Below are 258508 nucleotides of genomic sequence, written 5' to 3' on the forward strand. Positions count from 1 at the left end.
TCGCGTCGCTCTTTCTTTCTTCTCTTTTTCCCAATTCTGATTTGAGAACATTCTTGAGAAATAGTTATTTTTTTGTTGAATTTGCTTGGTGGATACGTTGCTCTTTAGAGGGTCGACAGATCTTTCCTTTTTAAGCGGGTTTAATTACAGGACTGTGTGCACTATGAAGTTGCCTAAAGGAGTTGGGTGATTACGGAGTTTAAGTTCACAGTTATTTCTGCTGTCCTCTACTCTATTCCTGACCATAGGAATACCAAGATTTTTGACTATTTTCATCACGAATGTGCCATGGTCAACCCGTTATATTCTAAGAATTTTTCACTCGAACCTCTGTATTATATCAATCGGTGTTTTATACAAAATACAATAATTGTGAATATACATATATATATTATAATTTCTTAAACTCCAGCATCAGCTTGCCATTCAAATTGAGTAGAAATGAATCAACAGCCTCACTGTAGCCATGTTGAGTTTGCGAGCAAATCCTTATAGCGTACTCTGACACTAATGACGCGATTGCTGCCTTAACCATCAACAATGACATATCCTTACCTATCATAATGAAATAAATAAAAATATTTTTTTGTGAGAATGCAAATAATACCCAAACAGCTTCTGGGTCCAGTGCCGAATGGCAGAAAGACGCGTCGTTCCATCAATTCTTTCGGCGCAGTATTATCGAAACGTTCGGGTACAAATGAATTTGGCTCGCAGAATATAACGGGATCATGATGATATGAATACACCGGTATGCATAGCACTGTGCCTTCCTCCAGTTGCACTGATTTTCGCTTAGAAAGTTGAATCACATTGGCGCGACTACAAATGCGTCGGCAATATTGTACTGTTGGGCTCAGACGTAGTGTTTCTATGAGAATAATACTGTGGTTGAACATAAATATTATGAGTAATTCAAGCATAAACTTACCGAAAACGCAATGGTCGAGATAACTGAGCGATTTGAGTGTCTCAAGACCGAATGCCGTGCAATGCTCACGCTGCTGCGTTTGCAACACTTCGGCGCGTAATTTGGACTGCACGCGCGAATCTCTAGCGAGCTGTGAAAAAAAATTATTTTCTTACAAAACTGTATTACCTGTGCTGCCACACTTACATAGTAAATACTGTAGACCAAAGTGCTGCAAATCTCCTCGAAGCCATCGAGCAGCATAGCCATGCAAAGCCCCGTCAAAGCTTCATCACTCAGACGTCCCGTCTGCTGCTGCGTGTACAAATAGCTGAGCACGTCACGCATGCCGCTGGGGTTACGCAGCTCTCTGTGGCATTCCAGGGCGTCGCTGGTGAATTGCGCGAAATAATTCTCCACCGCCTTGGAGATCAAACGAAATGGCCACAGCTTCCAAAACACCGGCATAACGGCTGAGAGCAGCGAGTAGCGGCGAGTAGCGGCGTAAACTGCACGTTTGACGTACGGCGCGTTCGGTCATTTGTAGGAAGAGGTTCGGTTTTTTCGAACGCGTCAATGTACCAGCGTCTACGCCCCAAATGGTGATGCAAAGCGCGTCGGCAACAAAACGCTTAACAAGCTACACAACATATTCATAAAAATGTTATTAATATTAAATCCCACAGCGACTTACATCAATGGCATCCAACGCTTCTGGATTTGCGCCCTTACATTTGTACTCCAAAAACTGCATTAACCGCTTGCAACTGGCCTGCCACAATTCATGCGTTTGCTTCAGCTGCAATTTTGTCACATGAAGTTAAAAAATTTTGCACTTCACACGCACATTGCTACCACAACCAACCGCGTTGCACTCACCCGTATTGGCGTCAAAGCCGCACATGCCACACTGCGATTGAGCTTCCAATGCTCGCCACTGCTCCACAGCGCGCTGTACGCTGCCAATTTGTCCAATTTATTCAGCCTGCGGTGCCGCATCCAGCTACAAGCAGCTGTCAATTCGTAAGCACCGAAATTCGTGTCGAGTATCTCGTGCGCCAGTCGCATGTCCACCACCAAGATTTGCGGCTGACGCACGAAAAATATACCGACCATGCGTCGGCGGTGCTTGTAGCGTCTATAAAAGAAATACTCACGGGATTATGTCTCCTTTTAATTTATGCCTAGCCATATTTACCGGTAAAGCCTGTCGATTTCGTAAAGAAGATTCCGATTTCGTGTCAAAATACTCGGAAAGGAGCCGAATAATGTCAGCGGCAATGCATTATGAAGCCCTCGTTTTCGCCAGTAATTAAAGTTCCATGTGAGATAAAAATAAATTGGCAGCAATATAAGATGTAAGAGGAAAACAATTTGAAAAAAGAGACACTCCAACATCCCCTGTTCTCCTTGTCTTTCTCTACTTAGTTTTCTTGTTTCTTCTTTTCCTGCTTCTTATCCTTTTGTTTCTTTATAAGTGAAGCTCCTTTTCACTGCTTTTGTCTGTTTGTTCTTAATAATATAATTTTTTATAGTTTGTTTGTTGTTTTTTGTTTTACAAGACAGATATTTCTGATTAAATTTTGTATGAAGCTAACGAAAATATTATTAAAGTAGTTCTCTATATATGATTCTTTGCATAATGTTTCATTGTAAGATCTATAGGTATGGGCTCTGGCTTATGGTCTAGATCATCGTTTCTCATTTTGTTAGTTTCATATGTGGAGGAAAGGCTTTTAGTCCGACCAAATAACTCACGACTAGTGAACAGGATGCCAATTTAAAACTGGCAAACCAATAAGAGGAATAAAAGTAGTCTATGCTTCTTAGGGAAAATCATGTTGAAAGACGCTTTTGCACAAAAGGTTAGATTAGGTTAGGTTAGATCTACCGGCTGTCACCCTATACATAGATTTACTGATTCTTAATAATTTCAGATGGAGGCCTAGTTTAATTTCAGCTGAAACATTCATCTCATAGGGCGTCGTCGCTTTTTGCGAACTTTAAAAGCGACCTAATATCTAATTTTAAATCCTGTGCACTACGAAAATCTTGTCTATCTAAGACGAGTTATACATAATGCTGAATCAGAAGCATAGGAGGAGCCCCAACATCTCTCTCATGCCTTCATCCCTTCACTTTCCGCATCTATCGTCGCTATTTATGTCCATCCACCACGCATGGGATGCCATCAGAATGTGACCTGTCATTTGTCCAACAATCGTCCCGTAGTCCTTTCGAGACGGTGTGAGTAAAATGCTTGAGGGTTTTCCTTAGGGACTCTTGCACATGATCTTGACGTTTCTGCATGCCCTTAAGACATTCCATCTCGCCCTGATTTGTTTGTCAGCTATTTCGGAAACTTAATTGCCTATCGCTTTAAATGACTTCTGTATTTCCTGTACTGGTTCGTTAGCCAGACGGATGGCACTCTTGTCAATCTCTTCAGTTATATCGTTTCTCGAAACTCCTTCGTGACCTCTAACTCAGTATATATACAACCGCTCCCCGGCAGCCAATACATCTACTAACGCCTTGCTTCTGAGTACATTCTATTGGGTAATGCGATGTTGTAATTGGTACCGGCTTAGTAATATTGATCTGAGAACCGAAGGGACGCATGCATGAAGTCGGTTACCCATGCAGAAGCTCTTATTACTGTATAAGTTTGTGCAGACTAGATTTATGCAGTGTTTCTATCCTATAGCAATTAATATTTTTAGTGAAAGATTTCAATGATTCGGCTATGTAAACAGGAGAACTCGAACAATGAGGTTTTTGTATGACTAAATATAGTAATCATTGAGCAGTTCTCCGAGAGCTTTATATCCAGAAAACTTATAACTTTTTTATGGGCCTCACCTCTCAAACTAGTTTGTTTGTATAATTTTACTTTCGAGTCAGAAGTTTGTTTTACAGAATCTATGTTTTCTCACGAAATTATCGGCAGAGATTACATACTAGTTTCTTAAACCCGCCGAAATCTCACTTCGAAAATTTTGATTTTACGTTGGTGAAGATACTTCGGTGAGCAAGATTCGCTTCGTAGTGAGCTAAGACATAATGTAGGAGATACTATGTATGTACTCTGTGAAATTTTACAAGAATTATGAGAGAAAGTAAATATTTCGGAGATTTGGTGTAAAAATCTAGAGGTTTTGTAGAGGCCCAGTCTTTTGATTGTCTTCTAAAGTAACTGATTTTTTTTTTTGCTGCGAGAAGATGAGACTTATGAATGATAAGGACTCGAAAACTCTCTCAACAGACCTTGTGTGGAAACTACCAGCTGATTTAGCTCAATATATTACTCTTCCAATAAGCCGAAACTTGTTGGTTTTGATTCAAAAACTGGTGTTTTGATCGCATAGCTGCTTTTTAATCAGATCTACATAAAAAGTCTACTAAAACCGATTGATGAATTTCATTTTAATCGAAAGATGGTGATGATTGATGGTGAAGGTTCTTCAGCTCCAGTTCTGATTTTAATTTGTTTTAATTATTGTATTTGATTATTTTAAAGGTTGGCATATTGCTTGTCGAACAGCTCTCTTAGTCATCATTCATCCTCGTTTTAATGTTTTTTTTTGGTATCGCAAAGGACCAAACTGGTCTATGCCCGGCCTTTTGGCCTAACAGATTAACCCAACCTAATATTTTGCTGTACTCTTCAAATTTTCACAGTTTAAACCTTATCTCCCAAATCCGCTGACAGATTTGTAAGCAGCTTAATGCTACTTAAGCTTTAGATTTAAATAACAATACGAACTAACAGTAATTTTGCTAATGGATTTGCTGCACTTTTCTTCGAAAATTGTTTTCTTATGCGTCAACCGCAAAATAGCAAATTGCACACAACCACAAAGCAATCTGCCAGTATGCACAAAACCACATGCAACATAATGCGGTGCACACACATACCCACAAACATACATACAAGCATGCGTACCCCAGTGTACCACATCGTATGCTGCCACATGCCACAAATTTAGCAGTCGCAACTGGTTTGTGATATGGAAATTGCCAAGTTGCAACACTGCAACATGCAACAGCTCAAAACTGTGCTTTCACTACAAGAAATGCGTGCGAAGAAACACTAAAAAAGAAACAACGCAAAAAGAAGAAAAAACTGCCATTGCGCCTGGATGTATACTAGGCGAAGTATCAAATGTACGAAAGAGGTGAAGTGGCAACACAAAAAGCAAGGAAGAAAGCAGCAAATTGAAAACAAAAGTACAAGCAGAACAGCACTAAAGTGCACACACACCAACAAAAGCACTTCAACTGTAAACAATGAGTAGTTACAAAAGAACCAATGGAGAAGCAAACGTAGAACGAAGAATAAGCAGCAGCGGCAACAACAACAGCAGCGGCAGCACAACGCACAAACTTTCGCAAGGGATTACGACTTATCGAGCGGAGAGAGCAACAAATGCAACACGCAAACAAATAATAAGTAACAGCAAAACTATGGCAACAATAACAAATTGCCAAAAATTGCTGAAGCGTGGATTGTAGAGGCAATATGTAAAATTGACAAAACAATGTTTGCCATAACTTATAACCCTCGTCCGCTGCTACGAAATATTGTAATGCCAACAAATTGGCAGAGAATGTAGGGCAAAGTATTTACAAATATGCAAACTGTACTTACATACATACATACCTAAATAAGTATGAAGATACTTCTGGGAGCTTTAAATAAATGAAAGAAATAAGTTATGTGCAGCGCTTGCTTTTTCTGCTTTCGGTACTTATAGTTTATAATTTTGCCTATTATACCCTTCAGGCATGTTGCACCGAGATTAGTAACTGTTCATCCGACGTTTGTTGGTGTAATACCTAACACTTATCAAGATAAATATAGACATATATATATATGTATATATAAAAATTTCTTGTCCGCACGTCCTTGACTGTTAAGATAACCTCGTGTGACCCACTAGCGCCAACACTTAGCCATGTTAATAACATTTATCGAAGCCATGACTCTTTCCTCTCCCATGACAGTCGAGTCTACGTAACCGGAGCGGACACGGATACTTGTCCGCCCAAGTACCATCGATTCGGCAGCATTCCTCAACATTACTTCAGCGATTTTTTCTGTTACAACAACAAAAATCCTTTCCGAAGTTCAAAGCCCTTTAGCCATGTCAAGAACCCTTTTCGGTAGTCAATAGCAGTATACTGACGAAACAATAACTATTTTTTAACATAAAGTTCGCTCAAAGCCTGAAGTATTTGGCTGCCTTACAAATTGCGAAATTATAAACAGGTTTCATCCGAACTGATTTTTGGGTTCCTATGTTTATTATCATTCTCAAATTTGAGGAAATTTATTCCATAAAAAATATGGCGTCAGAAATATTTGTGTTCTATTAAGCGATGTTATGGACCGATCGGTCCCATTTTTGTACTTATATTTTAGAAATATATGCAGTAGCTATCTTATTGGATACAGGGTTTGTCCGGAAAGTAATAGGACTGATTTTCTTCCGCCGTGTCTGTACTTCAGTGCGCGCACCGACTGGATTCGGTAGAGGGCGTTCCTTGCTAACGAACGAGCGGCTGGTCAGTTGTCTCCGAGAGTCAGGACAAACATTTTCGCGCCATGTGTTTCTGTGAGTGGTGCAAGCCGAAAATGCAGCGACAGAGAAGTTTAATATGATCAAGCAGGCTACCCAGAAGTGGTGTGTTTCGGTGGCACCAGGTTTTATTGGAGGGCCGGGAAGAGGTCGCTGATAAAGACCGGAAGAATGAGCAAATCCAAAGTGAAAACGATGCTCATTGTATTTTTTAACATCAGAGGCATCCTCCGCCATGAATTTGTTCCTCCTGGACAAACCGTCAACGCCAAGTTTTGCGTGGAAGTTTTCGAGAGACTCAAAAGAAAGTTCAATCAGGTCCGACAAGACATCGCAGCCGATTGAAAGTTGCACCACGATAACGCCCCGGCACCCCAACGCTTCCGCAGCCGCCCTACAGCCCAGATGTGGTCTCCCGGACTTTTTTTGTTTCCCTCCCTGAAAAGGCCGATGAAAGGCAAGAATTTTGAGACGACAGAGGGAATCCAACCAGCATGCACCTCGGCTCTCAAGGCTATTCTGGAGAATGCCTTCCGTCATGCCTTCAATGCTTAGAAATCGCGCTGGCAGCGCTGCATCGACGCAAAAGGAGCCTATTTTGAAAGTTCTTAAAGAATTGTAAAGATTTGTTCAATAAACTTTTTAAATGGACTCAGTCCTATTATTTTCCGGACAAACCCTGGATATGAGGTATATAAATGATCAGCTTGTTGATTTGAGTCCTTTTAGCCAAGTCCGTCTGTTTATATATACGGGAACTAGTCACACAATTTTTGAGATATCGATCTGAAATATAAAGCTTATTTCATTGATTTGCATGATGTTTCGTTGATATCAAATAATTTTGCAGACAATTTTTATTGGCGAAATTTAGGATGAACAATTTATTTAAAATATTTATTATATGTATAGTAACACAAAAAGGTATCAAAAATTAAAACATTTTGCAAATAAGCATAAAATTTTCAAAAGTTCACGAAAAAATCAAATCCTACACTTTATTACCAAGAAATTTTCCGCTTTCGTGCTGAGCCTCTACTCGGTTGCATCGACGCTTTACAGAGCGGACAATACCATTTGCCCTTTGGCGGTCGTATAACACCCACACATTGAAAATGAAACCATTCGTAGGGGCACAACTTGTTGTCGCAAGCAATCATGGACCCATAAGAAACTTGATTACAAATACAATAGCGCGGCTCATTCGGATTGTAGCACAGTACTTCGTCTTCGTCTGAAGGCAAATCTGGCGGTGTCAGCATAACATTGTCGTATATGCTCGAGCATGAGTATTGCGTGGCAATGGAGTTTGTCGTTTTCGCCGGTTGGAGCGGCGTCGAGAGACAACTTACTGCTGCTGACGATGTTGTGGGGTGCTCCTTTTCATGCGCTTCCGCTTTTAGTGGCTGCGGCAACATGATAATGACGTTGAAGTTTACAAAAATTAGAATTACGAAAATAAAGTTTCACAAATATTACAAATTTTCGAAAGAAAGTTACAAAAATGTTCGAATAGAAATAACAAATTTCATTACAAATTGAAAAAAATTCCAACAAAGTAATGAACTGACTTGAAATTTATAGCACACAGGGTGCTCTTTAAATGGTTTAACATTTTTGTGTTTTATAATGAACGAATTCAAGCTGGATCATTAAATTTAGAGAGAATATTTGTTGAACTGTTCTGAACTCAAATATTAAAATGCAACAATAATATCTTTCATTAAAATTACTCGAAACATTTCCTTGACTCCAAAATTGTCGAGCAACAAACCCGGTTCTTCAATTGATAAATTAAAACTTTCATATTCTCTTTCTCAAAACAAAATTTCAAAAAGCTCTCCTGCTCACAAATCCCTTCCATAAGTGCCTAATCTAAATTGAAACGGCTTGGCAACCCTAGCCAAATAACCTCATTCCTCCCATAATCAACATACGCCATCCAACACCATCAGCAACATCAACAACATCAGCAACTCAATTTGATCTACGACCACAACATCCACAGAATTCATTCCAATGATTCGGTGGCGCAAACTGCTTCCACTTCAGGGTAATTCGAATGGCCAACATTCATCAGGGCAGGCCAGCGGAGATATATGTGCATAATGACATTGCAATTGTGCAACGTGCAACATGCCGCATATAGGCCTTAAAAACACTCGCACAAACAAGCAGAGACACATTATACTATCGAATTTTTTGAGCTGTCGCTGCTGCCATTGCTGACAAGATTGGTATCGATAGCAGGCAAATGAGGAGTCAAATTGATTTGTGCATTCGTTGGCGAGAGGGTGCTTCCATTAGGGCTGCCGAAATTTCATATTATCATATACAAATGTAACTACGCATTACAGTGGATGGAACTGGTTCGAGTTGAAATTAGGTTAGGTTAGGTTAAGGTGAATAGCACTTGGACAGATATTCGTTTTTGTGTTCCCATAAGCTCCTAAAAAGAGAATCACCAGATCCTCATAGATCGACGAAGAATTTTGAGCTCACTATAAATTTATTTAGGCAGTTATTATCAAGCCCAGCAACTTCGGTGGGTTCGAATTTTTTTCCATAACGTCTGTTAAGTCAATCAAGTACTAATTGAAAATCCCTGTATAAACTGCAGCCTCAGCCATGCGTTCTCATAAGCCAAACCATTTATGTACGCTTGACCTGGCCGACGTAGACAACACGAAAAAATTAAAATGCAAACTTAAGGCATACTGCATTTGTATGCCAAGAATGCGTACAAGCGGACTTCCATGCGTGCTTACATAACCATAAGCATACAAATCCCTCCAGTCTGCAGTTTGGCAACGTCCTTTGTTGCTATTGTTGCTTTGACATTGTTACCGGTCACTGCTGCATGTCAATTCGAAATTTTCATTTTTCCATTGCATCATTCTTTCATTTTAGCTGGGACTTTGCCTTTGATACCCCCTACACCTTTCCTCTCATCTTTCTCAAGCACCCAAGCCGACTAGTGCCTTTACAGTGCAATAATCCCACATTCGTGTTTGTAAGCATGTGACGATCTCTGCGCATTCGAACTCGAGTTGTCTCTTGGATCTCATACGAAATGGAATAAATTAATTTCTTATTACATAAACCAGTTATGCAGCATACTACAGTCGCACTCCGCATGCACGCACACACATGCACGCATGCAGTGTTGTCCATATGTAAATACATCAGTCGGCCTGCAAGTGCTGGCCGTAATTTGCTCGACCGTGACATGTAAACAAGTGTCCTTTAGATGTCTGTGCCTCTCACTCTGTCGGCGTTGTTGGCTTCTTGGCCGAAATTGATTTTGCAATTTGCCAGCAGCAGAGCAGCAACTGTCGCATAAGCAATTTTATTTGCTACACGCAATTGCAACGGTAATTAAACGAGATAACACACGCACACATGTTCATGTACTAATATTTAAACACACACACACACACATGATTTGTGTTTTAGGACGGCTCAGACGTAGGGATAGTTGTTTATGAAATGCATCAATAGTGTCTGAGGTTAATTGATTCTTATTAGTCAAAATTTGATATTTTCAATTACTGAAATAATTTGATGAAATAAATGAGAAACTGGTAAACAAATTAGACTTGCTCTAAGATGTGTTTATTTTTTTTTTTTTTTTTTTGAGGTTTATTCAGTTTGCCAGGAAGTTTGTAAAAAAAATGTCTATATATATGCTTAGTTTTTGAGATATCGATCTAAAATTTTGCAGACGCTCTTTTTACCCTAAGAAGATGCTCATTTGTTGGAATTGATGAAATCGGACTATTATAGCATATAGCTGCCATACAAACTCTTCGATCAAAATCAAATTATTGTAGGGAAAACTTTTTTGTTTGACAAGTTATCTTCACGAAATTTGAACCGCAATATTATCCAAAAAAACTCTATAATCTGCGAACAAATTGTTCAGATCGGCCCACTATAGCATACAGCTGCCATACAAAGTGACAGATGAATTTTAAATTTTTGTATGGAAAACTTTTTTATTTGCCAAGATATGTTTCTGAAATTTGGCATGGAATATTTTCCAGGGTAACAGAGTACTCTACTCTTAAATTGTTTATATCAGACCGGTATGGCATACAGCTGCCATATATGTAAACTCAACGAACTAAATCAAGTTCTTGTATGGACAACTTTTTTATTTGGCTAGATATCTTCAGGAATTTCGGTAAGGAATATTATCCAATAAAACTCTACAATCTGCCTATAAATTGTTTAAATCGGACCGTTATTGCATATAGCTGCCATGCAAACTGACCCATCCAAATCAAGATAAAGGTTTTTATACCCTTTTATGCTATGAGAACTGCTAATGTGAAGGGTGTTGAAGATACAGTGTAGCCGATGTTAACAGTTTTCCTTGTTTTTTATACAAAAAAAATAAAAAATTAGTATGACACCTGTTATTATTTTAATGTCACTCATACGCAGTGGTTGACTATAAGAAAACATTACGCTGACCGTGTGAAGAGAATGCAAATATACAAATACATACAAATACTATCATGAACTATGATGTAACTATGTGGTATTGTTTTTGTTTTTCTTTATTTTTCTTTTTTATGTTTTATTCATAAATTAAATGACTAAACAATTTAAGGGAAAAATTATCAAATATTTTTCGATGGTTATATTATTATATATATATTATATATATATATATATATATATATATATATATATATATTATATATATTAGTGAAGCTTTCGTTCTTCTGCAAGTTATTTCATTAAAGATAACTGTTCTGCTTAAAATCCTTAAGCTCCTAACATAATTTTTTAATATGATTGAAATTTTGAAAGCTATCTTTCTGCTATTCAATCCAGCAATACAATTTTGTTTCGCTCAAGCATATATACATTTTATGTTCAATTCAGCTATCATTGAATTTTTTTTCAGTAGAAAAATATTAGTAAATACTAGACCAAGAAAAACTGAATTTTCATCAAAAATTTTCCCAAAATCTTAGCTAAGCGTATTACACAAATTCCTCTCGATTTCATTAGCTGCATACTCGACTTTTGAACTCAGCGATTCACGAGAACATAGTAAACATTCTAAATTGTTTTGCTTATAAAAATAACTCTTGATGTACATTTCATATCTTTTTCATTCCGCATTACCATTTGATGCCGAAAATAGTTATTGCAACAGCAGTAAGAAGTGCACAACAACAACATGATTATCGTCGGTACTACAACCGCCGCCAATGAATACAAAATGAGCGCCTGACCTGCAACGGAAGTGGAGCAAACACCTGTTGCCAGTAGTTATGCAAAGTTTGCTGTGGGTTCACGTCGGTTTGTTTGTTTCTTGTTTTTGTTGGGCATAAATTTTTAGTGGCAACAGCATTTGCTTCAACCTACAGTGCATACATTTATTTAACAGCACTGCTCACACATACATACATACTTACGTGCATATGTATAGTCAAATTTAGTATTCATTTTATGCAACCAACAACAAACCACATGGCATTGCAGCGTTCGTATGCTGCAGCTGCAAATGCACTTTGCCACATGTCTTTATGATTATTGCAATTTTCATATGCTTTCACACAAACACACAGTGACGATTGTACACACAGCCATATATAGATAAAAGCGTACATGTAAAGTTACCTGCGTCTGCATTAAGCCTTAACTCGTTTTTCTGCGCTAGTGTGGGTGTGTGTGTTTTTCAGTTGAAAACAAGTTGCATTTCTTTTGACATCTTTCATACTGCAATCAGTGCAATCATTTGCATATGAGCCCTCTCACATATTTCTAAATACTCACACATGATCATAGGCATACCTACACACATATAAGTACATACGGTATGTGTGTATGGCTGCCACTATCTTTCATTTGGTTTGCATTGTCGCTATGGAAATATGCAAGTTTTATTTAAGAGAGTAAGTGTACGCCTCCACTCACTCGTCCCAAACACAAATGCATACATAGGCAGACATACATCGTGACATAAAATCACACATACATCTTTAGCTACAAATGTACTTGGAATACTCTTATGTGCTTGTAATGCAAATGGAAAATGACATATGAGAATTTGATTTGATGTGAAAATGAGATTTGTGCTACAAACTTTATATTCAAATACACATACTACATATGGGTAGATGCAGAAGTTTCGGTCAAGGCTGCAAATCTGAGCAATGCTCATTCAAGTGTTTATCGCCACATAAAGTTGAGAGTACATGCCACACGCTGGTGTATAGTAAAGTGCGCCATTGGAGAAGTATTGCGAATGTGTCGAAAACTAATCAGCACTGATGATGTTTGTGAGCACATTGCATTGCGTTGTCGAAAATCGATTTTATTTAACTTTATTTGCTTTGCCGCAATATAATTAGCAACTGCAAAGTGGGGATATAGAGAGAGAGAGCTGCCCTAAAGGTATGATGGAAAATTGTTCTATGTTATATGAACTAAATTTTGAAAGATTGAAAAAATTAAAAAATTACTTAAGTTCGAAGCCATAATACCTTTCAAAGTTGCATTTCTTATAACTTAAAATGGTATAAAATAAACCTTATCGTGAGTTCGATCAGTCAGTTTGTATGACAGCTATATGCTATAGTGGTCCGATCTGAATAATATATTTGGTGATTGTAGCCATGCCTTGGTTTATAATCCATGTCAAATTTTGTGAAGATATCTTATCAAATAAAAAAGTTTTATATACAAAAATTTGCACTTGAGCGATCAGTTGTTTGGCAGCTATATGCTATAGTATTTCGATATGAATAGTTTCTTCAGAAAATTTAGCGATGTCTTCGGCAATTACCTATGCTAAATTTCGTAAAGATATCTTATCAAATAAAAAAGTCTTCCATACATAGATTTGAATTTGAGCGATCAGTTTGTATGACAGCTATACGCTATAGTGATCCGATTTGAAAAAATATATAAAGGGATTTTGGCTTTTCTTTGGTTTACAGTCTGTGCAAAATTTCGTGCCGATATCTTGTGAAATGAAAATTTTTTCCATACAAAAACCTGATTTTGATCGGTCATTTTGTATGGCAACTATATGCTATAGTGGTCCGATCTGAATAATATATTCAGTGATTGTAACCGTGTATTGGTTTATAATACACGCCAAATTTCATGAAGATATCTTGTCAAATAAAAATGTTTTACAAACAAGAATTTGATTTTGATCGATCAGTTTATATGGCAGCTATATGCTGTAGTAATCCGATCTGAATAATATCTTCGTGGATTGTGGCTTTTCTTATGGTAATAGTCTGTGCAAAATCTCATGAAAATATCTCGTCAAATGAAAAACTTTTTCATACAAGAACCTGATTTTGAGCGGTCATTTTGTATGGCAGCTATATGCTACATTGTTCCGAAATCGACAGTTCCGATAAATGAGTAGCTTCTAATGGAAAAAAAGACAAGTACAAAATTTCAGTTCGATATCTCAAAAATCGAGGGACGTATCAAGCTAAATGGACTCATCTACTCACGCAAAACAGTCAAATCTTACAGTTTAATTATGATTATTAGCAGATAGAAAATACCGAAACCCACTATAAATATATATTTTTTTATGCTTCAAGGCTGTGCTTTTAACTTTAAAAGCTACCTTTTACATACCTTTTACATGAACTGTTAAATTTAATATAAGTTAGTTTTTTAAGAGATATCGCTATTTTTTCTTACTGAGAATTCTTAAATATAAAACCTTATAGAGCCGTATGCTTTTCGTATATACTGTTATAGTCAGCAAGTTGGTTGCAATTGTAGTGAAAATGATTGACTGAAGTTTAAATGTAATTTACATTAATATGTCTGTACATATATTTGTTTATTTGAATTGAACTAATAAACGTCTGCAGAATAGTTCAGTTTACAAGCTTCGGACTTCAGCTAACAACCTGACAAATTGTATTTGCACTACTCAGAATTCATTCATAATAACTTAGGCGCTGCAGAACAAACAGACACTCAGCCAATTAGCTATACAAACAAAAACAATTTAATATATACACTACAATTTAGATTCTACATATATGGTACAAATGTATATACATATATACACACTATATGCCAACATGCTACCGTCTGCTAATCGATACTTCTGCCTGCATATGCTTTCAGCGTCTTGTTGCCTACGATTTGTGGTAGCTTATGTATGCCCAACATGACGTATGAGCGACACTTCAATTGTTGGTGGAAATTACTTTATTGATTTACAGCTTTGATTACTCGCTATCGCATTACATGACGCATTGTTAGAGTAATTTAGGGTTATGTTTACCAACAATCACCATTATATGACTGCAATAGGTAGTTAGAATGGCAATATTAATATATTATTGGAAGTGATTAGCAGAGTCATAGAATATTCATATTATGATAAAGGTTCTTGGAGAGGCAATACAATTTATTAGATATTACTGATTTGTTGGGTGGTTATATTATTTCGGAGTTATATGAAGGTATTGTTTTATCAATTTTGGTAGCGTAACTTTAAAAAAATTTTAGGCTTACAAGTATTTAATCGAAATTTCTGTTTGTCTTTTTGTTTGCTGAACCTTAATTACTTAAAGTATTTTTTTATTTATTTTTTAACCTACGGTTTTAAAATATTTTTGGCATGAATATAATTTTTAGCTATTAAAATGTTTTTTTTTTTGTATCAAATATGCATAAAAGTATTAAAAATTCGAAGATATCTTCTCAAAGAAAAGCATACCATTCAATGACTTGAATTTCAGCGATCAGTTTGTATGGCAGCTGTTTGCTATAGTGGTCCGATCTGAACAATTTATTCAGAAAATATTAAGATGTTGTGGACAATTATACATGCTAAATTTCGTGAAGATAAATTGTCAAATAAAAAGCAATCCATACAAAGACATAAAATTTGAGCGTTCAATTTGTATGACAGCTATATGCTATAGTGGTCTGATCTGAACAAGTTCTTCAGAAATTATAGAGATACTTTGAGCAATAATACGTGCTAAATTTCGTCAATATATCTTGGGGAATAAAAAAGTTTGTCGTACAAAAAAATAGAATTTGAGCGTTCAGTTTGTATGGCAGCTATATGTTATAGTAGTCCGATCTAAACAGTTTGTTTAGAAATTGTAGAGATCCTTTGAACAATAATACGTGCAACATTTCATGAAGATATCTTATCAAATAAAAAAGTTTTACATACAAAGTTTTGAATTTGAGCAAGCGGTTTGTATGGCAGCTATATGCTATAGTGGTCCGATCTGATCAATTTTCTCGGAAATTGTAAAGATACATTGAGCAATAATACATGCTTAATTTCGTGAAGATATCTTGTCAAATCAATAACATTCTATACAAAGACTTGAATTTTAGCGTTCAGTTTGTATGGCAGCTATATGCTATAGTAGTCCGATCTGAACAATTTGTTTAGAAATTATAGAGATCCTTTGAACAATAATACATGCAACATTTCATGAAGATATCTTATCAAATAAAAAAGTTTTTCATACAAAGACTTGAATTTTAGCGTTCAGTTTGTATGACAGCTATATGCTATAGTGGTCTGATCTGAACAATTTGTTCGGTAATTCGGACAGTCTGTTTATCGCCTTTTTCTCGTTAATCCCATTAACGTATATTTTCGCACCACTAATTTCACTCCTTCATTTCTGTTGTCATTAACACCTGCCTAAATACATTTATAATTGTTGTGAGCACCCACTTAGGACTAAGAACGAAAACATATTTCCATATGCATTTGTAAATACATACAAATATGTGTAAGTGTGTGTGCAAATCACCTAGTTTGGAGCTGTTCTACACTCCCTAATAACGCTACCTAACGCCTCTTACTCACCCAGCAGCACTTGACTCATCACAACGACCCCAATTATGTTGTCAACGTTGATGTTGATATTTTCGAGTATTATGTCGTCATAATCTTCATCATCAGCAGCAGCAACAGCAACAAGAGCTGCAGTGAGATCATAATCACTCACTAATATTAAGAACTGTATTTTTGCTTCTTCTTCTTTATACATGTTTCTGCTTTTACGGCGACTGTTGCTGTCAGCAATGACTGACGACTTTACGCTACCGCCACTACCTATGTCACTAACGCTGCCTTTGCCGACGTTGTCGTCGTCGTCGTCGTTGTTAGTAACTAGTACACTGGTAATGAGGCAGGAGTTTTTTCCACTTGCTGTCAGACGTTGAGTGCTTATTAAGTCGGTCACAAAATGCTGAACACATACACAAACACACAGATGTATGCACTCATCCACATACATTATTACATTTGTAGAAGCGTGCTAACTTGTAAACGAAACTTTCAATGCACGACAACACACACACACACACACAACGGTTTGCCGTGTTTGTTAAAGAAGAGCAAAAATATATAAATATGCTTTTATAATAAGTATCTGCGTCTGTATATATATATATATACATATGTGTGTGTGTGTGTGTGTTTGTGCTTACAAAGGCATTCTGCATATCCAACTTACGCTTACTATCATGTCGTACCTCGAAGAGCGTGCGCCTTTATACAGTTGCTCACCACTCAACAGACCTTAATGTTGCTAACACATACACATATACATACATACATACATAAGCGTACTTTATATATACCATATAAGATATATATATGTGTACACTCGTATATTTCCACTTTACTGCTCTATTGTGTCATAAATGTGTCAAATGCCTACAATATGGTGGAAAAAATATTGTAGCAGCAACAGCAACAACAACAGCAGCTTGTCAGCAACATTGCCGTTTGTTAGCTGACAGTAAAAAGCCACTTTACTCTGCACTCATTACGTGTCAACTTTGCGCTTCACTTCACTCCCTTCATTGTAAGCGTTTACGCTGCTGCTGCTGCCGCCATTGCACGCGTGTTACGGCCACGCTGCAATGCTACAGCGACGACTTGCATGTCGTGTGCATAGCATACTTTCTTAGCCTTATGAATTTGAGCCATGAAAGTGCCATAAAGCGCTATATTACGCTTGCACTAAATGCATAAAAGTGCAATAAATGAGGGTTGTTTATATTTAAAGTAAAGTTTTTAAATATGCAGCAACTCGCACGTGGACTTGATCTTGCGTGTAGTTTTAGCTTTGAGCTACTTAATAAGTAGTTGCATTTAATTTTGCTATATTTAATTAAGAACTGTTGTTAAGATTTTAAATTGTATTTGTTTCTTAAGCAATTTACTTTTCAGCTTGATACATATGTATGTGTAGTCCAGATAATTGTCATTTCAATCGTAGCTACAAATGAATGATAGGCTTATTAGAGGGATAGTTCGGTCGTTTAAATATGTGCAATATTTTTTTTAATGTCCATAAGAATCACAAGCAGCTCAGTCAAACTAAAAATAATATCTCCGTATCATGATTGGTCGAGATTGCAAAAAAAAGCAGTGGTTGAGAAATGGCTTGTTGTTTCGAGCTCACTATTGTATACTTAACCCAAATCACACAAAAAGTAAAATCAAGCTGCGAACTTTAGGTTTCTATAACAATTGAAATGATGATGAATTGGTTTTCATTTTCCCTTGGCACGGGAAGCTGAGTTATCTAGTTTCATTAAAATTGCATCTCTTGAGGTCTGACGACAGGAAAAGGTCGCTGGAGTCTAGATAAACGGTTTATATGATATTGACTCAAATTTTTTCTTCAAATTACCGCGATTTCATTTAGGTGCCGATTCACAGTGGTATCAATAGAAACTACAAAGCAGATGATCTTGGTAGAAAGCGCACTCTTACCCCAATTTCATCTTAGCCACTCTGTCGGTACTACGCTGTGCTTTTACGTTCTTTTATTGCTTCCATGGACTTTACATGAGCTTGGCAAACGCTAATCAGCAACTAAAACTTGTGCTGGAGATTCTTCTCGCCCAGCAAGGCTCTGGTCTTAGCAAGATTTATCTCGTCGCTAAGGTAGGGGTTCTGACTGGAAACTGTTCAATAAGCTCATATGCAGTGAATTTACTTATCGTATGCAAATTGCCAAAGTGAAGTGGAATCATCTAGACACTTTCTGCTCAACTGTCGACCTTTTGCCAGACCGAAGTTGACCAGTGTTCATAGCTATCCCAGTGGAATCGTGCGTTATCTTTGATGCGAGGATCGGTCCTAAAACCTAGTCTAACTTAACCTACCGCGATTTCGTCCGTCCGCTTTCCTTAAGCGAATAACTTCTGGGTCGTTCCACGATTTCGATTCGGTTCATAGCGTGTAGTTTTCTCAAGTGATTGTCAATTGGACTTCTGAATAAAATAAAATAATTGAACCGTATTCACCAATTATCATATATGTATGTATACATATATACTTAGATACAAAATCAATTCGATTCATCGGTTTCTGTACTCATATGGTATTTAATGATTTTTGCCGAGCACTTACGAAAGGTGGCTTCGCCTAACGCAGAAAAGGCATAACATTTACTAGCATAAGAACTTTCTACAGAAACTCCCGGTGAAACTGGCGTTGAAGGGGAACAGCTCATAGTAAATAATTCCCTGTCAATCGACCAAATATATTGCAAAACCAACTAGTTATCGACATTATTAGAACGAAATCTTCTTCTTTACTGGCGTAAACAACAGAGCCGCAGTCGTTTCTTCTATTCGTGATACCAAGTGGAGCCAGGTCCATCTCCAAATCTCCAACGTGTGGAGGTCTTACTCTTCCTCTGCTTCCACCGGCGGGTACTGAATTGCATGCCTTCACAACAGGAGTGCTCTCATCCATCCGGATAACATGACACAACTGGTGTCTCTTGATTCGCAGAATTATGTCAATGTTCAGCTCATACAACTCATCGTTTCATCGATTGCAGTATACGCCGTTGCCAATACGAAAAGGACCATAAAACTTCCTCAAAACCCTTCTTTCCAACACTCCTAATGATTTGTTCTTTTGTCAGTCGAGTCTAAGTAACCGGAACGGACCCAGATCTCTCGAACACTCCTAAGCGCGACATTTCCACTGAACCGTTCCCACGACAGTCGGTCCCAGGACGGACCCAGATTCCAACTCGAAATTACCTGTTGTTGCTATAACAACATCAACAAGGGAATAATGAGAAACTTGTAGAGTTTGATCTTTGTTCGTCGAGAGAGGACTTTACTTTTCAATGGACTACACAGTCCAAAGTAGCACCTGTTCGCAAAAGTGTTGATTCGTTAGATTTCAACACTCATATTGCTGTTGGTATTAATACTGGTTCCAAGACAGGCGAAATTATCCACGAGTTCAACGTTATGACTGTCAAAATTGACGTAGGAGACAAGTCGCGAAAGTTACGACTATTTGTTTGATGACCGGAGATAATTCCTCTTGTCCTTATTCACAATCAGACCCATACGCTTCGCATTCTTATCCAGTGTGGAGAAAGCAGAACTAACAGTGTGGTTGTTGAGGCCAATGATATCAATATCATCGGCGTACGACGTGAGAGGCGCAATCCGCTGGTGATTACACCTTCTCAATTTAGCTCTGCAGAATGTAAAGAACTGAATCAGTTCAACCAAAATTACATCTAATTGTACGTCCATCAACAGGACCATAAACACTATTCGCACTTTTAGGCATCTGGCTTGCGTTTTCGCTTTTATCGAAGAAATTTTGTAAAATATGGCGTATTTTCACTTAGCTGGTGTCCCTCTTTGACGCGTATTCAAAGAATACTGCGATAAGATAAGAAATAAAAATATAATTGATCTAATTTATTGAGTTTTGTTAAGTACGCAGGTTTCCAACCGAATAAAACTGCTCTACAGAGCTAAAGTAAAAGCAAACGCAATTCATGAAGCCAAATTCGTCGGAGGGTCACGTGCTTGCTCATATAGCTTTAACACACTACTCAAATGAAAAATATTGTATTTACATATTTTCAGGTTTGGATATTGTTATTGTTGTCAGTATTGCTGTTATTATTTCGAGAATTTAATTTATAATCAGTTTTACAGAGAGAACGAATGTGATCTTAACTCGCTTAATCTGACAGAGTTCACCAATATATTAATTTCAGTTATTACCTTTATATATGTAAATAATATTGCCTATATTTAACAAAAACACGAACAAATTTTACAAAACAATGCAGCAAAAATACTTTGATTTTATAACCGTTATGAAAATGCAATAAAATTTTTAAACTTTTTTGCTATTCAAGCTGAATTTAAAAGTGCACATATTTTTGGTATTTTCAATTTCCAAACTCACTTATTGCTTGATTTGATGAAAGTAAAACCGAAAAATATTATGTTGTTGGCAGCGAAAAACAAATTGAAATGCAATATGCCACATCATTTAAAATGTAACATGTGTTGCATGAATGTGGGTGTGTGCGTTTATTTTTGGAAAGCGGTTGACCGATACTTTTTATTGTATTTTCTATTGACCGAAGTTTTATTTCTATTTTCTGTACATATACAAATATAGATGTATGTGTTTCCATATACTTTTTATTGTACTTTCTATTGAGTAAAGTATTTATTTCAAGTTTGCCAAAAGCATGCAAAATAATTTCCGGTTTCGAATATTGCCACCAATGTTTAGCCTGCGGTGCGCAACCACAGAGGTTAGCAATATAAATATTTTCTGTACATATACAAATGTACATGTATGTGTTTGTATATGTATGCCATGAATGCGCGCAGAAGCTTTGTATTCGCATATTTTTTATACCCTTAACAGAGTATATTGAGTTTGCCAGGCAGTTTCCTTCAACTCTAAAGACACAAACTTGTCCCTCAGTTTTTGAGTTATCGGTCTGAAATTTTGCACACATCTTTTATTCAACAAAAACCTTCATATTTGTCGATATCGCCGATATCCGACCACTATAGCATATAGCTGCCATACAAACTGACCAAACGAAATCAAGTTCTTGTATGTAAAACTTTTTTATTCGATAAGATATCTTTACAAAAATTTGCATGGCTTAAAGTCCAAAACAGAGCTATAATATCTGAGGATATTGTTCAGATTGGATCACTATAGCATATAGCTGCCATACAAACCGATCGATTACAATCAAGTCCATGTGAGAAAAATTTGTACATTTGAAGAGATATCTTAACGAAATTTTTCGTGGATTATAGTCCAAAACAAAGCTTTAATATCCGAAGATATTGTTCAGATCGGACCACTATAGCATATAGCTGCCATACAAACTGACTGATAAATTTCAAGACAAAGTTATGTTTATACCCTTTTATGCTATAAAAAATGCACTTGTGTAGGGTATTATAGTTTCATTGCAGTTTAAAATAACGTTTTTTCTTGTTTTTCTTTTTTTTTGTTAAAAATTCCAGCAACAATGCTTTTATTTTCTCGACCTCTGGCAGTGGTTTTCTAATTTTCGACAGCAACACTGCTTTGTTTTTTGTTTTTTTTTTTTTATTATTTTCTACATACATTTTTGCTTTGTTTCCGGCCATTTTAAAATCACAACCACAGAAACAACTGGTTGGCAATATGGCCAAAAAGTGGCGATAAATGCAGCAGCTGCAACTGCTGAAACCCATGGCTAGTGCTATATAACCAATAAGCATGCATGTGTGTGTGTGTGTATATGTATTTATGTATTCGTGTGCTCACTAATGCATTGCTTACCACTTCGGCTACAAGCAATTTTTGGCAATAACAACGTTTCCCCATTTCGATTTCAATGAAATGAAGTGGCAACATTTGTTGGCACGCCGCTTTGACCATTTTGCATTTTCAATATTTGCAACCGCAGGCGCAAACAATTTTGACAGTTGCACAGCCAACTGCAACAAAATGCCATGCTCTTCACTTACAGCAACAACCACAACAGGCGGCGCGCACAGCTGTTGTCTTTATGCCAGTGATTTGCATAAATTCCGCACGATTTGGCAGTGTCGGCGTCGGCGTCAGCGTCGGAAGCAACTAAGCGCGCCAAAATGCCAACATTCAAGCCACACAACTGCAATAATGTTGCGTGTGTACACATGTATGTATGTCTGTATGTAACAGTCATATATTAACAATCGCATATGCATGCGGAATCTCCAATATTTATTGTTTTAATAAGCGCTTCGGAATATGCAATTTCAACACTCACACACAGACACACATATACGCATGTGAGCAAAGTGCTCCGGCAGATTTCTGCGAAAATTGTCAGAATTTCCATAATTTGCGTATTTTGCACTGTCCGATTGTGAGCGTGTGTGCGCGTGTGCATTGGTGCATTCTTTTGTCCGAATGTTTTGTGGCGGAAATTTATTATTAATAAATTGTTATTGATATTGCATAAGTAATTGCAGTCACCAAGTGACAGAAATGAGCCCTGAATTGTTCGCAATACGAATATGTGTCGCGCTTAATTATGCAAAGGTGTTAATGGCTGCGCGGCAGTGGTGAAATGTCACCAGCAATGCCAAACAGTGGCTATGAATTCTGTAAATGCCCAATAATAAACGTGCATTTTTAAATATTACAAATTGACAGCATTTCCGGTCTGGCAAATAATTAAAATTTTAATGCAATGACTTGTTGGTTTTACTAATTAATTATTGAAACAATTTCGGAGCACTGGCGCCTAACTGTATGCTACACTGAAATTATTGAAGACAAAAATGATTGAAGTAGCTCTATTGTTATGAAAAGGCAGAGGCAAATGAAAATTATAAGTCCAAATAGATATTTATGTATATAAAGCGTGATCCGTTTCGAGGTTCCCTACTTTTTTTTTTTAAAGAAAAAACACAGAAACTTCAAATCTAATGGGGAATGTTTATTGTTATTCGAAAGAACATTTTTTTGATTCATTTTTTTTTTTAATTATCTGTGATATCACACGATCTGGGTGGCCAATCGATCGACCTAAAACGTTAAATTAACTGCTCACTGAAATGTTTTCTCAATAAATACATTAATTGATGCGATGTGTGGGGAGTGGCGCCGAGATCACCAGCTTCAATTTCAGACATCAAATAGTTCGTCATGGCGCGATAACGGTTGCCATTGTCTGTTACATACTTATCGGCATCATTTTTGAAGAAATATAGACCGATGATTCCACCAGCCTACAAACTACACCAAACCGTTGTTTTTTCTGCATGAAATTGCAGCTCTTGAATCTCTTCAGGTTGTTCTTCGTCCCAAATGCGGCAATTTTGCTTTCTTACATACCCATTGACCCAAAAATAGACCTCAACGCTGAACAAAATTCGGCACGGAAACGTCGGATCTTCTTGGAACTGGAAGGGCCCATAGAGCGAAGCAATGTCGTTTGGGAAGGTTGAGCAGCTTCAGTTCTTGCACAAGCGGTATTTTGTACGCTTTCAATTTAAGACGTAAAATGCGCCCATTCCATACATAAGTCCAAGTTGCTGCAAATGGCGTCGAATCGACTCTTCACCGTCTTCGAGTACACTCTCAGCTACGGCTGCTATATTTTCGTCACTGTGTTCTGGACGTGGTCTATTCGGTCGAATATTATCCAATAATGTATGCTGGGTCTCAGGATAGGTGATGATGTTGCGAATAGTACGCTCAGAAAAAAGTACCTCTACTTGGATCACCCGTTATTAGCTAACTTCTACTCATGTGTAAGCGCATATCTTCATATAAATTTTTAAGGTTAGGTAGATTAGATTAAATTAGGCCAACAAGCCGATGGGTTAACGCGTTCTTCTATTTAAAATAAAGAATACTTTAATAAAAGCAATTATGTCAATAGGCGAGGTGTCGAGAAACGGTGACCTCTTAGGTTATTTTAGACATACGTTAATAAAAAGAAATCATTCGGTACGAAATCAGGAATATACTGTGTATAACTCATCAAATCGGTATTTTGGTTGAAGATCGAAGCACTATCGTATTTTTTTAACATTTCTCTAGACCAATCGATACAGACCTGCTTTTGAGCGTTTTGACAAATTGTGTGGAATCCAACGTGAGCAAATCCAGCAATTCGTCTTCGGGTGATCTATGATTCCGATTAAATTTACCCTATTATCGATAAACAATGGTCCTTGATAGAGCTTTTTTCGACAAAAATTTAATTATGTTCATATTCTGCGTTAATTTACGTCGAAAGTTGTAAAAATTATCGCATGAAAATGTTCGCGACTTAATTCCAGTTTTTTGGCCGATATGAATACTTTAAGTTACTGTAAGGTGCCAAATCCCAAGATATAAAGGCATTAGTAACACTAGTTTACAGTCATTTTGCGACTGTGATGTTAGAGTTTCTTTTTTGCGAATTTTGGGTTGCTAAGACCAGAAATAATAGTGTAAATTTCTTAACACGTAGGATTTTTTGTGTTTCAGTTAAAAAGTTTAGGGGTCAAACCGCCACAATTTACTAAGAGACCAAAATAGTTGTACGTGATGTAAAATTTTTGAACTCTGAAGTCAAATTCGTAATCAGGAGACCTCAAATATTCTACAGACCTCTTAGTTTATGAGTAGCAAAATTTTTCTACAGTTTTGTTGAGTAATACAATTTATATAAGTATCTATGAGCTTCCGATGCCCATTATCGTCATTCATATGCATATTTACTAATAAATAATAGGTGTATATGGCATGCCAATGGTTAGAGATTAGCAAATCGAACACATTATACTAGCTATTCAAATCGACTGTCAGCACTTGCGGTGGTTCTCTGATGCAGAAATGTTTTTTACACCCAAAAACTATTGATTGTAGTAACTTCTTGAAACTCAAGCAGCATCGCTGCTTTACAATTTCAATGAGCAATTATGTCGTAAGAGAAGTTATGTCAAGTCTTCCGTTTTTTAATTTAAAAAAAAATCTTATATATTTACTTTTGACAGTGATTTGTTTCTCATTAACTGATAAAACTTGTCTAAGCTCAGTAAAGGTAAACTTGGTAGCAGTGAAGATATCAATTTAAAATGTATTTGCCTTCTATCTTGTATTGACTACAACTCTCTAACTTTATTGTTGCTTTTACATGAAAAATTTGTAACAAGAGAACAGTACCTAAATTAGCATTCAGAGAAATGGCGAATCGATGACGGTTAATATGCTAATATAACACATTTAGTAAATATATCATACAGCGAGAGGGATGTAGTAGCATTTATTTCTGAATTCATCGTCATTATTGCCAATACGTGTCACAACAACAAAAAGACACACAAAAAAGACAAATATAGTATATCATAAAGAAAAAACATAAATGATAACAGCCAATTTTTGTTTATACTTCGGCAACCCGAACGCAGCTGGTCATTGTAGAGAAGGTCAAGTAATAATAAAAAGCAGAAAACATATAATAGATTGCTTTTTCGCCGATAACAGATCTCTAATTTCCTGTTGAGAGCTTACTTTTCTGCATAGCAAAGGCGCAAGGTTGAGCAAAAAGTACTTTTTCAATCTTACGAAAAGTCATATCTCAACACAAGCAAGTGATGAAACTCTTAGCAACTCATGTTGAGTAACTGTAAAAAATACACACACATTTTTAAGCCGTAAAAAGCTCATAATAGCATTTTGATGTACTGTAATTGTACAAAGGGGACACTTTTTTGCGTTTTTGTTGTTATGTTTGTTTGTTTGTTGCCTTTGTGCGCATATCCTGTTGCTACTTTGCCCACTGACAACTGCTGTCCATTTTTTGCTTTTGCCTCTATACAAAGTTGAGCAAATCGATTGGCGTTTTTGTGCAAAAAAAAAGTAAAGTAATCTCTATTATATCGTGCCCTTTATGGGACACAGCATTTACATCCGCTTTTATCGAAGTGCCCTAAAGCCATGATTTTTAGATTACTAATTTTTTAGTTTCTCCCTTTTTTCGGCATTCGCAGCTGTGCTTTGCTGGTGAGTGTGTGCGGGTGTGTGTGTGTGTATTCAACTGACTGCCAGTCATGTAAACTTTTTTTGGGTCACTTAGCAGCTTATATGCTTGTTTGCAAGGGCGAGTGTGCAGCTTCCTGTGCTTAAAATGGCAACTGATAAGAGTTTCAGCAGTTTTGTATCATACGATAAGGCCGGCCGTCATTTCCGTCCTCTTAAAGGGTTATGCTCAAGCTACAACTTGAGAATGTAAACTAGTGTGTGATAATGTATGTAGTTTGAATTTGAAGCCAGTATTGCAACAGCTATTTGGTTAAGTTAGGTGGAAAAGAGCACTACTTCGATGTATGTATAAGGTCCTTACAAAGTCATAAAAAAAGGTTTTATTTAGCAGAATTAGAAGGGCCACATTTCGATCAAATAAGCATTCCTTTTCAAGGAAATTTCATAATTCCACTCTCAAAGGAACTCTTGTCCCTATTGAAAAACGTTAGTACAGTTGATTTTCACCAGCTTCTCTGAAGACGGAAGTTTTCACCAAGAATTATGAAGGAAATTTCTATTCCACTCTGAAGCTAACCCTCCTTGCTATAGACAAAAACTGGTACTGTCGATTTTCACAAGCTTCTCTTTAGACGAACTTTTCACCAGCTATTTCGTTCACCATAGGCAGGAGCAGGTAGTACTAATCGTTTGGTGTTCGTTTGACATCCGGAACTTCTGCTGAGACTCTAAAGCCACATAAATCTATACCGGACGTTGTCCCGATGACACACAATCCCTCTACTATTAGTTAGAGTTGAATGTTTTAGGTCGATTGCTTTCTTAATGCATTACAAATGTTGATAGTTTTCTTCTTTTCATTGGCGGAGTGTGTTTACGTGGCGGGTCCCAAACCCAGCGCACAACCCTAGAAAGGGATGTTTCGCCTTCTCACTTCAGCTCACCTTGAAACGGATGTTTTTGGGTACCCGGAGCATACATGGTCTAAGACTGGAAGTGGTCAGCTACTTAAGTCATATGTAAAAGAATCCCAAGTGAATGGCGATCAGAGAACTTTCCTCACTTGCGTGAACTTCTACGCATGACACCATCCATTCAACACAAACAATACAGTTAAAAAAAAACATAAAAGTGAAAATTGCAAAAAAGCGCAGAAATGAGCGTTGCTCTCAAACACCTACATACATCCACTACATCACCATGCTAAATATTTGCCAGCTCACGCCGCAACACTGCTGCCGTAGCACTTACCATCCACAGCGAACATATGCGCTTCCACAAAAGCCGCACCTCCAACGTGAATGGTAATTGCATTGAAGTGCATTCGCTTATGAAAAAGTTAAACAACTGTGGCGAAAGGTTGGCGAAATGAGCAACTGTAAATACAATAGCCCGGCGCTAGGTGCCACACGACAACGGTCGCTTGCAGCATAATGTGGCAGCAGCACTTCAAATAGCCAATAGTGTAGAGGCAACAACGCTGACAGCAACATTCAAATCCTGTCGCTGCATCGCTGACATTTGTTTAGCGCTGCGAGACAATGAAGTGCTGCTCCCCGCACACCTCGCTTCGGTGCATTTAAGCGCTTTGAGGTTAAAATTGTCACTAAAGTGTAAGCGGGCTAGAGAATTTTTATACGTGAGTAACTTTTTAAGCGCAGGATTGTTATTATGCATATTATATATAGTGATTTTTCAAAATAAAATGTCATTTGGAATGCCTCAAGGTGGTACAGGGTGTAGAGATATCACTTAAACTATGTAGGTAGGTACGCTCCATTTTGATGCGGTATCGCCATAACCTAAATCTTTTGAAATTTTTTCCATCCACTTATATTCTCTTTACTGCTTAATGATTGAAATAGCCAAGTGTCAAGCAAGTTGTAATCAATACAATCAAATATCGATTATTGTATATATAGTGTATGTCAATAAAATAATCATTAAATGCAATAAATACTCCCTGGTATAAAACTTCAAAGATATTCACAAAAAAATATTTAGCTTTCTAAAATCAATACTTTAGTTATGCTGTCTCTACTACCAAGTATTAATTTTATATAACTGTGGCTTCGAATTCTATTTAACTTAAACTTTATTCAACTAACATTCATAAACTGACGCCTTTTCTATTTATATTCCTTTTATAACGGGTGATCCAAGTAGAGGTAGATAGTAAGTCTCAAGTCATGTCTAGCTGTCATATTCTTTTTGGTCAGTATGGTTTAGCATTTCATCATCGAAAGACTTTCATCTGAACAAGGTTTACTAATCGTTAAACTTGATTACGAAATGTCACGTTCTGTAAGGAATGTGTTTCGTGCGTTTCGCTCAACTTATGGCCAACATAATCGCCCTACTGAGCGTACTATTCGCAACAGCATCACCCATTTTGAGACCCAGCATTCATTTCTGAATAACATTCGACCGAATAAACTACGTCCAGCACGCAGGGAAGAAAACATAGCAGCCGTTGCTGAGAGTGTACACGAAGGCCGTGGAGAGTCGGTTTGGCGCCGTTCGCAGCAACTTGGACTGACGTATGAAACGACTTGAGACATTTTACGTTGAGATCCTAAATTGAAAGCGTACAAAATACAGCTTGTGCAAGAACTGAAGCCGCTCAACCTTCCCAAGCGGCATCGCTTCGCTCTATGGGCTCTTGAAAAGTTTCAAGAAGATCCGACGTTTTCGAGCCAAGTTTTGTTCAGCGATGGAGCCCATTTCTGCCTCACGTATGTAAACAAGCAAAATTGCCGCATTTGAGACGAAGAACAACCTGAAGAGATTCAAGAGCTGCCATTTCATACAAAAAAAACAACGGTGTGGTGTGGTTTGTGGGCCGCTGGAATCATTGGTCCAAATTTCTTCAAAAATTATGCCGGTGAGAATGTAACCATCAAAGGCGTCCGTTATCGCGCTATGATTTGACAACTGAAATTGAAGCTCGTTGATCTCGGCGACATTCCGTTTCAATAAGACGGTGCCACTTCCCACACATCGCATCAATCAATGGATTTATTGAGAAAACATTTGAATGAGCAGATAATATCACATTTTGGGCCGGTCGATTCGTAACCTAGATGGTATGATATCACACCGTTAGACTTTTTCTTGTGGGGACCTGTAAAGTCTTAAGTCTACGCGGACAATGCCGCTTCGATTCACGCCTTGGAGCAAACCATCAAGCGTGTCATTCGTCAGTTACCAATCTAAATGCTCGAACGAGTCATCGAAAATTGGACTCAATGGATGGACCATCTGAGACGTAGCCGCGACCAACATTTATAAAAGAAAATCTTCATAAAATAAATGTCAAAAAATGTTCTTTCGAATGATGATAAACAATCCCCATTAAATTTGAAGTTTCTAAGGGAACCTCGAAACGGATCACCCTTTATAAAAGTATGTGTGTTGCAAAAATTCATACTCTTGCAAACATTGGGTAATATCAGCAAATCCTTTTCGATTAGAACTTGTATAACTCTTCCTTTTTCTATTTGCAATCGCAAGCCTCTTGCATGCACTTGCAATTCGTCGATAAGAAGATTTTATGGGAAATTTGTGAATGCAATTTCAGCTTATATGCCAGACATACCTACATAAAAGGCAACTTATGTGAGACGCAGGCCTCAGCTGGATGCTTCTAAGGAAAGCTATCTGCGGAATAAATATATATCCATAGTAGTGTATGTACATATATGCTGATATCATGATTGTGAAACCGACAAAATCACATGTAAATTCAGCATATGCGCTCTGTGTAATAAAGACTTTTGACTTCAAGGGGGAAGAAAACAATCCCGGAAGGAAAGTAGAAATGTAGGAAAGTAAAAACGGCAAGGTGACTTTCAAAGTTTAATTTTTGTAGCCTGAACAGGGTTTTTAATACTCAGCAGCAAATATTGGGGGCTCTATAAAGTATAAATATAAATGATCAGCGTGACGAGGTCTGTAGATTTCGCAATATTCGTCTTTCTATCTGAGTGAGCGCACTATTATAGTTTGTCTGTTTTTGAGTTATCGTTCTGAAATTCGACACAATTCATTTTCTCCCCAAGAGCTTCTGTATATTTGGGCACAGGGTTTGGTTCCGCTGGTTTTGTTGTCTTTCTGGAAATAGGCTCCAGTGCTCGTTCCAACTGTTGCACCTAAACCAAACTTCACCCCTACCTTTGTGCTGTCTGTTTTCGAGCTCGTTACAAAAGCTGACCTCTTTTCGGAACAACTACTTTGAGTACATCGAGACTCCTTTAATCCTACATTTTTATTTTTATAGTTTTGGTTCATATTTTGGACACACAATGTAGGATAATTGCGTCCGCTACACAAATAAGACAATCTAGGACGCCTGCTATCCATAAACTACATTCCAAACGTTCATTTAATGTCCACCAGCCAGGTTGATCCTCACCACGAGTCGCATGACACCTGCATTCACCATTTTTATAGCCCCAACCTTAATAAGACTCTCCATCCGATTGCGGTATTGTGCTATTGTGTTATTAAGGAGCAAGGAACACCTCGATAAAAAGTCAGATCTTAAATGAATACCTCCCGTCCCTGCCTTCGCCGTGATACTGTGGTATCTATTACATTTGGCGGTGGATTTTTTCCACCCGATGGCAATCCTAATGTCCAATTATTTTCAAAGAAAAACTCTCTTAAAACGCTTCCATAAAAATATTCTGCTTTAAGGTTCCTAAACAAATGGCTTCTCAAAAATTTCCCGTTGGGATTGTATGAAAAGTATTTTCTTGATTACAAATATACAAATTATAGCCATAAATATATGTCGACAATATCAGAAACGTCTTCAGCCCTCTTACGTATATTCGTGCATGCGAACTAATACGACAACCCGACACAGACACACACATTTGATTGCGCCATCCTGCAACTGATAATACGCCGCCGAGGAAATAAGCGCATAAATAAACGCATAACGATAACGCAGACAAACGCACACATACGCACGTAACAACGTAAGCAATAGTCACGCCTACACACTCAGTTGGAAGCGTGATGCGAAAATGTGTAAGGAATATTCATGAAAATATTGTCTGTGGTAATATTTTGCAATAAAAATACGCAAGGCATAAATTCTTCGCCCACAACGAGTAATAATGTATGTGTGTGATACATGTGTGAATGCATATGTACATACATGCATGAATAATAAATATCGAATTGATGGGCGCTTAACTGGTTGGGTGGAAGGTGATGAAATTTGCATTGAAGCGAATGGCGAATGAAAGCTTTTTAGGAGGCAGTAATGTCAAAGTCAGACAGTGAGTTGCAAATTCTCCTGGTTAACAGTCGAGGATATTCAGGCAAATAATTCTAGCAAAACATATTTATTATATATCAGTGTGTGTATACATATAGATATAAATGTGTGTGCATGTAGTTAGTATGTTTGCATATCAGTATAGATAGTATATATAGTATGTATATGCCGTCGTTTTAATATCAAATATCGTCTCAAGTACCCTTGTACGTGAGCACCGCCATAGCCTTTTGATAAAATTGCCGGATGCTGAGATAAGCAAACTGTTGCTCGCGCATATTTTTATGTAACTGAATATATATTTGGATCTTCATATCGCATTTCGGAGATGATAGTTAGCTTCCGTGGATATATGCATGGTATATAAATATTAATTAATATTAGTGCTTATACAAAAAAAAATATAAAAAAATACTTCATAAATTAATTACGAAATATATTGGGTAGTCGAAAAAGTCTTTTCGTATTTTGTCCATAGATGTCGTTGTAGTCGTATATCTCGAGTGCTACCAATCACATTGAGTCATACCATATAGCGTTGGAAAGGTGAGATTTTAAGCTTCATTTAACCAAAAAAAATTTAATTCGGGGAAATTGGAAAAAAGTTACAGCTATTCAAAAATGAGTGAAAAGAATGAATAAATTCGCAATATTTTGAAATTTTTTTATAAAAATGTTAAAATGCCACGCAAGCCACCAATTAAATTTGTGAAGTTTACGGAGACGATGCTGTATCACTACGTGTAGCACAACAATGGTTCGCTCGCTTCCGTTCTGGAAATTTCGAAATTTCGATTTACACTGATGAAAGTTTTACACTGATAGAAAAAATGGCAAAAAGTGGTCGACCAAAATGGTACATGTTTGTTTATTTTCTCCGAATTTTAATAAGATAACTCGATTTCGATAAAATGTTCGCGTTAAGAACTAGAGTCAATACTTGTATATTCGCTATCTGGGGACTTAATTTTTTTAGTTCGATTTTGACAAATTTTGGTCTTATGGTTTCTAAGCGCATTACCACTTGGGCAAAGCTTTTTACGGATACATTTATTGGTTTTGATTTGCATACTGGAAAGTGAAAAAATCAGATGGAATTTAGAAATGTGTTTATAGAAAGTAGGGTGGTTGTAGTCCGATTTCTCTCAATTTGTCATGTATCGGTCAAGTAGAGGTTTACAGCAAAATGTAGGCTCCTATAAAGGCCTCTCGTACAATATCGGATGTAAAATTGAATGTTTCATTTATTTATGAATTTATGGGTTTTTTTTTTTTGGTTTAAGCTGATGGCTTAACCGCTAGTGCTATATACATATATAAATTGTAATTAAATTACCTTTTCAATTTAAAAAAAAAAAAAGAAAAAAAAAAATAGTTTTTTACAGAATCGTCATATGGGAGTGGACTCCGTCTATTTTCACAGTTTCAGTAGGGGTGCTTCAGGGATTCCACTTGAGCGAATTTAGTTCTTGTACCGTAAGATTGTATATTGGACTTTTAAAAGGCGGGGTCACGCGAATTTTTTCAATATTTTTAGCCAACAGGTGTCTGCGATCCTGAGTTATGGCACTTCATGCATTTCCCTTTAATGGCGTTTTGTGGGCATGGCATTGGACGTATCACATATACTAACTCGTTCTTCCTTTTTTGCCAAGGAACAGATGTATTAAGTTTCATTACGATGGGTAAATTTTTACTTAAGTTATCGCTTGCACAGCCAGATGTGAGTTTTGAGAGCCGCTTAAACCCAGGTAATTCTCACAAATATGCTCATATCTTCGAAACTATTTTCCGGAGAATATTCTCAAATGTATGCTTACTCGATGGCGAAAGCATTTATTTCAAAAAGTAATAATTGCCACTAAAAAGAACTGTTTCTTCACTGCTGAACTACTACTGAGCTTAACAGACTTCATCTAGGTAATTTTCATCTAAAAATTTAGATTTCAGCTAAAAGTCCTTGTGTGTTCTAAACCACAAAATCATGAAAGCACGCTAGACATTTCTTCTTTCCATCAGTTGGTTGAGCTTATACCGGGAGAACTCGACCACAGCTAATCGACAGCACAAGAACTTCAGTTAGATCCATAAATTTCTCGAGAACGCTTTCTCTAGTATTTGTTCAAATCAATCTGAACTTAAATTTTGATTCTAGAGAGCTAATTTTACTCACTAATTATCTAAATGATGCGAAGTTGAACTTGTTTCAACATTTTATTTTCAAAATAACATTAATACCTTCTTTTTTAAAAAACGACTACCCATTTGGAAGTTATAGCCTAGAAATTTTTTTTTTGAGAAAATTTGTAAAATTTTTTACTCTCAATATGGCTTACTTTCTATATTTCTTTCCTCATCAAGGGTTTGCATAAGTTTCCTTGAGCAAAAACGACATATTTTCAAGAATTTTTTTTCATAAAAGATTTTCTAATAAGAGCGCTACAAAAGTAGACCGATATAGACAGCAAACGACAAAATATTTTCTCCCGCTTTTACACGGATTTTGTGAAATTTTCAAAGGAAAACTAAAACCAAAACTATTACTCGGAACAACTTGAGAATTTATGAAAATATTGTAGATATTTTACTCTCTTTACTCTAGAAGTGGAATGTATATACTTGAATTTTTGCTTTCATATGCCATGAAGTCCAACCGAAAAATCCATGCCTGCACTGAATTCGCAATATTTTATACATTTCATCACTTAGTTTGCAATTTGCGCAGATCGCTTTTTCATTGTATTCACCTTTAACCACATGCACACACACACAAACACACATTGACATTTATTTAATTTCGCCAATTTCCACACTACAAACGCCACACTTTATTATTCGTATCAACCGCGGCTGGCGGTCGCAACGCCTGCCTACCGCAGAAGCAGGTCACACCACGTCACGGCGACTATTGCCAAGCTCTCCACAACCCCGGAGGACCATTATCGCTTTCACGCCTGTTTTAATAAGAGTTAAATAAAAATTGCCATTGCCATTATGCGGCAGGCAATGCAAGGCAAGGTGCATACTGCCAAAGCGAAGCGCTTGCAGGAAGAGAGATTGTGTAGAAAAAATTGCCGGCAAAGCAAACGAGAAATAAAACCCATGGCAGAGTGGAATGTTAAGGCGGTGCAAAAAGAAGCCGGGCACGCACATGAAAAATCGTTTTAATGCACGCGATAATGGAATTGGATAACCGAACTGCCTGCCTGCGCGTTGACTGCGTGTCGACCTCGGTGTCTATCACTGCTGGCTGGATGGCTGGTTGGCCGCTTGCCTGCCTGGCTGTCTGCCTTGCTCACCTGGCTGTGAGTCTGCATTGCAATTTATGCGAATGTCTGCCTTCTTGCCGGTTTCCACAGCCAACGGAGTATCTCTGCACACGCTTGCACGCCTGCTTTTCTCACCTGGCCGTCATTTGCCTGCTGCAGCAAAAACAACTGCTGTTGCACATTTCTTCTTCCTTGCACACATTCCAGCATAACGGCATGCACATGCTACGCAAGCTACATGTACAACATGGCTTGCTGATTTTCCTCTTCCTTTTCCTGTGCCTTGAGCGGTGGCGGAGGTGAACTGCTTGCCACTTCATGCAAGAGCCCGAGCAGCATTCCATGTCGCTTGTATGCCACGTTGCACATGTCGTGCTGGCCGCATGCTTGTGTGGCTCCATTCTCCACCTGCTCACACTTTACGAACCCCTCCATTCCCTTAATCCACACTCCTTTGCATATTTTTATTTTCTCTTAATTTTTTTTTTCATTGTTTTTGCTTGCATTTCGTAATTGATTTGTCTGTTAGCGTCTCGACGTATCTGCCAGTGTGTGTGTGGCACTTCCTCACGGTATTTGTGCACTGCTCAAACAGCTGGCAAGATGTTGGCTGTTGTGTCGTGTGTGTTGCCAGCAATTTGTTGCAGTTACTGTCGTTAAGCTGTTCCTGCTGCCGCCGTCACCACCGCCGCCGCTATCGCAGCTCCAGCTCACTGCCATTCTATTGTTGTACGCTTTGGCGCTAGAAATTCCTTGGCGAGCCGCAGCAGCTTTGCTAACACTGTGGTTGGTTGGATGGCTGGCTGACTGCCGGCCTTTCTGCCGCTCCCTTTGCCAGCAAACGTACCTAACTGTTGGCACCTCACACCGTTGGTGCGCCGCGGTCCGTTGCTGTCTGTTGCCCAACTATTTGCAAGTGTTAAAGCGTACCGCTATTCAACGTGAATTTTATGTGGCAATAATGCCGGCATTGCAAGCCATAATGTGACGTGTGAGCACGGCGTCAGTTGTGGTGGAGACCGCAAAATGTTTGCTACATTCTTGTTGTCTACTTTTAGGGGTCTGCGCTGCATAACATGAACTATATTGCCATAAGATGCGTAATTTGTAACAAAAAACTGTTGTTAAATATACTTGGGAGCGCATGTTTTTATGGATCGTATTTTGTAAGCGTTTCCTTTAAACCTTGAACATTATTATCACATTGGTATTCGTAAAGTTTAAATATTTTGAGCTATTAAGTCTTTTAAATCCGTCCCAAAAAATAAATGCCGCTATCGGTAAAATCACATTTCAATGGACTTAGGTTAGTTCGTAGGATTGATCCATTCGTTGAATCTCACTTTGACAGAAATTCGTCATTTGTGTTACCCAAAAACTCCAAAAATGTGGGATCATCAGATCCTCGGCGATCGACGAATCGTTTTTTGCTTACAATAAACTTACTAAGGCGCAGTGGCGTAGCTATTGTGAGAATTTTGGAACTTCAGAATTTGCATGGCTTCTAGTTCCTAAATTTTATATACCTAATATCGAAGATATGTTGTAAAATTTCACTTTTGTTCGAACCACCTCATGAAACTTGTAGATAGGTAGATAAAGGGGGGCGGCAGAACATCCTTGGCCCCGGGCGCCCGAAGTTGTAGCTACGCCACTGCTAAGGCGGTTAATATCTATCCGAGATATTTCAATCTCAGTCCAGAAAAAGGCAGGCAATATAGGAGTAGGTGACAAGATGATTCCACCTCGCCTTCTTCCATACAGTTTTGATAATGAGCGTCCAACAGAACACTGAGCCTCAGCGCATGTAAACATATTGGACAATGTCCAGTCAGAACATCTATAATTGTGGCGAGATTAGTTTTTCTAAGAACCACTAGTTCGGATGACCTCTTACGGTCCCGGGCCAGAAGGATCTTGCAGTCGCATAAGTTCTGGTTGTTGACCAACGCTCACTGGAGGTCCAATGTTCCAACGCAAGCAAACATCGGAGAACCGACTCGACTTCAAAAAAGGATGCCCCGCTCTAGGCAGCTCATCGGCTTTGCAGTATCCAGCGATTGTTGCCCGACATCCATACCAGTGTTATATGGAAGAAAATTGAACTCTTTGACTAACTTTGAGCGCACAATCAGCGAGGTCAAAACCAGTATAGCCGCTGGGTTTGAGGGGGAGAATGCACACCTCTCTGAAGGAGGCTGCCCTCCAGAGAAGTACACTTACTGCTACGTTTATGTCGGCCACCACCACATGAAAGTGGTCTGGTTATCTGAACCCTCAGGAGAAGGCTCAGCGGTGCAGTGTACTAAGTTGGAACAAAAGCAATCGAAGTAGGCTAAAATTTCAGGGTGTCACCGCTCATACACCCAGCTTCCCTAAGTCTAATAACAGCCTTCACTTAGCTACCAGCTATGTCTACAAGTACAACGTGCAGAATGGCATTGAGTACCATTGTTGGTGTAGTCCTTAGTGCACCACGGATGCTGATGAGGACCGCCTTTGAACACGCTTCATTTGCTTAGCTAGTGTCCAAGAGCCCTCCACCAAACAACAACCACATAAACACTATTGGCTAAACTATGGTTCCATAGAGCCCGAGCACCATTTTGGTTAGAGGCCCCACCTCTTCCCTATTGCTCCTCTGCAACACTATAAAGCGACAGATGCCTTCCTCACGTTCTACTCGATGTTGGCTTTCATGAGAGTTTCCTATCATGGATAAGACCCAAGTACTTCAACCTTTCAACGAGGGGAGGGATTTTATATCTCTTAATAAATAATGCTAGTTCAGTTTTATTTGGATCTGTGGCTAATCAATTTCTATCTGCCCACTTGATAATCACATTCTTAGCTGGCGGGTGAGATTATTATTAATTGAAGAGTTGATTATAGAAAGAGGGAACTCACTCCGTTCGCCAGTAGTCATATGTACCTAGAAAAGCGAGCTATCACGTATTACCATGCTACTGGCTACCCTAGGTGATTATTACCAGGGTCATCCGAAACGTTTGATCCACTGTTATTTTATCGAGACTGATCCTGACATATGTTGAATTATGGAATACCTTCACTTGAGCTCCATATTGCCTTTCGTGATATAGAGATTGGTCGGTAAACCATTCAATATCTCCGAGCAAATACCTGTAAGTCGCTTTATTTGCTCTTATTTCACTATCTGAAAATTCTACTTCGCCTAAACCTAGAAAAAAATACTTTTCTTGCACATATCGTAGCAGTCAAGAAAATTTAAATATCACCTAAGCTCTACAAAAAAAAAAAAATTTAACAAAAAAGAATTGCGAAAAATATGATCTGCCGAAATTTATTTCAAATTGATTACTTTAATTGCTTTCTAGTTCATTTGAGTTTGAACAACTCAATCATTCATTTAATTAAAGAAAGTTTAATTACTTTGTTATTCCTTCTGTTTTTTCGTTGCCGGAAACGGTTGAGAGTATTTAATCTGCCATTTGTTAAACAAACAAATAAATAAGCCAGTAAATAACATGCAATCTTATATTGTTTGGATGATTTAAATGTTTGCAAGCAAGTGCTTACAAACAACAACGCGCTTATTTATTCTTGAAATCATGCAAGTGAAAGACTTTTATGTAAATTCAAAATAAAATGTAAGCAATAAAATTTGCATGTGTTGCACTTATATCAATTTATACATACATATATACATATGTATGTACACTCATGCGGATTAATTTAGAAAATGTCATTTCAAGCATGATAAGTGTGATTTTGCCGACCGGATATTTATCTGCAGCAAGGATTATAGTTGTTATTAGCTTCAAATTGAAATAAAATATACATATGTACATATGTATATATTTTTTTACAGAATGACAATTTTTTTATAGTAGGGGGAAGCATCGAAAGCCGGAGAGCGAAACTTTAATCCGCTAAATCTTACCTATTCCCAACTGAAGAGTCTCCCACGGAACCACCAGCTAAGTATTTCTTAGTGGGAGGGACAAGCCATTTAAGTCTCCTCTATTGTGCGGACGATGACCGCCTAATCTGTTGAAAAAGTCTCAGTTTTGACATTATGCATGCTGACGCTTCGCTGACAGCTTTCCATTTATCAGTCGACTGACACATGGGTGTCGTTAAACTATCACCGAGTGTGATTTCCCTTGTATTTGAAAATCGAGGGCTGCTGAAAAAATCTGTAAATATTGGCGTTATACTTATCTATGGATTTATGTTGTTCCATTTTGAAAATTTAAGAATGACATCACAAAAACATATATTAAAACCAAATATTGAACGCTTGTTTTTATAGAATTGTCTGGAATGTGTAAAGTGATGTCTTATTTATTTACGAATTTATTATTGACAAAATTAGGCTACTTTCCATTAAAACTTTCCTTTTTATCCGTAGTTACATCAAGCTTTAGTGACTATCGAATCGAACAAGCAACTCGTATAAATAGCATAAACCGATAAAATCAAATGGAAATTGAATAAAATCACTCGAATGCCTTTGTCGACCCTCTTATAGTGACTTCAAAAGGTTATATCGACTTTTCAAAAATATGTATACATACATATGTGATATTTGGGAATACTCTATATCCGAAGTTTATCCAACAAATACAGGCGTTTCCAATAAGCGTGAAATTATTTATTTTCCAAAAAACACTATCTGTTAAAGAAATTCAAATGTTTCTTATTTAATGTGAACTACAATTGATACAATTAAGTTCTGAATAAAAGATCATTCAAATGGACGCCACGACTTCTTTTGCAGGAACGAATCAAGACATACGTCATGAACAGCACGATCAATATTGATTTCTAAAGCTGGAAGAGATTCTGATTTATTGCTAAAGACTAATAACTTCAAATAACCCCACAAGAAACAGTCTAATGGTGTTAATCACAACTTCTTGGAGACCATTCAATGCCACAATTTCTTGAAATAATCAAATCTCCAAACTTTTCTCGCAATAATTCGGATGTTGTTGGAACCAGGTGTTGTGAAGATCAACTTCTTTCAATTGCGGCCATAAATAGTTGGTTATCAGCGATATATATCGCTCTTCATTGATACCACCAAACCAAAAACTACACCAACCTGTCAATTTAGGTGAATGTAATAGTTGTTCATGAATAATTTGCGGATTTTCTTCGCATCACTCAAATGAATATGAGCCTCATCGGAGATGATTTTCGTAAAAAAAATTCTTATCATTTTCAAATTGTTCCAAAGCAAAATCAACAAATTCACGACGTTTGCGGTGATCCAACGGCTTCAGTTCTTGAGTGAGAAGAATTTTATACAAATGCAAGCCTAAATTCTTTCTCAAAATCCACCAACTTGTGGTTTGAGACAGCACCAACTTTTGAGAACGTCTTGAAACATACAAATTACGGTCTTCAGCAACAGTTGCTCGAACGGCGGCAATATTTTGAATACTTCAAGCGGTTCTTTGTCTTCTTAACATATTAAATATGACCGAAAACGACACTTAAAAATCATATTATTGAAAAATTCCAGTATTTTCATAAATATGAACGTTTTTTTAAGAGTTTTTTTTAATATAATGTAATCGGCTCCGAAAACTTTAAACGCCGACGAGGGAAATTTTTACATTGGCTAGAGCCGATCGATTTGAAATTTTCATACGCCCTTCTTAGATCTATTTGTCGGTTATCGATCGAAGGAGTAAGATTTTAGACAATAATTAATAAATAATTCAAATTGTATTCATAAACTCCTTAATATTTTCGTATAATTTATGCTGGCATTACCTTTCCAACATACATATTTCCATAGAAACTCAACTGTCAGGCAATTGTTTTCAATATCTCATGCAATTAAACAACAACATTTAGCAAAAAAATTTACAAATAATTAATTAAATTTGTTTCAAATTAAAATTCACAAAAAAAATTGTTTTAGTGTCAAGCAATATTAATAATTAATCGCAAGTTATTCATCATACTTTCTTTTCAATTTATTTTTTTATAAATACTCGTACACACATACATACATACATACATATGTATGTGTGTATATTTTAAAATACACAAGTCGAAGATTTATTAGCTGAGTAATTGAAGGAAAATAAAAATCGAAAATGGTACAAATAGCAATTGACTACGAATAGAAAGTGAAAGAAAGGGAGAGCGAGAGCGAGAGCGAGCAAAAAGTGTGTGGAAATAAGTCACTCATACGCTCCGTTGGCTTTGCCTGATTTACTGTCGCATGGCACACAAACGCACGCGACGAACACACACACACACACACATACATAGAAACAGATGCCAAGGAAACGACTAGGAAGGAAGCAACTGCAGTGGCGTGTGGCAGCAATTCGCTTAATCGCTCGTAATCGTTAAGGTAATTGGCCAACTGAGGAAGTGTATGAAAAATTAAATAAAGCAAAAAATCTACAAAATCATAATAAAAGAAAATAGAAAACTTTGCACTGAATGAAAACATCAATTGAAAAGCAATTTCAGCGCCAGATTGCGCTCGCCACAATTTTACTTATTTTTCAAAAAATAACTAGCGAAGGCAGTAAGAAGAGCGTTTATATGATAAAGCGCGCTGAGAAAGAAGTCTGTGTGTATGTATGTATGAATGTACAATAAAGTAATAACAAAAATGCTAGATTAAGTCAGAGATATGAAAATAAATTTGAGAGAAATGCTTGAGCATTTTGAAAAAAATGCGAAAACTGAAAGTCATCTAAACTGTTTGGCCGCCGCTTCTGTGCTCGGAGATTATTTATATTTTTTTACAACTTATTTTGCCCGCAAAATTCGTCAAGCGCTTATTTTTGCAGATCATTGCATGTCGTTGCCTTTTGGAAAGTATGATTTCTTTTATTGTAGTATTTGGATTTTTTATTATTTATTTTTTGGCTGAGCAAGGCGACAATATTTATGGTTGGCGCCATGTTGATTCTAAGTGGCAGCACTCGTAGCCAATATCAGATTTATTTCTCTTTCTTCTCTTTCACTTTTCGTTTATTTTTTCGCTTTCATCTATTTAATTGGCTATTAAATATTGATTGTTGTTGGTAATTGATGATTGATATCTAGTTATTAAATAGTCTCGATGCCTTCGAAGATCTTTTTAAAGTCTTAGCAATTGCTTAAACTTTAATTTTCTGTTTTCCAGTTGTTTTGATATTTATATATTTATTGAAATAGTGAGAAAATAGTCCCGGACTCCTCTAACAAGTTCTATGTAAGATAATCTTACACTAAAATGGGTTCTAAAACACATGTTTTTGTACTCTGAACGGGGTATATTAGGTTAGCCACGAAGTTTGTAACACACAAAAGGAAACATCGGAGTCACTATAACATACATATGTATGTAAAAGAACAGCTTGACGAGTTGAGTAGATTTAGCCACTGCCCGGCTGTTTGTCCAAACTCGGAGTTCCATCAGTTTTTGAGATATCCATCTGAAATTTGGCACACGTATTTTTCGCTTCAAAGAACAGCACATTTGTCGGAATCGCCGATATCGGACCACTATAGCTGTCATACAAACTGACCGAGTAATATAAAATGTTTGTATTGAAAACTTTTTTATTTCAAAAAATATTGGGTAGTCGAAAAAGTCTTTTCGTAAATTCAGGGAAGTTGAAAAAGTTACAACTGTTCAAAAATTTTCAAATTTTTGTAATAAAAACGGAAGAATGCCACGCGAGCCGCCAATGAAATTTGTGAAGTTTACGGAGACGATGCTGTATCACTTCGAGTAGCATAACAATGGTTCGCTCGCTTCTGTTCTGGAGATTTCGATGTGAAAGATGCACTCGCATCTGGTCGACATATCGTTGAAAAAGTCGATGAAATTATGGAAAATATGGACCAGTACCGTCACATAAGCAGCCATGACATCGCTATGGAACTTAACATTCATCATCAAACGGTTTCAAACCATTTAAGAAAGGCTGGCTACAAAAAGAAGCTTGACGTTTGGGTACCACATGAATTGTCTGTGAAAAATTTAATGGACCGAATTAACATCTGCGATTCTTTGCTGAAGCGAAATGAAATCGAACCATTTCTGAAGCGAATGGTAACAGTAAACAGGCAAAAAGTGGATCAAATACGACAATAATGTGCGAAGAAGATCATGGTGAAGCTCAACAAAAGGTCGCAAAGCCAGTACTGACGCCTCGAAAGGCTATGCTGTTTGTTTTTTTGGGATTGGAAAGGAATCAACCACTATGACCTGCTTCAGCCTGGTCGAACGATTGATTTTACATTTTATTGTCAACAACTGATAAGATTGAAGCAAGCAATCGAAAAAAGCGGCCAGAGCTGATCAACAGAAAGGGCTTCGTCTTCCATAAGGACAACGCTACCATTTGTTTCGGTCAATGCAGAAATCCCTTAATGGAGTAAAGTTGGCTTCAAGAGAAGCCTTTGAAAATTTCTTGTCGCAGTTTTTCGCTGAGAAACCAGAAAAGAATTTACACTGATGCAATAATGTCTCTAACCAAAATGGTACATATTTGGTTCATTAAAGTTCATTAAAAATATAAAAAAAAAAGTTGAAGTTTGATTAGAAATACGAAAAGACTTTTTCGACTACCCGATAAAATAAATTTTTGCTGAATTCTAGAAGTACATTTAGAATATAGAATCAGATCCCCTTCTTTCGCTAATTCTTCACATAATATATATATATTTTTATTAAGCTTTTGGTATTTGTACTTTACGCTCAAAGGCAATCACATTTCATGCAGTTCTCAAAATATAAATCTACGATTTCAAATTTAAAGCAAACTTCCGAACTTTTTTGCATAACCAAAGTTGCGCTTTGCCCAACGCCGAGCTCATTGTAAATCTATTGTAATCTCCATTCTTGCCTCTAGTGCTTCCTTGTCTCTCCTTGCACGCCAGCAAATCATTTCTTTTCATTTGCATTTTTTAATTCGAAAACTTTTCACTTTATATGTTTTCTTCTTGCGCCGGCAACGCAGCTCACACTCGCGCTGTATTAAGTAATTCAAATGAGCCACATAAATATCAATTAATTCTGGCTTAAGTGGTGGCTAGAACTTTTGCTCTTTTAGAGCTTCTGCTGCTGCGGCGAAATTTTGTGCGCACAAAGCGAGAAAAAACTCCAATTAATCAGCATTAGACTGGGGCCAAAGAACGAAAGAAAAGATGCAGTAAGTGCACTTGAAGAAAGGAAAAAGAGTTGACTTTAAGCGCTTGCTTCTTTTGCTGGTGATACTTAGTTGTAAAGTTTAATGGCTTGATATTTAATTTAAAAATTTTTTAAATTTTTTTTGACGACGAGTCTACAATATCATAAAGTTCAGCCACAAAATTGCGTAATTTATGAAATCTAGAAATCTAAAACGTGTAATCGCAGCCAAAAAGTTTCATACGGCCAAATTATAATTGCAGTTATGTGCTGAGCGCAGCGTCAAATTGTAGCTTGCTTGAATGCCGTCAGCAACTGCAAGAGCAAGAGCAACAGCAACGTTGCTTGGTGACACTGCGCGCTGAAAGCGCTAACGACAATAACTGATTTTTTAACGCCAAACTTTTCATTGCAACCCCACAAGCCAATGATTCTGATGTGAATCGTTTTTTAGTGGAATTTGTGTGCGTCGGCAAAAGTTTGCAGCGTCTACGTCATACTTACATACTGTAGCGTTGAACAAAGTCATTCTAAAATGGATTATGGCAACAACGCTGGTGAAATGCATACATACATACACACATATATACATACATACACACATATATACAATAATACACACATACATAAGTACATATAGAAACTTGTAATATTTGTACGTGCTTTAATAGTTTGCTAGTTTCGCTATTCGTCTGTCTGTGCCATGGCTCAGCACCACGACTGTCTCACGGCTAGACTGAAGCAAAATGGCACAAAAACACAATTTGCGTTTTCGGTCTGCCAAAGTTGATTTTTGATCAAAGCAATAAACGTTTGTGCTAATTTTAATTACACTTTCAAATTGGTCAGCAATCATGTCTCACCACTATGGAATTGGAAGTTCTGAAGTCGCGCACTAACTAAACCCGCTCAAATGCTTGTCTTTTGTCCGCGCAACAGCTTGCTCTACTCCTTCCACAAGATTTGTATGCGCTGGTGTAGGAGATTAGAAAGTTTTAGGTGGCAATTCGTAGCGCTTGAATTATGTGTTCGTAAGCTCCAAACTATGTTGTAAAATAAATACATTTACATAAGTACATATAAGTATGTATACTAGCGCTGATAAACTGGAACGCATAACTATTGTGACAAAGTGAACTCAGCCTTTTCCGTGTATGAAACCTAAATCACAAGCCGCACCTAAATTTTAGAACCTTTCAAAGACGCATTTCTTACAGGATAAAATTGTGGAAAATAATATTTATCTTGATCACTTTGATATACATATGCTTTAGTGGTCTGATCTGAGCGATTTATTTTGAGAATGCAGCGTTGCCTAGGACAAAAATCATAATCCTTTCCCACAACGGATTTTTATCCGGCCAAGAACTGGCAACTCGGCAGAACTCTGCCGGTACAACAACAAACAATAATAATCATAATTACAATCTGCATTGCATTTCGTGAAGATATATTGTCAAATAGAAAAAGTTTTCCATACAAGAACTTGATTTTGATAATTCAGTTTGTATGGCAGCTATATGCTATAGTGGTCTAATATCGATGACAAATGTGTAGCTTCTTGGAAAGAAAATGATGTATGCCAAATATATATGTATATTGTAGGGTCTCCGACGTTTGCTTCTGGATGTTACAAGCAACAGGGCCGGCCATCACACGATGCCTTTCAAAAATAAATGATAAAATGATATTATATACATATGTACACATGTTACTAAGCAACACCTAAGCGTTAGCTCACTTAAGCACAGCAAATATTTTAACAGAGGCAACTAAACTAAAACTAAAACTAAAATAAACACAGACATCTGTAGATTTCCCTAGATTAAGTATAAGTGCCGATTATATGATAAAACGTGTGATGAAAGACAATCAAACGCACTGCTCCATTGTATACTGAATGATTATTTTATATAGTTTAGTATTTTTTTAGTAAAATTACAAATTTTATTCTGTTCACAACAATTGACATAGACTAAATTCGAAAACGCGCGCTTGCCTGCTACAAAGAAATCGTTAAAATGTGTGTTTTTTTTCAACAAGTAATATATTGTTTATATGTATTTTATAGTAGATCATTCATCAGTTGGTCATTGACACAAATATTCTTATATCTTCTCATATCGCAAATTATCCATATCGTAACATTTTCTTGTTTTGATGTTTGTATGCATATTTTAGTTTATTATTGCGTATTATCTTGCATATCTACATACATACATACATACGTGATGATAATAAACGATTAATTCTGCTTTGTTTAACACACACGCACATTTCACGATTATAACGCGTCGCCATCTCTTTAATACAAGTAGTCCAAAATAGATAATCTAATCTCAAATAAAACGGCAGTACAACATAGGTGGTATTAACTAGCTTGCATCTTCATATTTGCATATAACTGCAAAGGTATCACCGCCCAAGTGCTCTGCCAGCCACTTATTCTTTATGACAGCCAGTTTAAGTGTCTCACAGTTGAATTTCGCATAGAGATTTGTATGCAGCGTACGCCCCATACCTTCAATTACTAGCAAGTCAGTCTCATGTTTTTGTATAGCATCGCATAATTCACTCGGCAATGTACGCATATCCAAGCAGGGACCGCTCTGTCCATTCGCATACACTAATAAATTTTGCTCTTGCTTTGCTTTTGCGAGCACGCAGCAATGTATGCAACATTTATCCAACAATTCGGACAGCTCTCCGCTTGTCACATCATTCAACGAAGGTTCGGTATTTGCACATAGTAGTACTTTAGTGCCACGTTGCAGCAGTGCACGCACGAATGGCAGCATGCCTAGCACAACATCTACACCACTATTGTCGACGAAAATAAGCGCACATTTATGCGCATTGCCACGCAGCCGCTGCAGCCAAGCGTCCAGGTTGTCTATAAGCCAGGGACGCTTTTGTATACGCTCCAGTGCTGCATGCAAACCGAAATTTGTATCCTCATTCAAAATACTCGCAACAGCTTGTGCACCCCAATCGAACATGTTACCAGCAAGCACACCGCGTACCAGCTCTGTCCAACGCGCTGCATTGTCGTCGATGGCATCTAACTCTTCCAACCGCTTCTTTAAGTTGGCAACGGCAGCTGTGTTTTCTAAGAGTTTTTGTTGTTTCCATGGATCATCAAAACCAAATAAACGCAATTGCGTCTCATTCAATTCCAGCAATTCCCGTATACCCAGCACCACATTGTTGGTCGCATTAATTTCTGTATTTCTTTGGTATTCGTCTAGTTTTGCCAAATAGGCTTTACGGAAGTTTTCCGCTCGTTCTGTGGCTGTGTCGTCAATTTGGCATTGACTTTCGGCTGCCTGTGTGGCAAATTTTGCAACCAAGTCACGAAAGCAAGGGAACCAATATGCAGCCGCCTTTGTATCTTTGTTCAAGTCGATTGTATCTGGTGTATATGTACTAGGATCTCTTAGCAGTGTATAACACTTCGATTCGCCCATACTTCTGACGTAGCTTAAATGAAACAATTTGTTTATACGTCTGATCATATATGCTTTGCTGTTAATGCAGATCACAAAATACCTTCAACTTCCTAAAAAGTATAGAACTATCTGCACACCCACGACACCAAGCTTGTTTTGCGTATGTAGAATAAATTTCTTTATTACTTGTTCTTAATGTATTTTTGGCCTTTTTTATTTTTTCGTTATTCTCGTTTGACGCTAATTAAAGAGTAATCACTTTTCCACAGTTTTATCAATATTTAAATAGTTCACTGTCGTATATTTTTGCGATAAATCATAACAAAACGAAAACAAGTGATTACCAGCTGATTGGTGTTGCCACACGATTAGGTTTGTCCGAGGTTTTCAAATTTAGGGAATTTGTATTTGAGTATATTTAATTTTTTTGTTAATTGTTCGACGTGAATGCTATTGAAATACATTTTCCATTTTACATAAACAGTTTATAGAAGCTATTGAGCTCCTCTGTGTGTCTTTGTATTATAAACACAAGCATACAAATTAATTTTTAAAAAGACTTTATATCTATTATGCTAAAATAAATTTCATCTAATAAGCAAATATGGCAACTCCTTTTGATAATAAAAATATTTTGTGGTTTCTGAACATTTTTATTATTTCATAAAAATTGTATATCAAGCCACAACATGCTATTATCATCTTTAACCGTGTGAATTTATAATAATTTAAGTTGTTGCGGCTTTAGGATAAGAAAAGTTATTAATAAAAAATTATACATATTAATTAATTAAAATCCTAAAATAAGAATAAAACATGGTACACTATTTCCTGAAATTAAAACATATAATAACTAATAAAAAGGTATTAGGAGAAGTATACCTTCTAACCTAAATAAGCATATATTAAATTTAAAATTTTACACTTTATGGGTGCGACTAAAGATTTTATTTCAAGTTTGGTGCTTTAACTACTTTGTGTTTAATTTAGTATATAACAATTAAATATAATAATTTCCATTTCGTTTTTTCCAGTTTTCGCCTAATTTTTCGACGAGCCCAACCATCTCTGCCATCACTGTATGTGACACACACCGACGACATTTAGTTCTGGCAACACTGTGATGTGGCAGCTGTCATCGAAGGAATAATAGCCAACTTCAAGTGACGTTCGGTTCTTTCCGGTTGAATTTTTGACAGATCAACAACTTAAAAATGGTACGGAATAAATAAATCGAATAATTTTATTACAATCCAAAAATGGAGAAAAATAAATTCAAGTGAAAAATGTACTACTAAGCTTACTTAATGTTAATACTCTAAACGTGCTGTGATTTTTGGTCTTTTTGATGCGTTTAACTAAGTGTTAATTTATAGTAGACTATTTTGACAATTAAGTGCGATGATTATTAATATGCTTAAATTCTCTATTGTACTTTTTAGGCCAAGCGCACCAAGAAGGTTGGAATCGTAGGTAAATATGGTACCCGTTATGGTGCCTCCCTACGTAAGATGGTCAAGAAGATGGAGGTGACCCAGCATTCAAAATACACCTGCACCTTCTGCGGCAAGGTAAGTTTGCATCAAGCTCTATTGTTCTCTTTAAATACTAAATATTTTTTCTGTTTCTCATCGTATAGGACTCGATGAAACGTGCTTGCGTTGGTATCTGGTCCTGCAAACGCTGCAAGCGTGTTGTTGCCGGTGGCGCTTGGGTGTACTCCACCACCGCCGCAGCATCCGTACGTTCGGCTGTGCGTCGTCTGCGTGAAACCAAGGAACAGTAAATTCCTGTCTGGAAACCGAACTGATTTCCTCAGTTCATCTAGTAAATAGTCTAATTTACATAAAATTTGGCGCGGATTGTGCTATACCAAATTTCAATTTGGTAGCGTTGTTTGGCCAGCGGCTTACGGACACGCTTTGTTGTACAAGGAAAAAGAAAATAAAAAAGGATTTTTTAGAACAAATGTGAAAAGTGTTGTGATTTTTGTGAAAAAAGCAGCAGGAGGAGCTGAAATTAGTGGTAGAAATTAGATTTGGTGCATATTTTACGTAAATATTGTGAATTTACGTGCAAAAACTTGTATATAGGGGCTAAAAACCAAGAATCCAACAAATGCGCGCGTATTTGTTAGTGGTTTTGCATTAAAAGCTTTTGTGTATGCTGAGCAACAACAAAATATACATTTCATTTCATTGCTATTTTCCTTTTGCCGCCACTTTCTGCACACTCCTGGTGGCCTGGTGCAAATGCGAGTTGCACATTTCTTGTTAAAAATCCCTGGCAGCCACTGAGCGCCACAGAAACATTGCCTATCCTTAAGGCGGTGTACGAAATGTACTGTACGAACAGGAAGCATGTAGCCGGCCAGAAAATGTAGCATACCCCCAAGGCGCAAATTTTCTGCGACACTTTCTGCACGTTTATGGTCGCCTGGTAGAATTGGGCAAAATTGGCTGCTGCATAAAATCAGAAATCAACAGGGTGACTCAGATGAATTTTTTTTTTTAGATTTTAATTCTTAGCGCGCGGGTATTTCACGCAATATTTTTGCAAATAATGTTAATTGCTAAATAAAACAAATTGCACAGCGTAGGTTGTAGGTCATTATTATTATTTTCATTTATTTCATTTCAAAAGTTCGTTTAAAATGTTTCTTCATTTTAAATTGTAAAATACAAATGTGTGTTTGTGTACGCTTATTCAATACTTATACAATACGTGGAATTAAAAGAAAAATATTATTAGCTAATTAATTAATTTGGCGGCAAATAAATGAAAAATGTGGACTCATAAGCTAAAAAAATTGAAATTAAAAAATATTAGAAATTAAAATTAAAAAAACATAATTACAAAGTTATTAAATTGATAGAAAATAATTATTTAACAGTTGATATGGATATTTTGCAAGCCGGATCATTTCATAAAGCGCACCATCCGAAAAAATTCATGAAATATGTATAAATATATGTATATATATCGTACAAAATATTTAAATACAAAATTATAGTTATACAAAGAGATTTTTGCTTTTGAAGTCGATTGCACTTAGACGTAGACATTTGCTTTATAAATAATGTTTTGATTTCGCACACAAATATTGAAATAAATATTTCTTGGACTTTTTTTAATTTTTTTTACAATTATGAGCTATAAAAATTACAAATTTTTATCGTACTTTTACAATATAAATTTACGTATCGTTATTATTAATTTGCTTTTGCTTAAGATTATTTTCAAAATTCTTTGAAATATTTTAAATATATTCATATGTACTTGCAGATCACTTAAAAATTTTTATGCATTTAAATTTCATTTATTTACTATATACAAACGATATTTGTTGTACGTGTAGATTTTATGATTTTTTTTTCTCTTATAGAGCAAATCTTTTGCTAGCTCTTTTTTTTATTACTATACTATAATTTATATATATATATGTATGTATATATATTTTTTTATTTATGTTATTGTTGTTGTGACTTTTTATGATATTGTATGTACTATATTGGTTGCTAGTTTGTTTATGATTATGATTAGTTACAAATTGAGAGATGCAAACATTCTTGATTTTTTTTTTTTATTTTTCATTACTTGCAACTACTTATATAGGAACAGTTTATAAAAAGGAGTGTTTGAAGTGTTAACGGTATTGCAAAGAGCGTTAAATGCTTACATTGAACAATAAAAAAGTGAAAATGAAAAAAAGTGAATTGAGATTACATAATTATAAACATAAATATTAAGATAAAAAAATCAGAAAATTTTCAAAAAATGTTTCAAAGATTTACTTATGCAAAAAAATGTAAATCCAAGCTGTGTGAGATTTTTTATGTAAGTATATGTTTGTATGTACATGAAAAGCAAAATATTTGGAAAAATATTTTTGAAAAATACAACAGTTTGATTGCATACATACATACATATAAATAAAAATATTTTTCAATTTAATTAATTTTTTTAAATTATTTTCAGATCTGTAAATGCTTTCGTAGCATATTTTTTTCTGGCATTTTTCTAAGAATTTTCAATTCTTAAAGCCAATTCAAATAGAAACCAACATAACATAGAAAAAATAGCATAGCAATAAATTACAAAAACAATAATTCTACAGCAAAAATTAACAACAGTCTCAACAGTAGTGAGCCAACTACCTTGCTATTTTTTGCTTATTTTGTGAACAAACTTGCTGTGCCTTGCTTAGACTACCTAAATAAATTTTCTGCAGGACACATACCACGCTTACGCATGCGCGCATTTTAGTTGGTCCTAGGCATTTACATACATACGATTCCTTGCCTAAATACATATTTTATGATATGATAAATCTTTAACTTTTTTATGATATTTTGTTTTTGCATTATACATAATGTTTTTGAATCGTTTGCAGTTAGTTTTTCAGTAAGTATATTTTTGGCTAAAGAAATTATTATTTTAAATTATGGACATTTTTTAGTGTTATATGAACAAATGGTTTGTTTGAAACATGTTTGCTATTTTTATAAATTTTTATAATTTTGTTTTTAAATTCATATTATTTGAGACACCCTATACTGACATTCGTTATTAAATTATATTAAAATGAAAATATTTATTTATTAAATGTTAAACAAAGTTGATGAAATTGTTATTTAAATTGGCGTGGAAATTCTTTAAAATTTATTGTTTTCAATATTTTTGCTATTTTTTTGATTTTTTTTTGTGTAAGTCTGTACACATTGATTTCAGGCAACTTGCTGCCTGCTAACATTTAATATTAAATTATAGCAAAAATGTTTTAAATATAAAAAAATATAAATATTAACAAAGAGTTCATGATTTTTTTGTAAATATAGTTATTTGTTGCTAGCTTAAAAATATAATAGTAATTTCTTTAGCCTGAAAATTATATTACCTCCTTTAATAATTTACATATTATTAGACTGCAATTTTTGCTTAAATTTTCTAAAACTTTACTGCTAATAAATTGTATTTAATATTTTAGTTTAACATTCTGGAAATTAAAAATAAAAAAAAAATATTTTTTATAAAAAAAAATTAAAAAAAAATTAAGAAAAAAAAATACAAAAATAGTTTATAAAACAAAAAATTACTGTAAACGTTTAAATTTTCTGAAATTTTACAGCTAATAAATTGTAGTTAATATTTTAGTCTAACACTTTGGAAATTAAAAAATATGTACATACATACATACATATGTATGTATATATTCTTTTTTATAAAAAAATGAATAAAAGAAAAGAAACTAAAACAAAAATAAAAAAATTAACAAATAATTACTAAAAATTTTTTACATATAATAAAAAAAATTATTAAAATTCAAATAATTAAAAAAATCTTTAAAGAATTACAAAAAAATTGCTAATAAAAATATACAAAAAAATATTTTAAAAAATTAAAAAAAAAATTTAAAATAATTAAAAAAAAATTAAAAAAAATAATTAAAAACAAATAATTTGAAAAAAATTACAGAAAATTTTTACCTGTAAACGTTTACAACCATTATTTTTAGCTTTACTGCGTGAGCAACAAATTTCTATTTTACACAAATGTGCGGCTGTCAACACATTTAGATGCAAATTATTTAATTTTTAATTGATTAATTTTTTTTACTTCAGTGTTAGCATATAAACATTGTACTCTACAAACAAAACTATTTTTTTATGAAATTTATGCTTGCAAGTTCATAACACATTTGTAGTAAATAAAAATTTAATAGTCAGCGCAAACTATCGCATTTCAAATATTTACATTTATAAGTAAAATATAGAAGCAATAAATTAGTGCGAAGTCCTAAGTAAAATAAACTAAAAAATAAATACTGTAACAAAAGTTTGGCTTGCCGTTAAAAAATTAAAACAAAAAAAATATATAAAATTTACATATGTACATATGTATGTACATATGCGTTAAATATTTTATGACACATTATCGGTTTACACAAGTGTTTTTGTTGTAATTTTTTAAATTTTCAAATTAACTTTGACGTGTACTATTAAATGCCAATCGGTTGGTACGAACATTATCATTTTTTTCTAATTTAACACTTCGACTATTCATGTAACGGCTAGTATAAGCTTAAGCTAAATAATAAGACTTATTGCTAAATGTGTCGTTACTACAAGTGAAACATAATTTTAATAAGTCAATTACTATTTTTTTCGCTTTTTCAATTATATTACTTACTATATAGAAACTTTTTGAGTTTAATTTCCACAATTTCTTTTTTCTTCAACTAAAAATTACCACAAAACCTGTTGTTACTAACTTTTCATTTGGAATGGACGTTTTAAATATTTTATGTGTGTGGTTTTTATAAAAAAAGATTGCCATTTCGTGAATTTTTATAAAACAAAATTGTCATTTCGTGAATTTTGGCGGAAACTCTTCATAAATGTTATAAGTATTTACAGAAAAATTGTTATTTGCTGAAACATTTTTTTTTGCACTTTATGTCAATGCCAAATATATTTTTACACAATGCTACAAGTATGTGTGTCTGGCGTGGTTTGCATGTCTGTTTTATATATATTTTTTATATATTTTCTCATTTTCTTTAATCATAGGGAAGACTTTACAAAGATAATCAATTACTTTGTTGTTGCACATATTTTTTGTTTACTATTAAATTGATATATATTTTTTTGCGGTACATACTCACATGTGCATGTACATATGTATGTGTGTTTGCGCGTACATACTGTTTCAGTGGAGATTGAGATTTTCTTTGCTGTTTGCACAAATTTAAAAACGAAATTTACAATAGTTCCATCGCTTAATATTTAGAACAAATAGATTTTAATAGTAAAAAACAAAAATCAGTAGTCAAAGTCATGTATGTATGCATATACGTTTTGTGTGTATATGTATATAATAGTTATAGTATGTATCAGCAAATGTTAGTGTGAAACAATAAAAAGTTAACTAACATGTAATAAAAAAAATTATATATTTATATATATGATAACTATCTATCTAACTAATTGTAAATATCATGATTAGAAACAACAACAACTAATGTGCTTGCCACTTAAATTTAGATTCCATCAGCCACTGTTGACCCTTTGAGTAATCACATGGCCGTAACAGCGGCGTCACCGGGTCACTGCGCGACGGACGTTGCAAACAATTGCCAGTATTGGTGTGTCGTATCGTTTTATCCTGCGTGATTCATGTTGGAATAGTAAGAAATTTTTAATCGTAAAAGCATAGCAACCGAAATAGGTTGCAAAAAATTTTGTAATATTTATTTATATACATATATAAACCGAAATATTTGTATATTAATAATGTCCTTTGGTGATTTTTCGATTTTTATACCCTGATTATTAAGTTGGCAGCATGTTTGTAACAACCAAACGGAATCGTCAGGGACTCTATATATATACTTTATCAGCATAATGAGCTGAGTCAATTTCGCCAAGTCCGTCTATCCGGAAATCTGTATATAAACGAACTAGTCTTTCAGTTTTTGAGATATCGATCTTAAATTTTGTACCCGTACTTTTCTCACTAAGAAAGCACTCATAAGTCGGAACGGCCGACAGCGGACCACTATCGGATTGGATTCAGGTGCTTGTATAGAACACAATTTCATTGGACGAGATATCTTCAAGAAATTAATAATGCATTATTGTCAAAAATAACGGTTTATTCCTCGAAGAGATTATTCAGAACGCGTCACTATAGCGTATAGCTGCCATACAAACTGACCGATCGAAGTTCTTATAAGAAATCATTTGTATTTGCATAGGCTCTTACAGCTTTGACTTTATACCGGATCACTTGGATTATGAAGACACCAAAACGTGCTATGGCGGCAGCTTCCTTCAGAGAAGTGACCATCCACTCAAATATGTAGCTGAGCGGCGATACCAGCTTTGAACTCATTAACAGGGCGTTCAAGGGTGATCAAAGAGTGCCTAACCTCGCTATTAATAGCGTCGAGTGTTTTTGTGAAAAGAAGCCAGGTGCCAGGCCACAGCGAAAACGCAGGAAACTATAAAGCTGATGAGCTAGCAATAAAAGGCACCCTAGAACCGCTATTGGTAGAAATGAAGCGGGTCGGTTCTACAACAAGATAGCTGGGCTTCGCGGAAGCTTCCCCAGAGCTGGGCCACCATCGGTACATGAGTTGTCGCAAAAGTCTTCGATCGATCACAAGAGATCTAGTGATCTCTTTGCCCTCAGTATAGCTAGCCTCTCCATAGATTTGGGGCTTTTAACAGGCCATAGCCATATTGGCATCCACGCAATAAGGCTCGCAATCCTACCAGACGACATCTGCAGAACTTACATATATAGAAGAAGATGAGGTGGAAACAACTCCACACTTCCTACTTGACTGTCCCGCTTTTGGAAGGTCAAGACTTAAATACTTGGGAGTGCATACTTTCAGACATTCAGTCAAGCTGGTGGCAAGTTAAAGGTTATTAGTTTTGAAATTACAGTAATGCTTTTCTATTGGAAGTTTTAGCTTTTAATTAATTTAATAAAATACATTACTGTAATTTCAAAACCAAAAATCGTCAAAGGTCTAACAAACTAGTAAAATTAATTAAATTTTTTGAATTCCTACTCACCTCTGCATCATAAACCCACTCTTGATTGCCACCCATATTATGGCAACGCACCATATTCACCGGACCCATCGCATTCGATGCGTCCAAGCAGAGATCATCGGACATGATCTGCTGTCGTTTCGTGTAGGCGAACACCTGATTGCCACCCAAGCCGTGACAATAGCTGACGCCGATCTTTTCACCATATTTGCGACCCATTGTGTCGAGGCATGTCTCCGTTTCGGCGTTGCGAATCTGTTTGCGAAATAAAAACAAATAAATATGTGAGATATTAATAAAATAATCAACAGAGAGTATATTTTTTGTGATTTACCTCGCCCAAATAGTAATAGTCTAATGGCATTAAACTTTCCGGATAAATATTCTCCAAATACCAGCGGAAGCTCTTACATTGTAAACGTTCGCGCAGCGCTCGTCGATCGCTCACATCGCCGGCCACAGCTTTGCGTGCACCTGTTAATTTTCAGTTTCAATTTTCGCGTTGAAATGAGATTGAGATTTGTAAAATAGAGTAAAATTAATTTCTACAAAAACCATATGTTTTTGGTTGTTTGTTTACTTTTGTAAGGAGAAGAAATGGAAAATAAATTAATGAACAGTGGTGGGTGTGACTGTGATAACTGTGTGGTTTTAATATTTAGCGTTTATTTACAAAGTGAAAGTTAAGCGATTTGCATGCTTTTTGTTGCAGAGTGTGTTAATGTAACATTTATAACTAAATGAGTAATATTTTATTAAAGATATATTAATAGTTTGATTACGTAACTTGTTATAGTAACATATGAAAAGTTTCAACAGCACATCATAGCGTTTTTTTTTTACATAATAAAATGTGTTATCTAGCAAGTAACTAAAAGTTTCGTGAAAATATTTGTTTTTTCACTTCTGTTATTTATTCAGTTGGAAATCTGCCAAAAAAAAATATTTGTTCTCATTTGTTATGAGAACAAAATACTTAAATGTCAACATATTCAGCTATTTAAAAAAAAATTTTAAAATTTTTTCATATTCTTTACCGAGAGTAAAGCTGTTGATCGATTTGTTAAAGGATTTAGAAATATTTTAGCGGATTCATATAGCATTACAGCTTTAAATTTGTTAACAGGGTATAAGTAAATAGTTTTTATGTGTCGCAAAGCATATAAAAATGAGGGTGACACTTAAAGTTATCAAATATTGAAGGTATAGATTGAAGATAGACCGAATTGAATTATAGTCAGGCGCCCTGACAACTATAGCTGTCTTCAATTTTAATAATCAACGAACTAACGATATGCTACCGAGTTGAGTACGGCTGGATATAAAACCGGTTTCATTCGGGTAATGTGACCTGACTGTCGTGAAAACCGAGATGTTTGGCGCGGGCTTGCGGTTTGGAAACTTAAACGTAAAAATTACATTATGTGCAAGTATTTATAGTCCACCCTAAGGTAAGTGGCTGGCTCTGACTGTCAAAAAAACTTGGTTGTGGAATTTTCGGACATATTTGCTTTCAATACAATAGTATTTAAACCCTGAATAAGGTACATTAAGTTTGCTACGAAGCTGATTTTGCCATGTCCGTCTGTCTGTCTATATATACGCACCGACTAGGTTTTGAGATATTTATCTGAAATTTTGAATTTTTATCCTCAAGAAGTTTTACATTTGTCGGAACCTGACCACTACACATTGGTTAAATGTATGTTAAGGTTGTTGCTAAATGTAAAGAAAGGTTGTGGACTTGGCTATATGATACAAAAGAGGGATTGCCCTCGAAAAATAGTAACGAATGGGTCATTGATCATACAATATGTACACAAAACAAAGGTTGCTGACTTGGCTAAATGTAAACAAAAAGGATAATGACCACGTAAAAGACAACAAATGGGTCATTGACCTTGGTAAAATGTAAACAAAGGGGTCATTGACCCCACAAAATGTAAACAATGAGGTCATTGATCTCCGCACAGTGTAAACGAAAGGGTAATTTACCTTATAATGTAAACCAAGTGGTCATTGACTCCACAAAGTGTAAATAAAAGGTTCATTGACCTTAAATGTAATTAAAGGTTTATGAGCTTGGCTAAATTCAAAAAGAGGACATTGGTCTCCGAGATGGGTATTAAAGCTTCGCTTCAGACGAAGTTAACCTTTTTTCTGCTTTTTAATTAATTTTTGAAGGATAGCATAAGAAGATGGAAACTTGACTTATATATTCAAAGAAGAAAAGCTAAGATTAGATCTCTAGCCTATAGAGATACTTCGCGATACTACATATTAAGCTATACCTTAGAACAGATAACGATATCGAGAATAAAAAACCTAAAAAAAAAATATGTTGGATTGAGTGTAAAGTTCAATTCTATAAATTTTTGAAATCCCTAAGGTCGGTTTTATCGAAAACACTGAATATATTAGAGCACCTAACCTCTAACATTACTTTAAAGTGCCTTCAAATATCTACTTCTCAAACAAAGTAATTTTTCACTGTTATATTTCGTTTTTGTTAAGAAAATAATGTTTTTATGCAAAGATTTTGTACTGAATTCTACACAATTTATATATTTATATAAATGCGTGCATATAAGCAATATTATACAAAGCAGGTATATGAATCATGAGAAATATATGTAGTTAATAAGCAATAACAAAGAGCATGCAAGCATTTACAAACGAGTAAAATTGGCATACCGAGTATTAGAACATGCAAAATGGATACAGAAATATCTAAATACGACTGTTTTACAACATCATTATTATTTATTACATATACATATGTACTTATAAATATATATACAATAATAAAAAATATAATTTTATATGTATATACAATAAAAATTTCAACATAACCTTAAATATTCAAAAATTTTATACATAAATAACTTGTTGCAAATAAGTTGGCAGAGTTGTGTAACAGAGAAAAAATGCTGTTATGAAGAAACAAGCCAGCTGTTGCAAGAACACGAGACAAGGAGTCGGTATTTTCGCTCACATTTCACAACACAAATTTGAAATGTAAATGTATACTATACATACAAACATACAAATAATAAAATAGCAAACAAATAAATGAAGAGAATCATACAAATAACGGTATAAAATTAAGGTAATTTTCAAGGAACGCATACAAATCAACGGTAAAGTGGAATGTGGACTATACAAGACAAGTGAGTGAGGGCAGGGGACAGAAACAGATGTTGCATACGCATGTTCAAGGGTAATGAATACAGTGGCGGATACAGTGTATTTACGAGTTTTACGGTTTTCGCAATATGCATGTGGTAAGTATATATATGGTAATAGACTTGCGAAAGAGTTTTTTTTATGTAAATATGGTTGGTCTTTTGCTAAAACTGAATTCACTAATTTCATTTTAATTTTACTACATTTCTGTTTGCTTAGCAAAAACCAACCAAAAAAATAAAATAAAAAATTTCAGGCACAAAAAACAAAAAAATGAGCAATCAAAATGAAGACGATAGGAAAAAAAAACAACAACAAAAACATAAAAAAACTATATGCTAATAAATTAATGCATGTAGTAATATTAAATGTTCGCTAATCGAATTGTGCATAAATTGCAATAGGAGAAAGAGAGAGAGTTAGGTATATACTATATGCACATATATAGTGGGAGAGAGAGAGAGCGATGCTGAGCAATGTAGTGCTTTTGTTGTTGTTAACCTGGATAAAAACTGTAGTAAAACTCTTTCCAATCGTCCAGCCACACTTCAACCAAACGCGCATTATTATGATTGACAATTTCCGTTGTGCCACCGGGGAAGGTGTACGGCGTCGATTTACGAAACACGTGACCCACACGCGAACAGGGCGCAATCTCGAGCACGCCGCCACACATCCAGACCTAAGCGCGTATACATATGTGGTTGCGCATGCGCGAATGCAGAAAGTTGTTTCAGTGAAGCATAATTACGCGTGTGTTGTTGCCAACGCCGGGAAACGTACGTAGCATTGTTATTTTTTTTTTTTTTGGTTTTCGTTGAGCGTTTTATATTTTTTTAATTTTAGTTTTTGTTCCAAATTTTATTAATGAAGTAATGTGTTGTTGTTTTTGTTGGATTTGAAGTTAGCATTAATGTTGTTAGCACCATAATTAATGTTATTGTTGTTAGCCAACACAAGCAATACACGTTAATTAGTTACGCATGTTGTTTTTATTATTACATATTATTATTATTTGTAAGCATTTAGACATTAGAGCGGGGGCGAGTGAGCGAGGGAGAAAAGAGAAAAACAAATGATAAAGTATATTTAGAAATTTACTTCTCAACACGCTGCATTAATAACTAAACAATCTGGTATTGTATAATATATAGTATGTACTATATGCAGTTATAATTCTGATATTTTCGCAGTTCAATGAATTTTGTTCGAAAAATATTTTTAATGAAGAAAGTGATTAAATTTAATGCAATTCAATATTTTTAGCGAAGAAAAATAAATAAATTTTATACATCTGAAGATATCAGTCGTGTAAATAATCGGCCTTGATTTTACAAATTTTGCACTGCTGAGCTGCAATTACTACAACAACCAACAATAATTACTCCTAAAAACATAACTCAAACCTAATCAACAATCTAAATGTAAAAGAACTCAAAATACATCAATTTATTATATGTATGTAAGTGTGGGTGGCATTAACGGGTTAATATGTATATTTTATCTAAAATGAATTTCATAGGCGTTAGGAATTTTCGGCAGACTCTTCCAAGTCACATACGAAAATCAATAAATTTAAATACTTTTAATACATTAAACTGTATTTAGTACGAGTTATGTCGCATACGACAATTTCGTCACAAATTTCTACATAGAAGTCAATTAATTAGCATATTTAGCGAGTTACTAGCAAATATTGACCCCAAAATTAGAGAAACAAATATTTTAAGCAAATATGTACTGTTGTTTGTGTGTGTATGTTTAGTACTGGTTGACGGTTTATATGATTTATCAAGAAACGCATATTAAATTAGTGTCTTTGGTTCTATTTAAGAATATAGATTTGAAATATTTTGCGATGAGCCAGAATTTTTTGGTATGCAAAAGGGTTATAGAGATAAAAATATAATAAAATAACGGTAATTTAGTTAAAAAATATATAAAAATAAAAAGTAAAAAATATATATATGTAGGACTTAAATTAAAAAATAATTAAAGACATTTTATGTAACTTTTAATAACCAATTAAAAAAGTAAGGTTATGGCATATTTTTTGAACAGCATTTAAATAAACAGGAAGCAAGCCAATCATAAAAATTACTACACACAGGAATGTGAATCCAGCTATATTAATTTTTTAGAGGAAATACATATGGTGAGCTAAAATGTAAAATAACCTAGCAACATTTTTCAGAAGTTTACAGGAGAAGAAAACAAAACGATACAATTAAAACTATTTATATGGAGAAAGTTTTATCAACAAATACTTTTTTTTTGAAAAAATTAGTTTAGTTGAAAAATTTTTTTCCTAAAAATTAGTTATGTAATTATTAATTAATTAATTATTATATAATATTATATGGAGAAAAGTTTTTGCAAAAATTTAATTTAAAAAAAGTTAATTTTAATTTAATTTTTCTTTTCAATTTTAGTTTAGCTTAAAAAAATTCAGAAAAATATTTATTTACTATAAATTATTAATTAATTATTACATAATATAAATAGAGAAAATTTTTTGCAAAAATTTAATTAAAATTTAATTTTATTTTAATATTTAGTTTAGTTTAAGAAAAAAATTTTCTGAAAAATTAGTTAATTATTATTATTAATTAATTAATTATTATATAATATTATATGAGGAAAAGTTTTTGAAAAAAGTTTAATTAAAAATAAAGTTAATTTAAATTTGATGTTTTTCTTTTAACTTTAAGTTTAAGCTAGTGAATTAATTATTATATAATATTATTTGGAAACAAATTAAAAAAAAATTATTTTTTTTTTGAAAAAACTTAATTTTAATTTAATTTAAAAAAAGTTTAGTTTACATTTTTTTCTCAAAAATTAGCTAATTATTATTATCATTTAATTAATTAATTATCATACATATAACATTATTAATTAATTTTTTAATTTCTTTTATTTAAAAAAAAAATAATTTTCATTATAATTTGGATATAGCATTAATTAAAAAATAATAATTTTTTTTAAGTTAATGATATTTTGATATTTATATTTAAAAAAATGTTGTTTTAAAAAAAAAAACTTTACAATTTGGTTATAATTGTTATAGCATTAGTTTAAAATGTTTTACATATGTACATATACATACATATATGTACATACATATGTATGTATATGTAATATGACGTAGTGAATCGTAATCAATAAAAAAAATCAATTTCAAATTTTTTGTTGATAAGTTATTTTGCATTTTAGGTGACGATATATAGCATAAATGAAAATCGAGTTTATATGCTGTTAGCGATTATTAGCATTTTGGCGCGATAAAAAGTTGTGACCATTATTATTTTTATATACGTACATATATATACATATGTATACATATGTATGTATGTATATTTGTAAATATTTTTTTAATAATATATTTTTTATTATCAAAAAATAAGTTTTTATGCGCTATGAAAATTTTGCGTTACACTTAAAATCTAACAAATTTATTATTAATAATAACGGTATTTAGTCTTAAATGATAAAAAAACTCCTTTTTAACGAAATTTTTGCGTATAAAACATTAAATATCGCCGCAATAATATGTTCGCATATAAATTCCGATTGCCATCTATGAAAGGTGATTTAAATATAGAAAATTTTGTGTTTACAACATTAACGCTTATTAATAAAATATATGTAGCTCAAACTTGGTTATGGTTAAATAAAAATAAAAGGAATAAGTAGAATGTGAATAAAATAGTTATTTGAATAAAATATATAATAAAAGAAAATAAATCTGAATTACATTTAGTGATGTAAAAAATTGTAATTAACTTTACGTTTGTTAGTCAAGTTGAGGTTAAAAAAGTTAATACACAGGTGGTAGGTGATTTATTATACCAAATATATAAAAAAATATGCTTTGTATTGTTTAGATTACGCTGGTAATTTGTGTAGTTATGTAGTGGTAGTAAAAGTGTCGGTAGTTTTTAGTTTCGAAACAAATGTATTCATGTATATTTCAAGTAGTAGTATTGGTAGTAGTAGCAGTAGTAGTAGTAGTAAGTAGTAGTAGGAAACAATGTGAACAAGACACAATTTCGAACCTGAGCTCATTGCATAATAAAAATCACGCCACTCATCCAACCACACTTCGGCCACACGCGCCGCATTGTGCAGCACAATTTTGGCCACACCGCCAGGGAATGTATAAGGCGACTTATCACGGAAGACATGACCCACATGGGAGCAGGGTATAATTTCTAAAATGCCGCCACATTGCCATATCTAAAGTGTAGTAGTAAAATTCATTTTTAAACTGTGCCGTCAACACGAGCAAAACAACAAATAACACAAAGAGTTTAAACTTAAGCTCGTCGCTATATCAAAAAAAAAAATTAGCAACTCTTTTCATTTATGCTTTTTGCCTACATTACATCGGCAATATACTTTACTGAAAATTAAGTTAAGCTTTAAATTTTATAAAAAAAAAATAGTTTGTAAATAAATTTGTGAGTTGAAGTGGTTGACTTACCCGGAAGGACATTTCTAAATTTTCACCTCCCCATATATCCATGCCCTCATCATATGAACCAATTTCATAGAAATAATCTTTGTCAATCGAGAACAGGCCACCGGCCATGGTGGGCGTGCGCAGTGGCGCGGTACGATCATTATTGCGACGCTCCATTTCACGCTGAGGAACACGATACCTGAAATAGAATTGCAAAAAATTAAGTTAGTAATAAATGACAAAAACTAAGAAAAAAAAAAAATAAAAATAAATAAAAAAAAATAAATAAAAATAAATAAAAATAATTAATTAAATATTTTCACACTTAAAATATAATGGTTAATTTGTAGAATATATAGTCAGTGGCGGATCAAAAATTTTTTTCTTAATGTGGAGGGGGGGTTAGACTTTCCTTTCAAAATATTTTATATATTGATGTTACTTCTAAAATTCTTCTGAATTTAAAATAAAATCTACGATTTTGTGGAGGTTTTGACCCCAAAACCCCTCCATGGATCCGCCACAGTATATAGTTATGTCAGTTCGGACAGGAGTGTTATTTAGTATTGATATTACTTCGTAAATTCTTCGGAATTTTAATTAAAATCTCCTATTTAGTGGGAGCTTTAACCCCGCAGTGGATTCAACACAGTATTTTTGAAGTATTAACCCATTACCATAAGTCAAAATGTCTAACAAACGGTTTTAAAACTCTCACATGGCTATGTCCGTCACACATTTTACAGAAATGTAGCTACCAATATTCACATAACGCTTAATTTCGAGACCAAGCGTCCGTCTAACAATAATCAATTCTGACAATAATTCATTAGAGCAATGCAATCACAATTTCAACTTTCAATTTACCATCTGAAATTCAATTTCCAATTGAAACCACCCCACGTTGAGTCCGAAGCGGTTATATATTCGAAAGACTCATCGGAGATCACATCAATTATGGGGCACACCACGGTGCGACGATTTTGCACAATACGTGCTAACAGCGGTTCCAGCCAACCCTCTGTGCACTCGCAATGCGCATCCAGGAATGTGATGACTTCACCCTACAAAAACAAAAGGCGTACACCATAGGCAATGGGTTAAAAAGAAAACCAGAAGAAAATAATATTATCAATGCTTATACCGTCACGTGCTCGGCGCCTAGCAGACGGGCGCGTATTAAGCCAGAACGTTTCTCCGTGCGCAGCACAAATGTATGCACCGGTAATTTCGCCACATAGTCCTCCAGCTTTTTGCCCAAATAATCTGTGTGCGATGAGAAGAGTTAAAAAAGCGAAAGGAAAAAATTTTTTTAGTAAAAATGTCTACTTATTTACATAAATTAATGATTTCAAGGGATATTTAATTACGCAAATTTTGCTTTATAGTTATCTTCGTACTTACCACGCTCGCTGGCGTCATCCACAAGTATAATCTCCTTGAGTAGGGTGCGCGGCGACCGATTGATGACACTCCAAACGGTGCGGAGCAGCGTTGACCACGCTTCATTGTGGAAAACTATCACAATTGAGGTTGTTGGCAGTTTCGATGGATAAAGCTTCTTCTTGCAACTGTAAATGTAGATTGCGAATATGTTGTGGTCACAAAAATTAAATTACATTTTATATATGTACATTTATACTGAGATTTTGCAATGCAAAATTAAAAATCATTTATTTGAGGTTATATTTTCTACATGCACATATGTATGTATATTCTCGTGTGTGTACTTACTTTTCATGCCGCACATCGGTCAGCGAACGATTCAATGAGATCATATCGCTGGCTAGTAGATTGAATTGATTCTCTTTGAATTTCTCCTTCATCAGATCCTTCATTTCCGGTGGTATTTTAACTGGTTTACCCAATTCGCCTTGCTTGCCCTTCTCCTCCTTTACCGTTGGCGCCGAACGCCATTTCTTCAATAACGTACTGCGATATGTCATCGAAATACCGCCGCCCGCAAAGCCACCGGGACCCTTGCCCACACCGCCAGCATCTCCGCCGTCCAAACTCTTTTCTGTGTTAATTTCACTGTCATCAACCATATTTTGTTCGTCGATAAGCTTTTGTGCATCTGGCACCTGCAACCGGAAAGCCGAAAGGAAAATGCATTATGAAAGGGTGTGGAAAAAAGCAACAATTTTCGTAATGGAAAAATTAAATTTAATAAAACATGCACTTTTATATGTGAGTTTTTGCGTTTACTTTTTGAGCGGCGATAATTAAATTAAAAAACTGTTTATTGAATCATCTGTCACATGTGGAAGTATGTTGCGCTGTAAAAATGTGACACACACAGGAAAAATCCAGCTACGAAGAAATCAGTGACATCGAATAGCGGTTATTGATAAATTAACATTTCGATTTTGATCGCATAGTGTGTTAAGTTTACAAAACAAAAAACTAAAAAATAAAATAAAATAAAATATTGCAAATTATTTTTAGCTTAACAAACTGACAACATTTTTTTATTTGATACATTTTTTATCATAGTACATTAAGAAAAATATCTACGTATTTTTGAATTTAGGATAAATCAAATCAAAGAAAACCTATAACGCTATATAGTATATACAAGGTGCGTTCCAAAGTAAACAGGACTTAAAAAAAACAGAACAACTGGTTTTTTCGGCAAAATCAATTTATTTTATTCAAAATAGTCTTTTCTGCTTCAATACAGCTTTTGGCACGGTCCAAAAGCATATCGAACGAGTGTTTTAGTTCGTTGGCCGGTATGGCCGCCAATATGCCGGTGCAAGCCTTTTGAATGTCCTCTATGTCTGCATAACGCTTTCGTTTCATGGGCAAATGCATTTTTCCCGAAAAGGAAGAAGTCGCACGGTGCCATATCAGGTGAATACGGGGAGTGGTTAATGGTTTAAATGTTGGATTCTGAGCAATTTTTGGTCGTCAGTCAATTTGTGTGGAACAAACCGTGCACACACCTTTCGTAAGCCCAAATGTTCGGTCAAAATGCGAAAAATCGATGTTTTAGAGATGTTCCATTCCATTTCCATGAATTTCAATGATGACTTCGATTGATTTTTGATAAATTCACGCACAGTTTCGATGAAATTTCCGGTGATCACGGATTTTGATTGGCCCACATGTTGATCGTCCTTTATGTCCTCACGACCACTTTGAAAACGTTGAAACCACTCGTGCACTCATCGCCGTAAACTTGTTTCATCAATTGAAACGTTTCGGTAAAAGTTTTACCAAATTTTAAAACCAAATTTAATGTTGGCTCTTTGTTCGAAGCTCATTTTTGCACCGATAACACAAACATACTGACACTTAAAACGCAATAACTTCACTTTCAATCGATGAAATGTCATGTAATTCTCACTGAACAACCGATAAAGATAGCAGATTCTAATGCATTCCAGTCGACATATATGTAGATGGCGCCACCAGGGGGCACTAGTTTCAAAAAGATTCCTAGATTCTTGTTTACTTTGGAACGAGCCTTGTATATCTCTCTATTCTTTTAACCAACAAAAACTGAAAAAAAAATTGTAAGAACCGATTTTTAATTTTGATTAGCTACCATATTATTAAAAAATTATTTTTTCACTTTTTTCATATGAAATTTTTACTAATCAAAAATCCGTCATTATTTTACTTTTAAGATGATCATAAGGGTAGAAACCGATATGGCGGGCACACGGCTTATTTTTCTTCTTCTCAACTTGAAGAACGCATAGTTATACGCTCATTTTTGTTTCAAATTTTTTTCTTGAATCTCTTCTTTCTACTCTTAAATAAATAAACAAAAGATAACAAATAATGGATAGTGAAACTAGACCAAATTATCATCATAAGTCTACAACAGAAAGTTGCTAAATCTAAAAGTGATTTGCTTGTGGAAAATCAGGCTAATTCACTGCTTATAAAACTATAATGTCTATCTTGTCTCAATTTAAACGCAGAAAGCTTTTCAGACTCACTTTGAGGAGATAAAAAATATGTAAACAAGAAATAATAAAAAAAATAAAGAAAGCAATAAAATAGCACATGTTTTAATCAGTTAATTCTATGAAGGCATATTTATCAGAAAAAATTACAGCAAAAAAAAGGAATACAGATGTGGATAAGCTGCGACTCATTTGTAAAAATTATATTATTTTTTATTCGCAACTACACACAGTTTGCTTAAAGAACTTGGACAGAAAGGCACGGACCGGTGGCATGCAACAAATAACGTTTTTGTAATGAAAATACTACAATATTTATAGCGCGAGTAAGCACTCATATCCACGCACATATGTACATATGAAATTTTGTATTATGATTGTTATTGCGTATGAAAGAACGTAGGAAATATGTGTGTATGTACGTTAGCCACTCTGTCGTCGTTGGTCATATGCCGCTTGTAACAAAAACCCTCCTTGTCGGCAGTGACTTTGCTAATGTTGTTGGTGTCAGTGACGACAGCAACAAGCAGAGCCTACAGTCGCAACTAATATGCCACACATATATGTATGTATGTACGTATACATAAATACATATGTATAAATGCAAAGTGCAGCCAACAAACATTGAAAAATTTCTGTGGCAGACAGAGAGGCGCAGGGTTGCGATATGTGAACTCATGAATGGATAGCCACAGCTCTGGCAGAGCAAAGCGGAGCAAAATGCAGTCGAGCAGTCGACAAAAGCCAATGAAGCACGTCAGGCAGCTGCTGAAGCGGTTTGCAAGACAACGTCGGACCAGCAAGGCTGTGTGGGCTACAATTTTTTGTGTGCCTCATTGGCGAGCGTGTGCGTATGCGTGTGCGCAAAGGCAGCAACAACATTGCGAGCAATGCGTTAGTTTGCGTTATGTTGTGTCTGCTGCTGGTTCGTGCCACAAGCCAAGTTCAACACTGTAATTCTGATTTAAGGCAAGATTTATTGCGTAATTAATTGCAATGCCGGTTGGTTGACTGGCTGCAACAACAACAGCAAACACGCATACATACTTACACACATGTGGACGCATACAACAACAGGCAATTACAACAAAACAATAATAATTATAACAACGGATGGCCGACGGGCCGCAAATGACCAGCTCGGAGAAATGATAACACTAACAACAACAAGGAGTGGAGCAGCACACTAAAACAACAACAACAAGGAGTGGAGCAGCGCAGTAGCAACAACAAAAAACAATGAGGAGTAAAGTAGCGCAGCAACAATAACAACAAGAAGGAAGAGTGGAGCAGCGCAGCAATAATAACAACAAGAAGGAAGAGTGGAGCACCGCAACAACAATAACAACAACATTAGCAGCAAGGAGAACTGTAACTGTGGATCAACAACAACGTCGACAATGCCGCTCACGACGTGTTAATTAAAATGTTATACTCCAGAGCCGGTGTGTCTTCGGGACAACAACACTGGTCGCAGCAACAACAACTTCATTCTATGTGGCAGAAGTGTTGGCGCATCAGCTTCCAACAACAATGGCAACTAAAAGTTATGAGCAAGCACGATGAAATACACATCTATACATATGTACATACATTAGATATATGTAGGTATGCATATATGTATGCATGCCCAAACGCAAATTTGCATCAGCGCGGACAAATATTTCCCTGTATTTTAGCTGCGAACTTTATGGTCTTACTGCATTTAACTTTTAAGCTGCGAACACATTCATCAGCACAAATATACTACGTTTGCAGGTACACTCGCACATATCCATATACATACATATGTACACATCTGCATATGTGTGCAATATTGCGGAGTAAAATAGTATGTCATTTAATTAAAACAAAAGTAATTTCGTTTCGTTATAATTTCAAACTTTTGCTAAATTTATGTGCTTTGCGGCACGACCTGTGTGCGCGGTTAATAACTTTTTTTACTAAATAATTAATGGAAACTAATTAGCACGCTACTTTCGTGTATACTACATAGTTACTATGCTGGAGAGAAAAGATATGCAACTAAATATAATAAGTTTTCAAAGTCAGTTTATTCGGAAAATTTGTTATTTACAGATTTTATTTCTTTATAGATATTTCTTTTTTTTTTTTGAAGAATTTAAATCAAGTTGCCCTGAAAATTCGAGATCTATGAATTTTACAATTTTGGAAAAACGTCGACAGCAGCCGTCAGCGATTCGCTATTATTACTCAAATGTGGATTTTGATCTCTTGTAAAAAAATTCAAAGTAAAAGCAACAACAAAGTTAATGAGTTCAATTCCATATGAGAGAGCGGGGATACCTTATTAAAGTGGAACAAAAAATATCTTCAATGCTACCAAGTTTAGTTTTAATGATTTTTCACCAGTTTTAAGAGTATGGCTAAAATAACAAAGTACTGTCAAAAATGCAGTTCCAAAACTTCTGTTGTTGTCTTTAAAAACATAGGACTTGAAAAATAAGAGATTTTTTATAGGATACCCAAAATTTTTTTGTTGACTTTAAAAACATAAATCTTGAAAAATAAGTAATTTTTTTTTATAGAAATTCAAAGCGTGGATGCCCCGTTCGATACTAAAATGTCTTTTTTTGGCCTGAAAAGAAGCATTTCTCCACTAAAGGGGAGTAGTTCGATTCGCTACTCTCTAACGCTTCGAGAAACGAACACAGCTAAGCATACTGCTTATACTTATGTATAATATACATATGTATGTATGTATATGAGCAAAATAATTGCACTGCACCTTTAATGTAAGCTTTATTTTCTCCAACTGTTTTTTGGAAATGGTTTCATTAACAACAACGCTAAATTTTCGGTAGGTTGAAGTTTTATTTATGTAAATAACGTGGTTTGGTTTTTGAATAGGGACGCTACAAAAGTAGACTGATAGGGACAGAAAACGACGCCATATTTTTCCCGCTCTTTTGATATTTCTCTTCAGTAAGGTTTACCATTTCATAATGGAGAGAATACGATCCAACACGAGTCAAAATTATTAAAAATTACTACAGAAATTCGGAGTCAGTGACCTCAACTTTAGGAGCGCTACATCCAATTTATGGTCGTCATAATCGTCCTGTCAGATCAACAATTGAGCGTCTAGTGGAATCCATAGGCATCTCTGTGATATCGTTGTGGCGAATTTTTGACGCAAGAACTGAAGCCGCTTGAACACCAGAATCGTCGTATGTTCGTGAATTGGGCTGAAAATTATCCTGATTTTCATCAAAAAATGATTTTCAACGATGAGGCTTATTTCGTCTGAATATTGTTTTTCATGGCTGTGCCATATATTACATCAAAATAATCATTAGTGTTTAGTATACGCTTGTCTTTCAGAAGTATGTAAGTGCAAGAAGTTTTATTAAATTTTGAGTGCGGTATCGTTAAGAAAAGCGGATGTCATGAAACGTTCCGCCGATGAGTGTGGGAAATATGCTTACGAACCGGAAATAGACGATCAATCGGCCGAATGTCGTGGAAGGGTAAACTGAAGCCGAGAAAATCATGTCAAAGCAAGTCAAAAATCAAGGTTATGCCGACAGTTTTCTTCGATTATCGAGGTATGATGCACTCCGCATTCCTTCTGACGTCGTATGCGCGAAGCTATTCGTAAAAAAAAGACCAGACAACTCTTGGTTTTTGCACCACAATACCGTCGCATAACACATTGATTCTTCGTAAATATTTCGCCATTCGCCTGATTTAGCTTCGTGTGGCTTCTGGGTTTTAAGTCAATTGAAGACATTAAACGTGACTCACTATGCGCATTGAAGACCATTGGGGCCAGGGGATCACTTTAAGGGAGACAACATAGATTTCGAAGAATAAATTAAGAATTTTAAAATTATGACCACAGTCTTACTATTTTTTGCCCACGTAATACTGAATTTTATATACATATGTATGTGTGTACATAACTTAAGAAATTCGAATCAGAAATTACATTTTCCAAAATGGCTTGTAATTTGTTGTTTGCTTGTAATTTCACAAGCCGAATAATAAGTCTTACAGTAACTCATATACGAGATATTGAATTGTTTCTACATTCACCGAACGACGACTTGATATAACGCGCCACTCTTTAACATACTTCATATATGTATATACATAATAATGCCGCTAATATATTCCCCACATGTGGAGCTAATATCTCACATTACTATTTTCAAAATGAAATGAACTTTCAACTCACCTCCACATCATACTCCCCGGGCCGCTTACACCGCCAACCGTCGCGTCCAATGCAATCCGAATAGCGGGCGATTAGCACGAAATCCACAATCACCCACACCAAGGAGGTGAGCAAGACGATGCGGCAGGTATTGGAGCGCATGCGACCGCGCAGTTTACGTGTAAAATTCATGGCGGACATATTGCGCAAATGTGTATATACGTGTGTATGTGCGGGTATGTAATTTGAATTGATGTTTGTGTAAGAATGAGTTTGTGTTTTTGTTTAAATTACTTTTGCTCTCTGCTCTACTCCTTTGAATTGCACTTAAACGCTAATCGTAACAGCTTAAAATAGTTGATTAAATTTATGAGCACCGCATCACAAACCAAATTATGAACTAAAACGAGGAAAAAAAGATACGCGTGTAGAAACAACAAACAACTTGGGTTTTTAGCAACAAATTATGGTGAGTATTTTATAAATTATGTTGGTGTTTTATTGTTGAACACACAGATGTTGGCATTCAACTTGACGGCGGCACGGTGAGGATGAGTTTAAATTGCGTTGGCACTTGTGACATGCTTTCCGATGGAGGTGACGACGTGTGGGTGTGTATGTGTCTCAGAAGCCTGCTAGTTGCGCGACTGCCGTTTGCGATTTGAGACCTTTGTTGCTTTGTGTGGGAATGGCTGGCGCAGCGCTGCTAACACTATCAGCGTGCCAAATGTAGATATGCAGAATTCTTCCGGTTTGAGATAACAGTACTTTGTTAACGTTTCTAAATTGTTGGCAAATTCAATTTTAATTAATTTCTATTTCGGGTGTTATCGTCGCCTTCTTGGAAATTGAGCTCAGTGCTTTTTGGCTGTGACATTCGAGTGTGTGTGTTTTTTCTGATGAATTTGCTTTTTATGGTTGCTACAAATTAAAATTTATTACTTTTACGCTCATCGCTGATTTATTGTGTGTGTTTGGATTTTTTATGTTTACTTTTATTTGATTGCTATTGTTTTTGTATAAAAATCGCATGGGAATATTTCGTTTGCGTGGCGGTTTAGCGCCTTGAACACGCTGGCGAACGGTGAGCGACGATCGTTGACGGCGGATTATTGTTGTTTTAATATTTTTTATGTTTTCGAATCATATTTTTGATTGTAAGTAAGTGTATTATTGTATTTTTATTATACAGTGTATTAGCCCGTTTAGTGAATATTTTAAAATATTTGCTATTTTTCACGCACTACAGCTACTATGAATTACTGACGTCATACAGCGCTCACTGTTTACCGCGTCGATCAGCTGTGCGCACAAGTTGGCCACATCAGTAGGTCTCTTGGTCAATGGGTAATACGAGCAAACGTTGAACGGTTTCTTTACAATTTTTTTCTTTAATTTTCTTTTGTTTTAGCTTATTTTATTTATTTGTTCGGATTATTTACGCGCACAGATCTACTGGTTCGCTTTTAACCAACTTCTTCAATATTTGCAGCATACTTTGTGCCTCTTTCGTCGTATTTCTCGCGTTCTTATCAAGCGTGAAACAGTTGCTTGTATTAACGTTACGGCGTATTAAAATGCAAATGACCAATAATATTTTCAATCCGCAATGTAGATCGTTTGCTGTTGTTGGAAGGCCTTGAAACGCGCAGTCGTCTCGCTCAACTGGAAAAGAAAAAACAATGTGAATAAAAGCATTAATGAATGGGTATGCAGGCAGCGGTATATAAATGTCATGTAAATAGTGTGTATGTATGTTTGTTTACATATGTATTATCATAACAGGTGAAATGATTTCCTAACAACGCTCTACGGCCTTCAGAAATTCAAAACGTAGGCGGCAGTATTTGAACTTGATCTATTTTCTTGTAAATCGTCAGGTTGTTTTTGCAAAAATGTCAACGAAATTGAAAGCTTATTAAATAACAGATATGTATGTATATATTTTTAACAGCTCATTAACACAAGAGCTCAACGTCGAAGTCATTAATCATTTTCAGTTTTGTTGTCAACAATTGAAGTTACTTACAACTCCAATAGATAAAGCGTAACGTAACACGTGTATGTATGTATGTATACATGTGTGTATGTATGGTATGGTATGTATATATGTACATACTACATCCATGATACAAATTGGTAGAAATAATAAACAAAAGCCAATCAACTGGTTACTTAGCACATATATCTATGTATATTGACAGATAAGATAAAACATTATTAAATATTTATGCAAAATATTAATACTATTGCTTCATTATCACTTCTGATTTTGATCTTTTGTTTTGGATTCAGCTTTGCTCTAAGAACCAATAAAAGAGCATTGACTATTCTAACTTCTCACAGGAGATGAAATTTCTTTGCATTATGAAAAAATGAGTAAAAGTAATGAATGTACACAGATTCATGGGATTGGCATGCCACTCTATCTCGCTCCTTCTCTCTTTATGAACCAAACAAGCTATAAATAAAGATAGAATTACTTACTTACAATAATTGTGGATATGCTAAGTATATAAGGCTGTTACTTGAGATAACTTAGGAAAATATTTTTTAATCCAGAAAGTCAAATTAACTTTTTCATCTTTTTCGCATTTCTTGTTTAGATTTTGATGATTTTGGGTTTTGTTTATATGCAGTTGGCATTAAAAAAATATTTGATTGACAAGAATGTGTGAAAGTTCTATTTTAGAATCATAAAAAACAAAACCAAACAGCTGATTTTGACATTATGAGTTAAAACACTTTTGACAAATTGTTATTTTAAGGCTATCGAACCAACATTTATTAAGTGAATTTTAATTTTTTCTTATCTAAATCTTTAAAGGCGTTTTTCTCGAAACTGTGCTTTTGCGGTAAGGTTTCTCGAGAACCACTCAACCGATCTTCATGAAATTTTACACAAGTTTTTGAGATACAATTCTTAAAGACTCGGACAAAAGACAATTTTTGGATTACAAACATTTGAAAAAAAAATGTCGCGAAATTTTACTTGAAATTTTAATTTTTTGTAAATATATCTGTTAAAAATCCAAATTTCAGTTTTTGCCTCCTAATAATAATCTAATAATCATGTAAGGAGTTATCCTGTTTTTTTTCATGTGGTCACTGGAAATGGCGCCGCAATAGCCGAGTTTAAAATATTTTTTTTCCAAAATTTTTAGAACTTCTTTGTTAATATTGTATGTTTGTAACAACAAAAAAAATCTAATAAAATATTTTGTTTTTTTTTAATGCGAAAAAAATTGTTGAAGAAAGTCTGTCTAATATCATTTCTGTGTAAATAATTCCTGCTGGGTAATTAATTCGAATTTAACACAAAAAAAAACTCCAAAAAAACTGAATACAAGCAAAACAAAATACGAGAAAAAAATTTGAATATTTGAGTTCATTTCTATGAATTACTCATAGCTGTTGATTGTAGTTCCTTTTTTAAATTTTTTTAGTAAAACAAAAACAATATCGGCATTTGTGTTTTGAACAATTTTGCTAAAAGCTGAAAAAAACTGATGGCAGCCACTGTAAAATTACTGAAGCCACCATTTATTTTGAGAAATTACTTTTTAAATAATAAAGGGATAGAGAAATATTACTGTGTGAAATTTTTCAATCGGATATACCTTTAAAAATTGCATATTAAACTTTTAAATGGATATCTCAGATAGTTTTTGAATTACAGTTTTCTAAATTGTAGCCGCTCTGTTAATTTAGTTTAATCAATTTATATAATATTTAAGGGATTGCATGGGTTTCCTAGGGTAGAAACAGCATTTTTCCAACAAATTTTCTCATATAAAAAATTAAATATTTTTTTAGAAGTTTTTTTGTTACAAACACTATTAACAAAAAAGTTCTAAAATTGTTGGAAAAAAATATCAAACAGTTGTAATCGAAAGAAAACCTTCGTCCAAGTCTTAAAGAACTGTATCTCAAAGACCTGTGTAAAATTTCATGAAGATCGGTAGAGTATTTCCCGAGAAATCTTGCCAACCGACTTCAAAAACACAGCCTGGCTAGCCTCGAGCGCACAAGTTCTAAAGGTTGTATCTCCGAAACGATTACTCGGATTAACTTGATAATTTAAGACAATATTGTAGAAGTGTTGTAAAATTTAATAAGACAATTCAATATTTTTCACATAACAGTATTTTGTTCTCATGAAAAATCAAATTGCGTCAGATCAAAAATGACTGAAAAGTTGGACAAAATTAAACTTTTTTAAAACGCCGCCATTTTGTCAATTTTTGATTTTTTTAGAACATTGAACGGAGAATTTCTGCTAATAGAGAATTTATTTTACAGTGGTGACAGATTGTGTGTAAATTGAAAAATATTTGTTTCTATTTTAAAATTTTATAGCGTGTTCTTAGAATATTTTTAAAAATTTAGTTAAAATTATTAAAAATTGATAGAATAGGTTTTTTAATTGTCAAAATTTGCCTGTTTTGGTTGTCACACTAGCTGGGCCCTGTAACATTTCAAAGAGTTTCCTTTTACGATCATTTTTGACTAATGTCAAAGGCTGCTTCCAGTTTTCATATCTATTTTTTATGGAACTTCAAGTAATTTTCGAACACTGTAGGCAACATTAACAACTATTGTGACACAATACTGTTACTTTACTTGTAGTTATTTGCTGTTGTAATAAATTACGAGCTTTCTCATATAACACTTATTATATCAAATCTCAACTAAGTGTTACTTCAAAAGATTTCCGCCCGGGTGCTCGGGGTGTACTATTGAAAAAGGTGCGTCGCTGCAGCAACAGAGCAAATGTCGTCTCACCTCTGTGGAATTTCTTATGGCTGCGGACTGGTTTTTGCCAGCAGAAACGGGTTTCCAGTGAGAAATATGCAGTCCAGCCACATAGACCAACACATGCACTTCATTTATCTATGCGCCTTTATTTTGCCATGGATTAAATGGTAAATACTGATGTGTTGCTTGCTTGCTTATTATGGCTTTAACGCTGACGCTGCTGCTCCACACCGTCGCTGTGGCTTTACTTGCCAGTAAGAGTAATGTTATGCTTATTGTTGTTTGTTTTATTGCAATTTGTAAATAAATTAACTTTCATGGCAAATAAATACCGTTAAATAGCATTTATTCGCAATGTACACCCGAGTAGACGTTAATTGGTATTGGTGTGTGTGTGCAAAGTGTTTGGCCTTTGTGAGTATGGCTGCGCTCCACACACACACACATGCCGCCATTGGCAACGGTTAATCATGCAATGGAAATTGTTTCACTGCTGCCGTTGCTGGCATTCGTTTTTCGCATTGTTTTGTTTTGTTTTTTTCTCCTGTTTGAACTGTTAAACTCGTTGTACGGCCGGCTGATGACTCCTGCATTTGATTTTGGCGTTTTGTATCTGCAATTGTTGTAACAACTGTTTTGCTGTTGGCGCAGGCAAAATGTACCACATGAACAAAATGTAGCCAATGCTTAAAGCTCAGCTGGCGCGGCATACAATTCATGCTATTTTCATTGCGAGCGGGAGAAAAATTGCAATTTTTTGCCAAAGTGATTTCGGAATTAATTAAACGCATATTATATACTGTGTTTGCACACACGACTCATTACTAAATGATTGACTGGGAAATGAGTTGTAAAAAGGCAGTAATAACAGTTTATACTTGTATATACAAATTTACCGTTATAGAATATTTTAGTGTGATTTCGGTTAAATGCGCGCTTTGCGAACAATTTAAACAAATATTTTTACAATAAATTTGGTAGACTTTGCTTCCGCTTCAATTATTCATGCATATTTGAATATGAAAATCACTCATACGCCACGTTGAGCAGACGGAAAAATGTTCTAAAAGCGTTAAAAAATTGACGAAATTTGCTTTTTTTGGAAATTATTTATTCAAAAATCAACACAGCGCATGTAAATATTTTTTATAGCGGCATATTTTTTTAAAAAGGCTTAAGGGTATTTTTTTTTTAATTTATAGTATCTGTAACATAACCGAATGTATGTATGAATGTCTATATAAGGATTTTACAAATTACACAATTTTGAGCAATTTAAAGCAATTGTTTGCTGTGGGAACTTATATTATTAAAGTTTATATTAATAAAATTAAATCAGAAAAACCTAAATTTGCTATGTTCTAAAAATAAGGGCTTACATGGGTTTACGAATCAATTTTATTTTATTGTCTTACTAAAATCTGTAACATCTCTAGAATATTGTCCTAAATTTTTAAGTTGGTCCGAGTAATGGTTTAGGAGATACAGCTTTGAGAACTTGTGCGCTCGAGGCTAGCTAGGCTAAGTGCGCCAACTTTAAACGCGTTTTTCTCGAAACTGTGTTTTTGAAATCAGTTGAAAGATTTCTCGAGAACTACTCAACCGATCTTCGTGAAATTTTACACAGGTCTTTGAGATACAATTCTTAAAGACTTCGTCGAAGGATTTTTTTTTTTCGATTATAACTATTTGAAACAAATAAAATCGCGAATTTTTCCATGAAATTCTCTTTTTTTTTGGTAAAAAATGTCAGCCAAAAATCCAATTTTCAGTTTTTCTCCTTCGTTCAAGTTAAGGTTTTAACTAAAACCCGTATTTTTTCACTTTAGATGTTCGAGTAAGGAGTTATCCTGCCAACGCGGGCGCATCTTTTTTCCGAGGGGTCATCGGAAATGGCGTCGCAATGGCCGAGTTTAAAATATTTTTTCCCAAAAATTTCAGAATTTTTTTGTTAATAATGTATGTTTGTTACAATAAAAAATTCTACTAAAATTTATTTTTTTATTTTTTATATGAGAAAATTTTTTTTGGAAAAAATGCTGTTTTTTACTCGAGGCAACCCATGTAACCCCTTAAGGGGTTAGGGGTAGTTAGAATTTTCAAAAAATTATTATTTTTTTGCATTTTCGTTAAGTGTAATATCTTAAAAATATTCTCTGAAAATTTCACGTTGATCCGATAATTAGTTTTTGAGCTATTCGACAAATAACAAAGCGAGCTCGGGCACTTCAAAGCACATAATAATCTCCTGGCCTGATTGAAGGATTTTAATTTTTTTGAAAATTTCGATTTTTTAAAACCAATCAACTGTTGATTTTTTCGCAAAAATTTAGAAAAAAATTTCGTGAAATCCTTTAATTTAGAAAGAAAATCCTTCGATCAGGCCCGAGTTTATCTATCGGGTGATTTTTTTGAGGTTAGGATTTTCATGCATTAGTATTTGACAGATCACGTGGGATTTCAGACATGGTGTCAAAGAGAAAGATGCTCAGTATGCTTTGACATTTCATCATGAATAGACTTACTAACGAGCAACGCTTGCAAATCATTGAATTTTATTACCAAAATCAGTGTTCGGTTCGAAATGTGTTTCGCGCTTTACGTCCGATTTATGGTCTACATAATCGACCAAGTGAGCAAACAATTAATGCGATTGTGACCAAGTTTCGCACTCAGTTTACTTTATTGGACATTAAACCAACCACACGAATGCGTACAGTGCGTACAGAAGAGAATATTGCGTCTGTTTCTGAGAGTGTGGCTGAAGACCGTGAAATGTCGATTCGTCGCCGTTCGCAGCAATTGGGTTTGTGTTATTCGACCACATGGAAGATTTTACGCAAAGATCTTGGTGTAAAACCGTATAAAATACAGCTCGTGCAAGAACTGAAGCCGAACGATCTGCCACAACGTCGAATTTTCAGTGAATGGGCCCTAGAAAAGTTGGCAGAAAATCCGCTTTTTTATCGACAAATTTTGTTCAGCGATGAGGCTCATTTCTGGTTGAATGGCTACGTAAATAAGCAAAATTGCCGCATTTGGGGTGAAGAGCAACCAGAAGCCGTTCAAGAACTGCCCATGCATCCCGAAAAATGCACTGTTTGGTGTGGTTTGTACGCTGGTGGAATCATTGGACCGTATTTTTTCAAAGATGCTGTTGGACGCAACGTTATGGTGAATGGCGATCGCTATCGTTCGATGCTAACAAACTTTTTGTTGCCAAAAATGGAAGAACTGAACTTGGTTGACATGTGGTTTCAACAAGATGGCGCTACATGCCACACAGCTCGCGATTCTATGGCCATTTTGAGGGAAAACTTCGGAGAACAATTCATCTCAAGAAATGGACCCGTAAGTTGGCCACCAAGATCATGCGATTTAACGCCTTTAGACTATTTTTTGTGGGGCTACGTCAAGTCTAAAGTCTACAGAAATAAGCCAGCAACTATTCCAGCTTTGGAAGACAACATTTCCGAAGAAATTCGGGCTATTCCGGCCGAAATGCTCGAAAAGTTGCCCAAAATTGGACTTTCCGAATGGACCACCTAAGACGCAGCCGCGGTCAACATTTAAATGAAATTATCTTCAAAAAGTAAATGTCATGAACCAATCTAACGTTTCAAATAAAGAACCGATGAGATTTTGCAAATTTTATGCGTTTTTTTTTAAAAAGTTATCAAGCTCTTAAAAAATCACCCGATATTTATAAAACTAATTTTTTCTGTCCGATTGATTTTAGATGAATCTCCAAGGACTTATGGTTGTCACCGCAAGTACCTTTTTTTGGAACAGGGTCAACACAAACAACTATAACTTTGGAAATTAATTTTTTTTTTTAATTTCCGTGACTTGAAGTCAACACATTCTATAATAATGCCATATTACTACTTTCGTAAAATAACACGATTTATTAGCAAAAAAAAAATTCTGAAAACTCTCATTTTTTCGTGCCTCTGACTACCCCTAACCCCTTAAAGCAATTAAAAACTAAATGTGGTTAAACCACTTTGCTCTACCTAAATATACCAGAAATTTTGCCAGTTTTGTGCAAAATGTTTTTTCATAAATACTGATAATAAATAGTTTAGTTGAAAGTTTTTTTTTTTGGTGTAAGCGCTAATAAAAATATAATATAATATATATATATTTTTTTTCAGCATTATTAACACTTTTTTATCGTTTTGACAAATATTTTTTCAAAAGGTTAAAATATTTTACAAAAAATTGATGCTTTAAACATTGCATGCAACTACTCACGGCAAAGTTTATAAAAACATGAATATCGCACTGATTTACTAAACTATCCGCCATAATCTTACCAAATACCTCCTGCGAGAAAAGTTGCACTTTGCACACATAGTAACAAAGTTTCATATATCAGAAATGAAGCATTTTATTAATAAAAACAAATAAAATTTTTTTTTTATTATAGGAAATGCGAATTTGAGGAATTTTCGACAGCATCCAAATACCAAATATCCAAAAATATTTTCAAGTTCCAGCACAACCACACCATACCGCTTCATAAAATAAACGTTTGCTGTTTTAAGCAAACACCGACATGAATGAAATTCTTATAGCACCAGTATTTACGCAGCAGAGCAATGGCAATTCAGACATAAAAATTTTTTAATACTCTTACTTACAACCCCAGCAGCGGCTAAAGGCGAATGAATTCGCAACAGCTTAATTTACATTGCATTTCATTTGATCGTTTTATAAACTCAAAACTCACAATTCAATGGTCACTTTTGCGTTCGCACAGCAGCTAGTAGCTGTTAGCAACCGCCAGTTAACAGCTGCCAACAGTTGGATGCGAAAAATTGTGAATGCGTTGAAATGCGAGTGGATCCAAATAAGCGCCGATGCTTCGCTCGCATTGCTTTATTTACATATGTATATATTTTTTGATACTTGTGTGCAAAAATCAAGCTCATAACGGCAAAAATTCCACAAATTCTTTGACTTTGCAATATCATATTTATTTTATAGATTCAAAAAACTTTTTAGGTTGTTCTCGGAATTGAAATATTTTGCTGTGGATCGATAAACTGGTTATTAAACCCTTTTTCTGAGCTTAAATAATTTACGCTCATTTAATGCTCATTTAAGGAATGCTAGCTTTAACTGGGCGCGACTTGAAACGTGATTAAAACGGCGGGCAGGTATTAAAAATAGTTTTTAGCTTTTGCTATGGAACAATTGAAGATTTCGCATATGACCGAAATACATACATATCGTCACTTAAAATGCAAAATAGCGTAGCATCACTTTTCAAACGTTTACAGGCGTTTTAATAGAAACCACTCACATTGAAACAAAATTTGAGTTTTGTTTACAAATCGGTTATATATTGGTTATTATATTGGGTAGTCAAAAAAGTCTTTTCGTATTTCTAATCACATTTCAACTTATTTTTTATAATTATACTAATAAATATATACACAAATATGTACCAATTTGGTCCACCACTTTTTGCCATTTTTCCGCTGGAGACATTATTCCATCAGTGTAAAACTTTCATCAGTGTAAATCGAAATTTCGAAATTTCCAGAACGGAAGCGAGCGAACCATTGTTCTGCTACACGAACTGATACAGCATCGTCGCCGCAAAATTCACAAATTCCATTGGTGGCTTGCATGGTATTCTTCCTTTTTTATACAAAAATTTCAAAATATAGCGAATTTTATTAATATTTTACACATTTTTGAACAGCTGTAACTTTTTTCAACTTCCCCGAATTTAATTTTTTTTTTTTTGGAAATTTAAAATCTCACCTTACAAAAACTATATGGTATGACACAATGTGATTGGTAGCACTGGAGATATATGTACGACTGCAAAGACATCTATTGACAAAATACGAAAAGACTTTTTCGACTACCCAATATTTGACAGCGAATTGTCGATTTTTTTGTTTGTGATGCGCTGTTTTGCATTTTAGGTGACAATATACAAAAAATAAAAGAAACAAATTCCGAGTTTAATAAAATTTGAGTACCCCAGCTCTAAATGGTCTCTCAATTTCTCAAATAATATATCATTTACTAACTAGATTTATTAGATTTTTTTCTTTATTCGATCACTTTGGAGGATATTGCAGTTAGAATAACCAAGTGTTAACTGATTGCCCACAAAAAGTTTGAAAGCAATGGCATACAGATTTATTAACATTTCTATATTTTTTCGAATTTCAAACTGCATATAACTGTAATAAAAAATATGTATGTATGTACATAGATATATGTTTTTCTGGTATATAGTATAGGATTTTTTGCATTTGGTTACAATGATTTATGATGAAAATATAGTGGCTTGAAACTGTCATTTGTTACATGCCACAAGAGAACCATTACAATACTCGACTCGGCTCAATCGATTGCGGTCGAATTGACAGTTGATTGCTGTATTTTGATTGATTGCAGGTATTGTTTTAAAATGGATACTTAGTTTTAACGCTGACAGCAACAGCTTGGTGACCACCACGAGGGCAAGCATAAGCTTATGCAAGTATATATTTGTCTATGAACATAAGTTGGCGAAATGTTGGAAAAATTTAAAATTTATATGATAAAGTTTAGATAATAAGAAGTATATTAGAAAACTCCGGAAATTTTTGATAAAGCATATTAATACCAAATGGACCGACACAACTAGTCAGAATGCAGCCTAAGAACATTATATACTCTAACAAATGCGGAATTCATTGATGCATTACTTGGGTAAAATATCCGGCATCAATTGATTAATTGACAGTTTAACTTTTCATATGCTCCACCAAAAAACTACCCAATATGTAGTATACGATACCACATTTCACAAAACTAACTGGTATTGAGTGAAACTTGAGAAGAATTACAATCGTAAAATGCAATTACAGCATTTTCTATCATTAAATGAAGAAATATTGTTTTCAATGGTGGCAGTTAAATTATTTTTATGATCGCGCTATTGTCACTAAATTAAATTGGCAGTTGCCTCGAGCCATGCGACAGACTAGCGAATGCTGTGATTGACTGCAGAGATGCTGTGTAGCAAGCAGAATGGTAGAAGTATACTTGTATATTATTTGGGGATGTTACACTAGAATGCATCGAAGAAATGATTATTGTCGATAATTTTTTCTTTTACTCGTATAAAGAATAAATTCGGAATCATACTATATTTACCGTTTAATCAGCGATAGAAATATGTTAGGTAATTATTTTGATAAAACACCACTTCTGTATAAAATTTGCCATTTATTTATCATTTCTAATCAAGCTTGCCGGAAATAAAAAATAATAATTTCAAAGTATTTTCATTATTTAGTACTAAGTAACCAACTCCAGGAGCGAAGTCGAGGAAATACCATCGTAAGGTCAAGAACAAACGTTTAGGCAACAAATACATATTAGGCATGAGGTTTGTTAGAATAACGAAAATCATTATATACAGTGTACGGGAGTTTGGGTGATTCTTGGATTAATTTCACATATTTTCGGCATTAAACTACTGTATACCCAATATTATACTATACCCAATACCCAATATTATATTATATATGTATGAGAGATAGACATATTGATCGGTTTTTATCTATTTTTGGCATTACTACATAATATTAACAGTATCAGATGCTTACTAAGTTTCATTAAGGTGCCTCACATACCTACAAAAATATGTAAGGTGTAAAGTCAACCGGATGTTAGAAAATGCTAATATTAGTTACATGGAGGCTAGGGCAAGTTTCCACCCGATTTTATCCAATTTAGGCACAAAGATGCACCGTTAGGAGAAGAATACGCTCACTCAATTTAATGAAGGTTATATATGGTGTATAAAGTCAAGTGAAAATTCGTTTCTATGAGGGTTAAGGCAGATGATTCAACTCATTTTTGAAACACAGAAATATACAAAATACTATTATCAGGAAAGTGTTTCTGAATTTGGTGAATTTCAATTCTTATATCTCACACATTGGCCGATATTATCGGTCTAGAACTCTGGGGTCTACACTTCCGGACACACACTTGAATAGTTATAGTTCAATTTTGATAATTTTTAGACCTGAGATGGCATACCTTCGTTTAAAGTTTTATCCCGGTATGTGAATTGGTGCTTGATTTGATCTAATTTAAGTTGTGTAATATGGGAAGTAGGCGTGGGTTTTGCATGAGAAATGAAATGAGAACATGAGAATGTCAAAATAACCCCATGTGCCTGTGTTTAAATTGGTTCAGTAGATTCGGAGATATGTGATTTCACCTAAAGGTGGGCAGTGTCACGCCCATTGTCTAAATTGACATCGGCTCTTATAAAATCCTCTTCTACCATACCGGAAGTAAAATTTAATATCTCTATTGATTTAACACACTTGTGGTGGTTTTTAACAAAACTGTTAAATGCGAAGTGGGCGGGGTTATTACGTATTTTTTTACAATCGTTAGTGGCATTGAAAAGATTTGGGAGATATTGCTTGATATATTTTCGATGAAATGCGTTTTGTGGGCTTGGCAATGGTCCGATTACGCCCACCTACTAATCCGCCCCATTCGATCAAGGAAGTACACAATTTCATGACGATATCTTCACTTTTACCTTAACTCACGTTAACGGACAGACAGTTATCCGGATTTCAACTCGTCTCATGATCCTTTATGTAGCATATGGTTAATTGTGGTAAGGCTGTAGCAACATGTTGCAAGAGTAGAAAAAAATGGTCATTTAAATTTAAAATAACGGTATAAAAATTTAAGTTTGTTGAATTCTCTTTATCCTTCATAAAATTATCGATAATTTCAAGTATTCACTAAAAAAAATATCGATGACCAAAAGTACCAGCACAAAACATATAAATGAATAAACAAAATATGTCTATAGTATATAATCTTAATAAGCTCAATTGTGCCTGCATTATCGAGGCGCTTGAACTTGAGGGGCACTGCTTTAAAGCTGTGCTGGAGCCTTTGCAAGCGGCATAAAATAGGCGTTTCACGCGCTATATTTACATTTTTAATAAAAAAGTCAACAAGTGTTTACTGCTTACAAGCATGTGTGGGCGTTTAGCGATTGATAAGCATTATATGGCGCGAATTTATTAACGCCACATACGCAGACTGACCGGACGATATCGGATATTAAGCGCTTTGAATTGCGAAACTTACAATGTTGTGCAATTGCAACGATACAAATACATACCTGCTTATATAGTGTATATATTTGTATACATTGTGACAAACAGCACCCGGAAATTGTAGTTAAATTTCCCTGGTAAATGACATTTCAAAAAATTTTTGCTAAAAGTTGGAAGGACTGTCCTTAATTAATGTCACATATGAATGCGATCTGTCAGTCAGTTTGTTTAAAGCAGCTGCTTAAGTCGACACACATCAGTAGTGCGTTGCGATTTTTATAATGAATAAAAATACCGTAGAAAGAAAATGTCTCACATTTTGTATTTCTAGCCAAATTTCGTGTGCGGAATCTTTGCGAATTTGGAAAAGGCTTACGGTGATTCAGTTTTATCAAAAACCCAAGCTTACGAGTGGTACAAAGCCTTCAAAGATGGTTGAGAGATCGTCAAAGACACGCCTCGTTCTGGACGACCTTCGAACCTCTTCAACTGTTGAAAATATTAAAAAAGTGAAGGATATGGTGCTTGAAAATCGTCAGACAAGTGTTAGAGAGATTTCAAGAGAGCTCGACAACTCTCGCGATTCCGTTCGAATGATTTTGGTGAATATTTTAGGTATGAAACGCATTCTTGCTCGACTCGTACCGATAAAGCAAAGTTTTTCTCAAAAGGAGTATCGTAAACAGGTATCTTTGGACATGTTTGATATGATTTGTCAATATAACCGCCGATGACACATGGGTTTATGAGTTTGACATGGAAAGAAGTCAACAGTTATCGGAATGAAAGAAAAAACGAGACGAAACCAAAAAAGCCGTCAAATTTGTTGCGAAGGTAATAAAGAGTTCTGTTTGGCCGTATTTAGGCTTTTGCCGAAATTATGGAAGAACAATTCTTGATTTTTCACGATGATAATGCACCATCGCTTGGAGCGACGATTGTGGCCGAATTTGAAGCCAAAAACGCAATGAATACCACCGATCGACCACCGTATACACCAGATTTGTCATCGTCTGATTTTTGCTTTTTCCGCAAACTGAAATTGCCGCTCCATGGAACCCGTTTTCAGTCGATCGAAGAGACAAAATTCGCTGAGGGACCTGAAGGCCATCCCAAAAAGTGCTTATGAAAAGTGTTTCGAGGACTGGAAAAATTGTTGTCAATAGTGTATTCTGGTGGAGAATACTTTGAAGGCGACATAATAAATATTAATGAATAATCAAATATTTTGCGTTTTTTTTTTACAAAGTCCGGGCGCTTTTTTGTCACAATGTACATAAAAAGTATAAAAGCGCAACTATGTATATGCTGAAGTTTTTCAACGGCGCCATTCCCCATAGCGTGCTCCATTTGGTCGCTGGCGCTGTCGGTGTTAATTTGTGAAAATTAAAATTGAATTTCTGTCACAGCCAGTTAGTCAATCAATTAGTTGTTTGCAACAACTGTTTTCACTTTAGACACATTTGTTATAAACACACTGTATAAGTGTGGCGACAGCAATTGCAACAAAAACAATATGGCAATTCAATGAGAAAACCGAACAAAATCAGTAATTAATTTAAAATTAATTACATTTTACACTTTCGTTTCGATGTTGATGACACTATTTGTACGGCATACTTTGCACTGGTTTTATCCACGTTGCGCCACCAATTGAATAACACTGTGATTGCGCCTCAAATTGAGTGCTAAATTGAGTAAAATTTCTTTTTTGTTTATTGTCGCTCTTTACTGCCTTTTGATTATTTTCGTAACTGCCGACAATTTATGTTTGTTTCTTTGGCGTTTGTCCGCATGCCGACAAACAAGTCATGTACATTCGCACATTATTGTACAGTAATATGTACGCCTGTATAATATACATATAAGTATATATATGTATGTACATATATACAAATATATGCTTGTATGTATATAAAAATGTATGCTTGTATATACATATATACAAAAGTGTTTGCTGTTTTGTATATAAACAACCTTCCATTGGGACATTCCAGCACTTTTTTCATTAAATTAATATTTTTCAGTTGCTTTTTGCAAGCGTTCATTAAGTTTTATACATTTCAGTTTCTTTACAGCGCACTTTCACTGATAAGCAGTCGTTCTATACAGTCTTTGTATGTAGTACGTTTCACGATTTATTTCAGCGCTAAGAAAAATTTTGCAAACGTTTGCGAGCTCTTTATAAAGCTGCTATACATATTTTTGTTGGGTGGCGAAGTTACATGTAACCCTGACCGCTTTTTATGAAGTGCATTTCTTGAATACGAGTTCGCAACAAATCCATCATATTTACATAGCTGAGACTTGTTTTCAATAAGTCCGTTAGCATCAATTCATAAAAACTCCAAAAAAAAAAAACAACGGGACAAGATTTTTATAATATGGTAGATTCGAAACCTACTTCATGCAATTAGTGGTATCGTCTTCTTTGACTTTAGACTGACTGCGTATTCAAGAAAGCATTCCCATACCCAAATTCTTAGAGTTCCTTTGAAATATTTAAGGCATCAACGAACTCAATAATATTAAGAGATTCATGGCTTCAAAAAATGTACATTCTTATCTTATAAGAAGTCTATAACATCTCCCAAATGCTTATGCGAGTAATAGTTTCGGTAATACTGACTTAAAAAATTTCGCGTTCGAGTTCAGTTACTTTAAACTTCAAATGCGTTTTTATCGATTGTATTTTCAAAGTCGGTTGTCCAGTTTTCTCGCGAACTATTTAACCGATCGCAATGAAATTTTACACAGATCTTCGAGATATACTCTACAAGATCTGGAAAGAAGGATTTTTTCAATTACAACTAATTAAAAAATAAGAATGTCGCAAAATTTTCAACAAAATTTCCATGTTTTCGTAAAAACTTCTGCCAAAAATTCACTTTTTTGTTTTTGCCTTCGACCAATACCTAGTTTATGCTCTTAATTAAAATACGTATTATTTTTATTTTGCTTCGAATGGTCTTAAGAGAAGTTCCGCTATCAATACGGAGGCATCTTTTTCCGAGGGACTGTCGAAAATGCCGTCGTAACGGCCGACTTTTGAATATTTTCCTTTGAAAATTTCATAAAACCTTTGTAACTTTGAAATAATAAATAGTTTGAATCAAATATTCCATTGCTTATGTTTAAGAAAACAAAAAGTTTTTAAAAATATGCCGTTTTTGCTGGAGTAAGCCCATGTAACCCCTTAAAAAAGTTAATCGCAAAGGTTTCTTTGGGACTAATATTGAATTCTTCGTATTCGGGGCTCATATGAACTGAGTGGAATTTATTAAACCATTTTCGAACGAATTCTTCGTTATGTCATAAGCAAGAAGTTACCATTTTCGAATGAATTCTTCGGTATATAAGCAAGTGGGGACAAGTTATTGCCCTAACCTTTAAAAAAATTATATAAATTTAGAGAAAAGAACAAAATATATTTGGATAGAGGTCCGAAATACCACTTCAACAAAAATATTAGTACCGTGTCCGGTCATTGGAACGTTTTCATGTCCGGTTATAGGAATTGGTTTTGTATGTAAATATAAATGAAAACGTTATGTTCATGAAATTTGTCCGGTTATGGGAGGTGTCTGGCATTAAAGACTGTCCGTAATGGCAAATTCCACTGTATTCTAATTTTATATTTTAAAATACATTTTTATTGCTCACAACCGCAATAGAAGCCGGTAAAAAAACGTTGCTAGCCGGCATAAATAAATAATTACATTTGCATTTTGATAACATACGCTATAAATATAGATACTCTAATTAAATTCACTATTTAATTTGTATTACTTTATTGCGTGTAATATATTAAAAATTAGCCATGGAACAAAATTCATTAAAATGGGTTTATTAAATTTCATTTTGAAAAACCACCAACAAATAACCACAAAAACTACTTGAAACAAGCCACTTAATTAACTCGGCAATAAATTGGACACAACTGGACAATTTTACAGAAAATACCGGTATAAAAAATTATATATTTTATGGCTGCGTGCAATATTTCCGGCGTGTTGGCAGCAGGCAACAGGCAACACGGTGTTGAAAATGAAAAAAGATATGTGTGCTTTTAGCAAATTTGAGAAATTCGTAGATAATTACAAAATTATTGTTCGAAATTGAGTTAATATAATATAGTTAATGAATTTATTAGCATTTATTCAAGCCCAATTTTTGTCACTTCAAATGGGAAAATTGGTGTCGAGGCTATTATATGTATATTCATTGGAGAAAAGTAGAATAGTAGAAAAATAGGTAGTCAAAATAAATAGATTTATTTCAGAATGTTTGCACAGTTGTTATTAGTTCATGGTATAATTTCGGTGTATCAATTTGAACAAGTTTAACTTTTAAGGACGCATTTTGTAAAAAGCAAATATTAATATTAATTTACATATGTACATGAGTACATAAGTATTATTTGGTTCAGGGGCAGTAAAAATGTATTTTGAAAAATTTCAAAATCAGACCTTGATTAATGTCAATATTGAAATTTTACAACTTCGACAAGACAATCAATCTTTGAAGAAAAGTTTTTAATTATTTTTTAAGAATTCTTTTTTGGGTTGGAATGTGTTACACTTATAAGCCTTTGTTTCCAGATTTTTCGAAATATGTTTAGCAAGAATATTATAGACGTTTAGGGTGAGTTATAATATAAAAAATTGCAATTTAATTTATTTATGAAATTTATTTCGACTACAACGTCGCTGAGGGCAACACTTGTTTCCATAACAGTCAACAGATTCGAATGGTCCCGAAAGTAAGATATACTTATGCAACTAAGGACAGTCAACTCAATCGCACTGTTTGCTCCTCAGTTGGTGCAAAACTTAGGTGGACGGCGACGAGCAACATCTATTGTATTATAATCAGCAGTGTGCTGAAATTTAGGAAAGATATGGAACCTTTTGGAGGGTATCTGCATCAGGGGAAATTCGGACCTTTTTTATTTTTATTTATTTAATATGAGGAAAGATTTCGAAGGAGATGCTGCAACTGAATTTAGAATATCGACTCGACTTACGCTTAAATAATTTTGTGAAATTTTAAAGGATTTTCTGTTGATAAAAATTGCTTATAGTTTTTTAAGTTGAAGTAAAAAAAAATATTACAATATTCTCATTGAGGAAAACAGTTTAAATTATATTTATTTGAATGCGCGAAGACATTTCAAAGTGATTTATGGCAATAAACTTGAAGTGAAAATTTTCAAAATGTTAACTGAAGACAATAAGTAAAGCAATGTAATAAACAAGTAAGGAAGAGCTAAGTTCGGGTATAACCAACTTAGCTCTTGCATATGTTAAGCAGCGGAAGTACCTTCAGGTACATAAGGCTTGTTAGTTATATGGGTTCTAGCGCGATTTTTCAACTGATTTTATTCACTCTAAACACAAATATATATTATAAAGTCACAAGGAAGTTAGAAAATCTTTATATTAGGTATTTGGGGGCTAAGGGATGGGTTGACCCGATTAAACCCATTTTCGACACACAGATATACTATTACCAGGAAAGCTTTCTCTCTGAATTTCAATTATATATCTCAAACACTGGCCGATATTTTCGGTGAAAAGTCAACTAAAAGCACTGGTTCCACATATTCAGTGCCTTGGGGCTTGAGCAGTTTCAGATAATTTTCAGATAATTTTTAGTCATAAGGTGGCACACTTCAAATGGTCTATTCGTAAAAAGTTGTACCCTGATATGTTAATAGATTCTTGATTTGTAAACTGGAAAAAGAAAATTTCAAATGGTATTTAAAATTGAGTGGTTCTAATCCAATTTCATCAATTTTCACACTGTAACCTAGGAATATTCGTAAAATGTTATGTATATACCAAATGTTATGTATATACCAAATCGGTAGAACGGGTCTCGAGATATGTGTTTTCGCCAAAAAGCCGGCGTTGTCACCACTAACGTCTAATTTTGACCCCGACACCATTAAAGCCCTGTCATACAACTTGAGGAGTAAAATTTAATGTCCGGTATATTTAGTTATTAATTTGTTGTAGTTGTAGTAGACTTTAACTCTAGCGCTATATGGAGAGTGAGCGGGGCTATCTTTCGATTTCATCAATTTTCACACCGTCGGTAGGAGTTCTTATAATATTTGTGCTAGGCGAATTTAGTTGTTGTAGCTTTAGTGGTTTAGGAGATATGTATGTACATTAAACTTATTAGAGGCCGGGGCCACACCACCTTTTCAAAAATGTTTTCTCACAGATGGCCCTTGTCACTGCGATCTCTCGTCTTATACCTTAATTTGTGTTATGGCTCTTTATAGGTTTTCGGTTGATGGCGGTTTGTAGGCGTGGCAGTGGTCCGATTACGCCCGTCTACGAACTCATTTTTTTACGCATACCAAGTTTCATCTTGATATCTCAAATTTTACTCTAGTTATAGCTTGCACGGACGGACGGACGGGCAGACAGACAGACAGTCTTATACTCTGTAGCAACATGTTGCAAGAGTATAAAAATAGCTACAGTGTAAGGTAGGGCAAATGAGGTGCACATAAAAAATACAAGTGATAAATAATGTGACATACTCCGGTGTGTATGTATGTATATAAATGATAAAATTGCAAATGGAAAAAAGGAAGAAAAACTTTCAATATACCATAAGTGTCTTAAAAAGCAATAAGACGCTGTAAAATATGTACGCAGTGTCATTTATCAGCGGCACAATGAAAAAAAGGATGTGAACGATACAAAAAAGGCACACACGGCGCCCGCCCCTCTGTAATCAGTATGAAACAGGAAAGGCAGGAGGAGATTAATACGATTTTAAGTGACACTAAATGTGGGCGTTGTTGCGTGTTTTGAATGACAAGTACTTTAAATACATATCTATGTACGTGTGTGCATGTTTTTTCATTTTAAGTACCTATTGATAGCATCTCAATCACTGACAATCATTAAATAAATAATTAAGGAACTGCAATTGATGTGAAGTCAGTAACAGTATTTCTTTGAATTGGACTCACACCATTAGTTCTGCAACTGCAACGGGTCATTGCACTTCGGTTGTTGAAAAACACGATTTACTGCTAATGCATTTCGCGATTGAGTGATGAGTTAAGTTTTTATTGGCAAAGAGGAGTGTTGAAGAATGCAGGATTTTCATGAATTAGTCATGGATACATTAATTTATTACTCATGTATATACTTATATAGTATTATTATATGTGAACGCTTGTGGTAATCCTCGATTGTAACGGGTGATCCAAGTAGAGGAACTTTTTTCAATAGCCTTTTTTGACAGATCACGCGGGAGTCATGTCAGGCTGTCATGCTATTTTTGTTAAGTATTGTTTGCCATTTCATCATGTAAAGACTTACGTCTAAACAACGTTTACAAATCGTTCAACTTATGGTCAACATAATCGGCCTACTAACTGTACTTTTCGCAACACCATCACCCATCTTGAAACCCAGCATTCATTATTGGATAATATTCAACCGAACAGACCACGTCCAGCTCACAGTGAAGAAAATATAGCAACCGTAGCTGAGAGTGTACACGAAGACCGTGGAGAGTCGATTCGGCGCCGTTCGCAGCAACTCCAACGACTTGACGCATTTTACGTCGCGATCTTAAATTGAAAACGTACAAACGTACAGCTTGTTCTGGATCTTCCCAAGCGACATCGCTTCGCTGTATGGGCTTTTGAAAAGTTCCAAGAAGACGTTCCGACGTTTTCGAGCCAAATTTTTGTCAGTGATAAGGCCAAAAAATGCCGCATTTGGGATGAAGAGCAACCTGAAGAGATTCAATAATTGCCATTTCATTCAGAAAACACAACGATTTGGTGTGGATTGTTGGCCGGTGCAATCATCGGTCCATATTTCTTCAAAAATGAGGCCGGTGAGAACGTTACCGTCAATGGCGACCGTTATCGCGTCATGATAACCGACTATTTGACGCCTGAAATTGAAGCTCGTGATCTCGGCGACTTTTGATTTCAAAAGAATGGCGTCACTTCCCACCCATCGCTTCAATCAATGGATTTATTGAGAGAACACATCGGTGTTTCACGCTTTGGAACAGTCGATTGGCCACCAAGATCGTCTGATATTACACCGTTAGACATTTTCCTGTATAGATATGTAAAGTCTAAAGTTTATGGGGACAATTCTGCTTCGATTTAGGCCTTGCAGCAAAATATCACGCGCGTCATTCGCCAGTTACCAGTCGAAATGCTCGAACGAGTCATTGAATTGGACTCAACGGATGGGCCATTTGAGACGTAGCCGCGACCAACATTTGATAAATAATCTACAAAAAATAAATGCCAAAGAATGTTCTCTCGAATGATAATAAAAATTCCACATTAAATTTGAAGTTTCTTTGTTTTTTCATTAAAAAAAAAAGTAAGGAACGTCGAGACAGATCACCCTTAATAACTAAATTTATTGAGTTTATAAGGAAATCAACTTTTAAGTGGAACGAAATTATTATTAATTTCACTCAACTAAGTGAATACCCCAATTATGAATATATGTACATATTTCGACGAAATGTTTGCAATTTTCGCGACGCCCAAGTCGATCTAATAAGCACACACACACACATGTATACATATGTAGTAAAAATAATTTGTATTTTTATTATTTTCTGCACGCATTACTGGGTTTCTCTTTACAAGCTAAGCTTTTGTTTTATTATAGTTGAATTTCTTTTTTCATCTGCACATTTTTCGGTTATGCAGAAGCGTGTTTCGCCCAGCGTGAAGGCCTTTTCGTTTTCATTATTATGTTGGTCAAGTTTATCTAGAGAGCACTTTTCATATTTAACTGAAGAGCTCATGTTATGCACTTGTAATTGTAATTGTAATTGTTTTATGAGAATAATTTAATTTATTTGTTCATCAAATATGGTGTGGGTAATCTTTTTATGGGCTTCCTAGTTATGTATGGCTATGTTTTTGTGATGTGCGCATTATTTATGACGTGTGCGGGGGGTTTGGGTGAAATTGTTTGTATGGTTTAGTTTAGTTTACTATTATATTTTTACTTTTGTGAAATGAACCTTGAGTTTAAAGTGTTAACAATATTGATGTGTTTACTTCTTACTGAAGGTCTCGGTTGTAAAGAGATTTTTTTGATGTTTACAGGTTGTTGATTTTAAGTCTTTTTTTTTTTAATTTTGAGATAGTGATGACAATGAAGTGTTTAAAAGTTGAAATGGAAATATTTCTTTATCTCTAAAATAACTTTTTACGATAATAAAAATTAAAATCTGAATCTAGTTGACAGGACAAGGTTTGACCACGCACATCTTTGATGACTCGGTAAAAACTGGGAGAGCTTGGCTGGGAAGTTTTGATGCATCCACCATATAGCCCTGTCCTTGCGCCATCGCACTACCATTCGTTTCGATCAATGCAGAACTCCCTTAATGGAATAAAGTTGGCTTCAAGAGAAGCCTGTGAAAATTACTTGTCGCAGTTTTTCGCCGAGAAACCAGAAAAATTTTGACTGATGGAATAATGTCTCTAGCGGAAAAATGGCACAAAGTGGTCGGCCAAAATGGTGTATATTTGGTTCATTAAAGTTTATTTTAAATAAAAAAAAAGTTAAAATTTGATCATAAATACGAAAAGACTTTTCGACTAAGAAAATAAAAAAAATCAAGAATATCCGCTAACAATTCGTAATAAAAAACAGAGGCTTGCTCCTTACTATTTAAATATTTATTTCAAAAATCTTTTAACATAAAGAGCTTTGCAGGTTCAGAAACTTTTATGAGATGTCTTTATCTATCTTTTTTATTATTTAATTACAAAAATATGAAAATTTTCCCCACAACTGTACTTAAAACGTCTCAAACCCTTTCAGTGGTGTGAGCAGTTGCTACGGCATTTAAATACAGCTGATTAAATAATTAACAAATAATTGTGGTTTAGAAACATTTATATTCTTCTTTTTTTATTGGCGTAGACACCCCTTACGCGATTATAGCCGAGTTAATTTAGAAAAAAAATGTATCACAGCTTATAATATTAGCCATAACTAACGTAAAAAATATTTATTTAAACTCGTTCGGAATTGCGGTGGGTGATGTGGCGAGAATGATTACTGCACTTGTGCATACATTGAGATATGGGGTCAGTGTGAACAACTGTTGTTTTGAAATTGAATTTTACTTAAGTTGCTAATAACACTGAAATAAAATATGATTGCCAGTTTTTTTGCTTAATTTATGCATACATACATATGTCTTAATAGAAAATAAAAAATATGAAATTTTTGTGGTAATATGTAGGTCGATGTCGGCAAACTTACTGACTCAAGAGTTGAAAACATTTATTTAAACATTCGAAAATTAAGATATGTCAATTGCATCTTCTTTATTTAATAATTTGGTTATTAAAGCACAAATTTGGATTGAAAAAATAAAAGTGTACTAAATATTTTGACACTTTCACTTGACACACTATGTAATACATATGTATTATATTAACCTGTAAATATATAGCTGTACATTTGTTAATGTATCAAACATTTCTTTCATATGATAAAAATACCTACATATGTACATTTGTATGTAAGTATGTATGTATACAAAGGCCCAATAGTATAAAAGACTTGCGGCAAACAACGTTGTGAGCCCAAAGAAAGAATAATGCTTGAGCAACGCTGTGGTTACCCTCACAACTTGTTGCTTTTTCGCTTCACGGACGGTAAATGTACGTATGAGTGACGAATGATTAACCCATAGGAAAAATATGAATTGAAAATTTATTGGGTGAAAATTTGTTGAGTACACCAAATATTTTTTTAATGAAGAGAATTTTGAAGCACAATTTCGTTGAAGTTTTTAGGAATTGTATCTCAAAAACCTGTGTAAAGTTTAATGAAGATTGGTTGAGTAGTTCTCGAGAAATCTTGCCAACCGATTTCAAAAACACAGTTTTGGGAAAAAACGTTTAAAGACAGCGCACTTAGCCTGGCTAGCTTCGAGCGCACAAGTTCTCAAGACTGTATCTCCGAAACTATTACTCGGATCAACTTGAAAATTTAGGATAATATTCTAGAGGTGTTGTAGAATTTAATAAGACAATAAAAAAAAATCGATTTTTTGAAACCCGAAACCCATGTAACCTCTTAAGAAAATTGTCGACTAAAAATTTAGTTCCACGAGTCACTGCAGAATAGTATTGCTTTGAAAACTACTGACGCCATATAAGAAAATCTAGTGTTAGGCGTGAAAACTATTATTTTATAATGGAGCAGGTTGCCAAAATTTTCAAAGAACTGTTTCAGAATGAATCGATTTTTATATCATATGTTGCATTTGCTGAAAAGAAACCGTGAATTGGTCAAAATCACTACATGTGAAGAACTGAATTTTTTCTAATGGGTGTTATGTGCCATATACATATGTATGTATGTATGTATTATTTTGATATACGCTTGTATTTGTTTTTTGTACTACCGTAATTAACGAGGGAACAACAATTTTTCAGAAAAAGTAAATATATACCTGTATGTCCACAGCTTTGATTCTGTAGAGCTTGAAGTGAGCACGTGCGCGTGTTGACATAAATAAACTTCTAAAGTGAAGGTAGCATTCGCAAACATAGGTAGTCATACCCAAGGGCTTCCACACTTGCGGTGGAAAATAACGAACGTGGCTAAAAATGCTGTGAAGGTGTCAGTCTTCCGGCTGAAACCGGATTATAAGTTTTATTATAATTCATTATCTTGACAAAAATGGAAAAGTTAAATCACAAACATTTTGATCGGCGATTTATATGTTTATAAACTTTCGACACTATTGGTGATTCAAAATGGGCCGATAACAAAACCTGATAGATGCAAATGGTTCCTGTTTTTGACAATGGCGTTTCAACAAGGATCAACGTTTATGGATGATATGATTGGTTCATAATCATTTTCTTAGATCACTTTTCTTTCAAGACGAATTTAATGAAGGTCCGAAGAAAATCTTCAGTTGTTCACACAACTAAACATGCAGTTTTTGCGCAAAATGATATTTGATGACATCGTCATGTAAAGTCTTGATCTTGGCATTGAGACAAGTAAAAGCATCAAAAAAGGTCAACTAAACATAAGATGTTAACATTTTTGGACACCTGAAGAGCGGTTGATGCGGTCAGAAAGCAGTTTTTGAAGATACCTCAATCAGAGTGGCAACAGTGTTTGCAAAATTGGTTCAGACGCAGTGCGAAAGTACAGATAACGGAATGTTTCGAAAAACAATTAACAATTTTCTATACATTGATGAATTTTTTTGTTCTCTAATCCGAAATATTGGGTAGTCGGAAAAGTAAACGTATTTTGACAATCGACCGCAGTCGATATTTCAAAGTGCTACCAATCAACAAATGCTGTTTGAATCCATATAGTATCAAGTAAATGGTTGCCCGTTTTTAGGAAAAATTGAACATGTCGCAACCAAACCACTAGAACAACGTAGAACCGTAAATTCTGAATGGTACATAAACAATTGTTGCCAGTTTTTGTACAAAAATTAGGAAAATGCCAACCACCGAAGACGGCTCCCACCAATGATATGCGGCCTCACATATCGATGCTGAAACAGTTCGTGCACAACAATGGTTCGAGCGCCTTACGTTACCTTAAATTATTAATTTGGCAACGATGCACTTCTTTTTAGTCGACCTTTCGTTGAAAAAGTCGATGAAATTATGGAAAAGACTGACCAAGACCGTCACATATGCAGCCATGATATTGCTAAAGAACTTAACATTCATCAAAATGGTTTTGAACCATTTAAAAAATATTAAAAAAAAAAAAACGATGGTCGCAAAGCCAGGATTTTGAAAGGTTTGCTGTTTTTTTGTTCTTGAAAAGGAATCATCCACTATGAGCTATATATTTCATCTTTCTAAACGATTGATTCTACATTTTTTTCAACATTTGATGAGATCGAGGCTAATTAATCGAAAAATAACGTACCATTTTGAACGACAACTTTTAAAGCCATTTTCCATTAGGACAACGCTACATCACAAACATAAACTGGGAGAGCTTGGCTGGGAAGTTTTGATGCATCCAACATATAGCTCTGAGCTTGCCCTATCGGACTACTATTTATTTCGGTCAGCAGAACTTCCTTAATGGAGTAAAGTTGGCTTCAAGAGAAAATTACTTGTCAGTTTTTCGTCGAGAAACCAGAAAAGTTTTTCACTGATGGAATAATGTCTCTAGCGGAATAATGACAAAAAGTGGTCGACCAAAATGGTACATATTTGGTTCATTAAAGTTCATTATAAATATAGAAAAAATAAGTTGAAGTTTGATTAGAAATACGAAACGCATTTTTCGACTACCCTATACAAAAGACAACCTACTTATGTATTTTCTTTAGAGGGTCTTCGATATCTTCTTCTGTGTGTTACAAATTTCGAAAAAAACGGCAAAAACTTGCATAAAAGAAATTTAAAAAATATATTTCTTTACTTTTTGACCATCAGTGTATGTAAGCATTGTCAAATTATTGCACACATTTCATTTTGCGGCATTTCGCCACACACTCATCGCATATTCAGGGCAGTCGACAGCCATTTATACGGTTCGGCTTCATTTCTCTAAATTTTTCTGAAACTTTTTACTCATATTCATTACACATATGTATGTATGTATCTATGTACATCTTCACAGGCACACAAATTTTACTCGCTTTAGTTTAAAATATATAGTTAGAATAATTGTTTCAAATGAAATGCTAACACTGTAAACAGTGCGGCAAATAAATATAAAGACAAGCTTTGAATTTTAATGGCTAGAAAAAGTATTTGTGCGTAATAGATACGAATACAAGCTTTTCAGTAACGAACAGTACGGCGTGAGCGGGTAGACACTCGTAAAATAAAATGAAAAAATATTTACTTGCGCACAGTTTCAGTTCCGTCAGCACTTTTACGCATTAAAACGGGCACGGAATTTAAGGTAGTCAGCAAATGACAGAAACGGTAATACTGGTGACACCAAAGCACCAAAAACTAATGCAATGAAAAACTATGATAAATAAGATAAAAAGTAATTGCGGCAAAGTCAACAAATTTTTTAGCTACGCGGCGCACTTGAAATCTTAATTAGAATAGTCAGCAACGAGGTTGACACGTTTCGATTAAAATACTAACTACACCTAAACGCGTGCAAAGCTATATATACATACATATGTATGTATATCTATATACATTCTAGCGCGGTGGCAATAGAACTGCTCACACACACGCAGGTGGCGCACACACACAAATTGGACATTTGCCAGCTTAAAGTGTGGCTAGTTGGCAGCAGCGGCAAAAGTCAAGTGATAAAATTGTGCAAACAACAAAAATAGTAACAACAATAGGCCACAATTAAACGACCGCACAATTGTGATGCGAGCGGCTGCGGAAGGTACACACTCAGCCCACAGACTGTCTGCCACGGTGACGGCGCGCATCACGTTTCGCCGTTTTGCCGCTTGGCAGGCGGCGCATTTATCGAAGCATTGACACTTACATACACTACAAATGCACCAATATACACACGTACATATATATAAATGTCGTATATTTAGTCATTTAAACAAATGAAATAAACGCTTTCAGACGCACAAGTCCACAAGTCGTGGGCAGCCGCGTCACTGCGATGGCGGTTGAATGACCGGCGCTGCCAACCGGCTCTGTGCGCTGAGCAGCGCAAGCGTATTTGCTTTGAAAGTAAGATGAAAAAACAAACAATAATAATTTACGAAATTAAATGAATTAAAGATGAAACAGTGAAAAAATAAAACAAACGAGCGCACATTTGTAGTCACACCGGCTGGCCAACTTCCGTTTGCTGCTCCTCAGCTCAGCTCATCTGCGCTCAGCCGGTGCATCTCACTCTTATATGGCTTGCATACACTCATTCATACACATATGTATGTATGTATGTATGTATGTATGTATGTATGTGTAGGTACTTAACTTTTTAATCACGTTTAAATGTCAACTGCATATGGCTTACTGTCAGCGCTTGGAACAGTTTTAACTTTTTTACAAATGCTTACTTTTTTATGTACATATGTAATGATTATATATATTTAAAAAAGTTTATGTTCTTTTTATACCCTGAATAAGGTATATTCTCCGACCTCTCCGAGTCGTTCGTTACCAAACAAGGTTTCAGACAAGCCGACTCCTTTTCGTGTGACTTCTTCAATCTACTCTTGGGACAAAAATTCGCGCTGCAGAACTAAATAGAGAAGGTGCCGTCTTCTAATAAGAGTGTACAACTGCTGGCGTACGCCGATGATATTGATATAATTGGTCTAAAAAACCGCGGTGAACGAGAACACGACGAAATATAATATCTCCTGTCATCAAACAAACAGTCGTCGCAATCGAGTCTAGACCCCCACGTCACTGTTGATAGTCATAGTTCAGCAAATTAAGAGACAGCGGTTACGCTGGCTAGGATATATCGTCCGAATGGATGAAAACACTCCAGCTCTAAAAGTAATCGACACAGTACCAGCCGAGGTAAGCAGAGGAAGAGGAAGACCTTCACTCCATTGGAGAGATCAGGTGGAGAAGGACCTGACTATCTCGGTTTGGCACCAAATTGCGAAAAGAAGAAACGACTTGCACGCTGTTGTTAACTTGGTTATTATCGCTTAAGCGGTGTCTACGCCAATAAAGAAGATGAAGTAAAACCCAGAAGGAAACATAGGAGACCTTATAAAGCATATATACACATATATAAATGATCAGCGTGACAAGCTAAGTCGATTTAGCCAACTCCGTCTGTCCTTGCGTAGGTATATACGAACTAGTCCCTTAGTTTTAGAAATATCGTTATGAAATTTTGCACATGTCTCTTTCTCCCCAAGAAGCTGCTCATTTATCGGAACCACCGAGATCGAACAATTATAGCAATGCCAATCTGATGCCATTGAAATTGCATCAAGTTCTTCTACCTAAAATCTTTTGATTTGAAAGATATCTTTACGAAATATGGTACAATTTATTATCCAAAACATAGTCACATTCTCCGACGAAATTGCTCAGATCGAACCACTGATCAATCAAAATCAAGTTCTTGTATGGAAAAGTTTTATATTTGGCAAGATATCTTCACGAAATTTAATATGAGTTTTTGTCTTACGCAATAGTGCAATCTACAAAGATATTGTTCGGATCGGATGACTATAACATATAGCTGCCATACAAACTGATCAATCAAAATCAAGTCCTTGTATGGACAACTATTTTATTTCACTAGATATCTTCATGAAATTTGGCATAGAATTCCATCCAAAGCACCGCTACATTCTCCAAAGAAATCGTTTAGATTAGACACCTATAACATATAGCAACCATACCAATCTGACTGATAAAAATCAAGTTAAATATACTTTTATACCCTTTTACGGTATAAGAAACGTAGCTGTGAATGGTATTATAGCTTCGTTGCAGCCGAGTTAACATTTTTTCTTGTTATTTTTTGGACTTTTGCTTACATACTTCAAAATGCTTACGAAAAGTTTTCCAAGTATGGCAATTTAAGTGGCGAAATGTTAATGTTGGCATTTTGCGGTTTCAATTTCATTATGCCCCTGCGGCGCGTCCTCTACCACACTTACACTTCTACTTCTTCTGCAAGTTATGCTTTCGCCTCTTCGTGTCTCAACTTTGACTTTTTAATGTCGAGTGCATATTTTATTTTAGTGCAAAGTTGGCGCTTCATTAATTTTATTTGCCGAAAATTGCACAAAACGTCGTCGTGGTGACGTACAACTGCGACATACATATCACACAAACATACATATGTACATATGTATGTAGTAGGTACATCTGTACTTACATAAGTAGTTGGCCAAGCTGCTCCTTTTCGAATTCCGCATTTCAAAACAACTTTTCCACAGTGCTGAACTTTGGCATTTGAAGAGGAGTGCTGTTAATGTAGCATCTTCCGTTACATAGTACATGGTTCCATCTTATTTTTCATGACAATTGCCATTGTACAGTGGTTTATGGCATGACAGAAATACGCTCGGAGCGTTTTTACTGCTATTCTGACTACCAAGTATTATGTCATTACAGAATTTTTTGAAATTTTTTGGTAAACTAGAAAGAACGTTAACTTCGGTTGCACCGAACTTTCATACAAGGACTTGGTTTCATACAAGAACTTTATTTTTATCTATCTAAATAACAGGTTAATTGAAAATTTCCCGGCCCGACCTTTAGATGGCGCTACTAGAATTATCAATCATCAAGGATTGGTATGCTAAGCTTGGACGTGGTGATATAAACACAGAAAACGTTGAGCATAGTGGACGCTCAGTGGACGTCTACAAAATTGTGAAATTGTTCGAGATAGCAGGCACTTTAGAGATATCAAGTGAACATGTACATACATAATATCATTCACGAATATTTGGGTATGAGAAAAAGCTCTGTGCAAAGTGGGTGCCGCGGGAACTCTCTTTTGACCAAAAACGAAGAGTTGATGCTTGGGAGCAGTGTTTGGAGATGTTCAAGAGTAATAAACCCGAGTTTTTGCATGATATGTGACAATGGAGGAGACGTGGCTTCATCTTTTTACTTCGAAGCCCAATCGAAAATCATCCGAATGGACTGCACACGATTAACCTGCTTCAAAGCGTGGAAAAACGCAACAGTCGACTTGTAAGGTTAAGGCGTCTGTATTTTGGAAAACGCATGGAATAATTTTTATTGAAAGAGGAAGAACCATTAACAGCGATTATTACATAGCATTATTGAACCGATTGAAGGAGGAAATCGCCTAAAAACGGCCACATTTTAAGAAAAGGAAAATGCTGTTTTACCAAGACAAAAATCTATGAATTGGGATTCAAATTGCTTTCACATCCACAGTATTCTACAGATCTGGTCCAGGCGACTATTTCCTGTCATCAGATCTCAAATTGATGATCGCTGGGAAGAAATTTTCGTCGAATGAACGGGTGAACGCTGAAACTGAGGCCTATTTTGAAACAAAGAACACATCAATGGCAAATGGTATCGATGAGTTTAAGGACCGCTATAATCATAGTATCACCGATGAAGGGAACTATGTTGAATAAAAAAAATATTTTTTTCAAAAAGTATGTGTTTTACAATACATAGTAGGCTGGGGACTTTTCCACAATACCAAAAATACCTTCTAAAAACGTAACAAATTCCAGTTAGAATAAAAAATTTTATGAGATGCAAATAAATCGCAGAGGCAACCTGTAGAAACCACTGGCAAACTGCACAAACTAAACATAAAGCCATAAATCAACAGCAACAACTCATTTGAAAACTAATACACTGTATACACTATCGCTGGAGGCAAACAACAAGTCGAGGACGAAGCGTCATCTTGAACGCTAACGTATCATCACAGCATCTGCGTCGTGATTATTCGCATCATCTGCTGCTTGTGCCTTGTTGTAGCATGGCGATGCAGCAACATTTCATGTATTCGTAACTTCAACGACACAAATAAACGAATACTTTGGTATGAAGGTGTATGTATGTATGTGTGTGTGCATTGACGGTGTTGTTTGCATTTTAAGGTTTGACTTTTCCCATTGTGTAAATCGCACTTACAGCTACTTCGTTTGCGCTCCCACTACACGCAACCTCACATCGTACCCCCTCTTGTAAGTCTACGCTTGACTACAATACAATTTGTGCTCATTTCGCCGCAGTTCGTGGTCCCGGCCAAATATTCACCCGGCTACACTACTACAAGTGCAATAGCAGTTATGTGCATATATTTACATACGTAGGTACATATAGATGTGCGCTAGTGTTCGTGTCGTTGGCGCTTCTTCGGCTTATCATTCATTTTTGTTGTGGATTGTCGTTTTTCCTTTCTTTTGTGCATTATTATTGTAATTTTTTTGCCTGTAAACGAATAAATACACTTAAATACACAACAACAAACCAAATCTTCATGGTCTTAAAAATTGTTTGTCATCGTTGTTGCTATTGTTGCGGTTTTCATTACTACAAGGGATTTGAGCTGCTGCATTATTGTCTGTATAGACGACGTTACTGTCATCCTTCATTCGTAATGGTATTAAACATGTTATTCTCTTATTATTTTCACACTAATCGTTTTGTTTTGTGTGAGTTCGGTATGTGCGTGCGTGTGCGTGCATGGGTGTGCTTACAGAAAGCGTAAGTTTCATTGCACAAAGTAAAGCCTTTCTTGAATGGCTGACGAAGGGCTTAAGCAACATACATACATACATACTTATAAACATACATGTGTGGAAATATATTTGCAAATATGTAAATTAATATGGAATCATTCTTTCCCTTTAGTCAAAGGTTGCAATCAAGAGTTAATAATTAGAAGTCGGCAACAGCATAACCTAGAAACTCTGTTATTCTAGATTTATATGTAATGAACATAACCTAGAAAATTTGTAGTTTTAGTTTTATAAATAATGAATTCGGACCCCGAAATCATGTGTGTATCGTACAAAGCAAAATTAAAAATGCGGAGATCTAGTAAGGAAAAAATCGGTGACTGAGTCAAAAAGTGGTTTGTTAGAATTTTTTAGTTTACTGTAACAACTGTAAAAAAAACTTTCCTCAAAACCTTTTTTTCAGAGTCGGTTTGGAAAATTCCTCCGGCTGGGGCAATAATTTCGAAATTTTCACACGAACTTCTCTTGTTAGAAATCAAAATTTTGACTAGTCCTTTGTTAAGGGGCTACCTACATGGATTTACGGGTTTCAAAAAATCTTTTTATTTTATTATTACTTCACCTCTAGAATATTGACCTAAATTTTCTAGTTTATCCGAGTAATAGTTTCGGAGATAAGCATCTCTAACCACCAGAATTTGAAAAACAAATCATTTTTAAGAACTAACAACGTTTTTAAATTTTCAAAAAACTTCTAAAACTAAGATAATTAAATTTTTGAATATTTTCTATAAATGAAAAAGTGTCAAGAGCTCAAACATTTTCGAATGCTTGGTTCCTTATACCATTTTTAAAACTATCAGGAAACTGAAACATCTCCACCTTCAAAATTTTGAAAAACAAATTATTTTTCTATGAATAAGAAAGTGTCAAGAGTTTAAAAATTTTCGTATCCCTCGGTTGTTTATATAATTTTTAAAACTATCAGGAAACTGAAACATCTCCAACTTCCACAATTTGAAAAAACAAAGCATTTTTAAGACCTAAACAATGTTTTTTTAATTTTTAAAAAATTCCAAAAACTAAACAAATACCTTTTTGAATATTTGCTGTTTATGCATTTTTTAAAACTAACCATCCTAATACACAAGCAACAGTCGCTAGTTGTTTTCGCATTGCAGTCCATAACCACCAACATGACCAATTATTTACACACTATGTAGATACACTTATGTATGTACATATGTATGAGAATTTACATATACTATGGTATCTAGAGTCAACATGCATATGTAAATAAGTACGTTCTGTGGTCATTTATGATATGCGAAGAGTTGCTGTTGACAGTGAATTCAACGAAAGCAATGATTCTACTTTACGGCTTACAGCTCATCGCTTCTGCTGGAGTAAGCAATACGCTGTCATATTGCGCATCATATACTACATACTTACATATAGTACATATGAAAATTACGAAAAATCTATTATATGACAAGGGAAATATTTAACTTGCTTTATGGTGCCAAGCCAATTCTGCACAAACAAACATAGTTACAAGCATACTTTTATATATGAATATATGTGTGTACATATGTATTTTATTTAGAAGAAAAGTTTCGTCAATGGCGTTTATTGCACAAATGTTTTTACTTGTGAAATGTCTGCAAGTCTGCAGAATTACATTTTATTAAAAAGACAAATGCGTATGACGATATGGGTATGGAAAAAATTTTGATTTCATCATGACCGACGTGACAGCGGAAAGTAAACTGCTTTCGGCAATAGCCAAATATTGCAAAATTAGCATATTTCGTATAGTTTAAAGAAGTTAAATATATTTACAAACATATAACATTAACTGAACAAAAGAATGTCGTAACTAAATAGAAGTAAATGTAAAGAAAAAGAGCGCTTGAAGATGGCAATTTCGGGCAAAAAAATTCAGAATAAAAATTAAATGTGATGATAAAGCAACAAGTGTATCAAAATGCTGTTATAACATTTAAATACAGACTAAAACAGGCAATAGAGGTTAACTCTCATAAATAACATTTTTTTGTGATTTTTTAGTTATGCCACTTTGCATGTAAACAAGCGATACGTGCTTGCATGATTCGTTTTTAATTATTTTGACTTTTAATAAAGTTTACATAGGCAATAATAATGAAAGCATCGCGTTACATTAACTTTATAAATATGCACATACATACATACATATATAGATATGTAGATGATAATGTATGTATGAATTATGAAGTATTATGGCAAGCTTTCCTTCAACTCAGATTCGATGCGAATGTCGAAAGCAGAGGCTAACAAAAAATATTACTTTTGCATTGTCAGCTACTTCATCAATAAGATTTCATTGATATTTGAAGAAAGTTGACTGTCGCGCATTTCATTTTTTCATCATCAGATTTGATGTTTTTAATTGAGAAAATGATCAGAAAGACACTGTTGAAGGTTGGAAATAAAGTCGCTGATATCATGTAATTGTGCTGAGACATCATACATATACATACATATATGTAAATACAAATGCACAAACAATTTTCATTCAATTAAAGAGTAAGATCGATGCTCAGCGGCAAAAATCAAAGCGGGTGTCAGTGAGAGTCTTTGCATTGGAGTATGATTTACTTCAGCGGAATTAATTACTGTAGCGTGAAGATGGCTGAGGTGGAGGCACAAATTTCACCAAAAAGTATACATATGTTTATATATGAGACGTTTTTATCTCTTTAAGTTCAAATTCAATATTTTAGTGGATGATTGGAGATTCGGTTTACTCTTCTACTTTGGCTCTCAATATTTTAAGAGTGCATTGTGTGAGAGCTAAATTCGGTTTCAGAATTACTTTGAAGTAAAATAACAGATCGGGTCTTGAGAAATAGACACAAGTATTGGAAAATCGAGCATCAGCATGCCGAAACGAGGTATTAGACAAGGCGACTCCCTTTCGTGCGATTTTTTCAATCTACTCTTGTAGAAACTAATTTGAGCTGCAGAGCTGAATAGAGAAGGTACAACATTCTACAAGAGTGTACCACGGCTGGCGTACGCCAATGACATCGATAGCCATGACATCGCCGCTGTTAGTTCTGTTTTCTTCAGGTTGGACATAGAGGCAAAGCAAATGGGTCTGGTAGTGAATGTGGGCAAGACGAAATATCTCCTGTCATCAAACAAACAGTCGTCGCACTCTCGATTTGGCTCCCACATCACTGTTGACCGTCATAACTTTGAAGTCGGAAATAATTTGGTCTTGGTCGTCAGTCTCGAAATCCAACGCAGAATAACTCTTGCCAACAGGTGCTACTTCGGACTGAGTAGGCAATTGAGAAGTAAAGTCCTCTCTCGACGAGCAAAGAGCAAACTCTACAAGTCACTCATCATCCCTGTCCTGCTATATGTCGCAGAGGCATGGACGATGACAACTGACAAGTCAACGTTACGAGTTTTCGAGAGAAAGGTTCTGCGGAAGAGGTATGGTCATTTGCGCATTGACAACGGCAAATACCGCAGTCGATGGAACGATGAGCTGTACGAGATATCCGACAACATTGACGTAGTTCAGCGTATTAAGAGTCAGCGGTTACGCTCGCAAGGTCATGTCGTCGGTATGAATGAAAACACTCCAGCTGTGAAAGTATTCGTCGTAGTACCCGCCGTCGGGAGCAGAGGAAGAGGAAGACCTACACTCCGTTGGAAAGATCAGGTGAAGAAAGACCTGGCTGCACTTGGTATCTCGAATTGGCGCCAAATTGCGAAAGGAAGAAACGACTGGCGCGCTGTTGTTAACTCCCTTATAACCGCGTAAACGGTGTCTACGTCAGTAAGGAAGAATAAAAAGTTGAAACATCAGAAGCAGACACCTTTGCACAATATTTTTGATTCAGTTTATTTATTCAACATTAAGCTTGTGTTCTAGTTGAAAATGCTGCATAATATTTGTTAAACTTTAACTAATATTTGACAAAGCAGCTGCATAAATAATCTGTTTTGGTGAATTTTGTGTTATGAAATTGTTTTCAAACGAGATATATACATACTATGTATGTACATATAAATATGGGGTTATGTACATATTAAAAAAAAGAACCGTTGCTTTCGTCACTCATGTACGACAAACTCTTTTTCATGGCTACCATTTAAAGCTAACAGAGGAATTTTATGACATTATTAGTCCAATTGAGGAAATTAAAAATTTTTTAAATAAAACAGGCCAATAATATCACAAGGATCTTCCAATTGCCGCAATAAAATGACTGCGTGTGAACTTAGATTTAGGAACTAATTTTTGAAGAACTCATTTTACTTTTGATTACATTAATTTTAACTAATTTTTTTCCTCGAATTATTCCCTGGCTTTAAAATAATAAAAACGACTTGAACTTTGAATGAGACACCTCGAAAAGCCATCGAAGTTTCCACAAAAAAGGGGCAACTTTATCCTTAAATTTCGTTTTTAATGCGAGTTCGCACGTTGCAGAAAAAAACGGGAAAAAGTAAAAGCACGAACAAACAAAAAAACTTGCCGAAACGCAAAGCTATTCTGCATACGCCATTCACTCCTTATTTTGTTCATTTCCAGCACATTTTTCCACGCACATTTGCTTTTACAGGCATGGGATATCCCTCTGCTCAGAAAGTCGACCAAATAGCATTAAAGTTGAACGAAAGAAAGCGTAGAAGAAAAAAATTGGAAAAGTGGTGGCACGAAAAAAACATTAGTGTTCCATTTCTTGTTCCCTTGAGGCCGATGCGTAGTGCGGCAGCGACAGCAACGGAGAGCTTTAGGGATATTGGGTATAGTGGTTGTTGCAATGCTGAAGAAAAAATTTCCCCAAGCACACTTTCATATGTAACAATATATAAAGGTATATAGGGTGTATTTTAGGGGTATATAAGTATAGATGTAATTGTCAACTATTTAGTATACTTTACAATAAAAAGCACTCAAAAATCGTGGAAATTTATTTCAGAAACAAAGTATAGTCTTAAATTGACTCAAAAACTTCGTTCCTGAAGAAACTTTCAAACAGAAAAAATGGGCATGATTTTCATACAGAAGGCTGTACTGTTCTATATTTTTTTGAAAATACAAATGAGGTAAGGTACTTCAGTTAAGCAATTCGGGAACTTTTGCTTAGTTTATGAGATTTAAGTACATCAAAATAATGTGCATATACCCGAAATTTTTATCCAACCAAAGATTTTCAACTCGACAGAATACTTCAAATTTACCTAAGGAACTAAAAATGGAATCGACATTCCGTTCTTCAGATAGTCGGGTTTAGATAACCGGTACAAACCCGGATTTTTATCCAACCAAAGACTTTCAACTCGACAGGATTCTTCAAATTTATCTAAGGAAATAAAAATGGAGTTGACATTCCGTTCTTCAGACAAACGGGTCTAGGTAATCGGTACAAACCCGGATTTTTATCCAACCAAAGACTTTCAACTCGACAGAATACTTCAAATTTACCTAAGGAACTAAAAATGGAGTCGACATTCTGTTCTTCAGACAGCCGTGTCTAGATAACCGGTACAAACCCGGATTTTTATCCAACCAAAGACTTTCAATTCGGCAGGATTCTTCCAATTTATCTAAGGAACTAAAAATGAAGTCGGTATTCCGTTCTTCGGCTGATCGGGTCCAGATAACCGGTACAAACCCGGGTCTTTTCCAGCCAAAGACTTTCAACTCGGCAGGGTTCTTCAAATTAACTACAGGAATCTTTTCTGCCACGACAGCAATAACAAACACAACAACTTAATTCCATTCTTCGTAAAAAAAACACCCTTTATATGCATAACCATAGGTGTAGTTGTATTTGTGACTGTTGCTACGAATACCTATAATGGTATTCAAAGCATTTCTACTGAAGTGTGAGTTAGAGTGCGACTATGTGGTACTCGGTGTTTTTGCGTTCAGCACGTTGGGTTTGTGGGTGGTGGCAGGCAGAATTTTGCAGTCTCTGGTTTGGTCCAAAACGGCTTGGAAAAAAATTTACACTACAAAGAGAATTTACAATACATGCACGTACGTTTATGCATAAATTTCGCACATCTCTTGCACCACTTTACATACATACATACACCTTACCATGTAGAGATGACACTGGCAGTCAGTCAGCAGAGGATTTGTGCAGTAATTTAGATGCAGAGCAGCTGGTTGCTGTATCTACTGACAGCTGTTTTACACTTACCAGGTATCTACATATCTATGTGGGTAGGTATGTATGTACATATGTGGAAGTTATGTTCTTATTACACAATTATTCCTGCAAATATGTATGTATACATGTACATGCAATATATGGTAGGTTCTTAGTTGTATATTTATGCACTCATGGAGACTGAATTTGATAGTAAGGCTTAGTGAATGAGTATTTACACATACATACGTGTATATATGGTATGTGAAGTAAGGTGCATCGACAGATTTCCGCCAACAATTAAGGCCAATGTGTGAACAAGCCACGTGTGCATGTTCATTCAACTCTCCCACACACTCATCTACATACATACATATGTACATATATACATATTTACTGCAGTAAATTAAAATTGACAAAGCATGTTGCAGCCGGTAAAGGCCATTGGCGTCAGCCAATTGCGAAATGTGTGTATATGTTTATACAAGTGTAAACACCGGGGCGTGTGTGTGTGTATGTCTGTTTCCCATGGTAGGCGGCATCGTAAATTGGCAACAAGATATGCGAAATAAATATTGAATATTTTCTACACACAGCCAAATATATGTAATTAAATATCTCCTTTAGATATGCCAACTAAATGCACGCATTCGATTTAATTGTTGTCAAGGGAGCTGTAATGAGTGCCGCACTAAATAGTTTTATATGTGTTACTCTATATGGCACAGTATCTCAAAATAATATTCGTATATAAACGTGGTATTCGAATTACTATTTAGGAGCTAGGAGGACTTTGTTTATCTTTATACCGCCATCCTGGAAATCCAATAATGATGCCAGCCTGGAGATCCATCCAAGGATAACAACTGCGAATACCAATTTTATGAGCTCAGTAGGCAACAATTTCATAGCTGTTTTGGCAGCACGAAAGGAGCTGCCTTTATGCCGCTAAGTCTGAATTTTTATTTCCGTTAAACTAATACGACTGTGTAAACTGACGCTGAGCAATACCAAAAGCTCCGGCACGATTGGGAAGGGTCTCTCCGAGCCGTTCGATACACGACGCAGAATAACTCTTGCCAACAGGTGCTACATCGGACTGAGTAGGCAATTGAGAAGTAAAGTCCTCTCACGACGAACAAAGACCAAACTCTATAAGTCTCTCATCATCCCAGTCCTGCTTTATGGTGCAGAGGCATGGACGATGAATGAATGAACAGTGTCTACGCTAATAAAGAAGAAGGAGAAGTAGACCACAATTAGGATGTATAACTCTCTCTCGACAAACTAAACTAATATTCGGCAAGTCGCTAATAGATCTGAAGCATGGACGATGATAAAAAGTACTCCAATAATCAGAGTGTTCGAGAGAAAAGTCCTTCGCAAGATTCGATGCGAGAGTCGGTGGTAATAATCATAGAAGTAGACCGTGTCTTCGCTGGAGTAACGAAGTAGAAGAAGCAGAGGCCTTTGATAGTCTTTATTACGTCAGACCGCAACGCAATAGGGCTGAAAAGTCGAATAAAAGAAAAAGGACTGAGAAATGAATTTGGTTGACCAATTTGAAAATCAAAGTTCCAGCTATTTCGACATTCGCCAGAGCGACAACAACCTCTAAAAACTATTCTATTCGACATAAAGCACTTCTAGTTGGAATATTAGAGAAATGAGAAAATTAATTAATAACTGTCATTATTCATTTTCATTTCTAAATCATTTTTGAAAGCCCTCGTTGAAGGCACGGAAAAGAAAAATTTTAAGCATCATTCACAGCGAATATAATTCGTTCAATAAGTGTATTTAAAGCAATCGCATAATATTCACGCTTACTGTACCGTCCATATTCGAAATATGTATGCAGGTATAAATGGAACGCTTCTGCAACTTCCCAAGCTCGTAGGCATTCACTTAAAATGATTAGAGAAATGTTGCTGACACCACTAGCTATTATTAAACAAAACTTATCTGTGTTGGCACATTTAGTTTGGCGCATGTTATCGATATCATCTACACAGAGTTTGTACAACGGTACTTACTCTGTTGCATATAGATATACACGATAGATATTTATAGGTATGTAGATCGTAATTTTAGTTAATGTCGGAAATGGGCAACATCGTCGTATTTCAGTTGAACACTGTTTTGCTCTCACAACTAAATGGTTAAATTGCCTGCATACAATTTAATTATTCCCACAGCCAAGTTGGCCATAAATTCAATTTTGCGCCATAATCTATGTGTTTTCAGCTGCAATGCAGTGGAAGAAAAATGGCGAAAATGCTGATTTCGGCAAATAGTAGAGTATGTGTGTATGTTGGACTTTTCGTAGATTTGCAATTTGCCAGCTAAATGCTTTGTAAATCGTACAAATCATTTGCTTTGATAATTAGAAGCGCACAAAGATTGTATGTGTGCTTAGAATTAGTATATTGAATGAATTAAGATGAGGATTTTGGGCAAAGTGTGTTGTGTGTAATCTTAGCGAAGCGTTTATGTACATAGCTATTTATTGTGCTAAGGAAATAATATAATTTAAATGTGAAGATTAGAGCTAATAATAAGGATGTAAATATATATAAAAGGATGGAGACATGTGTAGAAGTTCACGCAAGTGAGGACAGTTTTCTGATCGATATTCACTTAGGAGTGACCAGAAACGATTATTTTACATATGGTTCAAGCAGCTCAGGTCTTCCGGTCTTAGACCAAGTATCCTTTGGGTAGCCAAAACACATTAGTTTGAAGGCGAGCTAAAGTGAGAAGGGAAATATCCCCTTCCCAGGGTTGTGCGCTAGGTTTGGGACCCGCCACGTAAAAAACAACCGCAATAAAAAGAACAAAACGGCCTCGGATGAGAGACCCACCTTTTATGACAAACTCAGTGAAACTAAATTCACAATAGTATAATTCCGACGACAAGAGCTTCGAGCACAATTTTGAATGCTTACAATAAGTTGCCAATTTGACTTGAAGAGAATTGTAATAAATCGCTATGAAAATTAAATGATAATTGTTTGGGTACAATTGTTATTATTTGACTTAAAGGAAATTTAGAAAAAAAAAACAGTTTTTTTTTATATTTGAATTCCGAGTGGTTGTCTGTCTGTCCGACCGTTAGAAGCGATAAATTGAGTAAAAATTGAGATATCTTGATGAAATTTGGTACACATGTTCCCTTCCAAAGAGGGTTGGTATTTCAGATGGGTGTAATCGGACCTTTGCCACGCCCACAAGACGACATTAATCGAAAAAATTTAAAGCGACATAACTAAGTTCCACTAGTTTTAGTGCAACGAATTTCATTAGGGAAGGGTATCATTGGTTGCAATTTTTTTGAAGTCGGTGTGGCACCATATATGCTAAACCATTCAAGCCATAGCAACAATTCCGCTCAGAGTAAATCTGTTCGGTATCCCTATCCACCCTGTTGAAATGGGTGACTTCGGTTTATAACTGCGCCCACTCCCCATATAACCGTTTTGTTAAAAACCACCAAAAGTCGGATATATCTATAATAAATTTGCACACGAGATGGTACGAGAGGGCTTTATAGGAGCCGGTGTTAAATTTAGACGATGGACGTGGCACGGTTTCCACTTACAATCTCGTAACCCACCCGACCGATTTCAACCAAATTTGTTAGGCAACATTATTGTAACATTTCTACGGTTCAGTGCGAAAATGGGCGAAACAGACAAAGGCCGCGCCATACAACATAGTTTTAAATATCTTCTGATTCCTTCACTTTTCAAGATACATATCAAGATGAAAAAAACATTTGATGAATAGTGCCTTTGAGGTTGTGAGTTATGACCAAAAAGTGTCTCTAAGTCAGACCAAAACTATTCAAACCCTCCGATAGCGAATATGCAATTTTTTTCGTAATGTCAGATTCAATGGCAGCATTAGCCAAAGGGCAAATAACTTTAGAGACCATAGGCATATAAGATATTACTTTTTAAAATCAGATATTGTTCTCTGCTCAAAAGAGATTTTTAACGTCGTTTTCAAACCGACTGATTATTTAACAGTAAATTTTTTTTTTCATGTAAGAGATGCTATTAAATTTAGTGGGAATGTCCTTTTTGGCTGTTTCATCAAGCGAAAACTAAATTTTTCAAAGAAAATTATGTAAAATATTAAAGTTCTGATAAAAAGTAAAAAATTAAATTCATTAATAATGCTGGAAACTAAAAGCTACAAGTAGCAACAATTAATATAATTTATGACGAATGCAAATAAATAGTTGTTGCGTTCTCCCGTCAATAACTTCTAGTAAATATTTACCCATGCAATTCCGGCACTTAGTCAAAGCCATTCAATTTAATATGTGGGTCGTCAGTCATATAAGCACAATCTTGTAATTCTTTACAATTAGCAACACAATAAGTTGACGACACAAATTTGTGGTCATTAAATAAAAGCGAGAAGAAACCCATTTGCATAAATATAATTGAATATGGGCTTTTGCTCAGACTTAAGTTCTTATTACGGTTCACAAAAAGCAATAAAAATGATGTGAGCTAATTTTGGATTATTGTTTTGTACCACATAGATAAAAGTTATCTTTACCTAAGCACACCTAAATTCAGACGTACATACATGCATATATACCCCTACATATGAGGTTAGGAAATTGGTTTCTAACATATCTTCCGACTATGTATATTAGTTCTGATTTTAATAAAGAATATAATGAGTAGAGCATAATGAGTAGATAAAGGTAATTTAGTTGAGATAAGTTTTAATTAAGAGTGCCTACTAAAGTATATCTAGTTACTTTTCAAATTTATTAAGAATGTGCCCAACTATAAATGGAGCAAATGTCATTTTGAACGCAAATTCAATAACTTTGTTATCAGAGTCGATAAAATAGAAATAATAATTCTTAAAGGACAGTGGGATGGGTTGTGTGGGAAATTAATATGTATAAATGTAGACATATTCTATAAGCACGCTAACAATTATTATGACGAGATATCGAAAATATTAATAATACCATGAAAAAAATTTAGGGAGAAAAATTTCTCTGAAGCTAAAAAAGATAGAAATCAGGAGCAGCAAAGATAAATTCTTTCTACAAATAGGTTGCATATAAAAACACAATTTCTTTGGAAACTAATAACTGACAACATCTCATTTAGGATCAAAATTAATTTACATTAATTGCGCATTTAACTTTAAAGACCACATAAACTACTAATTTCACTGCTGACTTTTGAATAATTACACTAGCATTAGCTGTAAAAAGTACATAAAAGCGCCTAAGCGTGGATAGAAAGCAAAACAAAATCTCTAATATCAACAACCAACGGCCGAAAGATGCGCCCGAACACCAATCGAAGCGCTGTATTTAAGTTTATCTGCAAATATTTGTGTTAGAAGAACAAGAGACTGGTGAAGACGCTGAGCTTAAGCGCTTGGAGATGCTGCTTTCGCCAATGGTTTGAAGAAGAATGTTTTGAGAGAGTCATTTCTTTGTTTAAAGTGGAAATATGAATGACTAATGTCGAAATGTTGGCGAAGGCCGCCGCTGTGACCTTGAACGTGAAAATCGGAGTATTTACTCATATTATCATACATTGTATATTGTATGAATTTTCAATTTTAATGTATGTATGTAAGTTCTATTATTTTGAATTACAGTTGTCATGTTTATGTTTCATATTTAATCTGTGCTTTTCTGGGTTTTTAATTGTAAATTATATAGAACAAAAGGTTATCACTGTAGGAAGGCAGATAATCAATTGATCGCAATTCCAATAAACTAAGTACTCAAGCAGATTATTGAAGTATAGAAGCTACAGTTTAGCGTAAGCTTTTGAAATCGGAAAAAATAATGGCACTTTCGGGCTCAATAGGTGACAACACAGTGTGAAATTCAGAGTTGCTTTATGAGATTGTAGGATTGATGTTGCTAAGTTTTCTATGGTTGGAGATTTTAAGTTTTTTTAGTTAATATTGCAGTATTAAGAAATCTTTTTTGAGTTCGCGTATGAAGAATTTAAGTTTTTTGCCAAAAAGAACTGTTAGGACGGCTCTGGCTCAATAGAAAACGAAAACGTTAAACATTTCAACTTCGAAATATTTAACTTTTCTAACGCCTCGATTTTAAACTCTATGATTCAACGAGCTGAGTCGTTTTAAACATGACTGTCTGCGAAATAGTTCTTCATTTTTTGAGATATCAATCTGAAATTTCGCACACGTGCTTATGTCTCCAAGAAGATGATCATTTGTCGGAACTGCCGATGTCGAACCACTATAGCATATAGCTGCCATACAAGCTGTCCGATCGCAATCGTGTCTTGTATGGAAAACTGTTTTATTTAAGATATTTAAAAAAACTTGGAATAGATTTTTGCCGAAAGCAAGTTACAGGGTTTGCCCGGAAAGTAATAGGACTGATTTTCGGACCGTGGGAGCACCGACTGTATTAGGTAGAGGGCGTTCCTAGCTAACGAACGAGCGACTGGTCAGTTGTCTCCGAGCACATGGAGGGTCAGGAGAAACATTTACGCGCGACGTGTTTCTGTGGTTGGTGCAAGCCGAAAAAAACAGCGTTCGTTAGAGCAGAGGTACGCGATTAAATTTTGTGTGAAACTTCGTAAATCTGCGACGGAGACGTTTGATATGATCAAGCAGGCTACCCAGATGTTCCTTTAGCAAGAAGTGGGGAGTTTCGGTGGCACCAGTCCTTTAGAGTGCCGGAAAGAGGTCGCTGATGAAGACCGAAGGAATGAGCAAATCCAAAGTGAAAACAATGCTGATTGTCTTTTTTGACATCAAAGGCAACGTCCACCATGAATTTGTCAACGCCAAGTTTTACGTGGATGTCTTCAACATACTCAAACGACGGTTCAATCGGGTCCGACAAGACATCGCAGATATGACCCCCCGGACTTTTTTTTATTTTATTGCCCGAAATAGCCGATGAAAGGCAAGCATTTTGAGAGAGGATCAAAAGCAGCATACAACTCGGAGAATACCTTCCGTAACGCCTTCAATACTTGGAAATCGCGTTGGCAGCGCTGCATCGACGCAGAATGAGGCTATTTTGGAAGTTTTTAAAAATTGTAACGATTGGTTCAATATTTTTTTTAATCGACTCAGTCCTGTTACTTTCCGGACAAACCTTGTATTTTTTGAATCGGACTACTATAACCTATAGCTGACATACAAACTAATCGGTCAAAATTCCAGATAAATATATGTTTATACCATTTTATGCAACAAGAAATGCACCTGTGAAGGGTATTATATATTTTTTTTGTAAGCTAGTGTTACTACATACACATACATATGTACATATGTATGTATGTACGTATAAGTACGAGAGATTTCAAAATTTTACTCGAAATTGTATGCCGTTATGATTAAATAAATCGAAATCAACAAGAATGTGGGACACATGAAGACAACTCACATGCGCATAAATGAATGTAGATATGTTCAAAAGAACGGCGAGGAGGTGCATTAGAGGAATTTGAGCGCCATGAATGAAGACAGCGCGCATGTTGGCAATGCAAGCACGATTGAAGTGAAATAAAAAGCAACACAAGCGCACATTTCGAAAGCATTAGTCAAAGCAGCGAGAATTCTATTTAAAATTGGAAATCAGAAAATAGCAACAACAACAGAAAATCGCATGACGACTTGACAGTAGGAGCAAAATTGATATGCTGCGATGGAAATTAAAATCGAAAATAAACAACAAGTGGCGATGAAGAGTACGCTTTGTAATGGAAATTTAATGAAGAAAATAAACTAAAGGAATTTTCACTTAAAAAAGCAGATAAATTAAAAAAAAGAAATAATATTGTTACAACTCAAAATCAAATAGCAGTTAAGGCGCGTCAAGGGGAGTGAGAACAGAACAATGTGGTAACCAACAAGTGACTGACAATTGCCGGTTGCTCAACAATGAAAGCAAATCATAGAAAAAACTATAAATATTAAAAAGTGCTGCCACTTGTACGTACTCAACTTCGATGACATTGCTCTTGCCCAGCGTTAAGTTTTCAAGCTTAGAACAGCACCAACACTTGCAGCATTTGACAGAGCGTACAAGTGTCCATGTTCACTTGGTTGCCCGAGCTTGTCCGCAATGACGGTGCATAACGCTGCTTACCCCGCTTGCACTGCCAACACCACTTACAACACCAACAAAAACACCAGCTAGCACCACAAGCATACAAAGTTTTGGCAACAAAGCATAAAAATAAAGAGAAAATAGATAGATAGATAGAAGAAGCACAAGCACAAGCACAGAGCAAATGGGAAGCATTTCCTGTGCAGAACGGAGATGTTGATGACAACATTAAAATAGTACTGTAAAATCTGAAAATGTATGCTTCAGTGATAAATATCTATTTTGTACAAAAAAAAATAAAAAAATAAGAAGAAAAAAGACTAAAAATCTTTCAGCTAGAAAAGCCACCGTGAAATGTAACATTCGTTAAAGCCAGATGCACCATGAAAACAACTCAGTCGGTGGGACGATTACTTGGTTGACTGGTCGGTTGGTTCATTGTTTGGTCATTTGGTGTCGGTTGAGCATGTGTCCGACAGCATCATTCGAAAGTCATCAACATTTTTTATGCTTGAAATGCGGCACTTTTTTTGTGTGCGGTGTGCGGTACGACGGACGGGCGTGTATGTGTGTGTGTGTGTGTGTCTATATTAGGCTATGTGCTTGGAAAGCCGGAAAAGTGTCAAGTGGGATTGGCGTAAAAAGACGCGATGATGTGAATTGTCATAGAAACTTTGTTAGTGCCGCTTTGCGGTAAAAAAAAAAAATATTACAAAAAATAAAATCAATGGAAGGGTTAAAAAAACTGACAAATAAGTGATTTTAAGATGAAATACAGTTTTAGTGTAGATGCGAAAATTACAAGTTCTGTACATACTGAAGAAAAGAAGAAAGATATATCGAAGACCCTATACAAAATATAGGTACATACATACATACATATACATATATAAATGATTAATGATATGCTTTGAATCGATTTTGCCATGTTCGTCTTTCTGTGCCTAGTCTTGCCTCTTCAGGTTTTTGAGATATTGATCTGAATTATGAACATTTTCTTTACTCCCCAAGAAACTGTATTCACGAAATTCGGAGACGATTATTGTATAGGGCATCGCCACAAACTGACCGACCCAAACATTCCCACGACAGTCGGGTCTAAGTAACCGAAACGGACCCGGACGTTTATCCGGCCCATGGATTGTCAACTCAGCACCGTTCCTCGAAATTACTTCAGGAATATTTTATGTGCTACAACAACAACAACACAAATCAGGATAAAAGACTATTTTATATGCTTTTATAATATAAGAAACTCACCTGTGAAAGGTATAATAGCTGTGGTGCAGCCGAATGGCAAAATATACAGACATACATATATGAATACATATGTATGTGCTTTTCAAATACGATAAAAATTTTAAGAAAAATAAATAACAAGATTCTTCATCACATATATGTACATACATACATATGTACATATGTGTATAGACGACATGGAAGTTTTACTTATTAAGAATAAAGAATATTTTAATCAAAAATATTATTTCTTAAAGAATAGTAAAATAATCACCGCCCAACCTGCAAAAAAGCAAAGCGGCGTGCTTTTGCGTGTGTGGTACGTCTGCATATGTAAGTAATAACATGGTAACTGGAATACTGCATCCAGTTCAGGTGCATCCAACATAAATTACTGATGCTAACCTTGCAAAGAGCCAGTTCGACAGCATTCTAGTTGCGGTGGCATTGCATTGTTTACTTATATCAGGCAATAGCCTTTTTTGTACTTGCTACCAATGGTGGCAAAGCCAGCAACAACATGTTGCTGCACTGGTAACTACCCATAAGTATATGGCGTATGTTTGTAAGTAAGCAGAAGGAATGGTTTAGCGTGCTGATGCTGGCTATTTTATTGTATATCGCATGTCGCAAAGTGCTTTTTAGGGATATGAAGGAATTTTGTTTATTTTATGCCCACCAGTTACGAATATTTAAAAGGCATGTACTATACTTAACAAGAAGGTAGATAAGACAAGATGCCACCCTTGGTTATCTTTCGAACCAGTAGCGCTACAATTTCAAGGTGAGGTAAAATAACAATCACGTCAATGTATATTTATATTAAAAAAGTGAAGTTTTGTGAAAATTAAAAAAAAAAATGTGTGTTTGCTATACGTACATTATGTTAAAATTTTCAGGCCCGCATTTATTTATTTTTTTTCCAGAAATGTACAATACAAAGGAATATTTAACGATAAGAAAATACATGTACACAGAAATAAGTATTGTAACTTGTATAATTGTGGTTATATGTCGAAGGCTAGTATAGCAATTCATCATACAAAGCCAAGGCTTCGAAAGACAGAGTAAACCAAACAGTAGAATAAGATTTAATAACACTAAAAGAAATTACAACTACAATATTAACAAAAATCTGTGTAATGCCGATTAACCGGTTTGTTGTGGTTCATGCGATATCTACCTATATATAAATGTATGTAGTACATTATTAGCCGGACTTCAAATTGATTACATACTTGTTTGATAATCGAAAAATTAAATAATCGCTAACGCTATTATTATACTTACATACATACATATGTATGTATGGTATACATATATAGGTAAAATTTTTAAAAACATTTTTGACAAAACATGTGAAGTGGAATTTTATAAAGTTTTTCTTCTGAGCTTCAACTTAAATTGTGTATTTAGCGTTCACTGCATACATATGTATATACATATGTGCACACATATATTATCGGGTTTAAAAATCTTTAAATATACATACATATTTCTTTAAGAAAAAATGTTTCTTATACATGAAAAAGCAATAACATGTAATCAACAAACAACAATGCAACACTTACCTTATACAATCCAATATATTTTGATATTAATATTTGCAGCTATTCCAAGCCGTTCTTCGTTCTTCTCTTATTCGAATCTTTGCGCACATGTAATCACAATATTTCTATATCTTTACAGTCCAACAGTAGCATGATTATATTTATTTTGCCGTTTACAAGGCGAAACTGCATATACACAGGTAAACTTGTTTTCTCCATACACGCGACTACTGACTTTTTAAACAGCAATCTGCCAGTACCACCGCTTGCATTGTAACTTTATTGAAAAGGTGCACAATACAAATATGAATAGAGCAACAATTCACGCCACTTGTTAAATATTTTGCTTTATTACCGCACCGGAAGTTGCGCACAAACCCAAGAATATTTTCATTTGAACATTTACATAAAAAAAATTAATATTTGCTGATATCAATGCATTTAAAATCCAACTCAACGTTTTCTAATTGGGATGAAATATGGTTTCTGATTAGCAAGTTACGTGGATAGCCTAGCGACGACGAAATTAAGACTATACTTGCATTTGTTACCTGACTGGTCACCAGGCTTTTTGCACACTTTTGTACGTATACATCGGACTTGCAAAACACACACAATTTTCCAAAGTTGTCCCATATAATCAATTGACCAAGCTCCTTACCAGTTAAACACTTTTCACTACGCGTACATTATCTCTACGCTGCTTATTTACTAAAATATCTACCGTATATGGAGTAAAAAAACACTTTTGCAATAAAATTTCTTTTATTTTCTGCAACAATTGTATATATTAATACAATTCGTTTTTTCCGTCTAAATTTCTCCGCCGATTACTTTTCGTTTTCATCCAATGACTGACACTTGACGTTTGTGACTGGCGCAGTTGTAGTGTTGCCAGCTATATTTTGTATGAAAGCACAAATTAAATAGTTGCTTTAGAAATAAAGTGTAAAGTGACAGAGGGTGTTGCATCTAAATATAAAAAGTTATCTGCCGAAACTTATTTGCAGCCACTGAAATGTTTAAAATTGAAAATATTACTGTATTTATTGTTTTGTGAAAGTTGAAATTATACCTTAATTATAAAATTTTACGCAATGTCAATTATGTTTTGAACATATAATACGCTTTTACACCCTGTGTTTAAATGCTTTATTTACAGAGTGTATGCAAGTCTTTGAATATTGCACAAATATTTGACAATATTGAATGTATTTTAAATTTATTTTACAACGAAAACAGTAAACAGTTTTGAAGCCCATGTTTTTGAATACAAATTTAATTTACTACAAAAACACGAAAGTTTTGAAGCCTTTGTTTTGGTTTAGGAAGTGTTTTTGTATGTCGTCGAAAAGAGGAAGCCGTTTTGACAGTTTTTTTTGCAGAAATGTCAGCTGTAAGGAAATATTTTAGCATTTGTGATAAAAAATTAATATTTGGCTTTCCACTTTCTGTTTTTTAAAAACTGTGTTATTTTGTGACATTGCCAGGAATTAATTAATAATATTGTGTATAAATGAACGTTGATAATTTTGAAGTACGTTGGGATATATGTATGTATGTATGTAGATATAACAATTTTGGAGGCTAGCTTCCAAAAATGGAGAAAAACGTTTTTCACAATTTATTCTATAAATAAAATAAAAGGTAAACAATTGTTTATATTCAATCTCAAAAAAACTGCTTATGTCCACTATCCAGCCGAGTATGCAATGATATTATTCGTAGAATTAATTACTTTATTAAAAACACGCGTTATGGCTTTGTCTAACCAATTAATTGCATAATTCCAAGTATGACCTGTAAATAATATTAACGCACTTTGCACGTTTCTAAACCATAAGAATCCATAATAATAAGAATAACTTGAAAAATGGTTTACTCTAAAAAAAATACAGCTAAGTGCTCGTATTTATTTTGCACACACATAAATGCATACATTTGCCAAACCAATGAAGATTTTTTTTTGTATAATGATAAAATAACCTTTGGAAGACATTCAACGTAGCTGATAAGACTGAAAGCTACCAGAAACGGGGTTTAGGCCAGGCTTCTTTAAAACTGTAGAGACTGGCAACTTGATATATTTCTCGATTTCAATTAAACAATATTTTTACTTATCACAGCTTTATTGGTGGTTGAACACAAATTTTCGCCTTATAAAACGCATATGCCGCGCACATTCAATATATTTACTATATATCCGCTTGTTTTATTATTTCTGCGAATTTTTTTTTTCGTTTGGCATATGTAGAATTACACAAAGCATATCGAATTTAATTGTTTTCAAATGAAAATGCATTTCTAATGGTAATTATAATATTTAAATAAATCTGCGACACATATTCACTTCAGCCATTTCCTTTCAGCTTTGGACATCCGCTTAATGACAAATATCTCGTAATCGCAGATTCAGTGTTGACACAGTTTTCCTACAGTCTAGTCGCAATCTGGACTACATATTTTACTAATAGTTACTTTTTGTATTTAAATTATGACAACTGCTAATAAAGTTATACTTTGTTGAAGAGTGTCTTTGAAAGCCAACAAAATGATTACGATTAAAGAAGTGATACGGATCATTGTAATACAAATATATATGCTTTTATACTACTTTTCGTGTTTTATTGCCTATTATTATACGCTAAAAGGACTTGTGAGTGTTTGTAAAGAGTAGTCTTGATCATAAAGTAATAATTATGTTTTTAATATTAATGTGCAGCTCTTTGGTGGTTTACTTGTAAGAACTGCGGTCATTATTTATTTAATATACGAGCTGGTTAACTACCACGTCTACCACTGTACTTACGATGGCAACGGGTAAGTTTTGAGTATGCAAAATAGCTTAAAAAATGGAACCATTTCCATGAATTCGAAATTACTGGTTGAACTTTTTAATAATTTTTTTTTTTAGTAAATATTTAAGGGGTTATACCGCTGTTTTCATGAAATTCGTCCAGTTATGAGAGATGGCCGGTTATGAGGAGTGTCCGTAATAGAATTGAAGTTTTTCTTCTTTTTTATTGGCGTAAAGACCGCGGTTATAGCCGAGTTTACAACAGCGCGCCAGTCGCTCTTTCTTTTCGCTCTTTGATCCTTGCCATGGTCATCCTCAAAAGGGGGCTCTCTCATCCGAGGCTGTTGTTTCCTTTTCATTGGGGGCGTTTTTTAAGTGGCGGATCCCGAATCCAGCGTACAACCCTGGAGAGGCATGGGTCGTCTTCTCTCGTCTTTTTTCGTCTTTAGACAAATGTTCTTTGGCTACCCAGAGGATACTAGGTCTAAGACCGGAAGTCATGAGCTGCTTGAGCCATTTATAAAATAATCGTTTCTGACCACTCCCAAGGAAATAGCGCTCAGAGATCTTTCATCTCATGCGTGAATTTCTACGCATGACTCCATCCTTCAATCCATCCAGTAATGAGAACTTCACTGTATTTGAAAATATTCTCAGAAAATTTGAAGTTGATCAGGCAAATATTTTCTGAGGTATGAGCTTATTTATTAGAATTCTTTAACTTAGTGTAATCGGCTTGCAAAATTTTAAACGCGTTGTTCCCGAAACGCTGCTTACAGAGCCGGTGAGAAAATTTCTCGTATTGACATGAAACTTTTAGACGACCTTCTAGGATAAATTTGTCAGTTAAAGATCGAAGGAATGTATCCCCCTGGTTTTTGGAATTGATATAATTAAATAACAATCTTCGAAATCGTAGTTCACCTATTACCGAAAGTCCTTCTGGAGATCGGCTACGGGATGAGTGGATACAAAAATTTTTCAAAATTTGATTAAATTTTTTTAAAGTGTGAATGCCGCCAAGCATTACAGCAATTATTAATCCTAAAAATATTTACATATAGTAAATCAGAATTTTATACTATTTTTTTAAGGTTAAAATTTCTCCAAACTTTACAGAATTTTTTTATTTTAAAAATAATTTAGGTCGCTTACATTCTTTGTTCCCTCTTTGTGCGTTAGTCCTGTACTATTTTTATATTTCTTGTTCTCTTTTTTGTGCCTTAGTCCTCTGCTATTGCGTTCGGAGCGCGGTTTAGGCGTCATGCGTGATTACTTTCCGGTAAGAATACGGAAGACAGCCGATATTCCACCAAATCGTAATTACTTGCTAGCATATTTTCCACATGGAATATTGACGTAAGTACATTGTATATTGGAAGTAAATCATATATTGTATGTATATATACAGAGCACATATTATATTGGTAAAAACCTTTTACGGGATCTATGAAACAATAAAGTGATCAGATATACAATATATGGGGTTGTTTACTAAGTAATTTCGTTTGATGACAACAGCTGCTCTTATTGAATTGAAGATGAAAGATCGAAAACAAAAAGTTTGACATACATATCTTACTGCTTCACTATCAAAAGGGTAAAAATGATGTTCAAGTAAAGTGAAAATTATGTGAAGTGTAAGGATAAGATGTGTTGATCGAACGCCATTGACAAAGATTGAGAAAGATTAAATTTGTCTAACGCGACCGTACGCATTCATAAAAAACGTCTAGGGTTAATTTCGAAACCTCAGATATGAGTTCCTCATGTTCTTACGGCACGAAATATGCTTTGTCGCATTAGCGACTGTAACTTGCTTATCAAGCGTCAAATAAGTGATGCCTTTTTGAAGATCATTTGTTTATAAGATTGTAAAGCGCAAGAGATCATGGTCTAAAAAAAGATGAACTAGCTCAAACCATTTCGAAGGCCGATAGATAGGATTTCAAACAGACTCAGAATTGATCAATGAAAATGTTTTAGTGTTCCAGCAGGATAATGCAAGATTTCATACAAGTTTGAAGACTCGCCAAAAAATTTTGAAGCTGGAATCGGATGTGCTACCACACCCACCATACTACCACACCCACCAGACTTGGCAGCTTCGGTCTTTAGAAAATTTTTTGTATTAGAAAACGTTCATCTTAAGGGGTTAGGGGTAGTCAGAAGCACGAAAAAATTAGAGTTTTCAGAAATTTTTTTTTGCTATTAAATCGTGTTATTTTACAAAAGTAGTAATATGGCATTATTATAGAATGTGTTGACTTCAAGTCACGAAAATTTCAAAAACAAAAATTTAATTTCCAAAGTTATAGTTGTTTGTACTACTTGCGGTGACAACCATAAGTCCTTGGAGATTCATCTAAAATCAATCGGACAGAAAAAATTAGTTTTATAAATAGATAAACTCGGGTCTGATCGAAGGATTTTCTTTTTTTTTCTAAATTAAAGGATTTCACGAAATTTTTTTCTAAATTTTTGCGAAAAAATCAACAGTTGATTGGTTTTAAAAAATCGAAATTTTCAAAAAAATTAAAATCCTTCGATCAGGCCCGAGATTATTATGTATTCTAAAAGCTGTATAAATTTCAATAAAATCTACTAAGCGGTTATCGAGTTACAGTTGTCACCGATTCAAAAAACATAGTTTTGAGAAAAACGCGTTTAAAGTTTCACACTAGCGCTTTGAAGTGCCCGAGCTCGCTTTGTTATTTGTCGAATAGCTCAAAAACTAATTATCGCATCAACGTGAAATTTTCAGAGAATATTTTTAAGACATTACACTTACCGAAAATGGAAAAAAAATATTATTTTTTTGAAAATTCTAACTACAACTAACCGCTTAAATCAGGACAGCAAGAACCACTAGGATCGGTTTATTGCTGGAAATATAAAATGTTTTATGAGCGTGGAATCAATCTCTCGCCCGAAAGATGGCAAAGGTTATTGAAACAAAATAGAGGATATATAATTTCATAAAATGTTTTTCACAATAAAAAAAAATCATGTTTAAATTGCATAAAAAAAAACGAAATTACTTACTGAACAACCGAATATTTTATAGGTTAGAAATCGCTTTTGCAAAAAATTATGAATTCTCCCTAAACATCAATACTATTTTTACGACTTTTCTTTTAAGAAATAATCGCCAACATTTATTGTGACTTTCAGCGTAGGTATAAGCTTGAATATGCTGCTCGAAGTAACGCATTTCATGCGTTTATTTCCCGGTATTCGGCCGAAGGCCGCCACTTTAAGCGTTAATTTTTGGCCGCCATTTTTTCGTGAAATATGGCGTTGTTTTGGCTATATATCATCATCCAAGCCATCATTATCATACTATTTAAATAAGTCGAATGATCCAGCACATCCTGATAATGCAGATGGCTTTACATCATATATGATTGCTTTGGCGGTGGGCGGTGAACAAGAAGCTCTACTAACTCAACCGGGAAAGTATACGATTGTGTTGAAAAAACGTTTGGGTTTTGTGAAATTGGCCATACAAACGGGGTAAGCTGTCATCGTCCATATTTTTGTGATTTCCTGAAAATGTTTATTGGCATCTGCTTATAGTTCGCCAATTGTGCCATCCTTTGGTTTCGGTGAAAATGATTTATATACGCTACTCGATAAAGCTTGGTTCCGAGTAATACAAAAGTTTTTTAAAACATTTTTCGACTTCACACCTATGTTGCTGAAAGGTCGAGGTGGAAACTATTTTCTGCCTTATAAGAAGAGGGTAACGTTTGTGGGTAAGGGTTTAATAATTAAAAAAAATTAAGCTTACAATATAAACTGTAAATATGTTTGTGTATTTTTCAATTTTCATTCCATAGTTGGCAGTCCCATTGATGTTAAAAGGACTACCAATCCGGACTCGGCATACATCGAAGAGATACACGCAAAAGTTGTGGAAGCTGTACGTGAATTATTCGAAACTTACAAAAGTGAATATATTGAGAATAGTGAAGAAGCTGAGCTTGTTATAATTTGAACAACTTTTTTATGATATATGTAACTGTATGTAGTTCGGTTTAGAGTCATAACCTTCATTTATGTTAGAGTATAAAGGAATTAAGTCGACCTTTTTAAACTTTGTTTGTGCAATTGTCTTATGGACTTCGTAGCTTTGCATAACTTGTAAAATAATAAAAAATAATAAAAGTTGGACTTTTCTCACAACAAACCGGAAATAAGTATTTTTTCAAAACACGGAGGAAACATCAGAACAATTTATTGAATAAGTAAAATGAGTTCTTTAAACTAAGTACATAAATTTTTAGGGCATCTATAAAAGTTTGCCTAAATTGTGATTCCAAAATGAATAAAATCCTTTGCTATTGCCGTGAAAGATTTCAGTTTATATTTCAAAACAAAATATCCAAGCATGGATCTAAGGAAACTCGACCACCAGCGTAAATGGAACTTCGCTTAGATTTTCGGCAAGCTAAAGTCGCTATAAATATACAGCTAATGCCGAATTCCTTATGAAACGACCATACTGTCTTTTAAACTATGGTTCACGATCAAGTGATTCGAGAGTCCACATGATTGGACTTTTTCGTCCAAAACAGGTAAGGAGAAGTTCGAAGATCGATCTCTGCAAAACGAATACGGCTGTGTAAACTGACGTTGAGCATTTACCAAAAGCTCCATTAGGATCAGGAAGGATCTCTCCGAGCGGTTTTAGACAAGGCGACGCCAATAAAGAAGAAGATCATTTCTAAAAAATAACTTCACTACAGACCTGGCTCTTCAAAGTGGGTAAATATTTACAATTAAAAAATAAATAATGACTGAATTGAAATGAACGAATATAAGAATAAATTATTTCCGGCTCGAAGAAATAAAATTTGAGGTTAAAAAAGGGACGCTCAGTACTTCCATGACAAAATAATCATAGTTAATATTTTCAAAACTCGAGAGAAGTAAAATAGAAATGTGCGACCCGTTTGGCTTACTCAAGCATATATTGTGGAACGATAACATAACTTGTACTAAAAATAGAAAAAAATCAATTCGAGAAAAGTGTGCTATAAACGGCTTTGAGAAAAAAGTTCAAAGGTGCAAGTTTCCACTCAACGCTACAAGCCTCTGTCTTATCTAATTGCTATAATTATCTAACGACTTCGAATTGCATAACTTTGATATCATATTCGATAACGACAAATTCAATAATCAACAATTACAGCAAAAAACAAGAAAAAATGTTGACTTTGGTTATAACGAAGCTATAATAATTTCATTTAAATGTATATTTATAGGGTTTCTGATATTTCCTTCTGGGTGTCACAAATGGCAGAAAACTTAATATACCCTGTTCAAAAATTCAAAGTCCAACCAAAATTGTTTAATCCCTAGGTACTGAATACGTGGACCACAGTATCTATAGTTGACTTTTAACCGAAAATATCGGTCAGTGTTTGGGATATACAATTGAAATTCATAGAAAATCATTTCCTCCTCTGCGTATCCAAAATGGGTTGGATCATGTCAATAATTCCCTGAGCATCCATATACCGAATACAAAAACTTTCTTCCGGGTGACTAAGTGTCTACAATTTTTTAGAGAATAAAGTGATAAAAGTAAGAAGTACAGCCAAAAATATGTCGATTTTTAGAATTGAAAAAAAAACACTGTACCTTATTTTAAAAATTAAAAAAAAAAATTAAAATGGCGACGTGTTAAAAAAAGTTTAATCTCACCCGAAATTTGGTCTCTTTGGTCTGTCATATTCTATTTTTGATCAGATCAATTGTTGTATGTAGAGTTATATACAGGATAAATCATATGAAGGTCGCATCATTTATCTTCGAGTTATTACTGCAGCAAAAAAATATGTTTGGAGCAAAAATATTTAAAAATAAACTGGTGGACCCGAGCGGCTACCCTCTAAATGGCTGTAACTCAATAACCATTTGATATACCAGAGTGACACTTTCAAAAAATCGATTTTTTTTTTTTGCTTTTTCGTTAGTTTATATTTTCAAAAATTTAAAAATATCCTGTAAAATCGGTAAGCTTCGTAGTATCTTGAAAAGTTTTTGAATGGCAGCGCTCTAAAGAGCGAACACTCACAGGTATAAATTGGACAATTGAAACTTTAAACGAGTTTTTTTCGAAACGACATTTTTCAAAATTCTTGACATCACAACTCAACGAGAAATTGACCGATCGACCTCAAATTGAAACTAATATGCTGATATTCTTGGATACATTTACTATACAATGACTTAAGATAAATGAAATTTGAAATTTGTGGTTGAAAATTGTCAATTTGGCATTAAAAAAACGACAATTTTTTACCTAAAAAACTATTTTTTTTTTCAAAATTACACAATTTTGTTAATTTCTGATATTTTTCAAAGCTCGTAGGTGATTGTGTAGGAAATATCTTTAAGTTTAATAAAATTTAGAATTTTTTTTGTTTCAGCTACACATTCAGCCGGAATCATGTCAGCAGTTGGCGAGCTTTTTTTGTTACTTTCGAAGACAGCACATAATTCCGCTATTTTCAATATTTTTGTAAAAAAAATCTTAAAATATGGCTTATTATGTCCAAAACACTTCGAAACATTTGATCGCATACTTTCTTATAAAAAAATTCACGAAAATCGTCTAATTTTTCATGGGTTACACTATAGCCCCTTAAGGGTACAAACTAACGAAAATTATTTTTTTCAAAATTGGGCCCCTAATAACGAAACATATAAAATAATATCAGTTACATAGTTACTGTTACTATTGCCAATTTCAATTCATTTTTTTTTTTTTTTACAATTAAAAAAATTTATTTTTTTCTTATTTTCAACAGGACGTCAATATCATTTCAATATTTTCATTTAACATAAAATAAATGAAACTGAGATTTGCGATTTTATTTCAATTAAAATTATCATTTACATACATTGTACATAACGTGCTAATATCAACCCCATAAAATATGTATTTTATAATAAATAAACATGTGTAACTAAAAAACTTTACAAAATTTATTTTAAAACATTAAAATAAAATGAAAGTTAAACGTTCGCATTTCGAAATATATATATATTTTTTTGTTGTCTTATTTTCTCTTTACCGCCCACTGTACGTATCGCTACATAGCCGCCTACTATACTTGCATATTAGTAGTATATATATTTTTATAATTTTAATTAATTTATTTGTCCTAGAAATATTTGCATTTTAAAATATATATATCGCATTTCTAATTAAAAACTTGTCTCAACCAAGCGGTCAAAGCTGAATTTAGTTTTCGAATTTTCGAATTTAGCTCCGTCTTTTAAGCAGCTCCGCTTCGGCCAACTACTTGCAGCTTCTATGTATGTATTTATATATATGTGTGTGTATGTTACGTATTTAATATGTGTGTACCGCTACTTTGGTCACGCTTTCTACTTGGCCGTGCGCGCCTTATTGATGTTGGTCTTCTCCGCCTCGGTGAACTCCAATATGCTCTCGATGGCCTGCAAGTGGCCCTGCGAGTTCTCCTTGTCGGTTAAGAAGTAGTAAATGGCGCTCTTGAGGAACTGCAGCGTCACCTCCGGGTCGACATGGGTGCGGTTCTTTTGCGCCTCCAGCAGGCGACGGTAAATTGTCTGCACGTGCGGGAAGGAAGGGAAATAACAGTATAAAGTGAGCGCGTTTTGCTTGACGCCAAATTTTTGTTTATTGACATATGTACATATTTTTTTCTTAAAAAAAATAAAATTTTCATTTTTTCGTTGATTTTGAAAATTAAATTAATTAAATTTCAATAAAAAATATGTTGAAATTTTTGCGTGTAAAAAAGTATTTACAATAAATGAACAAAAACGATTTGTGCTAATTGACTGCGAATTTGGTAATCATGAAAAAATTCAAACCAAATTTCAAATTTCAAACCATTTACCTACAAAATAAATATTATATGCGAGAATTTGTAAAAAAATGCATGAATTTATAAAAAACATATTTATATTTATGTAGATTTGATGTTTTATGAGCATTATTACAATGAGACATTTAGATTGTAGACAGCTGCGATTATTATGAATATTACCAGACATGAATAGTAAATAGTTATTAATGGGTGATGTGATTTGAAACCTTCTATTTTTTAATATGACATGCTATATATGTATGTATGTATATTTTTTTGGTTTCGTTGCGTTTTTTTTAATATAATTAGAAACTGGCAATACCTTTAATGTACACTAAATGTTGTTATATTTATGTCACTTGCGACTATTAAACGCCTAAGTCATTCAAAAAATGATAAAGTTTAATAATCTATGATTACAAGTGAAAGTTAACAGGGCACTACATACCTTGATCCATATTTTTCTCTCAGAAATTATGAATTTTACGAAATAAATGCAAATAATTACTTTTGAAATTATATAGTATTTAAATTTAACTTAAATTGAGTCTCAATTAAGTAAGTTAGGATTTGTTAAGGAAGGTTTAGGGGGTTATAACCACTTGGGAATTGGATAAAAAGGTGTCTTTCAAATATATATACTTTGTACATATATTTGAGAATATTAACTGAAAAGTTAAGGTCGATCCGGTAAATCGTTTCGGAGATATAGACATATTTGTAAGAATTTTTTTACTTAGTATAAACGGCTCCTAAAACTTGAAGTGTTTTTTGCTTGAAACACTTTTATCAGATTGAAAAACATTTCTCCAAAACGGCTGGACAAATTGGCTTGAATTTAACACACGATCTTCGTAGGTGTCTCTGTTAGGCAATGTCCAAGGATATAAGACTATAATTTTGATACTAATTTCATATTTTAAAACCACTCTGAGTGATTTTTTCACACAAAAACAAAAAGTTTGGTTTTTTTTTTAAACCGCCAGATCGAAATTTTGACGAGCCTTTTGATAGTTACTGGTCTTTATAGTAATAATATTGGGTAATACGACAATAATGTGTGAAAAAGATCATGGGTAATACGACAATAATGTGTGAAAAAGATCATGGTCCAAGCGTGGTGAAGCTCAACAAATGATCATAAGGTCAGGATTGACGCCTCGAAAGATTATGCTGAGTATTCGGTGGGAATGGAAAGGAATCATCCACTATGAGCTGCTCCAGCCTGGTCGAACGATTGATTCTACATTTTACTGTCAACAACTGATGAGATTGAAGCAAGCAATCGAAAAAAATGGCCAGAACTGATCAACAGAAAGGGCTTCGTCTTCCATCAGGACAACGCTAGACCACACACATCTTTGATGACTCGGCAAAAACTGGGAGAGCTTGGCTGAAAATTCTGACCTTGCACCATCGGACCACTACTTATATCAGTCAATGCAGAACTCCCTTAATGGAGTAAAGTTGGCTTCAAGAGAAGCTTATAAAAATTACTTGTCGCAATTTTTGTCGAGGAACCAGAAAAGTTTTACACTGAAATGGCAAAAACTGGTCGACCAAAATGATACATATTTGGTTGATTAAAGCTCATTATAATTATAAAAAAAAATAAGTTGAAGTTTGATTAGAAATACGAAAAGACTTTTTCGACTACCCTATACATTGTATTTATGTATTTTTTTTCGTTTTTGAGTTTATTTTTTTCAATAAAAAAGACATTTTTTCTGTCTTACAAATGGTTATAACCCCTTAATACGTTAATACATCCGTATATAAGTATGTATAGTATGTACAATATAATAATTAATTTCCCAACATATTCTAACTCATTGAACCATTGTGTCAACACTACCTAATAGTAACTCGCTTATCTTTAAAATACAGCAGCCTGTCAATTGTATGACAAAAGATCGATCACTGTCTATATTTTGAGCTCACTTGCGTTATTTTAGCTAAGAAAGAACTTTTTTATAAAAAAAAGTTTGGGCAAATTTTTTTATTCAAAAGTTTTTAATAAGAATAAATTTTGGCTAAAAAATTTTTGTAATTTTTTTTAGCCAAGAGAAAAAAATATTTTATTGAATTTACTGCCGGATTATAAATCTCACATTTGCTAAGACACGAAAAAATAATGCTTAATTTTTTATGAGTACATTTTAATTTGAAAAAAAAAATCTTTTAATATACCTAAGTGGTCTTTCAGAAGCGTGCTCTAAATTCTATAGACCCTATCAAACGACAATATTCTATTCAAATATTAATTTATGCATGCTCTTATGCTCTTTAATAATCCACACCTTCTTGAATTGAATTGACGCCACTTCCCAGAGATGGTACGAATGTATGCAATGTACAAAAACAACAATACCGCCGTGAAATATGAGAATTCAACCAAAACACCGAAGAAACCAAATGACAGAATACAAAAAAAGCAAAAATGTGGTTCGAAAAAAAATCAAGATGAACACCAATACCAACCAATACAATACCAATACAAGTACAAATAAGCACACGAAAAATAGAAATAACCCAAATAAATGCCGAAAAGTACATAAATTAAACGCATGAAATGCACATATTTTAGTAGATTAAAATAACTATAAAAGAATAATAAAATAAAGAACATATAAAAAATGAAGAGAAAAACAATTTAAAGGAATATTGAGGAATCGGTATACTAAACTACGAGAAATTTACAAACCTTCCGGGCGCCAAGAACCCATAACGAAATTGCTTCTTTTGCAGTAAGGAGAGCATGATTACTGCCGCTTTCTTTTCTACACCCAGCTGCCTATAAAATATATGTAGTATATATATGGTAGATATTTTTTTTTAAAGATACAAAAACATAGTATGTCTGATTGTAGTAAGTTTTCAAAGAAGTTGAGTCTCAAAGGAAATAGTTTAGAAGTGAATATAGTGGATAGTTACAGAGTTTCACAACGAAATTAGTTGGACTAATTAAGAATAATTAACAATAGGTAAATACGCAAAATTCTAAATAAAAAAAATCAATTGAAAATTGTTAATATACGCTTATGAAGCAAATCAAGGGTATACGCCTAAAATATACATAGTGTATTTTTACAGTTACTTTTCATTAAATGTATAATTTTATTAACAAACGTACTTTGCACATATTAGTAAGATAATTAATTCTTTTTTCAACTGTAAACATGCATTTTCTATTATTAAGCAAATATTAAAAAAAAAACGAATATTTATTTTGCACTTTTTGCGCAGCTATAGCTACCATTGTATGTGTGTGTGTTTATGTTGCTTTTAACAGTTTTATTTATAGTGTACTGCTTTTTATTAAATAATAATAGTAATAGTTGTTTTTTTTTGTTTTAACCATGCCCTCCTTGCATTGCCATACTCAATAATCTGGCACAATTTTCATAATGTTCGCACACAGCGGGGAACCCCAGCTACTTTCGAAGCTGGTCAAACTAACTTGGTTATTTAAAGCTGATAAAATGTGGCAAATGAAAAGTTCAAAAGTTTAGTATAGTAAACTTTTAAAATTTAATTAAAATTTGTTTCAATGTCACGCTGCATTACAAAGCAAAATATGTTGAAGTAAAAATGAAAAGTAATATTTTGAACCCATATTAATCTAATAGTTAAGCTTGCTCGATTTATGACTTGCGCTTAATTAGTAATAAGCATATTTATTAACTTTATTACAAATTTTATAAGGAATTGTTAATTGTTTGGAATGGGAAATTTTTCGTCATTTTTATTATTATTATATTAAAAAACAATTACGAAATTTTTTAAGTGTATTTAAAAAAAAATAATTTTTCTATATTTGATTTGATTATCTTTTTTCATTTTTATTATTTTTTTGTTCTTTCTTAATAGTTTTTAATTTTTAAAAGTTTTTAAAAATATTAGAAAATATATATATTTTTTTATTATTATTTTTGTTCTGTATTCTGTTAAAATTCATTTTTTTTTTTTTTTTTTTTTATTTTATGAATAAAATATAATAACATTTTTTTTATCAAGTGTTTGGTATTAAAAATCCCTAACTTGAAAAAAGGTTAATAAATAATCTTTAATGAATTTCTAGAGAAACTTTTAGAAAAGTTATATCGTTTAGAAAGAGAGAGTCTAATTTTTGCTTTAAATATATGTGAACTGCGGAATAAGATAATACAAGTATTATAATATTATGCCAGAAATATGCAGCAAAATTTTTTTGAAAAATTCTTAACCTCAAATATAAAAAATATCAAAAAAAAATATTTCAAAGGCATCTATTTCTAATTTATTTATTTTTTTTAAGAAATACGCGGCAAATCTTGTATTAAAAATTCCTAACCTCAAATATAAAAACTATCTGAAAAATATATTTCAAAAATATCTATTTAGAACTGAGAACTGCGTAATAAAAAATATTATTATTTAACAGTAAATTTGCAGCAAACATTTTCTGAAAAATTCCTAAACTCAAATATAAAAAATATCTAAAAAGTATAACAAAAATACCTACTTACATATATTTTTAATTCTTTTGCTTTACCTAACCCAACTGAGTAATAATAAAATTTATTTTATAAGAAACATGCCTCAAATAAAAATAATTTTAAAAATTCCTAACCTCAAATATAAAAAATATCTAAAAAATATTTAAGTTTTTTATTTTAATTTAGAACTGAGAACCGCGTAATAATAAAATATTATTATTTAACAATAAATTTGCAGCAAACATTTGTTGAAAAATTCCTAACCTCAATTATAAAAAAATTCTAAAAATATTTCAAAGATGTCTATTTACTATTTTGCTTTAACTATGCCAACTGCGTTATAATAAAATTTATTATATAAAAAACATGCCTAAAGTATTGTTTTAAAATTGTCTAACCTCAAATAAAAATAAAAAATTGTAGCTAATGAATTTATAAATTTTAATTTATATAATTTTACACAAAAACATTTTATCAGCTTTTTTATCGCTATATATACTAATAACACTTTATTAAGAAAACCTCGAATTAAACATTTTTCTATCTAATTAAATGAAACAATTTTTTTTATACAATGCTTTGCGGCAAACTGTCAAAATTTTAATTGAAATCAGAAAATTATTGTGCAAATATAGTAAAAATTAAAAGCACAAACATTTAAACATGAATAAATAATGAAATATGCATACTTTTAAAACAATAAAAATAAATAATTGCAAGAAAAATTGCACTGTTAGAGATTAATTAATACAATAATATTATACTTAGTAAATATTATTTACTAAAACGCGACTAAATACATTTATGTATATATAAAATTAAACTGATACTTGTTGCCATAAACTGCTTTTAATTTTTTTTATTTTTGTTTTCAATTATTATTTTTGTTTTTTCTAAACTACAAGCCATATAAAAAATTTTAAAACTAACAACTAATAATAATTTTCGCATTCGCTTCGTTCTGCATTCGATTGAATAATAAAATTTGCTTGCAAACAAATTAACTCAAACAAATGTTTATGTTAACTCAAATGAAATGATGTTATTTATGCTGGTGGTTCACGCAAATCAAAATAAAATGTTAATAAATAAGGCAAAACACTCAACAATCATAAAAAAAATAAATTAAATTTTCTGTTATGCTATATGCTTATGAAAATGTTATTTATGATTTTTTTATGAAGTACGAATTTTATGTTGCTGCTAAATTGCCACCATGCAACAGTTGCTTTGCTAAGCTAACATCACTCACATTAACAAATTAACATAAAAGCCAACGAATTATGCTCCTACGAATGCAATGCAAAGTGTCGAAAGCAACTCGTGATACATACATGTATATCGTTACATATGTATGTATATAAGTACAATTGTAATGCATATAATGATATAAATATGTATATGCAACACACGAAAAACACTTAAGAATCACAATGCAATAAAATGTAGTATGCAAAATAATATTGAAAATAGTATGAAGAATATTTTGAAAAATCTTACGCGTATATTTTCCAATTCATCTTGTGTACTCTGCAACTGATGCAACAATTCATTTATGGAGACCTTGTTATCCGGTGCTCGATAAGCTAATTCGAGAGCCTGCCAATAGACGAAGAAGAAGTAAGGAAAAATTTAGCGTTAGTATCCACACATATTTAATATAAGTATGTAAGTATTTAGTCATTCGATCCTAGAAGTTCCAAGTGTTAGAAAGCTACTGTCTTTGTGAAAATTTCTCCATATATTTCATTCTTTAGAAGCGTAATTTTTTCACTTAAATATGTTCGACAATTCGAGGAGTTACTTTAACATGAAGAAACACATAGCCGAAAGTCATCGTATTTTGATGGAGGTTTATCTTTCCGAGCTTGAGTATCAAAAATGGTTAACACGATTTAAAATGTTTGGCTTAGGAGACGAAGAACCTTGGCGTCCAAAAAAGTTCAAGAGACGTAGAAAGACGATATGGTTTGTCACAAATGCTGCTTGAACGCTAAAAAAAGAAGTCGTTTTGCATCGGGTTGCGACTGGAGACAAAAATTATTTTAGAAACCTAGCCAACCAGTCAAATCAACGGAACGGCCAAATACTCATGACGACAAGGTATTGTTCTCTAGTCAAATTAAAGCAAGCGTTTGCCGTAAGATACTCAGAGATGACGACTAGACACGAGGCAATAATTTTCTATAGTCAAAGCTCCGCTTCACGTTACAAGACCGGTTAAAAACTACTTGGAAAATAGCAGCTTGGAAGATTTTTCTCACCCGACCTATAGCCAAAACCTTGCCTCTTCTGTCGACCATTTTTTTCAAGCAATGCAGAGTACCGTCACTACAACACGGTTCACAGCAGAACAGGGTATCAAAAATTGGCTCAATTCATTCTTGGCCGACATAGTGCTATTTGGATATAATCAATAAATTGCCAGAAAGATTAGAAAATGTTATGACTTCAGATGGGTAATATTTTTAATTATACTATTTTACACGTTTTTCTGAAAAAAGCGTTCAAACTTTGGAAAAAAACCGTTTCGTAAGACTAAAATCCATATCGCGTTGAAATCTTTATAAATCTCAAAATAATTTTTTATGAAAAGAGCTTAAATCTTCTAAACCGATGCTCAAGGTATCTGCTATTAGATCCTGCATCAAAATCTAGCTCAGAACAAAGTCCTCTTTCTAGTATATAAGTACGTTAAACATTCATGAATTTCCACATTTATTCTGGCTTTCCAAAATATCCAACCCCATATCCTTCAACAGCTCACCTGATCAGCGCGAGAAATACGCTCTGCTTCCTGTCCCTTCTGGTACATATGCAAATACATTTTGTTCTGCTTATCCTCATGTTCGGCCAATTTACGTTGCAAATCCTCCAACTGTTTCTCCAACTCACGAATACGTTCTTTGGCGTGCTCATAGTCGGGCACAATGTCGGCATAACGTGTATTACACTCCGCCAATTTTTGCAATAATGCCTCCACTTTGTCATTATGGGAACGTTTCATCTCGCTGCTGGCACCATCTTGTGTGCGAATCAACTCTTCGATTTTCTGTTCATACATGCGTATAAGCTCCTGACGTTGCAACTCGTAGTTTTTGATGGTTTCTGTGTAGTCTTCTTCGGTGTCAGCACCAGCAGCAGCGCAGGTCTCATCGTGACATTTACTGTCGGCGGCGACAATTGCCTCATCACTACCACACGCAATATCCTGTGTATGGGCAACATAAGAATCCTTCGAATGTACCGACAAATCTTCGAAATGACCCGAATCGGCAAAGGAACTTTGCATTTCCGACGTCAGCGGTTGAGTGTGATGCAAATGCTGGCTATGTGCATGATGATGATGCAGATGTTGATTGGGTATATGACGTGGACTTGATTTGGTCGCATCATCGACCATATCAACAATCGGTGAAACATCCTGCGACGTCTTTAGTTCAGCTTCGCGTACGGTAACGGCATCGCTAGAGGCAGAACGCTCTTCAGGTGAGCTCAGCGAGGCTTTGAACAAACGCAACTCGACAACTTCACGTGTGAGGCGCAATATCTCCGAATCTTTCTGCTCAAGATCTTGCCGCGCCATACAAAGTAACTCCTTGAGGCGGCGTATCTGGCGTGAAGCACGTTGTGTGGGCGTTAAATAATCGGGTCCCACCTGACCTGCATAGTTGGAGCAGTGAACAACGTATTTCATCTTGCGGCCGCTAAACGTAGTGCCATTACTGTGGACGGTAAGAGAGACGTTAGGTACATTACTTAAATATACTAAAGTTGGTTAGACTTACCGTGCCACATAGGGATGCTCACAGGACATGGTCGAACGGCCGGAAGTTGTGGTCGCAAACGAATACATCGAATCTAAATCATCGTCCAGGTACGTGCACGGCGAATCCGGTGTGACGGGCGGTGTCTTCGGCGTTAATTTCGTCTCCTGTGCAGCAGTTGGTGAAGATTTAACGTAACGCGTACCGACTCTAACGTTATTTGGCGTTTTCGGTGTGGATGCGGTGTTTGCCGTTATCCTATTGCCGACGCTTCCGCTTCCAGCTGGTGTACCTGCTGCTGCTGCTGCTGCCCCTACTGTAGATTTCGTTGTCGTTGTTGTCGAACGTTCGCCGCCACTACCGTTCAGATTCAAAGACTGTGTGTGCGGCGTGGAGAAAGGTTGAAATGTTATTAAAGTGAAAAATTAGTTTTCGGGCAGTGAGCGCATTCGACGCCCAGCGGACAATGGGCAGCGCGCAAAAACACAAACAAACGTGCGCAAAGCTACAATATTTTTAATTTTTCTTTTATGATTTGTACGTATGTACGTAGATGTGTACTAACAAATTAATGTTTTCAATACTTTCTATTCATGTATTACCAGCTAAATTGTGTTGATTTTGATAGTGTGTGCTTGCTGTTGTTGCTATTTTTGTGGTTAATTACTACTAAGCGGTCGATTGGCTTGCAATTTTGTTGTTATTCTTTTTTCATAATTTTTTGTTTTTTGTTTTTACGAAATGTGAAGGTAACCGGCGCGTATTGGGTATAAGTGGCAGCGACCACTACAGCCGCGCTCTACACACAATGTTTATGACGAACTATTTAGTTACTCGCCGCTGATGAATTACTGCTGCAAGCTGCGCAGAATGCTTGCAATGCTTAATGTTGCTTAAAATGGTAATCGTAAAGCAAAACAGACAGCGAAATTAGGTATTCAATGTTTGCGTGCCGCAGCCACCGCGAACCGCGCAAACCACTCGAGCGAAGTTCGTTTTTTTTTGTTTTTTAATTTAATATCTTTTTTTTTTTGGTTTTGCCGATGCTGCGGCAAACTGTAAATTGAGAAATAGCCACATGAATCGCATCATTCGCAGCGCACTGAAGTCGTAAAATTACGTCTGCTACCGAAGCTCAAACCTGTGCACTATTAAGTGATTATCGTACCGAAAAAACAAAAAAAAAGTTCGTAAATACGTATGTATGTAATTAGAAATAAAAGAAAATCAAGTGCTACAAAATAATGGCGGCGAGCTCATTTTAATAGCTGTAACATAAATAGTTGTGGTCAATTTTCTGCTCGAGTGATGGATGTGCCGATAAGCTGGACCATGCCATCGCCGGGCGAACGGACGGATGGCAGTTAAAGAAAAGCTAAACTGATGAATGAATGCACAAGCGAAATTGTAAAACTTTGGATTAGCAAATTAGTGTTCCCGTTTTGCAGCGTGTGACCGAAAGGCAAACAACAACAACCACTGCTCTTGTGCACTTGATTGGCTCGACGGTCTGCGCTTACTTGTAGTCCATCACCGTTTAACCACAACACCTTTCAACCGCATAAACCTGTAATTTCCTCTATAATTATTTAATTTTTATCAACGCCTTTCTTGTGGTGTCTTCTAACGCTAACGCTCTTTCGTGGCCATTAGTGGACTTATCTCAAACTCTATCCAAACTTTACGTCTTCCAACAAAGCTCGTATGCCTTTTACCGTTTGCTATTTAGACACCGCGACATTTAGCCAATTTTGCATATTTATTTATGTGCTCCAGTTACATGGGAAGTCTTAATCATGCCAATGTGGAAGGGTTTACTTCTACTAGATTTATTTTGACAATTCCTTTCATCATCTGTCGGACTATTACTATTAAGAAGAAGGAAAAACATGTTTAACGTCTAAACAAGTGTAATTTCAGGTTAAACCATATTATGCCATGTGATCAAATTTGACCCAGACTGGCCCATTTAAACATTTTTAAGAAGACGGAAATATAAGATTAACGTCTAAACAAGTGTAATTTCGATATAAACTTTATTATACCATCTGATCAAAATTGACTCGGACTGCCGCATTTAAACATTTTTAAGACAGAAAAATAAGATTAACGTCTAAACAAGCGTAACTTCAGGATAAACCATTTTAAACTATTTGATTAAATTTGGCTCGGACTGACCCAATTCAACATTTTTATGTTTGTGCGGAGTTTGATCTCCATACAAGGCGTTTCCATAGTAAACAAGACTTTTTGAATCTATCGCCCCTGGTGGCGCCATCTATATGCCGACTGATGCATTAGAATCTGTTATCTTAATCGGTTGTCCAGTAGAATTACATGACATTTCATTGATTGAAAGTGAAGTTATTGCGATTTAAGTGTCAGTATGTTTGTGTTATCGGTGCAAAAATGAGCTTCGAACAAAGAGTCTACATTAAATTTTGTTTTAAAATTGGTAAAACTTTTACCGAAACGTTTCAATTGATGAAACAAGTTTATGACGATGATTGCCTATCCCGAAGCAGAGTGCACGAGTGGTTTCAACGTTTTCAAAGTGTTCGTGAGGACATAAATGACGATCAAAATGTAGGCCAATCAAAACCCGTGATCACCGGAAATTCCATCGAAATTGTGCGTGAATTCATCAAAAATCAGCCGAAATCATCATTGAAATTCATGGAAATGGAATTGAACATCTCCAAAACATCGATTTATCTCATTTTGACCAAACATTTTGAGTGACACAAAGCATTCAAAGAAGGTCATGAATACATTAATGATGATAACATCGAAAAAGTTAAAGAAAAAGTGCTTGAAAATCATGGTGTTGGCTTCAGAGATATAGCAAAGCATCTCAACATCTCTTGTAGAAACTTTTCAACTCATTTTGGTTAATGTTTTGGGTATGAAACGCGTCAATGCTACACTGGAACCAATATACCTGAATCTTTGCCAAAACAAGAGCGGATAAAGGTCGCAAAAGAGATACCTAACAATGCAGCATAGAACCCTAAATTCATCAAACGCAATATTACCTGTGACGAGACGCCGGTTTATGAGTATGGCGCCGAAAGTGTCATACATACAATCTAGAAAAGTTGCTCCAAAAATTAGACGAAGCTGAATAAACCAAAAGTCGCTGAAGGCATAGAAGGACTACTTTGGCTTAGGAAGGTCGCCAATTTGAAGGCGAAAGTTTTTTTAGTTGATCAGAGATATAGCTGTCATTATTCAGATGACAAATTCGGTCTAGAATCATTATGACGAGCAGAATACATCAACAGAGAAGACTTGAACAACTAGAAGGAAAAGGGTTATTTAGACTATTGTGACCCGGCCAATTGAGAAGCAGATGAATTTTTCAACAGTATCAGAGGATATCTTTGTACATTTATTATTATTTACTTGAATTTAAGCTTGACCGATAAAATTCTTATTGATGGGATTATAATTTCATTGATGAACTTCATAATACTTTTAACCGTAGGCCTATGTTAATGCAGCATGGGAACGATTCGCGGAAATTTGATTTTCTTTCTTAAGAGTGATATACACACATATTCTATATTATGTATGTATGTATATGCTTTGGCTTGACCTGTTGTCACTGCATTTTTATGGTCAGAAATCAAGAAATGAAAATGGAGCTGATTTGGCTTAAAACCACAGTTTTTAGGCTATGTTTACGTGAATATACATACCTATAAGTAGCATACATATACATATATACATACATATATATACTATATGTATTTATAGATGTATATATTACACATATACATGAATATTAAATTGCCACAAATATTAACGACCAGAATTAAAGTTGCCCATACCAGATGAATACCGGACATACTATACATATGTACATATGAACAATTTTTATGTTGGTATTTAGTTTTAAATAAAAAGTAGGTTAATATGTTTTAGTGCAGAACTTTTTCAACCATATTGGCACACTTACGAGTGTAGATATAACTGTAGATATAGAAAAGCGAAAAAAGACGTGAGAACCTATGCAACTAAGCGACGAGAAAATACTATATAAATTACTAAACTATGAATAGGCAAATACATATGAATGTAAGTACTACCAGCTTCTTGTATGTAAAGTCATTAGTTCTATGTATATATATGTCTGTATGTGCTTGCAAACATTTCATGCGAATTGTGTTGCAAAATAAAATATGAAAGCGAAAGAAAAAAGAACCTTAGAAAATGTGGTCGTGTCAAAAAACCTGAATGAGTGACACTTTACCTGCCATAAAAATAGGCTTTTCTTTGCACAAATGTAAGCACATACAATACATATGTACGTATGTATGTATGTATGTATAAGTGTGCTTGGTTTATTTGTAACTGCCCTGTAGGAAATAGTCAGTTACTATATGCACAGGTTCATTTGGAGGAGGTTATAAATCACGTTGGATATGGGTTCTACTAAAAGTGCGATAAATCAAAAAATAAATATATCAGAGACATAAAATTTTACACTAGAGATGTCATGAGAAGGACTTATGGGAGCCGGTGTAAAAGTTGTACGATCTCTAGGGATATCTCGGGTCTCGACCGACCGTATTTCGTCTAATATTGGTGCGTGACGTTCTTCTCACATTGCTATGTCTCAGTGCAAAAATGGGCGAAATCGGACTAACAACCACACCTACTTCTCATATAGCAAAATTTTAAATTGAAAAATCAAGAAGAAATTAATATAACGTGACCCCAGTATCTATAGTTGACTTTTAACCGAAATTATTGGTAAATTTATGGGATATACAATTGAAATTCAGAGATAATCCTTTCCCGACAATATTATTATCTGTGTATCAAAAATGGGTTGAATCGGATCAATACTTCCCTGAACACCCATATATCTAATAAAAGCTTTTCGAACTTCCGGGTGACTTTAAACCGCATATGTCCGCCAATATCTGATTTATCTGACTTATGACAATTACCGAGGGTGTTTTACTCATAGTAGTGTATCTTTGTGCCTAAAATGGATAAAATTGGGCGAAAACTTGGCCCAGCCCCCACAAAAGTAACATCAGGATTTTCGAATATCCGGCTGAGTTTGCTCCATATGATTTGTAATTGTATGTGGGGTCCCTTTATAAAACCCAGGGAACATTTTTTTAGTATGTGGCATGTAAATAGTATGTGGTACTGGTAAAAATAGAGATATTCGGTCAATACTACCCAAATATACATTACAAGTTTTCGAGAGAAAGGTTCTGCGGAAGGTTTATGGTCATTTGCGCATTGGCAACGGCGAATACCGCAGTCGATGGAACGATGAGCTGTACGAGATATACGACGACGTTGACATAGTTCAGCGAATTAAAAGACAGCGGCTACGCTTGCTAGGCCATGTCAACCGAATGAACGAAAACACTCCATCTCTGAGATAAGGAAGCAGAGGAAAAGCAAGACCTCCACTCTATTGGAAAGACCACGTGGAGAAGGACCTGGCTATACTGGAATCTCCAATAGGCGCCAAACAGCGAAAAGGAAGCGGTATCTACGCAAATTAAGAAGAAGAATATGCTCTAGTGGTCCTATATCGACGGTACCGACAAATGAGCAGCTTCTTGGAGAGAAAAGAACGTGTACAAATTTTCAGATGGACATCTCAAAAAGTGAGTCACTAATTCGGGCATGTACATACATATGTATATACAAGCAGACGGACGTATCTAAGTCGACTCAGATCGTCACTCATCCGACGTTTCCTTCTGAAACTTAATATACCCTGTTGAAGGTATAAATAATCAATATCTGTGCTTTTCAAATGATTTTTAGTTAGTTAAATGTTATTAGGTTACAAATTTCCTACGGGCTCAATTCGGAGGTTCATATCCGTGTATGTATGTATGTGTGTATAGTGGATATGTCAATTCCTTTTTCATCCATAGAGCAAGCCCAACCAAGCGGCTAGCAATGCTGCCTAGTCTTTTGAGTGCAGATATTAAATTATGCAATTACTACAACACTTGACAGCGCGGAACAAGTCTTTATTAGAAGGTAGCCTGAATAGTTGCGCTAACGGCCGGAAAGGTATGGAGGAGCATCAAGTGTGCTTGTGCGCACATAAAACACTTGTACACGTGTGTGGGCAAATAATTGAATGCTCACAGCACAGAAAATCGATATAAAAACTAATGACAACTTTATAGCGTGCGCCTACACACACCCATACACAGTACACATGCAAATAAATATAGAAAAAATATGAAAAAGAAAGTAACTAAGGAAAATATTTTCAATTAACACGAACATATCTTACTTTTATGAAATGGAAAGCGGTGGAAATGAGAACCATTGATTGCAATGATTTAAATGAATGCACACAACTGTGTATGTGTGTATGTGTGTATGTATGTAGTGGTGCGCTAAAACTTGCCAGCCAATTTGTCGTGTGGACTCTCGTTATTATCCTGCAAGGTTTTTGTGATTTGGCGTGCTGCCAGCATTTCAATAAAAGTCTATTAAGGGAACGAAACTATAAATTCCGTTACAAATTAGTTCGGGGCGCTGAATGACAGGAATCACTTGATAATATTTAATGAATGAGCGTTTACATTTTTATCATTTATGGGCAATGTTGTGATTTCGTATTTTAATGAGAAATACAAACATGTACGTATAACGGTATTTTTGTATGAAATAAGTAAATCGATATGCAGGATACTCAGCAGCGAAAACGGAAGGAAGAGATTGATTGAAAGGTGTTTGTGTGAGAATATACATACATACTTTGTATGGTAAGGACACTTGCCAAACCAACGACTTCTAACTATTGGCTCTGTATGTATATGTGCTATTTTCTGCTATTAGTTTATATTTTTCGGTAAACAAAAACACAACTAACATATTCTATTGTCTCTATTTGTTATCTTGAATTAAAAAAAAATAGCTTTTCTACTGAAAAGTTGTCACAATTTACCATCGATTATATTGACTCCTTGATATCAACTTCGCGTAACAACATTTTTAAAATGCAACCGTGTGTGTTGGCGTCGAAAATACAAAATAAATTAAAGGCAAAAAATAAAAATTAATACAAGTTTAGACATTTGAAAATCTTAACAACACTTATTAGCAAATTTATTTATTATTTATTTTTTGGAACTTGACACTTGCACCACGCCAAAACAGAAAATCAACTAAGTCTGCACCTGAGATTTGTGCACCACAAGCGCCAAACGCCAAGATGGCACAATCAAAGGAATGTCAGGAATTGCTGAAACACTCATTTTGTGAGTGGTATTTTGTGCTTCTTCTCACCACTTTCGCTCTCTCTTTCTTTCTATATGTGTATATACAAACATATTACAATTTTCCAAAGCGTGTGGGTTTATGTTTTCGAAAATATCAACAAAACTAGCACCCTTAAAAATATTGCAAAGATTTGTGAGCGCACAGAACTGAGAGGCAGAAAATGTGAAAGCTGAGCGCCCAACTTGGTGGTGGCAAGCTCTTCGCATTTCACCGGAAGTAACAACACACAGCAGTATGAGTATTATTTGTATCCAGTTGAAGTTCCATGTTTACAAACAGATAACAAATTTGTTGTTGTTTTTTTTGTTTAAAGCATACATATATTAGGGGGTAGTGTGGCTATAGGGAGTTTTTTCGTTTATTCGGCTTCTACTGAAGCTTTATTAAAGAAGCTATAGCTATGAAAATAACTGTTGTTTTGGACAAGGTGATGTAAGAACCGCTGCTACTTATAGCAAAATTTCTATGGAACCTACAGTAATTTACCAAAGTATATAAATATTATATAATATCTACAACTTTTGAGAAATAGTATTTCAGATTGTATATCATATTTCAAATTCCAACACCTACACCAGAAAGGTCCGCTCTTTGAATCCAAATAATAAATCTAGGGAGTATTCTATGAGCGTAACCAACAGACATTTTCGATTCAGCACTTCTCTCCTTGTTAACTTGAGTTCTTCTCTCTTATTAGAAAATCAATACAGTCGTATAACTACTATATTTATTTGATTATACTAGTTTATGTGACTTATACCAATTGCTTGTTCGATAAGCTACTCTCCAAAGTTTAACGAATTGAAGAAAAATATCGTTTGATGGTAATGAAATCGGATTCGGCTTGTTAATTTGAGTTCTGATAGAGAATCATTAAAGTGGTATAATTGCTATATTTGTTTGATTATACCAGTTTACATGACTTATACCAGTTGCTTGTTCGAAATACTACTATCAATTTAATTATGTCAGTTTATGAGACTTATATCAGTGGCTTGTTCGATACGCTACTCTCCAAAATTTAAGGAATTGTCGATAAATGATGTTAATTGAAAGTTTAGAAGTCTCATAGAATGCGAAAATATTTTAATTTGACTGAAATTTATATTCTTCGACCTTTTTTAATATACACATGTTTTTTTTCCTCTAATATTTACTTCGTATTCTAACTGCAAAGATATATAATAAGATGTAGTCTTTAATGCGACTATTTTACATATTTTCGAGCTTGGTACTTCATGAGTTAATATTTTCGTCATGTATCGGGACATTTTGTTCTCAAAAAATTAAACAAATAAAAAGAGGAAAACATGGAGCTGGCATATTTAGACGGAAATTGAACTGGTTAATTGTGTAAATATGTAAATTAGATATTTGGGACATTTAGTTACAAAAATTAGTAAGTTTTGTCTCTACATATTTATTAAACTATCAAAAATAACAAAATTTAAAAATTAAAACGAAATAAATTCTAAGAAAAATTTTTATAAATCAAAACTGTATATCGTCAGGTAAAATGCAAAACAACATATCATCAAAAACTTCAAAATTGAATTAATATACATATGTATGTAATATTGTAAAATTCCAAGCTTCCGTTCATAGATATAACCCATATAACGGGTAGTCGAAAAAGTCTTTTCGTATTTTGTCAATAGATGTCGTTGCAGTCGTATATCTCCAGTGCTACCAATCACATTGTGTCATACCATATATTGTTGGAAAGGTGAGGTTTTAAGTTTCATTTAACCAAAAAAAATTAAAGTCGGGGAAGTTGAAAAAAAGTTACAGCTGTTCAAAACTGAGTGAAAATGATGAAGAAATTCGCTATATTTTGAAACTTTTGTATAAAAAGGGAAGAATGCCAAGCAAGCTACCAATGAAGTTTGTGAAGTTTACGGAGACGATGCTATATCAGTTTGGGTAGCAAACAATGGTTCGCACGCTTCCGTTCTAGAAATTTCGAAAATTCGATTTATACTGATGAAAGTTTTACACTGATGGAATATGGTCTCTAGCGGAAAAATGTCAAAAAGCGGTCGACCAAAATGATACATATTTATTAATTTATTAGTATAAATATAAAAGAATTAGTTGAAGTTTGGATAGAAATACGAAAAGACTTTTTCGACTACCCAATATTTTATCGTTTTTCCTTCGCCAGTAAACTAATGAAAATTGATGTTACGTTATTTTGCATTTTAAGTGACGATACATACTACAAGTTATGTTATGTTTATGTTGTATGTTAAATATACGAATATAAATTGTATGCACTGTAATCTTATATTGGTATTGGTGTAGAGTTCGTAGAATGCAAAAACCAAAACGTTGTTAAATACAACTCTGAGAGGTCGTTAAGCTCTAAGGAGTTCGCACACAAGTATCTAAATATTATTATATATCAACAACACTAGAAACAAACAGCACAAGCCGAATTGGCTCTCAAACTCATTCTCCTATGACCTAAAAACAGCGAAAAACACTATCAATTTCATATCTAGTATTACAACTAGCCAAACTAATTTTTTTAGCGTATTTAGCAAGTCTTTTCCAACCATATGGCAGAATGAAAACTGTTTATGTGTATATAATATCGCCCCTGTAAGCGAGCGTAGGTTAGAATAGTATATGCGCTTACAAAATCTTTCGACACTGGTGTCAGAAAATCAATAGAACTCGTAACTCCCAATCGCATAACGTATCCCTTTCCAAGCTGGTTAAGCGCATTTAAAGGATTTGCAAATAAATTTGTTTTTAAGACAATAAACGCAAAATATTTTAATTAAACTAAAAGCTATTCACTCACCATTCTCTGCATGTCCCGGTCAATCCTGCGCTGCTCGCCAACACCATCGCCTTTGTACATTATGTCATTGCTTTGCATAAAACCATTTGGGACGGCACAGTTTTCAGCACCACCATTCGTCTGTAGCTCATGCTGCGTATCCACATGATTCACTACTGCAGTGCCATTAATTGCTGCCTCAGTGCCTGCGCCAGAGTCAACAAATGAGCCGCCTCCAGTGCCTTGATCCTTGATTGCATCCGTTTTGACCGATTTTTGTTGCGAATTATAATTGTAATTTAGGTAAGTGCGACGCAGCGATTGCGAACGCGTCAGATTGCCAACTGTGACAGCGGGTGTTTGCGTGGACACCGCCGAACCAAACAAAAGTGTGGCCTTGCGACGCATTGCCGTTGCCGTTGCTGCTGCTGCTGCTGCACCCCCAAGCGAACCGGCTGCGTGTGTGGCATGGCGCTCGTATAGTTGTTTTTGTTGTTGCAGTTGGTGTGGTTCAAGCACTCCTGTGAGTGGGTGGTTGTAACGGCTGGCCGTAGTGCTCGGCATATTGCTCAGGTGGCGCGTGCTGCGTTCCATTTCCACATAATGCTCAGTGCTGTTTAATAGATTTGACTTTGAGCCGCGCATGCGTAATGAAGCGGAACGGCGTAGTGGATCGGTTGAGTGCAATAACTGTTTCGATTCTCTGCCATGTGAGTGCTGTGGCGAATGTTGCTGCTGTTGTTGTTGTTGCGGTTGCTGCAAGTGTGGTATTTTACTCGTGTTCGTAGTGAGTTGTGTTGTTGCTGCGCCTGAAGGCAATTGCTTGGTTGCCACATCACTCACGGCAGCCACTACAATGCTAGGTGTGTTTGCTGTAGTTGTTGCTGTACCATTTGTTGCTACAGCCGTCATTGCATTAGTTTCTTTCACAATATCGGTTATTGGGTTATTGTTACTTATCACCGCTTGCTTTGCCGCCGCCTCTGTCTCCGCCATCTTGTCGCTTAGGCCCCCTCCCGTGTCGGTCGTTGTTGCAACACATGACGTTTCGACAAGCGTCGTGGCTGTCGCTGTCGTTGTCGTTGCCGTTGACAATGATGTCATTGATTTGTCACGTCACTGCAACTGTAAAAGATGAGAGCAGTTAGTTGTGTTTGTGTGAGATTGAGTTGCTTGGCGTTTAAAGCAACTTGCAGTGGAAAGCGTCAAAGTAAAGTTGAGCTACTGCAATTGGCGCAACAGCATAAAAGCATGATTAATTAACTTAATTATTATGAAAAGCAAAAAATTGGCTGTCGGCATCATTTGGCGCTTCTCAGGTCCAGCTAATTAAAACTTTCATTCGTGGCGGCTGAAAAAGCAACAACAAGTGAAGTGAATGTCTGTTTCATGTTTGAAAACAATTTATTTATTTTTTCTTGTAATTACTTCACTTCTGATTTTCCTTTCCTTTCGAAAACCATTTGCTTGTCTATACACCTCTAATATGGCTTATTAGATGCTAAATTATGCGATTTGCTATAAATGAATGTAGAGTAATGAGCAAGTAATACAGCAATTAATAGTTTAAAGGCGATGGCGATTAATGAATCCCCATAAAAAATATATAAATAAAGGAATTTAATATAAAAAAATTTAAACTAATTTTTATAAAATAAAATATATTAATTATTATCGTTTCAATTCAGATTCCAAAGCTTACAAGGCTTTATTCGATTTTCAGTAGTTGAGCTTTTTCAAAAATATTTCTATGCTCAGTTTATGATCTGAGCAAAATTGAATCGGGCTGATCAATTTTATCCGGGAGAACCGAATTGATAATACATTTTTTTCTAGATTAGTGAAACCATTTTTATGCTAGTGTGAAGTTTGATATCCCTATGTGATTTAGGGCATATATCTAGGAGCTGTAAAATGGGTCATTGAAAGTGTAGAAGCTGCACATCATAGATGGCATAAATACAAAAGAATAGTATTGCTGGCGACTTTAGATGTCCGAGACACCTTCAACAGCGCTATACGGGTGGATATGATCGACGCTCTCGAAAAATTTTTTAAAATTTCCGACCACCTCAGAGTTGCGGTGCGGAGCTACCTTAGTAACAGAAAACTGCTGTACCAAACGAGAGAGGGATCACGACAGATACCAGTCATAACAGGAGCAACGCAAGGATCCAATCCAGGCCCAAACTTTTGGATCATCAGCTACGACGCTATACTATAACTTTATGTAAATGTCAGAGGAATCGTACTTAATTGACTACGCGGACGACATTGCAGCAGTAATTACAGCAAGAGACACAGAATAAGTGCGAGGAAAGCTTAATCAGGCCACGATACGGCCCAAGAATGGCTCGACTCACACAACCTCTAGCTCGCTACGGAGAAAAAAACGGAGTTACTTCGCTAACAAATAAGCACATACTCTTCGAAATAAGTATGCAAACGACTATGGACACAAAGCAGTAAACTACCTCCTTCTGGGTACGAATCCAGCACGCAGCAGCAAACTAATGGACAACCAAGGAGACCCTAGCCAAAAAAAGAAAAAGAATGCTAATGTCGACGACAATCAGAGTCCTATTATACTGAGCTGCGATAAGGACAGATGTGCTTTAAAGGTAGTGGCCAGAGTGTGCCGCACAGCAGCCCTCAGAGTTGCATCCGCCTACCAAACAGTGTTAGGCGATGCAATATTAGTTATAAGCTGTAATGCCCCAATTGACCTTCGTTTTTTTAGCGACTTGCAAGTGGCAACTAAAAAACTAAGTGGTGATATGAAGATAAAGCATCTAAAAGAATCATTAGTATTAGATGCGCAACTAAGTTCTCACAATTTTTTTTTAATGAAAATGCAAATTTATTGTAAAAAATGGTTACAAATGAATTATTCGATATATTCCCCAAGCGCTAGTCATAACTTTTTCCCATCTTTCTGATAAAGCCGGCTGTTTATCTTGTGATACTGTCCAAGAATCAAGCCATTTTTCTATGGCGCCTTGTGAGTGGAACTGCTTCTGAGCAAGACCGTGTGCCACCCAACGGAACAAATAATAATCGGACAGCGGACTGCGGACTGCGCAATATGGTGAGTGAGGTAGGACTACCCATTTAAGAGTTTCCAGGTAGGTTTTTGACGGGATTGGCAACGTGAGGCCGAGCGTTGTTTTACAGCAGAATCACTTTTTCGTGCCTCTCCTGCCTTCCAATGCTGAAGCAATCTCTTTTTGCGTTTGACACGGATCCTCATCGAGCAACGTCAACAGTTCACCGTTTTCATACTTCCTTCAGGCGTACGGTTGTCAATATCGAAATCGCCGTCTTTGAACCCACGAAACCACCCACGTCACGTTATTTCACTTGAGGCAGCAGCTTCGTAAACTTTTTTGGAGTTCCTGATTTGCTTCAGCCACCGATTTCTTTGACTGAAAGAATAAAATCAACACTTCCCGCAAATGACAATTATTTGGCAAGAATTCTAATAATATATAATATTGGGTATATTCGCCCAACCAAAAGTATATGACACATAAACAAAATCACTAATGTGGAAACGCAGTTTCTTTTTCTAAATATCTAGTTTAAAAATATTTTTGATTTATCAAAATCGATCACTATTAGCTGCTGGAGCCGTCTATTGACAAACAGGTGGAACTTAGTTGCGCACCTTATACTCGTAGCTACATAAATTGAATAATTATAAATTTCTTCACGACATCCAACGACATCTCATTTACATTTTAATCATTTATTTAAAAAAAGAGATAAATAATTTCACACAACCGATTGCATTCATTACCAGCGTGGTCGTAAAACAAGTAATTAGACTGCCTTTAAGGCAAAAAAAACGACGAGAAAAAAGGTTAACTTCAGCTACACCGAAGCTAAATACCCTTCACAACTGCTTTTTTTATAGAATAAATGGGTATGAAAAGATCTTTCTCGTGAATTTCATCGTCCGGTTTGTATGACAGCTTTGCGCTACAGTGGTTCGATCTGGACAATTTGTACGGAGATTGTACTGTTACTTTGGCCAATAGTCTGTACCAAATTTCAAGAAGATACATATATTGTCAACTATAAAAAATTTCCATATAAGAACTTGATTTGTATCGTTCACTATACTGGTCCAATATCGGCGGTTCCGACTTATGGGGTTACATGGGTTTACGGGAATAAAAAAACCCAATTTTTTATTATAATTCTACAATGGCTCTAGAGTATTGTCCTAAACTTTCAAGTTGTTCCGAGCAATAGTTTCGGAGATACAGCCTTGAGAACTTGTGCGGTCGAGGCTAGCTTGGCTAAGTGCGCCGTCTTTAAACGCGTTTTTCTCGAAACTGTGGTTTTGAAGCTGGTTGGAAAGATTTCTCGAGAACTACTCAACCGATCTTCATGAAATTTTACACAGGTCTTTGAGATACAATTCTTAGAAACGTTGTTGAAGGATTTTTCTCGATTACAACTACTTTAAAAAAAATGTCGCGAAATTTTCACTGAAATTTTCTTCTTTTTTTCTAAAAATGTCTGTCGAAAATTCAATTTTCCGTTTTTTTCTTCGTCCAAGTTCTAAGTTAAGGTTTTAACTAAATCACGTATTTTTTTCATTTTAGATGATCCTTCAAGGAGTTATACTGCCCATACGGGCGCATATTTTTTCTGAGGGGTCATCGGAAATGGCGTCGCAATGGCTGAGTTTAAAGTATTTTTTTCCAAACATTTCAGAATTTCTTTGTCAATAGTGTATGTTTGTAACAATAAAAAGTTCTAACAAAATATTTATTTTTTCATATGAAAAAAAAAAATTTGGAAAAAAGGTTGTTTTTTGCCCGAGAAAACCCATGCAACCCCTTATGGGAAGAATCTTGGGGAGAATTAAACGTATGCAAAATTTGATATCTCAAAAACTTAGGGGAAAATTCGCGTAAATGCAGACTGAATATACCCTGCTCAGGGTATAACAATATGTAATATGCAGATATCGTGCTAAAAGAGTAGTTATATTAATAAAATAATTTGGAATTTTTTCAAGCAGGAAATTAAAAAACAACTAATTAAGTAATAAGTAAATAAACTGGTCGAATTAGCGCATAGAGATAATAATAAAAAAGCTTCGCCGTTTTTGAAACACTATGCAGTTGCACAACCAAACAAGCTGCATACATACATACTATATATGTATGTGTATGTACATGTTGGTATGTTTGTTAACGCATGAACGGTTTTCTTTCAATTTAACCAATGCATACACCATGAGTATAAATCAGCGGTTCAAACAAGTATTTGCTACCAATAAATTTGCGCAAACACGCACGTAAATTCATCAACTGGCTTTGTTACATATTTGCAATTGTTTTTTTTTTTTTTGTTTTTTTCTTAATTTATGGCGAATTTTAACGCGAAAAATTTATTAAAATTCCAATTAATTGCCTTGCTTATTTGAAAAGTGAAAATCCGAGACAGCCAATAAACTGGAACACAGCGGCTTACCACGCACAAGTGAATAGACGCAGTAAATATTTATATATTTAATATGTGTGTGTATTGTATATATACAGACATACATATATGCACATGATTTTTAAACTCATAATATTAGAGCAAGCGTAGTAAATAAATCATACTTAAGAGCGCGCAGACGGTGAAACGAGATTTTAAGCAAACAAAGCCACGCTTTTCTCCACACTTTTGTGCAAATTAGAGTTAATTGCAGTTAAGCGCTGCAATGAGCTTACACACTTGCCACAAGCTAGCTATAAAATGTACATACATAAACATCATTATATACAAAAATACATACATATATGTATATACAAAAATATTTGCTTTTCCACAATTTCGCTCGTGTTGCATGTAAATTATGCACATAAAATCGTATTGGATGAGAAATGTGGCAACCGCATACCAAGCAAGTGGTCGAAGGAAAATTAAGCAGCTAACAGTTGTGCGCTAATATATTATATTGTACACATACATACTCACATATGTATGTAGATATTTACAAGCACACATTTTTAGCTGTGCAACAATGGATTGTACGTGTTGTGGCAACAAAATGTGCAATAAGTAGCCTTAGTACAAGCTGAAGATGTCGAAAGATTTTCATAACCACAACAACACAGCGGAATCAGCACACTTTGCGGTACATTTTGACGTTCACACCGTTTGTGTTGCGTTGAAAAGTAACGAAAGAGCAATAGCAAAAAAACGTTGAGAAAAACAATGCAAAGTAAATAGTGGTAAAAGCCGTTAAACTAAAAGCTGCAAGACCGGAAGCTACAGCGCAAAAACACACGTGAACTTCCTGTATAACGCTAATGTGTTAATGTCGTCGTTTTCGCGCTTTTGCTACCGCTCACATGCATACACGCATACATAAATACATCAATGGTAGTTTTCAATAATGCAATTAATGGATAGTACAACTTTCTATGTATAATATATAAACAAATATATACTATGTACATGTAAGAAAATATTTAGGATGAGTGAGCAGCACAAAGGGTTAGAAGGTGTGAGTTCGTAAGTAAATTATTGGTTCATTGAGTTTAAGCATTTGGTTAAAGCATCAATTATTTATTAATACTAAAACTAATAATAATTTTAATAGCAAAAAATATAAAATTATAGCTCTTTAACTAATGATTAGTCATTATTTAATGAGACCACTTTGTTATTGTGTACAAATTATGTTTAGCTTCAAATTAATATAATTTTAAAATTTGATTATCATTTAATTACAAAATCATAATTTAATAAAATAATTGTTTAAAATCAATAGAGGCCCGCTAATTGTTTATAATCCGGATTCCACTGTAATGGACAGGGTTAAAAAATATATACTAAAAATTTCTATTATGTCCCTTGTAATGTTCTTCCGTATTTCTAATCCGGATCACATGTTTATTATTCACTACATTTTTTATGCTTTATTGGTTTATTTTTAACATGTGTATTATTTGTTACAACAAACAAACAGAAATTTATAAATATTTGTTCATAATACATGGCTCTGATATGTCTTTGGGGGCCGGTTTTAATTGATCCGGATTAGCGGGCCTCTAATGGATTGTCAAAAAAGTGAATTTTTATTGATTTTTTTTTATTGATGAAATGAATTTTTGATGTCATGCCCAGCTCTTGACCGATGCTACGGCTGCTACTATGCCGGTCTCTTTCGACCAATTCAGCGATTTTATCGCAATTTTCGACGACAGGCCTTCCGGAGCGTGGCGCATCTTCGACCACCTCTACACCAGAACGAAAACGTTGAAACCATCGTTGTGCGGTGGAAATGGAAACTGTATCGGGTCCATAAACTGCACAAATTTTATTGGCGGCTTGAGATGCATTTTTGCCTTTATCGTAGTAGTACTGTAAAATATGCCGTATTTTCTCTTTATTTTGCTCCATGTTTGCGACGCTATAACTCACGAACGACTTAAAAGAAACTACAATCAATCAAATACGTGTTAGCGCGTGAAATGACTCGATGCGACGAATAAAACTAGAACTACGCGCGTTCAGCGCCAACTAGCGAAAATACCGCAAGACTTTTTTGACAACCTATTACAATATACTGTACTGAAATTTGTATGTATTTGAACTATGCCAAAATAGTACAATTTTTGCCGGAAAGTTTTCCAGGTCTAAAAATTACAGTTGAAAATGTTTTTAAGGAGAGTTACCACATGTTTAAAAATGTTAACTCAATAAACAATTTACCACTTTACCACAACAAACATATTTTGTAATATTAAATAGGTTTAAAAAAGCTTACAAATGAAAATATGTTTAGAAAGGGTTGCCACGCGTTCGATTTTTTATTTTTTTTTATTGATTAATTTAAATATTTATTTTTTGAAACAAACAGACTTAAAAAAGCACACAGTAGAACATATTTTTTGAAAAATATGTGGCAACCCTTTAAAAATGTTTAAACAGTTAAACTGATAAATTGGTATATTACAATATACATACATATGTATTTAAACAAATATTCTTAAAAAGCTTAAAATAGAAAACATTTTAGAGAAGGGTTGCCACATGTTTGAATTTATTTAATCTAATTAATTGAGAGATTGGAATATTATAATACATTTAAGCAATTAAATTTAAAAAAGCTTACAATTAAAAGTATATTTTAGAAAAATGTGCCAACCCTTTAAAATTTTTGTTAATAAATTAAATTGAATAATTGCAATATTATAATATATTTAAACAAATATGCTTAAAAAGAAAGGTTATCATATTATCGAATCTTATCTAATAAATTGATAGATTGAAATGTTATATGTATGTACACACATACAATTATGTATGTACATACATACATACATGTACATAGTTTGTTTAAACAAATAATTTAAAAAAATTGTACAATTAAATATATTTTAGAAAAAGATTTGGCAACCCTTTAAATTTTTTTGAACACTTAAACTGATAAATTGAAATATTACAATTTATTTAAACAAATACATAGATCAAAATATTTTTAAAAGGGTTGCCACATGTTTCAAATTTTTTAATCAATGAAATTGATTAATTGAAAAATCAAAATATATTCAAACATATTGATGTCAGAAATATTTTTTCGAAGGGTTGCCACCTATTTTAAATGTCGATAATAACAGATGGGACAAATGTGTTAATGTTAACGATTTTATAAAACAGTAAATGAAATTAAAAAAATTGTTTACGCTGAACAAAGAAATCTGGAAGAAGAAGAACCAACCAAAAATACGCACCCATAATCCTATAGAGGAATACATAGCATTTTAGTGAATATAAAATTTGGTAAGGAACGCACCTACAAAGATCACAGTTAAATGAAAATGTACATGTGTTTCTATTTAAAAGAATAAGTGCTAAAAAAGTAAATACATTTGTATATACATATGTATGTACATATGTATGTACGGAATGTAGTATATAAGATAAGCCATTTATCTATAAGCGAGCACATATTACGTTTTATATGCGATTGATAATCACCTTAAATCAAAAAAATGTTAACCATGTTCCTTTAAATGGATTTGCATTAGCAAACTAAAATATAATTTATTAGCAAGACAAGCTGAGCGGATTTACCCAAATCCGCCCAACTGTCTGTATGAATATAAGCGAACTAGTCACTCAGTGTTTGAGATGTCGATTAGAAATTTTGCACACTTCCGTTTCTCTCTAAGAACCTGAACTCATTTGTCGGAACCGCCGATATCGAATGACTATCGGATATAACTGATAAACAAACCGGTTTGATCAAAATCACGTCCTTCTAAGAAAGGATCTTTTATTTCACAAGATATCTTCACGAAAATCGGCACGGATAAGGCAACGGTACAATCTCCTAACAAAAATTAGGTTCACCAAAATAAATACGCAGCAACAAGGCCAATAAATGCCAATTTCATGCAACCATCACTCAATGCTCTGTTAGTTAGGTTTAAAAATCTTGAAACACTCATTTGTATCATTGCATTTATTAACCTTTTGACTTTAGTAGCACTTTGATGTAATAAAAATATTACAAATTATTGTTTTTGCTGTTTTTTCTGATAGAAACACGAGCTTCACCGCTTTTCGCGACGAAATTACATGCTTGTTATAAAATTACAACGTGAGCCCATTGCGTATACAAATTTAATACCCGACTAGCTTTTTAGACCGCGATACTACTGATCGTCTGCGGCAGACGGCAACTTGATGTTCCCATAGCACAGCGCTATCGTTGTCACAGTTTCGTATGTTTTGCGGTTTTTTAATATTTTTAAAAGCTCAATTAAAACATTCACCTCTCCGTGAAGTTTTTTATAGGCGCGTTTTGTATGCATGTGTTTGTGCATTAGGGTGAGCCGACAATTTTTTAGGCCTGAAATTTTATATGACAGCATTTTATACGATTTTTTTGGAAATGTGAAATTTTAATATTATAAAAATAATAATTAAGGTGAAGTATTTAAATATAATTATAAATAAATAACGAAATTATAAATTAAATATTTAAATATAATTAATATGAAAGAAAAAGTTAGTAAATTTTGTATGTAATGGTTTCAAAAAAGGACTTATTATCAATTAAAATTTAAAAGAAAAGGTCAATTTTAATTTCAGAAACAATTTTTTTCGAATCCAAGTATACTTAAAAAATTAATTAAAATTATTTTTATTTACATATGTATATGTATATAAAAAATGGCGAACTTCCAAAAAAATTTATTTAAAAAAAATTGTCAAATTTTCAAAAATGAAAAAAATAAAAAAAAATATAAAAAAAAATCGGCCCACTCCGGGATTAGCAGGGATAGTTGTCAAATCAATTGAAGTTTTTTTTTTGAGGAAAAAAAAATAATAAAAATGGCGAACTTCCAAAAAAAAAAATGACGATTTTACTTAAAAAAAAACCGATTATTTTATATAATTGATCGTGTTAAATTTTTTTCGTGTATTTTTTCGAAAAGTTCATTCAAAAACAAAAATTTAAAAAAAAGGTCCCCAAAAGTCAATTTCTACAAAAGTTATGGCTATTTGAAAATAAAAAAGCCATTTTTTTGAAAAATTCATAACTTTTTTGAAGTTGTACAAAAAATTTTGAAAAAATTCTCAAAAATGTTTTCAAAGGGTAAAAAAGGATGGATAAGTTTCAGCAAAATCTAAAGGGATCGGGTTCAAAAGTGGTCGATTTGGTATGGAATACCCCATATGTATGCCAAAAATACGGTACACATGTTTTATTTAATGATAAAAAAATCATCGTAGCTCGTTTTTTTGACAAATGACTAGTTGAAATATAGTAAAAAATTCAAACTTAATTTTCGAAAAACTTTTTCAATAATAAAAACACTTCAAAAACTTATTTATTAAAATTTTTAAATATAAATTCCAAAAATTTTAAAATTTTTTTTTCGATTTAAAAAAAAATATATATTAAATTTAAATATAAAAATTTTTATAAGATATATTCTTCTTAAGCACACTTCGAAAAACTTTTTCAATATTAAAAACCCTTCAAAAACTTAAAAATTAGAATCTTTATTTGGAATATTTTTCCAAAGCATATTCCAAAATTTCGCGTGACTATTAACCATTTAAATATTAAAAAATTCCGAACTTTTCTTTTGGACCACCCTTCAAGTGCTTGTCTATGCAGAATAAGTTCACGTGTCCCTGCGTTTGCACAAAAGCACATTTAAATGTAGTTCTCGCAGTTTAAAAATATTTGTGTGTTCTAATTAATTCTTTATTGTTCAATTTACCTTTCCTGATTTTATTTTAAAAGCCTAAAAAAGCTTACTGAACGCTAATTGCTTAAATGGCAGTTGTTGCAATTTTGCTTATCACTTTGTTGTGTTGTTATTGTCCCTCATTCCTGATAAGGTTTTGAGATATTCTCGCTGTTAGGAGCCTCACACACACTCTCACACCTGTAATGGTCTACTTTTTATTATTAAGGGGACCGAAACTCAATGTAGACGGTTCTGATTGACAAATGTTAAATTTAGAGTATATATTTTGTAAATAAATTTTTGTTTTAGTGGAAAAGAACATTTCAACAAAGACGATACTAAATATTTTTCGGAATTTTGCTTTTATTTTCTGCTAGCAAATTTGAAAAAAAAATGTTCCAAAGTAATATTTGTACGTATGTATGTATGTTATGCATATACATATATATGTATTTATTATATTTTGTTTAAGTGTCAGAGTTTGTGAAGGGTTACATTGACATGTGTGCGTGCAATTGTTATTATTTAATTTCAGCTGTGTTTGGCCTACAAATATTGTAATTTTTGCCCCAGTTCGTTTTCAACATTTCAAATTAAATGGAAAATATTAGATAAACGAAATGAAGCGTGAAACATGTGTGCTCCGTTAAAATAGCTAGCATTAAAATAAATAGTGCTGGCTTGTATTATTACAGATACAAATTCATAAAGTATTTTTATATTTTTTTTTTTAAATATATTTTTCACATTTTTATGGTCTTGAGCTTTTTACAGCTTAAACAGTCCACACACTCTTTTCTATCCAACAAGCCGCTCATTTGTCGGAATCGCTGATATTGGATCACTACATCATATACACTGTCATACAAACTGAAGAATACAAATCAAGTTCTTATATAGAAAACTTTTTTATTTGACAAAATATCGACACGAAATTTGAGAGGAATTATTGTTGCAGTTAACGGCACAATCTCCGAAGAAATTGTTTAGATCGGCTCACTATAGCATACAGCTGCCGTACAAACTGAACGATCAAAATTAAGTTTTTGTATGAAATCTTCTGTATTTGTGAAGGTTTAATACCCTGCAGCTCCGGTGCAACCGAAGTTAATGTTTTTTTGTTATAAATCAGTTACTTTTATGGTAAATGGTTTCAGCTTAGCTTTTAAGTTGAAGTAACAAGTAACTGCCTATATAAGTATTATTATTGACACTTTTCAATATTTCTGCTATTTTTAAATAGCTTAGGCATCTGTTTGGCTTCTGCAAATGCAACAACAAACCTTACATGGTAAGTCTGTATGTATATAGTTGCGCATTTATTGATATTAATAATACCATCGCGGCGCTTACCTGTCAATGTACCATATAATATGCGAAGGCTGCAATTTTGCTTAATATCTTTATGTGTATTAAATCACAATGCAGTCAGTTAGCTGACAATTTGCATCGTCAGCAATCAATATAACACATGTGCCACATATACAAATGACTCCACATTTACGTGCGCAAAAGTCTATGTTTTTTGCAAAATTTATGAAATTTTCATTTTCAAATTTAGCGATTTTTTCAATTTGCATTTACCAATCACTAGTGTTTTTGTTGTAAAAATTTAAAAGCCAAAATTTTCAATTTTTGAATCAAAGTTAAAGTTATTAGTCCAATATTCACTCTTACACCACGAGAGCAACAGCGCTCATCCGGCAACAAAGTGCAACTGAAACTTTTCAAACTTATTAAAACACAACAGCTTACTAAATGGCTCAAGTCGGTATGTAGCAATGTGACTTGTAGTCTACGATTGTTGATTGTATGGAAAAAACTAAAAAAAAAACTGTAACAAAAATCGTGGAAAACAGAACTGTTGTAAGTCATGGCAAAATACAATAACAACGTAAAATTAAACATAATTAAAAAATGAAAATGCCAAGAAAACACAACTGAAAATTCACGCACGCACACAAACACACTACTACACGTATGCAGTAGTACCTTCAGTTTGAAATGAGTGTAATATAGCAGAAAAAGTCAAAAGTTTGTAAGTACTTAAGGTAAAGTAACGCTCGAAAAAGCCTCCAAGCGTTGGGCAAACATGATGCATACGATATATGTATGTATGTGTGTATGAAAGAAAAAAAATAAAGAAAGCAAAGACGATAAAAGATATTAAAACAAACCTACAACTTGATAATTATAGTAGTACTTATGGCAGTCGTAGTTACACTAACTACCTAGTATCGAAGTGCCCTCTTTTCAACCAATCTGCCTCTTGACTACCTATCTGTGTAATTTGTATAGTCTGACTGTCTGATTTAGCATCAACCGTTGCGGTTTGTGATCCAATAAGTGAATGCGCTACAATTCAAATGAGATGCACATCGACTACCGTTTTCAGACATACATAAGTAAATGTTCATACATACATACATACATACATATTATATACATGCATTACTACCTAGGCATAACGTCTAATTGAAATCTCTTCATTATTATAATAAAATATGCAAAATTTGTTTATTATTATTTAAAGCCGCGATAACAGCTCAACAATGTATTAAACCAAAACAAAAAAAAAATTACACTACTATAAATATTTAATAAAAGAAATCGTCATATATTCACTTTTTTTGTTTTATAAATTAATAATATTAAAATCCTCGTACATTCACAATATTTTTTCTCAATATAAATGCATTTTTATTTTTCTATTTTATTTTTATTATTATAGTTAATGAGATGGCACCATATTTCTAAGCCGAGTTCGTGGTGCACAAAGGCGTGTGTTTTCTTGCGGAACGGTGTTTTAACGCTCGTTCATTGGCCATTATTGCATTTATTTGGCCATTAATGTATGTAATACATACATACTTGTATGTATATTTGTTATATTTAATTATATTTACATAAAATTTAAAATATTGCATAAGGATATTTGTCAAAAATCACTTGTAACTTTAAATAATATCAAAATAATAAATTATTTTTTTGTTAAAACGATCAATTTTTTAAATATATTTATTTTATATGCAAAAAGAAAGCAAATTTTCGTTTTCCACTCATTTGAACGCGCTCGACGAAGCCTAAACAACAGCTTGCGTTGAACACACCGCATCGCTGTGACGGTGCACATTTGTAGCTGTCAAAGTTCTGGTGTGACATTTGTAAATTTTGCTGTGTTGTGTTCGTGCATTTTTCTTGCAAAATATAGCCGGAATATTTAACTCATTTAACAACTCGTCTTTCTACATATTTCAAATATAAGGTAAATTAAGAAATCAAGAATTTAATCAAACAATATTTCAGCACCTTTGTTTTATTGACAGCATGGATCGTTTATTACGTTTGGGTGGCGCAATGCCGCAGGCTCCACCACCAACAGATGCCCCTGTTGTGGATACCGCCGAACAAGTATACATATCCTCGTTGGCGTTATTAAAAATGTTAAAACATGGTCGTGCTGGCGTACCTATGGAAGTGATGGGTTTGATGTTGGGCGAATTTGTCGATGATTACACAGTACAAGTAATCGATGTTTTTGCTATGCCACAAACTGGTACTGGCGTCTCAGTTGAAGCTGTCGATCCAGTGTTTCAAGCAAAAATGTTGGATATGTTAAAACAAACTGGTCGCCCAGAAATGGTGGTTGGCTGGTACCATTCACATCCTGGTTTTGGCTGTTGGTTATCCGGTGTGGATATTAATACACAACAGTCCTTTGAAGCTTTATCGGAGCGCGCCGTTGCCGTTGTTGTCGATCCCATACAATCGGTGAAGGGTAAAGTAGTTATTGATGCCTTCCGTCTAATCAACCCGAATATGCTTGTACTGGGTCAAGAGCCGCGTCAGACAACCTCAAATTTGGGACATCTGCAAAAACCCTCAGTCCAGGCATTGATTCATGGTCTGAATCGGCATTACTACTCAATTAGTATTAATTATCGTAAAAATGAGTTGGAACAAAAGATGCTGCTGAATTTACACAAGAAATCATGGAAGGATGGACTCACATTGGCGGATTATAATGAACATTGTTCCATCAATGAAAGTACCGTGCAGGAAATGCTCGAATTAGCCAAAAACTATAATAAGGTAATTAATCAATTGAAATCACCTAAATTCTTGAAATATTTTAATATTTATATTTCGCTAATTTGCAACTTTTAGTCACTCGAAGACGAAGAGAAAATGACACCAGAGCAATTGGCAATCAAAAATGTTGGTAAACAAGATCCTAAACGGCATTTGGAAGAGAAAGTCGACAAAGTTATGCAAAACAACATTGTGCAATGTCTTGGCGCAATGCTCGATTCGATTGTATTTAAGTGAGCTAATATTTTCCTGTTGCATTTGACTTGAATTTTCAAAACCGCATATACAGAACACCCAAACTGAGCAACACGCTTCAGTTTACCACGCATTAATGTATTTTTAAAAATAACATCATAAATGAAATAAAATATAGAAATAATAAATACTTTTGTACTTTACTACAGAAACATATCATTTAAACCCTTTAGGTTTGCAAAAACGTAATGTTGTTATTGTAGCCTAGTGAGAATTTTTCTAAAGTAATTTGGAGGAGTACTGTTGAGTTGACAATCGTTGTCTGGCAATCCGAACCCGTTCCGTTTACTTAGACCGGACTGTCGTGAGAATGGAGTATATAAAGTAATCATCGATATACACAATATTTATTGTGCGAACTTATAGTTAGTGGCCATTTCTGACCTGAGTTTGGCGATGTTCGAGCGAGAAATATTGCGGCAGTGTTGTTTTTCTGCAGATACTCAGCTGATACTTATATTGCAACATTTTTGCATCGAATATGATGCCTTGCTATACTGCCGCAGTGATTGAGACTCGAACATCCCCTATATAATTTATAATAAAAATAATTTTTAAATTGGTATCAATACGTACATACATATGTATATAGCAAAAAAACTTGGTCAAATACCTTGTAATTTCGAAATCTACAGAGAGCCCAATAAAAATAATACGTAGAATTGTTACAAATTTCGTAAAAGAAAATCATTTACATATACATAGTATGTATGTATGTAGCTCTACATTATGCTCGCTTAAATCGCATCAACACATTATTCTTACTTCTCATTTATCTGGGTTTATTTAAAAATAAGTTTACTCCTTAATTTATTGTATTCAAATTAATTTTTTGCACTTTGTTAAGAAAGTTATCAAATTTTGGTGAACACTTCTCAAAAAAATGTAAACAACTGTCAGTTTCCGGCGGCTTAACATTTCGCATGCATGAATTTGAACTTGGCAGCACTGAACGACAAAATGAATGCCAGGTGCACACACTTAACATTTTCAAATTGGAAAAGTGCTGGATACGATATTCGTTAAAGTTTAAATTTTCATATTATAAATTGAAAAATAATGCAAGTTGCGTAGATTTTGTGTAAATAACAGGTTTAATAATAATTTCTCATACAATGATTTGACCTAATGATTGCATTTCAACCAAAGTTGGTATATTTTCTTAAAATATGGCCCATGCCAGCAGGATTATCAGCAGGCACCATATGTCCAGCGCGATCGATCCAGAACATTGTGAAATTGCCAGCGGTCTTCTCATAGCCCTCCAAAATGCGATCAACACTGATGCCAACGCGTGGTGCTGCCTCGTACGAAGACTTATTATTCCATTGCATTTTCTCAATCCAGTTAACTGTGCCTGGAGTGGCACAAATCAAGTCCAATTGCCCGGAGTAGACACCTACTTGCAGTGTTGTGTTGTTGAGAAGTTCCTCAACTAAGCGTATAAGGGAAGAATTTTTTTTAATCGAATCTCTTTCTTTCAAATTAACTTGGTATATTTTTACCGATATGTATCACTGGCTTCATGAAGTCTGTACTCAATCTGGTGAAAGTGACACTACTTTGGGAACCCCATCTTACCTTAGACGATATATTTAGAGCTTGGTGTACTGGGCCGCGCATTAAATCTTCCAAAATTTGATCGCGATCCTCATCGATATCATACTGTACCAAAGTGCGGTACATTAAATCTATAAAAGTAGATGTTGTTGTTATTGACAGGTGAATAAATTCAAATATAGTACATCGAGTACACATTTGCCCAGGATGTAATTACATACCCTGAATATTGTTACTTCTTAATAATACTTTGGCATAGGCTTCACCACTGGTTGGTGTCTCGATATTGTAAAAGTCCACACCCTTTGACTCACGCAATAAAACAGATTGTGTAGTACCCCATTGGTTGGTTGCTTGCGTCCATTTTCCTTGATTAACCAAATCTTCCGTTTTATTGGCCGCAGCAGTGATTTTCTCATAACCATCTTGATCCACAACGCCCTGTTGAAATAATTGTTAAATAATATAAACATAAAAACACATGTAACTATGTGTATATATAAGAGCATATACTTACCATTTGCAGCAACAATGGCGCCCAAGCCAAAACGGAATCAATCGGTGACGTCCATGGATCACCCAATGCCACCGAGGTCAAATTGCTGCGCAACTCACCACGTTGTATAGCATAATACAGTTCCAAAGCGAATTCTGGTGCCATTTTACCACCATAGCTCTCACAGAATATGTGCAAAGGCACACTTTCGAATTCGGGATGTTGCTGGTAGAAACCTTTCATCAAACGTACCAAGTCCAAAGCAATCTCATTATTATTTTTCGTTAAGTAAAGCACGCTATCAACATAACTGTAACCACTACCAACGGGATTGTCAATGAAGAGCACATTCATATCCTTAACCCACGTGAAATTACGATAATTGCCATACAAATCGAGTGGACCCAACTCTTCGAAATTGCCATAACCAGTCGACGAAGCACCGGGACCACCTTGCAACCAAATTGCCAACGGACGTTCGGTGTATTTGCTCACATTAGCTGTGGTGTAGTATAGCCAGTAAAACATATGGGCGCCAGTGCGCACATCAACATAACCCCAATCCTGTTCACCGGGGCCATAGCCGGTTTTGGCTAGACGACGCAAGTAGGATGGAAATGTATGAATAGAAGGAAATAAGCGATTACGTGAAGCGACAGTCAAGTTTGTGTGTGTGTGTGAAATGATGCCTTTTAAAGGGTATTAGTTGGTATTCTAAATTCGTCAGACAGAGACATTTCCGTTACGTTAATAACTTTAAATGGCGTGAGAAAACCCACAATTTATTTTAGTTTGTCAAAAATGACAACTTCTTCAATAATTTATAACATCTAGAGATTTACATGTCAGAAGAAAATTTATTGCATGTCTAAGGGCTCGAATAGTATTAATTTTTATGAACAAAAGACAAGCAATGATAATAAATAAAAATTGTCTGGAAGTTTTGAGATAAGTTCTATTGATTTAATTAAGACAACTATAAAACTACCGAAGGCTTGTCGTAAATATATCAGTTTCGTTTTCAGCAAATTTATCTTTTATCAAAGCAAATGAGATAATAAATATTTGTATTTGTAGAGTCAATGACAGGCGCATAAACACTTATCATTATAAGTATATCTTCGTAAACATGAGCACTATAAATTTGGGTATGAATCTGTCAATTTATAAATAATATTTATCCTGCACTAAATTATAGCGAATCAGTTTGAAGTATTAACGCCTTTGTGGTTGTCATTTCAAAAATTATTTATTATACCTAATTTAATTCAGCACTTGAAAATAATATTATGATGGGAAATTACGCAAGAAAGACGATAAAATTACTAGGTTTTTGGCATAGGAAGATCAAATTTTTGGCTTTTTATCATATAAGTTTACCGATAACTTTTTACTTTTTTAACTTTCGGCACTTTGATAAGTATCAACTTTGGTTGTTTTCTCAATATTATAATTTATAAAAAGAAACTAAGTATTTTTTTGCTAATAAATCAAAATAAGAATTCTTTACATAGAAATTTAGCAAAAGAAAATGCAAGAAAACATAAAAAATTATTTAAATTACCTCAGCAGTGAATTACCGTTACTTTATACTGAGAACAGTTTTTGAAGAAAGAAGCGAGGAAAATTTTACTAATAAAAATAAATTTAAATATAATAAAAAATCTTATTTATTAAAAAAAAAAACAAAATATTTAAATAAAAAAATTAAACAGATTTTTAAAGACATCTTAGTAATGCAATGAAATTTAACTGAAATATTTTTATAAGTGCAACATCCATATACTACAACGTGTATACTCTTGATTAAATTAAATTTTGCATACATTTTTTTATATTATTTACTTACCTGTAGTGGTTGTAACACAAATTGCCAACAGAATTGCTGTGCAGATTAATTCGACCCGCATTTTAAGACAATAAAATTAAACACTAAAAAAGCAAAACCGCGTATAAAACAAAAGCGAAAATGGGGCAAACTCAACGACAATACGTTTTATCTATGATGTTACTGTTTTTTATAGACTTCTTTACAACTCGAAGTCGCGTGCGACGAGAAAGTGTTCGAATTACCTTCTGCCCGGATTGCGGTGTTGATCAAGCCTTTTATTGGCTTCTTATCAGCTACAACAACACGCGTGACTTAATAGAGAGAGGAGTATACATAAATTAATAGAGGGATTTTTCAAAATATGTGAACTAATTATATACAATTGTAGAGTCTATCAAATAGCAAATAAAATGCTAAGTGCTTACTCACATTAGAGCGGGTGGATTGACAGGGGCCCAAAAACGGAATAATCGCGTATGCGGGAAATGTTCTACTGGTCATTCTGAACGTTTTTACCAAAGAGACTATTGGTCTAAAAACGGTTTCGAGTCAGCGAATTCGATTATTCAGATTTTTTAAACTTCGCCATAAAAATCGTTGACTCGAAACCGGTTTTGGACCCTTTGTCTCTTAGGTAATGTTGTTCAGAATGATCCATAGAAGATTTTTCGCAAAAAAAAAATCGATTCAATAATAATATTAAATGTGATATACATACACATGTACATATGAATGGATATTATAAAAGTAGTTTTTAGTTTCAATAACATAGGATTATAAGTAAGCGAATGAATTTTAAATAAACTTTTCAACGCCATAGAATTACTTGTACATCAAATTATTTCTTATACACACTTCGTACTCAAACAAAAAGATCAAATAGCAAACTCCGAATGACATGAAAAACGTTTACTGTCATGTCATTTAAAAGATAGCATTAATAACGGTTTTAATACAAACGGTTTAAATACAAAACAAAATGGTTTTGCGCATCCTCATACTGACTTACACAATAGAATCAATAGAGTACCTTGTTGTGTACAGTATTTAAAGAGCAACTGTTCTCACTTATATCAAAATTCAATTGTGAATGGGTTTCACGTAATGAAAAAACATCATCGTTTCGTAAACAAGTGGTAGCTTTGTGCGGCTAATTGGTTAAAGAAAAACTAACATATTTTCACAGGTGCAGTCATAAAACTACAACTAACCATAATCAAAATTATTATTGTCTGGCTTCTAAGTGCAGCTGTAGATAAGAATTTCTGATACCATGGCTACGGTACGCATACCGAAACAAAAGGTGATACTTTGTGGCGATTATGGTGTGGGAAAAAGTTCACTGTTTCGTCGCTTCACCAACAACACATTTGGTTTGTAGGCATAATTGTATAATACGATGGAAAGCAAAATAAATACTTATAATTATCTTTGGCACACAAACACAATGATTTTCCCTCATTTATAACAACAGTAACAGACACAGATCGCAAATCAACATTAGGCTTGGATCATATAGACCGTGACTATACTGTCGGTGATAAACAAATCAAGGTAAGCCACTTTGTATTATACAAAATTAAAATACACTTTTATATTTCTTTTTTTTTTATGGAAAACAAGCTACAATTATGGGATACCGGCGGTATGGAACGTGTTGCATCTGTTACATCGTCTTATTACAAATTTGCTGAGGGTGCCATACTAGTTTTCGCCATGGATAATGCCGCCTCATTTCATTCCCTGTCACAACATTTACTAGATATTGTAACTTACGCTGAAAATGCAAAAATATTCATTTGTGGCAATAAAAGTGATTTGGCCGAGCGTGAACCACAAGTGAGCGATGCTGAAGTGGAAGCATTTTGTGAACAGTGCCACAGTTTAATTAGTGCTACTTACAAGACATCCTGCAAATCATCGGATGGTGTTGAGGAAATGTTTCGTGATATATCTCGTATTCTTGTAGATGCTAATCGCTCTAAAATGGAACTGCAGGCTTTGGAACAGCACAGCTTCAAAATTGACTCAGCTGCCGAAGCTGATGCGAATGAAGAAAGTTCACAATGCATTTGCTAGCAAATGGGGAATGTGGAGTTCGGTTAAAGAGAAGTAGGTACGAACTTCATAAAACGAATAGATGGTGGTGTTCGAAGTAGAATGCGCTTCTATATATTTATTTGTTTATTTATTATTTGATGTTAAAACGTATTTATGTTAACTATATCAAAACAGTTTGTATGTGTTTACGAATATTTTTATTTTTACAATATATAATAAGCTTTATTTTGTGTCACCGAAAACTCACAAACAACAACAATTTGTAATGTCACAAAACAAAACATAAATTGCATTTAATGTTACCTAAAATTTTGGTTGTAATCCGTCCAACATTCTTGGAGCTTTCATGATTTTAGAACAAAAAATTAACACCTGACAAGTTTAACGGGGAAAGGATCAGAAGCCAAGTCAAACAAAAAACCTTAAATTGCTTGTCGAATTAAACTGGCTAAGGGCAAGAATACTGTTTTTATACAAAAGTAAAATTTATATCGATAAAATTAGCAACTTACAGAAAAATACATAGCATGGGTTCTTTTAAAATAAGAAACTCATTTATCTCAAATACTCATAGGAATAGAAACTAAATGTATCCACAGCTTAGTTTTGAATTCAATAAAAAATCAAATATAATAAAATTGTCTTATAACGACGTTTGATTATTTAATTTAATAACGCCATTGGTTCTAAGTTTAAAGTTTTACGATCTTTCGTTTGAAAAGTATACTTTATACACTTCAACAAGATTAAATTGTCATAAACCGAGAGGAATGTATAACAAAAAAGTCGATTGCATAAATAAATATGTAAAATATTGTCTAAAGTAATATAACAAATAATATAATTCCTTAATAAATTTATTAAGCGGTAGGGGCACTTGATGAAAATGTCAAGTAAAGACTTACACCTACAGCGACAACAAAACAAACGCCAACTACATATAATACAGCCTTTTCTCGCAATGCTCGTAACATCATAGAGTTTAGTGTTCTTGAAGCTCTTCCCAAATCTGCATTAGTTTCTCTCAAACGTGAACGCGCACCTTGCAAAATTTCACGCTGATGACTTAAATCATTAAGCACATGCGCTCCCAAAGCTTCTGTCTCAAGCGCTACGCGATATCCTTCAGCCAAACGATTTCCCGTACGTTCTATACGCTCCGAATTTTCTAATAAGCGTTGTCGCTGATCATTGCCAATGGATACATCATCATAATAGTCGCCGTCTCCTCCGCCCAGTTCTAAAACTGTCATATGTTGTTTTTGCTGAGCTTCTTTAGCACTACGGTAATCATTTTGAAGCCTTTTCAATTCTACTTGTGCACAACTGACCTTATTTTGGAAACTTGGGCGTAATGTTACGTCTATGTCGCGAATTTCTAAAGTCATTTGTTCTAACAGTTCATGTGCTTCAGCAAGACTTCCATCTATTTTAGAGCTAAGATCTCGTTTTTCCACTATAAGGAATAAGCTGTTATATTTTCATCTTACAGGATTTATTTACAAAATTCTTACCCCCTTTCAACTGCTTTAGTTGAGCTATTTCAGATGTGATTTCCGCTATTAACACAGCATATTGTTGCTCATATTGTTCAAGTAAAATCATATTGAAATTCTATTTTGATTTAACAATATGTTTCCCAATATATTATTCCAAAATATTGGACTTAAAACAGTATATTGAAAGAAAATTGTCACAATGAAAAACAGCTGATCAAATTTGTCAGTTCAATATATCAAAAAAAAACAAATTTAAATTATTGTGAATAGTACTTAAAAGTCATCGGTTTATGTCAAAAATTTATCCTAGTCGCTCAATTTTCGTTCTTTCATTTGCCACACGTGTTTACAAAATTTTGCTGTGCGTATTTTTTATATTCTTCAGGAAATATCTGTATTAAATACATTAAAATGTCGGACAAGTAAGTGAATAAAACGTTTCGTTCATGGACACTATAACAATTTTGCTATTTCCATCAAATTGCAGATACGCAGTGCCCAATAAGTTACCAGGCAAAACTGTGTCGGTGCTGGCGCATCGTAAACGCCGCATTCTTCAAGATAAAGCAACACTAGAACAGAAGAAAGCTTTGAAAACTAAGAGGGTTGCAGGAGCAAAGAGACATCACAAATTCCGACGTCCAGAATCATTTGTTATGAATTATCTTAAAGCAGAGCGTACAGCAAAACGTATCAAGCAAACTATACGCCGCAACAACATAGTTGACTTCAAAGAACCAGAGAAGACCAATGAAAAACTGCTTTTGGTTATGAGGCATGCAGGGTAAATTAAAAGTTAGTCCGTAAAATATAGAGATATAGTAACATATTTCCATTTACAGCAAAAAGGTTTTCGACGAAACAACAAATAAAATTTTAAATACATTGCACCTGTCAACTCGTCACAATGCTGTATTTCTGCGTAACGATAAGGAAACTCAAGTACTACTTAAAGTCATAGAACCTTTTGTAGTCTACGGATATCCAACACTAAGCACAATACGTGAATTGCTATTTAAGAGAGGTTTTGCGCGTGTCAATTCAAGGAAAACGCCCATACAATCTAACGCTATGGTAGAAGAACATCTTGGAGAGAAAGGAATAATTTGTTTGGAAGATATAATTCATGAAATTTACACAGTAGGACCAAACTTCGATGCAGTGAAATTGTTCCTCTGCAGCTTTATGGTAGGTTAAAAAAAATTATATTTCTTACATGACAAATATAATATTAATAATAATTTATGATAGCTTTCCAGTCCGCGAGATGGATGGAAGAACAAAGTTTCCGTGCCTTACAAAAGAGGAGGCGAGTATGGCGATCGAGGTGATGCGATAAATGATCTAATAATGCGTTGTCTGTAAATGTGTTATTATAGTTAAGTATTTGCATAATTTTTTTTTTTATTTTACTTTTGAAAAATAAAATTGTAGCATAAGTTGAGTGAATATCAATAAATGATGTATTTATTAATCTTAATTTGAAATCTCAAACAAAAATTGCTCAGGTAGAGAATTGAGTGGTAATGGAATTTTATTTCATAAAAATATTTTCTTCAGAAGATATTTCCTTCTGTGCTGCGTAGACAATATTTTATCGGAACACAAACAAAACAAAAGAAAAAAATTAGGAGAAAAATATATTTTCATAATGTCTAGCAGAAATGACTCTCTCGTCGACGAAGAAATCGACTACCAAACAGTTTCAACCGGTCATTCCATTAGTATTGAACGTCCAGAGCGTCTACATGAATGGCTTAAAGCGGAGGATATCGAATATATAAGGCACAAATTCCTCTCTCATCCATTACAAAAGCTTAACCTAAAAGAATTGCGAGAAGTTTTTGACAATCTCAATATAAAATTCACTGACATCGAATATAACCGTCTATTCCTGAAAATCAATCAGAATCGTGACTTTCTGTGCGATTGGAATGAACTCATTTCATATTTGATATTTGGCTTTCAAGAAGACGACCCCAGCACCCAAAAAGAAGCACTCATTTTACCAATATCGACAGCACCAATAGTTAAAAAGTCAGAGCATCGTTCACCAATTTGTTCCATAAGTTTATTGCGCGTGCAATCCGATGATGTTGATGAGGAAGATATTGGAAAACAACTGAATGGAGCGCTGGAAGATTCCCCCGAGGCGTGTGGCATGTGGATAACAGCCAGCCGTGAGGGACAAGTACGTTTTTGGTCCAATTTGCTTGAACCGCTACGTACAGGCGTCTCCCATAGTAGTAAGTTTGCTAAAGCGTTTACGTAAAGTAAGAACGTTTACCGAAAAAAACGATAGCTCCTTAAGAAAACATATGAATGCAGAAGAGTAATCTTTACTACTTTGTTATTCAATATTTAAATCTTCATTCCATTTTAAAATTTTCAAGTCAATCTCAAAATGCCTACATGGATACTCCAAGTACAAGCGCTCTCCGACGTCAGTATCGTTTGTACCTCTTCCACTGAACGTGAACTACGTTTTCACGAAACAGTAGCCTCTACCTTTACTTTGCGCATTGTGATTCGGAGTTTACCGTTTGCTGTCTGCTGCATGTCCTACAGTTTTCATCCGAAAGGGAAGACCAATTCGCGACTGGTGCTCGGAGATTTCGGTGGAAATGTAAGAATTCTGGAATTCACATCATTTCTACGTGGACCATTTCAAAGTAAGCCCGGCGCCGCACTCATTGAGCTCTTCTGGTCCGACGTTCTTAAAGTGAGTTCCGTTTTCCGAGCGTATACATATATAAATTTATGTCCCTTGTTTCGACAAATAGGGTAAACTACCTTTAATGAGCGTACGTGAATATCCAAATATCCACAGTGAGCTTATACAGCATCTCTACTTTTCGATTCGTATGAATTCACTGCTCGTGGCCGCCGAATATCGCAATGCGAAGAAGTATCGTGCACGCTGTCCGGGTTTAATTATAGCTTCCGGCGAAGATAAAACCTACTTCCGCATACCAATGGTTAGTATATGCCTTCTTTTAACATTAGGTATATAACGCTGTGCTAACGTACCGTAATCATTTAGGGCGTTTCGACATTTTTTGTCGCTGAAAAAAATAACATCGTTGTCACTGGTGGACCTGATACCTTTGTGCGTGTCTGGGATGTGTACATTTCAAGTAAGCCATCTGGTATCCTGACCGGTCATAATGGCGGTATTGTTTATATCTTCGTGCAACCCGAGGAGAAAAAAATCTATAGCGTCGATTATCATAAAATTATAAAAATCTGGCACATGACCGAGTACACATTGCTGCAGACCTTTGGCGATTTAGTACGCATTTTGGCTTCTGAAACCGATTTGAGTTATTTGTATCATCCGTTGTCACGTGACCTGCTCGTTGGTGGTCGTAAGTTGATCAGTATAAAATGTTGCGCACGCATTCGTGTTGATCTTACCGATGGTAATACTCATGCCGCACCCGTCTCCGTAGTCCTGTATAATGGACTATTTCGCAATGTGGTCACTTGTGGCTTGGATAGTTATATAATAGTCTGGGATCCATGGACCGGACGTCGTAAAATTATTATGAAGAGTTGTCACACGAAAATGGAGTATGGCGAAACAATTGACATTGAAATTACGGCAGCATGTTTTGATCCCTTGGAGCAATTTCTGCTGACCGGGGCTCGTGATGGTTCCTTGAAAATATGGAATTACAATAACGCTGTCTGCATGCGTAATATGAGCATAAAACCAGAGCACGAAGTCACGGCCGTAATTTGGGTCGTTGAGAGGTGAGTCAAATAAGAAGCTAACTCTTAAAGCAAATCTTTAAACACTAGAGGTGGAGAAGACAAGACAAACCACCACCACTTCCATATGATCTTCGTTCAAATTATATCAATATATTCAATAGGATATTAGCAGTTGGATGGGATCAACAAGTTACGGAATTTAATGATGTTGAAGGACGAGAATACGGTGACCCAAAGAAATGGACAAAATTCCATAATGACGATATCACTTGTGCTGATGTAAAGTTAGGTGAGGGTGTCGTAACCGCCACTTACTCCGGCGAATTAATATTTTGGAAGCTTGAAACCGGTCAACCATATCGTAGATATAGCGTAGCAGATCCTTCGCGATTCATCGAGGTACAACGTAACGCTATCTCATTTTTTTAAATAATATAATTTTTTCGCAAATCTATGATTAGCTGAAACACAGAGATTCTGAGGCTGATGGATCCGGTAGGCGTGTCTCACAACATCTGAGCATTTCGCGTTATGTGCGCAAATCAATATCGGAAAACATACTAAAGATCGAAACGCAACTGAACAAGAGACCCACTTCATTTGATCGCACCTTTTCCGATGCTGATATTCGTGATGATTTGGCATATGCAGTGTCGTTGCGTTCTACCAGACCCGTTTCCGTGCAGGCTGTACTCTTTCTACAGACGCGTCCAATGACAAAGGAGCATGGTGCGTTTATAGAGCGTAGAAAAATCTTTAATGGTCGTATGTGTATGTTTGTGTGTGCTTTTAAATGTTTAGGTAGCATTTTCGTCGCCCTCGACACGGGCGTAATTCAGGTGTATTCGCATCATCAGCGCGGCGGTTACCTCAAAGAGTTCAATTCAAGTCATCGCACTGGCGACTGTGTTCTAACAATGGCAACAGATCGGAAGAATCGTTATCTATTTACGGGCACGGCGTTTGGTTATATTAAGATTTGGCATGTTCTCAACTATTGGTAAGCGAAGTGTCTCTTTCATTTATGCATGTCATGTCATAAACCACGTCATAGAAAGATCCATAGGTTACAGCTGCCACGACAACGAAATATTCATGTTTCCTTATTTTTATAGTAGGTCTGTCTTTTAATTTTGATTCATAGAGGAACTTCCTTTAATGAATATGCTTATTGGCTTCATCGAAGTCTGAAATGTTTTAAGTGCCTTTCAGCAGCACAAGGACCACCTGTCCAACCAATTTGATGATAAGAGACAAAATTCTCTAAAATTTTGAAGGTGCCTGCACCACCTGGTGGTGGTAAAGGAAAGTGCGCACCGCCCTCTAGAAAGAAGCCTTCTATGTGCGGAAGCACCATGTAGACAGGACTTCCAGTTAGTGGAAATGACAGCACAGAATTTCCAATTAGTGGAAAAGCCGCGAAGAATGAACTTCGTAAATTTGTACAAAAAACCTTAGGAGATTACAGCCACAATCAAGAGGAAATCTAGAAACTTGATTGATATGGATTGAAACTACGAAATATATTAATAGAGTAACTAGATGTGAGATGCTTATAATAATTTAGAGATATTTACATACATACATATGTACATACATACATTGCACTTAAGGAAAAAATCGATTTATGAAAATATTTTATGAATTGCCGCAAACAAGAAATAACTACTTAAGCAAACTTTCGTGGGAGTCAATAGGACAAGCAATCTTAGAGCAAAATGTGAGCCACAAAATGTGTGTACATACAAATGTATGCATAAATAGGAACATTTATAGAAGTAAATTGCATATCATTTGGTAAACTTTGGCTTGCGTGTTCCATTTAACAAGAAGTTAGTTCGCTGCACTGAAGGAATTTAGTAAATGGCGAACGGGCGTACCAGTAAATAAATGTAATATTCAATTTTTTTCCTTGAAACAAACATATGTGCCTGTGTGCGTGCTTATAACAGAGATGGGCATATGAATGCAAACTTGCAGCCATATTCCTACAACAATCATGTCAAAATGTAAGACACATGTAAACAACTGTTGACGTTTTAACGACTTTTGTGGTTTATGATTTGGTTATTATAAGTATGCATAACTGAACTTTGACTTGTCGCATGTGGCATGCCATATAAATTGCCATTACCTGTTGCATCACCCACATACCAAATAAGAAACTTATTATTCTTACTGAGCAATTTTCTGTTTACATTGCATGACTTGGCTTTACCAGCATACCGGAGCGCGAGAAGCAGCACGTTTGTATGCCACTACTTCGCTTACAATTCATATTTTTGCGCAAGGAACGCTTTTTGACACGCTCAAAGCGCATAGTTAGAAACCAGCCGGAGCCAATGCTGTTGAGCTCATATAAAGCGCATATAAAAGCGGTCAATTCGATAGTCTATATAAATACGCCAAAAATATTATTAACGTAAGTGTTGTTCCCTCGAATTTTAATTTTAATATTTTTTTTTGTTTTTATTTTTATTTTTTTTATAATATTATACTGATTTCTCTATTTCCTACAATATTTCATTTAACTTCCTAACCAGCGGCAGTCACGACTGCTCTTGTCGCCTTTGGTCTCTAGGCGGTCGCTATCTGGGTACTTTGGGTACACCTCTACCTTGGCTTAAGTTATCGCCTTTTGAATCTGTGGAGGAGGATCAACGATATCGTATGCCGCCAGATATCAAGAAGGTGGCAAGTTCCACAACGATGAAGGTAATAATTTTAAATAAAAAATATTTGCAACGTTTGCTTTTCGAAAAGAATAAGAAAACAATTTAAAAGCCATAGTGTACCGAAAACTTTATGCCAGAGTCTGATTATCTAAACAAAAATATCTAAAAAAGCTCTCTGCATCAGTTATTTAAACTTTAAGGGTGTTAAAATTTTACTCAACAAACTAAGACTTTTATTGCAAAACTTGCAAATTAAATTAAATTTACAAGATACCCAATATTAGATTCGGAGACTATCAGTATAGAAAAATTACGTAAGTTTAAAAATAAGAATTTTCGTTTGCTCTCGCGTAAAGTGTGGCATTTTCAATACCCAATTTTTGTATTTTTATCTTCTTTAAACGTGTCAGAATTATAAATTTCTTATCTTTTTTAAACATTTCAGAATTATAAGTTTCTAAAATATTATGTATAAATAATATTTAACCTAATAAATTAATAACAATAATAACTTACCAATTTAAAATTAATTTGTTTTCAGCTAGTTGCCAAACTTTTATTGTTCTTTGTTGAATTTATATCAGCATTTGCGTGGTTGAGACATTAATAATCGCGTATGAATACTTAAATACACTTTGTTGAAACACTCAATTAAAAAATAATCTCATATTCACAAATGGCAGCCTATTTGACAGCTGCATGCATGCATACACATACACATGTATGCTTACGGCTTATTACAATTGGATTGACTTGGATTTACTTGCACACAATTTTTCATTTACACTTCTTATAAATATATATACATATGTACATTAAACACATTCTTAATGATTTCTTAACGCAAATTGACTTTCAATTACACTAAACACTTCGCTTTTATGATTATATTTGGCGATACATTTTGCACAAACACATTTTCACCGCACACAGCAGCCACGAGATATTTACCATCGCACTTATTCAAATAGGCTTTTCTTCCTTATGCACTTTCTTCTGCAATAATGTTTAAACATTTAGCAAGCGATTAGTACACATTTTATTTACATTCGCTAGACAAATTACACATTTTGCGAACAATTTGTAAGAATTAATTTCCACGCACGTTTTCGGACAATTATGCACAAATACTGGCGCGTTGTTTGACATTCGTTAGATCCCGTTAGCTGTACGGAAACGCAAGTAAACAACTACAGGGTGGTGTTTATTATTGCTGCCAACAAAATAAAGTTAAGCAATGAATTAGAGACAAATTTGAAATTTAGAGAGGGGGAAACGGAAAATAAAATGCTGTCTATATGTATGCCATGCAAAAATAAATCAAAACAGTTTTAAGGCCTTCGTACAAACGTTAAGAAATTTGTATACAATCAGAATTTAAGTGGCATGTGAGCGGCTCACCGCAGAGTAAAATTAATTATTAATTTAAACAATATATACGTAAGCTACGTTAATAATAATAACGTCCGAAGTGCAAACAAGCATTATTTGGTGCAATCCATAATTTCATAACCATTATATTCACTTAATAACTCACGATTTGACTTTAATTAAAATCTTTATCGCCCATAGGTAATCTCTGGCGTACAAGAGGAAAAACGACCGGTACGTTACGATCCAAAAGGTGCGGAAGATGAGGAAGCTGTCGAAGCAGAGGCCACTGCGCGTATGTACGGTAAGCCACTGAGGGAACCAATACTTGGCAAATATTTCGCTTTGCCCGGCAAAAGTGCTACAGAGCAACGCATCGATTTGGATACATCGCTTTCGTATATACCGGTATTTTCACATTTGCGCATACACGAAGCAGATGATATTGAGCGCCCACCCACACCGCCGGCCATACGTCGCATAAACAATGAAGACTATATGGAGTTCTACGATCCAAACAAGAAGGAGCGACCAGGACAAAAGAAACGAGACTCATGAATAATGAAAATATGCAGATAATGCGCATCACATAAGAAATGTTTTTCTAAGAAATTTTATAAAATTTTTAACGACTTTAATTGCGTACGATCTATTTTTATTATTTTATAAAATAAAAATAAAATATATATTTAACTAATTACATGACACATAATCGTATATAACTTAAAACCTACAAACCTAAAACCTTACAGAACAAAATAATTGTGCATAATTCATATACATAACTCGATAGACTTATATTATTACGTAACTAATCTTGCAATATAGAACAGGCATCAAACATTTGACCGGCAATATGCACATATTTAGTTGGTTCTCGCTGTGAGAGTAAATCGAAGCAATGCGTCACCAGTTTCGACAAGTCAATTATATTAATTTCGCTGGCTTCGGAGGCAGATATTTGTACGGTGCCGCTGGGTGTTTCACGCTATTAATATTTGAGGGAAATTTGATATATATGTATATGTATGAAGATAAATAAATATGATTGTACATACTAGTCTATCGAGGTAGTGCAGCAGCTGTTGACCCACCGAAGCTATTTTCAAGTAAGCATCACGTGATCTGTTTGCTACCAAATTCAAGCGTTTACCAGCGACTTCAAGCAGCAAGCGCGGAACATGTTCATCATCGCGTAACTGTTTCAAAAGCACTTCACCTTGCGCATCGTAAGAATGCGCGTACATTTCCACCGCCTAAAATAAATGAAACATGTTTTATTGTTGTTTTCCTTTTTTTTTATTTACTTACCTGCTGACGTATAAGTGCTGTCTTCTTCAATTTCCAACGTTCAGCCAAGCCCATAATCTTCGCCATGAACTCCATGTGCTCTTGTGTGTACAGCTGTTCCAGGTCTTCGCGTATCAAATCCATTGAGGCACTTATAGCCTTGCATAGAAAATGCTCACGTTGTTGTTGCAATACCAAATCCGCTTCTGGCAGTTCATAGGGTAATTCCTTGTTAATATCGGTGAAGAACGCTTTATTGGCCATGGCATCGAATACGTTCGTAATGGGTTTAGGCATTTTTAACTGCAACGAGGCAATTAGGTGCAGGACAGCGCAAAGCTCATAATGCAACTGTAGTAATTCCTCAATGGCATTGTGTTGTTGCAGTGCCAGGTACTGTAAGGGCAGCGGACCCTCGGTTAACGATTCCTCGAATTTCAATTCACGACTGTCGTGTTCTAGTGAGCTAATGAAATGTTCCAAAAATTGTAAACATAATTCTAGGAAATTGGGTACCAAAGCCGCTGACATTTCAATGTCCTGTTGGCACATTTTATCTTTTGGCAAGCGACCCGCCTTTTGTATCAGCTTCATCGTCGATTGCAGTGGATACTTCAATGCGGCATTCCAAAGCATACAACAGATGCCATGTTTAAGCGCATAATCTTCCGGCTTGAATTGGCTCAAGCAAGCGAGTGATGCACGCATATACTCCAATAGCGGCAGGTTTTTGCTCCAATGCACCATATAGTGCCACGACATAAGACTGAGTAGCATGCCGGGTTCCAAGCTGAATGGAAAGTGTTCACGTAAGAGCAGTAACTTCGTAAGCACTGGATCAGCGGCAGTATCCTCATTGCTGGCTAAGCATTGATCAACATCACCGCTGTCAGTTGGTGTCGCAGCTACATTGTCTGCTGTCTCTTCTTTATTTGTCGGTGTCGGAGAGCTTTCTTGTGCATTGCCGTCCTCTACTTTCAATTCGGTTGGAACAATTTTCATTGGATGTATACGTGAATTAATTAACCATTTGGCAGTAAGATCAGTGACGATACCTTTACCGCCGTTGACAATGAATTTTAAACTGCAATCTGGCGGTTCATAAGGCAGTTCGGGCATAACGGGTTCGCTGCATTGAATTGGATGCCTGTTGGAAACGCAAGTACTTTAGTTATTTTACAAACAAAATAATATTTGGCTACTTACTCCACTGTGGCGCCTAGTATTGAGATGTCCTCCAATTTTCCTATGAGTAAACCCCATTGTGCTTGATCGTGTGAGATTTGCTCCCACTTCTCTTCCTCTTCTGTCTGTGAACCTTCGTCACAGGAGCCCTAAGGAATGGAAAAAGTGATTACCACTATAGAAAGAGTCTAAATACTATTTGGCGTACCTCTCTGTATCCGCGACGTAGTTTGGCTGCAACTGATTTGCAAACGATTGCCGCTAGTAAACCAAACGATTTTGGGCAATCCAAGAGTATTTCGCGTATATCCTGCCACCATTGGGAAATTTCATTATAAGCATAATCGTTTACACGATCACCAGCAACCTCGCAAATCGCCCGTATCATGGCTGCCAACCGTGACATATCCGCAATAACTTCATCACTGAAAAGAGAAAAGTGTTTTGGAGCATTGGAAGCGTATTATCTAATATAATATTACCAGTTCTGGTAACGAAACGGTTTATCCATCCAAAAGTGTAGCGCTAATATCAGCAAATCTTCGGCGGGTATCTTCGCTTTAACAGTTGCCGCCTTCAGCTCCTCGAAGCAAAGTCCGCATGCGAAGAACTCTTTAAAAAGCTGACCACTGATGTAACCAAAACTATCGATTTTTTCACGCAATAACGTTAGCTTATCATTAGCATCCACTTTGAATATGCTCAAAAAGTCAACAAAGTCGCCATCTTCTTGACACTGCTCCTGGAATGTGACTTTCCCGCTGAGTTGTGCGCCAGCTTTGTTTTCGTTCGGGCTTGATTCGGCATATTTGTCACCAAGCAGCAATATAATTTGATTGATGGTCACCAAATCACAATCGTCCAGCTCTAAGTAATCATCAAATTCAACCTCAGTCGGTCGCTTCATGGTTACATAAAACTCTGCGAGCCGCTGATAGTTGTCTACTATGGTTTTAAAATTCTCATGCTCTGCATTCGATTCACTTTGGTCGTCATCGCTGACTTCTGACAGTAATGTATCGGCGAATGCGCTCATAATTTTATGAAATATTTGCGGTTTTAATTGCTTATTCTTCTTCAACATGTCCAAACATTGCTGGCGTACTTCAATCGTTTGAAAGTCAGCTGATATTTTGACAATTTCCTCGATATTGGCAGTACTATCCAAATTACGCAAGAGATTCTTTAGACGCCGGAACAAATGTATGTCTCGTGAGGTTTTAGAGTTTGTCTCACTTAACGCGAAATGAAAGGGTATCTGCACCTCTTTTACGCTGCCGTCGCTGGGGTCTAGGAACAGACAATAATTCGGTGTAGATGATTTTACCTTTAAACCGGGTGTGACACCTGAAATAAAAGAATATAAAAAAATTATATACATTAATAATTAATAATATAATATAAAATTAAAATAAAAAACAAAATATTTTATAAAAAATATAAGAATATATTAAAGAAATATTAAACAAAATAATATATATATAAATAAAAAAATAAATAAAATAAAAAATAGAATGAAAAGGAAAAATAAAAAAAACATAAAAAAAATTTTAAAAAGAATATAAACATTTTTTATAACAAAACTTATACAAAAATTAAAAATGTCTTAACAATTTAATTTCTTATTTGGGATGTTTACTCACCCATCAGGCCATGCGTATTATATGCCAATTGTCCACTCTTTGTGACAGTGAAAGCTGCCACCTTCGGACCGTTTTGCAATGCCCAAATCTCTAAACAACCTAAACGTGGAGCATAAATAACTAGAAAAAGCGCCTTTCGATGTTGTGTTTTTACACCTTTCAATGAACGTTCCTTAACTGGTACAAAGGCACATTGCGCATCACGATAGCCCTTCCAAACGCGCAACAATACACCACGCCGCAGATCGACTAGCACAACGCGATCCAAGTTGTCGGTTACTGCGGCAAGCTGTCCATTCGGCGCCAGTGCAATTGTGTAGCCATCACGTTTGCCATCATGAAACCGGCAACGCGTACGCATCATCGACTCTTGCGCATGCGTAGCTGACGAGTCTGTCGGCTTCTCTGGCTGGCCAAATAGTTTACCCCAAACACTTCGATACGTTAAGTCTAGAACTCCCTTGGCTACTTCACCCAGCGTTGTGGTCCGATATCCTTCTTCTGCATAGTAAAAACCTATATAAGGTTCAGCACCCACACCCACCACCATCGAATGTTGAACAGGTGATGTATTCACTTTGGCATAACATCCAATACCAACCGCCTGTTCAATGATATGATCATACATAGTAACGTAACGTGAACCTGTGAGTGCGGCATCGTTAACAATTGCACCGTTTTGGCCAGAAAATTTAAATTTTTGAAACTGCAACAAGTCGGCGGCGGGTAGTCCCGAAGTGTCAATTGCTGCGTTGCGTCCATATGTGCGATTGAAATTAAGACGCATATTAACTAAAAGTGGTAGCATATCGGCGCCTTTAATAATACACATACATTCATTGTAGGTTATGTATAAGAAGGAATCGGCTTCGGAATGTCGAGGCGGACTGTACGCTTTAATGCAGAGAACAGGATCATCATGATAACTGCAAAACAATAGAAAATATAAATTTTACTACATATATTTAAATTAAAAGATACGAATATACCATTGGGAAAATATTTTTATGCCAGCGTCAGTATAAAATAACACCATGCCTGAGTTAAGTCCAATTGCAATACAAGTCCACTCGGCGCCTGCGCTAACACCCTTGCCATATATGGGCAGGCACAGTAGCGATGTAATAATTTGATTGGGATCATCGAGCTCACCACACCAACTCAGTACATAAGTACTGACTTGACTTTTATTATCCCATTGGGATGAGAGTAATGCTAATTTTTCACCCTGTCCCAAAGCGATGAGCTCACCCATTGGTGAAATTGCAAAATTTATGGCATTTAACCAATTTTCGTCTGAAAATGTTATTATTATAATTAATTTGTTACACATTTTTGTTTTATATTAATTAAATGTATTTGGGAATTCGATAGAGGCGACGCTCTTACCATGACTCAATCCGAAGTATTCTTGTACTTTGTGGAAATCACGGATTTCGCCAAACGTTTTGACTTCGCATGACATATTCGCAGTTACACGGCATAAACTTTAGGTTCAAAATTAATTTTTGTTTTTAACTAACAAAGAGTTGATAAATATACACAATTTTATTGAACTTTATATCTTTGTATCGTTTTTGTTTTGTTGTCTACTTACAGCTGATCGGATTTGACAACAATGACAGAGTTGCTATGATAGAAAATGCAGGGTGACTTATATACACAGTAAAAAATAGCGAGCAAAATTTTAAATTGTCATAATTACGATATATTTATGAAATATTATTATTTAATAAAAAAATGATATCCGAAACGCAATTTTTCGGTTATAAGTCGTTCTGATAAGTATTTATTAGATTTCCGAAAGGCTTCGATAAGAACAAAAATGGAAGTTTTTCCAAGCCTGTGTAAAACAGCTGATTGTATTTCGGATATCAAAAAGTTCTCCATGTTTATGCAAAAAAATAAAAGAAAAGGTCCTGTAATTTATTTATCAACTAAATGTTTAATCTATTCTCAATTATCTGAAAATATATATATTCATTTATCTTTTAATTATGATTTACATTTCAACGGAACCAATTGAGTAATAAACATATAGTAAAATTATATTACCAAAGTCTCACTAAGTGCAAAAAATACCACGCAGTTTTCCTACTGCTCGTAATTTGTTTATTGTTCATATATAACCGAACATCAATTTTATTACTCTTTATAAAATACATACTTACAAAACAAAACCCACACACTATAATACAAAGCCAATTAGAAAATAAACATTGAAGTTAGCTTAGCTTGAAGGTAAAACAATTTCACAAATCTGATTCAACACCACTATCTATATAATCCTTAAGTAAAAGACCACAACGCAAAGGCAACAAGCGACACCAATTATTGACATGGAGCAGGCTACCAGGTATTGTAGTTTCATTAACATTTGAACGGTGTGCTTCCACAATATGTTTGGCCACCTCCTTGGGATCCAGTAGGCCAAGCATTGAAGGAAACTTCACTTTTGGCCGTTTGCAGAGACCAGTGTTGGTCATATAGGGGTAAACAACTGTCAGTTTTATCTATTAAAAAAATAGATAAGTACTTAAATACTCATTGGATAAAATGCATAGCAATTTTGGAATTTACAAAGTCCTTGTAGGGTCCCTCGCGTATTTCCTCATGCAACGCCTCCATCATGCCACGCACAGCATACTTAGTTGCACAATATGGCACTAAATTTGTTAGCCCTACAACTCCGGCAATCGAGGAAATACATATGATATGACCACGTCCCTGTTGCTTCATTTGCGGCAGGAATGCTTCAAGTGTCCAGAAATGTGATAAGACATTTATATCGAATACGCGTCTTATCTCTTCAGCAGTATGTTGCTCCAGCGGATGTGTCGGCATGATGCCGACATTGTTTACCAACACAGAGACACGACCAACTTCAGCTTCAACTTTGGCGGCTAACTTCAAAACTGCATCACGATCCGCAACATCGCAACTATAACAAGATAATGTTTATTTACACTGAAATTACTTATATATGTACAATTTTATCAGCAGTTTACTTACGTGTAAGCGTAAACAGAATTTTGCATAAGTCTTTTAGCTTTCTTCAAAGTCTCTTCATTGTTCTTCTCATTTATATCGACACAGACAACAACACTACCCCATGCGGTATAATGCAGCGCCAATTCGCGTCCAATACCATGGCCAGCGCCTGTTATCTACAGAGTTTATTTATAATTTAGATATGTTTTTTTTCTTGCTTTTATGGTAATATTTTTTATGAAATCAAACATTTAATAATTTATTGACAAATACTCACTAATATAATCTCACCGCTAATATCCTTCAGCTTTTTGGTCATAAACTTTTCGAAAAGACTATGCAATAACTCTAAAAGTATTTTTACAAATACCACAAAGAATTCACTTATATCCTGCATGATGTCCATTATGCGTTTTGAAGTTTTATTTGTGCTGAAAAAGTGAATAAGTGCAAGCATGCCTTTAAACGCAAGTTTTAATTAAATAAAATTTTAGCTTACTGTATTTTTTATTTATAATATACATATACATACATATATTACAATGATCGAACTGAAAATTTGTTATTTCAATGGTGTTTGCTCTTATATATTTACATACATACATATGTTTACTTGCCCTTGATTTTTCGCATTTTTTTCTTGAACATTAATGTTTCTCATACGCCTAGCTGACCCCGATTGAAATATATTTTATTAGTAATTTAATAATTAAAGAAAATATTATTAAGAATTTGCAACCTGCTCTTGATTTTGATACACTTTCTTGACATTCGTCCAATAAGGTAAACTAGTTCAAATAATAACGAATAAAATTCGTTCGTTTTGAATGAAATGTAAATAAACATGTTGATGTTCGCAATAGTCAGCGACGATCATTTAAAAAATTAAAACTGAACAAATTAAGCTAATTTCAAACTCTGATAAAACAACTGAAAAAACAATATTAAATAAAGCAAAAAACGTCGTTAACGTATGGATTAAGCATTTCTAGTAATTGCCGGTCATTTTTATAGCCTGGGCCGACTAGCTTGCATGTCACGCCATTGTTGGCCGCAATAATGGTACACAAAGCAGCAATCTCTTTTATATACATACATACATACATATGTGTATTTGTTTGCCCACACGCACCTCCTCTCACTACTCAAATCTGGCACTTGTTGCCGGCAAGAAGGCGGCAAATGTGTTATCGAAACGTAAACAAAAGCAACGCCATTATGAATGGTGCACAAGGTAAGGATAGAAGTGTTTTGACAGCAGTGGTAGGCTCACACACAAACAAATATCATATGATTGCGGAGATAATGTGGCAACAACTGCAATTAGTATTTAATGGAAAATATAAAAATTTGCATGACTTAAAAAAAAAACGTTAATTTAATGGTTTAAAAATCAATTAACCTAATAACCACACGCAAATGTGAAGCAATGACTATTTTTTTATGTTTTATTGCATTTCATGCACAAATGCAATGCGAAATTTGTCAATTTAATTAGTGAATTTGTATGCCAAGCCGGCGGAAAATTGCGAATGACGCAATGTAGGCGGTGTTTAGCGTGGAAATCGAAAGTGTGTTAAGTGCTTGGCTAAGTGGAAAGATAATACTCTCAAGTTCAAGCTACGTTTTTGGAACATATTCAATATGAGTACTACTTTGGTTAATGGTAATGCAAAACAAATGTTTGTTTGTTTGTATATATGCTTATACGGATAACCAAAACGTGATAGTAATTTCAATTAAATAAATTGGTAGTAGTAGTTTGTGCATACGAGTATTAACTTAGCATACAAAGCATTTGTTTATGTAGTGGCGTGGTCGTAACCCGGTAAATTTTTATTGCTATTTGCTTGGATCAGAAATGATGTTGTGTTATGGAAATGTACTTTAAGTTTCTGATGTGCAGTTTAGATATTGTAGTGCTAGCAGTTGCATAATATTTCTTAAAATTACTTAAGAAGTAATTTCAAAAGATTGCCATTTCGATCAGAATAAAAAGTATTTGTGGCAATCCCTCAAGACTTCTGATTCATAAAATACGTTATAGCCAGCCGACTTGGCAGGGATCGTCTCGACAAAACTTAAATTTTAAATACGAGGAACAACGAAAGCGGTTTTCTTTACATAATAAACTAAACAAATTGGTGAAGCAGAAAAATAATGTCACAGTACATAAAATTAATGCATTTATGTATTTGTTATTTTTTAATAGCTTTCGCGTGCAAAATAAAAAAACAGAACAGTAATTGAACTAGTATCTTATTTAAAAATAATTTTCAAATTATTGAAAAATCGGATTTAAATATTAAAAATAATTCCAATAATTTTAATTCCGAAAATCGAACCATAAATTTAAAAATTAAAATTAATACTAAATACCACATTAAAAAAATATATTTAATACAAAGAATCTTAGGAATACATGTTCAAACAAGTTTTGAAACTTAATTGAATAAATTTAATAAGAAAGGTTTTGAAATGTTGTAGTTATCTTTGTAAAAGGACGATATATTTTTAATCAAATTACAACATAGTTTAGCATTTTTTGTCTTATTTACATTTAATTACTATTAATTATAGTTTTTTATTAAGAAAAATGTTAATCTTTCCTTTTTATAACTTTTTAGGAAACCTTTTCATTTGAAAAAAAAATATTTATTACTCAAATTTTGAAATTCAAAAATATTTTATCAGTTTTCAATTTCGATCTCGGGTTAAGAAATTAAACTTCCATTTTTCAATTTCGATTTTGTGAATAAAAAATTAAATTTCCTAAATCTAATTCCGGCTTTGTGATTAAAAAATTAAATTTCTAAATTTCCATTTTTTAATTCTGACTTTGTGATTGAAAAATTAAATTTCCAATTTCTAATATTGATTTTTTGATTGAAAGTTCAAATTTCTAATTTTTAATTCCGATTTTAGGATTAAACAATTTAATTTCCAATTTATAACTCCGACTTTGTGATTAAAAAATTAAATTTCCATTTTTTAATTCTGACTTTGTGATTAAAAAATTAAATTTCCATTTTGTGATTAAAAAATTAAATTTCCATTTTTTAATTTGGACTTTGTAATTAAAAAATTAAATTTCCAATTATTATAATAAATTTTATTTTTCAATTTTGATCTCAAATTAAAAGATTAAATTTTCAATTTTTATTTCCGATTTTCAGTTTAAAAAAATTTCAATATCCAATTTCTAATTCCGATTTTGTGATTAAAAAATTAGCTTTTAAATTTCATATTCCGATTTTGGGAATATATGTATAAATTAAATTTCAAAAAAAATTAAAAATTAATCTCTTTATAAAAAAAAAATAGCAATTGTAATTTTATTTTTGCTTATATTATATTTACAATAAGTTTTAATAATATTATTTAAATATGTCATATTTTATTTTACCCAATAAGGTTCAAATACTAAAGAAACCATATAGAATGCTTTTAAAAAATTTGTGTTTACCGTTAATTTTGAATATGTTACTGAAAATATATATACATACATGCAAATACAAAAAATATATTTATTATAATGTTATACATTCAATAGTAATCGATTAAATTGCAAAATACTTTACACATATTTACTTACTGTATGACGTCGCGTTCAATCATGTTGGAACTTTTTTATATTTTATACCATACACAATAATATAAAGGGGCTTGCGTAGGTGCGCAGTCACACGTGATTAACGTTTGTATGGTTTCTTGCGGCTCTGTCCACGTCTAGGCTAACTGAATCTACAAATACGTAAATATGTATAAACATAGATGCACACACGAACATACAAATACACACACACAATAAAAACAGGTAAATATTTACAACAAACACTACCGCTAGCAAAGTTTGTTTATGTTTTTTCGAGCCGGCGAAACGTAGCTTTTAGCCGTCAGCACATTCACTTTCGTTTGCACAAGTTGCCAGACAGAGAACTAATCGAACGAAACTGGTCCGACAGACCGGTTGGCGATTACTGCATGTTGCAATTGCAAAACTGTGTGCGATTATGCTCTAATGCAACGCTAAATGTTGCAAAAATGAAATGCGAATGCTTAGACTGCGGTTTGCGCAAATCACCGCCACCACCTCACTTCTGCATCCGATTTTATGCGTCGCGGTGAGCGGCAAACACGTTGGCTAGACATGCGCAAATCCGTCGAAATTTTTGCGCTGCAACGTAGTCGGCAATAATTTTCCGCTACTCCATTGCACAGTGTCCAGTGGCGCGGCTCTTACTTGCTTTGGTGCTTTGGCAGCGATAACAGCAGAGGAAGGGGTAAGTCAACTGTCGTTGGTGCTAACGCAACAACTGGATATGCCGACACGATAATTGCATGCCTGGATGTGTTGCAAATAATTGCTGTGTGTTATTGCAACTGTTTGCCCATGCGGTATGTTAATTGTTCAATATTTGTTGTGGATTGTTGTGAAAAAAGTTAGAAAAGTGGGTAGCGGCTCAAGAAGCTTATGTGCTTTTAGCTGAAGTTCTATTAACGTGTTTGCGGTGCGAACTAGTTTAGTGTGTGTAAATAAAGTAAAACTGAAATAATTCATAAATGTACCGTTAAAAGGTTTGCTATTGCTTTGGTGAGACACTAGTTAACAGTTAATTTACAACTGTGTTGTTAGAGCCTGTTTCTTGCTAATTTTGGTTGGTAAAACCTAATTTGATAGCAAAAATGTACTAAAACGTGGATTTTTTGTGTTGTAGTCAAGGGATGTAGGGGTCAAATTACCACGATTTACTAAAATGACAAAACTAGCTGTAGGTAATGGACATTTTTTTTAACCCAAATTCGTAATCTGATCATTTATAGATACATTTTATAGAGTCTCCGTTGTTTGCTTCTGGGTGTTGCAAACGTCGTAGAAAATTAATATGCCCTGAAAGATCTAGCAGCATAGTAATTATGCTACTCAACAAAGCTCAAGAAAAAATTTGCGATTGATGCGCTAAGCGGTCTGTGGGGTATACCTCAAGTACCCTGAAGGAAATGTCCGAGATCCTATAAAATATACCTATACATAAGCAGCGATGAGTTGAGTCGCTTTAACCATGTCCGTCTGTCTGTATATACGCAAATAAGTACCTTAGTTTCGGAGATATAGATCTGAAATTTTCCATATGTGCTTTTCTTTATAAAGAAGCTGCTCATTTGTTGGTACCGCTGATATCGGATCAATAAAGCATATAGCTGCCATACAAACTGAACAATAAAAAGCAAGTTCTTGTATGAAAAACTTTTTGATCTGCAAAGATATCTTCACGAAATTTCGCATAGATCATTGCTGAAGGCAATGGTACAATCTCCGAAGAGATTGTTTAGATCGGCTCACTATAGCATACAGCTGCCATACAAACTGAACAATCAAAATTCAGACCTTGTATGGAAAACTTTTATATTTGACAAGATATCTACACGAAATTTAGCAAGAATTATTGTTGTAAGCAACGGCAGAATCTGCGAACAAATTGTTCAGATCGGATCACTATAGCATATAGCTCCCATACAAGTTGGCCGATCAATTAAAGTTCTTGTATAGAAAACCTTTTCATTTGACGAGATATCTTTACAAAATTTGTCATGGATTATTGTCCAAGGCAACCTAAAATCTGTGCACATATTGTTTAAATCGAACCACTATAGCATATAGCTGCCATACGAACTGCTAGATAAAATTTAAGTTGCTGTATGGAAACTCTCTACGGTGCAACCGAAGTTAACATTTTTGTTGTTGTAAATACCCTCAGAAATTGTTTACTGCCTTTAAGAGGTCCAACCGCTATCAGATTTTTTTTAGAATTTGAAAATTCTATTCAGCATACACTGAGTTAGTCCCCACACCATAACAAATTCGAGCATAACAACACCTAAATTTAAATGTCTTTAAGCACTTTCAAACTGTAGATCCACAAAACGGTTAAAACTTGGAATTGCCAGAAACTCTACGAACAAAAAGTCTTTCAAAAAAACCTGAGAGCAGTACTGCTTAATATTTAAGTGAGAGAAAATAATACAATTATCAAAAAAAAAATACTTCATTGCAGCAATAAATAATTAGCAAAATTCCGTAAAAATTATTACTTTCAAAATAATTGCAAATTTAACAGTAAACGTCGTAACTTTCCTAGTTGCTTCGAAAAAAAATTAGAATTAAGTCAGAATAAATATTTTCAAAAACCTAAATTTCCTTTCGTACTGTCAATTATACCGAAAACTGGCTTCAAACGCCATTACCATTACCCTACAATAATCGCAATTGGTGTGTTGACATTATGTGCAACATTAAACTTGTTGCAACAGTGGCACACAGCAGTAGGTTTGCACAGCAACATTGTTTACAGTTTGTGAATAAAAATCTGTATTTCTATACGAGCATTTGCAAGCACATATGTACATATGTGTGTGTGTCTGTGCATGCTTGTGCACGCTGCATGAAAATGCGGAAGTGGAAGTGCCGTTTTGGTGGATTTGTTGCAGCGAATGTGGGCCTTTTACTGGTTTCCCCAATGGGTAACGAAGCCACAGGCAGACAGTCGAGCAGACGCCACAATGCAGGCTTATGTCCGTGTATACATTCATACACATACTTATATTTTTATATAAGTAAATGTAGAAAAGTATAAATATGTAAGTATACGCACTGGAAATTTATTTATATGCTGCAAAAACAAAAAAAAAAATATTTACACTTAAATTACGCTCACAATTTGTATTTGTAGCTAATTCTTCCTCTTGTTTACTACATTTGTGCCGCATTTACAAAAACAAATGCTATAAATCACTGTTGTATTTGTTTTAGTAATTTTTTCCTGTTTTTATTGTGACTTTTAAGTATGCAAAGGCTTGTCCTCACTCAAATTCTGCGCACAGCACACGGTCTTTGTTGGCTTAGAATATTAAATTGTCCGCGTAGCCGTTAGTCTGTTCGTCTACTTTTCTTAACGGTTTAAAGTTGGAAACTGAACTTGCATCGGCCGCCGTTCGATGCAAACTGTTTGGTGCTGCGCTGGTGGCCGCTGGCTTAACTGCGGCCTGAGTGCCGGGCTTTTGGCAAGCATCGCATAATGCAAGCTTTTTGCGCATTTTTGCTCAGTTTCTATACATACAAGTATATTGGCTTACATTTGCGGTGACAACATCAAAAAGCTGCTCTGTGACAATTACAAAGCCGACAAGTGCAGTTGCCCGCCAACCAGATGCGGCCGCTAGTTGGAATGTGTTGAGCGCGCTTTTAATTTCGAAACGGTTTTCATGAATGTACATACATATGTATGTATATTTATTATTTATATGTATGTATTTTATTATTATTATTTTTTATTAATTTATATATTTTTTTATTAATTTTTTTTATTAAAATATATGTTTTGTATTATATAAGAAAAATAAAAAAAAAACTAATTTAAGTCGCCTTTGTATAAATTTTAATTCCAAGCTTATTTTGCAAAAACATTCTTCAAACTAAATATTGGAAATATTAAATTAAATAATAAAATTACATACATAAATACATATGTATGTATGTATGTATATACCACAAGTACAACTACACACATTGCTGCAAGCACATAAAGTTCATATCGACAATCCATTTCGCACTTTTGTTGACTTCTTCAATTGACACTATTTGATCTTTCTTAGAACACGACAAAAAAAAAAAAAAAAAAAAAAACAAACAAAAAACCAAAAATAAAAAAAAGCAACTCTTACTAATATGTACACATGTTCACTGTGCGTGCACATGCACGTAAATATTTTCTTTTTCTTTTGATGAAATCAACGCTTTACACTGACCTTGCCCAACGTCAGCGATGACCAACTCCAATTAGTGTCTCTTTTGAACAGAAACAAGACCAGTGTTCTCGGCATAAACAGTAAAGTAATGGCAACAGCATGCAATTTGAGTTATGTACATATACATGTTTGTATATATGTATGTATTTAACGCAATGAACATGCTTGTATCTTATATTTCATACCAAATACGCTACCCAGCAAATCATTTTTTGTACCCTAAAGCTAAAGGAAGTCGAAAAAGTCTTTTCGCATATGTATCTAATCAAACTTCAACTTTTTTTATATAATATTTATAATGAACTTTAATGAACCAAATACATATGTATGTACCATTTTGATCGATCACTTTTTGCCATTTTTCCGCTAGAGACAATATTCCATCAGTGTAAAACTTTTCTGGTTTCTCGGCGAAAAACTGCGACAAGATGCATCACAGGCTTCTCTTGAAGCCAACTTTGTCCAGTTTCCAGTTTTTGCCGAATCATTAAAGATGTATGTGGTGCAACGTTGTCCTGATGGAAGACGAAGCCCCCTTTCTGTTGATCAGTTCTGATCATTTTTTTTTGATTGCTTGCCTCAATCTCATCAGTTGTTGACAATAAAATGTAGAATCAATTGTTCGAACAGGCTGGAGCATCTCATAGTGGATAATTACCTTTCGACCATTTGTTGAGCTTCACTACGCTTGGACCATGATCTTCTTCGCACATTATTGTCGTATTTGATCTACTTTTCGTCTCCTATTACCATTCACTTCAGAAATGGTTCGATTTTATTTCGCTTCAGCAAAGAATCGCAGATGTTAATTCGGTCCATTATAATTTTCACAGACAATTCATGTGATACCCAAACATCGAGCTTCTTTTTGTAGCCAGCCTTTATTAAATGGTTCAAAACCAATTGATGATGAATGTATAGTTCCTTAGCGATATCTTGGCTGCTTATGTGACTGATTCTGGTCAATCTTTTCCATCATTTCATCGACTTTTTCAACGATAGGGCGAACAGAGCGAGGTGCATCTTTCACATCGAAATTTCCAGAACGGAAGCGAGCGAACCATTGTTGTGCTGCACGAACTGATACAGCATCGTCTCCGTAAACTTCACAAAATTCATTGGTGGCCTGCGTGGCATTCTTCCCTTTTTTATACAAATATTTCTAAATGTAGCGCATTTCTTCTTCTTTCGATTTGATCTGATACACGTCCTTTTCTCTTCAAGAAGCTGCCCTATTGTCGAAACCGCCGATATCGCATCACTATAGCATATAGCTGCCATGCAAACTGAACGATCGGATCAAGTTTATGTATGGAAAACTTCTTTATTTGGCAAAATATCGCTATAATACAAATTGAGCAATCGAATTCAAGTCTTTATACGAAAAACTTTTTTATGTGACGAGATATGGTATCTTCTGTGGTTGGGCGCAGAATATTCACTAAGCCGACGCAACATAACCTATAACAATACTTTTGTCTGAAATTTGATTTACGGGAAAATTCTTAACTGAAGAATGAAATAAGAAATCCATCTCGAAAATCGACACATAATTTTTATGATTTACAAACCCCCATAAATTATGTATTCCATAGTATATTTTTATACTCTCGCAACAATGTTGCTAAGGAGAGTATTATAGTTTTGTTCACATAACGGTTGTTTGTAAGTCCTAAAACTAAAAGAGTCAGATATAGGGTTATATATACCAAAGTGATCAGGGTGACGAGTAGAGTCGAAATCCGGATGTCTGTCTGTCCGTCCGTCCGTCCGTGCCGTCCGTGCAAGCTGTAACTTGAGTAAAAATTGAGATATCATGATGAAACTTGGTACACGTATTCCTTGGCTCCATAAGAAGGTTAAGTTCGAAGATGGGTAAAATCGGCCTACTGCCACGCCCACAAAATGGCGGAAACCGAAAACCTATAAAGTGTCATAACTAAGCCATAAATAAAGATAATAAAGTGAAATTTGGCACAAGGGATTGCATTAGGGAGGGGCATATTTGGACGCAATTTTTTTAGAAAAGTGGGCGTGGCCCCGCCCTCTACTAAGTTTTTTGTACATATCTCGGAAACTACTATAGCTATGTCAACCAAACTCTACAGAGTCATTTTCTTCAGGCATTTCCATATACAGTTCAAAAATGGAAGAAATCGGATAATAACCACGCCCACCTCCCATACAAAGGTTATGTTGAAAATCACTAAAAGTGCGTTAACCGACTAACAAAAAACGTCAGAAACACTAAATTTTACGGAAGAAATTGCAGAAAGAAGGTGCACCCAGGCTTTTTTTAAAAATTGAAAATGGGCGTGGCCTCGCCCACTTATGGACCAAAAACCATATCTTAGGAACTACTAGACCGATTTGAATGAAATTCGGTATATAATATTTTCTTAACATCCTGATGACATGTACGAAATATGGGTGAAATCGGTTTACAACCACGCCTTCTTCCAATATAACGCTATTTTGAATTCCATCTGATGCCTTCTTTGTATAATATATATATACATTAGGAACCAATGAAGATAGCGGAATAAAACTTTACACAAATACGGTATTTGAAAAATATGTAAATGACGTTTGTATAATGGAATCTCGATTATCACTTTATCATGCGAGAGTATAAAATGTTCGGTGACACCCGAACTTAGCTCTTCCTTACTTGTTTGAATAAAATTTTATTTACATTCGTTCTACGTTCATTTTGTTCACTGGGTTATGCCATAACTATATAAATATTATCTTTACTTTGTGATCATTTCAGTATTTTTCATTTGTATACTTTTATTTATTTATTGTTTATGTATAGATAGCTACATATGTACTTGTGCACATTTATTAAGGTTTTTAACTCCTTTGTAGTCCCTTCACATTTCCTGTTTACTGAACTGTTGCTTATCGCGACAAGTTTTGCGCTTTTCAAGGTTAGCGTGGCAGAAGAATGCAGCGAGCTTATGCTGAAGTTAGCATAGCACATGTGCTTGATTAAGGAACCGGTGCGTAAATATGTATGTATGTAAGTGCTAACTTTGTTATGCTTCTGAATGCGAACAAGCGCATGAAATATACTTACATATAAATGAGGCGAAAGCAAGTAAAGAAATGCAGGTGTGGAAAGGAATGTAAGTAAATTTTTTACACATATGTATATATGTATATAGGGTGATTTCGAGGTCCCTATTTAAAAAACAAACCACAGAAACTTCAAATTTAATGAGGATGTTTATTGTCATTCGAAAGAACATTATTTGGCATTTAGTTTTTGAAGATTATCCCTTTCAAATGTTGGCCGCGGCTAGGTCTACGTCTACGTTTTAGAAATAAAGCTAAGACTTTACCATGAAGTTGATAGAAAATGTAAGTATATTTATTGCTGCGAATTTGGTTTCATGGAGTCTCATTAATCACAGCCACCAACAACGCTTTTTTAAAGCGCACTTGAAGGGCATAGGAGGTGTTTAACCGCCTATTTCGTGTTATTTATTTGGACATTCCAATTTTTTTGTGTTGTGTATGTATGTCATTAAGCTAAACAATTATAACAGCACACATAAATATTCTCTACATCAAAATAAAGTGAGAAATAAAAACTTGTGGAAATTGTTGGTTAGCTTTTGAATATTTTCAATGCCAAGCAGTGATGAATCTATTTATTTCTTAAAAACTCTAGGATTTTTTCAGTACAATTTCGAACATACATTTTATAAAAAAAATTAACTGACCAGCCAGTAGCACATACATACATACTTATGTACACCAATTTAGTTAGAAGAAGATCAACCCAAAGTTTGTAAGCTAATATGTATAGCAAGGAAATCTATTTGGGGTAAAAAGGTAAATTGATTTTGTCCATGACAATGTTTACATTGCATATTTTATTCATTTTATTATTACATTGTACTTGTGTATACACAATTCTTTTGTTAGTTTAATACTCGACAGCATAGAAAACATGCATGCAATTACGTATGTATGTATGTGCGCGTGTGTGTGCGTGAAACAAAGAAATTATTAGGATATTTAGTTGATGCACTGATTAAGCACACAAATAGATAGTAAGCAATTACACACAGTGGTTGGAAATGTAAAAGCAGAATTGCAAAAAACACATTTAAATATCATAAAATAAATACAGAATAGATAAAAATGTAAATCTTTCTCTTTTTTTGGGATTAAAAGTTAAAATACTAACTTTTCTTTCTCAATAATAAAATTTTAAATTCTTCATTCCGAGCTTTTGCATCATTAAAAGTTTTATTTTAAATTTAATCTTTACATCAAATATTTTTAAATTAGAAATTATAATTTTGTTTTCCTAAATTAGCTAAAATTATTAATATTTTTCATATATACATACATATGTACGTATGTATGTATGTAATTTTACCATAAAATGAATATTGTATCGAGAAAATGCCGTATTAAAAACCTGGAACAAGTGCAACGAGTCTGCTTGCTGGGGCTTACGGATGCAATGAACACTACCTCAGCAAAGGCTCCGGAGTAATATTGTAGGGATAATCACAGTGCGCCTACCCTTAAAGTCACACCTTCAAAATTGGCAAAGTGGATTCAACAAAATACAGAGCATGCACGGAGTATGACGAGACACTGGCACGGTATCTATACAAATGGACAGCCTTCCGCAGTTACATGGGTTTACGGGTTTCAAAAAATCAATTTTTATATTGTCCTATTTAAATTCTACAACACTTCTAGAATATTGTCCTAAATTTTCAAGTTGATCCGAGTAATAGTTTCGGAGATACACTCTTGAGAACTTGTGCGACCGAGGCTAGCTAGGCTAAGTGCGCCGTCTTTAAATGCTTTTTTCTCGAAACTGTGTTTTTGAAATTTGGATGGTTGGAAAGATTTCTGGAGAACTAATTAACTTCATCTTCAACGATCTTCATGAAACTTTACACAGGTCTTTAAGATACAATTCTTAAAGGCTTGGGCGAAGGATTTTTTTCGATTCCAACTATTTGAAAAAAAATGTCGAGAAATTTTCACAGAAATTTAAATATTTTGTAAAAACGTCTGCCAAAAATCCGATTTTCAGTTTTTTTCTTCGTTTAAGTTCTAAGTTAAGGTTTTAACTAAAACATGTATTTTTTCACTTTATATGATCCAGTAAGTGGTTATACTGCCAACGCGGACGAATCTTTTTTCCGAGGGGTCATCGAAAACGGCGTAGCAATGGCCGAGTTTAAAATATTGTTTTTCCAAAAATTTCAGAATTTCTTTATTAATAGTGTATGTTTGTAACAAAAAACATTTCTAATAAAATATATTAAATTTTTATATGAGAAGAAATTTTTGAAAAAAGGCTGTTTTTTACTCGAGGAAACCAATGTAACCTCTTCAGCTGGATGAGACGAAATATATTCCACGACTCTCAATGCTCCGACTTGAAGGATATAGCGTGGATGGGGTGGAAAAAACCGATTTTTCACCAAATCCACTGAGTTGATGGATAAGGCTTAATTTGGGTACCAGCCGGGCGCACAATGGGCCTTATGACGGCCGCCGCGGTTATGCCGACTACGTGCTCTCCTTTTCCAATTATCTTGGAAAATCTCCATCAAAAAACGTTATTTCTACTTATGACAGCCAAAACGAAACACTGTTAGCGTAAGTACTTACATACATACATTCAGTATGTACTTATGTATATACCGTAGTGTGGGCGTTCTGTTGTAGCACGTGCTTTAATGATTCATTGAATGCTCTAACTTTGATTATTGATATTGGCTAAATAACAACCGAATAATAATGCAGCACTTCGAATACGAAAATGAAAGCAACAACAAACACTAATTTTGTGTGAGTACAACTTCAAATGACTGCATATGCTTACTAGGTGTGAACCCAGTAGGAAATTGTTATGCAAGCTGAAATGATAAGTATTTCGACATTTATCTTCAGGCGTTATAAAAAATTTAATATTTTCAAATTTTATGCAACTTTTTTTCTGGAAAAATATTTATGAGAAAATTATTTTCACAAATCGGTATTAGAAATATTGAAAAAGTGTGTTTATATGAATATTTTCCTTCTTAGCAGATATTATTTGTACGAAATATTGAAGCTTGTTACGAAGCGAAGTTAATAGCAGCAATTAGGTATATTTTTTCTGCTTTTATTTTATCGTCAGCGCTATTATATTAATTCAAAAGTTTTTGGGAATTTATTGTGCATATATGATTGTTCAGTCTTAAAGAACAAAACAAATTTAGGTATTGGTTTTATATTTAAACATATTCTAAATATATTGAAATATACAAAAAAAAAATCTTAAAGAGATTTTCCTATTGGGATGACTAAAATTTCGTGCCAACTTTCAGTTTGTTGTTGCTCAGTAAAAGCGTTAAATATAAAATATATGACTTGTTCATTTCCCTTATGTGGGGCATTACCGTTAGATTTTCGCTCAATAGCCGATGTGGGAAAAAATTACAAATACTAAGCTATCAGTAGTAAATATATTGTTAAAAAAAATGTATGGTTATTTCTACAAATTCATATGAATATATGTACATACATACATACATATTGCAATCTAACATACAAAATAACATAACATCACTTTTCATAAGTTTGCAGCAGAAGAGCAAATGGTCTGCCTGTCTGTATACACCCGAACTAGTCATTCAGTTTTTGAGATATCGAACTGAAATTTTGCACACGTTCTTTTCTCCTTAAGTAGCTGCTCATTTATCGGAATCGCTTTTATGGGATCACTGTAGTATGTAACTGCCATACAAACTGATCGGTCAAAATCAAGTCCTTGTATGGAAAACTTTTTTATTTGACAAAATATCTTCACGAAATTTAACACAGATTATTGCCTCATTCAGTACTATAATCTCTGAGGAAATTGTTCTGATTGAATCATTATAGCATATAGCTGTCATACAAACTGATCGATCGAAATCAAGTCCTTGCATGGAAAACTTTTTTATTTGACAAGATATCTTCACGAAATTTAGCACGAAATTTTGTCCAAAGCAAAGATATAATCTCCGAACAAATTGTTCAGATCGGACCAATATAGCATATAGCTGCCATACAAACTGGCGTATCAAAATCTAGATAAATATTTTCTGGACCCTTTTATTCTATCAAATATACACCTGTGAAGAGTATGAGGGCTTCGCTGCAGTCGAAGTTGACGTTTTTTCTATTTTTCTTATTTGAATTTACGTTCCTTTGCATTTTAATTGTCGATATGTATGTCTCGTAACTTTAGTTGCAACAATGCAGCCTAAAACTCGACAATATGAAACATATACAACCGCCACACACACATGCACATAGTGTGCCAGTGTGCCGGTGCTAGGAGCTTTGCAACGCGCCAAGAATTCAACAAATTTCAGTCGAGTTTCGTGTGCGCAGCAAATAAGAACCTTTCAATACTCGTACGTAGCACTCACAATAGTGAAGTCAGAAAAATAAGTAGTGAAATGAAAAATTCTGCAGCTGCGGTGAAAGGCACATAAACAACTCAAACTACAATTACAACACATGAAACTTTTTTCTGAATATCAGCACAGTGCCATTGACTCTTACAGAAATTCATAGACGTTTCGTTGTTTACGATTCAACACGAGTGAAATGAGTGTGTTGCCTTTGTGCTATACATGTATGTATAGTATATACATACGTACATGTGTGTATGTGTGCATGCTGAACTTTTATTGGCATTGCCACCGCTACTTCAATGTCGCTGCGGCAACGTGAATTTATTTATTTTTGCTTTTGCTTTAATAAATAAAATACTGCAGTGTCACAAAGGAAATAAATAATATTTCACCACTACAAACAAACATTTTAGTGCATTTGGTGTAAAGGTGTATGTGCAACTGTTGCTAAATAATTACATATGTGAAAAATGACAATGAAAACCTTAAATTAACGGTCATTTTTGAAAAGTTTAACCGCCTAACTACAACCTACTCGCGCGGTAACCTCTTGTGATACGGACGCAGCATGCGCCTGCCTAGAAGTATGCAATGGTATTTTAAGATAATAGTATTTTGAGTATTATTTTATAGGTTTTAACATATTGAGTGTAAAAGATTTCTTTGCTTATGAACTCAGCGCATTGACTCCTCCCTCTTTCACACAGCAACTGGTTAAACCAGTGTCTTTCCATTAAATGAGTATTCAAGTTTTGTTATATGAATAAAACACGCCTTCATCAGTTTGTTCGATGGCGGATGATGAAAGTGAATGCGTGTTCGGCTATTCTCATAACTATTTTTAGTATCATCTTATCTAATTTAAATTTAGGTTTTACATTTTTTTTACTCATATGTCAACTTTGTCAATATAAATATTTTCAGATGTTTAAAATATATGTATGTACATATGTATGTATGTATGTATCATAAAATTTTAGCCTTCCGCGTCAGATATAACCAATATATAACCAGAACTCAAATTTTGTTTCAATATGAGTGTTGTTTTTCCTTCGCAACTTATGAAGTGATGTTATGTTATTTTGCATTTTAGGTGAAAATATGTATGTATAGAAAAAGGGGAGCTGTCTCATTTATATTTTTTTCTAATAGTAAAAAGTTTATTTATATTTCATGAAAAAATACGCCCCTAATAAAAAATTATTACAATTTTTGGTCCTGCCTAATCCAAAATTATCTAGCTGTCCGATATTGATCAAATAAAGAAAAATACATTTTTTTTTTCATTTTTTCAAACTTAAAATCTAATCTAATCTTATAAAAAAATATTATTCAATTTTTATACACATTTTTATTTTCTATAACTTTTGTTTAAAGTAATTTATTGATATTGTAATGGATTTTTTTTTTAATTTTAACCGGAGTATTTTTTTCCACATACCGAAAAGATGGGAGTTTTGGTATGATATTTTTAAGAGTCATTCATTTTTTTGTTTAAGTACTATTATTTTTTTAATTTAATTAAATTTTAATTTCTCAATTTTGATCCAATTTTTGGGCTTCAAAATTTATTGTTAATTTTTCAATCCGATATTTGAGATTTAAGATTTTTTAATGAAGGTTTCCGGATTTAAAAAATAAAAAAAATATTTTTAATTGATAAAATTACAAAAAAAAAGTATTTTTAATTGTTAAAAATAAAAAAAAAATATTTTTTTAATGTTAAAATTAAAAAAAAATATATATTTTTAAAAATTGTTATTTCGACTACCCTTTTGATGCATTATTTGCAGCCCTGCTCACCGACTTTTAAATTAATTTAGAAATAGTTGAAACCTAAAATATTTTTAATATAATTTTCAAATAATGCCTCTGAAGTTTTATGGCACCACCCTAACATCATTTTATTTTTAACCACACACACGTACATACATATGTATACATACATATATTTAATAGCAATCTTTTTGTTTTGTTTCAACAGAAAATGTCAGTGCAGCGCAATATACAAAAAACTCGATATATTTCGTCTGCTCCAGCTGATACAACACGCCGAAAACATGTCCATTTTCGTGAAATTCATAGTGAAGAGTCGACACGAAGACACGAATGCCAATCAGCCAGCTTACAGCCATCAATACGTCACCCACAACTTGCGCTGGATGACTCTGATGAGAGTTTTTCACACACTTTGAGTCATAGCAGCGCTACCACGTCGAACACTCCGAATTCGGGGGCCGGTGGCATTAGAAGTAGTCAAAGCTTTTATCGTTTGCCAGATGATTTACTCGCACGTGGCGATTTCATTGCTTATCAGGGTGCCAATGTAACGGATTTTTTCAATACGACGAACACTACACGGCCGAAACGTGTCTCGGAGATTTGTTTGGTCAATGATCATTACATTTTGGTAAAGATACCTGCATCGCAAATGGAACATGTTGCCACTATGGATACAATTGCTGAAGAAGAAGACAGATCGAGTGATAATTGTGCGCAACGAAAAGGTTTCTTGCGTTATTTTCCCGGCCAAAGAAATCGACGCGTACTACCTTTGACAACCGTGAGTAGGGTGAAAATGGAAGAAGCTGCGAATACGAATGCTGGCAAAACTCATTCCACGCTAAAGTGTCCACTAGCGCATTGTTGGCGCACAAATGAAACACCTGAGGTGTTTGACACGCGCACAAAAATTTTCGGACTATTTTGGAAACAGAAAGCGCCCGGAAAAGTGATAACAATACAACCTACTAAAAGTGACACAGCGGAACCGTTGGACCTGCGTTACCAGGGAGCGCGTAACGCCGAGAATGGCTTGCCGGTTCTAGAGAACGATAACAAAGTTGATAAAGGCGCTTTTGGTAGTCCTTTAAACACGCCATTAAAAGTGGCGCCAACACCATCTTTCTTCGGTGGTGCTTTGCAGACATCTCTGCACGATGCAGTCTCGCTAGAACAACACGCAGCCTGGATAAATGATGATGACTTGGATATGAAGCAAGTTTTTCGAAAGGACAACACCAAATCACCAGTGGAAAGCAAGGCAACAAAACGTCGCACAAACGTATTTCGCTGGTTCTTCAAGCGCACGAAAGCGCCCAAGCCCAAAAACAAAATACACGCCGTCGTTTATAAAACATATTTCGTGCGTTGGAAAAAGCCACCCGATGAGAAGTGCCCACATTGCGGACATGCCAGAAATGACGATGTGGCTGCAGTTAAAACGTGCAAATGGAAGCGCTGCCGCTCCGCCACCTTTTAGTTGTTCTCCAAGACGCTATATATTGTGATAAAGAGTTAAGAAAGACAGGTTGTGAATATTTGTAAGTGTAGGATTTGTATAGGGATAATCCATAAATTGTAGCAATAATGAAAAATAAAAGGTTTATCTAATAGGTTAACAAATTTATTACTTGGAAGCATTTATAATTAAGTATTGAAATAAATAAAGAAGATGATAACTCTCAGTTTTGTTGAGTTGAATCGACGAATGGATCATTCTCGCGACCGTTGATTCATAATATTTATATCCTGGGTTCTAAGTGACCGAAATAGACCCCTAGAGTAGTAAACCATCCCTAAAACTATTTGGTGAATAATTTACGTCACTGTAAGAGAAGCGGACAGACCAAAGGATCGACAAATTTACGAAACAAACAATATACGTAATATGATTCGACCCAGTGAAATACAATTACAGCTTAGGATACTTATTCATTAACAAAAAGCATATTGCTAATAATTGTTTGGCTGAAAATGCTTGAGGAATCTCAAGTTTTCTAAGAGCACATTAGGACTGACAAAAGGAAAACTTTTGGAGACGCTATATAGTATATATATGTATATATAAATGAGCGGCGTGATGAGTTGAGTCGATTAAGCCACGTATGTCTGTCTGTTCATCTTATAACAGGGTTATCAAGAGGAACGCTACAAAAGTAGATCAATAGGGACAGCAAACGACGCCATACTTTTTTCCGCTTTTTTGACATTTCACTTCAGTAAGGTTTACCATTTCATCATGGAATGATGTACGTTCCAACAACGAGTTGAAATCATTAGAAATTACTACCAAAATTCGGAGTCAGTGCCTCAACTTTAACAGTTGTCATAATCGTCCTGTCGGATCAACAATTGAGCGTCTAGTGGAAAAATTTTAATCCACAGGCACAGTACAAAATGTTCTTGTTCCAGTGAAACAAGAAAATGACCGTACTGTCGAGAATATTGTTGCCGCAAGCGCATCAATTGAGGAAGACCCAAATCAGTCCCACACACGTCGTTCTCAAGCGTTGGGCATCTTTCTGACGTCGTTGTGGCGATTTTTGCGAAAAGATCTTGGCTTACATCCTTACTAAGTCAAATTGACGCAGGAATTGAAACCGCACAATCGTCGTATGTTCGTGTGTTGGAGTTGAGCCACAACTTGAAAATGATCCGGATTTTCATCGAAAAATCATCTACATTTCTGGCTGAATGGCTTCATCAATAAGCAAAGTATGCGTTATTGGTCAGTCAGCAATCCACACGTACTTCATGTGTCACCATTATTATTCTTCTTCTTAATTGGCGTAGACACCGCTTACGCGATTATAGCCGAGTTAACAACAGCGCGCCAGTATTGCGTCGAATACTTTCAGAGCTGGAGTGTTTTCGTCCATCCGGACAACATGACTTAGCCAGCGTAGCCGCTGTCTTTTAATTCGCTGAACTATGTCAATGTCGTCGTATATCTCATACAGCTCATCGTTCCATCGAGTGCGATATTCGCCGTGGCCAATGCGCAAAGGACCATAAATCTTTCGCAGAATTTTTCTCTCGAAAACTCGTAACGTCGACTCATCGGTTGCTGTCATCGCCCAAGCCTCTGCACCATATAGCAGGACGGGAATTATGAGCGACTTATAGAGTTTAGCTTTTGTTCGTCGAGAGAGGACTTTACTTTTCAATTGCCTACTCAGTCCGAAGTAGCACCTGTTGGCAAGAGCAATCCTGCGTTGGATTTCCAGGCTGACATTGTTGGTGGTGTTTATTGTTTATCACCATTGCATCCCGAAAAAATTACGGTTTGTTCCGGTTTATGGGCCGGCGGCGTCATTGAGCCGTACTTCTTCCGTATTGATCAAGACCGGCACCTTACTGTGAATGGAAATCGCTACCGCTCAATGATATCCGAATATTTGTGGGCCGAATTGAATGATATGGACTTGGACATTATATGGTTCCAACAGAACAGAACGGCGCCTCAAGGCACACTACGAATGTCACAATCGATTTATTGAAAACCCAATTCGGTGAACGTGTTATTTCACGAAATGGCCCAGTCAATCGGCAACCTCGGTCATGCGATTTGACGCCGTTAGACTATTTACTGTGAAATTGCAGCAATATCAGTCGATTTATGCTTGAAAACCGTCGAAAATTGAGTTCAGCGTAAGGACTTCTGCAAGCATGCCCTTGTTGGTCATGCAAAAGAAATCGAGTTCCATACAGAATGGCATCGAATGTACTTTCACAGGAATAAAGAATTTCATTGATATTCCAAGTCCATACTTTTGTAGCGCTCTTATTGAAAACCCCGTTAAATACCGTTATATGCAAACTAGTCCCTCAATTTTTGAGATATGATTCTGAAATTTTGCACTCTTTCTTTTTCTCTAAGTATCTGCATATTTATCAGAAACACCGATATGGGTTCACTGTAGCATATAGCTCTCATACAAACTATCCAATCAAAATCAAGATAAATAGAAAAGAAATGTACCGGTGAAGGGTCTTATAGCTTTTGTGCAGCCAAAGCCCCCTTTTTTTACGAAAATACCTAAAATGCTACAGACTGTAATTTGATGTAAATACCTATATTTACTATACTATTTATACAGTAAAAAAGGTTAACTTTACATGCCTGTATGGAAATGTTGAGCAGCACCTTCAATAAATTCAGTGGTATCGGTTGATAATATCATATGAGAAAAATTTTCAAAGTCCTTGCTGACTGGGGTGAAGGAGAATCATTGCATTGCATATGTATTTATGTGTGTGCCTATTGCTGTGTATTTATATGTTTCACAACTGGTTGCCTAGTATGTAGTTAGGCTTTCAACGACGCCGTTAAATATCGGACAATGTCGTTCGTTACTCCTTTGGCTGCCGCGCATGCAACATTTTCGTTAACCTTACCTGCCGCCTGCCATCTTTAACAACTTTGCACATTGAAAAACAAACTACTATACATATACCACAAAAAAAATATAGAACTAATTAGAATATAAAAAGTTATTGCCTGCCAACGTCATTTCAGTGCACAACAAATTTCTTGCGCACAACAACCTTTAGCTTGGCGTTAGTAGGTTGCCAATTTAGTTAGCCAACGTCACTACGCATACACACAAACAAGCATTTAAGACCGATTCCTAGGCTCTTCCACTGCGCCTACGCTGTGTGTACTTCAACACCTAAGCTTTGCTTTAGTGCTTCAGACTGAGACTTCTTGCCTATTTTTGTTGGCCTACAGCCTACTTATATACATAGTTATGTGTGTGTATGTGCGTTTATTCTTTAGTTATTTTTTGGTTATTGTTTATTATTCTTTTTTGTTTGCGTAAAAGCGTAACCGTAACCGTTGAGCGCCACACAAACACATAAACGGCGCAATAATAATGTAATAAAGGCAATTGCGATCGTCACGCTAGGCGTCAGCCGAACGCAGTCCGAAATTAAGGAATCCCACTGCACCAGCCAAGCGACCTAATAGCCAACCAACGGCCAAACAGAAACCAATGACCAGCCACTAATGTCAGTAAGTCAACATGCGTATAAGTTTATTTTATACATATGCACATACATATGTACATATGTATATACATATGAGCAGTGTCTGACATGGCCATATGCATGGAAATAGTCAAGTGGCGTTGGCCGACTGACCGCAGTTGACGCATTTACCGTAAATGAGCTGAAATGCTGGTAAGAACTAGCATTGGCATTGCGCTATTTTGCCGCAATGGAAAACCATTAACACTGATAGTGGCACATAGTCGACGACGACGGCGACGGCAAGTGTGGCGTTGATGTGGTGGAGTTAGCGGTCACTATCGCCAATATCATCAACAACTCTGCATGAAAGGCACAAGGGAGGCATTCAGCGATGACTTTTAAATACCACATGTATACATACATATGTATATGATTGTTCTGTAATTCATATATGTACATATGTATGTGATTATATACAGTGTGCTCGACATATGCAGGATATTAGCTGCAAATGATTTGAGTGTAGGTTCTGTATAAAATATGGCTTAATAGCTTAACACTGCAAGTGCTATGCATAAAAGTTATCATTAATCATTAAATATCGCTTTTATGGAATTAATTGTATTGATGCGCATACATTCATATCTATGTATGCATGTTTGTATGTATATATGAATGTATATTTATACTCTCGCAACAAAGTTGCTAAGGAGAGTATTATAGTTTTGTTCACATAACGGTTGTTTGTAAGTTCTAAAACTAAAAGAGTCAGATATAGGGTTATATATACCAAAGTGATCAGGGTGACGAGTAGAGTTGAAATCCGGATGTCTGTCTGTCCGTCCGTCTGTCCGTCCGTCCGTCCGTGCAAGCTGTAACTTGAGTAAAAATTGAGATATCATGATGAAACTTGGTACACGTATTTCTTGGCTCCATAAGAAGGTTAAGTTCGAAGATGGGCAAAATCGGCCCACTGCCACGCCCACAAAATGGCGGAAACCGAAAACCTATAAAGTGTCATAACTAAGCCATAAATAAAGATATTAAAGTGAAATTTGGCACAAAGGATCGCATTAGGGAGGGGCATATTTGGACGTAATTTTTTTTGGAAAAGTGGGCGTGGCCCCGCCCCCTACTAAGTTTTTTGTACATATCTCGGAAACTACTATAGCTATGTCAACCAAACTCTATAGAGTCGTTTCCTTCAGGTATTTCCATATACAGTTCAAAAATGGAAGAAATCGGATAATAACCACGCCCACCTCCCATACAAAGGTTATGTTGAAAATCACTAAAAGTGCGTTAACCGACTAACAAAAACGTCAGAAACACTAAATTTTACGGAAGAAGTGGCAGAAGGAAGCTGCACCCAGGCTTTTTTTAAAAATTGAAAATGGGCGTGGCGCCGCCCACTTATGGACCAAAAACCATATCTCACTACTCAACCGATTTCAATGAAATTCGGTACATAATATTCTCTCAACACCCTGATGACATATACGAAATATGGGTGAAATCGGTTCACAACCACGCCTTCTTCCAATATAACGCTATTTTGAATTCCATCTGATGCCTTCTCTGTATAATATGTTTATACATTAGGAAATGAAAATACAATTCAATACTCAAAGTACACAAATTGATCTAATCTAATTAATTTTACAGCAAAATAAAAAAATATGTAAATTATTATCACTTTATCATGCGAGAGTATAAAATGTTCGGTGACACCCGAACTTAGCCCTTCCTTACTTGTTTTATATAATAGTCGAAGCATATCTGCTTGTGAGATCAAGTATGTAGGTGTGCTTTTACGGTATAATTTGCTGTTAAGCGTTTGAAGTTCACCGTCGGCTAATTTAAACATTTTAATTTCTTTACCCAACGCTGGCGCCCGCGATTTTTTTAAATAAAAAATTTTCTATTCAATGACTTGGGTTTGATCGGTTACTTCGTATGGCAGCTATATACTATAATGGCTCAATATTGGCGGTTACGATAAATAAGCAATTTATGGAGGAGAAAAGGATGTGTGCAAACTTTAAGCTCGATATCTCTTTGCTAGTAGGATTAGCGCGTAGCTGATAATTTATATATGTACATATATATTTTATAAGGTCTTCGACGTTTCCTTTTGGGATTAGAAATTTCGTGGAAAACTTAATAAACCCTGTTCAGGATATAATAATATGCTCTGTAGGCTTGTATCGCCGAAAGAAATGATGAAGTTTGACATAGAATTGATGATCCCTGTTCCGAAGAGAAGTAGATTAAGAAATGTTTTTGCTTTTAGCAACCGCTCCTTCAAACGAATTTCTCCTATGAAAATAGTGTTTCATAAAAATTATTACCCATTTGGTCTCGGCTCAAAATTTGTGGGTTTAGCCCCTCTTTGATAGTAGAATATAGAGAGTTTCACTTTAAAAGTACGCGCTATCAAAAATTACATACCAAGTATCTTAAATACGCTTATAATTTCGACATATATAACGGAAGATCTCATAAATATAATTTCAAGGTCATAAAAGCTTGAAGGATATACGTATATTGGGAAAACTAGCTGCGACCTCTGCAATGATCTCCTACTACTTGCTTTGAATAGCATGTGAAAATGTATGGGATGCTTTTTTGTCATGGTGGAAGTTGGAGATTTATAGTATACACGGTACAATTAAAGAAGTAATGATTTCGCGAAACCAATAGGAATTTTAAAATGTCATTTTAAAGAAAATGCCCTAATACAGAAGTTCGAGAAGCCAGTTACAACAAAAATGAATGAATCGATTCGAGGGTTCTTAAAAGGCAGCGGGTAAAAGCGTCTACTTGTAATCAATCTGAACTCATTATTTAAGAAGCCGTGTAATGTACCAAATGTGCTCAGTATAACTCTAGGCAGCAGGTTCAAATTACCTTATAAAATGCCAGAGAGCTTCCCCATTTAGATCTCAGAATAAGTAGTCTTCCAGCCGTTCCAGAGGATGGAACCATGTGTAGAGGTTTACGTAAGTGAGGAAAGTTGTCTGAGCGCCATATACTTGGGGAACGATTCTTTTACATATGGCTCAAGCAGTTCACGACTTCCGGTCTTAGACCAAGTATCCTCTGGGTAGCCAAAAACCATCAGTTTGAAGGCGAGCTTAAGTCCCTGTCGCTCCCGAGGATAGATTCTTTTACATATGACTCAAGCAACTTACGACTTCCGGTCTTAGACTAAGTATCCTCTAGGGAGCCAACCGACGTTTGAAGGCGAGCTAAAGTCCCAGTCCCTATCTAGGATTCATTCTTTCATATATGGCTTAAGCAGCTCACGACTTCCGGTCTTAGACCAAGTATTCTCTGGGTAGCCAAAAACATCAGTTTAAAGGAGAGCTAAAGTCCCTGTCCCCCCCGAGGATCGATTCTTTTACATATGGCTTAAGCAGCTCACGACTTCCGGTTTTAGACCAAGTATCCTCTGGGTAGCCAAAAAACCGACGTTTGAAGGCGAGCTAAAGTCCCAGTCCCTCTCCAGATCGAGAGCTGGGTTTGGGACCCGCCATATGAAAAGGACTCCCAGCCGTATAGGCAGCTAAATAAGCGAATGTGGAAGTTATAAAGATATATTAAAGTACTAAAGCCCTTGAATTTCCCGAAGTTAACATATTTACAGTTTTACATACATATATTATGAAAGAGAAATGATACCTTGTTTGCTAAATAATTTGAATGTTTAAGATATCATAATCCCACGGAATTGTTGGATGCAATTCGGCTATTTTTCCAAAAGCGGTGAGACAACTTATTCTAAACTTAGATTTAATGGATTTTTTTACTTACTCAGCGAAATGAAATGTTTTTTTATCACCATATATTGTTTATTCTAGAATCGATATTCCTATAATTCACATACATACAAGCATACTGTTTTCTGGCATACTGGGTAACCCAAAAGACAAATTCAGTGAAAACCACATAACTTCCAACACGACCATTTCGAATTGAATTTTCCAACCTACCCGCCTCATAGCGTATCCAACTACTCGCACACAAAATCACTACCATTTTCCAACGAACACAAAATCTATTATAATACTGTCCATAAGGAAGCTGAAAATTCACCCAAACAGAAAGACACCACAACAACGCTCCACTGCGAATACACGCCACGTCCCAGCTAACGATTGATCCCACTAAGCATTCATAATCGATTAGAGCGATTTGAAGATCAAAACCTGAACTGAATTTCCAACGTAAATAGAAATCAAACTGAGTTAGCGGCAACAAACAAAGCGATGCATACATACACACATACACCGTATGAAAAAAAACGAAGTCCAACCGAAGGCAGGCGACGAATACACGAAATGCAAGCGAATTGTTGGCGTTGTGAGCGGAACAATGTTGCGAAAGTACGAAAGCGACGAGCGCAAACAAATAGGAGCTCTGCGCAAAGGACGAAACGACAAGTCAGTGGGTGGCTTGGCGTGTTGACAATTCCGATGTTCGGATGTTCGCACCAACTGTGCACTGACCTTCGGCTGTTGAGTTGCGCGGCATGCTTATGTTACTGTATCGATCATCTGTTAATGATCGCAACGACCTTGTCGCGCTGACAATTTAATTTCATCTTAAGTGAATTGCAACAATGTGACACAGCAAAAACAACAAAGCAGTACACATAATAAATAATGTGCAAGTATGCAAGGACATTGTCAGTACATAAGCACACACCAATATTTATTTATTTATTGCTTGCAAGGAGGAACTGTGCCTAGTGACTGCTGTAAACCGAAATGTTTTCAAACAGCGACTGGAAACTGTTTGGGCACAACCTGGCGAGTGCATGTCGATAGAGCCATTAAAGTCGCAGCGTGTGGCAGCGAGTCAACTATTCTTACTTGTATATATGGATCTATGAATGTATGAAGGTGTGTAGGTGCCAAAGGCTGCTAAAACATACATACAATACATATTTACGTGTACGTGCGTGCATAGTTGCCAATCGAAGGATAAGCAGGAGAGGACAATGCGCTTGTACAATACGATTGATGAGTCCGAGTTAAAGAAAAAACGAAAATGTAAATACATAACATTTGAATTGTTAGTGTCTTTAGTATTTTATAGTTTTTGGAAAGTGTTGAAGACTTAACAGCGGCAGGCGAGGGCAGTTATATAAGAATGGACTTAAAGGAAAAAAGAGTTCTTATTCGCGGAACTTCGATGTTTAGTGTGCCAGTGCACACGCGAAAATCTCTAAAGTCAATTATGGGATCTGATTGAATACACTTAGTGTTGTAATTTAGTGGCATTCATTTGACTTTGACACTATTTTGAGAATTAGATATATGGTGCTGAACGAGTCAATCTACAAATATTAAACTTATACATTAAGCTAATGCTTCGTCCATCGGTTCGTCTAAGTTCGGATGTAAATCGGTAACAATTAATCGGAATAAGATCGATAAATTCGACATGAAAGGCAACCAGATGAGTAGAAATCATTATATTTGGTTATACTAGGGTTAGGGGACGAGGATGGTGAATTCAATAACGCTAGTACGGCTGCACTGATAGCGGCTATCGCTACATTTGACATGATTCACAACCTGCTGGCCTGGTTAAATCATATGCTAATCAATATACAAGCCATATACGATGGGGAAGGTATAAAAATCGGTCATCAGATCAGTTGTGGCCCCGCCAGGAGGCATTCTATCTCTCTCTTGCTTTGGATTACTTTAATCAATGAATTAATACTTCAACTCGACAGGGGGAATTTTAAGCTCGTCTTTTCTGCGGACGATCTCACTGTTCTTTGTTCGGGAATGGATCCTAAACGACTATCCAGTGTGAACTTAGATAAAAAAGTAAGCTGGAGAGAACACATTGAGAGCAGGGCTTCAAAGGCCTTTCCAATCGAGAATCCTTTCCGAAGATTCATTACCCCAAAGTGGGCTTTACGACCTCATATGGTCTATTGTCGAACAATGAAAACTACGTCAACTGAGGTTCTGGAGGTTATCTTTAACATTCGGTCAATATATACGCAAGCGAGTCAGACAATCATACTATCATAATTAACCTTGTTAATGAACTAAAAGGAACAGGTGCGGGCTTTTTCTATAGTAATCCATACAAAGACTGTAGCTTTAAGCAAAATGGCTATAATTCCCCCTTTCAGGCTGAAATTGTGGGCATAAAAGAAGGTGCAGTGGGTTTCTACTCTATTCAGAAAGGCCATAAATCTTTTAGTGGATTGCAATTTGTAGATCCAATACTAAGTGTAACTGGAATTAGGTTATTCAAGCAGACAATAACTCGGCTCTCAGTAGGTAACTCCGTTCATATCATCTCCCATCATCCCAGTCATATATATAGAAGGAAATAAAAAGGCAGACGAGCTGGTCCGCTCCTGGAGACACAATTTTTCCAAGCTGTCCCAGACCATTCAGCAACTTCAAGAGTTGTTTGGAGCAATGGATCCTAGAGAAACACTTCAGGACTTGGAACAGTAACAACACGGACCGTAACACAAAGTTATTTTGAGGTAGTGTGGAAAGGCCAAAAATGTTCTGCTTCTAGGCATATAGGAACTCAGTAATTTTGTGAGGTCATCACATGGCAACTACCCTTAAGCTCCCATCTTGAGAAAATTGGGAAAAGTGGAGTCAACCGAATGCAGGGCATGCGCGGAGGATGATGAGACGCTGGTGCATTTTTATGCTTAACGGCATCAGAAAGGCGTAGTAATAGACCGATTTCGTCTATCTGCAATACCCATCTCCTCAGTGTACCAAAGAGTATACATCTGTATGTACGAAATTTGATCAATATATCATCATTTTACTCAGGCAAATGTACAGATAGATAAAGGGTATTCAAATCGCCACAATAGCCTGATAATTTTAATACTGTACAAATAACTCTATATGTATATATGTATGTAACTCGATTAGTTTAGAAGAATTAAACTATTATTTTATACTTCGTTTAACATGTTGTAATATATAGCATAGACTATTGAAATTTCGAAATATAATTTATCCTTTAAAAAATGCTGTTCATTATCTGCACAATTTTCAAACACACTGTATTAAGTACTACAAAATAAAATCGAGTTTAGTACCTTTTTTGCGTTTCTATTGCCTTTGCTACTTATATACTACTTATATATAAATAGTATGTATGTATATATTCGACACTTAACGACGGAAAACGAATACCGAAAAACAGTTATCCTTGACTTAAAGACTTTCAGAATTTCAAAACAAATCCATTGTTGATCAAGTTTGTTGCCATTAAGAGCGGATAATCTATTGTACCATACGTACAACATAAAACATAAAACGGTAAACTGTAAAAATTTGTTCTTCATCAAAGGTGACAGACTAGTATTCCTCATCCTGTACTAGTGTTGAGCTAGTGTGCTAGCTTTGATGACTGCTAAACTATACACATAGGAAAAATACATAGCTGTCAAATAAGCCTTCAGTTAATATTCAAATACTAGCTTCTCGAAAGAGTAGAAAATCATAGTAAAGGGTTTCTTTTCACTATAAGCACTAGCATGTTATACGTATGAGAGAGTTAGTCAGAGAATTTTCACGGTTTTTATCTCGCTTTATCATTCGTTGAAAACATTAGTACAGCCGCTACTCTGTGCCGCTGTGTTTACCTGCTCGACCGTCAACATTTGGAAGGAAATCTTTCTGCTTGGGCTATACTGTTTGTATTTGTTCTATGTTAATTGACCTTATTTTGACGGAACAATGTGTCGGGTAAATGTTGTATGTGGTTTGTGTACGCCCAATTTCGAGGATTACAGCCATAGTGAAGGAATGGCGTGTTTGATCTTGTTTACAAGCAAAAGCTGAAAAGGCGTTTGTATGCTGGTATTTTGATTTTGACAATATACTATAACACAATACGGAAGTTAAATTTACACCTTCAAGTTCAGCATTAGCTACCTAAGCAAGCGACTTGTAGTTTACGAAGTTGGCGATCACACCAAGTGGATGTATTTACAAACTTGTATATTGTATGTATATGCGTAAATATAATCATGCATTGTTTTTGTATAGCTGTATATTTAGTATTATTGCATGATCATGAGCTTATGAATCATAATTAATTTAGAGCCAGTAAATGCAGGATATAAAAACATTAAAACAATTTTTTTGTAAACAACGCGTACACCTATATTAGATTCTTGTAGGGAGGACCGTCGTTTTGGAACTTAGTTGGCAAGGTTATTTGACTAAGCAAGCGGGACCAACTTCTTTCAATATTCTTCAGATGAACTGCACAGAGGTTCTAATATTCGTATATAGGGGCTTGGAAAAATACAATTTGTATTTGAAGAAACGCTCTGATGTATATTAAACCAATATTTTCAAACATAGACATGGATGTTCTAATATTCGATATCGGGAAAATAGTATCCAAATCACACTGTTTAGCTCACATAAGTTTCTTCTTGCATTTTCTACTTGTTTACTGAATTAATTTACCCAGTATTATGTTTGTCACGAAGAAAACGTCGGAGGCAATATGGATGATGTGATTTTGACAGCACGTGGCGGCCATTTTTGTTTATGGATACGCGCGGAAAATTTCTAAGATTATTATGCAAGTTCTCCGAAAAACCAGGAATCCTAAAAAATCATCTTGTTAGATGAGGTTCATTTCCAGCTTAACAGCTTCGTCAACAAACAAAATTGTCACTATTGGAGTGAGTCAAATCCTTGCGTATCCTGAATTGCATCTCTAAAAATGTACCCTTTGGTGCGGATTGTAGTATGGCGGCATCAATGGGTCGTATCATCAATAGCAAGCGTTATAACACAATGTTAACCGACTTTTTGTTTCGGAATTTTATGAAATCGACTCGGTAGAAACATGGACATATTGCGTCCAAAATTTGGTGCTAATTTGAAGAAATGGCCCAGTAAAATGGCCGCTAAGATCATGTCATTTACTTTTTCAAAAGTTTACGTCAATAAACCAGCAACATGCAACAAATTATGCTGCACCGCGTCATCGAAAACTGGCATAAACGTCATCTTTGTTGGCGGACACTTTATATAAGCAAATTAGCAGCAAGACGAGCTAAATTGATTTGAGCGTACTATTTACAACATCATCACCCATCTTGAGAACCAGCATTCATGTTTAGATAACTTTCGACCGAATAGACCACGCCCAGCAAACACCGAAGAAAATATAGCAGCCGTAGCTAAAGGTGTACTCGAAGACCGTGGATAGTCGGTTCGGTGCCGTTCGCAATAACTTGGAGTGACGTCTGCAAGAACTTGGCGCATTTTACGTCTAGATCATAAATTGAAAGCGTACAAAATACTGCTTTTGCAAGAACTGAAACCGCTCGACCTTCCCAAGTAACATCGCTACGCTCTACGGGCTCTTGAAAATATCCAAGAAGAGCCGACGTTTTCGAGCCAAATTTTGTTCTGTTCATTTCAGGCTCAACGGGTATGTAAATAAACGAAATTGCCGTATTTGTGACAAAGAACAAACTGAAGAGATTCAAGAATTACCGTTTCATCTAGAAAAAACAATGGTTTGGTGTGGTTTGTGGTACGGTTGAATCCTCGGTTCGTATTTCTTAAAAAATGATGCCGACGTAACCGTCAATGACGACCGTTATCGCGCCATTATAACTGAATATTTGACGCCTGAAATTGAAGCTCGTAATCTCGGCTACTTGTTTCAACAAGATGGCCCCACTTCCCACTCATCGAATCAATCAATGAATTTAATGAGAGAATAGGTGAGCAGATAATTTCATGGACCGGTCGATTGGCCACCAAGATCGTGTGATATTACACCGTTAGACTTTTTTCCGTGGGGATACATATGTAAAATCTAAAATCTATGCGGACAATCCAGCTTTGATTCAGGCCTTGAAACAAAACCTCACGCGTGTCATTCGTCAATTACCAGTCCAAATGCTCGAACGAGTCATCAAAAATTGGACTAAACGGATGGACCATCTGAGTCGTAGCCACAGTAAACATTTGAAAGAGATAATCTTCTAAAAATAAATGCAAAAGAATGTTCTTTCGAAAGATTGTAAACATTCGAATTCGACATAGTAATTATATCTTAAAATGTAAAAAATGTGACACCGCCACCAAAATAACGTAACCGCCGGCACAATTCGTTATGGACACCACCATAAGGTAAATGTATTGCAAACTACTGATTATTATTAATAAAAACAACGAGGATACTTCGTAAAAATGTTAATTAGGCTAAAGGCTAATACTTTGATCTTAAAGTAAACCCCTGTTTTCTGATGAATTTAAGATCTAGGAGCACAAAATCTATGAAATATGGATTTTTGGAACACATGCTCACGAATTCAAAATAGTAATATATTATTCTACAAAATTTAACCAAAAAAAAGAAAAAAGGACCTTTTCCGGCTCTCTCTTAAGATCGAACTCTCTAATATTCCACTTGTTATTACAAAAACTCTTTTTCTTAACCCTCAAGAATATTTTGCCACACGAGCGCTAATAAAATCATGTTATTTAAATCCCACAACTTTTAAATCTTGCTTCGTTTTCCATTTTATATAAAACTAATTTAAAATATGTTTTTATTTCTAAAATATGCAATTTATAAAGAAAAAAATCAAAAAGCTCAAACATATTTTTATAGATAATGAAAAAGTTTTCTCATAGAATTTACTTCACTTTCGAGACAATACATCATTAATCAATGCTACACCTCCGAAAATGTGTCTAAAGAACAACCGAATTTAACAACATACGCGCAAGTTGTTGTAGTTCGCTGTTAAACAGCTGTACAATGAAGATCGCGGCAGCAAACAGCATCCGCTAAAACCAACAGCTGCGGCGAGTGAGTAGGGGGCTCGCTGTAGTTAAATCAGCGGTGTTTCTAACAGTTTAAACTTCATTAATTTGGTCAAAGAGTAGACATTGGTAGTGCCTCCCCAAACCCACAACTGTTTAATATTTCTATTTTTAAGACAAGATGAAACTTTTATCAAAGTGCAGAACAGGTTTCGAGTGTTCATTTGGAAATGTTCAAGAGCTAAGCTACAAAGAAACAGAGCTTCCGACATTAGGCGCACACCAACACATTTTCACAAATAATACATAATTAATCTTCGCTGCAAGAATTATCATTTTTTTCACATTAATATGACTTTTTGTTGTTAATTTTTTTACGCTACCGAAAATTAACTTGCTACTGCTCACCCGACAGACTTACTAACTGCCCCACTGCGGTTGAAAGAGTTGCGGTTTCAAATTAAAAAATAGACAAAAACAAGAAAAAAGCATTATTTTTAATTCCAATTGCAAGCAAAACTTGAAATTTGGTGCGTTTAGGCTTTATTTGCTCTCAGTGGGTGCATTGCTACCTTACGAACCCCGCGATCTACGCAAGCCGCTGAAGCGTAGTATGAATGTATGCATGTATGTTGCGTTTACCGCTGACTACATTTGTAAATACATATGTATGTATCTGAGTATAATTGCCAAATCATTAATTATCAAATCGATTTCAGCTATAAAAAATATACGATTATCTACAAAAATAAAAACAAGATTTTTTTGAAGAACCAGTAGCAAGTGTCCAATAATGAGGAAAATCTGAAATTCGGATGGGTTATTATAGAAATTTGGAAAACAGTTGGATGCATTGTAACTACCATGAATTTAATTGCAGAAAATGTGCTTTTAATTATTGCCACGAAAAACTCGATTTAGGATCAAAAATCTATTATTTATTTAAATTTATCAATAAGTGTGATATATTTCGACACACTTTACACATCACACGATATAGTTTTTTTTAACTTTAAATCAATTACCAGTAGCTATTCTTCGTAAAATTTTTCTGTAAGTATATCTACCGATACCCGGTAAATTTGTGGATACATTTATAGTTCCATCGAGAGCGTTCAAAGAACGGTGCTCATCAGCATGTGTGGTGCACTAAGATCCACTCCAACCATGGCACTTAACGCATATTGCGCATATGGCCCGTAGACATTTTCGGAAGGTGTATGACTGAGAAAGTTGCTCAGAGAGTCTGGATTCCTAAAAGAATACGTTACTGAACACTCGGTAATCCTCACTCACTTTGACTTCATACCAGACCACTTGGATCATGGATTCGCCAAACCGAACTGTGGCGGTTCCATCTCTGCCCATATACCGGAAACGGTTGAAGGAGAGGGACAGCGAGCTTATTTAAGGATGGGTAGAAGTATGGATGGATGGAAAAAGCACCGTAGAACCGCCGTCGGTAAATGGGAACTGGTCGGTGCTACCGTTTCCTCTTGTGTTCTACTATTAAATAGCTGGGCTTCGCAAAAGCTTGGTCAGCGTTGGGCCACCATCGTTACATACGTTGTTGCAAAAGCCTTTTGGCCCAAGATCGATCTAGTGATCTCTTTGCAATCAGCATAGCTAGCCTCTCCCTAGATTTAGGGCTTTTAACGAACCATTGCCCTATTGGCGTGCACGCAGTAATGCTGGGAATCCTACCAGACGCCATCTGCAGAAGCTGTATGAAAGAAGATGAGGTGGAAACAAGTCAACACTTCTTTCTTGACTGTCACGCGTTTGGGAGTTTAAGACTTAAATACTTGGGAGCTGACAGGAATGGAAATTAAACGCCTGCGCAAATTTCTACTAAGCGTGTTGCTAGTTTATAAATTCGAACAGAGTTCTGCTCTTCGATGGCTTCACAAAGGACTACGTATAGTAATCCACGTGTGATTAGCCATCTAAATTAACTTAACATTATTGTGCGAACCCATTGGACATCTTGCGGAGGGCCTTTGAAAATCAACGTTTTTAAGGGGTTAAATCATCATTCTCCACCGACGAGGGCGACGTCAAAGATTTGGTGCTTAAAAATCGTAGATTGACAATTAGAGAACTCGCTGACAGCGTGGGTATATTATGAATATTTTGTGTCTTTGATGCCAATATCGCTCAAATGCACCATGTCTTACTGCATTGGTTCTTTGCGATTTTTTTACCACAGACTTTACTCGCCTATTTGGCTCTGTGCAACTTTTGGCTATGCAGAAAACTCACAAGACGTCCCCGCGCTGTAGATAGAAACTAAATCGAAGAAGGTCTTCAGGGTTATACCGGAAAAATACTATAACGACTGTTTCGAGGACTGAAAAAAGCATACAAAACTGTACTTTATTACTTTGAAGGGGACAAAATAGATATTCATGAATAAATGAACACTTTCTTAAGAAATCCGAAATTCGCTATAGTTTTTTAACAACCCTAGTACAGTCAGCTGAGCACATACTAAAAACAACAGTTAAAAGCTCCTGGACGCAATATGATCCATAAACTTTCACCGGTTGTAGATGAGAATTGACTTGAAGAACGTTTTCCTTCTTCATAAGATATTGTAAAGGACTCTTAAAAAGAGCGAAAAAAGAAAATCATCTTGACTAAACTTATATCGAAAATAAATCCCTCAAATCAAGAGGGGTTAGCTAGATTGGAGCGTTGCCTTTGACAATAATTCATGCCAAAAAGGATATCTTGTAAAATAGAAAAGTTTTCCAAGTATGAACTCCATTTTGATTGGTCAATTTGTAAGGCAGCTATATGCCTATAATGGTTCGATATCTGATAATGCTGACAAATGAGATTCTTGGGGAGAAATGGACGTGCGGAAAATTTCGGTAGACCGATACCTCAAAAACTGGGAGACTTAATTGCGTATATACAAACAGACGGACACGTCTCAGCTCGTCACGCTGATCATTTATGTACATCCTCGTACCATTTATATGATCTCCAACCATTCCTTGTGGGTGTTACAAACTTCGTGGCAAGTTTAATATACCTTGTTGTACCTTGAACATACAACACCTCGCCAATCTACATCGTGAACTCTTATGTTCACCTGTCGTTTTCTGATTTCAATATTTTCAACCAATAATTTATGTAGTTATGTACTTGTATGTATATAACCATTAATGCAAGTCACCATGCGCACAAGCACGATGCTCCTAATCGTGCAAAATTCACCAAGGATTGCCGAAACGGTAGCGAAAAAGTATGATTTGCAATTTTGGTCTTTTGTTATAAATTTTGCAAACGTACGAAATGTAAACACACCTATTGTAAATGCCAAAGTAGATCATCTTTTGTGATCTCTAGAGTTCTAAGGCGCCAGATTGGATAGAAAAGAGATAAGTACTGTAGAAGCATATGTAAAATTGTAATGAATAAGTAAATTTGCACTGTCAACTAACTTATCCAGCTAAAACCACAAAGTCAATATTTATTTAAGTGGTGAAATTGGAAATCTTTTCCAAAAATCAAAAGTCGTCCTCAAATGTGGATTAGAGCACAAGTGTACTCACCGATTGTATGTGAGTCTCTCTTTTACGGTAAGTGGTGAGTGAGCGTTAAGTGCTAATTCTGCTTAAACGCAAAATCGTTTAGACGAATTATTTCTTCACTGGAAAAGTAATGAAATCTGGAAAAGGTCATTGTAGATATAAATCAGTACAACTTTGGACATTTAAACAAAAACGATCTACAGATTTGTGGAACTTTTTGTTGAATGCTGTTAACAAGTGTGAACATTTAGAATTGCCCAATTAGCAGATAATGAATCAATCAATTACAGTATGTACATACATACATATATGTATTATATAGCGAAATTATATCAATGAATACCGTGGAAATTAGAAAACTCACACATTTTGGCATTTTTTATGGCTTCCTTGACGCTTATAACAGCCATAAATCTTTGTAACATTGACGAAAATAAATTTAATAGCTCTCAATCCAAAACAGCTAAATTTGGGGCACATAATATTATGTAATTAATTACATTTCTGCTTACAGAGAGTTTACGGTGAAAATACAAAAATAAATATGTATATGCTATATATGCCACTGAGTGAAAAGTATTGCAAAAATAAAATATATGTACATACATATACATCATAATCGAAAGTACATTTCGTTATCTAAAATGCAAAACAACGTATCATTAAAAACATCGAAATTGAGTTTTTTAATGCTTACGATACACTACATCATACTACATATAACACCACCCTGTACATATGTATGTACCATAAAATTTTCAGCTTCCGCTGTCAGATATAAACAATATATAACCGTTTTATAACCAAAACTCTAGTTTTGTTTCAATATGAGTGGTTTCTATTATACCGTTTTTCCTTCGCCTGTAAACTTATGAAAAGTTACGTTAGTTATTTTGCATTTTAGATGATGATATAGGCATATATTTTCAAGAAATCTTCAATTGAAGGATTCATATAAATATTAATATCAAATATAATTACAAATATCGTTCACTTAACCTATGACTCACTGTGTACCATTTTGTAGGAAGATCTGCAAAATAAAAATTAAGAAAAACATTAATTAATAATAATCAATTAGTTTGAAATCGAAATTTTGAAAAGCTTATCAACTACTTTCCAGTATAAATAATGATTATATTTACATATTCTTTTAAAAAATGAAAATAATCTTGCTGGCTACAACATATAATAAGAAAATATATGTATATCGAAAATTGTTCCATTTATCACGATATAGAGGTTTATATACTGCTGTGATCAAATTGAAAGGTGAATTTTGTCCATTTTATTTCTTTCAAAGTAATCCCCTCCCCCACAATACAGTTATGCCAACGAATTTTCATGTCATCATATCACTTTGAAAAATCCTCCGTCGTGATGGCCATCAAAGTCTTCTTCGAGTCAAAACGGTGTTCTCGGAGTGTTCATATGAATTTGCTGAATAGCCAGAAGTTACACGTTGCGGCACGATATTATTTGAAAATGTGGCGAAATGATCACGAATAACCAATGCAGTATGAGATGGTGCATTATCGTACTTCTTTGTTCAATAAATTCAGACAAACAATTAATAAAAATCGAAGAATTCACTTTTAGAGCCAGACAAAACGACGCGTATCTCAAATACTAATGAATATTTTGACGTGAAATTTAGCATAGATGTCACTACCAACTCACAGAAAAAAAATTTACCGATTCACCTTTCCATTTGATCACAGTAATACAGCTGGCTCCATATAAGTAAAGCAAGCACGGTGCTTAAACAGCGGTTAGGTGACTTTTACGCCGCGATGTGATTTGATTTGGAAGTCATAAGATGACTTCAAGGGAGCAGGCTGCCAGCTGGCTCTATACAAGGAAAGCCGGCACCGTGCCTGGCCAGTGCTGGGGTGACGCTTACACCGCGACGTGATGTGATTTGAAAGTCACGAGTGACTTCAATGGTTGCTAGCTGCCAGCTGGCTCTATATAAGGAAAGCAGGCACCGTGCCTGGCCAGTGCTGGGGTGACGCTGACGCTGCGACGTGATGTGATTTGAAAGTCACGAGTGACTTCAACGGTAGCTGGCTGCCAGCTGGCTCCATATAAGAAAAACAGGCAAGGTGCCTGGCCAGTGCTTGTGTGATACTTACACCACGACGTGATGTGATTTAAAAGTCAGGAGGTGACTTCAACGGTAGCTGGCTGCCAGCTGGCTCTATATAAGAAAAACAGGCACGGTGCCTGGCCAGTGCTTGGGTGGTCGAACGTGTATGTCAATTCTTCGATTTTTATTATGTCTGAATTTATTGAACAAAGAAAGTGCGAGATAATGCATCATCTCATACTGTATTGGTTATTCGTGATCATTTCGCCACATTTTCAACTAATATCGTGCCGCAACCACCGCATTCGCCTGATTTACCTTCGTGTAATTCTGGCTATTCAGCAAATTCACATGACCACTCCGAGGACACCGTTTTGACTCAATTGAGGATACAAAAGTTGAATCGAAGAAGGCTCTGATGGCCATCACGACGGAGGATTTTTCCAAGTGATATGATGAGTGGAAAATTCATTTGATTGCTGTACTCGTATTGCAGCGGGAGGGGATTACTTTGAAGGAGATGGAATAGACAAAATGCTCTTCAATTTGATTACAGTAGTATGTGCATACATAGTTTTCCATGCATTATTCTACCAATTCTATACACCCAAAATTTTTAGTAAAATTAATTTTTTTATACATACATCGTCATTTGGTCGATATCTCATTCATCTCTGGTCATTCATGAATATATTTTGTAGGGTCTACAACGTTTACTTCTGGGTGTCACAAGCTTGGCAGTATACTTAGGGTATAAAAATTTATTTTAACGTGTTTTTACAAATATAGAAGAAACCCCTAAATCAATTCCTTTTTTTCTTTTTAATATTCAAAAGCTCAATTCCACCTGTTTTTCTCGTAATATTTCATGATAGTTATTGTTTTGTCAAGATATTCCTACTGGAAATAGCAATGGCAACGATTTTGATGAGCTAATTTACATCAAACTAATCGGAACGTGAACATATAATTTCCTCCCTATAATGAGAGATCCAAGTATAAGTACGAGTACTTTTTTCAATAGCCTTTTGTTTGACAGATCACGCGTGAGTCGTGTCAAGCTGGCATTTCATAATGAAAGACTTATGGTCAACATAATCGGCCTACCAGCACCCATCTTGAGACCCAGCATGCATTATTGGATAAAATTCGAAATACAGCTTGTGCAAGAAGCGGCATCGCCCCGTTCTATGAGCTCTTGAAAAGTTCTAAGTAAAATGAGGCCCAGTTCTTTCTCAAAGGGTATGTAAACGCGCAACATTTCCGCATTTGGGACGAAGAGCAACCTGAAGAGATTCAAGAGCTGTCATTTCATCCAGAAAAAACAACGGTTTGGTGTGGTTTGTGAGCCGGTGGAATCATCAGTCCATATTTTTTCAAAAACGATGCCAGTTAGAACGTAACCGTCAATGGCGACCGTGTTCGCGTCTTGATAACTGACTATTTAATGCCTGAAATTGAAGCTCGTGATCTCGGCGACATTTAGTTTCAACGAAATGGCAGCACTTCCCACACATCGCATCAATCAATGGTTTTATCGCGAGAATACTTCGGTGAGCAGATAACTTCAGGTTTTGGGCCGGTCGATTGGCTACTAAGAACGTGTGATATCACACGGTTAGACTTTGGGAATATGTAAAAGCTAAAGTCTATGCGGACAATACCGCTTCGATGCAGGCCTTAGAGCAAAACATTACGCGTGTCATTCGCCAGTTACGAGTCGAAATGCTCGAACGAATTATCGAAAATTGAACTCAGCGGATGGATAATCTGAGATGTACCTATGAAACAACATTTGAAAGAGATAGCCCTCAAAATATAAATGCCAAAGAATTCTCTTTCGAATGATAATAAACATTCCCCAATAAATTTGAAGTTTTTGTGTTTTTCTATAAAAAAGTCGGGAACCTCTAAATGGTTCACCCTTTGCAATTAGGTATTAACGAGTTTCAAACAAATATCTTTAGTGTATACATTGAGGTAACTTAATTGGACTTTTGTTTACATGTGTCTTCGATGCTATCAAATACAAGAAATTATTCTTTCGTACGATTTTTACGGATTCGACTCTTTTTGTAGGCTTCCAGGTACAAAAGGGTACGATCAGTCATAAACCGAACCTCAACAAAAAAGAGAGCAGTGCGCTTCATATAAATGTATCAAAAATGCCTTATAAAAATATCAAATATGTCGGGAAAGAGACGAATTGCAAACTCAGCCAGAGCCGTGTTGCATTTTTTATAGAGAAAAACTTAAATAGCACGCAACTTTATTGTAGAATCACAACTAAGTGTGCAGAAAAAATGCATACAAATATAGTTTTCGACTTTTTATTAATACTTCTTCAGTTTATAATAGTTTCTATATAAACGAAACCCTTCAAAAGCTGTGATGATCGACTATTTTGAGAGTTTTCCATCTATCGAACAATAACTTAGCAATATGCTCTTACAAGTATATCTATTATCATAATTTTTAAGTAAAAACTACTAACTGTTAGTAATATCTAATATGTAGTATAATACAATAATAAAGCAAATGTGGCATATTCATAAAAATTTGGTTTTTATTTTATTTTTTTATTATGCTTAAATGAAAAGTAAAATTGAATACACACCCTTGTAATATTTCTAATTTTAAAGCATTATTTTCTTGCAAATTTTGTTCTATTCATTATTCTAATAATAATGGCAAACTAGTTTATTATAAGAATAAATTTTGAACGATTTGTATATGCTAATAACAGCAGCACCTCACTTACTTCACTTACAAGGTGCGTTCCAAAGTAGATGATTAATTTTTATGCAGACCCTATAATATTAAAACAACCGACTAAAACGAAAGCCTCTTTTCATAACACCTGACCGCAAGTACTAAACTACTTATGTAATAAAAAATAAAATACGTTACACATTATTTACAAATAGTTCAATATATACAAAGTAGTAAGTTCCCCAAAGTCAGTCCAGCTTAGTACCAGGAATGATAGAATGGCTGTGGCACTGTGGGATAATTCATTTTCGGTGAGGAATTAAAACCTGCACTGCCGAAATTCTGTTGCATAAAGTGAGATGAACCGCCATTGGTTGTGGAACTCATGTTAGCCGCCGTCGGGCTGTGATGGAAACCCAAATGCGATGAGGCATATTGTGCGGCGGCAGCTGCGTGGTGATGCGCATGCGTATGGAAGGATGATGCCGTTGGTGGTGCATATTGCGAATGATTATGCGTGAAATCTCGCTGATGTGGGAACATCATATGCGCCGCCGCCGACTCGGGCATTTGTGACGAACTGGAGTTCAACGAATCCTCCGGCGAGAGTGGTGCTGTGGGTCGTGTGGTAGATATATTGATATTCGCTGCTGTTTGTTGCTGCGCCATCGATGCATTCCAGCTGCCGTATAGCTGTTGCATTTGTTGTGGTTCTGTCTTCAAAGCACTTTGCAATTCTTCCGCGGCGTTCGCTCCGCTCGTTGCGCCAATAGTATTGCCACTCACATGCGATTCATTGCCAATAACGGCGGTTAAACTATTGGGTGTTGGTGGTAATTGTATGCCACTGTTATTGGCAGTAGTGCCGAATGCTGGCGACACCGATGCGTTGGGACTCTCATCACGGGTCAACAGCTGGTTGGAATCCGTCGCGTTTTCTGTTGCGTAATTGATACTATGATTGTTGCTACTTTGGCATGAGTTCATGTTGTTGTTGTTATTGTTGCTGCTTGAGCGCATCAGTGGCGAGATCGATTGATATTGCGACTGCAACGTTGCTGTAACATCGGTACCAGCCGCTGTTGCTGCATTCGAACTGTTACCTAGTAGATTATGCGAGGGGAAATTATAGTTGGTAGCGGAACCGTAATATTGATGCGGTGGCGTCATCGAAGCGGTACCCGGTACAATAGGACTCGATGCTAGATTGGCCACTGGTGCCGTGGGGTGTCCAGCATAGAAATCATAAACTTGTTGTTGATAAGCAGCAGCCATTGCTGTGGCCTCGGAGGAGACCGACGGCAACATGCCAGCAACAGCAGCCGCTGCAGCATAGTTATTCGCCGCCGCTGCGGCAGCAGCAACTGGTTGTAGTTGGTGGGGCACATAACTGCCGGTCATCGCGCTAACATTACTGCCTGGCGAAGCACCATTAGTGTTTTGTTTACGCAGCCGTGCACGTCTATTGCTGAACCACACTTGAATGCGTGCCTCGGAGAGATTAGTGCGTTGTGCCAACTCCTCGCGCGTATAAATATCTGGATATTGCGTGCGCTCAAAGGCACGTTCCAACTCTTCCAATTGCATGGCTGTGAAAGTGGTGCGACTGCGACGCTGTTTACGCTTCAACGCTATGCCAGGCTCGCTCTCGCAATCCGATGCTTCCTCATCGGAAAGTTTGTGTGAATGTTCGGAGCCGGATTGTGTTTTCTGTCCATCATCCTCACCGGGCACATCACGGCCGCGTACCAAACGCGAAATCGCCGAGACCGAAGGTGCTGTAGTGCGATCGCAAATACCATCACGTATTAATTTATCTCTTATCTCCCAAGAGAAAATACTCGGATTCTGTCGTTTGTACTCCTCAATACGATTCTCAATTTCTGGTGTCGCAATGCGTGGCTTAGAACCACCAATCACACCGGGACGTATGGAGCCGGTCTCCTGATAGCGATTGAGGATCTTCGAAACGCAACCATGTGATACGCGCAGTTGACGGGATATTACGCACGGGCGTATACCCTCGGCGGCCATTTCGACGATCTTTAAGCGTATATTATTCGGCAAGGGGCGACCATTTATGAACACGCCACCCAATTGATTGACGCGTCCTTGTCCCGCATCTAGAAAATTAAAACATTTCATTGTTAATATGTGCTACTCTCTTTCAAAAAGTATATAACAAGCAACGACGATTTCAAGCATATTTTCGAAAATATAAGCATGTGTGTGCCTAAAATATTTAAAACTCGGAAATGTACTCATCTTCCGTACGCACAATAGCTCAGTGTGTAATAAAAACTAATTTTCCAATTGCGCGGAACACGGCAGGAACCCTGAGCGATGCGCCTACGGCTACATATTAAACGAATAGCGTTAAGTTCAGGTAAAATGGTGCTGTAAGCTATCTCTTAGTAGCTGCGTGCACGCACGCGCCTACACTCAGCACTTACCAAGTGACTTTGACGTTTGAGAATCATTTCTACTTATTTAATGCCCTTTATTAGTAGGCAATCTGTTGTCAGTTTACCCACCGTTGAAAAATGTCAAATGTTTTCGCTTTTCCATTTTCTAAAGCAATATGGATGTACATATGGATGTTTGTAAACAAAACGTATGACAACAATTGACTTCTACGGAAGTTACACGGGCAATAGCATTGAACAGCGCAAGGTCACACGATTGTCTGCAGCAAACTACCAACTGTGACTGTTAATGGTGTTAATAGCTGAAGCGACATGTAAGATAGCAGTACAGTGTATAGCTGAACTATGGTAAATGACGAACTGTTAAATTTTACTTAGTGAACGCAGTAAGAAACTATTTTAAGTGAAGTTTTTGGTTTAAGAAAATTTAAGGAAAGATGAGATATTGTGCTGTGAATCAGGGCAGTGTTTCCCAAACTTTTTTAAGCGCTCTATATTAGTAAACGGACTTAATGAACTGTATACAGAACTCTGTTATGATCTGTGTAAAGGTTTTTGTAAGAAGGATTGTGTTAAATAAAAATATTAGTAAAAGTGAAAATTAACCTTTACGGTGTTGGCATAGTGCTTATCATAAGTTAATACGCAAAAAATTTTAAATTTTATGAGAAATTGAAATTAAAATTATTTTAAGTCAAATAAAAATATTTAAAAAATATTTAAGTCAAATAAATTTATTTAAAAATATTTTAGTCAAATAATAAAATAAATTTAACCGTTATTTTTAAACAATTTCTTTTCATGTTTAAAAAATTGCATAAAAAATCAAAAACTTTATTTTTGCATAATTGAAATTCGTTTAAAAATATAAAAAAAATTAACGAAAAACAAATTAATTTTTTAAGTATACTGCTCACTCAATAACTTCAAACAAAAAATTAGCTACTTTTTTAATAAATAAAATTATTGCATAGTAAAAAATTAAAAAAAAAATATAAATAATTTTATAATCAATTTATTGCATAATAAAAATTGTTAAAAAAATTAACTATAAATAAATATATTGCATAGTAAAAATTAAAAAAATAACTATTTTTATAAAAAATAAAGTTCTTGCATAATAAAATTAAAAAAAAACTACCTATTTTTATAAAAAATACTTTTATATAATAGATAAAGTTCTTGCATGGTAAAATTTGCATAGTAAATTTAGTAAAAAATTAACTATTTTTATAATAAATTTTTTGCATAGTAAAAATTGCTTAATCGCCATTTTATGGTAACTCTTTAAAAAAAATGTTAAATTGTTTATAAATGCGCACACACAATGCTTTTATTTTTAAAATTTTTTCCTAACAAGGAAATCGTCGACTTGTCATTTTTATTGACACTTACCTTGCATGGTGGCGTATCCATTGAAAAAAGGTCTGTGCATTGCGGCCGCAAAGGCAGTTACTGTCATCGTTTCTCAGCTCCAAGTGGAATTTATGAATTTTTTTTTATTAAACACTTTAGCAGTGGGTATTGCCTTATTCGAAAAATTACGCCACTGCTTCAAAAATTTTCGTTCAAAGTTATGTTTTTTTTTATTTTTCCACTTATATTTAAACAAATTGTTGCTTATAATATAATTAAATTTTAATATGTGCGCTTTTCGGGCAATACATATAAGCGCACTTTGGTTTATTATATAGTTTCTTGTACTATTTTTTCCATTTACACAAAATAAAACTTAACAGAACACAACACATTATTGGTTTAACAGGCGAATAACCATTGAAAATCTACGAAACGGAAATAATTTATTGCGTATGTTGTGTTGCCTGTTTCGTAGCAACTTCATAACTGACTAACTTGTCGATCTTATGTCAAGATCGTCGACTCTTCGTGCAGGTTTCTGGAGTGCTCAATACGGGGCAGGCGTTTACATATGTTGTGTGTATAGGTTTCTTGTGGTAAAACAACAACTACCCATAAAACCGGCATCGGACAAACGAATGTTGTTATTGGTGTTGGTATATTTCTTCGAGATGCCCGCCATCGCTGTCAAATTGTATGTAGGTACACTCAAGAGGCAAGCGGTGCAATCAGGTAAATGTGGAAAATACCAATAACAAAATACCAAAAACAACAACAAAAAATTAAAAAAAAAATAAAACAAATTTGAGCTAGTTTTTCGAGCGCAACTACTACTAATAGTCAACCAATGGCAAGCGTGAAAACATTTTCCATCTCTGTTTCTACTATTTTAAAGAAGGCATGAGGCTTATTTCGTGTTTGTTTTATGAGTCGGTGAACCACAGCACAAAGCCGCAATGTTTAATACGGTTATATTAAGTGGGCGTTTTTGAGGTATTTCTGTATTCAAATATTTACAGACATATATACAATACATACATATATATTTAACTATGTATGTGTATGCACAAAACATTAACACGTTGTTTGAGCAAATTTCTTGTATATTTTCGATGATTTGTTCAAATTAGGCTACAAATAATGGCCCCACAAAATGACCGCCTCGAATGGCTTGACCGATAAGCGTGTGCCGCTGATATTTTTTTATTGAAAAGTTGTGAGAAAAAAATACTACAAAATATTAATTTTCAAATTAGCAATAATGCAATTAAATGCATAGCTTCAGGCAGCGAATATACATTCATATAAAAAATATTAGTTATAAGCCTAATAGAAATCAATGATACTTTAAACAAACTATCAATTTCTCTTTTTTTTTAGTTTCAGTATTTAATTAAATTATACAATACATAATTAACGAATAATTTTGCTATTCATAGGTATGCATTTCTTCCCTATAATTGAAATTGGAAAAATCCTCCGCCGTGATGGCCATCAGAGCCTTCTCCGATTCAACTTTTGTTACGGCACGTTATTAGTTGAAATTGTGGCGAAATGATCACGAACAACCAATGCAATATGAGATGGTGCTTTATACGAAAAATTGTTAGCACAAAAGGTCGCGTATCTCAAATACTAATGAATATTTTGACGTTAAATTTAGCACAGATGTTACTAACAGTACTACGAACTTCTTCTTCTTCTTCTTAATTGGCGTAGAAACCGCTTACGCGATTATAGCCGAGTTAACAACAGCGTGCCAGTCGTTTCTTTTTTTCGCTACGTGGCGCCAATTGGATATTCCAAGCGAAGCCAGGTCCTTCTCCAATTGGTTCTTCCAACGGAGTGGAGGTCTTCTCTTCCTCTGCTTCCCCCGGCGGGAAAAATACTTTCAGAGCTGGAGTGTTTTCTAGCACTTCTTTGTCACCGGACAAATGACCTAGCCAAATAGCACTTTTAATTCGCTGAACTATGTCAATGTCTCACAATCGTTCCATCGAATGCAATATTCGCCGTATCTCAAAAACTCGTAACGTCGACTAATTATGAATATTTTGACGTGAAATTTAGCACTCAGATGTCACTTGTTGGTGGTGTTAACAGACGAAATACTATGAACTGTAACAGATGTGAAAATGACAGGAGATATTTCGTCTTGCCCTCGTTCACTTTTTCTGTGCTTCCTTGTCCAGCCTGGAGAAAGCAGTCCTACGAACTTACAGAAGAAAATTTACGGGTATAACTCGGTAGGTACTTGTTGCTCGATCCTCGGATTGAACGATCAGTTGAAGCGGATGCCTGTCACATCAGAATAATCATTAGTGTTTAGTATACGCTTGTCTATCTGAAGTACATAAAGTGCTTTCGGCGATTTTTACGATGAGTGGAATTTTTCAACAAAGAAGTTCCATTAAGTTCTATGTGCGGAAACAAATTTATCATGCCGAAACGTTCAGAATGTTGGAAAAAGCTTTCGGTGACAATTGTTTGTTGTGAGCACGTGTTTTTGATTGGTACAAATTATTCAACTACGTCCAGGACAACACCTGATGATCAACATGTCAATAAAATGAAGGAATTGGTGCTTAATAATGGACGGTTAACAATCAGAGATCTTACTGGCATCGCTGAAATATTGGAAGGATCAGTGTAAACTATTTTGAAAGATCACTTGGGCCTAAGAAAAGTGAAAGCACGATTAGTTCCAAAATCACTCAATCTCTTTTTAGAAAAAAAAGCGTCGCATTACCGTCTGTGAAATAATGCTTTCCGACTAGCAGGATGTCATGAAAAAATTATTACTGTTGATGAATTTTGAATCTATGCTTAAGACCCGGAAACAGACGATCCATGGGCCGAATATCGTGGCAAAGGTGAGCCGAAGCCGAAAAGCTAACATCAAATCAGGTCAAAAACAGTTTTCTTCGATTACTGAGCTACGGGGGACATATTTGCACTAGAATTCCTTCGGACCATCTAAATTGTCATCAAGGAATACTATTTGAGTATTATATAGACATACGTAATTTGCACGAATTTTTTCGTCGCCGGAACTGTAAGCCGACAACTCTTGGTTTTTGTGCCAAGATAATGCACCGTCGCATACTGCATTGGTTCTTCGTGAGCTTTTGGCCAAATTTTCGACTCTGGCTATTCAACAAACTCAAACAAACGCTCCGGGGACACCGTTTTGAGTCCATTGAGGACATTAAACGTGTATCGCCACGCATTGAAGGCTATTCCGGAAATCGACTTTAACAACTGTTTTGAGGATTGGAAAAAGCGTTGGCACAAGTGTATAGAGGCGAAGGGGGATAATTTTGAGAGAGACGACATAGATTTTAAGGAAAAAACTTCTTACTACTTTTGCTCATACAAGTAGTAGTATGCTATAGTGGTCCGATATCGATAGTTCCTCTGTTCTTTTTGAGAAAAGGACGAATACAAAATTTTAGTTCGATATGTCAAAAACTAAGCGACTAGTTATAGACAAACTGATATGTCTCAGCCGAGTCTGTTCATCACGCTGATCATTTACATATGTATGCACTTTATAGGGTCTTCGACGTTTCATCCTCTGTGCTACAAACTTAAAAGCAAACTTAATGTAATGGCGTTAAATCGCATGATCTTGGCAGCGATTTGACTAGGCCATTTCTTGAAATTAACGATTTCTTGTTGGAAATAAAGATCGTCCGCGTCGGTTTCATCAAATTTCAGAAGAAGAAGTTGGTCAACATCTTGTTATAACGCTCGCTATTGATGGTAATGGCATTTCCAAAAATTTGCAGAAACCAGGCGACGTTTATAATATAATAAGTATACAGAAAACTAGATTAAGCATTGTCATCCTTCTATTAGCTTAGGAGACTATATTAAAGGCGATAATAAAGATTTTAAAGATTTGTCTGTACTACAGACTTAGTTGTATTTTGAACGAAATTACAACGAAATAAATCGATCAGGTGATGATCAACGATAACGGACGAGCGTAAAATTCAAGAACCCAATAACAATTATAATCATTATCTTATCACAACATAGCGAAAGCCACTCATATGAAATGCGAAATACGAGATAACGGTTTTTACTGAAACATGAGCCGTGTTAGCTGTTATCCTTGTGTAATGGGTTTCCTCACTATTAACAAAGAAATTCTGAAAATTTTGGGAAAAAATATTTTAAACTGGGCCATTGCGACGTCATTTCCGATGACCTCTCGGAAAAAAGCTGCGCCCGCGTTGGCAGGATAACTTCTCACAGGATAATATAAAGTGAAAAAATACGTGTTTTAGTTAAAACCTTAACATAGAACTTGGACGAAGGAAAAAAAAAACTTCAAATTGATTTTTAAGCAGACATTTTTACAAAAAAATTAAAATTTCAGTGAAAATTTCTCGACAATTTTCAAATAGTTGTAATCGAAAAAAATCCTTCGTCCAAGTCTTTAAAAATTATATCCCATGGACCTAGGTAAAATTTCTTGAAGATTGGTCGAATAGTTCTCGAGAAATCTTGCCAATCGAATTCAAAAACACAGTTTCGAGAAAAACGCGTTTAAAGACGGCGCACTTAGCCTAGCTAGCCTCGAGCGCACAAGTTCTCAAGGCTGTATCTCCGAAACTTCTATTCGGATCAATTTAGGATAATATTTTAGAGGTGTTGTAGAATTTAATAAGACAATAAAAAAATTCGATTTTTTAAACCGGAAAACCATGTAACCCCTTAAATGAAATAGATTGAGGTGATTCCTGATTAATGAAGTGTTCTATCTTCTCCTTCATATCTACTCTTGACCACATAATCATCATATACAAGAAGTAACAAAACACCCGAAAACTGGTCTAACATCCACTAGCCATTGTCGAAAGGTTGCCTGTAAATTCTAATAAGAAAATACTTCGTGAAATTACGAAAGCTCTAATGCCATAGTCAAGAGAACTACTTCCGGCTGCATTAGTTATGTGTTTTATATGCATAATATGCATAATTATTACAATCACACATATTTGCATTCACGAATACATACATACACACATAAGTATTTGTACAAGTTAAAGGTGCGTAGCTTCACGCATATCCTTTTCACGCATTCCACCTACCACTTCGTAACCATTCATTAGGTCAGTGGTTAACGTTTTAGAATGACGAAGCGTGTGAATTTGATTAATTACAAAATTTCACGCAACAACTGGTCTATTGTGTGGTTTCCAGCAATAAAATAAAAAACGATCGGAATAAAGGAAACAATTGCTATAGGGAACCGATATACTCCACATCTTTAGCAGAGACGCATACCTATCCTAAGCAAGACTCTTACGAATGTATCGAGTAAACTCAATTAATAACCTGGAATAATTTCTATTAACTTTGACGCCACCGCGGAAATTGTAAAACACAAAAGAACAAGGAAAGCGAACAGACTTATGAAAAATTAATGTGACCAGAGGAATAGTAATAAGTGAATATAAATAAAAGGAAAATACATATTTATATTTATATGAGTAAGTAATTATTGTAATTCAAGTGCAGTTCTTTTTTTCGTTACCAAACTGAAATCTTTCCATCAATCTTTTTGGAGTAGCAACAAAGTGCCGACATTTGAAAAGTATACTGACAACCAATTTTATGAATTCCAGGAACTTGCTGAGCGCTATTGAAGTGATGTGATCCCTTTCCAGATATATGGAACCAAAGGGCTTAAGCCTGCGTCTATAGTTTGCTACGCAATTTACAATCTGGAGCTCAGTAGTTTCTGGTTCCATGCCGGAAAACTGGCACTTTACACAAGACCCCATGCTCATGTTGGACAGGTGCTTCTTGAGACTGCAGTGTCCAACGTAGAATGCGACTAGTAGACGGATAGACGGAATTTGTCTCTGGGGAGGTTTATCAGGTTTTTAAACCTTATTAGGATCTTACCTCCCATTAGCAGCTTTACAGGGCGCAAGCCATTGGCTTTCTGTCAATAACTTTCTTTGCTCATTCCTTGCTCCTTGATGGTGGGGGACTCGATCGGAATACAGAATTGTAGTCCTATTATCTTAAAAGCCGCAGCAATGCGGACGAGTTCGTCCGCTGGCAAATCTCTGATAACCGTAATACAAGTATGCCCCGGCACCCACATTTTGTGTACACGGTTGCAAACTGTTCAGACGTTCTATGGACTTCTGCACCAATAGCGATTTGATCTCATAGACTGAGACCGCTTTTAGCACCCTTAACTAGCGGAAGTACGCTGGTTGCTATAGTTGCGTTGGAGAGTAATTTCTACACACTGAGTTATAGCAAAAAACTCTGCTTGAAATAGGCTCGGAAAGCATAACACGGGAATGGAAAGCTAGGTATGTGGTCATGTATTACCTGATCCAATGCCTATAGATGTTTCGGAGCCGTCACCCATACAATTGCATTTTGCGGCTACTCAGTTGTAGGTCAAGCTTGGAATCATTCCAGTTATCCTTACAGTCGAGAGTAAATTTTAACTTCTTTGTGAAGTTTATCTTTTTCTTAACGCCCTTGGAAGGAGGGCCAGTCGTGTATAACATCATTTGTTGAGACGAAATTATCTTCCCTTTCCCATATCTCTCTGTTACCATGAGTAGCTTGGTATCGTTCGTTGGATGATTGATTACTATGTGAAGCGATGTGACCTCCAGCATGACTTCAAGAACTGCGGATGAGCATGTACCCATTGTCTCAGAGGTACAAAGGCAGCCAATTCTTTGCAGCTTCGGGGTCTGTGATTTCTTCCAGCGCCAAGCAATCGGTCTATATTTAACAATCGGTCTCATCGTATACAGCCAGCTGATGATACTCGGCATACAGCCCCAGGATTTACCGGTCAGGCGTCTGCATATCATGGGTGCTTTTGTTACTTTAGACAGTGTTAGTACTACATACTCATTCCATCGTAAGTTGAGTACAATGTAAAGCTTAAATATTTGACCTCATTAGACATCCCTAACTCTCTACCTCCAAGGATTAGGGTCCTTAAGTCCAGAAGGAATCATCTTTTGATAAGATAAAGAGACGATGGTTATTTTTGACGGATTAATATTTAACCCAATCGTATTGCACCATCCATTTGTTTGTCTTAAGCCCCTTTATACTGTATTGGAGAGAATATTCGCGAATTTGATTTTTGCCCTTACAATAATGTCGTCAGCCTACCCTTGACATCGATTTTACAATAAAGGGAATAAGGGAAATGGTACCCCGCCCTCAGGGCGTCCTCTTTTAGTGCCAAGACGAATCTTGCTCTCCTCCTTAGTGATCTCCGAAAGATCGGAACAAGGCTTAAGTAATATCCAAAAATACAGAATTGTTAACCGAACTATTTATAAGAAATTACAATCCGCTAGAGAGTGTACTATGGCCCGGCGTATTTTCGGTTTAAATCTCGACAAATTTCAAATCCAAAATCAAATCCATTTTTGAGAAGCAAAACCTTGTTTTAAAATTCTGCAGATGTTTGTAGTTAAAACTGCCTCGGAAAATTATTAATTGCCGGTCAACATCAAAGCTTCTCATTAGGTGAAGCTCTACTATATGTACATGTAGAATCAAATTTCTCACTGTCAATATTAAGTAATTTTACAATAGCAATAACTACATGAAAACTTTTTAGACCAAATCAAATACCACCGTGTCAACCGAAATTTCTCGGTTTCAATTGCAACAGTATAGTATATATGTTTTTGGTTACAGTGTCCACAGTGGTCCACCTCAAGGTTGCATTGACCACGAAATCCATACACATATCTCAACATCACCTACCACATGCTGCAACTAAATTGCTGGATAAATTCGAATTTGGATAACTTCAAGCGCACCGTTCAATTTACACCGTTGCACAGCCGAATAGTGGTCGGTCTTCGGTTAACCGATGTCAACATCGCTTGGTATGTGGTAAACTCTGGTTGATGTGTCAATACGAGGAGCAAGGCTCGCTGTGCTAATTTGTCATAGTGAATGTGGTAGAAGGAAAGGCCAACACGCAAATGTACACACACATATAACGATACTCTGATAATATCATTAAGACATCTGATCAAGGACATGACAATTGGCCTTATCGAAGCGTTTATAAGCGCCTATGTATGCTTGCATGTGTGTGTGTGTGTGTTGTTGGTAGTGTATATTTGTGTTAAATATGTGGCAGCATTTATTGGCATCCAACATGCGCTTGCTGGCAACTGGTAACAGCGTGACAGGCGTTGTGGCTTCGCTACTTGCCACAACGAATTGATTTGTCATTTACAGCTATTAAAGTTATACAAACTGTTTGGCAAATAAGCGTAAAGCGTAACAAAGGACGACCACTAACAACTAACTGCATTCAGAGCTGCTGAATTGCAATAAAAAAAATATTTTTTTTTATATTTAGTGTGTATTGTTTTTTTTTTAATAAATCTGTAAGAAAAATGTCGGCATTTACACACACATCTTGCTAACATATTATGCAACACTTTTTAATAAAGAAATATGTAATGGAACTCATAAGAACGTGCTCACTCCGCCTATTAGCAGCACTAATATGCGCATTCAAAGCTGCCTTTCTCCTAGCAACAACCGTCGATAGGAGATATTCATCTGTATCAATTATGTTGTGTTTGTTGCCAAACAAATGCCGGATTGACGTTGTAATGAAGCGCTAAATTTTCATACAAACGCGCAATTCTACAATTATATTGTTTCCCGTTTCGCGCGCTCAACCAACCAACTCAGATACAATAAGCTGGCTAAAGCCGGAACAGGTAACGCTGTCGCGTCCAACTAGTCAGTTGTCGCTGCAATGCAAATAAAACCTTCTTTAGACAAGATAGTTTCCAAATATCTTGCAAATAGCGTTTCGTTCATCGCACGGCAGGTGGGCATCATAAACACCTCTAAGTAGCATATTCATGGCACGCTGCTGGAGCTCATAACGACGCGCAAACTACACGCACACATTCACACACAAACAATCTCATAAGCATAGAACTTCAAGTGCAAGTCCTATTTGCAGTTATTTAGTACACAAGACACACACACAAAACTATATACATATAGTACATATAATGTATGTATCTATATGAGAAAATGTATGCTTGCATACATCCTAGAAATAGTTAGTAGGGTCCTTAAATGTCATTTGATTTTTCGTGGAATGAAAACAGCGCGCGTCCACCGTTTTTAGCGCGAAAATTTCCCTAAAAGCATGTTGCCTGCTGTTTCAACTGTTCTTCCTCTAAAGGCAAAAGTCAGCGGAAATTAGTGTTGCTATTGTTGGCATAGCACAGACACACACATATACATACATGCATGCTTAGATATGCGTTTGTCGCATTTCATCTAAAGCTAAATGTCGTCCAAAAATTTATTTCACAACGACAAGATCATCAAAAGCCGTGATCGTTTCACTGAAGCGACTTGAAACATCCCTGCTGGCGTCTGGCTCAATGCCCGTGCAACATATGTATCATGTCCTTCTTTTTAAGAAGAGCAATGTTCTAATTTTAATGTCTTTGTTGTCCGCCGATTATACTTGTATTATATTGAAAATTTTCGATGAAAATGTGTTCTGAGGAAAAAATAGTATGTGTATAAGTATAAAGGGGCTTAAGCTTAGCAAAAAAGTGGTGCAATACGGGTGGGTGAAATATTAATCCGTCAAAAACAACCATCGTCTCTTTATCTTATCTAAAGAAGATCCTTGTCGGGCTTAAGGACCCTAACCCTTGACGGCAGAGAGTTAGAGATATCTAATGAGGTCAAATAGCTAGTCCTCACATTGGACTCCAGCTTACGTTAAAATGTGGAACTAACACTGTCTAAAGTAACAAAAGCAATCATGGTATGCGCCTGTCTGGTAAATCCTGGGGCCGATTGTTAAATAAGGTTGCTTGGGCATCGAAGAAATCACAGAGCTGCAAAGAATTGGCTGCGTCTGCACCTCTGGGGCAATGCGTTCATGCTCAAAAACAGTATTTAAAGTCATGTTGGAGGTCAGACCGCTCCATATAGTAATCATGGTAGCAAAGGGGTATGGAGAAGAGGCGATAATTCCAAGAACCGGCGTTATGGAAAAGATAAACCTCACAAAGAAGTTTAACGTTACTCTCGGGAGAAAGGCTGACTGGAATGATTCCAAGCATGACCTTCAACTGAGGGGCAATGCAGTGGTACACTGACGGCTCGAAAACATCGGTAAGCATTGATGCAGGTATTGCAGAACCGCACACCAAGCTTTTCATATACATGGGATGTTTTCCGAGAGTGTAGAAATTAATCGCCAAACAACTTACAAAATATGTATGTATCATGTCCTTCTTTTTGAGAAGAGCAATGCTCTAATTTTAATGTCTTTGTTGTTCGACGATTATATTATATTGAAATCTTTTGATGAAAATGTGTTATGTTCTGAGGGAAAAATAGTATGATTGTCATCATCATCAGGTTGGCGTTGGCTCTAGCCAGTCGTTTCTGCATTGCGCATGATGACCTAATTTGATATTTCAAGTTTCGCCAGGTCTACAATTACCTGATCCTTCTATTAAAGTTTTGATCATATATTCCAGTCATCAGGAAGTACCTTCCTTCGCCAGAGCATAGAGGGTCAAATATCCTTCGGAGAACTTTTCTCTTCTAAAAAATGCTCAACAATGTTCGTCATCGTCGTTGTTTCTGCACCATAACAAATAGTTTAGTTATGTGAGAGAGGGTTCTACTTTTCAATTGCTTGCTGAGCCCATGATGGCACCTAATGGTAAGAGATTTCGACTGATTTCGTGTCTGAGGCCGTTGTTGATATTTAAGCTGGAGTCTAGATAGAAGAAGTCTTTCACTACCTCGATGTTATAACTGTCAACAGTGACGTAATCTTCCAATCTCTGACATCCATTGTTTAATGACAGAGGTACTTCGCCTTGCTCTAGTTCTTGAGAATACTTTACACCCGGCTTCTGAAGGCAGCTTCTGACAGAACAGTTGAACAGACAGGAAGGAAATCTATTTTCAAAGCCCCAAAAGCCCTAATTAAAAGTAAAACTTTACCTAAATTTCAAGGTGAAAAAATATAGGGATGTAAATCACACAAATTAAGGTGATGGTTTACAGAACGAACATTGGATGTAGAATCCTTACATTCTTTTTATTTTTCCCTCAGTACTAAGCCAGAAAATAAGTAAGCATCGCGCCGTGAGGCTTTAAGCCTTTAAAGTTTAAGGCCATCATCTCAGAAATCAGTGGGAAGTGGAAGAATCCCTTGAAGCATTCATTCGATATATCTTTTCACAGAGGCTGCTCTTTCAGAACCTAAATCTCAAACGACACTCGGCAAACTTGCAACCACTATCATGGGCCAATCAAGATCACACACATTAAGGAAAGAAACGAGGGAGCAAGCCGTCAATACGAAAGGCACAAAAAGGAAGTGCAATACTCCAGCTAGAAAATAAGTCCGTACTACAAAAAATTCAGTTGCGCTACGGCGACAGACATGCTCAGCAGATATCTGTAGCTGAAGGTCATGAAGGTGGTTTTAGGGAATCCTGGGTCACCTACAAGGTTTGAAAGTGGCGGATGGCATCATTGGCTTCACAAACTCATAAGCTGTGCCTCTCTATAAATAGTCTCTTGGGTAGAAATGTGGAAGAGGGCCAAATTGGAAGCAGTGGACAAAATGGTTCTTCCATTGCGCCCTCGAGATTGTGTATGGATTCCGGCCGAACCTTTCTCCGCAGGAGAAATGGAGGAGATTATAGGTATTGTAATCCTTCGTTGCTCACGCACGATAGGCCGGTTGTACGGCTCGAGTAAAGATACAAAAACAAAAATTGATCTTTTGAAATTCCCAAGTGGATATAACCCTTTAAGGTTCTCACAGAGGTCCTTCGAAATAACATATTTTTCTACCTACATACTATATGTATACCATATGTACATGTTAGATTTGTGGGTTACAGATTTGGGTTTTGAGTCTCATCTTTTTTTAAATGTTAAATATAATGTTACTTTTCTTTAAATGTTAGCTGATGTAAGATTGAAGAATATCGATGGTAACCAATAATTTATTTATCTTAAACACTGTGCGAAATTCCAATGCACATTGCAAACGTAGTCCGAATGTCTGCTAAATTGCCGAAAGTAACAAACATTCGTCATTCGTACATCAACCTTAGACTGACTGACTGACATAAACAGTCGAATATTTCCTGAATTGAATTCGTAACCAGAAAACCCAAGCACATACGAGCATATTCAAACGCAATACGCCAGCACACCCACCTTTCGAAAGTCATTAGTTCGGCAGATCGTGTGCGCCAAGTGATGGCAGGCGGCAAAATAGTTTGCCGGTAAGCGCAATGCACCAGGGGCGAGGGTGTGAAAGCGGTGATGGTGTGTGCCCGCTGGCGGTACGATCAGAAGAGGCTACAAATTGATCATTAAACAGAAGGCAATGGTGGTAGCAGTAGGCGCAAAGGCAAAAAAAAAAAAAAACATCACATATGAAGAGCAGAAACATACGCGACTGCGAGCTGAACTCTGACAGTCCACTACAACAGCAAAGATCAGACTTTAAACAAAGTTTTTAATAGCTGAACCACAGCCGCTGAGCTCAGACATCTGTTGGATACGAAGTAACGTTACAAAATTTTGCTCCTCCTGCTGTGCATTGCGTCGGCTTTGAGTCGACGTCTAAGAGCACAAGCGGTATTTTCGGGCGATGGATGTAATAAACGAAGCAAGAAGATTAATTTGTTTTCACGACTCTCGTCAGACTGAATGACGGACAATCGTTATATTTTCGAACACTGAGGGCTGTGTAGTAACCTCATCAGTAAACAACCTGTTGTGCTCATTATTCTACAGTTGTGTGTGATTTTTGTTTCATTATCTACATAAGCACATTTATTTTCTTATTTTATTCTCACCTCAGCGCGGTTGAGCCGCTTACGATTGCCTACTTTTTACTTATAAACATATTTAACACAAAGAGAGTTTGTTGTCGTAAATTAACGATAGATCATCGTATGAAAACCACTTGTGCGTCACCGCTATGTAGCGTCATAAAAACAATATGCTCGTAGTGAATATGAAGTGAGAGCAAAAGTGATGCATTTATCAGGTGAATGATGCTGGCCCAAGGCACGCAATGTTACCCTCAACTAATTGGGAAAATGTATCGTTTCGGATATATGCCGATTAAAATCTCATCTAACAGCTTACTACTGGCTGCCTGCCTGCCTCTCTGACTGCCCAAACCTGCCTCTTGTGGCCACAGCATGTGGAGGAAATCATTAATCACTGAGCATTCGGTCACTCTGCTATGAAATTAAGTGGGAATTTTTCTGTGGCACAGTATCCAAAAGGTGACAATTGGTTGTAAAGTATAATTGTTTCGGCGCTTCTTTCAACATAAAAAAGAAATATTTGCATAAAAATATTGTAAAATATTTTAAAGTTCGTATATATTCCATTCGAAATATTAAAAAATTGTCCCAGTAGCGTATATAATTGAAATGCGCCTGATTTCCTAATAATCACTCTTTATTTGAAGAATTCCTCTTGTGTGAATAATTGACAAAACGAAGCGTTCAAGTGCCACCCGGTTTTCCAAACCTCAACTTTATATTACGAACAAAAAAGGAAGATTATTTTTTACAGCACTGGAAAACGCCATACGGTTTCGTTTGCAAGACAGGCTGTCTACTAGTTGAGGGCTCATTAGCATGGCACTTGGGCATGAAAGTGCTTTGATGAAGCCTCAGCGGCGCAACAGCACGCTTCGGTCACATTATTCGGGCGTTTATTGAGCAAATAGCGGTATAAATAGTGAGTGCATTTAGTACGAATACATTTGTATGTACACGTAGCTACGACCCAGACTCCTTCGACGCTGACATGGCACGCAAAAGGAAATTTTGAACTTTATCCCAAATTTCCAGGAAAAAAATAAAGCGTTTAAATTGCATTGGCCACGATTTAACACATTTTCATGCATTTCTATAAAAAGAATGATATACGCGAATGAGCCGAATGATATAAAAATATGTTAAGTGAAAATATTTACAAATAATACACTCAAAATCAAATATGACCCGGACTAATCCGTAAAAAAAATTTAAAAATTTTCTTGGCTTGCTACAAATTTTTTTATGTGTAAACTGACGTTGAGCAATACCAAAAGATCCGTCAGGATCGAAAAGGACCCCTCCGAGCCCTTCGATACCAGAAAAGGCGACTCCCTTTCGTGCGACTTCTTCAATCTACTATTGGAGAAAATAACTCCATCTTCTATAAAAGTGTACAGCTGCTGACGTACGCGAATGATATTTATATCATTGGCCTTAACAACCGCGCCGTTAGTTCTGCTTTCTCCAGTATGCATAAAGAAGCAAAGCAAATGGGTCTAGCCGTGAATGAGAGCAGGATGAAATAACTCCTGTCATCAAACAAACAGTCGTCGCACTCGGGACTAGGCTCCAACGTCATTGTTGACAGTCATAACTTCGAAGTCGTAGATAATTTCGCCTATCTTGGAATCAGTATTAACAGCAACAACAATGTTCTCGAAATCCAACGCAGGATAACGTTTGCCACCAGGTGCTACTTTGGACTGAGTAGGCAATTGAGAATTAAAGACCTCTCAACGAACAAAAACCAAACTCTACAAGTTAATCATCATCACTATGGTGCTATATGGTACAGAGACACCAACGATGAAAACATCTGATGACTTGACGTTACGAGTTTTCGAGAAGAAGGTTCTGCGGAAGATTTATGGCCATTGCATTGGAACAGCGAATGCCGCATGAGGTATACGACGGCATTGACTAGTTCAGCGAATTAAAAACAGCGGCTACGCTGGCTAGGTTTTGATAGGTCGGACGAAAACTCTCCAGCTCTGAAAGTATTCGAAGCTGTACCCGACGGGGGAAGCAGAGGAAGGGGAAGGCCTCCACTCCGTTGGAAAGACTAGGTAGAGAAGGACCTGGCTTCGTTTGGAATCTCCAATCGGCGCCACATTGCGAAAAGAAAAAACGACTGGCGCGATGTTATTAACTCGGTTGTAACCATGTAAGCGGTGTCTATGCGAGTAAAGAAGAAGAAGTTGGCCATGATTAATGGTTATAGTTATAATGTTTTGGTAGGACACCACTAATTGGAAACAGTGTTTCCCGTAAAGTTGGTTCGATCAGCTGATATATGGTTATGGATATGACACCTATGTATAATTGAACCTTTATCTTTATAATAGAGCTAAATATTTGGTGATAGCAATAAATTATTATATATGCGTTTTATTTTATTTCTTTCTTTTATTTTTCGAAAACCACATGTCCCAAAATAAACACCCTTTATACATTTCAGTATTTCACTTAAAGTTTTTTAAGAATTTTGCACACACAGCCATAAAACTAAATACAAATACATGCATCACATACATAACTATGAGTGGATAGAGATCTATTCAAAGCGCACGCTTGCTCTCAATTTTACCTGATCTGAATTTCCGCTAAAACGCCGTGGAAGCTGAAACAGTAACACCCACAAATGCATTCAACTGACAACAACCAAGGAAAAATACATACATACATATGTAAACTAAATACTACAGCAGAGGCGTGAGCTACCATACGCGACGTATGTAGATACTAAAGGTCAACTAGAGATGTGTGTAAGGTTTGACTTTTGCAAATATTTTGCTAGCATTTTCATGCGCTTAGACGCTTATTTGTCATGATTAAATCCATTACCAGGGATAATCGCATTAAAATGTAACAACGAAAGGTCGGTCTATTGAACAACATTCAAATAAATAAAGGAATAACTTGCATGTTGGGGTTGCTCGAGCCACGGTGGGCTTTCCACCTCCGCCCACCTACAAAACAAGCAGCAAATATTTTAATATACATACATATTTTAGTTATTATTTTTTTGTCTTGATGCTTGTGTTTGGTGTTCGACAGTAGCGCAGACACTGTTTCTCTTCCAGGTGAAAAGAATTCTTCCTTCATGTAGCGCAACGAATGTGATTAACCCTTCTGAGTGTTTGCGCGGGTGTGCATGCGCGGCTAGTTCGCACTATTTCTTAACAAACAGTTAGCACAACCACACCATAAATATCTACATTTATTTGTACATGCATTCGTTTATATACACTTATAGTGGATGGCACCATGGCGAAAGACACTTTTAATTGCTGGCATTATATGTTTGTGGGTCAAGATTTACCTTTGTCTATTCATCGGCCCAACCGTCACGTTGTGTGTCCAGTTGGTTTTTATTGGAAAGATCAGTCAGTGGGAAATTCATGCATGCATTTATGTTACATACATGTGGTAAGTGGAAATATCTTTTATGCCCTTTAGTAACAATTTACCACAGGCATCTTTAAGTTAATATGCAAATGTGCACGCACACATATACTCCCGCATATGAGTGAGTTTCGAAGTACTTGTCAATTTTTGTCGGTGTTCCCCAATTTAGCAGCATATGTTTCGTAGCCATATTCAGGTGTAGGTAGGTACGCAGATATATGCGAATGTACATATGGATATGTGGGTGTTGATCGAGCTGGTCACAAAGGTTTGAAATCATGGCTGGTTGGCCTTAAGATATGATAAATTAAGCGGTTTGTTGGCTTTTGTATGAGTTTTAGGCGCTTTGTTATAACGAAGAACTGTGTTCACAACAACAAAAGTTACATACATACGATACGCAAAGTTTTTAATGGTACTGAATACGCTGTGTTTGGCCCAGAGATTTTTTGAGACTTCCTAACTTTCAGTGGGATATTCTAACTCTGACCATAAATGGATTTAAATCTGGACTTCCACGCAGCCAATCATCATCGCAGCAACGTACCAAGAATATTGATTTTAAGATGTAAACGCATGGAATCGTCTATTATCAATCAAAAATGTCGATTTCTGGCTTGAAATTTATATTTATGCAGTCGAAATATACCATATGTTAATAAATGATAATAAACTTAAAGCTCTATCTCTTTAAAAAAAAACTTAAAAAATCCTTTAACAGTGAAAATTGTCTCATCTGCATAAAGGATATTTCATGGCCGTTAAACGCATGCCACTGAAGAAGCCGCTTACATCTGTGGCGCTTAATTTGCTTCAAGCGGGTCGTCAGAAGATTACCAGTTGACCGACGCTATTCTTTCCTGTAGAGATTATCTATGTATGTTCTAAAAGGATTTCTGCGAATGTGTTCGCGGACTGTTTTTATACCCTGAACAGTGTATATTACGATGGTACGATGTTTATAACACGCAAACGGAAACATAAGAGATCTTATAAAGCTTTTTTTTCAAGGAATTTTACGTGGATTGTTGCTTAGGATACAACCTGAACGGTCTGAATCAAGTTCTTATATGGAAAACTTTTTTATTTGACGAGATATCTTCAACCAATTAAGCGTTGATATTGTCCAAGGCTACGGTGCAATCTTCGAAGAAAGAAAAGTCGACCAACTCTTTTTCCGACTTCAACAGTAGACATTTGGGAAAAACAATCAAAAGTGCGATAAGCAAACATTCTCGAAATATTAAGTTGTTTAAGAGGCTCCTAAATTTCACCTCAACCTTTTCACACTTACATATGTATGTATGTGTGTAAGTAAAGCAATTATCCCAATACGACATATTTAGCTCATTCCATTGTTAAAAAGCGAAGGCAAACACTGAACTGAGTACTATACTTTTGCATATTTTAAGACGCTGCATACAAATTATAGTAAATAATAACGGCATGTTTTTTTGTGAGTTGGAAAATTAATAAAATCATAATAACGCTTGATTCAAAATTTAAAAATATCAGGATTTTCTAAATACAATATTAACAGAAATAACTATCATTTGTTAAAAGTTCAATATTAAACGCTTTTTGCATACATATAAAACCAATGTATATTTATTGTACTTACTTTGAGATGAAATGTACCTTCAAATTGTTTTTGAATTCAATAAGGTTTGAAAACGATGTTATCCATTCATAGGTTAACTGTGCTGACAAGATGAGCCTCTGTATATAACACATAAGGCTCTAAGGACACATGAAAAAGCTTTAAGAATTTAATAAACACTGAAAATTTTAAACAATAGCACACTGCACTTCAAACACATTAAAGAGCTTTAAGAATTTAATAAGCACTGAAAATTTTAAACACTAGTACACTGCACTTCAAACTATATGCATACATACGTATGTATGTATGTATGCTTGTTGAAATTTCACTTCCTCCATGTTTATGCATGCATCCTACATGTTTATGCATGTCTCCGGTAGGCATAGCCCAAATTTGAATGCAAGCTACATATATATAAGCAATCAAAAGGTGCCACAATAAATTATATTTACTTTATGATTGTAAACACAGCTTAATATTTACTTTACACATGATATTCTCTTATTTTAAGACTTCCAAACACTCAACAATGTCAAACACCAGAGGAATATCGAAATTTTTATTTCACACATTACACTATATTGCTGCGCGTACTTTTTAGCACTTTCCATATTATATTGAACTTGTTTTATGTGTTTTAAGTGGTTATTTTGACCAATTCACGCAAAATTTTACAAAACAAAACAATCATTGCACAGAACAGTCGCAGCTTTTACTAACTTCTTTTGCAAACTGTCAAAAGTGAAGGAGGAGGAAGCAAAAATACGAAATCCTTCATTCTACACTGAGCTTCAAATTGTTGTTAGTGTATGCCTGTTGCTTTGAATTTCACTTCCTCCAACTTTATGCTCATACACATGCATACAAATATTTTAATGCAAGCTATTTAAATATTGAAAATATGACATAATAACTAATACAGTTTTATACACTTTTTACTTTTAATAAGTACAAAATGATCTAATATTACACCATTGCAAATGAAATGTGCTTATTTAAAGCCATTCACACACTTCAAAATCTTGCATCAGCAAAGGGAGAGCATTGTTCATTCAACACATTTTATACACAAAATTATAATTTATATTATTAAACGTATGCATTTGCTGTTCAAAAATCACATTGTATTTATTTAAATGATTTTCTATTAAATCGTTTATGCAAATTATACAAATTGAAATTAATCACTCCACTTAACGATCAAAGCTTTTCTAACCTCTTTGACAAACTGTCAAAAATGGAGAAAGAGGAAAATGTCAAAATGGAGAGAGAGAAAAACCACATTCTATATTCACAAAAGCTTGAACGTTTGTTTGTTAAAGAGTTAAATTATTTTTATTAAAACAATATACATATGAATTAAAGTAATAAAATACAAAAATGTTTTAAATTCTATTTACGGGCAACGAAACAACCTTGCTTCTTACTAGTGATGCCAGATATTGCCAAATTAGAATTGATTATTTTAAATCAGAGTATTTTACGGCACTTGCTAATATTTTTTTTATAGATTTGTTATAAAACTTACATTCTGGCAGCATCACATACCCAGATGAGCAGCGAACAGCAGACGTGACGTGAAGTGTAATTTTGTGCAATTATTACGCACACATATTTCATTTTCATAAATTTTTTAATTAATAATTACAAAACGGCTTGTGCTAAGTCAACGAAAAAGCCATTTATTAAAAACAACGAACTTTTGTGAGTGATAAATCTTAAACTTCCTTAGTAAAATGTCTGAGAACAAACAAAATGACAAAAAGGAATTGGATGAGCTGCTTGACAGTAAGTCCAATGTGCACGCCCATAACAACATGGGTCTACTATATTATATAATGTGAATGAAAGTTAATACTTCTCTACATATTTATAGATGCCCTGCAAGATTTCGATAAGAAAAGTTCATCTGCTAGTACGGTAGATGCAGATAATAGTTTGACCACAAATGGATCAGCCGCCGGTAGTGCCGCAGATGCCGGAACTGCAGCCGATCCAGATGCATTTTTTATGTAAGCATAGTAGTTATATAAAAAATGTATATTTTACTTTTTATTCAATGCAGTGAACAGGCAAATGTATTAGCTGAACGCATGCAGACACTTTTTGGTGGTCCCAACACCCCGAGTGGTGAGTTACCACCAATGCCGCAAGATCCGGATCAAATTTTAGCCGGCTTCAAGAAAATGGCCGAGGCAGCGGCTATGACCTTACAAGGGGAAAATCCAGCAACTGATGAAGATGTGGCCAAATATTCAGATAGCATAGCACAAGCTCTAAAGGTGTGTGTACGATGAAGTTAGTGTGTTTTTGCTATTCAAATAAGCACCTGACACCTATGTGGCTAATGAAATACTAAAAAATTCATCTGATTCTTTTTTGTTTTTGTAGGGCTTACAAGAAGGTTCGGAAAATCTCAGCGCACCTGTTTCGGAGAATGATGTTGCTAACATGTTTAGCGGACTTAATTTAGAAAATGTTAGTATTGCTACAACTTTTACATAAAAGAAAGATTTCACAAGAATTTATTAAATTGCACAGCCCGGTGAAGGTGACAATAACATGTTCCTGCCATTTATGGAAGGCATGATGCAAAGTTTGCTGAGTGCTGAGATCTTGTTACCAAGCATAAAGGAGTTGGTGGAAAAGTATCCAAAATACTTTGAACAACATGGCGACAAAATTAGTGCAGAAGATAGGGAACGGTATGCTTTCATTCTATAATTATTCTTATAAATTGGTACAACTGTACGTAAAATATTTTAGATATGAGAAACAATTGGAGCTCTATAAAGTCCTTGAGAAACAATTGGAAGCAGAGAAACCAGACGATTCTGCAACAGTTAAGCGTGAAAAGTTCAAGGCTGTATTAGATCATATGCGCAGATTGCAAGAATTCGGAAACCCGCCTCAAGAAATTTTGGCCGAAACAGCTGGTGATCTCCCTATGTTAGACCCCAACTTAGCTGGTGCAGCAGGTGCTGGAGCGAATCCCCAGTGTCCTATGATGTAATCTGTAGATTACAGTGTATACATTGAGTTGAAAACACATTTTAGAATGTGACAAGGTAGCAACTCTGATATCTAATATTAGTATTTAGAAATTTGTTTTACAATATCATTTTAGTTATCGTTTTTTGCGCAAAGACATAATTCTTTGTATTCTATGTTCATTTCATATTAATTTGTTGAAATCATTTTGGGTGTGTAATATGAAATACCACAACATTTGTTTTAATGTTTTTGAATGAAAAATTAACTCGTAATTAATAAACAAAAAAAGTTTTGATAACAAAGAAATCTTTAAACTTTTGAATAAACCGGAGATTTACATTTTATATATTTATTTAAATATTTTTTCAACAAAATTTTAACTGTTAAAAAAACAGGTTACAAGAAGAAACGGCGACGAGAAGCCTCCATAGCGTGTCGTTTGTTTGTAATTATCCACGAATAGTCACCTGTTTTACTGTCGAACAAACCTTCCTGTAATGAACGTAATTTCAAAGTGAAACGTGGTCCCATCTCACGTAAGTTTACCCTTTTGCCCTCTTTTGTGAATTCATAACGGTGGTGACGGAAAAATATGTAATCACGTTGATTGTGGAAAGTGACTGCACGTCGCCCTTTAAACTCAGGGTCGTGGTGGAAAAGTGCACCCAGCATACGGCCAACGGTTAAACCAAGTCTTGTAGTAAAGTTTGTCAGTATTACTTCTGGTCGGTGTTTTGTTATCTCTTTGTGATCGCGCTTGATATCTGAAGTTAGTTGCACATTGGACAATTTAAAATGTGCCGTTGGACCGTTGGGAAGATGTATTACAAGTAATCCGTTTGGTTTGCGGCGATCTTCGTTAATAATTACTACATCTGTGTATTCTTCGCGAATAGCACTTTTACATATATTTTTAACCGATGATCTATTTCGTATTTTTACTAATGCATTTGGGAATATACGACTTAATTCAAGTCCAAACTTTCGAGTTTTCGTTACGGGATTATCGGCAAAAGTAATCAACACTTTTGGTTCATAACTACGTTCAAAGTAAGAACTAAAGTCGTCCATTTGTAGTTCCCTACGTAGCTCTTCATTATCAGAATCATCCAAGTTAGCTACTGTTGTCTGATCTTTTTCACGCAAACTTTCTATTGTGTGACCGGGATTTGCAGGTAAGCCAGCTTTACGACGTGCACGTCTTTCTTGCATTTTTTGTTTGTGTTTCTCCTTTTTCATTTTTTTAAACAGTGCCATACGTTGATCTTTGTTCTTCATAAACGCCAAAGGATTAATAACGGGCATGCGAACCTCAGGTTCAGCGTCTTCATCATCGCTCTTCTCGTCACCATCATTGTCATCATCACCGTCTTTGTCCTGTTCATTGTTTTCGTCCTGTGTTGATTTATTTTTACTCTCGTCATCGTCCTCGTTCTCATCCATGCCTGCATCTCCATCTTCACTGCTGTCACTGTCATCCTTAGCGGTAGCTTTAATTGATTTGGATTTTGTTGTCTTTTTGGCATTGCTGGTAGTAGGAAGTTCATTTTCGTCGCTTGAGTCCATGTCTTCCTTCTCTTCTATCGTTTGTGGTTCATCCTCGTCAAAGCTGGAATCACTGTCGGACTCAACAGGCTTATTTTGTGTCTTCTTCTTCATATTTATTTTATATTTTAAGCACTTTATTAAGAGAATTTAATTACAAACTAGCGGCACGTGTGTGAAAATGTAAACTATTTTGTATATCTTCTTCTTCCACTTTGCATATTCACAATGGTTTAGTTATATTTCTAGCACCGCATATTTTCTATCTACTGAGTGGTGCATACCAAAAACAGAAAAAGAATTTGGGCGTTAGTGAAACTCAAAACAGAAACAGAATTAGGTCGTTGTAAAATTAGAAATAGAAACAGTTTGTTATACAATTAACTAAAAAGAGTAATTTTAAGAACGTAGAAATTAAAAAATACAGTTCTTTTAGTATTTTGCAAATAAATGATTTGACATAACTAAAATTATTTAAAAATAATAAACATTTTAAAATCATAGACCATTATTTCGAATTCTGTTTCTATTTCTGTTATGCAGTTCTCGACGTGACACCGCTCGATTAAAAAAATTAACACTCTATTTATATTAGTAACACAATTATTGTTATAATTTTTTATGTTTTTATTTAATTTTATATACTCAATATATTTTTACAATTCGTCTATGGCATTATTCTTATAATACTTCGATTTATCAAAACACTGGGATAGTCAGAATTATTATCATTTCATAATTTTATTATATAGTATTTTCTTTCGATTGAATTAATTATTGTTCGATTTGTTCTTCGTGATACATTAATACATATATTTTCAATTATTACTATATCCCTAATTATATATGTATACGTCAAGTGTTTATTCAGCACTTTTTTCTTGTCTTTACTTTGATGTTAAAATAAAAAATACACAAAAAAAACATTTCACTAAAATTTGTACAGTAAAAAAATAGTTCAACATTTTCAACACAACCATAGTTGTTAATTGTATTAATAATATACATATGAATGTAAATATTTATTATCTTTACGAAAGTCATGGCATCGCCAACAAAAAAATAGTAATTCATTTGTAAATCTAAATATATAGTATATTATAAAAAGTCCACAAACCATTCGAGATAATTAATTAAATATATAAATATAAAGAACGAAATTTTCTTAAGTAAAATTTTGATAAGATTTATATTCAACATATAATGTAGCTTGCATTAAGCAGAAATTGTGTATAATCTAACTAGTGAGATATGCCAAATAATGTGGATGCAACTAGCTATATTTTTCTAAACAAATTTTAAAGCGGCGTAATAACGGTAAAGGAGATTCGGCGCAAAAGCAACGCAACAATTGTCATATGCGGTTTTTTTAAGAATATGTCATTAAATAACTAGGTTTCTTTCGTGAAGTGAAAAATATAATGAGAAAAAATGTAGAGCAAAAAAATATTAAATATAAATTGCCTTTCAATCACTTAAAAAAGTTCGGTAAATTGAAAAATTTGCTATAAATTTGTTTATATCCACATATGACAATTGTAAAACAATATATATGGTACATATGTATATACAAAATTGTTTGCTAAATCAGTTTACATACATGTAAATATTTACAATTCAGCTTTCATAACGCTTTTCTCATTTCGAGTTTTGTATTATTTTCAATCATGAAATATACGATATATTTGAGCAAACATTTTAGAAGCTTAATATTTAAATAAACAACCATATGTAATATTTACAAATAAATAAAAATAAAAAATATAAAAATAATACAAATTTTACATTACAGTCATTACAAACGGCTTTGTAAGCTGCATGGTTTTGTTTTAGTTTTCCATATACATATATGACTATTGCACTTATCGTGTATGTATGTATGCGGTAAAAAAGTGTGTTCACTGGTAATTGATTTCTTTTATAAGTTTAAGGAATTGACCGCTTTCGAATTACTTTCATACTCATAATTGAGTACTATTCCTTTAGAATGTTGTATCCAACTAAGTTTCTTTTATCTAAAATATTGTGTTGAAAATTTGTATTTTGTTATTATTTTTACCTTGTATGCATGTTGTGTTTTTGTCATGACTGTAGAATTTTTTTTGTCACTTAAATATCCTCAACCATTTATTTACTAAAAATTATATAGTACAACTACTTCATAGCGTTCAAATTGCTAGATTAAACTACGGGTACATACATAAGTTTGTCTTTTATGATTTTTTGTAGTTTGTGTGTTTGTTATTGATTCGATAAACTCTTTCACTAAATTCTTACAATACTAAAGTCAATATTTGATATAAAAATTTCAGTAAATTACACTTGTTATCAAATGCAGAAGTTGCTCATGAGTCAAATTTTTTGAATACAATAAATCTCCAAACTGTTTTCTATCTAAAAACCAACAAACT

The 258508-nt window shown here is 35.1% G+C and overlaps 19 protein-coding genes across 30 annotated transcripts; 8 read left to right on the forward strand and 11 right to left on the reverse strand.

Moving 5' to 3' along the window:
* Positions 1–391: 391 nt before the first annotated feature.
* Positions 392–2404, reverse strand: LOC126753537 (probable cytochrome P450 309a2). The gene is given in 8 exon segments (XM_050465057.1): positions 392–555; positions 608–871; positions 932–1061; positions 1118–1405; positions 1407–1550; positions 1605–1709; positions 1790–2048; positions 2109–2404. Coding segments are annotated over 8 exon segments (1554 nt in total). The 5' UTR covers positions 2309–2404.
* Positions 2405–7361: 4957 nt separating this feature from the next.
* Positions 7362–8035, reverse strand: LOC126753543 (inhibitor of growth protein 3-like). Its single transcript, XM_050465063.1, has one exon. It carries the CDS (start codon positions 7908–7910, stop codon positions 7494–7496), a length of 417 nt encoding a protein of 138 aa, XP_050321020.1. The 5' UTR covers positions 7911–8035; the 3' UTR covers positions 7362–7493.
* A 37859-nt stretch (positions 8036–45894) lies between these two features.
* LOC126753538 (4'-phosphopantetheine phosphatase) lies at positions 45895–47821 on the reverse strand. The gene is made up of 2 exons (XM_050465058.1): positions 47559–47821; positions 45895–47489 (listed from the first exon to the last, which is right to left on the reverse strand). The coding sequence occupies exon 2, from the start codon at positions 47474–47476 to the stop codon at positions 46385–46387; it is 1092 nt and encodes a 363-aa protein (XP_050321015.1). The 5' UTR covers positions 47477–47489; positions 47559–47821; the 3' UTR covers positions 45895–46384.
* A 736-nt stretch (positions 47822–48557) lies between these two features.
* Positions 48558–49427, forward strand: LOC126753546 (60S ribosomal protein L37a). Its single transcript, XM_050465066.1, has 3 exons — positions 48558–48675; positions 48901–49029; positions 49098–49427. Exons 1-3 carry the CDS (start codon positions 48673–48675, stop codon positions 49242–49244), a joined length of 279 nt encoding a protein of 92 aa, XP_050321023.1. The 5' UTR covers positions 48558–48672; the 3' UTR covers positions 49245–49427.
* Positions 49428–53626: 4199 nt separating this feature from the next.
* LOC126752257 (polypeptide N-acetylgalactosaminyltransferase 5) lies at positions 53627–122733 on the reverse strand. Of its 5 annotated transcripts, none has more exons than XM_050462938.1 (11): positions 121857–122733; positions 71795–73438; positions 65408–65757; positions 65078–65244; positions 64818–64939; positions 64541–64737; positions 63695–63872; positions 59710–59890; positions 56357–56496; positions 56044–56277; positions 53627–54622 (listed from the first exon to the last, which is right to left on the reverse strand). In XM_050462938.1, exons 2-11 carry the CDS (start codon positions 71972–71974, stop codon positions 54476–54478), a joined length of 1896 nt encoding a protein of 631 aa, XP_050318895.1. In that variant the 5' UTR covers positions 71975–73438; positions 121857–122733; the 3' UTR covers positions 53627–54475. The 5 variants fall into 5 exon arrangements, with proteins under 5 accessions (XP_050318895.1, XP_050318899.1, XP_050318897.1 ...); XM_050462942.1 differs by lacking the exon at positions 59710–59890 and adding an exon at positions 63267–63447 and having other exon boundaries at positions 71795–72173; positions 122560–122731; XM_050462940.1 differs by lacking the exon at positions 59710–59890 and adding an exon at positions 63267–63447 and having other exon boundaries at positions 71795–72173; positions 122497–122731.
* Positions 122734–123201: 468 nt separating this feature from the next.
* LOC126753854 (diacylglycerol O-acyltransferase 2-like) lies at positions 123202–128834 on the forward strand. Of its 3 annotated transcripts, none has more exons than XM_050465583.1 (7): positions 123202–123482; positions 124205–124491; positions 124558–124655; positions 125860–125991; positions 127807–128148; positions 128212–128390; positions 128475–128834. In XM_050465583.1, exons 2-7 carry the CDS (start codon positions 124387–124389, stop codon positions 128630–128632), a joined length of 1014 nt encoding a protein of 337 aa, XP_050321540.1. In that variant the 5' UTR covers positions 123202–123482; positions 124205–124386; the 3' UTR covers positions 128633–128834. The 3 variants fall into 3 exon arrangements, with proteins under 3 accessions (XP_050321540.1, XP_050321542.1, XP_050321541.1); XM_050465585.1 differs by having other exon boundaries at positions 123202–123372; XM_050465584.1 differs by lacking the exon at positions 123202–123482 and adding an exon at positions 123834–124145.
* Positions 128835–131502: 2668 nt separating this feature from the next.
* Positions 131503–163762, reverse strand: LOC126753829 (protein quick-to-court). 3 transcript variants are annotated; one of them, XM_050465539.1, is made up of 8 exons: positions 163396–163761; positions 150839–151942; positions 150671–150745; positions 140770–141125; positions 139749–140706; positions 138482–138580; positions 135208–135297; positions 131503–132240 (listed from the first exon to the last, which is right to left on the reverse strand). In XM_050465539.1, exons 2-8 carry the CDS (start codon positions 151919–151921, stop codon positions 132037–132039), a joined length of 2865 nt encoding a protein of 954 aa, XP_050321496.1. In that variant the 5' UTR covers positions 151922–151942; positions 163396–163761; the 3' UTR covers positions 131503–132036. The 3 variants fall into 3 exon arrangements, with proteins under 3 accessions (XP_050321496.1, XP_050321499.1, XP_050321498.1); XM_050465542.1 differs by lacking the exon at positions 135208–135297 and having other exon boundaries at positions 163396–163762; XM_050465541.1 differs by lacking the exon at positions 150671–150745.
* Positions 163763–165172: 1410 nt separating this feature from the next.
* LOC126753856 (26S proteasome non-ATPase regulatory subunit 14) lies at positions 165173–166517 on the forward strand. Its single transcript, XM_050465590.1, has 3 exons — positions 165173–165307; positions 165369–166134; positions 166210–166517. Exons 2-3 carry the CDS (start codon positions 165370–165372, stop codon positions 166369–166371), a joined length of 927 nt encoding a protein of 308 aa, XP_050321547.1. The 5' UTR covers positions 165173–165307; position 165369; the 3' UTR covers positions 166372–166517.
* Positions 166518–167460: 943 nt separating this feature from the next.
* On the reverse strand, positions 167461–170528 carry LOC126753846 (retinoid-inducible serine carboxypeptidase-like). Its single transcript, XM_050465569.1, has 5 exons — positions 170295–170528; positions 168467–169038; positions 168171–168390; positions 167895–168080; positions 167461–167824 (listed from the first exon to the last, which is right to left on the reverse strand). Exons 1-5 carry the CDS (start codon positions 170353–170355, stop codon positions 167529–167531), a joined length of 1335 nt encoding a protein of 444 aa, XP_050321526.1. The 5' UTR covers positions 170356–170528; the 3' UTR covers positions 167461–167528.
* Positions 170529–171391: 863 nt separating this feature from the next.
* LOC126753866 (ras-related protein Rab-19) lies at positions 171392–172986 on the forward strand. Its single transcript, XM_050465604.1, has 3 exons — positions 171392–171649; positions 171751–171830; positions 171900–172986. Exons 1-3 carry the CDS (start codon positions 171550–171552, stop codon positions 172353–172355), a joined length of 636 nt encoding a protein of 211 aa, XP_050321561.1. The 5' UTR covers positions 171392–171549; the 3' UTR covers positions 172356–172986.
* A 192-nt stretch (positions 172987–173178) lies between these two features.
* On the reverse strand, positions 173179–174041 carry LOC126753864 (vesicle transport through interaction with t-SNAREs homolog 1A). Its single transcript, XM_050465601.1, has 2 exons — positions 173852–174041; positions 173179–173793 (listed from the first exon to the last, which is right to left on the reverse strand). Exons 1-2 carry the CDS (start codon positions 173940–173942, stop codon positions 173198–173200), a joined length of 687 nt encoding a protein of 228 aa, XP_050321558.1. The 5' UTR covers positions 173943–174041; the 3' UTR covers positions 173179–173197.
* A 98-nt stretch (positions 174042–174139) lies between these two features.
* LOC126753860 (uncharacterized) lies at positions 174140–175316 on the forward strand. The gene is made up of 4 exons (XM_050465598.1): positions 174140–174258; positions 174324–174620; positions 174679–175024; positions 175088–175316. Exons 1-4 carry the CDS (start codon positions 174248–174250, stop codon positions 175199–175201), a joined length of 768 nt encoding a protein of 255 aa, XP_050321555.1. The 5' UTR covers positions 174140–174247; the 3' UTR covers positions 175202–175316.
* A 171-nt stretch (positions 175317–175487) lies between these two features.
* On the forward strand, positions 175488–182304 carry LOC126753828 (WD repeat-containing protein on Y chromosome). Its single transcript, XM_050465538.1, has 10 exons — positions 175488–176082; positions 176230–176558; positions 176620–176814; positions 176880–177592; positions 177715–177952; positions 178015–178282; positions 178355–178553; positions 179775–179975; positions 180097–180268; positions 181801–182304. Exons 1-10 carry the CDS (start codon positions 175488–175490, stop codon positions 182155–182157), a joined length of 3267 nt encoding a protein of 1088 aa, XP_050321495.1. The 3' UTR covers positions 182158–182304.
* On the reverse strand, positions 182199–187302 carry LOC126753827 (rab3 GTPase-activating protein regulatory subunit). The gene is made up of 9 exons (XM_050465537.1): positions 187107–187302; positions 186707–187013; positions 185718–186643; positions 184557–185421; positions 184283–184499; positions 184096–184223; positions 182911–184036; positions 182658–182855; positions 182199–182587 (listed from the first exon to the last, which is right to left on the reverse strand). The coding sequence occupies exons 1-9, from the start codon at positions 187180–187182 to the stop codon at positions 182411–182413; spliced, it is 4020 nt and encodes a 1339-aa protein (XP_050321494.1). The 5' UTR covers positions 187183–187302; the 3' UTR covers positions 182199–182410.
* Positions 187303–187806: 504 nt separating this feature from the next.
* LOC126753855 (epidermal retinol dehydrogenase 2) lies at positions 187807–195723 on the reverse strand. 4 transcript variants are annotated; one of them, XM_050465586.1, is made up of 6 exons: positions 195574–195723; positions 192304–192452; positions 188986–189139; positions 188730–188884; positions 188298–188658; positions 187807–188230 (listed from the first exon to the last, which is right to left on the reverse strand). In XM_050465586.1, the coding sequence occupies exons 2-6, from the start codon at positions 192324–192326 to the stop codon at positions 187970–187972; spliced, it is 954 nt and encodes a 317-aa protein (XP_050321543.1). In that variant the 5' UTR covers positions 192327–192452; positions 195574–195723; the 3' UTR covers positions 187807–187969. The 4 variants fall into 4 exon arrangements, with proteins under 4 accessions (XP_050321543.1, XP_050321544.1, XP_050321546.1 ...); XM_050465587.1 differs by having other exon boundaries at positions 195425–195723; XM_050465589.1 differs by lacking the exon at positions 195574–195723 and adding an exon at positions 192550–192688.
* Positions 195724–203925: 8202 nt separating this feature from the next.
* LOC126753850 (uncharacterized) lies at positions 203926–207342 on the forward strand. The gene is made up of 2 exons (XM_050465579.1): positions 203926–204531; positions 205932–207342. The coding sequence occupies exon 2, from the start codon at positions 205935–205937 to the stop codon at positions 207207–207209; it is 1275 nt and encodes a 424-aa protein (XP_050321536.1). The 5' UTR covers positions 203926–204531; positions 205932–205934; the 3' UTR covers positions 207210–207342.
* Positions 207343–230121: 22779 nt separating this feature from the next.
* Positions 230122–233751, reverse strand: LOC126753838 (segmentation protein paired). The gene is made up of 2 exons (XM_050465560.1): positions 233685–233751; positions 230122–231986 (listed from the first exon to the last, which is right to left on the reverse strand). The coding sequence occupies exons 1-2, from the start codon at positions 233749–233751 to the stop codon at positions 230122–230124; spliced, it is 1932 nt and encodes a 643-aa protein (XP_050321517.1).
* A 19345-nt stretch (positions 233752–253096) lies between these two features.
* On the forward strand, positions 253097–254896 carry LOC126753859 (peroxisomal biogenesis factor 19). The gene is made up of 6 exons (XM_050465597.1): positions 253097–253346; positions 253435–253570; positions 253624–253840; positions 253950–254036; positions 254100–254263; positions 254325–254896. The coding sequence occupies exons 1-6, from the start codon at positions 253295–253297 to the stop codon at positions 254569–254571; spliced, it is 903 nt and encodes a 300-aa protein (XP_050321554.1). The 5' UTR covers positions 253097–253294; the 3' UTR covers positions 254572–254896.
* Positions 254886–256307, reverse strand: LOC126753851 (probable ribosome production factor 1). The gene has a single exon (XM_050465580.1). It carries the CDS (start codon positions 256209–256211, stop codon positions 254949–254951), a length of 1263 nt encoding a protein of 420 aa, XP_050321537.1. The 5' UTR covers positions 256212–256307; the 3' UTR covers positions 254886–254948.
* Between the last annotated feature and the right edge of the window lie 2201 nt (positions 256308–258508).

This window comes from Bactrocera neohumeralis, chromosome 3 (assembly GCF_024586455.1).
Source record: "Bactrocera neohumeralis isolate Rockhampton chromosome 3, APGP_CSIRO_Bneo_wtdbg2-racon-allhic-juicebox.fasta_v2, whole genome shotgun sequence".
NCBI lineage: Eukaryota > Metazoa > Arthropoda > Insecta > Diptera > Tephritidae > Bactrocera > Bactrocera neohumeralis.

Bases quoted from the DNA above. Each gene is read 5' to 3' on its own strand.
- LOC126753851 (XM_050465580.1), bottom strand. From the start codon at position 256,211: ATGAAGAAGAAGACACAAAATAAGCCTGTTGAGTCCGACAGTGATTCC.
- LOC126753855 (XM_050465586.1), bottom strand. From the start codon at position 192,326: ATGATTGAACGCGACGTCATACA. The intron at 188,885-188,985 runs GTGAGTATTTGT...TAAACTCTGTAG, and splicing joins TTAGCGGTGAGATTATATTA to ATAACAGGCGCTGGCCATGG. The intron at 188,659-188,729 runs GTAAGTAAACTG...ATCTTGTTATAG, and splicing joins AATTCTGTTTACGCTTACAC to TTGCGATGTTGCGGATCGTG.
- LOC126753850 (XM_050465579.1), top strand. From the start codon at position 205,935: ATGTCAGTGCAGCGCAATATACAAAAAACTCGATATATTTCGTCTGCT.
- LOC126753864 (XM_050465601.1), bottom strand. From the start codon at position 173,942: ATGATTTTACTTGAACAATATGAGCAACAATATGCTGTGTTAATAGCG. The intron at 173,794-173,851 runs GTAAGAATTTTG...TATTCCTTATAG, and splicing joins ACTAAAGCAGTTGAAAGGGG to TGGAAAAACGAGATCTTAGC.
- LOC126753854 (XM_050465583.1), top strand. From the start codon at position 124,387: ATGATTACGATTAAAGAAGTGATACGGATCATTGTAATACAAATATAT. The intron at 125,992-127,806 runs GTAAGTACATTG...TGTGACTTTCAG, and splicing joins TTTCCACATGGAATATTGAC to CGTAGGTATAAGCTTGAATA. The intron at 128,149-128,211 runs GTAAGCTGTCAT...ATCTGCTTATAG, and splicing joins AAATTGGCCATACAAACGGG to TTCGCCAATTGTGCCATCCT.
- LOC126753829 (XM_050465539.1), bottom strand. From the start codon at position 151,921: ATGACATCATTGTCAACGGCAACGACAACGACAGCGACAGCCACGACG. The intron at 140,707-140,769 runs GTAAGTCTAACC...TACCGTCCACAG, and splicing joins GAGCATCCCTATGTGGCACG to TAATGGCACTACGTTTAGCG. The intron at 132,241-135,207 runs GTTTGTAAATTT...CCGCACGTGCAG, and splicing joins GGGTTCTTGGCGCCCGGAAG to ACAATTTACCGTCGCCTGCT.
- LOC126753543 (XM_050465063.1), bottom strand. From the start codon at position 7,910: ATGTTGCCGCAGCCACTAAAAGCGGAAGCGCATGAAAAGGAGCACCCC.
- LOC126752257 (XM_050462938.1), bottom strand. From the start codon at position 71,974: ATGTCCGCCATGAATTTTACACGTAAACTGCGCGGTCGCATGCGCTCC. The intron at 65,758-71,794 runs GTGAGTTGAAAG...TTCCGGTTGCAG, and splicing joins CCGGGGAGTATGATGTGGAG to GTGCCAGATGCACAAAAGCT. The intron at 65,245-65,407 runs GTAAGTACACAC...CTACATTTACAG, and splicing joins ACCGATGTGCGGCATGAAAA to TTGCAAGAAGAAGCTTTATC.
- LOC126753859 (XM_050465597.1), top strand. From the start codon at position 253,295: ATGTCTGAGAACAAACAAAATGACAAAAAGGAATTGGATGAGCTGCTT. The intron at 253,347-253,434 runs GTAAGTCCAATG...ACATATTTATAG, and splicing joins ATTGGATGAGCTGCTTGACA to ATGCCCTGCAAGATTTCGAT. The intron at 253,571-253,623 runs GTAAGCATAGTA...TATTCAATGCAG, and splicing joins GATCCAGATGCATTTTTTAT to TGAACAGGCAAATGTATTAG.
- LOC126753828 (XM_050465538.1), top strand. From the start codon at position 175,488: ATGTCTAGCAGAAATGACTCTCTCGTCGACGAAGAAATCGACTACCAA. The intron at 177,593-177,714 runs GTGAGTCAAATA...TATATTCAATAG, and splicing joins GTAATTTGGGTCGTTGAGAG to GATATTAGCAGTTGGATGGG. The intron at 178,283-178,354 runs GTGCGTTTATAG...TTAAATGTTTAG, and splicing joins TCCAATGACAAAGGAGCATG to GTAGCATTTTCGTCGCCCTC.
- LOC126753838 (XM_050465560.1), bottom strand. From the start codon at position 233,751: ATGACAGTAACTGCCTTTGCGGCCGCAATGCACAGACCTTTTTTCAAT. The intron at 231,987-233,684 runs GTAAGTGTCAAT...TTAATTTTCTAG, and splicing joins TGGATACGCCACCATGCAAG to ATGCGGGACAAGGACGCGTC.
- LOC126753827 (XM_050465537.1), bottom strand. From the start codon at position 187,182: ATGTCATGCGAAGTCAAAACGTTTGGCGAAATCCGTGATTTCCACAAA. The intron at 186,644-186,706 runs GTATATTCGTAT...ATTGTTTTGCAG, and splicing joins ATAAAAATATTTTCCCAATG to TTATCATGATGATCCTGTTC. The intron at 185,422-185,717 runs GTGAGTAAACAT...CTTTTATTTCAG, and splicing joins TAATACGCATGGCCTGATGG to GTGTCACACCCGGTTTAAAG.
- LOC126753856 (XM_050465590.1), top strand. From the start codon at position 165,370: ATGGATCGTTTATTACGTTTGGGTGGCGCAATGCCGCAGGCTCCACCA. The intron at 166,135-166,209 runs GTAATTAATCAA...TGCAACTTTTAG, and splicing joins TAGCCAAAAACTATAATAAG to TCACTCGAAGACGAAGAGAA.
- LOC126753846 (XM_050465569.1), bottom strand. From the start codon at position 170,355: ATGCGGGTCGAATTAATCTGCACAGCAATTCTGTTGGCAATTTGTGTT. The intron at 169,039-170,294 runs GTAAGTAAATAA...TGCGTCGTCTAG, and splicing joins TTGTGTTACAACCACTACAG to CCAAAACCGGCTATGGCCCC. The intron at 167,825-167,894 runs GTAAAAATATAC...TTATACGCTTAG, and splicing joins GAAGCCAGTGATACATATCG to TTGAGGAACTTCTCAACAAC.
- LOC126753866 (XM_050465604.1), top strand. From the start codon at position 171,550: ATGGCTACGGTACGCATACCGAAACAAAAGGTGATACTTTGTGGCGAT. The intron at 171,650-171,750 runs GTTTGTAGGCAT...TTATAACAACAG, and splicing joins CTTCACCAACAACACATTTG to TAACAGACACAGATCGCAAA. The intron at 171,831-171,899 runs GTAAGCCACTTT...ATGGAAAACAAG, and splicing joins TCGGTGATAAACAAATCAAG to CTACAATTATGGGATACCGG.
- LOC126753538 (XM_050465058.1), bottom strand. From the start codon at position 47,476: ATGGGCGAATCGAAGTGTTATACACTGCTAAGAGATCCTAGTACATAT.
- LOC126753860 (XM_050465598.1), top strand. The intron at 174,621-174,678 runs GTAAATTAAAAG...TTCCATTTACAG, and splicing joins TTGGTTATGAGGCATGCAGG to CAAAAAGGTTTTCGACGAAA. The intron at 175,025-175,087 runs GTAGGTTAAAAA...AATTTATGATAG, and splicing joins TGTTCCTCTGCAGCTTTATG to CTTTCCAGTCCGCGAGATGG.
- LOC126753546 (XM_050465066.1), top strand. The intron at 49,030-49,097 runs GTAAGTTTGCAT...CTCATCGTATAG, and splicing joins CCTGCACCTTCTGCGGCAAG to GACTCGATGAAACGTGCTTG.